The sequence below is a fragment of the Melanaphis sacchari genome, unplaced genomic scaffold (assembly GCF_002803265.2).
Source record: "Melanaphis sacchari strain LSU unplaced genomic scaffold, SCAv2.0 Contig105_pilon_pilon, whole genome shotgun sequence".
In the NCBI taxonomy this organism is placed as follows: domain Eukaryota; kingdom Metazoa; phylum Arthropoda; class Insecta; order Hemiptera; family Aphididae; genus Melanaphis; species Melanaphis sacchari.
The window spans coordinates 404,552-684,134 of record NW_020270395.1 but is presented as its reverse complement, the minus strand read 5'-3'; the positions used below and the strand labels follow the sequence as shown (position 1 = coordinate 684,134).

Here is a 279,583-nt window from a genome sequence, read left to right as displayed (position 1 = left end):
TATTACTGGCTGCTATGTATTTACCAATATCACAAACAAAAATCAAAAATATCAAAATCGTTGGTGAATTTTTTATATTATATTTATTGTTATATTCTCTTAAAATGAGGCTTCGGACCTATAGTCTCCAAACAAGACATAGCCATTCTCGCAAGTGTACATATTATATAAATTGCGTATAATAATGATATTTTTATTAATTATTATTTGCGTTCTATTTCCATTTACTACATTAAAAAGAATTTACTAATATTGTTATTACAGTTTCTGAACTTTTTTGATTCTTACTGCATCAGTGTCAATTACAACAGGTGTTATTAATTCTTACTACTGCTTAAAGCTTATTCAAACGTTATAATAATCACGATTACTCATAATAAACTTCCTCTATAAAAGGAAAAGGGTAATGAAATGGAAATGATCTATTGGTAACCTTGACTGCCGGTTTTCAGTGTACACGCACTGTCTTTATTTTCATTTCATTGCATAGTTCAACTATAGTTTTCAAATAATTTAAAATATTGACACAATCTATGCTATTAAATATCTTTGAGCCATATTACCTATGAAACACATTATAATCTTCAGATAGGTACATTATTGAATATGAACAATACTTTCAAAATGTTATACTAATATTTTATTTATACTTAGTTATGTTATTTTCATCGCAGATATATAACACTAAGTAATATTGAAACTGTTATTTAACTAAATTATATGCTATTTAGATAATCTTAAATAACTTGACACAATAATCAATAATTAAACGAATTATTGATATGACGTACGTGTGAATAGTTTATTATTAATTAATACTGATACATAATTCGACGTATCATAAAAATTATTCTTTATATCCTATAATAATAAACTATATTTGTGGATTATATAATAATAAAATTGTTTTTGTTTATGTCGATATCTTACCTAAACTCTAATAGATTTCCATTCACGATAGTTCAAATGTATTAACGTCATGCTGAAGCTTAAATAATACACATTATAAAACTGTATTTAAACAATTTTTTTAAATATATAGATAAGTATATCTACTTAAATTTTGTATTAATTTAGTAAGACCATTGATCTAATTACAGTAAACATTTTATTGTTAAAATTATTGTGTGATGATTACTTAGTCCCCTCAAAATGTTATCGATAAGACTATTGACTAATGTATTATTAAAAGAAACATATCCTGTCCCTTGATTCATTAACAATACGAAATGTAATATGTACTTAATATACCTATTATTATATCTATCACATACCTTGTACTTAAATAATTCAATACATGCTACATGTTAGAACCGAATGATAAAGAAACACTTATCAAAAATATTCCGTTTGGAAGTTAAATTTATGTTATTATTTTTATTTCTATTATAAACTGTCGACTTTATTAACTGAACGTTTATGTTTAAGAAAAATATGAATTTTACTGTTTCGTTGATAAACTTCAAAGTACAATCACCAGCTCAGAGAATGAAATTTATTTATTTATGTAATATAATTACTTATAAGTATATTATATATTCTCTTAAAGAAATACGAATCCTTTGTGTAACACTGATGTCACTTTTGTCTAAAGTTACACTTTATAAAATATGATGAAACCTATATTAAATATCAATACGCGATCTCAGGTTTATGCATCACTATAGTAGATGACACATCCGGAATATATATTTTCTATGACGTACAAGTCACTAAATATCCAATAACTGTAATATGTAATATAGATATAGATGAACTGCTATAAAAACTAAAAATTCCTAATGATGAATTGACATTAATCGGATTATGTATGTGGAAAACTTTTACAAATATGCAAGTCATAATACAGTGTCATAGCCATTATACCACTTAACATTTGCGCATTTAGATATAGATAATAGAATTTTAATTCGAATTTTAGCCATCAAACTTCAAGTATGCCTATTGTTATAGTTATAATTATGTATGTGCATAGTTTTTAAAAAAAAATTTCATAACCAAATTATGGTTCAATTATATATGAAAGTTCAAAGCAAAATTAAATAATATATTGAATTTATACTAATAAAATTTACTATATCTTCAATTAAATATAATATATAATACTACGTACCTACGTATATATATATACATTATACGTATTGAATTTGTATAAATAGGTAATATAATTAAATATAAAAATATATTTAAATTGAATTAAAAAATTTTTAAAAATGAATGAATTATTTCTAATAATTTATCATATTTTTTTTGAATAGAAACGAATAAATATATTATATTAAACATAAGCTTACTACTTAATACCAATATTCTACATGATAAATTATAATCTTTTGAATTGGGTCTGTAGTTTTACACATTTAGGGTAGTATTCATTCCATTATAACACATACTATTACTTGATGACCAAGTCACGTTGGTCATGCATTCTGACGAAGTATTATTAGTTTAATAAGCAGGTAATTGATAACACAATATACCACGAATTTCATCAAAAAAAAAAATAGAAATATAGGTAATGCCATTGAATTCAATTTAGGTGACCCAGACTAAATAATTTTACAATAACAGTGAACTAGAAAATAAAATATGTGTTAGCATGCAAATTATTTTCATGGTATAACTAAATTTAATATTTTATCGTATTCATCGAATTTACTAAATAAAAATAAATATATATTTTTATGTTTTTATTTAATTAGCGTAGTTTTAAGTTAATTTATTTAAACTATACGTAGATTTTTTTAATAAGCATATTTTTCTCGAATAATTTAAAAAAACGTAGAACAACTTAACAATAAAATTATAATAAGCAACACACAATATCAAAATATTACAAGATAAAAAGCCCGACTATAAAGATATCCAATAAGTCGCTTCTAAATAATTGAATTGTCTTTGAAATCAATAAGAACTACGTTGTTAAAATAGCTGGAAAAAAGGAAACCCGTTCGAACAACAAACGTTCTCTTAGTTTACTATAAACTATATATTTTCTCCCACGTAAATAAAATTATAAAAATTATTTATTGATTTTACTTCATTAATGAAATATAATGGCGTGTATCATAATAAAATGGATGATTAAAGTTTTTCAATGATAAATAATCAAATAATGACATCCCATTTTTTAAGATGTTTTTTTCTAATATTATCAGATATTAACCATTTTATTTCTGTGATTTGTTATGCTTGAAATCGTACTTTAAATTTGAATAATCTGTTAATCGTTTATCCTTTATTATTTTTATGAGCTACAAAGACAGGCCACTGATATATAATAAATATTAATGTGACCATAACAGCATAGTACTATTGTCTATTAAAAACGGTCTAAACCACAACTCTAAATTTTTATACCTAGGTATATTGTAGATGTTTGACAAAAAAAAACTAACTTGTTATCGTCGTCGTTGCGGTCGTCACGGTCGTTGACGACATTCGGTAGCTGATGTGCGTCACCAATTGACATAGTTGACAGCCTAGCCAGGTTCAGGTAAAGCAACAACAAGTTGGCGGCCAAGAAAGCATTATGCACATCTTCGGGCAGTGGAAGTGGGGAATATTCAGTGAACAACGACGGTTCAAAGTGGTCTTCTGCTTCATTTCCTTGAAATTGGTCAATATCATTGTCACAGCCACCGCCGGTATCATCGATGCCCGAAGACAACCCCCGCATGGTTGTTTAACTATAAGACAAAAATTTAAAAAAATTAATGAACTCCATTAATGTAATAGACTTAAAATTTAAAATAAAATAAAATCCAGTCATATTTTTGACGACGGTCTGTCGAACACTTGGACACAATAAGGGCGCGTCAGTCACCACCATGCGTTATTATTTTAAAAGGTAAAAAAAAAAAGTTATGTAAGCACATCATACTATATTGAGTATACTGAAAATAAAAATATGTGAAATAAACTACCTATGTGTATTTAAATCATGGTCGAAAACTTTTAGAAAAACAAATTTACATAATTCACCTTCTCTGTCATGTACCTAACACGATCCCTAGCGATATTTCGCAATTACTCATTATTGAACATTATTGAAACTCCAGGATCAACTAAAAATAATACAACTGAACATTATGATACTTAAATATTTAAAAATAAAAAATAAATACAATTTGGCTACTGCTAGAACAAAATATAGAGGTATAATAAATTAATAGCAGTAATCCGTCACTTGTATGATAAATTGTTTAAATAATTATTATTAATAATAATTTCAATTTTATTTGATTGATATCGTAAAATTCGACTGATTTTATATAATATGTGTAAAAAATAACACATATATTTTTTTTTTTATATGACTTTTTACACAAATCATAAACTAATAACTCATAATCCTCCACCCATCACATGATCGTGTTCATTGGGACCCATTATCAGCGATAGAAAATGAATAGTGATATACTATAGTACGTTTGTGAGGAGGAGGAGGAGGAGGAGGAGGAGGAGGAGGAGAAGGAAGAGGCCAAAGTAAAATGTTCGAACAACGAAACGTCCTCGTTCAAAAGTGGTGCAGACTATATTATCGATCAAAATCGACTGTAACCAATTGTGCCGGAAAACGAACATGTAATTCGTTTTAAAAAAAAAAACAGCTTGATGTTACTATTAGTTATTCACCGAACACGTCACACACATACAAACATTTTTACGTAGGAATTTATACCTAACCAACGAAGATGCTTCTATAGTTTTGTTATACATAATAATAAGTCACATTTAGACCAGTAACTGTTATTACCTAACTATAGTAAAATACTAAATACCCTATCGTAATTGCGTCACGAGTTTTATAATATATACTTATTCATATGTCCCAAACGATTTTTTTTTCCCATATCAGCAGTTGGGATCTGAATGCCATAAGCCGACGTGGTTTATGATTTTCATATACTTAGTCGTCTTAGTCGTTTAAGAACATTATACCTACCTATTATAGCTAGTGTGATGAATGACGTATGAACATAATGTCGTAATTTTGTTCAAACAAACCTTTGTTCTACGAGTTCTACTTTTTTTATTTTATTATTTTTTCTACACTTGAAGCTTTATTTTTATGAACCAGAAACAATAATTTATTAATTTTATCTTCTAAAACGCATTGATTTATTTGTATGAGTATATTATAATCACGACATCGGTTTCTTACTAAACCTTAATTATTTATTTTCTCTTCAAGTGTTTCCTTTCATTAAAATCAAACTTCAATTTATTACCAAGACTATAATAGTTGTAACATCTAATAGCTAATAGCATTTAAATTTTGTTCTTGAAAAATGTAATAAGCACCTAATAAAAATATATTTTTATACTTAAAAACAAAAAATAATTAAAAATAAGAAAACATATATTTCACAAATATTAGCATAATTCACAATGAATTATAATAAACTAAAAGCATTAAAGAGTACTTATAACGTATATATGTGCGCGTGGTTAAACGACGTACGTTATTTAATTGTGAAACGTATAGTCTCATATAGAAGTTTTATTTCTAATCTTATTACTCGGTGTAGTAGGCACTCGGTTATCACTAATAAAAAAACATTTTATTTGAATAATTTCAAATGTAAATCACCAGATAAATCACTTAACTGCATGGTTCACATAATAGTCAATGGTAGTGGAACAACGCGTCAACGCACATATATGCATTTGTAATGAAATCAGTTGTATTGTAAGTAAATTATCTATTTAATAGATATCTAAGTGTACCTAAAATAATAACTTAATTCTATGGGTGGTGTTGCGCGATAAATCGTATAACGTAAGATATTGTAATTATTTATAAAGAACTGTACCATGTGGACATCTCGAGAAAACAAAACCTTTGATCAGTTTTGTACCAGTTACATTTACACGTGTTGACGAATACACAGCGTCACTGATATATAAATATTAAAATATTTTATATATTTTATACTAGTCGACTCACAAATCTAAAAATCGTAATTATGATTAATGGGATAATACTGAATTAGTTTCAGTTAGAATCTTCTGCCATCGCTAGATTTTGTTACGAAACTTTGGTTTTAACTCTAAATTATTGGTTGTCTACGACGAAAACGAACACCGTGAGATAATACGCTATAGTATATCCACGATAACGCGTTTAATGCTTTATTATGTGCACTTATTTAAATCCGTATAAAACGAATAATAAATCGTACCGTAACATTTGAAGAAACACGCGAATAAGTGCAAGCATCGGAACATTTTCTCATGGTCACCCCGAAGCATTGAACTCAATCGTGCCCCTCGTTATTTGATTAATGTAACCATATCGACAACGAAAATTTCGGAAAAATCTTAACGACGATGCGCGTGGCCGCGGTTAATACATACGCGAATTACACGATGAACAAACGTCGCCGTGTTTTCGATCGCCGAAATCGCATATAACCATTATATATATTTATACATATATATATATTATATTATATATATAATATATAATAATGTTTATTATAGACGTCTATATGTTCGTACGGTCATGGTAATTTACACGGTGAATTATTTATGGCGGCTATGCCCTACCCGATTAAGTATTTAGGACCGGTTCGCTCTTCTGTGTGTCTATTATATACGTTTATTATTATATAGGTACGCGTTATATTAGACTCCTCCTGGCGGATAAATGAGTCATTGCTGTTGCTCCGGAGTTTTGCACGGTAAACGCTGACCGATGATAGCAATAATTCTGCTTCCATCGCGAGGCGACGTCTCGAAAACTGCAGACGCATTGTACTACGCGGTGTGTACAAGCGTATGTGTCATTGAGTGTACAATTTACGTTCCCTCTGATCACATCCTATAATATTATTCAATTCGCCTATTACACAGTACACATTGTAATATTATATACGCAAACCAAGCGACGTACCCGGCAAGTTTAAGTTGTGCTGGCTTAGAGTCGTGAAATATCTCTAAATAACAAAACTCTATGACTGAAAAACTAAAAAAAAAAAAAAAAAATGGTTATTTGAGTAAAAATATTGACGGTCTCACCATTTTTTAAGTCACAATTAAAACGGAATACAAATTATCAATTATATAATATAATATATAATTGTATAAGACGATATAAAATTCTATGTTATATTAATTGCATATAGGCGCTCAAATATCTAGAGCAGTTAAGCATTCTTAATCATCTTCATTATACATATTAAAATTATTTAAATATATCTAAACTCTGTAATAATATTATTAATTTGTATTATTTTTTATGTGGCTTTGGAGAGGAGAGAATTCCGAAACTACCTCGTTACCCAGTTAATTCTCCAGCGCACCTTTCTTGGCGCACCCGTATCATATATAAACGACAACGGTCTATGCCGAAAAATTACACACTCCCACCGACGTGTACAGTTTACGTATTATTTTGTACCTACATACATATATTATTATATTATATTTGTGTGCAATTTACGATTATATAATTGGTAGTTACAATGTACAGCTTGTTTAGGACACAAACATTTTTTTAACAATTTCAGAAATAAAAAGAAATTGCACAAAAACTGTCGGCTTACTCGAGTATATTTTTCGGTACAATTAAAACAGAATTGTAAATAGTTACATGTATATCATATCGCAATACGCTACACACGCCCATACACGGCCACACGGGTACTTTTTTTTAATATATATTTTTTTTTTATCTTTTAATGCACTGGTCGTATACATACATTATATGATAGGTTTATATTATTACATTTTATAGTACACGATAAGAGTTTAAGCATAGATGAAATGTACGGGCGTTGAATATTTATGTTTTATAATGATATGGAGTCGGTTGTTTAAATTTGACTGCGAATCCTCGGTGGATTATATATGCATCTATATAATTTCAAATGAAAACAATTTGTGTTTTTTACAGCGTGCACGGAATGATTTGTATTATTTTATTAGCTTCGGCGAAAATTAAATCTGAACCCGAGTATTTTACACATAATAATCGATATCACATAAACATACACCATATAACGCTACACGTATGATATACACGTACACCATAATTGTAATAACCTTACAAAACATAATAATTGATTAAAACATAAATATTATGTGGCCTGCATGTAGGACCTGCGAGTTGTGGTCTATTTGTATCATTTAAATATATATTTTCTACACATATATGTGTATTTGTTAATAAAACAATATTATCTCAACTATACAAACACCACCACAACTATTCTATATTTTGTTACAATACAATATCAATGCAAAATAATTTATTGTAGAATCACGAGCAAAAAAAAAAAAAAAAAAAAATGACAAAATCAGTCACTTAAAGACAATATTTTATTAGTCACACAATAAACCAATCTATTTCCGTACAGGTTTAAACAATGTAATAGGTGTGTAAAAACTGTGACGGCCTTATGCACCATGATTTAATATATATTTATATATTGATATTATAGATATATATATCTATGTTATTGGTTCGCAAAAAGCCTTGAAAACGCGGAAGATCTCCTGGGGGCTGGAGAAGAATTCAGAAGATACACCTGTCATCTCTATAGCCCTTTAAGAAGTATAATTATACAATATGACGTACGAAATATAAATATTTATGTACCGAATCTTTTCAAGATATAACTCGGCGAGTACGATTAAAGTTTATATCCAACTGTTTGTTCAATGTTCATACTATATAATAAGAATTTGATAGAGTGTCAGATTTCAATAAGTTTTAAAGTTTTACCAAAACAACATTTCGTGTTCAAATATAATTTATAGCGACGAAAGACAGTATAAAGATAACACGAAACGTTATACGCACGCCAAAAGACTTACGTTGTGATTTCAAATAAAACAAAATAATTATGTCTTAGGGTTTAACATCAAATAATGCACAGGGATATAAGTTTGTCCTTCCCCGTCCATGTAAAGTGTTTGTTCACCACGACCATTAGTTGTATGTGAAACATCGTTGCCGCCGGCGTTGTCACCGCACCACCAGCGTACGTTTACAATGCACGTGTGTAAGAAAATGCCCTATTACATTGTATACCCACGTCCCACAGTCCACACCCATTGTAAGCCACCTCCAACAGACCGTTCCACGTTGCCGAGTCAACAGATAACATATCTCTGTTGCTCTGTTGGACTCTAGGCATATGATTTCGGTGTCTGCTCACGTAAAACCTCATCATATGCCTCAGTTTCGTTCTTTTTCAAAGTTGACCAGTCAAGCACACTGTTTGAATTTTTTCCGACATAGTTCCAATACAGACAGTCTCGTTCGTGTTCTCAAATTTTTTACCAGAAAATGATGGATTAAGCCAATCACATAGATCTCTAGGGCCGTACAAATTTTCCTGTATCTATCTCAAAAGTTCGTGGCGTAATAGCCGTATAAATTTTCTTCTATGTCACCTATAACAACATATTTTCACACAAGTTTTTTCTTTTTCACAAATTCCACATTTTTTTATTGATATTTTAACAACCATCTTATTATTTCTCGAAAAGATTACGTTCCAGGTAACCAGTGTGTGAGAGCATCGGTTCAAAAAAACGTTCAACGAATTATTTTTATATTTTTCCTTATGCGTGCGTCGTACCATCCACATATTAGGTATCTTATTGTTTTACCACCAATCTGTTAAACTTGTCAAACAAACATTATTATACTACTAAATTTTCACAAATGTAATATTGTTTCTATTTAAATATTAATCTATATTTTTATTTTTATTCATTACCATTTTCTTGACCAATTTTTTTTTTTTAATTATTAAAATGTCACATTGTTAAATAGATAATAAGTAATATGAGAATGGTGTGGCATAAGTAGTTTTAGGCTGTGTCACTGTATAGCGCTGTGGTAAAGTAATGTCCAATGTCGCTAATTCTTGGATGGGTGATCGGTAATCGCCCGAGTTCTTAGTGACAAAGCCATGTCCTATACATGGAAAGCTACATCAGAATAATAATAAAATTGTGTTATCATTAGTACATTAATATAACTTTAATTTTCAACTTTGATGGTAGTTTCTGATGATAGATTGGATGTGATTGGTTAAATTCAAAATTGAAATGCTTAGTAATTATTAAAATAATCTAATAAGACTAATGAAAAATTAGAGAAAAACTAGAATTCTTATGCAACCCCCATTTTTATCAGAATCAGCTTAACTTTTTTTTTTTTATTCCATATACGAGTACAATAACATTTTCACAATATTTAGATTAATTTGAAACTATTTATACTATGTATTACCACGAAATTATGTATTTTTCATTTCGGCTAAAACTAAAATTTAATCAACCAAAAATAAGTACAAAATACATAAAATCTTCTAAATGATTAACTAATGGTTTACATAAATAAAAAATATTTATTATTTAAAAAGATTTTAAATTGTTAAATACGAGTACTATAAATACATGGATTATAGATATACAACTAACCAATCAACATTTATCATAATACAAAAACTAAAATCCAAACATTAAGTACTAAACACGAATAATATAATAAATAAGCTATAGGTATAAACTTAGTCGAATTATATTATTGTATTATAATGTCTATTGTATATTTTCAAAGAATTATTCAACGCGTCATCTTTTTAAACAATATCTATTTTTAAGGAGTAAAAGAGTTTAAGATTATGGATCACGAGTATCACAATACATTTACAAGTCATATTATATGCTATGTTTGGATTTATTTATGCTTTATGTTTATTCTATAAGTCAACAACGGAGTTGACTTTCTTAAATCAAAAAATTATAATACATTTACTAATAAGGAATAATATACTTAAAAGAAACATTATTATTTTTTTTCTTTGTATTTGAATTGTTTTGAGAGGCTTATATTAATAAATTATACATTCTACAATACACATCCATATGTATTTTAGAACTTTTCACCTCTCGCAAGTCATATAGAATTATTTTCAAACAAATATTTATAATTTTATCAGTATAGTCGTTCGATTAAAATTGTATGTTTATTGTTTATATAATAAGTTAAAAGTACTTTATTGAAAGTATTACTACGCTATATTACATACAGTGGAACCTCGATAACTCGAACTTCTATAAGTCGAATTTTCGATAACTCGAAAGAATGTCTTGGCCCCTACTTTATAACATATCATAAGTGTAACCTCTGTAAGTCGAATTTTCGATAACTCGAATTTTTTTCGCCCTCAACCGATTCGAGTTATCAAGGTTCCACTGTATTTCCATCAATTAGGAAGCTATTTTCAATATTATACACTATAGACTTGGAACAAGTCACTTGGCAAAATTACAAAAATTTGAAGGAACATAAATTCGTAGGTAATATTATTTATTATGAGATTTCCCAAATTATTTGACATTCTGGACTTCGATAATAATTATAGAGATCAAATTTAAGAAAATGTAAAATATATAAAATGCTTATGACTATCAGTGGTTTTAATTTTTAATTCTCAACAATTTCTTCGTTTTATATTAGGGTTAGTTCAATAGCCAACAAGTGGTTATTTATTCTTATGTTTCGACGATCGGATAATGCTTAAACTTGCGGCTGTTTTAACTATCTTTTAGTTATTAAATTAATATTATTCGCAGCTAGTATTCGTGATGCCCGGTGTATTACAGTTCAGTCTTTCCTCAGGAAACACATGCTTTGCATGCGGTGACTCAATCGTGTTAAAGAACTATTAATGGGGTCATTCGCAATACGTACACGGTGCTCGAATACGTATATTATTATTACATCCCAGTACAGTTATAACCAACAACCTTGCTCAATGCCACGGAACGTGGGTAATACGATATGAATAAAAATTTATAACGTTATTATTCTCTGTCTTCTCCTCGAAAAATGCAAAAATATTATGATTTATTTACTTTTTTACATATCACGATTGTTACTATATTATATTATGTTTATGCTGTTATGTGAATGTGTGAATTTATGCGTGCATATATATTTTAACGTGTATGTATATTGTGTACACTTAAATAATATAATATATGTATATACGCAAATGTTGTTCATCTCCACACACGGACGCACACTTTCTCACGGATTTCCTCAATTTCCTTCGTGCTCCATTGTTCATAAGTTGGCGACGGTGACGGAGACTAGGTCACACGCGTTATAAAAAAAAAAAATCAAAAAAAAATATCTGACGACAAACAAAAAGAATATAACATAGAATATATACATATTATATTATACATATACAAAAAAAGTAACCACGTATTGTTTCCAAGTCATATATATTTTTTTTTTTTTTGGTTATAACTGTAATTATGAGAATCGTTATCATTTTATACGACCTCAGTGACGCGGCTTGGCTGCGAAGGGAAAAACGGCAACAAGTATATCAAGTAATCGGGTCAAGGGTTTGAATTTTTTGCGAAATTGCAGGTCGAAGGACCTGCATAAAACGTGCATTTGAGAAAGAAACGATTTTCACGTACTCTGAGTTCGTGCATAATGACTGGTCAGTATACACTATAAACAACACAAGTCATTTGTAGATCCTGTATAGTGTTAACCACAATTACAAAATAATAATTATGTTTTATTGACAAGTTAACTGTCTAAATTATTATTATTATTAATATTTTGGGATGGTAATAAAAAAATTCTCGTCAATTAGATACTTATTAGTTTTTGACGATTATTGTGCGCGTCGATAATGATTTTGTACGAAATAATCGTAATAATAACAAATTAAATAAATGCGATTTACGTATAAACCTAAAAATATGTTATAATTATTTATTAAAATGAAATATATTGAAAAGAATTCAAGTTAATTTATTTCATAATATTGCGTATTCATAACTCAAATAAGTGTATTTAGATGTTTAATTTTTTTAAGATCAAAAACTAATAAAATTATAATGGGTTAAAAGCTTGCGTTATACCGATTTTAATTTACAACTTGAAACGATACAATTTTTATTTAGGTAATTATTGCGAATAAAATATTCAACATTTTAAGCAAATATACTAAAAGCAATGTCAAATAAGATTAGTATACCTATCACACAATGTAAAAAAAAAAAATGTTGGAATAAAATGTATAAACACATTAAACAAAGAGTTATACATAATCATAGAGGTAGGAAAAATAAATTTAGCACCCTTTGTTTCAACGTATGATGTTATACTACGGATTTCTAATGTATTTGACCTCGACATGTTTTTAATTCATAAGCCTCGTCAAAAGGTTAATATTTAACGGATGTTTGTAATATTTTTTCCATTAGCTTTGTCATCTTATTGCGATTAAAATCTAGAAAACATACAACAATCAATCAAACTGAAAGGTTTAAAATCTAAATACCTGTAACATTATAATCCATAATTATTTTTTTACAATGACCTCTACAACACATACTGCTTTCGCGTGTATAAATTATCGTTCACTAACGCCGTATTATAGTTCTGTTAATTTAATTAAAATAATTATAGTTTTCATGATTAAAAAATATTCATTAGGCAATTTATTTTATACAGAACGTTACTCATAAGTATTCAATAAGCCAAACGCTTACTTTATGTTAGAATATTCATATAATTCAAGTATAAAAAATACTGTAATATCCGTATAAATAATAAAATATTCATTAAAAAAATATACACGTCAATACCTATATTATTTTACTTCAAAAAATTCTTTATTTTATTTTTTAACTAAATTAAATAATACTTTTTAAAGACTAGCACACCACATTTATGTAATTATTTAACGCTATACTATAAAATATTTATAGACAAAATACAAAAAAAAACCCAATTCCCTATTATACTAGCTGTACATAACTAAGATAATATTACTTCGTAATTAACTCTATTGCGCAAAAGAAACATATTATATTGTATTGTGGCATAAAAGTACACTGAGTGGTTGAGTTTTATTTTATCACGGGACGACTACGTACACATAAGTAATGTCATACCATAATATAAATTGTTTGTAAATATTTAAATATTATGTAATAATTTTTTTTCCATGAGTGCTTACATTTATACATCTACTTGTATTATACATAGTATCACAATGGTTGTATTGACAGGTGCTTATGATACTTGTAAAACATTCACATTTTTTAATAGGGTAATAGATAAAATGTACAAACATTATTCTCTCTCTTTCCCCTCTCCCCATAAACATGACCGAATTATACCACTGCTTCTAGAGATAAACTTAACATTATTAACTACTAATGTTATAATAAAAATTATAATCAATAACCCATAGGCTATAAGTCAAGTGATTCAAATATTATACGCATTTTTGAAGATTCTAAATCTAAAAACAAATATGAAATAGAGCTAATTCTGATGATTTTTAAACTACAAAAATATTTTTCCAATTTAAATTCATTAAATTCGACGAAAAAATAGATTCAATAGTCAATATTAAATCTAAATGGGTTTGTTTTTTAAATTATCTACCAGTATAAAATTATAATTTATAATATTGTCAAAATGTCACCCAATTAATTATAAATACATTTTTTACAGATTATGAGTAAAATTATTTTCCTTTCTCCTTATAATAAAAGATTTTTAAATAAGAACATGTGTTTTAATAAATAGTGTCTATTATTTATTGTTTTTTTTTTTCTTAAACGTTCCTTAAAATATTTAAATCTTTACTAGGGGTCCTGTGGTCGCCAGTATTTAATATGATGCATGTTAATAGTTAAAATTAGATATAAATATATTATGTATATGAAATATAGATACGTAACTATTTTATCAATGATTTGAAATTTTGATGAATGATTTAATAGAATTATTTTATTAAATTGCACACGGAGGTTTCAATGGGTTTTTGTGTACCTACCGCTAGATAGCGTTAACAATACCAACAGTCAATATTGAGTAAAGAAAATAAACGGTGTGCATCGTGCTGCTCATAGAACCTTAACGCATATAACACTTTCGCAGTCATGCCCATGCGTATATATATCTATTAAAAGTATATCTATTAAAATTAATAACCATCAGAAATACTAACATTTTATATACCTATTATATAATTATTATAACATCAATTAAATACGGCTATACAATGGTTTTTACAATATAATAATTATTAAATTAATAATTTATCGTGTATCATTATTATTTAATCATAATCTGTTTATTGTTACAGCTGAAATTCGCGTTATGAAGAAACGAAGAACGCAGATACATCTTGTTACGTGCATATTTATAGTGCAACGTAGATCTGATTAAAACAATATAACTCATATGACTATGTATAACATAGGTAAATACATGGATAATCATATATTTAAATATGTTATACAAAATACAATTTCAGACTTTTTAGGATCAAAGCATAAACAGTTTCTATTGGGCCATGTTTACTAAACAAACAAGGACGTGATACGTGCCACGTGGTATGGTTATTCGAGCTTAAAAGAATTTAAGAATATTACAATGATTATGTTTATGAAGACAATTAACTATAAAAGTACCTAAACTATAAGTTTTACCTAACCAATAATGCTTAAAGATAAGAAATTAGTATAATACCTATATAATAATATATGTAAGTATGTAAGTAATAAATATGTAACTATATACAATCAAAGATGAATGTTTTACCCGAAGTTGGGCTTAACCAATTCGCTGGACACCTATAATAATAGCTATGCTTACACGCAGGCAATTATTAAAATGCGCAGTTGTGCAGATGTTTATTCAGATAAGGTTGATTACACTGGAGAAATAAAATCGATTCTAAGCTTCACACTAGATTCTTATGCAGAGAACTAATGAATAATAAAGGTGAGTTTGTACATACTATCATTCAGACGAATAGTTCGAGTGAATGCGTAATCCTCTGAAAACGGGTGAAACAAGTCTCGTTCAGCTGGAGTTAAGCAAAATTTGTTTCACCGCTGCTGTATAACATTATATTACACGTTTCATATTATAATAATATGAGCATTACAAATACACAAATGGTGAGGTAGGTAGTAGATGAAGATTTTTACCGGAATTACGTCGCGCTGCACATTACACTTTTACGAATACGCACTCGTAGACACGAAAAACGAAAATGTTTCGGTCATAAATTGTACGGTGGAGACCATGACGACGGTTTCATAAGACTTATCGAAAGTAAATATCAAGTAACATAAAGTTAGATTACACTGATGAAAGTTTTATCTATAAGCCCGCTGAACAGTATATTCGTAGCGAAGTTTAAAAGCGGGTTTCCATTTCCACGTTCATGTGTAAGTAAAAAATTTATCATAACAATGACATTTTCCGTTAGTCCGTTTTTGCTTTGTCATTCATAGCGAGTAAATAAATATTTATTTATTTAGTACCACAAAATGTTGATAAAACAATCTACATAGTCTAATAGTGTTACCACACTACTATTTTTTTTAGAATTATACATTCCAAGCAACTAATCAAGGTAGAGTGCATATCAGCCACTTAAAATTATATTTTATTTACAGAATAACGAAAATTTCAAATTTTAAAAGCATCTGCGTACTTACTTAAAATATGTTACATATTTACGCATGTTTGTAGATAATCACTAGCCAGCACTACAATTTCAATGTTAAAGGTTCACATCCGATACTAAAATATTTTTAAAAATCATTTGCTTTGTCGACAGTGTATGAAGAAAATTAAACTTTTAGTTGAAAATTAATATTATGTTTATATCTATTCTAAAATCATGCGGCTAATTTATGAGGTTAACGTACTTTCAGCATGACACGTGGACACATAGAAGAATAGTGACGAGGGACGACAAAATTTTCTTTAAGCTGACACATGAACAATAAACAATTTCAAGGTTACCGTACGCGAACGTTAATAATATGGACCGCAAATCAGAATAATTGATAGTCGAATAATTTATACCACGGTTAAGGTGACTACCATTAATCAGTAATTGGTAAATGATTTACATTACTCGCGAGCACACCTATAAAGAGCGATATTTTTAATTGGTCAGTTTTGAAGAAAACGATGCCCCATGTACTCTGACTGTCAGCTGCAGCCCCCCATAATCTTGATAAGACGGATCTCAGCTTTTCACGGCTCTCATATTATAAAAAAAAAAAATCAATATTTGTCAAATATATACCTCAAAATACTAAAATACTAATTTTATTTATAACAAATGAATTGAGAAAAGTGTAAACATATCATAGATATAGTATTATGTATATACTATAGCATAAATAGATAAATAGATTTTGAAAATCAGAGTAGTAAAATAGTCAAATTACATATAAATTGCATATATTAAATTACATCAGCATTATTAAGTTATTATCATTGAGGTCGTCAACGATATTCGATACGTTTCGATGAGAATAAGGATACAAATGTGTCAAAACACTCAAAAATCAAAATAATCACATTAAAGGTGTTTTAGATTTCAACAACAATAACACTAATTGTGTGTACTACCATCAAAAATTATATAAAATTGCATATCTTGATAGAAAAGTACCGATCTAGTGCTATAACTATGTGTGGTTTTTTTTTTATTTAATTAATACGTTTGTAAAAATATAGTTCAGCGTTTGTGTTTTATTAATTTAAATAATAATATTTTAATAACAAGGGATTAGGAACGTACAAATAATAAATAATAAATAATTAAATATTTAAAAAAATAACGTTAGTATCGTAACTAAAGGGGATCTAAAGGTACGAGCGCAACTGAGCTCGTTCATTTAGAGAGCCCAAAATAATACAATATTTTTCTTTAAATAATTTATAACAAACTATTTAACTAAAAATTTTTTTTTTAATTATTCCAAATTATTATATTATAACTTATAATTATATGGGTAATATGTTTTTACAGTTTAATTTAATTAATTTATATTTTATACACTTAATAAAATCGATTATAAATATTTAATATTATATATTATAAATTATAATCAATATTATAAAATATAAATTAATTAAATTTAGCATAAAAATAGATTTAATACCTAGTTGATTCAAAACAAATCTCATAAATGTATTGACATTTGACATAATGCATATTTTTAGAAAGGTAAAATTATTGTCCATTGTTAATATACAGTACACTCTGACAATTTACACAGCACATTTTTGCCCAAAATTGTATCGTAATAATTGATCATTCATGTACAAGTATAATGAAAACCTTTCATAAGATTGCATAAATTAATAATTATAATATAATATTTAATATTTTTCTTAAAAAAAAATAAAAACACATAACAACTGGATGAGGTGAATACATTATGAGTATATCCCTCTACGTAATAATTTTTTATAACGATAACTTTGCTTTTGAATAAGAAAAACGTATAGCACGCCACATTTACCACATCTGTCAGATTTCGTTACGTTGACAAAAAGAAGGTGTTTTACGTACTATGTGTCATCAAGAGATTATAACAGGGGTTCTTAACATTTTTAGTATTATATACTCTTTTGCAAAGTAAAATATAACAACCGATCAATCGATCCCCTTCACAAAAATAAAAATATTTTTTATTTTAACTGTAATTTAATATTGTAATGCTAATTTAAAAAAAAAGTATTATTGTTATGTTGTAAATCATAATAATATTATAGGTACATAACACTTTTTTATAAAATAAAATACACTAAAACAACAATAAAAATTAAAATTAAATCTTTTCTGTGAACTACTACGTAACTATTTATATATAGACACCCTAGGGCCAGGGGTTCATGGATCATCAGTAAAAATTCACCAGTTCTCAGGTTAGAAGATATCATTTCTCCAGCCACGTGTATTGTCTCCAACTTACATTTGTAAGCAATTTGTCATTTTGTACAACGTACATACAACATGGCAATTTTGAGTTGAGCGGAACAGATTCTACGTTGTTAACTTTAACATTAGAGTGAATTGACCTATTATCAAACTTTCAGGTAAGAACCTTATTTATATTCGTACATCTGTTTTCCCCGACATATAAATTTTTAAGTTAATTATGCGTACCTATATAAAATATTCAAATTTTAAATTATTCATAACTCGGTTAAAAATCAAAATATTATAAAAAAAAACAATCATTCAAACATAGATAAAACGTTTTTTCTTTAAATGTTGATTATAGTTCAATCCACTTTCATATTAAAGCTAACAACACAAAATTGAATCTTCTCAACGCAAATTTGCGTATGGTAAGATGGAAACAACACATGCAAGTGTGATATCCTCTTAGGAAAGATATCGCAACTTTCACGGAAAGCACTCGTTACACGATTGTGGTTAATTATATGAATAATAACATTTTATAGAATGATAAATAAACTTTAATCTCGTCTATCGTTTAGTGGGACTTGTTAATAATGTAATACTTGTTGAAACTTTGAATATAAACATTATTTTCCGGTTATAAATCAAGATGGATTCGTGCATGGTCTAAGATAATAAGCATATATCACAGCACTCATTCCGGACTTATTCTTAAAATGTTCACAAGTACATTTTTTTTGTTTCCAAGTTATGACTTATTAAAATATTATAAACCTCCATGAATGTTATTTCACAGTTCATATATCCATTTGAAATTCTTTTGAAATTTAGATATTTGCCCTTTGTTAAGTTTTTGTACCTCCGGACAGCTGATAGGCGTTCTCGGGTAGGACTGTTTGGGGGGGGGCACATATTATAAACGAACTCGTGCAATAGTATTATTATAATGTACCTGGAAAGTAATAGTGCAGGTATGGGATGAAGTACACTACTTTCGCCGTGTACACTATGCGTACACTTCGTTCAGCCAAATGAGCTTAACCCGCGAATGAAATATCCTATATATGTCTGCGACTATACACTAACAGGTATACGACGGCCGCTGCGGGAAAACCGTCTCGATCCAACGTTACCGCGGTGGAAAACGATACGAATCGTACAAAACGCAGAACGTTCCGCAGTACTCCGCCTCTATGTCATAATAATATTACATCAATATCCGTTATACACACAGCAGTAATAGTGTAACAGCACGACAATCCGTCTGTCGGCCGGAAACACTGTTTCAGTATGGCTGGCTAGTGCGTGGGCACAATATAATATGAAACACGGCCGTTAAAACAAATGAATAATAATAATAATAATTTGAAACGTCGTCGATCGAGTAAAAAACGTTCTCGGTTCGCGGGGCTCTCGTCGTCAGCACGTGAACGCCCCAGTGACCAGCGACCGCGGTTGGACGTGTACTACCGACCGAACGCCGGAACGCGCACACTTTGTCCAGCCCTATCGGCGGCAGCCGTGGCGGTGGTGCTGCGAACGCCGGTGGTGCAGGAGAAGAGACCTTGAACCGGCCGACCGGTTCGGCCGTTGTACAAACACTATTCTTCCGATACAGTCGGGACGGTGCACGGCACGGCACGCACTGCGCGTTTGCATTGTAACGACGACGACGCTGTATACGTTGTACAATGGAAATCCGTCCGCCGTCACTCGTTCACTCGTTCGTTCGACGGCGGTGCGGCGTCGGTCGTCCGCCGAACCCGTTCGCCGTCGTCGGTCGTCCGACGCGAACGCCTAGGCCAGTGGTCGGCAATAGGCGGCCCGCGAAGGAAAAATAATTGGACCACAAAAAATATATTTTTTAATAATTCTGGTTTTCCATACACATAATATATATTTTATCTATTTTTATGATGTGTTTAGAGATTACGATGGTGTTTATCGTTTATTGCTTTTTACAATAATATAGTTGCGATAACACAACAATTATTAGCTAATAATATCTGAGTTTTTAGTTTTTACTGGCCCTCGTAATTTTTTTTTTTTTTTTTTTGATTTTCTGGATCTCCATAGAATTTAATTGCCGACCCCTGGCCTAGGCCATACGTAATATCGTTATTACATTATCCTCGTCGGTTGTACGACTGTTGGGCGGCGGCGGCGGCGGGTCGCGGTAGTGGTTACCGGTTGAACGGCGGTGTTGGCGGTGAGGAGGGGGTCACGCTGTGCGGACGCGTAACGTATTGTCATCGGTGGACCTGCAGAATCGGCTCCGATGACGCGTTCTGCAGTGAACGTCAGATACCTACGTTACGCACGCGAGTCGGCCCATAACAATGAGCGCTCAAACCTGGACCCACGAGTAGCGCGTTTTTCAGATTATCGAGACGATTTTTTTTGATTTTTTTTTTTTTTTTGTACTGCTTTAAAGCGATGTCTTGTGGAGATTCAGACATCCGCGATTTTCAAACAAAGACCACCCCTCCCCCTTCCGCTTTTCTATTGTAAATTATTCGGCGCGTCATTTTTTTTTTCCGAAAATGTCGACGTGTCGAAGTAAAAATGCGAACGAACGATGTTTAAGTTTTATTCACTATTTGTGCAGCACAATATTGGTCCACGACAATGGGTTTGGAAAACGCTGGGACTTTGGCGATTTAAAAGTTTCAGTAATTAATATGAATCCATCGACGTTATTTGTGATTTATAAGAATGGTCCAAGCGTATAATAAATATTTAATCCAATATTACATTTGTTTTATATTTTGTATACCTTAATATACAAATATTATAATCATTGAGAGATAATCGTTCAAACTTTGAATTAATTAAATAAAAATAGTATTTTTAAATACATTTTCCACTAAATGATTTACAGTAAAAAGAGAGGGTTCTCATTTTAAAAACAGAAGTTTGTATCACAACAGAATCCTTCTTAAGTAGTATAAAAAATCACGAGAATTTGATGTTTAAGTAAATTTCAAAATTTCAAAAATTAGTATTAGTTGTTAATTTATTGTTAAAGGAAAAAATAAAGATAGACATGATTGATGAATCCACTCCCCCCCTGTATAGCTGTCGTTAATCGTTAAATCGTATGTATATATTTGTATATATTTGTATAGGTGCGTATATCGTATATCGGATTTTATACAGGTTAAACAAATTGTATTTAGGTTGGGTAAACTTTTTTCGAGATAACTACGCTGCATGATGCACGACACCAATATATATAATCATTGTTTATCTATAAGTTATAAAAATTTACCATCTAAAGAAATCCAATGAACCATGTGAGCATATAAAAGAAAACAACATTATATTTACAACTGAAATATTTTTGTCAAGTAAAAAAAAAGTACGAGTATGAAAAACATACAACTTTAATTTGCAAGGACCTTTACCGCTCTATTTTAAGGTTATGCATTTTTTATAATTTTCGCATTAAAATATACTGCTTACCGAGCATATATTACAGCAAAATTAGTCATTTTTATTTGTCATATTGGATAGAAAACATTTTAAGCGTGCATGTTATATCTTGAGATTTTATATTAGTATATTATTATAATAAAGGATAAACTAAAGAGACGAAAATATAGAATAGTATGAGAATACTGAACTAGCGTCCTCTTAAACGTACCATGCAAGATTATACTTATTATTATTAGCGAATGTTTTTGTAAATAACCATAATGGAATCGCGCACTGTCTTGCGTACCAAGTGTTCAGCGCAATCTGTGAGATCATAATAATTGTAGTTGTAATGTAACGATATTAATATATTATAATATCTAATAAAATAAAAAATAAACAATATAATATCTAAAATAACATTAAATAAGTTATTATTAATTATTGTAAACATTTATAGACGATGTACTTAGTTATATACCAGTCGTACTATAGTGCAGTAGTGCATTATGATATTTTGTCTGTCGCATGTAGATTGTAGGTACTAGATACATCAACGAAATTAACATATAATATATTATATTGTACATATATTGTATGTTTGATTCGTATACGTTTTCGTGACTGTAAAATGTATAATATAAAATTAGATGGTGTGGTCATTTTGTGCCAGAAGAGTTCATTATCCTTAGCGTTGGATTCGTAAGAAGAATACTGGTCACGATAGTCATTGTACAATGTACCTTTATGGCTTTATAGTACTTAATATTGTATTAACATATAATATTAGAAATGTATATGTTTGAGAAAACCATTAAGAACTTATGATAAATGACAACAATAATACTTTTAAAGCATACATTAGTATACATTTTTATATTACCAGTTATTTACATATTGGAAACAGGACATTTTCATTAAATTACTGAAACACCAGATAAAACCAAAAGCGCAACTACATAAAACTTGTAATTCTCTTTAATGTATTCGAAATAATTTTCATTGCATAATATTTTAAAATATTATACTTATTAGTTATTTACATATTAATATTTAATTAAGCATAGTGTGACACTGTGCAGGATCAGCTAATTTTATGTGTTCAAAAGACTAAAATATTATTTTTAATATCTGTAGATTTGTATGTTCTTACATTATATTATATTTATAAGAACAAATCATAATATTGTATCTACGCTTGTGGTTTATTTTAAATGAATGTACCAGCTATAAAATGTTATAAGTATTCTTCACATCTACAATTAAATATACACAAAAGATACGTACCTAGCATTATAAAACAAATAAAGACTTTAAACTAAAAATGTTATTGGTCATGAAACGACCTCAAAATCGAAAGACAGACATCAATGATCGATTTTAATTTACAAAGTATTTAACCACAATGTCCATTAACTTCTCAGAAATATCTTTTATACAAAAATGTATGCATATACATTACGAAATATGTATGCACTCATAATTATCATAAATTCATATTAAAATAATACATTACAATTATAAAATACACATATTATGTAAAATATGTATCATCGTATCCGTATGTAATAATAATTTTATAATATTACATAATCTATAAAGCGTAAAATATTGGATCATAATGTTCTCGAATGTTTTTCTTTGTAATTTGTGGTGGTTAGCTGAATAATAATCAGTCGTTTTTGACACGTACGTTTTTCCATACCAAAAACCACGTTCCTCGCAAGTATAATAATTATATATTTTGTGAAATAAAAATATTATTTTTTATAATATCTCTTCCTGTCCATGTACGTGTATACTCTGTTATTGGCTGGTAATTTTTTTGTTTTGCAAGTGGTTATTAGTATGTACTTTATACTATAATTTATACATATGACTTATATCTAATAACGTATAACGATATCTGTGGTACTTACCTTTTTTTTAGTTTTTTTTTTTTTTATAATCAAATTTTCAGCAATACGTCAATTATATACATAAAGAATCCAACGATTTTCTTGCCATCATCAACGTCGTTATAGTGTTGTTGCTAAGAACGCTCGTTCCCGCCATATACCTAACCTATACACTATCGATATTTATTAACGAAGCACGTCTTGGAATTCAAAAATGGATCATATTTTAACATTACAATATTCCGTCTGAGCTGAAATTGCAGAATAATTTGCACATACATTTTTCTATAGGTACCATTCTACTTTTACTAATTAGTATAATTTTAGTAGATATTTTAGTCTATTTGAAATTATACTTAATCCTATCACCTAATAGGCTTTGTATTAAGGCAATTCATCGTCCACATCATTCCTTTCGGACAAACAATATCTACGCATGATCTCGTTCCGGAAATATACAATAGAAACACTCTGTCATGCTTCCGCAATTCTCATATCTACGTTTATAATTAAGGCTGAAAATCCAGTAACCACGATGATATTTACTGACACGGATCTCTGTTTATCTGCAGCACTTAATAGTCTCAACTATGCTGTTTCTATGATCTTGTACCTGAAAGAGAAAATACGCAATTTAAATCGAATAGTATAGAGAAAACTAACAGCTTTAAAAAACATAAATATAATGTAAAAATAAATATTTTTAGTGTAGTTTTGACCAAATATTATAATTATAAAACGTGGAACCATCATATAAATGTATCACTAAAAATTACTGTTAATTGTTGTGGGCTAATGATTGGGTTCCAATTCTAGTATAATTTATCAGTTTTTATGTTTTTAAAAATATTTTATCATATTATACAATATTCTATAGATTTTGAAATATGGTATTTAAACTGAGTGTCTATGCATTTATAATATACAATTATCATTTACGCAGTTATTCAAAATCAGAATTTAATAATAGTGGAATAAAATACCGAAAATGAAATTCAATACACGGTAACAGCTGCAGTAATAAAAAGTCTAATCCTCTATGATCAAAAATAAATAATAATAGAAGCGAGTTCAATTTATACAACAATTAAGTATTTTACTCTTATCGTTTGTAACGTCTTTTGTTACCATTATAGAGATCTAATATTGTTTTAATATTTTAAATTTTGATACAATCACATAATATCAATACACCTTATGTTACTACTTAAAACTCTGAGTACTCACATCAGTTTTATAGCGCTGTTACTTTAAGTGTGTATTGATGAATGATGGTAGTTCTTCGTATGATTAAATCCGAATATTGTAACATAAAACATTATTACGTTATTGTGATTTGTGAGGATCACGTCACGTAAACTTATGAAATCAATGATATGTTTTGTTTTGTTTTAATTTCAATGTAACACTATAACTGTATAGACGCAGTAATTAATGATTAATTATTAATTAGCAAACAAAGTATAGTAATTGATTGCTTAAAATAATAATACGATCGATCCTATATACCGGCTATATAAGACCTTGGAGTGTCATGGTCTTTGAACTATCTTCTCTGATGATGCGTAATGTTGGCCCGGCCTAAAGTTGAATATTTTACCTAACCTTGCGTAAAATTAATAATAAATACATTAATAATATAATACCGAATAATTAAATTCAATATTTCATCGTTAAACATATAGTTACGTGAAATTGTATTAATATCCATTGATTAATTAATTGTTTCATAAAATTTAATACATAAAATATAATTACGAGAGTTAGAAGATATAATAATCATTTCCTATAAAATTTTAACTAAGTTTTAAATACATTTTAGAGGAGTGTTGTAGTTTCAATGGCGCAACATACAATATTAATAAGATATTTATTTTATACCTGGATACTATCGATTCTATTATTTCTATTTAGAATTTTTAATCTTGCTCACGTTTTACCTTGATGTTTAAAATAGGTACGTATTTCTATTGGATGTATTAATTTCATGGCTTCTTCTTCTTCTTCTTCTTTGTAATCTAAGTCTAATATTTTATTTTGACTCCTTTTGAGATATTTTTAGGCATGATAAACTTTTACTATTTACGTATATTATTATAATTTATATGCACAAAATATTTTCCAAAGATTTAGAATAGTTTTAAACTATTGTCTATTTATATAATAAATACCGGAACCTAATCACCTCGCTCTATGGTAAAACGACAATGCAGTTAGGCTCAAAATTAATTACCATAATATATTCTATAAATATATGCTAATACTATTATAATAATTAAATATTAACAATTTATTAAATAAAATGTTTTCGGGAAATTTTAAATCGACCTGAGGGTTATCTTGGTAAAAAAATAAATTACTCGAATAGTAGTATCAAAAACTATATCATGAAATATGCTTGGTGTTGGTAATATGATATAGTCTGACAGATCGTTAGAACCATTTTTCGTATGTAATGATTTATTATCAAATTATAATTTAACATAAAGGTACATGATTCATTACACTGTTATAGTGACTCAATGTCCAATGACGAGGTACACTTATCACATACTATACAGCAAAGTGGTTTTCTAATTTCCCCCTTTTTTCCTTTTAAATGCATGAACGTCCCGTTAGCTGGGAAGGAAAACGGGTAATTGCTTGCCCAAGTTTTTTAAATTATGTATGGCCAAACATTATCTACTATTGCCACATTAACTATGACAAAATTTTAAATATATAATTAATTTTTTTTATTATGTACAAAATATTATTTTATAGTAGTTGGATGTGCTCACTTATCGGCAATAATTCACTAGTATCTACGCAATAATAATAGGAAGTAAAACGTTTATTTAAAAAAAAAAAATCATCATTTAAGTTTTAAATTACCTTTGATCCCTGCTTCCTCTAGACAAATGTCTGAGGGCGCTATGTTTCATATATTATGTTTGAATGATAAATCTTATTACCTATTTCGTTCATATTTTCGGTATTTTCAAGCTGTGATATTGAAGAAAACCTACGAAATTGTACGACTCGTGTGGCTGAAAATACAACGGATAAAAGTGCAAAAAATATGACTACACTTGTGTTAGGGGTGTTAAATCGGTCATTTACCACAACCCTAACGTGTGCAAAGGCACCGGAGGGATTCGAACCCTCGATCTCCTGTTTACTAGACAGGCGCTTTAACCAACTAAGCCACGGCGCCATTGGTCGCGTTCGAGCGAACTTGGCGTATTTAAAAGTTTACCGCGTTCATGAAAATATATTTGTATACCGACTTATTAATTATTATTACTGTATTGCGGTTCAATTTAATGTTCATGATGTATTTTTTATTATCCGTTGGCACAGTTACCACAATGTCGCGATCTTATTATGAGGTTATCTAGCAACAACAGGTTGACAAAAATCCGAGTAACAGATTATGATTCCCAATACATATAATATAATTATAATCCATGATCCATCGAATATATCCGTAATTAATATTGAGTGGATAGTGTGAATTTTTGGTGCAAAATAACTGTATTCACTTAATTTCGTTTTATATTCCAACTTTAAACTTCTATGACTACTATAATTTTTGTAATTATACATATTACATGATTAAGTGAAATGAATACAATTATTTTCGCATCTTCAATCCAATGTCAATGTGGACAGAATATTAGCATAGTCATTGTCCGCTTGTCATATCGATTAAGATGGACAATGGTATCAGCAATATGATAATATAGGCATTGTGTATAACACAATTAATGTTATTTACAATTTCTATATAGGTGCGTAATTATATTATAACCTATTATAGGTATCTGGTATAGTATATATGTGTAAAATGTGACTGATGAGTACACGGTTTGTAAAAAATTTAATAAAACTAAGCTTTAGTTAACCACTAAATATTCTGTCTGAATTATAATTATCTCATGATGCAATTTGAGGAAAATAATCGTTAAAAATGTAATAGCAATCTGAAGGTAGGTTATTTTGTACGATTAGTAGCTGTGTTGTGCAATATTGTGTAGGTACCTACCTAATAATTAACAAAAATTTGACTAACCATAATCCATACAGATAAAGCAATAATAATTAGTATGTATTATACCAATATACATAGCTAAATAAATATAACATTATATAAAATGTATTAATCTAATTTGTTAAATAAAGACGAATACCACATTAATGGTAAATAAACGTTTATCTAATAATCGATACTTGAATTAACACAATCATTTATAAATAAATTAAATAATGATTTTCAAATATCAAATATCTCACGTGCGGAAAGTATTGATTGCATGAATATATAATAATACAGGTACACGATATTTATATCCACTATTCTCTTGTCTGTTGTCGAAAGTTAATAGTGTCAATTGGTCAGTGAACGGATTATTTTTAAATAATTAATTTGTCAATGTAAAATCTATTGGCTACTTCAACTTCTTCAAGTATGAATTACAGACGTAAAATAACTTGACACAATAGCATCGGCAATCGGCATTAATATGCAATATCAATGGTTCTCAGTATTTGATATTAGGTATTTATAATTATTATTTATATTTTTCAATAAATTATTGTTAAACTGTTCTAAAGCGAATACTATGTTGGAAAACAAAATTTTGTAACAGCAAACATAGCAAACTGTTAAGTGATTTATCATAGTTTAACACCCCATATCAGTCATACCCATAAAGAAATTACTATACACCGATTGAAGACAACTAAGAAAACATTTTTTTGAACAATCATTTTAAGATGGAATTCGATCCGACCGTTTTCAAGGAGTTCAATATAGGCAATTTTTTAAGTGCGTGTATAGTAAGTAATCATTATAATGTGTGTAACGGTAATGTAAAATAAATAACAAAACATTCTCACGTGTATATTGTTATTCACGACTGTAACTGCAATATCTTGTAATTATTTTTAAAACTAACATTTTGATATCATTAAATAAATAATTATGTGTTCTACAAAGTTAAATATATACTTCGGTTCAATTTCAAAATCAATCCTCACTAAAATTACAGTTTTTGTGATACCACGTATAAATGATATATATATATAAGTTATAACACGTATCTGTGTACAACATTTTTATTTAAACATCACATATCTCAATCTTGCAATAACTCGTATAGTCGTATCTTCATCATTTTTTTTTTTTGAAATACCTCTAAAGAACAATAAAGTATATTTAATAGAAAAATACAAAATAAATTAATATTAAATTAAAAATATGAATAACAAAATAATTGTAAAATAATGTCAAGCACCTTTTATCAATTCAAGGAGCACTAGAAACTCGAAACTTTAGATTATCACTAAGTTTAAATCCCTGCACATGTAAATCATGTAATAATTATTAAATGATAATTCAATACTGTTGATTATTTTAATAAATAATAATACTTTTATTGTTAACCTTACGATGAACAGTTTTAAAATTTTAAATTAGATAAACGGTTTTAAAACTCCAATATAGAATAGATGAAATTTACGTCTTAGTATTGACGTGTAATACAATATTAGTAGTTATTTTTTAAATAGACATTTCGGAAATATATGATATATTTATAAAATATCTTAAGGAGAAAAAATTCAATAAACGAATCTGATAAATAAGATTAATTTTCAATTACTAAATATCATACGATGAATTAGAAAAAATGGAAAAAATGCATTGACCTCGACGTGATTTGAACACGCAACCTTCTGATCTGGAGTCAGACGCGCTACCGTTGCGCCACGAGGTCTCCTACAACGTCGAATGCAAACTTGTTTATTTAAGCAAATTCTCCACTAAATGTTTAGTAATACTAATTATATTTTATTAAACTAACTTTCCTATGTAAAAGGTGGCCCAAAAAATATGAAAATTAATACTTTACCTATAACAAAATTTTTTTTTAGCAAAATCACAATTACAATAGTCACTTATCAGTTATAACTACAACTGCAAATTTCAAATCGCTTAATTTCTAAAATAATAGATCCTAAAAAAAATTCGTATTAATAGTTTAAATTGAACTTTTGAAGTTTGAAATGACTACATACAAAACTCTTAAAACTAAAAAAAAAGGATTATAAAGAAATATGCTCATAAGATTTTAAGGTAAAACTTTTCAATTATCGTGACTACCAACGATAGTCAAACAAGTAATATTAATAAAATAAAATTTGACATACCTAATTGATTTTTAAGCTTAACATACATAATTTACAAATTCGTTTAAATCGTCTTCATCACACATGTTACAATAACATTTATCTCCTACACGTTTAACATAGGTACTACCATATCCAATTTTTGATTTTGACATATTAAAATAACAATTTTTATTTTAACTGTTAAAAATTATAAAAACATTTGATATTTCTCACACTTTGCAGCGAAAACTTTAAGAATAATAATTAATAACTATCAACTGATGGAAATTTTCAATTTCGTTGCTGAATTTGAGAATATTTGGATAAAACCACCGTAAGGATTAGTATACATCGATCACCGATTAACTACAATGTAAAAATGAGTTAACTAAGTAAGCCCAGTGCTATACACGGTGTATTGGTATCCCGCCGCGTTTTCCGGCGGACTAGCGATATGAGGCGTATCCGTCGAGCGTATTCTGCTGTGTATATTAGTATAATATCTAAAAAAAAAAATTATAAAATTATGGTATAAACGCGACGTTATCTGTCCATCCTAATTTAAAACAATGTAAAATTAGGAGTTTACGTTTTTATTACTCCAGCGTTTGTCCGTCAAAACGCAAGCCGACTGGTGTTTTCCGCTGCGGATGAAAACGCGGCGTATTACATCCGTCGTCTATAGCTTCCTTGATAGAAGATAATGAATCGACGAAAATCGCCGCAGAATACGCTGTGTGTAGTCCCGGTCTAACGAATAACAACAAACAATTTTATTGTAGAATAAATTTAACAGAAATAAAGATTAATAAAAATGTTTTATATACTTTAAATTAAATTTTGTATTTTTAAATACATGCATAACTAAGAAAAACCCGTGTAATAATAATTATATCAACACGTGATTGGTATATGAGTATTCGCGTTCATGTTAAGATATCATACGAGTAAATAGGTATACTTTTTTAAATAGGTACCTGCACAAGTTCTTAATTTCAAATACACGGATAACGGAATCCATATACACGTGTACTTTTATACTCGTGGGAAATTTTTAGTCCTAATACGTAGTTGCAATAACTGAAAAGTACCGGTTTTAAAGTAATCGAGTGTTTGACATGCATCTCACTCATTTTTTTCATAAATCATAATACCTACAAAAATGTAGATATAAAAAAAATAGTTAATTAAATAACGATTAAATAAATACTTGTAATACCTATATCATTTTTTTTAAATCTATTATTAAGGCGTTGGTGAACATGTAAAGCGGTATAGTTGCATTTATGCATTATGCACACTTTCATTGTCCATTGACTAAACCGCGTCCGTCACATAGTTCGTTATCTACCTACTCACTCGTGCAACTCGGCGAACACGTTTTTATATTACGATTGTAAACTTCCAAAATGTAGAAGTTTCGATAATAGTCCACTTGAACTGCAAACGTATTATCTTAGTATAGATTTTTAGTAGAACGAGGAATGTATAAGTTTTTACAATGATGTGTGTTTAAAAACGAATTAGAAAAAGGAGAAAAATAGTGATAAACCAAGATAATAGTATATCATAATAAGTTAAAAAATAATTTGACGAATTGTAATATTATTTAACATTTATATATAGTTATGATATGTAGTGTTATACATATGTATGTACATTTTTATTTTATCTTTTTAACTTAAACATCCAAGTTATTCTTGTTATATAATTTTATCATTGCATTAATGTTTTAACATTAAAAAAAAAATTAGAAAATATAATTGCGTTCTAATAATGTTGTTATCAATACGAATACACAGAATCCAGATGAATATTATAACATTTTTACGGAAGTCGATAATTTGAAGAATAATGACAAAAAATTATAAGTATTATTGACATATATCCATTTAAGTAAAAATCCCTGGAATATCAATTATTATACAAAGATTTAAAGTACGTATTATTATTTATTATTACTTAAAGTATGTATCTATAAATTATACAGTAATAAATAAGAATAGTAAAATAATATGTTTAATAGTTGTTTAATATCAGAATTTCGATGAAATATTAAATTAAGTTTTTTACTTTTATTTTATTTAAAGTAAAGGCTTCAGCGGCATAGTTTATATTAACCTACAATTAAACACAGAGAGAAAAACAGATAATAAAAACAAGATTGAAATATTTATATTTGTTTATAATTTCTTACTTGAATTTATTATTTGGAAAAATATGTAGATTGCATTGGTGTTTTCTTCACTGAGAGCTAGTCGAAGACATTTTCCGTGTTTCGGTGTATTTTGAACATCTAGTATAACGATAATGTCAATCGAAAGGTTTACCTTAATTTATAAGTTTGTAACAAGACACTCAAAAATATGGTATAAAAATTCTAAATAACCAAAAATGTGATACTTGGTAACTCAAATTTATTTCAAAATTCCAAAAATCAGAACTTGGATATGATCTTTGTTAATAAAAAAAAATGGAGATGAACATGCTTTGTGATCAGTAATCACTCTGTTTATTAAGACGCAACGATTTCTCAACTTTGTCATATATTTGAGTAGGTATTTTAGGTCATCTCATCTAACGTAATGACTGAATATTATACATTATATATGTTGCATCCACAGAGTGAAACCACTCATTTCATGAACTGGATATCCAGATTGTGAAATTCGTTCAGGATCGTAAATTTTGACGAAAATAGATTATATGGAAATCCATTTCATGAAATGGACAATACCTAGGTATATTGTGTACTTTGTGTAATTATTATAAAACAATTATTTTTGTTCTTTACCAATAAATTATATTATATTAAATTTGTATTTATTTTTCATACACAATACATTTAAAAATTATATTTATTATATTATATTTTAATTAAGTTTTCATAATATGTATACAATAAAATATAATATAATTTTATAATATACGAGTATAATTGTATATTATATTTTATAGTAATATTATGTTATATTTTATTATATTTTTTTATTTTTTATGTGAAAAATAAATTAAAATATAATCTAATATAATTTATTGGCAAAAACAAAAATAATTTTTTCATAGTAATTACACAAAGTACACAATATATTATATAGGTATTATCCATTTCATGAAATGAATGCTCATGTAATGTATTTTCGTCAAAATTCACGATCTGGACGAATTTCACTATCTGGATATCTAGTTCATAAAATGAGGAATTCCACTGTGTGAATGCGACATACACATATAATAACAATTATAATTGTTTGATTTTACCAATATACTTCGATATTTTTACAGATAGAGTTCTTTAACTATCACGTGACCATCGTTTCATGGGCACTGCCATACATAATATATAGCCTTTATATACCATAAATGCTTGTAATCACCATCGTTCCGAAGAGCAAAAACATTAAGTTGCACAACACCGTCGACCAAGTCGAAAGAATCAATCTGCCGCTGAAAAATGTCGAACATTCATCGTTGTCTCAATGTCTCCGCAACTATGAAATAATTAAATAGTTTAACGTTTAAAACGATAAGAGTGTATACGCTAGACGTTATTACCATACTAGGGACATCTGTAAAAAAATCATCAAACAATTTTTTGAAATCGTTGAATTGATCGTCAGCTAACTTTATATTAAATTTAAAAATATACCTATTTATGTATAATAAATGTACCTATATACATATATTATGTATATTATGTTTTATATACCAACATTGTATGATTCGTTAATACAATTATTAATTAACTTTAGGTGTATGTAGTAAAATCGAAACATCGATTGGTATAGTTACTTAGTACTTTATAAATAATTATATAATATTATAATGATTAATGTGCCAATGGCTTTAGTAGTTTTTATTATTGATATTATAAAATACTCGATATCCGTATGGAATGTTACTTGTTTGTTAAAGACTTTCATACAACACAAACACAATGATTTACAATTTTTAAATGAACTGTTTGCTTAATAGTAACGTAAAAATTTGAAACTAATAAAAAGCAAATAAAAAGAAAATATTTAATCATTTTATTTTTATTTAGTTAGGGTTTTCTACTTGTGTATAACGTTATTTTATCTATATAAATCCTAAATACGCAAAGGTAATATTACAAATTATTTCATAATACACACACTTAAATATTTAATGACCTCATTAATTGTTAATGCCTACATTGTATATCTATATAGTGTATATTATATGAATGTTTAATTTTAGTATTTAAAAATCTCAACATGCTATTAATCAATTAATTAGTTATTGAATGATGTTTGAAATATGATAAATCAATGACATGTACTTCTTTACGATTGCCTAAAGAAAAACGCGTTAAAAAATATATTTCTGCAGTTAAAATAAATCAAGAAACTTAGAGTATTAATTTTTCAATTTATTATTAGTATTCAAGTCAATATTAGGGGTTGTATAACGTATTTAAAAACTAACAATGCCCATTTTTGTCATATTTATTAAGATTTAAAATTAATTAACTTCATTAGTAATAATAAGATTTTAATTAAGTTATTATAATATATTATACCTATTAATAAATAATAAATAATAAAAAATAAACATATATACATAAGTGATATCGACTAATAATATTCACATGAAAATAAGCAGTTAGATACTTAAAAGCAAGCACACAAATTTATTTGTGTATTTGAATTTTTAACCATAAAGACGGAAATAGTTATAAATTATTTTCACAGATTATTTTAAACTTTGAGTGGAGCAATAAAATTGATTTACAACAATATATGTTTTTTATCAAGTGTCCGGAAAAAGTAATTCGATTTTCAACTTTGAAGGTAAATTCTAGTAACAAATTGGATTAGAGAGGGGGACTAAAAAATTCCCAACACTTTTCTGATAAATTAAGAAAAAAAATTTAGAGAAAATGGAATTTTTAAGCAAAACTAGTTTTCAACAAAATCAATTTTCTTGATTAGCTATAACTCAAAAACAAATATTCATAAGTACTTAAATTTTTTAATAAACGTTTAAGTATATTCAAATTTTCTAAACGTGATATTTTCAAAATATTTGGAGCTATTGATGGTCATTTGAAATTTTTTTATTTATTGTTAAGGCTTTTTCTATAAATAAATGGAAAAACGTTGTAAAACGATTATTGCTATAGAATGTAGATATAACAACAAATAAATTAAGTCGATAAATTACGTACCGTTTCGAAGACGCAAACTGCGCTATAAATCATTATTCTTTGTTTCATTGAAATATGTTAATGTTACTTAAAGTTATTTATTCAGAAAATATCCATGTCTGTAAATAAAATTATAAATATTGAAAAGTATTTTCGCTTTAATTAAAAAAATCTGATCCACTCAATTATATTTTTAAAAATTATGAAAAAACCTGTTGTTATGACCCTTTTTAAAAATATGTGAGCAATGAAACGTGGCATATCTATGCGAATTATACCTACTTCCAGCAAATTCTAATAATAAAAAAAAATTCACATTTAAAGTTGATAAAAAAATCATTTTTATGAATTTATCTTGTATAACCAGAAACAAACTAAAAGAAAAATTACCGATATTTTACAAATTATAGAATACGACCAATTATGGATCACTTAAGAAATTAAAATCCCTATTTTTGGTAATACAATTATTGTATATTTTAATAGGTAGTTTGGTAGTTTAGAACACTTATATTTTCTAGATCAATATATTTTTGTGTTCTCAAGGGAAAAACGTAGGCAAATGGGTACCAATTTGCTGAACGTTAGGTATCGAATGGGTTGCTATTATGGGTGTGTTAAACTCGAGTTCAATAATATAATATGTATAAATCTTGTATGAATAATGATTCTGAGCGAAAACGGTCCATCAACCTATGTATATAAAATGTTCATAAAAAATTAATTTGATTTTACGATAATTTTAACTTCTATTAAGTACAAACTAAATCCAATTTGTAACTCAAAATCTCCCCCCAAGTTGAAAATTAAAGCATTTTATCGAGAATTTATTGTGTACTTAAACACGAAAAATGACACATCATTGTAAAATCAATACATTCATTTCTCCGTTCAGAATCTAAAATGTAGTTGTTAATATAATTTATGGTCAGTGCCTTGTTATGTACCTAAACACTTATTTAACACGGAATTTTTTGACATGTAAGTCATATTTTTAGTCTGATCGATCGTAGTCTCGTATTCGTGGTACTTATTTATCGAATTTACAAATTTAAGTCAATACGATCAATTTATATTCTTAAAAAGTAGAATTTAAAAACTATAAGAAGATAAATCTTGAAATATCTTTGGGTTACGTTTATAAACATATTATATATACCTATATATATGTTAAAAAAAAATATATTATTCAATCAAATGCCACAAATCACGAAAAATTTATTCGACAATCATTATATGTATAGGTACGTAAAAATAGAGATATCATACTCATAATTCATAATATATGTTAATTATATATTATATATTGTAAATAATATATACTATGTTCAGATTTGATGTTAAGTGTAAACCTACTTGGGTATATATATAAATATGATAAACTTATACATAATACATATAAGTACCTACTTGTTCGCACTTGTTGCTGTTCCACCACGAGCAGTAGCTATCGCGCGAGTTCAAACACTACTGCATTCGTTGTTGTACACTATAGAGGAATAGTGTATTAAATGCGTATCTATTAATCGTTCACGACCGTTCATACGACGTTTTCTTCATCCAAAAACTACTTTTTCTATCTTTGGAGTTTTTTTCATTTTGAGCGTATTACTACTTTGTTTCTCGGTGAAAATCAGAACAATGAACATCGACAGTGTGCTCGTCACCGTGGGAATGGGCCGTTACCAGTTCGCAGGTTGCGTGCTTTTTGGCTTCATGATTATGTATTCGAACGTGTCGCCGGTTACCTACATCTTCACCGCCGGTGATTTGAAATACAGGTAAAATAGTGATAAAAAAATAAACTGTTCGTTACTTTATAAGCTGATTTGTTAGCCGTAACCATTTCATCTATACGTTATAAACATATTTTTCGAAAAACAAATTTAAGTATTTTTAACTATTGTTATATAAATTAGTAATAATAATAGGAAAAGACAAAAAATTTCGATTTCCTGTGAATAATATTTTTCCAATTATTAAAAATTTACTTAAATTATAATATTTTTCGAAACATTTAATTTCGTTAAGATTTAAACTTTAAATGTCTATAAAAAATGTAACTAAATTTTTTTGAAATTTTTTAATTGTGATAGAACAATTTATAAAAACCTTTAAATTAAAATTTTCTATTTTCAAATAAGCATTTTATCATATTATTTTTAAACATAAATGAATTCAAAAAAAAAAAAATCGAAAATTATTATTGGTCTAGAAAATATTTATCGTTATAATTGTAATATTAAATTTATATATATATGTATATCAGTTATCATGTATATTCTAGAAATGTACTAATACTTTTCTATTTAGTTCCAAAGACACAAAAATTATAAACTTAGTATTTACATTTTAAAAATAGGGTTTTTTAAATAAGTAATAAATATAAATTTGTAATTTTGATTTTTATGAAAAAAAAATGAGTAATTAAAAAATAATTCATACAGAATTCTACGATAATTTTGTGCAGACTATAACTCTTTATGTGTATTGTTTAATGAGTTAACCTAATTTTCTTTTTAAAATTTTAATTTTTTTCATATTAAATTTATCATGCTTAAATTATTTGGTGACTTTTTTACATTTAATACATTTACAATAAAAGAATTAGAAATTTCTCATTTTCCCATTGTTTAATAGATACCTACTGCAGGAATGGTATCAATGTGTAACACACTAAATTGTTACAACAGTCTCAGGTACATTAATATTCAAGTTCTATAAAAATAAGACACAATAACCGTCTCATTAAAATTGAGTAGTATAAAATACATGACATTGGGTAAATATCTAAATCATACTTATATAGTTTCTACGTAGTTTTACAAGTAGATATATGTACTTGAACGCTTGTATACACGTTTAAATATCAACACAATCGCTTTCTATCTTGTGTTTATCGATATATTGTTACTCTAAATATAATATGTCATTATTATTTACCATAGGTGAAGCCAGACATCTTTTCCAGGAAATGCTCAATAATATTTTAATATCCTTTATTTTAAATGTATTCTTAACTTAACTCAACCTTCACAACCATACTTAAATATTATTAAATTATAATATTTAATAAAAATAATTCGATATAAATCTTCAAATTAAAACAAATTAAAGATACTTTAAACATGGTATTTATCTATTACTTTTAGGGTATCATGGTGTTTCTATTAAAAATATTGAAAATGTAATACACGGTTCTTTATTAGTTTTTCATATAGATATTCAATAAATAGAAATTACATTTTATGCATTTTTTTTATAAGTGTTCGAAGATTAAATTTTGACACAAAATTAAATATTTAAACGAAAAATAATTGTTTTAGTTATTTTTTTTATGTATTTAATATTTTAACGACCAAGACAATAATCAATATATAGATAACAGTAAAGTTTCACATCATATAATAATTAGATGTACTTATATGAATATTAATCAAACTGTTAATACATAATTAATAGCTTGATTTATGTTCAATACAATTCTTTTTTATTAAATGTATGGTGAATCGATGGAAAAATCAAAACGGAACAGTGTTAGATGCGTCTGAAAGGCGGTACTTCAGATTGAATTTGATTATATTAGCTGAAAATTTATTATATAACCGTAGAAACTTTTAACTTTTCACCATAACGTATATTATATTTTTCTATGTACCTAGACTATGAATTTATACTAATTTTAAGTTATTTAGGTGTTTCACAAACCTATTTCAATTTTTTAATCATATTGGTGTTGATTAATAAAAATTATAAAAAAAATTAATGTATTACATGTTGTTATATTACAAAATATGTCATAATTTTGTTAAAAACTAGATAAATTTTAACCAGCTATAATTATACCATATTACTAATAGAAAAATCACTACTTATAGTAATATAAATAAATTATAAACATTTTTTTGAAATAGAAGCCGAATCAATCGTTTATTGCAAATTTAACATGACCATTACAAGATTAATTCAGTAGTCTAAAGTTTTCCTATCTCAACATAGATTTTTATAATTAAAACATTTTCAGAAAAATGTTAGTACTTAGAATTTGAAATCAATATAATAAGTTTCCGTTAAAAAGTCAAAGTTTTAATGAATGTGTAGAAACTGATACAGTAATTAAAATAAATTATAATATAAAATAACTTCAATAGATATGAGACAATATTATATATATATAATTATAAGTATGGAAATTGTAAATATTTAAGTTCAGTAAAAACATTACGAAATTAATCTACTCGTTAAAAACGAGTACCTACTCATAATTCAATTTCATTAAAATATGTAATTAAACTTGTCACTTAAATATAACCACTTATATAGTTCTACCGTATCATCGACACATTTTGGCAAAAACATAATTAGTATGAGAATTTCCTCTTGAGAGAAATAACATTATTTTGTTTATACATCACAACAAAAATAATTGTCACTGATAATTAAGAATCATCAAATTTAGAAATTATGATAAAAAAAATTACCGAGATCTCTGATTCGACAATATAATAATGGACTTATAACAACCTTGGGAGTTCCAATTAACCATATACTTAATTAATCGCTTATTATAGGGAATTTAATTGATTTCATTCAAACAGAAACCTAGATTATATTATTCTCAGTATCTTATCTAACAAATAATAAGAGATTTGATAACTACTATGAAAAATTGGAATAGTACGTATAAAAAAATATATCAACAAATTGCCATAGCTATGTTATGTTAATGTATACATTTTATTTCAATAATATATTATTATTTTAAATCATTAAACCTACATATACGACGAAAAGAATTTTACTGAAAAAAATAACAAATATTTAGGTATAATAAAAATGATTAAAGATTTTTTAAATAAACTATAATATAGGTTGGCAATGTTTTCAAATAATATTTAATTTCTTTTAAATTATTAAATTAAATAAATTCATATTAATGTTGTTAAGATATAGTTTTATTTATTTTATTTTTTTTTTTAATATCATGTTAAAAATGAAATTGTAGCTTTCATAAATTATGTATTTTCTAAAATCGTTTAATAAGATCATATTTTGTTATACAATTAATAATATATATATATATATACAACTTGATATTATCAAATAACTATTAATTGTGTAAATATATTAATGTATAAAAACAAACATAAAAGTTTCAATTCTACGTTACGTAAATTACAATAAAATAATTATATATTTAAAAAAAATATATACTTAAAAATTATTCAATTTTTTGGTTTTATAATAAACTACTATTTAAAACTTCTATTAAAATTTCAACCTCGTGCTATAAATTGAATACTTTATATATTTTTAACTATAAAAAAATTTTAAAGTGCTTATGATTTTGACGAAAATTTTCGTCAAAAATTGAACTTTAAATATTTTTTATAAAACACTTGCTTTGTATTTTTGATTTTCATAATTTTGTCGATTAGTTTATATTAGGATATTATTTTGATAATTTGGAGTATCTTCACTGTTTATATTAATTTTATTTTTCATTTTAATATAATATTATACTTAAAAAATACAAATATTGTAAATTGTTATTGGCTCCGTACTTAAATGATCAGCGGTTCGCGTTAAACGTTTTATAAGCTATTCTTCCTTCCCTATTACTTTAGGTGCACGATACCGGGATGCGACTCACAGAATCCGGCTGAAAGAATTTACGAACCAGAATGGTTGCGATTCACTACTCCTTACCGGGAAAACACAGGACTGCCGCACAAATGTAAGCGGTACTCCAGGAATCCGGCTAATAGTTCGCAGTGTTTACAAAATGTCTTCGACAATAACACAATAGAATTATGCCATGACGGATGGGTGTTTGAAGATAACGAGAACACCATCGGCAATGAGGTACATAATTTGTACATCATTCAATTATAATTATACTAATAAAATGCTTGTAGTGTATGTGTGTATGTGTAAGCAATCTACAGACAAATCTATCACATTTGTAACTCTAAAACTTAGTTCATATCTAATCCTAATCGTATCTTAATCTTATATCCAGAAGCAAAAATGTGCACCTAGAAACCAAAAAAAATTGTATTAAATAAATTTAAAAAAATAATACACCGCGACATCTATACCTAATATATTATCCCATTTTTTTATGATAATATACTGAAACGACGATTTTATTAACGTTTACACGGCGTTGTAACTAGACTACTTAGTGTACACTAATGCCATTGTCAATTTTCGTTTAAAATATTCTAAAGAAAAAAAATCAAGTTTAATGATAATAATACTATAATGTCTTAAATGCGTAGTTTTTATTATTTTTATAGTTAAATCATAAGTAAATCAAAAATATATCAATAAATAAAATCAATATATCGATTTCTAAAACAGTTTTATTAAAATATCAGCAATACCTACATCGTTGTTTCCTCTAAGTTTGTCTGTATAATACGATTATAATTGTAACACGTGGTTTAATCGTATATTCGGGCTGCAACTTTGTATACTATATATATGTTTAATATAAATCTGTATTTTATTTACATTGTATATTGCATAGTTTGAACTTATGTGCGAGGAAAATAAATGGAAGCTGTCAATGGTGGGCACAGTCAACAACTTAGGTCAGTTTATCGGCATACCCGTGTCTGGAATAATCGCAGACAAGTGAGTCTACTATCCAATTCAGAATTATAATAAATAGAATGTGTAATACCCATACTAATCATCTTTTTTTTTACCAACAATAACTTAATATCTATAAATCTATAATTACCTCAGTATTTCTTATAGCTTAAAAAAGTAACTTATTGCTTATTAGTTATTGTTTACCTATACAAATAAAAAAAAAAAAAATAATAATACTAAAAACCATTAATATTCATATTGATCGTTGTAATATATTTATGCCGGAAATTTTCAGGTTTGGTCGAAAATTCGCTATGGTGTTTTGTGCTGTTACATCGGCCATAATATGTATTATTCAATCGTTTTCGGTTAATTACCAGATGTTCTTGGTTTTGGAATTGTTGTCTTCCATCATTTCCAGTGGTGTTTATACAGTCACGATCATATTAGGTAAGAATATTCTCTGTGGGTATTTGAAATTTAAAATCTATAAAAAAGAAATAAGTTGCGAGCCAATCAATATTTATGGTAATTTGTTTTATGATCTAAACACTTTACGGATTAAACAGATTATATATTGTATGAAAAATTTAAACAGTTATTTATTATTCATTTCAACGATTATTTACCCAAATATTATAAATTTACAATTAGGTAAAATATGAGACTATAATTTAAGATTGTAAATTTTCTATAACATATGTAACATGTTAAAATATTGTATCAATAATTATACTACCTAAAGCGGTAACTTTTGTTTTGTCAGAACTCATAGTCAATCCAGAAGAACTTTAAAAGAATGTTGAAATTTTTCTTTGTCTTGGGTGTTAATTCTCCACTTGACACAGTTAGTAAAAATGAAAAACTTTTGTTTAAACAGCTAAACCTTTTCATTATAGAAGAAGAACAAAATTTATAAGATCGATAATTTATTGAATGTACTGGTTTGATGAAATGTATACAATCACTAAAATTATTATCTGTCTGTTCACCGTTGGGAAGTATATATAAAACATACTATTTTTTGTTTAAAGTTTTTTTTGTAAAGTTACTCTTAGCAAACGATGATTATAATATTATATTATCATAGTTACTTTGTGATATATATATATTTTTTTTTTTTAAATAATAATTTTAAAGATTAAAAGACATATATTATAATGATTCAGTGTTTTTCCGTGTAGCACAGAAATTATCAAGCAGCACGTTTTTGAATAGGTTTTCTGAAGCTGCTAATTTTTCATCGTTTCTGTTTTCCAATTCTACTGTATACTACGTAAAAGTTATATTATGTCAACTTCATTAATATAACCACACTTATAAAATGTATTTTATTTATAATATTTAATTATCGTAAAAATAATAAATATATACATAAACGGTGAAGTATTTATATTCGACAAACATAAACGTACATTAAATTAATTGTAATTGGTTTTTAGTTGAGTTGAGTTGAGTCTATTTAGTCTAAAACATACTCATACATGTAATAACCACAACATTCAACGTGCAATAATGAATTAGGTAGTGTTATACGATTTATAATTTTTGTATATATAATATTAGGTTAACATAGTAACGTAATTATATTAATATTCAATTACTAGGGTAACTTCATGAAAACTCTGACTAAAAAATAATTATTATAACAGTGAGTGTGGTCTAAATGTAAGGAATTGAGTAAAAAAAATAAAAAAATATGCTATATCTAGTCCAAAAACATACATATGTTAAAAAGTAATAATTTATCTTTTATGCAGTTAAGAATAATTTCTTTAAAAAATTATATACATTCTGTTTGTTTTTTTTACAATATTCATAACTAAGGTTTGGTTTCCATTGAAATTATTTAACGAAACTATTTTTCGTTACTGTAATGCGTTTTGACCCGATTGCAAAAAATTACTACGACCAAAGTTTTCTGGGAGGAGGGATTTGTATAGAATATGTTTACGTATAAAAAATAGCTCAATGACTTTTTTTGCTTTGTATGACATATTTGCAATTAATTAAATAATTGTACATGTCGATTAATAAATAGGTAGTGTTTAAATTGTCTATAGTGTTTTTTTTGTTCTTAAAATTAAAAATCAGAACTTTATAAACCATAACCATTATATAACCAAACAGTAATTTAATAAAATTATTGTACATATTGATTGTGGGCTAGACTGTTTAATGTAGTCATTTTTCTATAGAAGTAATTGGACCTTATTATTTAACACTTTAAATTATAATCATATTTCATAGAAATAGATATTACTTTGTACTTTGTACCTTGTACGTAAAAATGTTTTAATATAATATACCTATTTGTTTTAATAATACCTTGCAATTTAAAATATGTTTGAAAAAAACATTGATAGTTTGCTAATTGATAAATTAATTTTCAAATAGTCTAAGCTATTTGACTCACACAAAAAAAAACACACTTAAGAGTTTAAGAGTTAAGACACAATTTATAGATAGTTAAATTATGTTAACCTAACGATAAAAAAAAAAAAAACGGAAAGTCGGGGTTCAAAAATATGAGTTTTAATCTTTTATGGCATCAAAAAGGTTCTGAAATATAATTAAGCTACTTAATTTTTCACACTTCTAATAAAATATATAAATATGTAATCACATAATATCTTACAATTATACTATTTATATGTGTATTAGTTTGTATTTTTTTTTAGATACCTATTTATAAATTAAATGTGTTTTTAATAATAGCTATGGAGTTGGTGCTTCCTAATCACCGAGTACTATACTATTCGATTCTGGAATGTTTTTATCCAATTGGTGCAATACTCGTGGCTTTTATCGCCAGTCTAGTGAAAGACTGGAGGCTTTTGTTACAAATAGCCAACATCCCGGGATTACTGTTCTTATCATACTTTTGGTTATTATCTTGAGATTAATTTTGTTAAACTTAAATATATTGCTGTTATTTTCTTATGTAAAGGCTTATGGAAGAATCAATGAGATGGTTGGAAATGCAAGGCAAACATGACAGAGTAATCAATGTGCTCAAGAGAATAGCGGGTATTAATAAAAAGTCTTTACCTGTACTACCTTCAAACACACAAATGGAGGTACCTAATAATTTTGAAATTTAAATATTATGAATAAACTATGTAGATACATTCATACACATTAAATAATAATTTTACTAATCTTTGCCTATTTGTGATGAACGTAGCTGACTATTTGTGAAAATTTTTTAATGAATCTGATTGTAAATTAAAAAATAATTACCTACCAAGTTACTAAATTTCTCAAGAGCATTTATGTGTAATAAGAAAAATGCATTAAGAATATTTTTCACAGACGATCAATTATAATGACGAAAACGACGCAAAATACGTCAGTATTTTAAAAGATGTAATCGGCTCTCCAACAATGTTATGTAGATTGATCAGATGTTCACTTGTGTGGTAAGATTAAATATAAAGTTATTTCCAAATATTTCACTAAATATAAATAATACATTTTAAACTATTTTTTAAATTATCTTTTTTGAAAAATAATTGAATAATCATGATTGCTTAAGAAATATTGACTATACAGTCAATATTAATTTTTGTGATTCTGGTTTTATATATTTATTTTGATGATAAACGATTGCGTTCGAAAATTAGTGTAATATTGCCAATGTACTATAGTATACTAGTTATTATTCAGTATTAATACCAATAGTAGTATTTTTGAATAAAAATAGTATCTCAACTGTTAAGATGTTAAGTGAAAAATATATGTTTCTATTAATTATATTGTTCAATCAAGTTTAAATTATATTTTTAAATAATTCTAATAATTAAAACTACTAAAATATAACAATAATATGATCAAATAAAAAATATATACGTAGAGTAATACAAAATGTATGTTATAATCATTTTACCACATAAATATAAAATATTTATAATGAAAAAAAAAATAATACAAGTTTTTTTTAAATTTAATAATATATATTTCAAATGATAAGTAATTATTATATTTTTTACAGTATTTTAGAAGGACTTTAGGGGACAACTTAAGAAACTCAAATGGAAACCTAAACTTTTTTTGCAACTATAATGTGAAGATAACTTTTGAGAGTATTTCGATACATAAGAATCGGACAAGAATTTATCAAATTTAGAAAAGAAATTTATGAGTTATAAGTATTTAAAGTTTAAATAAATGGAAAATTATGTGTGATATCCCTGTACTATTCCACTTCACTCATCTAGACTTTAAATATTAACTCATAAAAAATAAAAATGATTAAGTTTCGATTTTTAAGTATCAAAATACTCCAAAAAAATTCTTCACATTAGGATTGTAAAAAAATATAACTTTTCATTAGAAAATTTCTTAAACTAACCTCGCAAAGGTTCCCTCCTAAAAATTTGTAAAAATATTATTAACTATTGAAAATCGCTAATTATTTTAAATATTTCTAAATAAAAAAATGTTCGTATCAAACATTTCTCTCCGTTATGAATATTTATATAAAAATTTACTGTAATATAAATTAAAAATTACTATATATATAGTACAATAAAAGTGAAAATTATAAATTAAAACCTTAGTATCAATAACCAGTCCTCAAAACTGTTGGCACTAGAAATAATGATCACAATAACGTTTATGAAACTTTATCAAAGGTAAACGATTATTTCTTAAATTAAGTATTTTTACAAATGTTCATAATAATTGTGAACAAGGTCAATGTCGCACTAAGTTTGAGTAGGTACAACGTACATAATTATGATGATAAAGAAGTTTCATACACAATCATAACGCACTCTTTTAAAAGGGTCTCGCATGAAACATATTCTCTAAAAATCACACATGGTAATATGTATACGTTACCATTTTCTACACAAAATGTTACAACAAATACAAATTTCTTTCTCACTTTATTCAAACATAAGATAAACAATTAACTATTAAAATTTATTTTACTTTGTGTTAATCAACAAGTCTTTAATTTAATATTTAAAATTTAATTCAGACCATTAGTCAGCAGCATATTATTTTATACATTCATAAACTATAACCATACATTAATAAATTATAAGATAAATGTAACTAAAAATTCTACTGATTATTTTACTTAATAATATTTATAGTCAATTTACAGACTTTAACTATGTCACATAATAATATACTATTAAATAGGTCAGATAGTTGTATACGCAAATAACAAACATGCTAATCAAGCATTTATTAATATCTTATGTATTTCTATAACTATAAACTAATCAAAATAACAATATTAAAAACAAACTCAATAAATTATTATTTTAGATTTTGACTAACAAAATTTCTAATAAGTATTTCATGCTGAAACCAAAAAATTTTAAAAATATATGAACACAATAATTATTTTTATAGACATTTGAAGTTCGAATTTGAACGATAGTTACATATTTTTACGATGAAAGTTAATTATGTTTTTTAAATTCAAAACAATTATTCATAAGAATTTAAAACTTTTACTTACGTTATAAATTTTATTAAACATATTGAAATTTTTAAAATGAGTAAATTAATTTTGAGATATTATATATTATGTATTTACACTGTTTTACGGTAATTTAGTATTGACTTAAAATCTTGTAACAATAATATAATAATATAATATAAATAAATATTATTATTTTAATATTGAATACCTATGAATAATATAAATAACATAATTAATGCAATATTTTTTTCATTAAATTAACCTTCCGTAAACTAATAGTAAAATAAATTACTTTAATTGCAATATCTAAAACATATCATCATAAAATATGCTTATTGATACAGACTGATAGATCGTTTTCACTCAGAATCGTTTTTCAGATACAATGATGTATTAATTTTAAAATTTAACACATCCATTGCATTAATCTACACGACACCAACTGTATCGTAGGCAGTACCCATTCACCTTTTTAACTCAATGCGTATATGCTTATGAAATTATGGAATTTAAATAAAGATGAATCTTAAAATATTAATATACATTTTGCATATAACTTTCTTATATTTGGATCATATAATAATATCATAATAATAACTAGGTAGGATAGCGCAGTCATTACAGATAAATTATATTATTTTTACTTACGCAGGATAGCGATAACGTTAGTGTACTACGGGCTGACAATATGCGCAACTGACATTGCAGGGGACAAGTATCTGAACTTCTCGTTGGCCTCATTCGTAGAAATACCGGCCTGCTTGTTGAATTGGTTGATTATGGAAAGGATGTCCCGAAAAATGTCGTTGTCCTGTATGTTTGTCTTGAGCGGTTTGTCCAGTGTCCTATACAACTCAGTGCCAGAATGTAAGTATATCTAAGTTAAAAGTTCTCACCTCCTGTGTTATACTTAATTGCAATTCACAATAAATTACATACACCGTACTTAAACAAATAATAAAGCAATCTACTTGATTCCTAATTATTTCTATCAAAAATAATATTTTACTTGGTAAAACTTAGGTTTGCATTCTACATCGACTGGGTTTAAACTACTTATTGCATATTATAATGCAATGATGTGTACCATATCATAAATATTTATAAATAGGGTTATGGCTATCGAGTAAAAAATGTTCAATGAGCAAGATTATGAGCAATTATTCCGTAATTTTCAATTGCACATTTTCACATGAAGTACTGGATGACAATATTTCATGTAGTGAAACGGGCTCTTAATAGTTACTTAAGAACTTAAAATAATTATTGTTTCTATATTTATTGTATAAATGTTTAATACTATAATGTTTCTGGTATAAGTAATATCTTCAAAATTATAATTTGTAGTGATTATTTCGAACCAAATAATTTTAAATCTATCGATATGTAATGAATTTTAATAACCAAGTAAAATATCAAAAATAAAAATCTAACTATTTTAAAGTGATTACTTAAAACTATATACATATTAAAACTAGACTCAAAATTTAAAGCAATTGCATATTAATCTATACATATGCTATCGATTTATAGAAAACCTAGCTGAAAATCAATTATTTAAAATGATGAATCTAAAATACATTCTGCTATTGCGTATATTTATCAAATTTGTAAAATATTACCTATTTTTTAATTTTTATTTATTTTTAAATTTTAAATAATTGAATATTTTAGATTTTCGATTTTTATATATTTTATTATTTTTAACTACTATTACTTCTGAACGTTAAAATATTTATGATATTTACAATACCTATATATATTATTATTATAAGCTATATTGTCATTTTTGATAACGGTCATTATTTTTTATTCAAAACAGCATTACTTTTGATAAAGTTATTAATATTCCTGATTAATAAACTCGCAATATCCATCGCGTTTTGCATAATTTACTTGTTGACCGTGGAGATATTTCCAACTAGGATGCGAGCAACCCTATTATCCGTGTGCTCTATGATTGGTCGGATTGGATCCATGTTGGCACCACAGACTACGTTGCTGGTATGTAAAATGCACTATATTATAATATAATATTTAGTCTCACAAACGGTCTCCACTCAGTTTTTCGTACGAGTACCTATATAATGATTTATCATTAAATTAAAATTCAATAAATCCATTACAGTGATTTATTCAATGACGAAGGACATTCGACGCTTACTGTGTATAGTATTATTGCACTTATCTGCTTGCTCACTTTTTTAAATTTTTTATCCTACCATTTAGAAATTCGTAAACACATATTCAATAATATTTTATGCATATTTTTTGTAATAAATACTAATATTAATTATGTGAAAACTTTCTTTTATTTGTAATTGAGCATTTTTCGGTCGTAATTTATTATTTAATAAATAATCATAATAAGTGAGAAATATCACGGAAAAGTACCTGCAATCAAAATAAGTAAAAAAAAAAAAATCAAGGTATCATAATATAATATACAGGAGAGACATTATAGGTTCATCTTAATATATGTAATCTGTATAAATAACATACCTTATATGGTTTTTTTTTTTGCGATTTGCTTCGATTTTTTACCGACTTAAAAAAAAATTTTCAGGCTGAATACTTTGGCAATTACGTGAACATGTTCGTATTTGGTACGACGGCGCTTTTGGCAGCCGCGATTACCATGACTCTTCCGGAAAGCAAAAACATCAAGTTGCCCGACACCGTCGTCGAAGCTGAACAAATCGGGATCGACCGCCTGCTACCCGAAAACGTCGAAAACTCTTAATCCTACAATAATTATTAACAATAATATTTTTATACGCACGCAAAAAAACGATTTTATAATGTGCACGGAACGTCCCCGAACACCACGTAAAGTGGTTTTCGAGAAGATTTTAAAATTTATACTCTATAGATAGTACCTATATTGTTTATTATATGCGATGTTTTTAGATAGCTTGTTGTTCAGACACTCTATACATGTAATAATAAATTTGTTACTGCTCTCTGCAACTTCTCGTCACAAGAACGTTTCGACATTTCGTACACATAACACTTGCCAATAGGGTCAATGGAAGATGTAAGGAGCAAATGATGAGATAGGTCTATCTGTGCACCTCGCCGAATCGATAATCCAGAAAGAATGCAGTGATCTTCAATTAATTTTTCTTAATCAGAGAACTATATTGCTTTCGAATAACATTATTATTCTTATTTATATTGTATATTTGTATCTAATTTAAATATTATACGCGTAAATATATTGTTCAAATAGTAACAGTACATTCATAAAGTAACAAGTATACTTTAATTGAGGTAAGTTCCATGTATTTAAAAAATTTGAATTGTGTATACTTTGTATATTTCAGGAGTATGATGATACCAAGTATTTTATTCAAATGTGCACCATATTTTTATTTTTTTATTTTTACTTTAAATGTTTAAGCAGTACATTTTTTTTTTTTTTTTTTTTTTTAATTTAGATTCAAACAAAAAACATTTACTTTATGAGTAATTATAAAATGTATGTAACTATACTATGAATTATTAGCTCTTAATAATCTTATTATTTTACAAAAATATACATTTATGTAATATTTAGTGTAGTATCTACTAAACCAACTTTTATGAACCCACTTAGGACCCAGTATTCTTACACAAAGGCAAATAATTCAACAAATTACTAATTTTAATTTCGATTTACAATTAGATAAATCAACATTTTCAAAAATTCATCTGCTTAATAATTTAAAGTAAGAAAGATTTATACTTGAAAAAAAAAATTTTGTATCCGTCCAAAATAATTTTTAAATAAAAAAAAAAACATCTAATTTTTTAAACATATGGTCCACTCGTATACTTAAAAATTCCCAAAATCAGAACTATTTTAATATGAAAATCCTAAAACCAAAGAAAAAATGTGTGATGTGTATGATTGATGAATTATCTAAATTATACAAAGCTATGTAAATTATTTAGATTTACGATTTTTTTATTATTTTCTTGACAATTGCTTTATATTCACTTTATATTTGCATATCCAATCTATGTGTATATTAAGAACCTATGAAATGTTTACTTTTGAGATGTATAAATTTTATTTCAAATTTATTTTAAAATATTTTTTTTTCAAATCTAAACCTATATGCTATGTCAGAATTATGCTTTAAAACTATTATCCTAAATGACTAAATCAAACAGAAGAGTTCCTAATTATTAGTAATTAACTACTTATTAAGCCTATGTATTAAACAGTCATGAATACTTGTCACGTGCTTATATAGTTATAAATTTAGAACTTATATTAATTTTTTACCTATATGTTAAACTATTATCTATATTCTATTATAGATTATAATAACTATACTAATAAGTTGTTTTCAATTTTAATTATATATACGTAGGTACATAAGCAACATAGCTTCTTTTAATCTTTGTTACTTATATAGGTACTCGTACGAATTTTTATTGGTTGGCTAATACGATTTTTATGAATTACAGTTGCTAAATTTTTTCACAAAAAAAATAATTATAGTATTATTACCTGATTAGTTTTAATATTTTTTTTTTTTTTTTGCTGTAACTATAAGCTTAATATTATGAGCGTGCCCAACTCCAATATGCAATAAATATCTATTTTTATTTTTGTGTGTATAATAGTAATTAAATGTTTATTATTTGATATTAATAATATACATATTTTCTAGTATTCCTTTAATTCGATTAAATCACGGAATCATATTATAGATGAAAATATATCTTTTTTAATATTTTACAATTATGTACTGTTGTACACTTGTATTCATTTATTTTTAATGGCTCTCGTAAATATAGATTTCCGTAGAGAAATACCCGTAAATGCTGATGAAATATTTTTTATTATATTAAAAATTTCACATGAAACAAAATAAAAAATTAATATAATTATTATGATTTATGACGCTTACATAGGTAAACGTCGTAAGTAGTTGTATATTGTATACAAATTACAAATATATACATATAATATACAAGGTACAAGGTGTATGTATGTACAATGTACATATTATATTTATAAATGTTTAACTATTGTCTATTGTCTACATTAAATTGACTTAATTATTTACATACTTACCTAAATACGCCATCATATGGCCATCATTTCACGTAATTTATATTTTTACATCTAAAAATATTTATTTTACTTATCTATTATAATATGTGACTTAATATAAAACAAAAGACATATTAACGTGAGAAATTTTTAATATGTACTTAGTATACATTTCTAATAATTGTTTGATATCTCAAATTCTCGACTACTACTAAAATTCTTTTACCTATATTATCTTTAATTAGATACTACAAGTATATATATATATATATATATAATTTACCTTCAATAATTCTGTTGGATAAAATATTTGATAAGGTAATAATTTTAAAAAACGTTACTTAAAATTAAAATTCATCATATTAATTAAAAAAAATTTGAACATACAAAGTTTATCTAATTAATTATAAAACTTGGGTGAATGTGAATATAAATATTAAAAAAATATTAGTAAATTATATCAAGATTTTAATATGTATAAAGATAAAACGTCATTGTGAGAAAAACTTAAATATAGAATCACAAATATTTTTATTTTTTTTTTTATGTGTAATTAAATGGTATTTTGTATTATATTTTTAGTATATGATGAGTTTTAAAAATAACATAAATTACCTAAAAACATAACATAATAACCAAAAACTAATAAATAATAATAATAAACATAAATACATAACCAAAGATATTTAAGTATTAGGTGACATTTAAAATGTATATTGTTAAATGCAGTGTTCAATTCTATATTTCTTTAATTATTTTTATTTTTCAACTAATTAAGATATTGAATTTCCACTGATAAGTTTTTTTTAAGCTTATTAAATAGTAAGTTATACTTTTTTTTGAAAAAAATAAAGTTATTAATTTTCCAAAAATGTTACGATATTCTATTTTTATTCAATTAGGTACTTGTTTGTTATCACCCCGTCATCAAGTGATCTTACGTCAGTAGTCAGTAGTCATTAATCAAAACTTTAAAATTTCGATATTCCTACTCGATATCTCTGCATTTCTATGATCTTTTACGTGTAGAACGTCTAGCATGTCATCTATTTAAGGAAAAATGGTAAACATATTATATATTTGAAATTATATTTTATTATGTTAATCGTTATAGTATGTTGTCAGTTTGTCACTATATTGTACTTTTTATATTATAATTTTATCTTAAAGTTCATATCTATTTTACAAAGTATATTAGCTTATTTTGAAATATTGTTAAAAATTAATTTGAATGAGTTAATATTTAATACTGACATTCAATTTTTACCATAAAAATGATTGTTAAAAACAAATAAAATGTATGATCTTTAAAGGTCTGTAGAAAATTGTCTTTTTTTTACATGTTTCTAATTTTTCTATGAAATATTATTAGTTGATTAAGCTATTATTTATCGTAAATAATTTATTTTGATTATCATTTATCATTACTAGAAAGTTTAGTAAGACTATAAAAAAAAAAAATCATAGTACAACGGACAATCAATTAAGTTGCAGGGTGAAAAAATTGAATACAATTTGGTGGCGAGGAAATAATAACAAACAAGTATCTTTATTAATTTGAGCAATTGAAAAATTCATAAATTTATTGAATAAAACTCAAATTTAATAATAGTTTCATCATATTTATTTATTTTTTTTTTTTTTAATGGGTTATAAATGTTCCAATGATTAATTTAATAGTGAAATATTTTTTTGCGGAAGTATAGATAGATGAACTCGGTAAATTTTTTATAAAATAAACGATATTATACATACATTTAAAACTAAATTAATCTTATTCGTATGTATTATATCGCATTAATTTCTGGTTTTCTTATCAAATTTAGTCGCAAATCATATTAATTGTAACCATAATAATTATATTTTATGTGTTATTACTTATAAATAAAATAAAACGATTCACGGTTAAGACATATAGTATGATGAGCGTAGAGCTTTAAATTATGACCATTAACATTATTCAAGGATAGGGTAGGCGTATTAGCGATTATTAGTGTGTGCTTTGATAAGTAAAACAAAAAAAAAAAAAGAAAATCAATTATTATAAAAAAGAAGAAATATTTGACCGGTACAAAAATACTAAAATGATTTGTACGATGAAGGTGAAAGCTTGGACTTCCCTCGAGAAAATGAATCCCGAACGTATGTCGTTTGATTAAATTCACTTTTATGTTTGATTCAGAACCGAATTATACGCAATAAAATTCTTTACGAGTGTAGGTACATACTCAAAGGGTTGGAATTTCGCGGGCCGCGACAAGGCTATACCCGATTATACAGCTAACACACCTGCAACTGGTTTACTCGTGTATTTGAAACAACACGCAGTAAAGTTCATATTGTATACGTCAAATGGTTTAGTTCGCGTTGAGCGCTAGAAAAATGCACTTAATAAAAAATATAACTAAAACGACGATCGGGACCATCGCACTTTATTGACCAGTCACGATCGCCGGACGATGCAACGCGGCAATTATTGAATTGTACGGCTTGTACGCACACAGTTTTCACCGATAAACGAATTCGCTTATTGTTCAATATTATTATTATATCATGTCATTGTAATGTGTGTTTGTGTATAGTGTCTGGACGAACAGTCGAAGTCAAAACAACACACGACACCCGTCATCGTATAGGTCATTTTATTACAATACTTACACTAGTTAGCAGTAAGTACGATAATATTATTATATTATGTTGTTATCGTGTACCTACATAATACGATATGCATTTGACAAAATAAATCTTACGCGTATATAACATGGTTCATATCAACACATAATATAAATATTATTTTAAATTTGTTTAAAAATTTATAATATTATACTTGTGGATGTTTTAAGTGCAGACGTAGCTCGAGGGCCAAATCCCGAGCAAACCTGTTTCACGTTGTGCAGTCGTCACCGGGCCGCCGTCGACAGAGGTTATCAATATATTCGTAAATATCATTTCGTTTTGCAGCTGACTACTGCTGCACTGCTGCAGTTCGTGTCCATGACCAGCACATTACACCCGTCGCGCGCCGTTGACATATTCTGCGACTTTTCTACCATCGTCTTCGGAAAATTTAAGCGAATTATTAAATCGAATTTCTTCACAAAATGATGGACATCGACCAAGTGCTGAAATCTTTGGGCATGGGCCGGTACCAGGTCATAGGTTGCATATTATTCGGACTCATAATAATGTATTCAAACGTGTCGCCGGTCACCTATGTCTTCACTGCCAGCGATTTAAAATACAGGTAAACGCGTGGAAAATATTATCGAATACAATTTACTAAATTCGAATGTAATATCCTTCAGAGCACAAACGTATAAAAAGGTTCCTTTGATATGCATTTTTTATAAACCCCTAATTTCAAAGTTAACATATACTTAGACCTGATTATTTTTATATTATGACATAAATACCAGAATAGAAAATTGATTAATCTAACTATCGTGTCTATGAACCAATAGTACCTACGATTTTAAAACCACATTAAAATCATAATTATAGTTATGGCCAATTGTATCACATAAGAATAAGACTATGATAATATTTATGCTGTAGATTACATCATATTTTAATTTTATATAATTTATTAGTTTTCATTGCAAATATCTAGTCATTATTTTAATATTTAATATTCTATTTAAATAACTTTAATTATTTATATTTTACTATATAGGTTTAACAATTAACAATGACGAATAGAACTAAAAATTTTTTTTTAAATCTATTAATGAGATATTCATATCTTGTAATTAATATGAAATTAAAAAAAAATACAGATAAGTTATGTTTTACAGAGTAAGTGACTAATAATTTCTTTAATTACTACTCATTAATTGGTATACATTATAGTATTGATTAAAATATGAATATTATAAATCATGTTTCAACAGACATTTTATTTAATAAACGCGAATTTATAAAATTTATAAAATAAAAATTGATAAGTTACATAAAAAAGTTACGATATTTTTAAACCATCATTTGAAAAATTAAATTGTTACGGTCATTTATAATACGTAGATATTTCAATTCGATACAAATTATTGTATTAATATTATTAATAATAACTTAATCTATTATATTTTTTTTTTCTTGTGTGGAGGTATGTGAAATAAATCAAGTTGTGTTTAAAATTGGTCGTTTACCAATTATCAAGTTTCAATTGGAAGAAGGACTAGATGTCTTACACATGTCCATAATCCATGTCTGACTAATATCTAATTTATACATAGTAACTATTACACTTAAAATGGTATTTGTGTTCCCATACCTGGTATAATAATTGATAAGTTTCTTAAAAATACAGTATTTAAAAAAATTCAGTTTAAACCTCTATTCAAATATGTATCAATAATTTATTTTGCAGTGATGTATCTTAAAACGATCATTAATGATTTTTGGTGACATATATTTTCTTACATTGGACAAATAATTTAAACGATTGCGTATGATAATGCAAGTATGATGTTTAAAAACTGAAATATTTAAGCATCTATTTTTATTTTATATGAGCAGGTATATAGTGAGTAGATAGATACACCAAAAAAAAAAAAATTGCATTACAACATGTTTCTTCATTTAAGCAGATAGATAAAACGAAAAAAATTTAACCAACTATTGAATAAAAACTGACTGTCGCTCATGTAGATATATACAATATATATGTATATAAAAATAAAATAATTGCTTTATAACACTATGACAACATCCAACTAGAATGATTTACGAGTATCGTGTAAATCGGCCATATGAAATTATTATTATAATTAATTAAAAAACAATAAATAATGACATAATTAATTAATATAGGATGCTTAAACGCCGAGAAAAACGTACAGGGCGATAGCTATAATTCATCTGAATTTTTAATGCTAATTAATAATAATAAAAAAAGTTATCGGTACTAGATATTCAATATTTATAGTACTCAGGCATGTTAAAAAAAGAATTTTAGTAAAATAAAATAATACAATGCGTATTAAATTACAAAAGGCACCAAAAAAAAAGTAGTAGTAAAAATTTAAAATGTGTGAAAATGCCATACGAAAGGGGTCAATTTGAGGAGTCAATTATCTATCATATAAGTAAATGAGGAAACATCTTATATATGTGCAGTAGTGTTCCATATCTAACTTATGAATACCACAGAGGCGTGGTTGAAACTTGAAATACGAAATGAGTTAACCGGTAAAATAAACACGATAAATAAGAGTTTTTTAAAGAATATATTATTAACTTAATACCAAGAAGTGCAATCTGAAATTTACTTGATGTTTTAATGTCTAATAATTTGATAGATAACATAATTTATATTAAAACTTAGATATTTTAATTAAGTACCTAATACTAATACTGATTTAAGACGCTACCGCGTAACTTGGTAGGTACAGATTGAAATTGCCATCAATCTTAATATTGAGAATATATATATAGACTCTAAATATCGTCTGTATCAGTACCGATTGATAATCGAAAATATCCTGAGCCTGACAATTAACTTAACCATATTTTATAATGAGTAATAATTATAAGTTAAATTAATACTAGATTATAACATTAATTCGTACAACTTATATATAGGTAATCACTAATCACTAATAATAATAAATACTTACTATAATTATGCTATATATAACTGAATGCATTTTAAATTAATTATTTGGAATCCTTCTACTCTGAGACTGGATAACAATCTAGTTCAAAAGCTTTTACGCGAATGTGAATTCATCCGATGGCGCATGATTGTACAAACTGAGAAACAAAACAAAAAAATCAACGACTAAAACCACGTTTACCGCAAGATCTCCTTCTTTCAGATTCAAGCAAAAACGAAGATCAATAACTAACTAAATAATAATTGTCATGTAACTTGTATGTAAACAAACTTGAAATAGCATGTAATACTGAAACATTTTAATTATAATAAATAAATAAAAAAAAAAAAAAACTAATTATTATAAAATCAAAACTATAAATTACTAGTAGGTATACTATAATGTAGATTATATTTAAATAGCTTAATCATATGTGTAAACAGCGCATAGTGGCTATACCACTCAATGTTCCATTTTATACTTTGCTCCTTTGTCTCGTAACAAAATACGTACTTGATTCATAACATTTACGATTCAACGAAAGTAAGTAGAGTTATACCGTGGACGGCGATCACAACCTTCTAACTAATGAAAAATTTTAAAAATGTTGAAAAAAATGATGAATTTTATCCCCTTTTTATATCGTAAACATTCCATACCATACTTTTAAATAACAGTACCCGTCGGTGTGAATAAAATATATTTATTGGTAAATTAAGCGATAGGTGTATTTTAATAAGCACATATTTTTTGATGCTACTGCAGGTGTGAAATACCGGAATGCGATGCGCCGAACTCGAAAGAACGTACGTACCAGCCTGAATGGTTGCAGTTCACAATGCCTTATAGAAACGATACGAAACAACCGCGCAAGTGTCAGCGGTACGCTGCGTTGTCTGGTCCATTGGTAAACGGTACGCGATGCTCGTCCAGTGGATTCAACAACGACGCGATCGAGTGGTGCCGCGACAGTTGGGTATTCGAAGACTTCGAAAACACCATCGGCACGGAGGTACGTATAAATACGGTTCTGTGTTATGATAAGACGAGCGTATACATTATCACGTAGTTAGTCCGTTTTCCGGTGTTCGTAGCAACTTTTTCGTTTATACGATTTCAAAAATCTGACAATATTATAGGAACATTACAGTGAAATTGCATATAAACTAATTTTTACTTTGTATAAAACGTAAATAATATAATCAAATTTTATTCAAAATACACAGTTTATACATTAATGATATTTTATATTATATTGAAAACTTATATTTAAAATAATTTTGATCCTATAAACAATTTGTCTATATGGATATACCTATACAAAAAAAAAAAAAAATAATTTAGCAAATAATATCGAAATTGTTTTAAACAAAAAAAACATTTTTTTTTTTTTTTTTTAAATGTTATACTTTTATATTAATATAACGTACCAGTTATTCTATAATACTTTTTTGGTATAGTCTTCACTTTTTTATTTTATTTTCAAATAAAATACTTTTTTTTAAATATTAATAGATCTTTATAAATATTAAATCTTAAAATATAAGTTTTTAAATTTCTAAATATACGTGTCATACAAATTAAAAACACAAAGACAAGATTATATATATATTAACATTGCGAAAATCACCATGTAATAATTTTACTTACCAATTATTATTAATATACATATATTATTACTAAGTAGTTTGGACTAATGTGCGAAGATAACAAATGGAAGCTGTCGATGGTGGGAACGGTTAACAACTTCGGTCAATTTATCGGAATACCAATGTCAGGGATAATTGCCGACAGGTGAGCACCACTAATAAATATGAATCTTGCAACGTTTTCTATCTCAGTTCTTACAACTTTACCGGATATCAAAATATTAGATTTTCTGCTGTTTAAGGTGACTCCTATAAGTTAAATATAATTTTACTAAAATGGTAATAGGTATTGCTCCTAAGACGTAACACCTGCATGACGTATTGTCTTCATCTTACAAACTGAACATTAAAGCAAATTTGCATTCAGCAAAACCAACTTTAAGTTATTAATTGTATTATTAAAATTAATTAGATCTATTATAAAATTTAAAGGAAAAAATCTCATAATTATCTACATTTTTGCGTAGATTTTTTGCAATATTTTAATTTTTAACCAAATTATGAGTATTTTTGAATTTATATAGCTTAAAAAATTGAAAAGCCTACCTACAAACATTGATAACATTCTAAATATGTTATATTACTAGTCAATTCGCTCTAATATTAGTATTAAAACCCATTGTAAAATTGGTTGCGACGAAATTCGTACGTAATACAGCATTCGTAAGATACAATATAACCCGTCCAGTTCATCTCGACACTCGGCAATCGTTACAATTTAAAAAAAAAAAATGTGGGCCAAAAACTATATGCTTATATTGAAAAAATAATATCATAATGCTTCAGACTAAGATAGAAAGTAGGATTAATATTATATTGTTTTCAATATGATAAATTAATGTACCACTGTATTTGTAAAATGGTAACAGTCGCCGAGTGCCAATAAGATAAGCTGGACGGGTTATATAAATCATAATAATATTACCATAGTAAGCAGTAAGTATCAGACGACCTACTGGAATAATATGTCAAATGCCTGTTGTTATGTATCCATTTCAATTCACCAAATTCGTTAAATACCTACCTATACAATTATATGGATATAAAACATACATATATTTACATACATGAAACGTATATATTATAATAGTATGATATGCGGTGGTTACTCACAAGTATTGAGTGCACTTATATACTTTATACGTATAGAGTCACCCTCCAACTATATGCACACACCATGACTATAGGTCTATACCATTTGTAGAGGCGTAGATACATGTAAGATATGGTCTAGGTCTACGAACGAGAATGGCGAAGTATTTTGTGAGAGGGCACCGCAATTTCACAAACTATTAAACGCACTCGTTAATCTATTTAATGTTTGTACAGTTGAATCATAACTAATGTTAAATGAGAACCTTAAAGTTGTATCAAATATTTTAGTATTCGTATTATTCGCTTAAACACATGGAAAATACGATTAGGTGGCTCACTAAGCAATTTACAATTTTTATCTACCTACGCATACAAGTGAAAACTTGTGTGTACGGAATATTAGTAAAATTGTTGAAAACGTGTATAAGATAAACTTATCGTAATAAAAGATGTACCGTTGCATTTGATTGCGTTGCATTAGCATATGGTTAATCTTTCCGGCGCGGCGCAGCTATAATGATAGATAAGAGTGCAGACACATATTTTTTGCCAAAAAACACGTTTTTCTAAAAAACAAACAATAAAAGTTACACACAATACCTTTAAAGAATGACTTGAAGTGGATGAGACGCTTTTATCTATTTAATAGCTTCATGTATTTTTTTTTTAATACCTGTATAATTGTAATTTATTTTTTTAATTTCTCAAAAAAATATTCACATAATTTTTAATCATTAAAAGACAACATTTTTAAATAACATAATATTTATAATTATTTTTATCGTTATCAAATTTTAAGTTTTTACTTATTTAAAAGATTTACTTTTTTGTATTTCATATTTAAAGCAGAATATTTCTTTAAAAATGTCAATGCATAAAAATCGAATTTCTAACAAATATATTCGTTTAATTAAAAATTATTACTTATAAATATTTTAAATTTAGATAAGTAGAGTGGCACATGGGAACCCAGATTATGTTGGTTACTGCTTCATTCATCTGGTAACTTAATTATTAATTAACCTTATTTGTTTAAATGAATACATTAAAATTCTCAAAAAAATATTTTATTTATAGTTATAAAAAACTAGAATGATAAAAATAGTAAAAAATATTAGTTTGTAATGACTTTAAATTTTTAAAAAAAATATTTCCAAAAAAGGAACCACTTTTCAAAACAATGAATATTTATTTTCAAAAAAAATACCTTGTAAAAATAATTCTGTTATTGTACTGTGTAGGCTATCACAGATTAAGTTCACGCTTTCGATATATTACATGAATAAAAATGTTCAAAAACTTACAAAATTTTATAGGTATGGCCGTAAGTTTACTATGGTGTTTTGTGCAGTTACATCGGCTGCGTTATGTATCGTTCAATCGTTTTCGACCAGTTATTTGATGTTCTTGATTTTGGAATTGTTGTCTTCGACAGTGTCCAGTGGAATTTACTCGATCACTTTTATATTAGGTATGTGAATCGTAAGAAGCTCAAATTCCCAAACAATTATCATACACAAATATTTATAAATTATACTTTTAAAATGTCCTTTAGTTCCATGACTTATTAAAATATATTGAATATATAAGACGTGAATGTGAATTAAAATTATGTTTTTCTCTAATTATAGCAATGGAGTTATTTTTGCCCCATCAGCGTGTACTCTATTATTCGATTCTAGAATGTTTCCTCCCGGTCGGCTCTATTTTAGTGGCTTATGTCGCTAGCTTTGTGAAAGATTGGAGACTCTTATTGCAGATAGTTAACATCCCGGGATTACTGTTCTTGTCATACTTTTGGTGATTATCTTGGAATTTTTTTCTTTTTCGTAAATTAACACAATATTTTACTGTTATTTTCTCACATATAGGCTAACGGAAGAATCAATGAAGTGGTTAGAAAGTCAAGGTAAACACGACAAAGTTATCAATACGCTTAAGAAAATTGCTGCCGTCAATAAAAAGCCTTTCCCTAACCTGCATTTGAATACCCAAACACAGGTAATATTTTAAATTCAAATAACATTACACTCGTCTGAGCATATACGAGTACAGTCACATCGTACACTAACAGTTTATGATGAGGTTCAGTTTTAAATTACCTAACGAATCGAATGCATATATGACTTTCGCAGAGCATGGAATGTTTAGAAAAAAACGATGCAAATTTCAGCGGCATCTTGAAAGACATAATTCGTTCTTCGACTATATTCTGGAGGATGATCAGGTGTTCATACGTGTGGTAAGATCGCTAGTTTAATAATTTAGTCACATTTATACATATTAACGTCACACAATATTCATATAATGTAGTAACAGTAAAAGCCGCTTATTAAAAACACTTTGGGACCAAGGTAAATTGTGTCAATTAACCGGTTGTTTCTAATAAGCGATTGAAAAAAAAAATGAATAATAGATACGCGAAAATATATGTATGTATATATGTACCTATATTGTATAATTTAAAAAAGTATGCACAAATGTATATATTTTACGATATTATTTAAAATATTTATCAATCGTAATTTGTTTTTTTGCGTCGAGTAACTCCATGACCTTATTTTCATACGAGTAATATTTCCCCTTTGGCTTTGTCACTTATTTTGAGTGTGTATGTGTGTTCAGGTAGAGCTTTAAAATAAAGCCCAGTCTCGTCCGCATTAAAAATATCAGAGGGTGTGTATTGGGCTAGCAAATCGGTCTAATGAGTTTCAAACCACGATTGGTCGCATAAAAATTGGAAAAGCGTTTAGACTATTTTAGATTTTTAGAAAAAGTAATCACTAATAATCTTTACATACACACGCTGAAGTTAAACTACAAACGGTACAATCGGTACATACAGAAAGAACATTCTCACGATAAATTACAGTAAAAATAAACGTAACGATAGCAAAGATAAGATTGAAGTGCATTGGTTACCGCCGGATAATCGGTGTATATGTCAACTGACCTTCTCCCAATTTTTTCAAATAACCGATGTGGTGTTTCAATAATCCGATTTATTTTCAATGTTCTTATATAAGTCCGATCCGTTCGAGAAATTTTGTTTCAATAACACGATTGTATCAATTATCCGTGTTTCTAATAAGCGGCTTTTACTGTATATAAAACATGTATAACCATTAGTATTCTGCTTTTCGCAGTATAGTAAGTATTTTTTAGAGACGTTAAGATTTTTTTTTTGCAAACCGGTTAATTGTGTTAATAATATTATATAAAAAAAAAAATAATGGTAGGTATTCTTCAATTTGCTATGTAAAATCATATAAAAAATTTAAACTTAAAAAATATTAAATTGTGTAATTATAAAGATAAAAGATTAATATTTTAAAATTTCTCGTTGCCAAGTTTTCGATTAAAAAAATCGTAAAAGGAACGATAAAGTATATATTACACTTGATTTTTATTTTATATAATAAATACACAATTTATCACCCCCTTATTAATCTTTAAATAAATATTCACTATATAATATATTAATATATCATACTATCAATGGTCGGAAGAAGCTGGATTCTATATCTGATGCAATTGACATAAAATCGCTTTGCACATTATCATAGCGACAACCATTATACAACACGCTAGAAATTTACGGTCAGCTTAGAGAACATTTTATTATGTCGCTACTTACAACCTATTCAATGAGAATTAAAATATTTTAAATAATGTGTTCCGTGAATAAAGAAATTGTTAATTTTTTTTATTACATACCTATATAATTTCTTGCACAATGCAAGATAATACAACACGCATGATAATGATGAGTGCAGTATTTTTGAATTTTTAAGTAATTCTACTGATATTATTAATATTACTATGTGTTATACGTTATACGTATCAATTAAATAAGCTAATAAGCATATAGTATCATAGATAAAAATATCAGACAATACATTGTAATATTTTATTATCATTTTTTTCTTTTTCAGTAGAGCTTTCGAATTCAAACGTGAATTAAGATTTACGTGATCACGTGCTTTTTGTTCACATGTATTTAAAATATAAGTATCAGTGAATTAAATTCACATATAATTAATTAGTAAATCATATTTATTTTACGTTAAAATATTTAAAAAACATACTTATGTCAATAATTTCCGTAAAAACCTATAAACTAAAAATATATCTATCTACTATTTTAAAAATAAATGTTTCATAAACAGTATTGTTATAAAAAAAACGAAACGGATGGAGCAATGTATATAATTTACTCACACAACATCAACGTAAAAATATTTTTTAAACTGTTCTAAAAATAAATAATTGATTAGATTACCGATATGTAAAAACTAAAAACCTTTGGAAGATACTTAATGTATTGAAAATAAAAGTCCACATCTAATAATAAACACATAATTTAACTAAATGTAAAATAGTTTCAACGTTTTCTCTTTTTCAGATTTATTGAATTTTTATTTTTAAATTATTTAATATTTTGTCCTATAAATTAAAAGTTTTATAACTTGTAACGGTTTTAACTATGAAAAAGTTTAAAAAAGTATAAATGCATTACATTTAATTTTTTTTTTTTGGGGGGGGGGGGGGGGGAATGCTGTTTCTAAAAACAGTTAGCGTCCAGTTAGTGAGTATAAACATTGCGTATTATAGAGGCACATGATTCGTTTTAGCGAATATCTATAAAATTGCGAAAGTATTTTTATTGATGTTTACTGTTTGACTTACTAAGAGTTGTGTTTTTTTTACCTCTGACAGGATAGCAGTAACCCTGGTATACTACGGTCTAACGGTAAGCTCGACGGACATTGCAGGAGACAAGTATCTAAACTTCTCGTTAGTGTTGTTCATTGAAATCCCGGCTTGTCTATTAAACTGGTTGATAATGGAAGGCATGTCAAGAAAAAAAGCGCTGTGTTGTATGTTCGTGTTAAGTGGCATCACTTGCGTCATGTATAACTTAATGTCAGGTGGTGAGTAACAACTAATAAGTATTAATTAGAACACAAATTTTCGCAAATAAAACAAACGTTCTACGATTTATAAATATACATACAGTGTAATCACGATTTAAGGTACCAGTGTACCACTCGAGATATTCATCACTCTATGATATCATTAAATTATTATTTGTAAGCAGATAAGGTAAATTAATCATTTATTTGGCATTTATTTTTTCATTTTCAGTGGTTCAAGTGAAAATTTTGTTAAACACGAATTAAGCATAAACTCAAATGTTGACTTCTCTAACTTGATCAGTTTTGTAAATAGAAAAAAAACTTTTTACACAAAAAACGTTTTAAAAAAATAATCTATCCGAATATGTAAAAAAAATAGTATTTCCATTTAAAAAAATGTAAATTGTATTGCGCATGCATACACCAAAAGTGTAAACATTTTAAAATCATAAATAATGTGTATTTAAAATTTAAATACCTCCTAAGCTCTCTAAAATATTCACTTCAACGTCCAGTTGAGATATTTAGTGGTACCTTGAATCGTGATTACACTGTATACTAGTAACGGATCTGAACCTGAAGCTCATTTAAGGAGGAGGCGAATAATTAGTATTACTAGAGGGTCAATTAAAACTAGCAAATCAGAAAAAAAACAAAAAAAAGTCATTCAAAATCATTCAAAATATGCATTTTAATTATTATTTATTTTGTTCATAATGTGAATTAATGTAGCACGGACCAGAAAAAAAAGGCTCTGAATTATAATAATTATTCGAAATTTGATAGAATTAATTTGTGTATCTTTGTTGAAATCAATTAATTTTAGTAAAACACGAAAAACTTTATCCGTCTGTTTGATTGTTAGATTTGTAACGGCGTTTATTATTAAGTAACTAAATGTTTTTTATAAATTCAATTAGCGTTATTAGTTTATTACCTACTTCTTCATATTATTATTCACAGAGTACAAATATAACAAGTCCCTAATAATTAATAAGTAATACCTAACTAATAATATTATTCTGTTGCTTTTTCTCTAAAAACAGAATTATTCTTGATAAAGCTGTTACTGTTCTTGGTCAGTAAACTTGCAATATCCATCGCCTTTTGCATAATTTACATGCTGACCGCTGAAATATTTCCCACCAGGATGCGGGCCACCATGATGTCCATGTGCTCTATGCTCGGTCGGATAGGGTCCATGTTGGCGCCTCAGGCCACGCTGCTGGTAAGTATAATATATCATTAGTAAAGCTAGTATTTAAATTACCTAAAAACTCTAAAAATTAACTTAAGTAATGAACTTAGATAAGCGAAAAAAAATAATTTTAAAATAATTATTATTTATTTATTTTTTGTATTACACAAAATAAGTAAAAATTTGTATCGGCATCTAACTCACTCATAAAACTATACGTAAAAGGCTTCCTCTGTTGACTTAATTTTTGACATTTTTAAAATTTTCAAAGTTACCTTTTTAATATTAATCGTAATATTATTTATTCAGTATTGTGTACAGTTAAGATTGGTGTAAAACCAAATAGGTACGTATCGTAGGTACTCACTTCTAAAACTTCTATTGTATTCCTATAGTTTTAGATTCGTCCGATATTTAATCTTATCGTAAAAACTAAAAATCGACAATTAATTATATGACTTTTTCAATATCAATGGACTGGAGTAAGTAATTATAATATATTGGTTTAGAGCCAAAGTGTGACACCCCGTACAATTTATATAGTGGACTATTTTTTTATCATGGATGGTTTTTACTTCATGTTTTAAATATGCACTATTCACTCTTGACTCTTGATAGGATAAAGGTACTCTCTAAAAATATTAAAACAATAATAATTATAATGATATTTTCGATTTTTAAAATTTTTAAAAATTACCTACGATAGTTGGCAACAACTGCAGACAAATATCTGTGATCTGTTTTATTTTCAAACACATAGCATTTCCAAGATTATAGTGTTTAACGTAAGCAAGTTGAAAATTAAAAATTGTTTTAATTAAATAAAAAAAAAATAAATAAACGTAAAGTCAAAGATATTTTTAAAATTTTCATAGTCATTTATCACTAACGTAAAGAAACTAGGTAGGCTACTTACCGCTGCAGCTAACTGAAACTGCGCGCGGCCGACCAATTCCCAGCGCATCAAGTCTGGACACCAAACACAGAAAGCCACTGAAAACTTTATATTCAACTATTATACTGCAGTATCATGTGCGCTCATTTCTGCGCTGGATTCACCCATGTTTCCTCCTCCACATCCATACACACATACAAACACACACATTTAAATAGTAGCAACCTGTCTTTATAATTAACGGTCAAATGTTGTTTTCAGACCGAGTATTTTGGAGTGTTTGCGACAATGCTCGTATTTGGATTAACCGCGTTCGCGGCCGCAGGCATCACCATGACTTTACCGGAAAGTAAGAATATCAAGTTGCCGGACACCATCAACGAAGCCGAAAAGATCGGAACCAATGTCAAACCACAAAACATCGATATAAACTCGCCGTAGAGTTCCTATTACACTTTAACGATTATCATGTATAACAATACTTACGCTCGATGAAAGCATAATATTGTTTTTCATACTTTTGTATATTATGCGCGCCACCCGAACAACATTTTTACTATCGCAGTTATGTTTAGATATTGCAAATTACTCACGGACAACCAATTTATTTATTATGAAAATGGGCGTCTACGATCTCCGGATCGGGGGCCGCACACGCGTTAGAGAGAGTGGGTGGTTGCAGGACCAATTAACCTGTTAACTTAATTTTAATATAACCATATTATAACGAGCTAGTATATAATTGCTTATCTATAATAATTATAAGATAATCGCGCTATTCTATACATAGTAGCTTTTTAATTATCTTAACAATAGGCTCTTTTCAGTCCTTCCAAACTTGTCATTTTAACACAATTGTTAAAAATTAATTGTAAATACCACACATAACTGTTTCAAACTGATAAACAAACTACTAATTGAAAGGCATAGAACTATACGATTTGACTTAATGTACTCTTAGAATGATGCAATATTAATATAATGATACATAAAAAGATGAGAAAATGTACAGAAATATGTTTTTATAGTGTCAATAAATACACAAATTATGTAAATGATTCTCAGTGTCTAATGTTTTATAAAGCTAATGCTGAATAACTTATTTAAAAAAAAAAAATTGTAAAAAAATTCTACACAATACTAGGTTTTTTTAGTTAAATCATAATTCTAGCTTATAATGTTACTTAAAAGAAAAACACGATTTGATTACAAAATTGGATATTTTATCAATAATTAATAATCTCATTTTACCATAAGGGTTAATTTATTATAGGTATTCCTTTTCACCTACAATATTAAATTTGATAACAAAATTAAATTCATAAAAAGTATAAGATTATAGAAGGCATGAATTTAAAACCTACATTGTTATAAATAATAATACTTAATAAACAACAGTTATGCTTTACAATACATTTTAATTAGCTCAATATTCTCTAAATTTTATCAAATAAATATTTGGTAAATATTATGGAAGTTTGCTTTCTGTTATTAGGAATATAGGTAATTCTTAAATTTTTATTTCAAAATTTTATAAATAGTTAAATAAAATTATAATTGTTATATTTCATTTGATGTGTTTTGTTACAAAAAAATTTATTAAATATAGTTACAAATTACAGCATACTAGTTTAGAAAACTTCACTATTTTTTTTTAAATCATCATAATAAAATATAAAAAATTATGAAAAATGAAAAAAATAATATAGGTGAAATAAGAAGAAAAAGATCAAAATTAATTACAAATATTTTATAAGTATTCATCTTATTTTATAAAATATTAGATACTCTAAAAAATGTGAGTCGATAACTAATAATCTTTAACAGCAAACAATTTTACAATAAGAAAATGTAGTATTTAAATTTTCATTATTTTTTGGGTGAAATATTCATCTTGAGCAACTAAGATGCCACTTGTTTAGTAACAAACCAATTTTTAGTATTAGGATCCAGTGAAATAAAAATTACATTATAGAGCCATCATAAAATTTAAAATATGGAATAGAATTTAATTATTTTTAAGTTGTTTTCTTAAGGCTTTTATTGTTATAATTAAGCATGACAACAATAATAGAATTTACTTATTTTTTCTATGTGTAGCTGTAATTAAACAATTATTCAATTAACAAAAATATATTTCAAAAACAATAGCTTTGCATTTTGTAAATTTGTATGAAAAAAAATTGATCCCATTCTAAAAATTTGGAATAAAATAAAAAGTAACTAAGAAATAATAAGAATCATTTTAATTAATTTATTAGAATTTTACAAAATTGATTCTTAACATTACAAGTAAAAAAAATACTTAGTATTATTATTAAAAGTTAGTAACTTGAATTAGTGGGTAAAAAAATAAGATACCAAGTGTGTACAACAAAAAATTACGCGTCGTCATCATTATCAGGTGCACGTCCTCCAGGTGCTTTAGGACCTCCAGCTCGTTTGGCCATTATGATTTGATCAACTTTCAGTATTGTACATGCAGCTTGTGTGGCATATTGCAAGCCCCAAAACTTGGATAAGTAAGAATCGACAATTCCAGCTTTGGTGACATCTATTAATGATGATCCTTTAGGCTAGAGAAATAATAATAATTATAAATTAAAAAAAAAAAAAAATCCACCAAACTAAAAACATACTTCAATGTTAAAACCAGCATTTTTATTTCCCTTGCTATGTTGGGAATAAAGTTCAGCGAGAGTTTCATTAGATTTCACACCAGTGTTATCAGCTAAAATTTTAACAAAACCTTCAAGAGCAATTGCAAACCTTTTCGCACCATATTGTTCTAAACCAGGCAATGTGTCAGCATATAAACCTACTTGGTAAGCAAGTTCCATTTCTACAGCTCCAGCACCAGGTAATAATTTTCCATCCTAAAACGAAATTAAAAACACTTATTTTTTTATTTATTCAAAATATACAAAACAATTTAAATTTTAACATACCCTGGTAACGCCTTTAAATGTGTTTACACCATCATCAATTGCTCTTTCTATATCATCCATGTAGTTATCAGTAGCACCACGTACAACAATTGTTGACATGCGCGAGTCTTTACCATCTAAACGGAATACTACTAATGAAGTGTCTCCAAGTTCATCTACATACACACAGTCAGCATAACCAAGTTCTTCTTTGTTTGGAGGAGTCTAAAGTTAAACAATTTCCAACATGTTAAATTTTAATTTAAAAATAAATAAATAAATAAAAATTATTTTTTTGATATATTATGATTATAAAATGTATTCTGAAATATGATAAATTTTACACATAACAAAAAAAATATAATTAAATTACTATGGAATAAATTACACCGATGATTATAATTAATTTAAAATCAGATGGAAAACTCTTATTTTTATCAAAAAAACTATGTTTAAAATAGTTTTCCAGAGTTATTTTACTTCCAATTCTTATTTTTCAATTAAAATCATACCCTTTTATAAAATAGTTATGTTTTGTTAATATTTATACATAAATACTTACAAGTCTGGGTAATGCAGTAGCTGAGACGGATTTACACAATCGTCTCAAATCAAATTTGCTCATTAATCGAACACCCATAATTTTATATTTGTTTAAATAATGTAAGGCCATGTCGCCAAATTTACCACCAGCAACAATTACAGTGACACCTGCATCAGCAATTGCTTTAATTTGTTCTTCAAGCACCATTTCTTCACCACGGCTGAAGCTTTGTAATTCTTCTGCAGATTTAATTAAAACTGTTCCCTAAAATAAATAATTAAAATATTAAATTATACACAAATTTGTATTTCTGTATTAATCAGCTATAAATTATAACATACTTTTGTCTCAGTTGTAGTAATGTCAATAGGACATGTATATACAGCAATCTTAGCATTAGTCTGTTTAGTAATATCACCTTCATTAGTACGTTTGAATACCATACCATTTACAACAGTAGAGTTATATAAATTTGATCCCTAAACAAAAAAATTAATAAATACAAAATTAAATTAGGTAGTACTAATTAAACAAATCTAAAATAAATATAATTACCAAAATTTTGCACACTCTAACATTGTCTACATTGAATGTTGCCTTATCTGGGAGAATAGAAGCTGAAAATATAGTTAAATTTTAATATTACTTAAAAATGAAATCATGAGTTCAAATATAATACTTACTGCAAGCTTTCAACACAAGATCTGTGATAAACTGTTCTTGGCCATATTGTTTGCTCATAATGGATGATTTTACAGCTTGTGTTAATACTATTTGTTCAGCATTATTCTTGATGTCTTTAATTTCATGACAAGTCAAGGTAGGTAATAATTCAAGAGTCTTTTCAAGAGCTACTTGGAAACCTTCACATACTTCAACTGGTGTTAACCCCTTTAATTATTAAAAATTAAATTATCATAAAAGATTGATAACTGAAAGTTAAGAAAATACAGGTACTGACCATTTTCAATAAATGTTCGGCTTGTTCTAATAATGCTCCAGCAAAAATGATAACAAAGTTGGTTCCATCACCTACTTCTTGCTCTTGCATTTCAGACGCAAATACAATGATTTTAGCAGCTGGATGTTCAATCTACACAAATATTTGATTAAAAAAATGAATACATTTGATGAGTATCTGAAACACTTACATCAAGTTCCTTAACAATTGTGGCTGCATCATTAGTGATAAATATCTTGTCAATATGATTTATAACTATTTTGTTCATACCATTTGGACCATATGCAGTTTTAACAGTGTCAGAGAACTGTTTGCAGGCACCAATGTTCCGATATACAGCTTCTTCTAGACCAGAAAGATGCTAAAACACGTAAATAAAATCCAAACATGATCAGTAAGTTTATTATATGTATATTACCAGTAGTTATGTTCACAGAATACTCACCATGGCACCATCCTTTAACATTTGAGCAAAACCCGGAGCTTTCGGTACGTGTAAAGCCATTTTAATAAGTTTTTATTCTACTGAAACGTTGATATTATATAATAAATGAAGAATAAAGACTTCAAAAATATCACTTAATAATTTAAAGTTAACTTGTAGTTAATAAATTTAAATAATTTTTGCTCACAAATTCGGAATATATTGTAATTTGTATTATATTTTTGAGGTTAGTGTTTTAATTCAATGTTTCAATTATCTCCTTTACCGGATTTATGGTTGAAGAGGTGGGTCCCGGTTACTGCAACCTCAATTTCTCGATAACAGAGGAATAGCTGCCAACATACCAATACAAAACGTGCATATATTTATATTATTATTTATTATTGAGTTTTTTTAATAGATAAACAATCTATACAAATAAAATAACTACTAATAATTTTATTATTAATATAATAAATTGGGACATTTTTAACAAATAACATTTTTTTATAAAATAATGATTATCAAATTGTTTGCACATGATAATGATATTAATATATTATTATGAATCACGAACTAAAATACATAACTAACGTCATATACTTATTACTTTTCTTATTCCGTGTTTTGAATGTTTGTCGACTGACCACTGTCGTATGATTTGATATTATTTTTTACTCTACTATATTACTATAAACTGAGAAACTTAAAATACTTATCGACGTGTCAATATATTATAAGATCATTTATTTTATAATGATTTTTTTTTTGCAGTTTTACTACTAAGTACTAATTACTACTCGGTACTCCTGTTAAACGTTTATTTTTATTTGATAAATTTATTAATTTGTTTCATACCACTCAATTTAATATTTCAAATCAAATGAATGAAAAATGTATTAATTTAAAGGATATCTACTACCTGTTCAATAAAATTAAAACTATTAAAAGAAATATAAATATTATGTAAATATCTCAATTATAAATAAAAAAGCAACAAAAAAAATAGATGCTTTATTATATTATCGACTTAGTTATTTTATTGATAGTAATTCAAAAATTAATAAATTTATCAAATATAATACAATGAATATTTATTGATTTTAAATTAATTTTTAAAGAAATTACATTAGTTATTAGTTAATAATGCTGAAATGCAAATATATCTGTAAAGAATTATTGTCATATAATATAAATAGTTACATAAAAATTAAACAGTGTACTCTCGATTATTTCCGTAATAGGGTGGCTTGACATTTTTATTTAATTGTAAATCGCGATATAAGCAGCATTATTATTATTTTTATGTAGTTTTAAAATAGCCAATAGGTACTTACTCAAATGATTTAATGATAGTATGAAACTGGGTACTTGTCCAGTTGTCCCTCACTTATTGAAATTTCACAAACAAAATAATTATAATACAGTCCGTACTATCTATAACAATGGCCAGTTTCAATTAGTGTTTCGGTTAACTATTTAGCCCAATTAACGCTACTTATAATAATAGTGTGAAGGTACCCTATCTAATATCTATGTAAGTAATTTAACTAATAGTATAAAACAATCATTTGTGAAAATAATAATATACAGTTGTAATATACGATAAAAATGTGTGCGGTGGCCCAATTTTTAAGTCGTATTAGACGATATTGTCGTTACGTCCAATGTTGTTGTAACCAGTTATTTTGTAAGTATAGGTGAACAAAATTTTTCCAGATTCTTGAAATTAACGTCGTTATATCCCATATCATTACGACCGGCGTTGTTATAGATGGTACTGACTGTATCTAAATGAGCACATGTTAACTCCCCTAAAAACATTTCACTAAAAATTAAAAGCTTTTAAGATCTGAGGTCCAAGAACATCACTTAGAGCAATGATTTTCAACCGATGTTCTGTAAGCTCCCTTGAAGTGTGCCACAAAAATTCTTTAGGAGATGAAATGTACCGCATTGTTAAAAAGGTTGAAAGTCACTGACTTAAAAGTTCACACTTCACAACATAATAGTTATAGAAATTAATAATAGATTCTATAATATATTACTCAATAGTCTTAACTCTTAATGGTCTTAGTAAGTTTATGGATAAATATAGAGAAACGAGGTTAAAATGGTTAAATAAAACAAAAGCTTAATGCACATGAGTACGCTATACTCATTACTCAATAATATGTATATGCTGTATTCGTCTTACAAACATACAATAGAAATTATTGTTCAAAAGAACCAATTTTTGTTAGTTTTAAATATTTTAATAGACTATAGTTAAACTTGAAGATTAGATTATTATCTATATTTGAACGAGGTTATTAACGATATTTTAAATTTTAAACGAATTATGAGTTGTGCAAAGTATAATCAAATGTTAATAACTTACTACTCTTGAGTATATTATGGTACATTGACAATTGACATAAAAAAATTATAAAATTAATTAGTCAGATGCTTGGAGTCCTTGGACTTTTTACATTCAATCGCTTTTGATTTTGCCTTCTTACGATTCGACATGTCTGTTGGATTATGGATTAAGCAATCGTTCTTTTTATTTTTTTCCAGTTCTTTGAAAACCATGTTTCTGTTTTCATTATTTCCACTAAGTAAATTTATATTTTTTATACCAGATAATACCACTGATACCAGAGTATCATTTCTTGCACTTCACTAACCTCCGTGTTTACTATTTAATTTTGTTTTGGAGTTATGTGATCTTCATTAACACTAGTCACCCTCTTTCTATTCGTTGTATTACATGGCAATAAAATTGACATTTACTATTAAAATGTCCACTGCTTAATATCGTTTCATAAACAGTTTTATTTTTAAAATTTTTTTTTTTTTGCATCTCAAGGGCAACTTCTTAATTATATCAATTTTGTCCAAATGTCAAATAAAATATTATATAAGTTTTGCCTAACTATATTTAGATTCTTAATGAATGATGAATATATTGTTTACACAGTATAGAGAAAAACATGGCCGGTATATATTAAATAGGTATGTAAGGTATATGTATAACATAAGCCAATTGCCAATATAATATACATATTATCACTCATTTCACTGTCAACGGTTACTATAATACAGTATACACACTATAAGTAATGAGTGAATTACACCCATAACGAAATTAACAATATCCATACCTTTAGTCATCAATATAAATATATTAATAAATGCATGGTATTTCCGTCCTTTTCGTGACTATACCTACGTTAGTACTGAAGTACAACAGTTACAATAGATATTTTTATGGTCACTATTCATTAATCACTAATCTGTATACACAAATATAATAAACTGAAATTAATGTACAAAACCAAACTATATAGGTATATTGTTATTATTATATTTATTTGTGAGGAATTTTATTGATTTATTTTTATTATAGACCTAGTACCAGTCATTTTTTCCCAAATAGTATTTTACCTGAAAGTCCAAAAACCTGAAACCTGTTTTCCGATGGTTATTGTTCCCAAAATAAAAAAAAAAATTAAAAATGTTGTTAATACTGGCGTATTTTCTATGTATTATATTTTATACATATAACTAAAATACTACTATTAAATAATGATAAAGATGGTATTTACGAAAAAGTATGGGTATTTTCAATTTTGCCTTTATCACAATTTACCGCCATTACAACGACATATGTATAATAAATAATAATATATACCATTACTATCTTTGCCACATGAACATTTAATTGATTTATATTTTACACCTATATCATTGTGCGCTTGTGATATTATCATGATTATTATCGCTTGTATACACGTAAATCGTTGTAATTGTTGTAATCGTTAAGTTTCATTATTCGCGTACTATCAATTTTCGCTATACTTTTATTTTCATTTTCAGTACGTTTTATCGTATAAGCTTATTTTAATTTATTTTATTTCACCATATATGTATTATAATTTTTTGGATAAAATACCATTGGGGAAAAATGCATTCGGAAATTATTTCGATTCAGGAAAAATACCGGTAACCCATCGACCTTATATTCTTCAAGTCTCTTAAACGACTTAACTGAGTATAAGGTCTATGATTTATATAGATATAATATAACCTAAGGGGCGATCCTAGAGTTTATTTTTAGGGTGGTTTAAACTTTAAAGTGAATATTTCCGACTTTATACTAAATATTATAGTAATAATTACATTTTTCTAAAATAATAAATAGGTAACAAATAGATATGAAATTATATATATTTTTTCAGATTATTAAATTTAATATTGACCTGAAAACAAATTTCATTCATGTTCTACAAAATCAAAAAATACTATTTTTATTTTTCATATTTTATGATATTGAATATTTATTTAAAATGGATATTTTGTTATTTTAAAAACATAAATGAATAATTTTTTTAATAAGTTTACCGACAATTAAAGAGCATAATTAAACAAAAAGTTGGATTTAAAACGTTGGTAAAAATTTCTGAAATATATAAATATCTTATTTGTTGGAAAAATACCATTTTATGACAACAGAATCTATTTCTAGTTTATCGACAAGATCTTTTTTACAACTTAATATTATCAACGAGCTAAGACTGAAGTCATCGTGGAACGTAAATTCTATTTTATAAGTTTCAATTTACTAAAAGTCCGTTCACTAGAAGTTGTTGTAAACACTACCACAATCGAGACATTTAAGTTTAAAATGTTTATGTTTCGATTCCATATTTTCACAAAAATTGTCGCTTAAATAAATTAAAATCAAAATGAAATTGAAACGAATGCCTAATAGTCAGATTATGTTAGATGATAACTAATTAGCATCAAAAGAAAATGTTTGCATAGTTATAATATTTGTATGAAAATATGAAATAAAAATAATTATTATACCGAGCGTAGCGAGGAAAATTTTAAAAAGTTGTTCATATTTTCATACAAATATTCATAAAATATACCAAGGGCGCAAAACAATTTCGCCCCCCCCCCCCAAATAATGGCGCCGAATCTATACATGAACTGAAAAGATCGCTTCATATAGTAAATAGAGTGGGTGGTTTTTGTGTTTTTTTTACATTTCATAATATTTATACTAAATAATTAAATAAAAACCTAAAATTATTAGTTATTAGAGGTAGACAACATATTATTTCCTAATCCATTTTCCAAAATATTTTGATTTTGCTTCACTTAAATTAGTAAAATGTATATAACCTGGCACCACTGCCCCCATATATTAATCTTTAATGCGCTCTTGCGAATAGCGATAACCACAAAAAAGTCAACGATTAAAGAAAATAATAATAACAACAAACAATTAAATATTTATCATAAATCGTGTGATCGTGTGAAAACCGAATAAGAACATGTAACGCATATAATATAAAATTATAGGAAATATTGAGAGTATCTTGAACTGATTAACAGCAGACATGGGCTCTTATGGGTACCTAATCTTTGATTATCCGTTTGCCAAAAATCTTGTAGGATATTTATTACAACTAAACTATATTTAATGGTTAATGTGTATTAATTTACCTATTTTATAATATGGAAGTTTCAATAGTTTCAAAATATATTACAATTGGCGAATTTTAAAAATTGTCGACTAGTTCTTATAGTTACCGACATCAAGAAGGCGTCAAATCCTCCCTCCTGTAAAATCATCCCCGCATAACTTAACCGTGAAATAACAAAAGAATAACTCACATAAGTCACAACATTTTACAAGTATGATATGAATAGATTAATAAATCCAATGAATATAAATCTCAAAATACGAAAACTCTGTACTCTTTATAATATAATAATATATTACTGTTTCAATTTTATTTACCGTTTTTTAATTCAAAATCAGCAAAAATGTTTTCCCATAAATCATTATTTAATTTTGCCATCAACTAATCAATATGGTTAGAGTAAACGAACGGCTTCAATTAATTTATCTTCTATCGTCGTAGGTATAGAACATACTAACGTACTGAATAAAAATTATTTTAAGTTTTAAATAAAAACTAGGTGACACACACACAATGAACTATGTTTGTCACACTGCTTAAGGTCAAACTCGAAATTTTGCTGCCGCATTATTTAGTATTTAACACAATAAGTTCATCTCCCACAAAATATCAATTATACCAATAATATTCAAAAACCTTAATGTGTGATTTATCTAACCAGAGGTTTGATTTGAATTTAAGACTAAAATAGATTATAATTTAAGTACTAATTTATTATGTACAAAAACAACAATAGATATCAGTGGGCAGTGGTTATGACTTATGAGTTATAAGTTATAACATCACTTGTTCAATTTGTACAGTTGTATTCAATAATTGTGGTAATTGGTATTATTTAATTAATTATTTTTACTAGTTAATCACATACTTATCTGTCATCAACTCGTAATATCAATATGGATTATAATAACCAATAACCAGATAGCATGTTAAAAAACATGATGTATAGTTTTTAATAGCGGCGTGAACTTTTTGAGTCTTTGAAGCACATTGTGTCATTGTATATTTTAAATGTTTTTATCACTACCCCTCCATTGGGAATATCAAATGCAATATTATTTTGATTAATATGTCAATAGTATTAAACTATTAAAAATTAAAATATACGCTGTAAACTATTACTAAAATATCAGTAATTTATTTTGTAAATACCTACTATTTTCAAACTAATTAGTTATTAAATAATAAAATTAGTAATTTCTAATGTTATAACAGTTACCTATTAACTATTGGCTAAAATACCCACAGTTTACGTCGTGACCAAGACTCCATAACCATCCGTACCATGGCGCATGTAAACTCTGTCACAACTCACAAGTACCTTTTTTACAGTAAAATCCGCCAGAAAAAAAACAGATAAAATTGGGTTCATGTAAACTCTGCCACTGAAAAAAGTTAAATAGTAGTATGAAATTAATTTAATATATTATTAACAAAATTATAATATAATATCAATATCATATCGTTCACATTAAATATTTAAATTATAGTAAGAAAATCATAATAAATAATCGTTATACCTAATAATGCAAAAATATATAATTATTTCATGTATGTAAACTAAAATGATGTGATACAAATTGTAAATATTCTAAGTCTTGTATTACTCCATACTCCATTACTATAATATATCATTGCAATAGATGTCAACGTATTTAATGTTAGAAGGCACAAGGCAATGTGAGCACTGAGCAGCTAAACAAAAAAAACTGGGGGAGTTGCATATACCTATTACGGCATTACAGGTAAGATAAAAAGATTGGCGGAGTTTACATTAGACCTTTTATTACCTTTTTATCTCAACCTGTATTCTGGCAAAGTTTATAATCGATCCGTACCCTATATATCGACATTAACAAACGACAAACTATAAGTTTACCCGTTTACGAAGATGACTATTTAAATTTATTTTATATTATGCATCTAGTACCTACATATTATTCGGTACTACGGCCTACGGGGAAAACAGCGGTAGCGTCTCATCTGATTATTGTAACCGGCTAGCACTACCTTTCTGCAATAAATTGTTTTACTGTTTATTGTTAGGCTATTACAGAGACCATCACCCGTACTAATCACTTGATCAAATATTAGCCGATCAGCCAATATAGACGATGACAATTCCACTGTTTCTATCTTGATTCTTGATGTATATAAAAGTTATACAGAAATAAAATTCAAGTTGATACTGAAATGTTATTATTCATTTTACGAGGTAGCACTATATGAAGGAGTGTGGACTGTTTCACAGTGAGTTTTCCTAGGACGTATTTTCTAAAAATAAATAATATGACATAGGTATATATATATATATGTTACGGGCAAAAGCCGAAATCGGGCAAAACGCGAATTGTCCACAATCCTTGGGCAAAATGTCATATTTCGGCTTTTGACCGGGCAAACCTAGTTATGACCAACATCATTTGGACAAAACCGCCAAAACCATATACTGACTTTTATCGTAAGGAAAAAACCGTAGAGTTTTAAATACGTTCGCTAATATTATAAACAAATTTAATAATTATAAAATAAGTATTATTGTACAAATATATAAAATTAATATGTTTAAACCTCACTTGAGTCAAACTGTAGCGTTTTAAATAACCACTAATATTAAATACAAAAAAATAATAATCATAAAATATTGTACAGATATAATTAAATACACTTAAATAATAATAAAAATATAATGATATTAAGTACTCGTATAAAAATAAACATATAATAATATTAGGTTCTCTATAATGTTAAAATAAATAATTAATAAAAAATATTGTACAGATGTAATTGAATATAATAATAAAAAAATAATATTTTTGTTTATTTGTTGCTACACATATTAGAACTACACATAATTTAAAACGCTACAGTTTGACTCAAGTGAGGTTTAAATATATTAATTAAGTTTATTTAATCATATTTGTACAATAATACTTATTTTATAATTATTAAATTTGTTTATAATATTAGCGAACGTATTTAAAACTCTACGGTTTTGTCCTTACGATAAAAGTCAGTATATGGTTTTGCCCAAATGATGTTGGTCATAACTAGGTTTGCCTGGTCAAAAGCCGAAATATGACATTTTGCCCAAGGATTGTGGGCAATTCGCGTTTTGTCCGGGCATTTCTGAGGTTTGCCCGATTTCGACTTTTGCCCGTAACATATATATATTATAATATCTTTTCTATGATTTAAATTCAAGTATAACTGTATTACACCAGTATAAATATGTTAGTGAATTAAATTAAAATTACTAAAAATAACATATGTTATACCTACCCGTACCCTGACAAGTTTACCTAAGCATGGGTAATGGGCGTCATGGCGAGGTAAATGGTTGACTTAGGAGAAAAGATCATAGACCATTATAATGTCGCTGACTTAGAAATGGGAATAATTATAATACCGCATTTAATACTTTCCTTGGCATTTCTTTAACAAGGACACAAGATGTTTTTGTATAAATAATTACATCATAGCATCAAATACCCAATCACAATATTTGGACGTCAAAACTAGAAAGGTCATCTGTATATTTATGATTAAATTCAATGTTGTATCACTTGTATCGACATTTGATATTGACTACGACAGATAACACGTGACGCTAATAAGACTAAATTAAATGACAGATTATTATAAAACATAAATGTTACAATAAACAAAGTTCATTCCCGCGTTGACCGTTATGCAGTATGCTACACGTGTCTGTAAAAATTTTGTCGATATACCTACCTGTCTAGCAGTTACTACTACTGAATAGTTGTTCATTGTCTTTGGTTAAAGTATTAGTTAAAAATAACTACAAACATTAAGCTTTTCAGCCTTATCTTTTACGCTTTTTAACTCGACACTAGGGATCACGAATAATACGAATTACGATATCCCAAAGGCAGTCGCTACTCGCTAACTTGCATAGTCAAAAATCAACATACAACATCGCGCAAAATAAATTTTTGTCATTTATCCACCTATTGCGCGCAATTTACCATTTACGTTGGCGACACCGTACACCTGTTTTATTGTCCATTAATCTACGTGTTATTCGTTACGGTCGAGAAAGGTAGGAGGTGGCAAGTGCTCATTATTTCTATAGCCGTTAACGAGCGATTTATTCTGCCTCGTGGTGTTCGTGCACGCGTCTTGCTCTCTGTGTCGGTCATAATTTAGGCGAAAAAAATGAATAACGCGTTTGACATGGAATACGATAACTTTTTGCACTACTCCCGTCGGCTGCAGATGGCTGACGCGCTAGGTGGCGTTTACGTGCACCTGTCTACGTTGAAGACTGCCAAAAGCCGATTTGTGTTCACGCGTTCTTTGCTCCGCAAACACAAAATGTTGACTCCTACGTTGAACGTCGACCTGGAATACGATGGACCCGCCTCGACAGCGAAGTTACGATTAAAAGGCAACGATTTTTTCAAATCTAAGATGTATGGTAAAGCCGCCGACATGTATACCATGTGTTTGGTAAGTAGTGATCCGACCTCCGAGTGCCACGCGCTAGCACTGGGTAACCGGTCGGCCGCGTACTACCATATGGGTCAATTTGAGCTTTGTCTGAAGGACGTGCGCTGGGCCATTATGTCTAATTATCCGCCCAAGCTTGCATACAAGCTGTATGAGAGAGCTGGGAATGCAGAACGTATGTTGGGCCTCGCCGAACGGGCAAAGGAGAGTTACGCCGAGTGTCTGATACGAATGGACGAGGTGGACATGTCCGAGGAAAATAAACTCAAGTTTCGAACGGCGGTCGACATAGCTGTGGCCCAGTGTGATGAGCGGTTGGAAGAGCGGAAAAAGACGAAGAAAGTACTTCCCGCCGAACAGCTAGTTGGTGGAAAAAATGAAAACATTCCAGCGCTTTCAGCCTTTGTGGAATTGAAAATGTCTAAAGATATGGGACGTGGTGTTTATGCTACTCATGACATTAACCCAGGTAAGTGAAATTATGTTGTTAAAAAGTGGGGTGATAAACCCATTAAGAAAATGTTAAGTAATTTTAATAAAAAAAATTTTAATTTATTGATTTAAAGTTAAGGTTAATCTGTTAACCTGTGATAGCATTATGGATAACATACTTAATATCTATTCATTTTTAGGTGATGTTGTGGCCATAGAAGAACCTTATATTTGTGGGCCTATTTCACATCATACAGAAGTTTGTAATTATAATGGTTGCTTGAAGTTGGACGTAGCTCTTTACCCTTGTCCAAAATGTTTATCGGTATGTTTTTTTTTATTTTCTACCAGTGAAAATAGTTGGTATGCAGTATTAATATACATATTATTTTTTGAACAAATATAGTATAACTTAAAATGATTTTAATTATTTGGACTACACCTAAATAAATATTTGTATAGGTTAATTCTATGGAACTCTGGTTTATTACAAATGAATCCCTTTTCTAGTACCTTAAAATACCCAACTTTTATAAACTTGCAAATAATTATTATAAACATTTCTGCATTAAATAATAAGTTTCTCAAATTCTCTTGTCTTAATTATGCCCTCTTTATCTCTCCATGGTAATAATAAATATTGACTAAAACAATATTGGTCTAAAAAATTACATTATAGACAAAAAATAATTAAATAACAAACATTGAAATAAGTTGAAGTTGTTATTGAAAAATTATTTTCTTCAAGTTATTCATGTAATGTAAAATGTATAACCTTGTAACATAGGTACTTATTATTTTAATATTACTGTTTTAACTTTTAACACTTTAAATATATTATTATTATTTTTAAAGTTGACAATTGTTTTAATTAATCTACTAATATGTACGTGTTCAATTAACTTGGGAGAAGTGTGGTTGATCATTATGACCAAAGTTGAATAACTTTGTTTTAGATATATTATTATACATTATTCAATATCTTGAAATTTCTCCTTATTTTTCATATGGATTCATATATTATTTATTATTTTATACTTAGTATAATTTATCATCAATGATAGGTCATTTAGTCCATTGAATCCAATCAGATTTAAATAAGTGAAACATATTATTTTATAAAAAATATTCTTTTTTTATTTGTACTTTTAAAAGTTTTAAGTATATCAGGGGTGGCCACCATGAATAGGTTCACGGGCCATACAGATAAATACAATGATACCAAGAACCAAAGTGTTTATTGACACATTTTATATAATTTGATAATTTTTTTTAAGCTTATACCTAAAGAATTAAAATTCATAATGATATCAAGTAAATTTTGATTTTGTAAGTAATACGCGAGCCATGTCTGACAATAATGAGAGCCACAAGTTGACCACCTATGATATATATCTTTTTTAATTTATTTTAATATGTATTATTCATAGGCCGGTGCAGAGAGAAGTTTGGCCTTGGAGATAGTCTACTCTCTAGGATATCTCTATTATAGTATAATTGTAAAGAATAATAACCTCATACCCTTCATAAGTAAATAAAACTAACTTTTAATAAACTGGTCAAAAAGACAAACCTTTCAATATATTTTATTATATATCCCTCTCCTGGATTAAAATCTACATTTCTTCTATGTATACCTATTATTTTATATTCAAGTAGATATTATAAGATAGAAAATATGTTTACAAATTAATACTTTTTTTGTCAGGTCAGTTACTGCAATAAAGACTGTATGGATAAAGCTGATAAAGATGGACACTATTTGGAATGTCCAATCATGTATTTCGTCAAATCAACACCCGGAGTAACGAGAGTGAATGAACTTGCTATGAAGTGGTTTTTAAAAGCCTATTTAAATATGGGTCTAGAGAAATATTGTTCGACAGTTGATAGCTTTTTTAAATCTAAAATAGATCCTAAAACAAGGGGTTTTGACGAAAATGGTCAATATAAGTCTGATAATTTTTTAACGGCTTTTTCTTTGGAGAGTATTGAAAACAAACTATCTATAGATCTCTTGTTTTTTTTTAACTGTATTGCAGTTGATATGTTGCATTATTTGATGTTAAGTGGCTTTAAAATTCCAGAAAGTTATATAGCTACTGTGGGTGCTTCTTTAGTGCATATTTTAACTGTTTTAGATTTGAATTGTAGAAAGTTAAACATCAATGCCCCTACTATTTCTTTTCATAAAGATCGCCAGGCTACTCTTACAATAGGATTAACTTTGTATCCAACCATTTGCTTGTTCAACCATTCTTGTGATCCAAATATTAAACGGAGTGGAAATTTATCTGATAGAATAAGGGTTATGAAAGCTATTCAACCAATTCCCAAAGGAACTCAAGTAATTATAATATATAATTATTTTTATTATAATTATAATTGATAATTTTATGTAACCTTGTTTATCATATTATATTTACTTGATGATAGAGATGATAGGATCATATTTAAATAATTTTGTATACATTTCTGATAATACAATTTTTTCTAAGACAAGTCACTACTTTATAATATGTCACCTAATATATTAAAATAAAAAGGAAATATATCAAAATATTTCTTTTTTTGTTTACTCCTTACATAATTTTTGATTATTATTATGATTTGTTTTCGAGATTATTAAAATAAAATACTTTTTTTTTATTTATTATTTTCTAGTTGTGCTGTTCTTATGGAATAATCTTTATAGGACACGAAAAAGAAGCAAGGCAAGAGTTATACAAGGATGTTTTTAAGTTTGACTGTTACTGCCAACCTTGCAAAATGAATTGGCCAACTTATCGTTATGTACCGAATCGCCTTTCTACATTGTATGCTATATATTTAAATATTATAATTCTGATTTATGTTTAAATGCTATAATTAATATTTTTACAGAAATATTTTAAACCCTAAAATGGCTAATGATGTGCAATCCGAGTGCATCAAGTTTTCAGAATTCTCCAAGTCGGTGAAACCAGAAGATTATCATCTACATTTAGATTATTTGTATTCCTTTATTAAGCTATTGTTTACTAATGTTAAACGGCCATTTCAATTATATGAGGATTGTCTAGAAATGATATGTATTGCTCATACCATAAGTAACAATGAAATAATAAGCATTTGTGGATATCAATTTTGATATTTCATTTTATGAGTTTATGAAAAGTTAAATAGTTATATAAAACAATTTATGTGTGCGATTTGTAATGATTTAAATAAGTTAATATTTTATGTTCAATTTTTATATTTAAGTACGATTCATTATTTATATTTACATTGTATCAAGATCATTTTATTTTCATTATTATTACTATCTAGTTTAACAGTATCATATTTTTGTTAACTTAATATATATTTACATATTTCTATAACTATAGTAATCAATTGAAGTACAAATGAAATAATGAGTATTTGTGGATATCCATATTGATATTTTATTTTAAATGAGTTTAATAAAAGTTTAATAGTTGTTATTATATAAAACAACAATTTATGTTAACAATTCTTGTGAGTGATTTTTAATGATTTAAATGAGTTAATATTTTATGTTTAATTTTTGTATTAAAGTACGATTCATTATTCATTTTTACATTGTGTTAAGATTATTTTTATTAGCTTAATATATATTTACATATTTTTACAACTATAGTAATTAATTTGAAGAATCCTTTCATTCTTAAATATTTGACATAACATAAATAATATGTTTGACTTATTTATATGGTTATGATTTTATTCACATTTGAGTGTAATATCAATCTTATAATAGCTAAAGTATTGGAGTGAATTAGTAATTGTATTAGTACTATTGCTTTTTACAATATTTCTTTTTTTTTTTATAAGTTAAGTATTTAAAATAGCTTGTTTTAACTTTACAAATTTTTCATGTTGCATATGGGATATATAGAGAAAACAATTGCGCACCGACATCTTTATATATTATGTATATTTATATGCGTTCATAAAAATAGAATACTTATTGGTTTACTTGATTCAAATTGTACATTATGTTAAGCATAAATGCTTTATTGTTTTTCAAAATTCTTTCCAACAACTAATTTTATGTGTCTTATATTTTCTGGGGATCAGCTTTATTCAGATATTCTTTCTTTGAAGCTTCAGACAGTGAAACAGCACACTATTATCACAAATTTTAAAGTTTAAAAATTAAATAAAGTGTAATTTAATTTATTTAAGTTTTATCATTGTTTAGTACCTTTATTAATTTAACATGGTATTTATTAACAAAGTCAGGTTATCAACTAACATAATGTGATATTCTACATTTTTGTACCAATTATAAACTAATTGTGGGCTGCAGGTCGCTGTATGCAGTGCTTGATTTAGAAAAAAAATAGAAGGGGGAATCATCGGATGTTTGATAAACGTGTGTTCCACACAAAACTAACCGCCACATTACCGTAGGGGCAAATAGAAGGGATACGCTAAAAAAAGATTAAAAAAAAAAGGGGGACTCCGTCCTCTCCCCAAATCAAGCACTGGCTGTATGTACCCTGTCTTAAACTTTGTAGCAATTATGTAGTAAAAAAAAAAATCTCATTTGGAATCTGTTATTTTTGCTTGAAGATTAATTTTCTTTATATCAATATACTTATAAAATTATGAAAATTTTAAAACTATGTATTATAGTTTAAATGGAAGTAATGAAGTATTAGATAATAAACATATTGTAACCATATTTAACGTATGTTGAATTTATTAATTTATTCCGTGGTTCAGATGCAATATGTGTATATAGCAAAAATTAAGATACTAGGTATTAGATTATTTTCATTTTTATTACATTGATATGGTATTGACTACCTTGAATGCGTAATTAATTATGTTGGTATGAATAAAATTAATTGTTATTTATACAACAAACATTAAAATATTGCATATTACAATCATAACATCCAGCATTTTCAATGTTATCAAGATTAAATTATATTATAATATGTTAAGTATTTAATGTTTTAACAATATATTATAAATGAATGTCAAATGGTAATTATTGATTAATCAATAGACAATAATGTTTCAATTTTTCATTACTTTTATTAAAAAAATTTCATGACTTCCTGGGCTACCATAAAACGTATTAAAAGTTATTTTCTTACTAAACCACAACATTTTTCAGTTATAAATCGACAACTATTATGTACTTTTTGAACTACAACATTAATGTTAAATTTCATATTTCTAAATAGAATATGTTTTTGGGAATTTCAACCGAGGAGTTAATACAATATCAATAAAAAAATTTTTTGAAAATGTTGTATTGTAATGACTTTAAATTAAGTAAAAAAAGTTTTTTTTTAAGATTCATACTTTTTTTAAAATATAATCAGACATTTTAAAGACTGTTAAAAAAAATCACCATTTACCTGATATTCGTATATTGATTATTTGTGCACTATGAAAAATTAATATTACATAGTCAACATTTATCTTTTATAATTGCTAAAAAAAAAAATGGACAAAATATATGATAGAATAAAAATACATGTTATTGTCATTATGTATTTATTTTATTTTGAAGATTGCTGTATTATTAATTATAACAATAATATTTTCTTGATTATGAATAATTAAATTAACAATTAAAAAGTATACAATTAAAAACAAACAAATTTCTGCTACTGTCGACAAACTCAAAATGCACAAAAAAATGAAATGTACATCACACAACTTATTATAAAATGAGATACGGTAACCAATAAAATATAAAAACTATTCACCTACCCCTCGAAAAAAAAGGTTAACTAAAATTAACAACATGGTTGTTGATATTAATAGAATTACTAACTTGATATATTGAGTGTAAATATGTAATATGATAACCTTGTCTGGATGTAACAGAGGGTTCTAGCCATTATTATAAATTGGCTTTTAAAAAAAGAAGTTCAATTACAAAATTATTGTTTTGGCCAAGCATACAATGGTGGCAATGCTGAACTATAACTATAATCATATAGTTGAGATTTGATGAATTCAATTTTATCTTCTGGTTCTGGGAATGTGCTGGCTACTCCAGTTTTATAGGCGTATTCAATTACTTTGTCAGCGATTTTTAAAGAACATTCCTTTATGGACTGCAGTGGTGGGTATAAACTACCGTTTTCTAAATCTTCTTCAGTCACAAGTGCTGCTAAAGTCTAAAAAAAAGTTTTAAAAAATGAATGTTAAGGTTGTCATACAATTAATATATTTTTAATGTCATGAATGAATTTTACTTGGGCAGCAATGATAAAAACTTCTTCAGATATTGTCTTGATTCCAGCACAAATAACTCCAAGTGCTACTCCAGGGAATATATAAGAATTATTTCCTTGGCCTGGATAGTAAGTTTTAGACTTGTATGTAACTGGATTGAAGGGTGAACCACTAGCAAATATGACTTTTCCCTAGTAAATGAATGTATCATTAATAACATTTTAATGATCATATGTGGCTAAAACTTACATCTGAATGTGTGTATGCTTGTTCAGCAGTACATTCAGCTTTGCTAGTTGGATTACTTAAGGCAAATATGACCGGATGTTTATTGTATGATGAAATTTCCTGTATAATTTCTTTTGTGAACACTCCACCAATAGCAGCAGCACCAATGAGTACTGTAGGCTTAACTTTTCTGATGGCTTCAGCAAGTACTTTAATTGGGGCTACAGCTTTGGCATACTCAACTTTATGTCCAGTTACTCCACCCTCAGGGCGATCTTTAACTACAAGACCTTTGGAATCAAAAAGCCAAATTTTTGATCTTGCTTCTTCTAAAGATGTACCCTCTTTAAGCATGGCCATCACACATAATTCAGCAATTCCTAGAGCTGCCTGAAAAATATTTTGCATTAACAAATATATTAAATTAATATTTGAAAAGTTAAAGAGGGGTTGTTAATAATATTATATAAATAAGATTATAAGAATGAATATTTTTCTTAACAGTTAAGTTAAATTTACAATATAATAAACATAATATTAACATTTTATTAATATTTTCTGTTTAAATTGCATTTTATAGTATCACTAAAAATGAATAAATATTTTGAATTATATAAAAAAATTACTTCTCCAGCGCCTTGGAATAAAATCACATTGTCTGATAGTCTGGTTTTGGTAATTCGAAGAGAAGCAAAAAGACCAGCTAATGCCACAGAAGCTGTTCCTTGAATGTCATCGTTAAATGTACAATATTTGTTACGGTATTTGTCCAAAAATCGGAAAGCATTGGAATTTCCAAAATCTTCAAACTAATGTACATATTTTATTAAAACCTAACAAACAATTTTGGGAAATAAACATTACTTGAATCAAACAATTTTGTCCATAACGTTTAACAGCAGCTTGCATAAATTCATCGATAAAATCATCATATTTTTGACCAGTGACACGTTTTTGTCTAGAACCAACATAATAAGGATCGTCCAGCAGTAGCTGTTGAAAATTATTAATTAAAAATTAAAATATAATAAATGTCAATACTTAAAAAGTAAAAAGTTTATTAAACATAACTCACTTGAGTATTGGTTCCACAGTCGAGTGTAACTGGAAGGCATTGGTGTGGTTTGATACCAGCTAAAGCAGTGTACAAAGCTAATTTTCCGACAGGAATACCCATTCCGTAAACACCAAGATCACCAAGACCTAAAATTCTTTCACCATCAGTTACAACAATAGCTCTAACATCTTGTTCAGGCCTATATAATACACAATATCATTATTATTAGTCTTCTTGTAAAATATAACCTACATATAGAGGAAATATTTATTTAAAATTTGCTGTACCTCATGTTTTTACAAAGTTTTGTGGTTTACAAAAAATGTTTTTATGTAGTTAGAAATAGTTTTAGTACATTAAATTTTGTTTATTAGTTAATTTTATATTATTATCAAAATTATTAATTAATTATTATTATTTAAGTTTGAAGTGATGATACAGTATATCTACCAATCAGAAAATGTTTGATGTATACTTTGTTCATTTAAATTTAATAAAATGCTTAAAAGTACAAAAACATAACTATTCATTCACTTTATATTGTGTAACTCTTTTAACAGTTGACACTAATTAGATATCTTAAAAAAGTATTGACGTTTTTGAAAGTCATTACTGTTTTATATTCTGAACGAGGCAAATGAGAGATAAAAGTAGGTATTGGTTTTACAATAAACTATTTTTCTGAATGTATACACAATAAGAAGTCGAAAATTCTTCAATTCTAAACTTTGAGAGTAGTTTTAGATAGAAAATAGGATCTAGTATGTTCTCTAGGACAAAATTTAATTATTCACTATTTTTCAAGGTAATCTAGATAAAAAAAAAAACTAAAAATTAAAGACTTTTTACGCAAATGCAATTTTTGTCAAAATTGATTTTATTTATTTGGCCCAAATTGAAAATGAATAACATTAAATTACTAAAATTTTCTATCAAATATTCAAATGAATATTTTCAAATTGTATAATTTTCAGAATATTTTAGTTTTATATTTTTTTATAAATGTCGATAAAAAGTTATACGCTATGTAAAAATGCTTGGAAATACTGTTAGTTAATTGTTATAACCATTTGAAGTTAAAATTTTGACAATATTACATATTTTAACTATGAATAACGATATTCATTATTTTTTTTAAATTAAATAGTTCTAGAAAATAATTCACGGGAACATAAAACTTTTAAGTAGGTATATATTATTGTATTTGAATTTTGAACACGCAACAATATTTTTTAAAGAAATTTTTATTTTTGGGAAAAAATTATTTTAACATATCGTATTGCTAATAGTAAAATAAATTACTATAATAGCAATATAATATAAAATACAAGTACACTTAGAAACACAGGTTAAAAGATCGTATTTACTCAGAATCGTTTTTCATTTATAAAAATGTATCATTGAATTCAAATTTAACTCATACATTACAGTGATTTAATAACCTGGTACACTCGTTATTTACTGAATAATAAAGCAATTATTTGATTTCCCCTTTTTATTCAATAAAATATTGCAAAAAATATTTCGTTAGAAAATATGAAATCAAAAAAGTCGTAAAATAGGTAATAGCAACGTTGTACCAACAGTTATTTTTTAAGTGTACCAATCATTAAAAAGATCACTGTAATAGATATGTTAAATTTGAATTTAATAATAAATTATAGTAATCATGGTTACTGTGAATTAAACGAAAATTTATAAATTATAGCTTAGAAGTACTCAAGTATAACTTACAAGTACGAGGTACTTCAAAGTATATAAAAATTTTTTTTCGATATTACAAAAATTTACCGAAAATATGAAAATATTCATGAAGTATATTAAATAGATATATGCAGAAGATTACTATAGATATTAGGTGGAGAAGTTGTGTTCAGATTATGTAGAATTTTAATCAGTCAACTAACTTGCGGGGGTCTTGATAGTTGTTTCACATACCTATTTCCACAACAAAATATTATTCTATCATTTGTATCTAATTAGGAGCTAAAATAATCTAATAAATTATCTAAAATAATAAACTCTAAAAAAACTTCTTAAAAAATCAAAATATAATTGGTTTTTTTGTAAAGAAAAAACAAAATTTTTATATTCATACTTAGTTTTAAAAATGTAAGCTAGGTGGCTCTTAAACCCTAATTTAATGCAATTTTTTGATTGGATGTTAGGACGAATATGTGCATTATCTGGTACACCTCGAGGCTATGCTCAAATACAATTTATTGTTCTATAATAAGCCTATTTTTTCTTTAATTAATGAGATTAGCAATTGGTTAGGCCAGCAAAAGATTTAAAAAAATATCAAATTATCGCAGCCCACACAGCTTAAAATAGACAAATAGATTTATTTACCAGTTTTTCAGCACATCATAAACATGACCAGCATCATGGATGGATATGAATAGTCCTCTGGGTTTCTGAAAAATGAGTCCATACTTTTGACACGCCAATCCAACGGTTGGTGTGTAAACGAGTGGCATGAACGCTTCTACGTTTTCAGCCATTACTCTGTAGAAAAGTTTTTCGTTTCTCTCCTGCCAAAATCATACATTCAAGAGTTAGCCGATAAGAACACCAGGATTAGATCACTGTCATACATGCTTACTTGTAAACCCATTAGGTAAATATATTTATTCAGGTCGTCATTAAAACGTTCGATGTTGGCCAAGGCATGTTTAACTTGTTCGTCTTGCGTTTTAACACGCGGTGGCAATAACCCATGAATGCCCAGAGATTGTCTTTCTTCAATAGAGAAAGCCATTTCCTGAGAAAAAATATTGACAATTAGCACAGATAGTTGAATTGTACAGAATATTTAAAATAATTTACCATTTTACTTTTTTTTTGTAATCAAAAAAACATTAGTCGTATTTAACAAAGAAATAGAATTCAAAAAAAAAAAATATATTAAACATAGATAATAAACGTATTGTTATAGATTTTTAACAAAAGAAAACTTTATATCGAAAATAAAGTTTTCTGTTCTGTATTATCAATCATCATTTTTCGAAAGAGTTTCTAATCATTATGAATTATATAAGCTTAAGTATAATTCAATATATTATGGTCTTTAATAGTTTAATATTATTTTCATTAAACATTTTTTTAAATACATTTTCGATAACACCTTATAATAATTTATTAGTATTTACTCGTACTTCTCATCAATCTTACACTTTAAAATATTAACAAAGTTTTAATAATCTCGAACAATCTTTATAATAATTTTTAGTGTAGTACCCACAACAATAATTGAAAATTTTCAGTATATTTTATATCAAATTTAATTTGTTAACCAATTAAAATTAAGAATAATTAATATTGTATATTAGTAGGTTTAAATCAATATCTAAACTAAAAACACAAATTAAATTTATCGACGACTAATTTAGAAAACAAGGAAGTTAATTGTATTGTATCGACTATACTGCCAGTACTTCAAAAGGTACTTATAGGTGGGTGAATGGAAATTATAGATTGTGGTGAAACTTCCTTTAACAATAAACTGTGCTAGTTAACGTCAAGATACAATCATGGGTCACTACACAATGTTCAGCTTAGATGCCTGTTACATAAGATACAACTATAATTTAAAAACTTTTGATTTCTAAAACTGTAATTTAAGATAATTGCCAGTCAAAGAATTTGTAATATTTTATTATAATGAACTAGCGGTATTTAATATTAATAATAATACATTTTACAGCTTTTTCCCATATTTTGATAAAAAATAAAATAAAAGTGCGTTAAAAATATATTAACTTATTAAATTTGATCATTTTAATAAATTTACATAGATATACGTATTATTTTCTCTTTAAAGTTTAATATAAGTTTGAATAAAAAATATTGTGAATATTATAATCAATATAAATCTGATAAGTCCTATCATTCTTAATATTCTATATGCATATTATTAGACTGCTAAAAACTAATTTACATGAATCAATTTAAGCCGTATTTAAATTAATAATAAAAGATTAAATAATTAACATGTTCTTACAATATACCTGCGGTACATTTTAATATTAATTAATGAAGTATGAGGTTAAAATTCGAGTTCAAACTAAAGGTCAATGATAGACATAATAGTAAAAGTATAATAAATGAAAAATCATATTTTAACTTTTTATTTGATACTATTAATCTAGCTATTAATCTTAGCCTTTAGGTATATGGTAAACATAACATTTACAATTATATCAGTAAAGCAGTTCATTTATTATTTTTTTTTTAACATTATAAAAACAATATTACAATGTATTTGACATTGTATAATCATTTAATGTTAGATTAAAATATTGCATGAAATACCGGTATGTCATAAAATCGTTATTTTTTCAATAGATAAAAATTCACGAAAGTTGTAAAATAAAAGACTTGACAGAAAATACAATGTCTGTATAAAGCAATATAATACGTTATTATTATTTTTTTTTTAAAGCAATAATCGATTTTGTTTATGTAGGTACCTAGATTATATAAGCTCTATTTTATTTAAACTAAAGTATCATATACAAAAAAAGAACAAAGAGGTTATTATAATGGAATAAAAAATTAAATTTATAAAAGTGAACGCATGGATATTATTACTAATTAAACGATAAAAAAAAAAAACTGTAACTACCAACACCTTTTTAAATATGTAACATAATATAACAATAACAATAAAATATACACTAACCAATTACTTTGCGATTTAAAAATATCGGCTTTATGTAGGTACCTACCTATTATTACACTGAATTTTATTACCTATATCAAATTATAATTTTTAGCCATAAAAAAGCTTACCCAACTAAAAGTATAAAATACCATGCAGTATTGTGGACAAAATAATATTACAAAAATCAATAGGTTAACGTGTTATTAATAATTAATAACAAATATAATATTATAATTATTTAATATTTAGGTATCTGAAATATAAAACTATAAATATACAAGCTATCACTTTGATATATTTGTAGGTAAAGAAACGGTATTCTTTACCTACAAAAAATTTATCATTCAATTCATTTGAAATATCATTTCATTTGAAATTATATCATTCAAGTTTAATGCCAGTAATTAGTAAAATATTGAGCATTTGTGCCCACAATATAAATATATGTTTTTCGTAAAGTTATGATATGATCAACATTACGTTTATTTTATTTACTGGCCGAAGAAGAACATTTTTAATAAATCAACTAACGAGAAGTGTATCATATTTGCCTTTGTAACGCCCTTGTGGCAATGACACTGGCCTTTGAACTTCATTCGTCCGTCAAAATATCCCATACCACTAGAAGTTTGAGCTTACCGCAGTATAATAATGCAATACACATCTATAATGTTATTATATGTATTATACGTTTTATGTTTTCGAAATTACATTCTAATCGATATCATACTTTCATAAAATAATCGTATTCACATTTCACAGCGTAAATAGTACATTAGATATATAAGAATATAATATTAATATGTAGGTATAAAACATTCCTAATTAATATTAAATAGACATAATAAAGACGCATATTATATATATATATATCTATAATTTATAACTATGTGTATTTTATAGTAAATTTTTTTGAAAGTTTGAAAGTTTTAATTATGTAAAACAAGTATATATTTTTCAACATTTATGAAAAATCCTATTGAATATCAAAAACAAATCTTTAAATTTACGTTAATAATAATAGGTTAAGCTATTTATAAGCGGTTAATTTTGAGTTACCAAAATTAATTAATTAATTTAAAAAAACACATTTTGAGTGTATCATATTTGATTAACGATAACTTAATTTAATTCCATATTTTCATAATACGTATAATCCAGTCCAAGAATTTAAATAGATTTTACTTGAGAATTTAAATATTTTGAATTTCACAAATTATGATATGCCTCAATATACTATTAAATATTAGGTCACGGGGAGGTTAATTAATTATTGAGTTTTATCTTAATCAATAGTATATTACATTTTTTATCCTAAACACAACAATGGTTATAAATAAATTTATTTTTTATAGATATCAGAAAAATAATAACAATAACAATGATTTTTTTTTTATTTAAAAGTTATTACGGTTCAAACAATAAACAATTTAATAAGATTAATAACGATAAAACACGATTTTCATAAACTGAAGTAAATTCTCTCACAATAAATATTGATCATTATGAGCTAACAAATTTGAGAAAATATTGATGTTTTTATTGTTGTTTAAGCGCTTAACATAAGTCAAAGTAATTTTTTTCATTATGACTTATAATATTAGTAAGTTACATTATAGCCAAATAAATAATATATTATTTATCAAAATATTTATGTACTCAACTACAACAGTCTATGATAAGTTTACTAGCGCTAAATAGTACCTATCACATACTATAAGAATAAAAATATCCAAATTATATAAATTTAAAAATATATATATTATTGACAGTAATCTTTGGTACAAAATAGGTCTTTAATAGAAATATACTATGCATAATAGACACATGCATAATAATATACATAACACTATATTTTTAACACCAGCAAGGTCATCAATATTATATATAAAATATACAATAACTACAGTAGTTTGTACAGGTTTATTTTGTTCCTAATATTTTCATGACTAATTCCCAGAAGAGAGGGTATTTACTAGTATTGATACCCAGTCAAACAACTAATTTAATGTCCATTGACATAAATAGTATTAAATAATATATATTTAAAAACACGAACGAAATCGATTTATTTTTTTAAGAACATAGTAAATATAGAACATATTTTATTTACATTTTAACAAGTAAAATTGTGTCATTAGGTATTAGATTTAAATACGATATAAATCACATAATTTTCGAGCTTTAGCTATACGTCTACAATCATAAAATGAAATGAAAATCATTACATAGGAAGGTTAACAATTATAGTACATTTCCTTTTCATTCCTTTGTGTTTGTTTATACATTCACATACGGATATATTATTGTGTAATAAATGATCATTCATAAACTTGCTCTCCTTTTTCATTATAAATATTACGCAACAACTTTTAAAGTCATAATTCATATCTCACAAGTCATTAGGTGTTAATACGTTATAGAAAAAATAAATGTGAAGAGAGAGGCGCATTCATTTTTTTGATAAATATATTCGGATATTTTACAATTAGCATTAGATAAATAAATTTGTAATTTATAACTGTTGAAATGTTTATTATCTAATTAATAATAAGTAACAATATTCGTGATATCCACTAAAATTTATGTAGCAAGTAATAAGCAATTATTTTTTTATAATATTTTTAAGTTAATTATTATCATTTACACAAAATTATTTTAAAAAAAGTATGAATTAAAGGCATTTGAAGGTACCATATTAAAATTGACTATTATTATAGAACAAAATAAATTATTTTTATATTTAGGTTAACACATTCAGTGCACCAACAATTTTATTGTAAGGGACCATTAACCTTGTAAAAAAATTCTCATTTGTCAATGTCTTTTTTTTTATTACTTTCACTAGGAAAATGCATTATCATGGCTAATTAAATATTTGTAATTTTAATCAATTAAAAATTGTCTATATAAATTGATTTTATCACATTGCATTAGTAAAAAAGTTTATTAAAAGTTGAAAATTAAGTATAATGATTGTAAAGTATTTTATTATACAGAGGTATGATTACAAAACTAGTTATTCTTTGTGACAATATTATAACTTGTTGATTTTCCATATTTATAATATAGGAAGAATTTAAATAGTCATAAGACATAATTTACACATTAAGTATGTGAATGTTGAATAGACTTGAAAGACATGTTTTATTTTAACATAAAAATTAAAAATTCATTTATTTAAGTGTATTGGTATTTTTTATTTTTTTAATAAACTTACAAAAATAAATGTAATATCTCAAAATAGTCTTATATTTATTGGTTGAGTTAGAAAATCAATTCATCACAGAACACACACAAATGTAATTTTTTTGTATAGACATGAAATATAAATGGCTTGTAACTAATTAATTATGCTTCATTATAAATTCTAAAATATTTATACAAATACACAATACAATACCACAATTCTACTATAAATTATAGACTATAATGCTACAATAGTTATTTATGTATCATATAATTATAGAAAAAGATAATACTATACATTAATATATTTAAAATAAATAATGTAATAAGATAGGGGATAAATCAATATTTATTAGAAATTTAGAAACCTAATTTACTTGGTAACATTGGTTATACATAGTACATTTTCATGAACCATTATATTTCTATTATTTATAATATTAAGTTAAAAACTTAAAGATATATTTATTTATTTGAATTCACCTAAAATGAGAAAAAAGAAATCCTCATTAAATTCAAATAAAATAAGACTTATTTTTTTACTAACTTATAAGTCAATTTAACAAAATACAAAACTTAAGTTTTGTGGTTTTTTAACCCACAATAATTGTATATTCCAACTCAAGTACAAATATAACAACCAATAAGATACAAAAATAATAAGACACATTCTTGTGGTTATAATAAAAATATATAGCAAGTCTACACAGTTATTTTATCCTTAAAAATGTATATATGCTATAAGACCTTCATGATAACAGGTTGTCCAAGATATTATACAATAGGATTCATGAGAATCAAGTTCATAAAACAAATAGTTGTTATTATTATGTATTTACAATCTTATAAAGTGTTCAAATAAAAATATTTAAAAATTTTATTTTATATTCGAAAGCTATTCTAATATCTACAAATAATACTGTTTAAAATACAATATATTCAAAAATTTATTTCAAATACTTTTAATCTTAGTGAAAAATGTGAAGTGTATAAAAACAACAAAATTGTTATTTTCTCAATCATAATTTATATATATTACCACAGACTTCCTATAATCATACATATATATTTTATTACTAGAAATAATAGTCTAGAATTAAATCAAATGAATCAATATAAAAAAAAATTGAAAAATTAAAATACTTTTTTGATTATTTAAACAAACATTCTAACTGCAGTTTTAGAAAATTAATCAAATATGAATTCTAAATGGGTGCTTTTTGTCTGTTTATTCAAATAAACATTTATTACGAGTCTAAAACATAAGATATTTAACAAATAATACAAGATTATATATAATTAAAAGTAATGATAATCGATATAGTTGATCTAATACACTTTAAAAATTAATAAAATTTTTAAAATAAATATTTATTATATGTGATTTAAAAACTGTTATTGTTCTAATTATAACAAAAAAATATTTGAATTAATAAAAGAATTCAATAACAAATTTATATACAACAATTAATTTGTTATCAAGAGATATTTATTATATATTATTGTTAAGTACCTACTTGATATTTAATTTTAAACACAATGACACTATCTAATCCAAAACAAATTTAAAATGAAACAACAATAGTTATTAAGGTCATTAAAAGTGTGTATATAAAATATAAAATTTTTAAAGAATATATTCTGTTGAAAAAAAATGTATTACCTACTTAATATAATATGTTATTTTTATTTTAACAATATTAAATATTTTTTTCTTAAAATATGAAGGTAATAATAAAATCTTGATTTGCAATAATTTTAATTTAAAAATAAAAATATACTATTTAATCATAAATAACTATAAAAAATTATAAATTTTCAAATAAAAAAAAATATATATTAAATTTAAGTATCACCTAATATTTAGATCCATTAGGTATTTGTTATTAATTATTTTTAACTAATAATATTCATAATAGAAATTTTTAGTAAGATAATGATACCCAATACAAATAATTGTATATTTAATATTTTGGATATTTTATATCTGAATAATTTCAAAATCAAATTATGGAGAAATGCTACCACTAGATTAGGTATTACCTACATCATCAGTTATAATACAAAAATAAATTTCAAATATACTTAAAAAAAATGTTCTTATTATGAATTAAATAACTAAATCGATATTTAAATTTAAAAAAACTCAAAACTTAACATGTAACAAAGTAATATATTTATATGGTTGTTTTCAGTGTTTTGGGCTTAAGTACTAATGAGGGGAATTACATTTTTGAATTTCCCGCGATCGAATTGCGCGCAAGTCCCATGGGTGCCGGGTGCGACACCTCCTTATTACGGGACTTAACGTAACGATTGTTGGAAAAAAAAATAGAACGTTTACTCAGACTTAAGAGGGAAAAAATAGTAAATAAAAACGAAAATCGTCAAAACTCCGGACGCGGTTCATACCTTGTTCAGTCGTCCGTCCCTCAGCTGATCGAGCCCGCTGATGGTGGCCGGCGACACGGACACGCCGGAACCCTGTGGGTACTGTCCCAAACGGTCGAACGATGCCATTTCGCGGGTGGCGGTACAAGACTGTGGAGCCGGACACTTGGATACGGAAAAACCCAGAGTTGTGGAGCGACGGTATTAGCGGCGAAGAACGTGCGAGCACGGACGTCGGCAGTCGATTGAACGAGATCGCGAGATTTTCTCGCGGTGTGTGCTGACTCGGGACACGGATCAGCTCCCGGTGTTGCCGTTGTATCAGCGGTTGCGGACGTCGGTGAAAGGAAATTGCACCTCTAGTCGGTCGGTAGCCGGCGTTATCCCCACCGACGGGTGTTTCTCGCTCACTCCACTATCATTGTCGTGGTACGCGGGCTGCACTGTCGAGCGTCCGTGCGTGCGCGCGCGTGCCACCGCCTCCACCCGAGCGGCGACGGGCGAAAAATCGTTACGTCGACGTCAAAGCGTTTTGAAATTCGTGGTTGTCGAATGTCGTTGTGCTGTCTCCGGCACCTCCCGTCGGAAATGCAGTGGCCATGCGTGGGGCTTATGCATGGAAAAATTGTACGGTCTGTTTCGGGTTATTTCAGATTTCCGATAGGTAGATCATGTAGCGTGATCGCGGGTTCACCTGAAATCAACAGAGGATTGAGTCGTTGGCCAATACATTTCTAATTAAAAATATTTTTCAATAGTACAAAAGACAATTTTTAGAGTTAAGCTCCCTCTTAATGAATATGGTCGTGACGTGTGTTATCCAATATATTTAAATGTTCATAGTTTAACGATTGATTTGTTTTTTTTTCTTTTAAATTAATTATTTAGACATTAAACCGTTGTTTCTACCTAAATAACAAGCATAGAAAAAAAAAAAGTCATAAAATTAGCTGCTCGGAAGGCAAATGAAATCTTCAAACAATACTTTTATCTGACACTTGAATACGGAAAAAATCACCATCCCTGGTTCCCAATATTCTAGAACGCTTTGCATACTTATGCGTCACCCCACCAATACATAATATTATTTTAACAATAATCTGTTCGTTTACGATGTTTCAACCGTGGAACCGCTGTTGATGGCTCTCTTTCTCACATCATTTTAACTGAAATGAGTTGGTTTAAGTAATTACAAAATACAACTTATGACTACCTAATAGTTAATGTAATGAAACAATTCCTACCAGTCCAACTAATGGATAATTTCTCAACAAAATATTTTAGATGAAATGAGATATTTTAAATGCATATTTTATTTTTTAAAAACTTGTTTGGATTTAAAATTAATTTTTTTTTTAGTTCAATGTCTGAATTTATCTTGATTTTTAAAACATTTCCAAACACTTTCATAATATTCTATAAATATATTTTAATGTCAATTTATCGTTGAAAATTAGTATTACTATGACAAAATAAAAATAGCTATTATGTATAAGAAATACAAGGAACTTTTCATTAAATATAAATAAAATATAATTATTAATTCATTAAAATAAATTGGGAGAAATGTATAGATTGTAGGACACTACAATCTATACATATACACTATATTCTACATGATTACAAATCTCATTACATATTTTTTTTTTATCAAAAGTGAAATTGACAATTATATTAATATATATTATTATATGTCACTTAGTTGTACAACGCATCATTAATCTAAAATTCCTTTTCTATGATTTCTTTTATTTCTGTTTCAGTTAAACTAGTATTTTTACAATATATTATATTATGTCACCTTCTGTCAGTTATTACTGCTCACTGTTCAGAACTTCAATTACAGTTAAAACTGCTTATAGTTACGCAATTAGGTAATGTAATCTAAAATATTATGTAATGGGTTCATAATATTAGTCTAGGATTTATATTTTTAAAAGATCTATTATCCATGTTAAAAAACAAAATCTGATACTTCTACGGTCACAAAAACTTTTTACGCTCTTAATAGAATAATTTCATTATCATATAATTAATAACGAATATTAAAAATCTTTGATTATTCAGTAAACAGATAACAAGTATTAATACTATTTAAAAGAAAAATGTATAAGTTTAAAGATGAGTTTTTCTCTAATTATTATTAGTTTGTCCCAATTAATATGCAATTAAAACTCACTAGTACTACTATATTAAATATATTTTTCCACTTTATCATTAGTGTATAACAAATGACCAATAAAGTAATAAATAATAACTGTTAATAGTGTCATTAAGGGTGTCTGGCCACTCATAATTAACCACTTTAATTTTTTTTTTTTTATTGGAAACTCGTTGGATTTATCTCTTAGTAATGGGTCCATTAAAAATTATTATTCTAGCAGTAAAACTGACACTAAACCTTAATATCTTTACTTACAATATTCATAAGTAAAATCACTAAAATTTTAGAATAATAAATAAATTATCTTCAATTATTATAATAAAAAATCAAGCGTTTGAAATTACTTTAGTATAATTTTATATGCTGTTTTAACAAGATATTTAGATAACAAATACATGTAAAATGTCTTAAGGAGATGACTACACATAAAATATAGTAAGGAAATAATTTCACATCTATACACTTTTATTGCGAATAAATCTAATGGTTATTTAAAAATAAGTTACATAACAATGAATATAAAAACATAAGATTGTTTACCTGCTATAACAGATTTTTTTATAGGTTTACAATAAATTAATACCAAATGGTTTTATTTATTGCACTTAAATACTATTAGGTATACAATAAATTGTAGTAATTTATTTATGTTAGAACTACGTTCTATGATGCATTGTATTATTTAAGTTGTATGCATTAATCTTTGTCGAATTAAAGCTAATGGTTAAGTCATGTTATACTATTATAAATAAAAATCATATAATATCTATAACTAACTTACCATAGGTATTGTTTTAAAACACTTATTTAATATTATCTAAAGAATAAAAATTTTTAGATTCTACATATTGTTTTTGAATATATATATATATAATAAAAGTTAACATGTAGTAAACATATTTAAATTTCAAATTTTTATGATAAAAGCTTTAAGGTTAGTAGTTAACATTATAATGTTGACTAGACGTTATGAATACTGTTAAAATGATTAAATAGAAATACTGAATTAAAACTATTTGAAATTGATAAAATGTTTTTAACTATTTCTTATTTGTGATAAATAATCTTAGTGTTTTTTTAGATGATCTCCTGTAAGATCATGAATGGATTTGGATTTTATAGGTTCAGTTTCTTCTGGCCAGCTATATTTTGGTGGAAGAGGATTGTCGTAGTTAAAATCATACATCTGTGATTCAATAAACTTCTTTTTATCCTTTGGCTCTGGATAATGGGATGCGATTCCTAAATAATAAAAATTTAGTAATTATAATCATCTATATTAAAATAATTTTTGTTACCTTTTTCATAAGCATACTCTGCTATTTTGATTGCAATTTGTAAAGAACAATCTTTAATCAAATTTAGTGGAGGATAAATGCTGCCTTTTTCCAAATCTTCTTCAGTAACAAAATTAGCCAATTCCTGAAATAAATTGGAAATTAATGCTATATGTTTCTACAATAAATCTAATATTTAGAATTTAGATTATAATTTAAATACTTGTGACGCAATTAAAAATAAATCTTCAGTAATGTGATGTATTCCAGTACTAATAACACCAAGAGCTACTCCAGGAAATATATAAGCATTGTTTCCTTGTCCAGGTGTAATTGTACGTCCATTTATAGTAACAGGTGGGAACGGCGAACCGCTTGCAAAAATACAACGACCCTAAAATTTTATAATTAGTAACTAACTTACAAAATATATTTTTATTTTTTATATTTTACTTGAGTGTGGGTATATGCTTGTTCAGCAGTACACTCAGCTTTTGCTGTTGGATTACTAAGAGCAAAAATAATGGGTTTTTCACAATAAGAAGCAACATGCTCAAGCACATCTTTATTGAAAGCTCCTGCTGCTGCAGCAGCACCAATTAATACAGTTGGTTTTATTTCCTTAACAACTTCAAGGAGACTTTTCATAACTGTGTGATCTTTAGCATAAAATGCTTTATCACCTTGTAGGTTTCCTTCAGGTCGATTTTTTACCAAAAGACCATCAATATCCATCATCCATATTTTACTACGGGCTTCTTCTAATGAACATCCTTCGGTTAACATAGCTCTCACAGTTAAATTTGCAATACCAATAGCTGCCTGAATATTAGACAGATACATTTATATTAATAAATATTAATTTTTATATCAATTAACAAATAATGTTTACTTCTCCAGCTCCCAAAAATAAAAATGTGGATTCTGAAATACGTCTTTTTGTCAAACGACGTGAAGTTAGAAGACCTCCAACTGCTACAGATGCAGTACCTTGAATATCATCATTGAATGTACAATATTTATTACGAAACATTTCCAAGAATCTAAAAGCATTATGGTTTCCAAAATCTTCAAATTGTATCAATACATTTTGTCCATATCGTTTAACTAAAGCTTCCATAAATTCATTAATAAATTCATCATATAAAGGTCCCAAAATACGTTTTTGTCTAAGACCAATATATAAAGGATCTTCTAAAAGTTGCTGAAAACATTTAATCAAACATAAAAATAAGAGTTATTTAACTAGAAAAATTATATAATATGATATTAATATAATGCTAACTTCATTATTGGTTCCCACGTCCAGTGTTATTGGTAAACATTGATGAGGTTTGATTCCAGCTAAAGCAGTATATAATGATAATTTACCAACTGGTATACCCATACCACATGCTCCAAGATCCCCTAGGCCGAGGATACGTTCACCATCAGTTACTACTATTGCACGGACATTAGGTTCTGGCCTATACCAAAAAAAAAAAAAACATCCGTGCAAGTGTTAATAATCAAATTTTTAATTATAAATAATTAATATTAATAAAAACATGTAATAATTCTAAAAATTAGAGCTGTTAGAGTATTATAAATATTTATCAATTTCAATTTGGAAAAATAAATAAGTTTAAATATTAATAGTTTTTGTTATTTTATTATTTTAAATATGTTATATACAATCTATATCGTTCAAACAATGAGCATATTTGCTATAAGTGGAAAAAAAATGAGAATTTGATAAAAAAGCCATCTAGTTTTGATTTATAACCCCAAATTTTCACAGGTTGCGTTTACACTTACACTTACATTATTTACTTTTTTTTCAATCTTTGTTAATAACTAATTAAATAAATAATAAATGATAAAATATACAATGTCATAGTGAAAACTAAAAAATAAATACTGTGTCTCAAATAAGAGTAATCTAAGGTGATAAACTTCTACAAACAGTGAAGAAAATGGATGTGACTAATGTGCACCGAGCCTTAGAAATATAACTTTATTATCCAAACAACCTCCTAGTTTACATTTTGTTAAGATCAATACAGTAAAGACATTTTTTAGTTATGATCGATTGTTAGAAATAAAAGTTTACAATGGAAACAAAATATTTAATTGATGGGTGTAATTTAACCAAAAGAAATTGATTGCCATGATAGGTTATTTTTAATTCAGAGAGAATATATCAATATAAAATGTAGTTAGACAACATTTTTTAGTATCATAGCGGTTACCAACTTTTCTACTTTTAAGTTATTTTATTATAAAAAGCTTCAATCTAAAAGCAATACAAATGCAAGAAATTAATTTATACAAAATGAGATCTTGATTTTAGCAACTATTAAATATCTCACCTAGATGATCTTAAATTGATATTGGGATATTAAAATACATATTTTCAGTTACATTTCAAATTTTTAACCCTTTTGATGAGCACATATGTAAAATAACTCTTTTTTTGAAATTGTAATACCTTTTTTTTTTTTTTTACAGATTTGGATGGAACATTTTTCATGCAAAGTTTTTTACCAAGTTGGAGTAAGTCGAGATTTGAATTGATGTATAATTTGTTTATGACAATATTTTAACTTATAACCACTATAACTAATAAAATTAATATCAAATAATTAAACATTATTTTAAGTATATGTTATTTTATTATTTTGTAAACTGCAATTAAATTAATAACAAAAGTTAAATTAAATCTTTCACCGTGATTTAATCCTTGTAAGAATTGTAAAACATAATTAGGAGATGGATGGTATCATCAGAAACAATTCTAGCAGCTAAATGTACATAATGATGGCAATCACCATAAATTTAAATTAACTCAACTTTTTTACCATTATTCATAACATTCAATTATAGAAATATTTACTAAACTAATGAGAATGCATATATTTACCTAGTTATCTAGTTGAAGAACAAAAGCAAAACAATCTTTTTCATTAAATTAAATATTTTAACAACTATAATATCTAATCTTATTGTTATTAGAATTATTAAAAATAAAATAAAATCTACTGTAAAATAATTCTAATTGTAATCATATTATTGCAGTTAACTAAATACAAATTATCACGTACTTGGGATAATCATAAGGTTGGCCTATATTATTAAATTATTATTTGTAAATAGATAATGAATATTTAAACACTTATTGTATTTTTTGTAGTGATTGTAAATTATTATTTTTTTTAAAATGAAGTATGTATAAACTAAAATGTTGACCTACTCCAACTTGGTCAATTTTTTAATTAGAAAAAAAATATTTTCATGCAAAAATTGTTTTAAAAAAATACCTCTTCCAAATCTGTACTTAATAAATGGTGTTTCCAATAAAAAAAAACAGTAATTTTTATTGTACATGATCACACCAAAAAGGTTAAAAATTAAATTGAAAATGTATATTTTTGGACTTTTTTTCCCCTAAAAACTCTATTTTAATACAAAATTATTCAGATGAGATATTTAATAGTACCTGAAATTGTGATCATACACTATATACAAATTTACAATATATCTTATCAATACATCAATTATATATTACACTACATTTTCAATAATTTTGTTATTAATCTATTGCACATCTCAACAACTAATTATTTTGCATTGTTTGTATTTATACTAAATTAATTATTCTCTATTTATAAATTTTTTTGTTTATTCTTTAGATTTAAATATATAAATTATTTATTTATTAACTATTATTGTTATTTGAAGTATGTAGTGTTGATTAATTTTTTTTTTTTAACTGTTATGTAAATAAGCAATTAAAAGATATATTAATAATTATAAATATGATTTATTATATAAAATATAAAATATTAAGTAGTCTATATGGTCATATAAGTGAATTATGATTAGAAACAACACTTAATATACTAACTGTATAGTTTTTTTAATATTTAACATGTAAATGTCATAAATACACTTCATGTTAAGTAATAATAATAATAATAATGTATATTAACTTTAGAAATTAGAATTATTAAACTAATTAAGACACTTTTACACATAAAAAATATAGTCATTAAAAGTCTGGCTCAATGACATTATTACATTACCAGAATAAATTAAATTAATTTTATTTCATTGATATTTTGTGCATATAGTGAAATACTTATATTTTATTTAATATTTATAATTAAAATATGAGACTCATACTCTCGTTTTTAGAATATAACATACTTTAATTAAAAAAAAAACAAACTAGTTTTTAGTTTTAAGCTCCCTTAATATAATTAAAAAGAATTAAGTAAACATTTTATTTTAAAGATATAATTATATTATATAGTTTTAATAAACATTTGTTTATAGGTATATTATATGTAAAAAAAATTATTCTGATATATTGCATAAATATTAAATAGTACACTAATAATAGAATGATAATTAATAAAAATATTAAATACAGTGAAATGAAATCATATTGGTTTAATAATTATGATCAAACTCAATTAAGTAGAATATATAATAAACCTTTTTTAAAGAAAAAAACATAACAATAAACTTCAAAACTTATAATTTAAAAAATTATATTTGAAGATATATAAGATTATTTTATACTATTACTTTTTTCTTTTAAGTGATGAATAAATGTTTATAATTCATATAGTATTTTTTATATGTATTTATATATTAACAAACAACTGCAATTTTTGTTATAAAATTGTACAAATTCCAAACAAGTGTTAAAAAAATTTAAATGTGTACACCCAACTATGTTTTTACTAAAAATATTATTTAAAATTTAGTCTATTTGCTATATAATGAAGAAAATCTTGGTCAACAGCCAATAAATGTACCACAATAGCTTAGCCATTAAATTTTTTTTCTACTGACCTATTTCATCAATATAATTGTAAGCAGAATTAAAAAATGAAGTAATGATGGTGTTATAAATATGTTATCTATATGAAATATTAATTTTTGTGATTAGGATAATATGTATTTCTTGAAATTTGAAAAATTTTAAATTATGTATAAATAAATCAACAGTTAAGTACAATAGTAATATTTTAAGATTAATTAACTTGAAGTTATTAACAGTGTATAATAAAAATATAAATTCATGATTAATAAAGCATATTATTTGATTAATAAAATTAATAGGTAATTACCAATTTTTCAACAAGTCATAAATATGTCCTTTGTCATTAATGGTAATAAATAATCCTCTAGGACGGCGGAATATCAAACCAAACTTTTGGCATGCTAATCCAACAGTTGGAGTATAAACAATTGGTAATAACATATGAATATTTTCAGACAAAAGCCTAAAATAAAGCCTTTCATTTCGATCCTGCAAATCAGTTTTTTATTAAAAAAGTAATTAAAAGCACAAGTAAAACAAATTGATTACTTGTAATTCAGCCAGGTATAAGAACTTATTCAAATCTTCCTGATACTTCATGACACTGAATCGACATACTTCAAGTTGTTCTTCTTGTGTTTTAAATTTTGGTGGCATCAAACCATGTATACCAAGTGCTTGTCGTTCTTCCAGAGTGAAAGCAAGGCCTTTGTTTAATCGAGGGTCACGAATATAATCAATTCCTTGAACTAGAGAAGGACATATGATATCTCCAGGCGTGCGTGAGGGTGATGAAAAATGAAATTTGCGGCATTTTGATCGATCAATACACGAAGAGCTGGCACAGTACAAGGCTAAATTTCTTGAAGCCAATGACGTACTAGAGCTAAAGAATAAAAGTAAACGTTACCATATGCATAAGAAAATAACAAAAATCATTTTGTTATTTAACTAGATTAATTGAATCTTGAGTTATCTTACTATATAGATTTTGGTAAAAAGTTCATTTTGATTTATTTGCAATATTTTTAAATTGTTAGCATTAGAAGATATACAAAATAGTATGGATCAAAGAATTCTATAGAAAACGATGATTTAAACGAATAACAGATAAAATAACATTAAAAAATGTACAACTATTTATCATATTATTAGAATTATAAGTGTATTTAAGTAGTATGTCTATGCGACTATTTAGTATATACTATGTAGTAACTAGTAAAGTAAGAAAAAATTAAAATCAATTTGTTATCATTATTATATCATAATCAACTTGCTAGATAGGTTGGGGTCAGTTACCGGAGTTTGAACAACAGGCTTGCCACCGTGATAAAAATATTATGACAAGAAAGCAAAGATAGATAACCAGCAACTATAGTGACCGATACTGAATTTACCTTGGTATTTTTTATATGCATTTTATCCAACGCGGTATAACCTAAAAGTTTTTAAATTTTGACATCTAAAATTTAATTTCAATTTTCTACTTAAGTAAACGACCAAGTACTAACTAATTTATGAATTAATAATAAATAATTATTACGAATAACTATTTATTTATGTATTATAAATTTTTTTAAAAAAATGATAATTTATCGGTAAAGTTTAGCTATTGTTAATAATCAAGATCTGTATATTGAATACTTGAAAATTGATGTATGTATTTTAATTTATAATATTTATATGATAAAAATTATAGTAATTTAGATCTCACCTTTTTTTCATATGACACTTATGCCTCAGTGCATTAGGTTTTGTTCTATAAAAAATATTTAAAAAATGATATATATTATACACAACTGCTTATTATGTTAATATTGTATCTATATACAAATTTGTATAATAAATATTGTAAGTGATATATTACTGTTATTTCACATCATCAGTAACTTAAAATGTTATAGATAATTAGTAATCAGTTTTCATTTCCATATTAATTTTTATGTTAGTTAATAAGTAGTTTGCCTCTTCAAGATCGCTTAGAAAAACAAAAATTAATCTTAAAATTATTATAATATACATAATAACTAATTCATTTAAATTTAAAGCTTATTGCAACCAATTGATACATATTTGATAATATAAAATAAATAAATAATTCATTTTAAAGTATTTCACAATATGCACATTTTACATCCTTAATTAAACTTAAATTAAACTGGACATCTGTTTGAGAATCTAAAATTCTATATTGTCTTGCAAAAATCAGGACCTCTGTTTATATTAGCTATTTAGTTAAGTATTTTCTTATGAAGTATGTAATACATTTACTTCATGAAGTACTCCTAGTGTGATCATGGCTTTTGTCGTTGGTTGGGTGTTGAGATATTTTCTTATTACTTGTATCATTGCCTATTATATTAGTTTATTACCTTAAGTATCATAATTTATAATATAACTTATCTTCTATAAATAATGGTACATACTACATCAAAGTATATTTTGATTTACTGTATTCATCTGTCACAATCAATATTCACATGCTAAGATATTGAGAGAAATTCCCTGTATAGAATAAATAATAATATGAATATTAATACTGAATAATTTAATTGTTGTGGTTTATATAATGAAAGAAAAATTCAAATATATTAATTTTAAAGTTGTATAAAAACAAATTGAGAGAATTCTCACCATTTAATCAATTGAGTATAAAACATAGACTCAGCCAATTAAAGGTAAAGTACATAACAATTATATTATTTATATTGTTTCCTAATACCTCAATTTTGTATGCCATTTAAAAAGTGTCTTATAAGCAATAAACTCTGTAGAGATAAAATTTTTTTTTTTCAAATGACAATTGCTGTTTTTTTATTTTTGATCATTAAAAATTATTTTGTTCAAAATGATAATATATATATAATTGAAATTTGAATGAATAGTATACATATTATTTTATAATAAAATATTTTTATTATTTATAGATTGTGATTCAATTAAGATTATACCTACCATGAAAGACTATCAAGTAAAATTAAAAAAATCTATTGAAAATAAAAAATACCTGGACAATCAACAGTTTACAAATATTATAGAATATATTTGTGAAAATATTGTGTCTCATGAATTTTTGGATCTTGTTTTAAAATACCTTGAAATTTATTCTCAGCAAATTTCACTTATTCCAAAAAGTAATATATAACAACATTTTTTTATTTTTTTATGATATTCAGATATTTATTATTATTATTTTTTTTTTTCATAGGATTATTTATTCATCTTCTTTCAAACACAAAGGAAAAAACATTACATCCTTTAATTTTATTTTTGGTGTTACGACACAATGATATTGACTATGATTTAAACTTAGACAATTTACCAGTAGAACAATGGACTTACCTTATGTCAGCTTTGTATAAAAGGCTCCCAGAAATGTTATGTGATCCAGTTATTGTAAGAAATACAATGAATAAAATAAATACATATAAAATGTTGATAGACAGTCCACCATGGTTTAATGAAAATGGAGATATTTTTATAGGTCTACATTTAATTGGATTTGGTAAGTTTAAATTAATGTTTAATACTATTTAATGTATATATTAAATGTATTAATATTCTTTGATAAAATTAATAAATTTATATACAATTTTTTTACCATCTAATTGCTTTATACTTAACAATATACAAATGTCCGTTTACATCAGTTATGTAAATATGGTTTGGATTAGCTTTTACAAATGATGCGTCCACAGGAAAATAACTTTGTTTGACATATACTCTTCTCCTAGGTACCTTAACACAGTCACTTAAAGAGGATGAATCTCGTCTCTTGTGCTGTTCTTCCTTATCATACTGTTCAAAACTATGTAGAAATTCTTCAAATATTTTTGAAGTTCGATTAAATGTTTGAGCATTATCCAAATATTCATCCTCAAAAAGTAATAAAATATAATTAACTTTTAAACAAATCATTAATAAAATAAACTACATACTTTATTTGGAATAACACTTGACCTTCTAAATGGATCCATTATAACTAAAAACTAGTAATTACAATTATTAAATTAAATGAATATTAATTTTACTGATTAAAGTGAATGAAATAGTGTATCAAAATGTATGAGTATAACTCGTGTAACAACAAACTGACGTATTAAAGCTGTTGAAGCCTTTTGTTATTTCATTGAAATCAATTTAAGGAAGGTTAAAGTATCTCATAATAAATACATTTTTATTCTCTATTTAAAAAATTAGATGAATCTAAAAAGCATAACATTATATCCTAGCTGTGCATTATTTTTTTTATTTAGTTTCCTGATTAGAAGCTAAATTATCATCTAAATTGTTATTAAATTAATTTTATCTCTTATACTTTGGTCTTACTACAATACATAATATTTTAATGATTATACTTTAGTTAATCAGTTTCTTTATAACTAAGAAGCTCTGTCACAATTTTTCTCCAATTATTATTTCCTTATTAAATATTATATGTTTATCAAATCTATTTTTTCTTTTGGGACAAACAAAGTTATAATTATTTAGCCTATTAGATTAAATTAGTACTCTTAATTAAATAATATAGTTTATTTACTAATATTAGGCAATAAAACATATTAGCTTAATTTAATGATTATTTTTATGTTGATAAATAAATAAATATCTATTATAGAATTAAATGATATTTGATTAAAATGTACAGTATAAAGAAAATAAATAATAAAATTTAAATATTTTAATCTGTTTTTTTGTATGTTATTCTCTACTTGGATTTATATTTTTAGATGAAGACGAATGTGATGAATTATTTAATAAATTAAAAACCAATTGGTCAATATTTAAAATAACAATGACAGCAGTTTCTTTTGTAGATTTAGTTGCTGCAAAATGTAATAAAGAACTAGAATTTACTCAGTTTTTAATTACAACTCTTTTCTCTTTGTCTCCCGCAAGGTATAAATAACATCTTTATTATTGTAAATACATAAGTATTATATTATGTTTAACTTAATGTACCTATTATTTGTACTTTTTTACAGTGATGATATTGTTTGGTTATCTAATCAAATTATTAATAATCTCAAATTGTTAGAAATTAATTGTCCAATACAAATTAGTGATTGGGACGATATAATTATGAAAGCTGTAAAATATGGTTTAGTTGAAGAAAACCCTGAATATTGTTTTATAAGAGTCTTGAGAAAACTAGTAAAAAAAGCTAATATAGATAAATCTATTACATCAAAATCTTTTGAGTTGCTTGCTGGCCATTCACAGTTCAGTAATATAATGTTAAGTCGAGATGCTAAACGAATCCAAAAAGGTAATTCACTTTTAATATTAATTATTTTAAAATAAGACTTGAAAATCAATGACCAATTAAAATATTTACAAATATGGCCTAAAAGTGTTTAGAATCCATAAAAATAACTATATGATAATACTTTTACTTTTTAATTGTAAAATGATTAATTTTATAAGCACAATATTTGATGTTTAACTAATAAAATACAATAATATTTATAATATAATTCTATTTTTATGAAAAAGTTAATTCATGTTTAAAAAATACATAAATTTAAAGTATTTTTTTAGATGAGTAGTTTAAAAAAAAAAAATGTTGAGTTAATTTCAAACCTTTAAACAATAAAGTATAAATAGATAAACTAGAAACTAATTCAATAAATTAAATTAAAAAAATCATAATAGTTATTGATGCAATGACATATAAATATACACATATGTCAATGTTCTTCATGTCAATATTTTTAAATGCCAGAAGGTTAATTGTACTCCAAATACTACAATAAAGAAATTATGTTATTAAAATATATTTGTAGTTAACAGATAAAATGAAAGAGTTATCATTTTCTAAGCCTTTATCATGAATTATTAATCAAACATTTTTTTTTTTTTGCTCACAGAAGAAGTATTAAAATTGATTGAAACCTTAATTAAGAAAGAACCATCAATAATGGCTGTAAGTCATGTTCCACTTTTCCTCTGTTCGTACAATGCATCATTATCAGTTATTGACCAAATATTATTAAGGGTAAATTGTCATATTAAAAACTAAAACTACCAATTAGTTATTACATATTTCTATGATTTTAGATTCTTTTTCGTTATGAAGAAAATTCTATACCAATGTCTAATTATAGACCTTACTTGTGGGGATCATTTGCCATATCACATTATCAAGTGAAAAACCATCTTATATCAAAAACATTAAACAGTTTTCCTTCAACAACTGAAGTGCTTTCTTACATACCTTTAAAAAGACTGAAAGAAACTATATCTTGTTTTCCTATTAATAGAACCCTACACATTAAAGTAAGTGTTCAATTAATGAAATCATCACAAAACAAATATTGTATTTCAAAATTAAAATATTGTGTAGGACCAAAAAATTGTACATTACACTTCCAATGACCCGAGTCAAATGTTTGACCCTTCATTTTTTCTACCAATGATTAGCAGTTTGTTGGCCACTGAAGCACCATTGAGTATAGAAAAGTTTAATAGAAGTGGTTGTCTGTCAATGGTTTTGGCTTGTTTAGGCAGTTATGACTGCTCAATGCGTTCAGCTGCATATCATGTTTTAACATTACTGCGATCTCATTTATTTTGGTAAATTAAAGTAATATTAATAACCAATATACATATTTTATTATCATCTTTTTATTTTTTAAACTTTACTGCAGTAGAAGAGCTGAAAACTTGTTTTGGGATCATTTTAGTTCTTGGGTTGCACAAGGCATCCAAGATTTGCATTTGAAACCTCCTCCTCAACTGTCCATGATTCAAGCATTGTTTTTAGGTAGAATGGTATTAGCTATGGCTAATCATGAGAAAGGCATTGAATCTACTTGTTGTAGAATACTTTTGGCTCGTCCAGCTGCTCGGCTCAATCATATTCCGGAATTAAAAACATTTTTAACTGCATTGTATGTATCCTTATTAATTTTTGATAATAATACAGTATTAATTGTTCTATTTTTTGTGTTCAATAGTTCTGGACTTAAAGATAAAACACTTCACATACGTTGGTTTTTTGAAATACTTCGAGATGGTACACGTTCTACAAGTGATTGGCAAGTCTTAAAAAATATGGATTTGTTCAATTTATTTTTGGTCATTTTCAAATGTGGCCATCAAAAGGATCGGGTAATTTTTAAAAATATTATTAACATTTTATACTTATACTTATAATGTTATTGGTTTCATATTAGTTATTGATTTTAAAAATTATGGAAGCTACATTTCGAATTCATCCTGCAACTAATGGAGGAACTGGTCCTTGGGCCTTAAGCTTAATGGTTGCAATAAGTAAATACCCAAAAGAATTATCCACTGAAGAAATACTTTTGGCATTTAAATGTTTACAGTCATTGAGTGGAAGCTCATACATAAGTTTACCAGCAGTTGACTTTTGGCTTTTCTTATTCTTAGAGTACGGAAAAAATCCTGATATTAGTCCTGAAGGATTTGATACTTTAAATAACCTTGTTTCCAAGTTCCAAAACATAAGTGAATTATTTGATAATAGCTGTCTTAAAGATATATTAAATTGTGGAATAGTTTCAAGTGTCTTATCTGATGATGAAGCTTTTAAATGCCAATCTGTTTTAGAATATGGAATGGACGGTATTCAAATACAAGAATCAAATAATTATTTATTTTTGCCTACCTTACTGAGAATATTGAAAGCAAAAGTTTAATTAGTATTTGTATTTGAGTTTTAAGATTTTGTTACAATGTATGTGCAAAATAAATGAATCCGTGTATATCCATCATAATATAATGTATATAATGTATTTTCTATAGTTGTTTTATTATTAAATATAAATATATTTATATTTTATGTTTTAAAGTATTGTAAAATTAGTGAAAAAAATGTGTGTATGTTACAGTTTAACAAAATAATAATTATCTACTTGGAATTAAGAGCCACTTGAGGGCACATAAACTTAATTCCATTATGTCAACCTGTTAAGGTATGGGGTAAAATATGGAAACTGGTGTGATATCAGGTTTTTTTTAAAATTATTTTTACTGTTTAATTTTTTTAATGGTAATAACATAATTTTAAAATAAAATTTATTTCAAATCAATATTTTTATGAGAATCTCTGAAGTTAATTATAACGAAATAGATAAGTTTTAAGTAATTAACTATGCATTATATAATATAATAATTATATTTGAACTATCAGTAAAATACTTATAAAATAAACAAATTAATTTTAAAAGTGTAATTACTACTAAACAAATCTCAAGTTTGTACATTGAAGTTTTCTGTAGACTGATGTGGCCATGTCCACTATTGTTAATGGTACTTAAAGGTTTTGACCTTTTAAACGTAAAAAATGACCTTTCTATGTTGGTTGTTGGAATGGTCATACTTTTCTATGTATTAAAACACATATAGAATTTCAATTAATTTATGAATACTTACAAGGAAAAACAATTTTATCTTATGATAAAATCGCTTATAAAGTCTTATAACTTAAATAATTCAAAATATAAGTAGTACTTATTATGTACGGTAATCAATAAAAAAAAAAGACAGATAAAAGTTCCTGAACTAGTAGTTATTTAAGAGGAACCTAATCGTAAATTAAGTACCTACCGAGAAAATTTGTAGCTACATTATATGATTGATAGAAATTATATTTTTGTGAAGCGGTTTCAACTCTGTAGGTTCTGCTGTTCTAGGTATAACCCTATAGGCTGATAGATATTCTTTCTATCATAGATTTAAAAATAAAGTTAGTCATACTGGTAGAGCTATAGATCTGTCTATGATTCTAGATAAATGATTGGAACAGTGTTGAAGAAATCTAAGCACATTGCGTTGATCAAACAAAATTGTAATCAATACCTTTTTAACTGCTGTACTTTTGAAGATATTCACCAATTGATGAATAGCACGTAAAAATATTTAGCATTTTCCCTAAATTATATTATTACAATTTCACGGCGTTGTGGATAGATGATTAACAGTACACAAACACCACAATCGTTAATATTAATCTCGCATTATACCTAACAAAATAGCAAATAAGAATTGATAGGATACTTGCATTACCTACACAATTTTTGATATCCAGACAAATTAAAGTAATATATGTGTTTTTACTATATTTTATTTTTTTTAATGTCTCAATCAAATTGTTCATAAATTAATTACAATAAACATACCTTAATTACTACAATAAATTTTAAATTATATTTTTAAAGCGAATTTGAAAAATTAGGATAATTTACCTTGTGCAATCTGTTGTTAATAGTTGGTATACAATTTAACGTATAGGCGTATAGTGACTAGGTAGTATTATCATAGATTATAAATTTGTAAATAGTAGGTACTAGGTACCTACTAATAATACTATTTTTAATCAATGGTATTATATATTAAAAATTGTAATTTTGAATTGAGATACCAGTTTTATTGTTTAACGTATTACTTGTGATTATCTATTATTGATGATCATTATTCATTTATTTTTTATTTTTTGATTTTCTTTTAACTTTTATTTAACATGCCACGACTAGGTAATCTCTCTCGGAAATGATGTATGGTAGTGTGCAATTTGTATTTTTTGTATTAAAACATGTTTACTAAAAGAAAATTAAGTTTGAAAAAGGCTTATAGTTTTAGTATAGAGGGCCACTAGGCAATAATAATATATGGGCACTACTTATAGAATCTGCTCACGCCTATGGTCTAGAGCAGGAGTCTCCAAACTTTTTTTATCCGAGGGCCACATAAAATAAAAAAAAGCTCTTAGCGGACCAAAATGTATGAATACATTTAATTTTCGTATATAATTTATAAATTACAGCTAATACAGCTGATAATTGCTCGTGCGTGCGATTACGACTATGAAAACTAGGTATATATATTTTTAGAATATTTTCCGTTATTTGGTGGGCCGGTGAAAACTTATTCGGGGGCCGCATCCGGCCCGCGGGCCGTAGTTTGGAGAGCTCTGGTCTAGAGTATAATTTTGAAGGATCTGTTTGTTCTACAACGACTGAATGATATACCCACATTAGGATAAGTCACAAGATGATCTGTTTAAGTGCCTGTACTAGAAATTCCTTACTTTGCTTTTATCGCACCACCCATTTTTATTACGGATTAGTCGCCTATCTCTTATGACTGAAAATAGAATTGTTTAACAAACCAATATCATGAACATTAAAGTGACACATCCAACATCCAATAATTCGCTTCAAATAATAATAATAATAATAATAATAATGTTATTTTTATATGTACAGCATAAAAAATGTATAAGTGTTTTATTATTATAATATAATTTAAATAGAAACATTTGTGAATATTAAATTTTTATAAAAAAATTTAAAATAAAATTTTATTTGATTTTTTTATTAATTTTTTTATTTTATTAGAAGTTAAATCTTTGAATTTAGAACGAATAGTTAACATAATTAATTAAGTATGAGTATTTAAAAATCAGATGAGCGAAGAAGTAGCTACCCAATATATTTTGTGGAGAACCTTAGTGTCGCTCTTCTCCGCTTATCAAAACATTTTAAAAGGACACCCACATTTGTTGTCTCTGTTTTACAGGCGTGTATAACATAGAAAATCTAGCCTCAGCAGTTTACGTTTAACTTCATTAACTTTAATATTAGATTGAATTATTAACCTATTGGGAAACTTAATCATAAGAACTTTATTTGTGTTTGTATATTGGTTTTTTATGACAATTCAATTTTTCATTGACTTCTGCGTAAATAAAAAGAGCAATTTAAAAATAATCATAACTTATTGAATAATTGAATTATTATAAAAAACCAACACACGAATACAAATAAGGTTCTTACAATTTAATTCCATAATAGATCAATTCATTCAAATATTAAATTTGATGGAGTTAAACGTGAACTACTGAGCGTAGATTTTCTATGTTAAGCACTTGCAAGATGAAGACAATAAATACAGCGGTGTAGTGTCCTTTTAAATATTTATTTTAATTATTAATGAATACTATAAAAATACTAATAAATTATTCGTTTGATATTTGATTTTTTTTGTATCGAAATACTCCAAAAATATTCTTATCTAAAATATAAATTAAAATGTTGCCACTGAAAAAAAGTTAAAAGTTAAAATATGATAATTAATTTTTTTAACGTTATTTTAAAATAAAATTAAATAACTTAAAAAAAAAAAATTTTAAATGTTAAAACTTTTCAAAATAATTTATGTAGACACTTAAATAGATCGCCTAATACCTATATATCTTAGGTTCTCAACACAAATTCATTATATTTCTACAATGTGAAAACTGATACAATATAAGTAAGTTGTGTGATACAGTATTATAAATTATAAGTTATAACTTAATAGTTTATAAAAAATATCTTTTACAATATAAATAAATATAAATGACGGCTTTGATACATATAACATATGATATATTTGTTATTTAAATTTTATACCAGAGAAAGTGAACAAAACATAATAATATATTAGTTGATATTATGTTGTTCGCAGAAAGGATTAAATGTTAAAACAATAATACGTCCGTAATTTCCAATTTTCACTAGTTGCTAAGAATACAGGGTAATAAAATGTAGATTCAAGACAATAAATTTAACTGTAGTACACGAATTTGATCTTAAACTTTATTATCTTAGCATAAAATAACGTAACATTATTTAAATACCTAACTTTTACTACAAATATTAAATGTAAATTATAATCAATTAGATTTAGATGCAAAATATATATAAATATAATGTGTGAATATCCAAGCCTTTTCATGGTAAAATTATTTATTATTCGTATTTACGTTTCTAAGTTAATTTCTTTAATCGTAAATGTCTCATAAATTAAGTATTTGGTTAGTCTTTTATATGGAGACGATTTCGATTACTTTCCAAAAGTGTTTTATTTTTTCTTTCGTTAAATAAGTGAAAAGAATTTTTAGATAGAATGGTTTAGTAATTATTTATTTTTAAATATAGTAAATAGTTAGTTGGTAAGATTTTAAAAATGTAATACAAGTTTCCTCATAAGATTTTCTCATCTACTGAAATAATAAAAAAAAATAGTGTGAAGATATGTTTACCTAATCTTTTTTTGAACGTTTGAAGTTCAAATTTTTATAAAGTCAGACCTTAAAAGAACAATGACAATTTTAATTATTTATGCTTAATGTGCAATTCAAAAAATATTGGTTGTAGTTATTTAACTTCTCGTCATTACGTTTAGAATGTTTAGATACATTATTAATTTCAATACAAATTGAAATTTTGAAAATATTTAGATAATAATTTATTTTAGATATCATCATAGCTTTATACAAAACTGACACACGACACACAGTTTTCTCATATAAGAATCGCTTTCCGTATGGAATGTTATAATAATTAATAGATGAATTATTATACTCAATGACGAAGTACACTCAAAAGTCAAAACCTATATTATAGAGCTAAGATCCTGATTATTTTATTATTATTATTATAATTTTTTTTTAATACAAACGTTTGCTATTTTGCAGCAACCTGAACGACTTGCGGTTTTCGTTCCTTGCCTATTGTAATGTATATCTACTATGGTACGTGTACCAAGTACCTAAATATTATAATATATATATTTCATTATTAAACATATCATTTTACTCGATGAAATGATTGTTATGATAAACCTTAACATATCAATTAAAATATGTTTTTTTTTTAATAATCGCTCGCATCACGTTAGAAATAAAAACGCACGTATTCACAACCAGTTCAACCGCACGTATATATATAATAATACATATATTTATTATACGTACGTCGGCATTAAACCGGAGCATTGGCGATTATTATTGTATATTTTACAGCTTACAATAATATTATTATATTATATGTATGTACCTCCCGTCGATCTCGGCGACGACTCGGCAGGATGTGCGGCACTGCGGCGGCGGCGGCGTATATCTGTGCGGCACTCCGCTGGAACGTACGAGCAGCGGTGTACGGCGACGGCGTCGTCCCCTCACCGAAATTCTTTACGTTATTATTATCTTTTTACCTGTTTCCTCCCCCTCCAATCACTCTCCCAGACGCCAACACCGGGAACGGCAGTCGGCACCTGTACGTATACACCGCAACAGGTATACCATCGCCTCTATACTTGCCATAGTATATCATATATTATTATTATTACGCTCATTCCTGCTCAGCAGTTGCAGTGCCACTCGGCAGTCATATACGTACGCCAGACTCCAGCGCACCGCGCACGTAACCGTTTCTTTAAACCTCGACGCGACCGCCACCGGACCATGGTCATCACGGCTAGTCTCTCGCATCGCAATAATTGTGTACACACATCGTCCTCGTAGTTTTTATACCCGGTAATACATCGACCGGTGTCGTGTTGTACCTCGGTCGACCGTCCAGTGATCATAATACACCGCCAAAATAATAGCTGCGAAAACGGTATTGTGCCCAACGTTCACGTCCATCGTAAATTGCTCGTTTTAATTGCGGTTTGCGGTTGTCCCGGAGAGTGATCGCCTGCACGATATCACCAGATCGTCCGCATTGTTTATTTATAACGACAAGCCGTTATCGCGATTATCTCGTTTCGAAAAGTGTATCGTGCCCGCCAAAATCCGCCGGCCCCCTAATACGGCCATAACTATATAGTACGCGACGTGTACAGCAATATCGGAAATATTATGTGATTCTGTGGTGTACCCAATATATTATGCCGACCAGCCGTCCTTATTTCGTCGGCCTCCGGATTTCTGACGCCGACGCCACCGCCAAGCCGACGTGTGTGCACCACGCATTTGGATTTTTCTCCAACAGGTAGGTGCGTTATACGTTACACTCATACAACATGTAGACTTACTGTGATTTGAAATATATTGTCTCGATATTATTCCCGCTCGTTACACCCGAGTTGCTCGTTTTTCTGTCGAAAGTCCACGTATAATTATTATAATGTACGGAAGGTCTTAATATACGCGCACGTTAATTCACGACGAAATGTTTTCAATTATACCGTAAACTTTCTAAAAAAAAGTAAAACAATATGATACCTAATAATTATGTAAATTTAAATAATAGTGCATTTCAACACTACGAGTCCAGAATAATTAAAAAAAAAAAAAAAAAAAAAAACAAAGCGTTCGATTATGCATTATATATGTGGGTATACATGTATAATCAGCAGTGATGTATTTTGAGGAGGTGTCCTCCATGTTTGAACTCTCCCTCTAAAATTAAAACAAAAATATCCTTATGTATTAGTATTTTACTCATGTCAATCAAAATATGTATATTAAAACTGAAAAATGGAATTAATTTTATTAGATCCGACGACGCTTTTCGATGTATATTTTTAAGCAAGCTTATAGTTTATCTGAAATATCCAAAAGTTATTGGAATTTCATTAAGTTATTAAGGGATATCTTGTTAACTCTCCGAAAAATCACCTAAAATACATCATCAGCATAATATTAAACTAAATATGACCCTAAATATGATGAGCATAATATGCAGCACTATGCTAGCAGGCAGCAGCATTCTAGCAACGTTACTGGTTTTAACAGAATTAAATACTATATTGTTCACAGATATGTTGTGTGTCACATAAAAGATATTTTATATACATATACACGTAATATACAGGTAAATAAAATATATTGAATGACACATATTTTTACAATAATGATACTAACTATGACAGGAATATAACTTAATTCTCGAAAACTAGTATTTTAATATGGTAGTTTAAATTCAAAGCGGAATTATTTTGTTTTATACACTATGGTACTTAATGACATATATATTTTCTGTAACTCGATTTCATAGGATGTTAATGTTTTAAGACTATTTGGCCTAATTGTAAATATATATTTTATAATTTATCTTAATTGCTTAACACTGAATAGTCTGAGTACTTGAAATAGTTAAATTAAAATAATATTTTGAATAAAAATTAAAATAATAATTCATTTTAATTTTTACATGTGATTTTGAATGTTAACCCATATTTTTAATGAATAAATTATATTGAGTAGTATTTAATACATTGATAAAAATATACTTAAGTACTTGATTATATAGTTTCTTCTAAGATCGACCTCATATTAAAAGATTGTTCTCATTTGTAGCAATTATAAATGCAATGTAATTTTCTTGTTATTAAACAAATTTTGAAGAGGTGTATGTAATGAAATAAGGTTGACCTACAGAAATAAAACAACATACCTACTTCTATATGATTGAAATGCACGCAAACTTATTATTTAAAAAACTAGTTTTTAAATTAAATATCATTTTTAATGATTATAAACGTAGCTGATAATAAGGTCGTGCATAAATATGTAACAACATAATTGATAAAATTTTAATTTTTGAATCATAGCAGCTTAAATAATTACTCACCTAAACTAAATATTATGATTTTTGAAGCAACCAAGAGCTATTGTTTTATCGATTTCTCATTTACGTTTTATAATAAACAATAATTGATTAAAACCTCTCTTTTAATTTTTATTATTAAAGTTTTAAAATTTATATAATGAATTACAGCTTAAGGATTATCTAGTTTTCACTCATTAAATATTTATATTTCTTTTATTGTTCAAAACTTAATATTATTTTTAAAACGTTAAGCTTGATAATATGCATCTCTGTGATACCTATTATAGTAATAAACTATTAAATAATTATAGTTTATGCTATATCAAATCTCACGTTTATTTTTGCCCTAATAATTATTATTTATTTGCCTGTATCAGTGCGGTGTATAATACCGTTAGTTTCCCATCTATACTTTTCAATACTGTTAATCAATTCTTCCTACATCATAACAATCGTTATAATGTCTATACTTAACAACCTAGACCAAACTGTATCCCTATCATGGATTCGTTTCGTATGGGTATCGTGTGACGTCTAATCAATCTCCTGGCGCCGATGTTCTTATTCACATATTTATATATTATACTACGGTAAAAGTATGAACACAGGAAAAACCTCGATTTAACCAATAAAACATAAAATGTACCTATTACTACCAGTAAATATCCTAATTTCAGTCTTTTACTAATTGATCTTGGTAATTGGTAAACTCTAAGACAAAATTAATTCGATAAAATAAATGAGTAATTATATTTATTAATAATCATATTCAATCTATAAGCCATTCAATATCATTCGAGTATTATTAGTATAAATTTAGACTAACGTAGTGAACTAATTGTCAGAAGGACCTATATAAATTAGGATCAGAACGCTAAGTTAAGCATCAATAAATTAAATAAATTACATTGTATTATGAATAAAAAAAAAAAAAAAAAATGTACTACTCAATTAATACAATATAAGTTTTATTTCATAGATAAATACTAAAATATATATTTTTAATTACGTTAAACATATTGGATAAAAAAAAAAGAGAAATATTAAGAAAACTAGATAATTAATAAATAGTTATTGTATAGTAATAACGAATAATAACAAATAATAACAAAATTACGTATACTTGTATTTATTTATTAGGTAATCTAACACATACAAATAATTTAAATAGCTTTTATAATTTTTTATTGATGCTTTAAATCTAAAAATGAATAAATACACTGAAATCAAAATATTTCTTCTTTTTTTATATGTACAATGTGCATAGTGTTAAAGAAATATGTATGATTTTATTAATTTGATTTAGTTGTAAATTATATTAAACACTTCTACAGACAAATACTACCGAATAACTATTATTTTAAACACGTGAATCATTCTATATTCATGTGATATAATATCAATGTTTTTTAATCTAATTTGATTATAATATTATTTTAACAACTCGAATCGTTATTATAAATGAATAACATTTTAATGATTACATGTTACTCTAGTATATTTATAAAATGTAGTCATGTACCTAGATATCATAATAGTACGCTCTAATTATATAATTATAGGTATATAATATATTGAATATAATAACAATGTATACAAATACAATGTTTCCCGTATATGACATATTAAGTGAATGTCTTCGTACTTCATAGCTCTTGATGGAATCATGATAATCTTATTGAAAAATGTGTACTTGAATAATTTCTAATTATACTTTTGCGTGTATGAGATGTATATTTTTATACGTTCAAAAGTATATTTAAGATTAAATTTTTTAGAATTGATTTATTTGTTTTATTTTACTTAAAAATAATACAAAATCGTATAAACGTATTCATCTACTAAACACTTATGTAAATAGTATTTTATGAATTAAAACTTTTTTAATATTATACAAGAAAAGTATATTGTAGTTACAAATAAGAAATTTGTTATGTTATCACTGTGTTTGTCATTATTATTTAAAATTAAGCTATGTATAACAATTATAGATACTTAAAGGATATTTTATACTATAAATCAAAAACTAAAATTCAATTATAACCTTACTATTCAATACAGTAATATTTTTTGTTTTAATTTAGAAGATACCTATAATTATTTTAGTCGTATTATGAAACATATCATACCACCCAAGTTGTTTTGATACAATTATTAACTGTATAATAGATGATGGACACAGATGGACATACATATGTAATGTGTATATGTGCGCGCGTGTAACAAGTATTTACTAATTATTTAGTATATTATGTATAGTAATGTATGCAATAATTAAAACTCTGAATTTTCGACACCTAATGTGCAGCAAAGTCAATATATAAAATCGGTATTATTAAATATTAGTTATCGTTTATGTTACATTATTTAATGTTTCATTGAAAATATACAAATACCAAATCCACAAGTATTCATTTTTTTTTTTACTACAAATTATGTATTTAAAAAAAATAAAAAGGTAAGAACAATGCATGTTTACGCATATAAATATATAATATTAAATAATTTTTTATGGTATATTTATATATTTATTTAACAAACTGTCATCATTATTCATTATCATCTCAATACTTTTTAAACAAATCACTGTAGTTATAATTTATATGATATAATATAAACTATTAAGTATGAGACATTTCATAAATATTTTTTACTTGAATTATCACTAATTTTAATTTTAATTGTAGTAAAATAATAATATAAAATTTCATATTCTATTACACGTTTCTTTCTGTCTGCTCTCTGTTCACATAAATGTATTTCTATCGATGTTTAAATTTACGTAAAATGTCCTACGGTGACTTTCGAGTTTCAATCGTTTATAATCTCACCTAAAATACGTAAACGGTAATACGAAATACGAAAATATAGCTATTGTTCTCAATAAAAAAAAATACAGAATCTTTCTCTTCATAAAGTATTTTAACGTGTTTCCGATTGTTTGACTGGGTATGATTATTTCAATTTCGAGCACATGGGCAATATATTATATTGCTGAATAATGAGAAAGTCTTATTTTTTCAAACACAATATAAAATAAAATAATATACAATCATTATTGCCTTATGTCATTACTCATTATGATGAACGCAGATAATGGTTAGGTATGTTATAGCGGATTTTACCGAGAAAATTAATAACTGTACAACAACTTTACAATATAGTGTTAAATGTTATCATTTTGCTCATCTGTTCCGCCAGTCAAACGCCTTCGATACAATATCATGTTTAGGCGTCCTGGGAAAATAGAAACGACATACATAACATTATACATAGTTAAACCGTATACGTACAAATGTACAATAGGTGCATAATAGTATGTATACAATATATAGGTATAGACGTATTGTATGACACATTTCCATAATATCGTCCAAATATTAGAGAAATTGAGCGAGAAATTATGTTACACTTATACACAGTATTTACATTAACCATAAACGTTTTTATATATTGTATATTTTATATATTCCTAATGTGCTTATTTATATCACATATTCATATAATATTATCCATTAATTTTCTTTTAATAATATTTTAGTGAGTTGTTAATATCTCCATTACGTCGAAATTACTGTAAATTAAATTCATCAATTGTTACGCCTTATAAGTATACATTTTATAATATAATTTTATCCAATCTTTGCTAATTCATTTTAAAATTCACATTTCACAATACGTCTTACTGGCTACACGGCTTGGTATACGATTATCTATTCTCTCCCACTCGTTAACCTATAAGCCTAAGGGACTTCATGACTAGACGATTTTCTTCAAGTCTCATTATTTCTAAAAATTTATTTTAATTCCGTAACCAGTTTCTAGCGAATTGTTAAGCTCTGTGGTTTATTTTATAATCAAAACTACCATAGTTATTCATAGTGTCTTACAACCTATATAAATGATATAGTGATTAATTTTTCTAAGCTGCACAGTGCACATGCACAATGGTGTATAGGTATGGATTTTGGTTTCAAAAATTGATTTTACAATGTTTTTTATTAAATTATAAAGTGTTAGTAGGTATACTAGTATAATATTAAAATTAACAATTTTTTGAATTGTATGTAATGTTAATAATAAAACGCACGTTATGTTTAGTTATATTTATATCATTAAGTTTATCTACAAACGAACAATCTTGATACATTTATTTTTATCAAACGCATTGATGACCGACGATACCACCCACGTTCACATTAACTTCACAGTCTCCGCATCCCGATAACCTAATATTGTTATTCAAAATTTCATCAGCTTGCCACAGTTTCTATCGATTGGCGTGAGCTTTCTTTTCGGCGTCAATTTACATTCTTTGTTTAGTATTCTTTGTCAAATACGAGTCGTATTACATTAATTATTTCTTATATTTAAAGAGATAAGTGGTCATACTTAATCATATAATGCATGACTAATATTTTAATATTATCTGTATATAATTTATATATGTATAATATATTCATTAATAGTTATATTATAATACTTTTGTTATTTGAAATAGGCATAACCTGAATAGCTGGCTGGATCGTTTCTCTTATATCCTTGATTTTATGACACATAATTGTTTTAATTATAGATTATTTATAATTTACTTAAATATCATCAAAAAAATTAAATATGGAAAATTGAAATAAATGTATCAATTATTTATAGTACCTACCTAAGAGTTACACTTATTTTATATATATTTTCTAATAAAATACTGTATAGTTGATTTTTTTTTCTTTTTTGTCTAAATGATAGTTATTGTTGTAATTTAAAAATTAGTAACAATTAAGTTTTCATGTGTGAAATAGTTGAAGCAAAAAAATATATATTATACACCTTAAGTGATATAGGTACCTATCTATTTAATGTAAATCATAAATCGTAAATTCAATGCAAATTAATAAAACTTCCACCGGTTGCTTAAAAAAAGTTTTAATATTATATTAATTTTAATAATGACTGAGAAAAAAAAATAGTTTACTCAAGAAGTTGAGACTGGTAGACACTGTTTAAGCCCCAAAGACGTTAATTTCCATAAAGCCTAACGCAGTCATTTAATTTTAACACACTATTAGATAAATATTGTAGGTATAATAAAGTTTTCATCTGAAATAGAATCCGTTCCTCAACTCTACAGCCTCCTCCATGCAAACAACTTATCAGACCATATTTTTAGTATTTTTATATTCACATGAAAATTAGGACATAAAAAACATGTTTAATTGTTTTAGGAGAACACGTTATACAATTTATAGTCAAGTTCCAAATTTTATTTTTAATAATAAAAATAATAATTTAAAAAAATAATTATATTTAGTAGGTATGTGCACATAATATGCATAAAAACATATTTATATAGTTTATTAGTAACTGCTCTTAAAACATGTAGGTATGCAACGATCTTGAGATAATAAACAAGTCCCCATTATTTAGACACCAAATTGTTATTCATATCGGATAATATAATACTTTTTAAAAGTATCTAGGTAAAATATATTTATGTCAATTTACATTTTTAGAACAGTTGTTTGTAGACACTGACAAGTAAATTATATGAACGTTATTTTTCATTTTTCGCGCGTTTGTATGACTATTATATTGTATTATTATTATTTCACAAATTTCACAGTAAGTTTATTAAATTATACAGTTACCTATAAAGTAAATTGCAATGCTTTAAAATATTACATTCAAACTTTAAATCACATTAATAAACATGGCATATTTTTAAGATTTATATGAACATATAAATCAATATTAAAAATTAATATTTCAAAAAAAGTATAAAAACAAACTCATTCGTTTAAATGAATCATAATGTTTTATTTTTATACTTATTAATTTTAAATTTTATAAGATACGAATAAACTTTGTGCATTTATCAAAGCATAATTATAAATTACAGATAATGATACACAGACTTATTCATATAAACTTACATTATAGTGAAATTTGCATATTGATACAATAGATATTGATTGGAGAAATGTACAATATATTATAGTTAGTCAAATTTAAATAGAACATAACTTGTAGGTGTATAAATGTAGTTCCTTATTAAATTAAATAGATGTAAGTTTATAATATTATAATAAGATCAACGAAAGTATGTTCATGGTTTATAGCAATAGAATTATAGCCTATAGGTACCTATCTAAAAAAACGTGCGCTAGCTGTGGTAATAACGTTGGTATTTTTATATATAATATATATATGCGTGTCCAAATTTATTATTGATCACGTTCTTCTTTTAAACACACTAATCGAATTTGCCAGTCACTAATGTTAATCTATTGTAAATTCGATTAATTTTTTTTCCGATAATAAATATTTGGTATTTATACCTACGTACATTTTTTTTTTTTTACCTCGTATAAAAAAGAACAAAAAATAAATTCACGTAAACGCACGTTGCATCCACTGTTTGCTCAAAAAATGATAATGAGATTTTATTTTTTCATTATATTTTACACACAATTATTATACCTACCTACGATCCCCCGAATAGGTACACATCATCTACATATCCGTTATGTAATTTAAAAAAATACGCCATGTGCTCTGGATACATAGAAAGAATAATATGTACAAACAACGAGCGGACATGAATGCCATCTACAATTTGTCACGCTACATCAACCGTGCGCGTATAAGTACATTGGTACATAGAACGTAAATATGTACAATAAAAATATTAGCCGTCCACCCATGGATATTTTGAATCTGCTAAGAACCGTAAAATTTATTAATGTTTACACAAGTGAGTATAATAGAACGAAGGATAAATATAAATTCAAACGTGCAAGTAAGCGGTAGTTGCCTATATAGGTAATCAAATTGCTCGCGCAAGTCGCAGTTATCGGTTTGACAGTTTATATTGCATAATAAAATGATTTGGTTTGGTAATTAGTAAAATTCAATTCATAAGAAACTGTTCAAGTTCGCTACGTGTGTTCGTTCCAGATGGATTTTTCTACAGGAAACACGATACAACATTATGCTTGACGAGTCACGGGTTTGAAATTAGAGTATATAAATAATAATATGAGATGTGAGATTTCTCGAGAAAAAAATACGTACGGATGTTTTGATTATGTTAGTTTGCATACATTGCAGATGTACGATGTAAAATCTGGAAGAATTAATTTCTTATTATTATTTATCATAATAAATAACATGAAATTAAGTACAATATTTTGTACGAGTTAAAATTTATCTATTATTATTTCTAATTGAAGCAAAAATCGAAAATAACAACAATATTTATTATACAATGAGTAATATAAAACTTATGACAAATTAAAATTAGATTTAAAGAGAATATAGAAACATTAGAAACGTAAATCTAGTATTATATACAGATGTAACAAGAAAAGGTATAAATTAATATTTTATACATTTCAACATAGATATAGCTTTTTCTTGCATGTGTAACCTATTATGCGTATTTATAAATTTATATACGAATTTATGAGTTGAGATTAAGACGTTTTTATTTTATTTAAAGTTTAATTTAAATTAGTGTAAATTATTTAATGACTTCTTTGAGTCTTTTCTCTTATTAATAATACTGAATGTAAAATAAAATTTAAATTAAAAGCATATGTAACTATACCTATAAATAAATGACATATTCACAGAATATAATACATATCTAAAATTAATGATTCACTTATTGTTGTTTTATAGGTATCTTATAAACAAATTGTAATTAATATTCATGAATATTCTATTTTCTAACTTTTTTTGTATATGAAATATATTTATATATGTTTGCAGTAGAAACGTAGAGTGTATAATATTGGTATTTTATAAAATTCTTATAGGAATAGTATATAATACCTAGTGATGTTTTAAGAAATGTTAACTATATTTTTTTTTTTACATACATTTCCTAAGTATTTTGTATAATAACTATGTGTATTTCATAAAATAACAAACAAAAAATTAGCAATCTGAAGAATAGGGAAATTACTAGGAAAATCCATTTCCTTTTATAGTAATAATACTTAACCCTGGAAAATTAATTTTATTAGTATACGAGAAAGTGTTTATTAATCACTACATACCAATTTAATATTAAAAAAAAAAAATAAATAATAATGCATTAATAAAAATGAAACAAAAAAAAACAAATTATATGGTAGTATACAGTTATTAGTTAATATTACCATTATATTATTCTAGAAAATACATAAATGTGTGTAGATCGTAGGTACATATAAAGGAAAAATACAAAAAAATTTTCAAATTATTTTAAATTTCGTCATGATAAAATATTCTTTTTTTTCAATTTAATTAGAAAATTCACAATCGTTGTCGACTATCATATGGAAGGTGCTTCAAGTTAAATTAAAATATAAGCCAGTTCTTCTGTAATTTTGATCTTTAATGGTTTAATAACGAAAAACTTAGTTAAATGGTTCTGATATAGATATCATTATAAATTTAAAAAATTCATCAGCATTCAATTGAAAATCAATCAAATCAACTTGACAGCGATTATTAAATTCATTAAAAATAATGGGCTTCACGTTTAATTCTTTTCTAATTTTTTTGTATTTTAATTGACACAGTTCACATAATGACAAATAAAAATCTACTTCTTAGCGCGTGGTATTTTTAAACTTACTTTTAAACTCATAAAACATTTTATCTTGTTTTCCATGTCTTAGCGATATCATATAACACATTAAAAACATAATTTTCTTTTGTTTAATTTAAAATATTGCTATCATTATTTTTTACAGGAATAAATTAGACTACTATTAGGTATAATATTAACGACCAAACATCATGTTTTTAAGCAGCTAATAGTCACGCCGTTTTTTTTTTATTTTTCGTTTTACCACAATCGACATCTTTAATTAATTGATAATATCGCTCATTAGTTAAAAACACTATTTTTTGAGTGACAGTGCCGCTTCAATAACTCTGCATTAAAACGATCTTTCATATCGCACGATATTTTTTCAAAGACTAAAATGTGAAAAGACTAATTAGTTATATGACTGGTGACGAAATAATTATTTCATTCTCTTTCGACATTTGTTACTATATTCTATTAAACTTATCGATATTACAGATTACTAATAATTAATACATTTATTTTGGGCAAAGAAACATTGTAAAATATCATTACCGATAAGATGTATAGCGGTCTACTAACATTTGAAACTAAGTTCAATTTTACTGTTGGACTATAATACATAACTTTGCTTGAAAAAATCTGAAATAAGCTTTTAAATGTTATGACATTTATAATGCTATGACTCAATTAAGCAAGTATAGAGATTTAAAATTAAGTTTAATTCATAATTGTATTGTTTTATTAGCCTCATAAAATTGTTTATTATAGTGTATTTAAATACCGAAGACATACATTATTTAAATTATATTTTATTGTAGTGACTGCATTTCGTTATTATCTATATCTATTAACAGTACAGGGCACAGGCATACCTAAATAGTATTAAAAGTTTAGTTAGAGATATATTTTTTCATCCCTGAACCATTTTTACAACTTAACCTTCATAATAATAACATATTTAATATGTTATGATGTATCAATGACTTGAATGCTATTTTATTTTAAAATATGTAAATGATAAAAAAAAATATGATACTTAAAAATATTAAAAGATTACAGTCATTTACGTTTATATTAATAATAAATAATAGTACATTATTATATTTTATTAATAATTTGTATAGTAATACAAAATTATTTTACTATAATTTATCGAGTAATATGTTAAGATAGTTATTTAATATTATATATCATATAAATTACAGCAATAAACAAAATCTAATTTTCACTTGTTTATTTTTGTATAAATAATATCATTCAACGGTTTCCTTAATCCTTATTTATTTAAATACAATAGCTCTAATCTACATTAGCCCATAGTCTATTATCTAGTATAACCATAATTTCAATATACTCAAGTCCTCCCAGCGAACCCCAAATAATTCATGTGTTTAAGAAATTAAACTAAATAAAAAATAAATTAATACACAGCATAAAATCAAATAGTAAGTTAATTGACTACAATTCAATAATAAATGACTATTTTAGTATATTTCATAATATGTTATCTGATATAGCTATTAAAGTTATTTATTTTACTAAAGTATTGTAGTAGGTTGTTAAAATTGTTTCTGAAAATATCGCATTTATCATATTAGTAAATAATAGTATTTTATTATTAAAATAATATGTTATATTTATCCTATAATATATCAACTCAAAATTTAATAACAATATATTTCTGTAAATACCGTAAAACAGTAACAATAGATTCATAGTACCTATGAATAAATAATATTATTATTATTAAAAATTAAAATATCTACGTTTTCAAGTTATACCAAAACGATAAAATCAATTTTTTAAAAATTGAATTTTCGTAAAAATGCTGGAAATATTTTACTTTTGACTCACAAAGTACCAACTAAATCCACTTTGCTACCAGAGATCACCACTATTTTTGAAAATCGTAACATTTCACTGCCCTCAAAGGTCAAAAAATAAAACTATACATAATTTTAAAGCCAATACTTCCATTGCTCTTCTTAGAATATAAAAATTATTAAAACAAATTGTCCTCAATGTAACTCATATATAATTTATAATTAAACATTTTTTAATACGAGCCACGGAAGATGCCCTTTAATTTCCTCATTTATAACGCAGGTTTGCCACTGGTTACCACAAGGCAAAAATGATTAAACAATAGACGATAATAGTTTTCAAAACATATTATAGCTATTAATTATTCAAGTATTACTTATTTATGCAAGTCATAATATTGATACGTAAAACAATATTGTCTGTAAAATAATTTAAGTTAATTCATTCATTTAAATTAATTAAAACGGGTAAATATTATTATAATTTAAAAATTTTAAAATAAACAACTAGTCATATAGCAATCTTCATTCATATCACATACATACACGCGTGATACTTTCACTCATCAACTGTAGGTTACCGCCCCCTGGTTCTCTGGTACTCACTTGTTAAATACTAATGCTCTTTCTACTAAATTTATACCAAATGTTTAACAATTCATTAAACCGTTGAATATTCTTACACAAAAAGTGCTTAGTAGCGGTAATCCATAACATAACATTTATAATTATTATATTATTATGTATTATGTACCATAATCATTCTAAAAAAATCAATTTTAATACATCACACATGCATATGACATTAACACGATAATTGGTACCTAACCTTCGTGTTCAACCAGCTATATTTTTTTATAAATATCATTAGTATATGCGAATATTCATCTACATCACGCTAAAACTTCAAGTTTAAAACTTTTGTATAAACTTCCTTAAGATTTAGTAATAAAATATAATTACCTAGATTAAACATTTACTTTATTAGTAACTTACTAGGATATCCTTTAGTGTAACTTAATTCAAATATGAACGTATTGTACTTTTATAATCTTGTTTAGTTGTGTAAATACAGCGTATATTAATTAATGTAATGTATAGTTAGTGTAAGTAAATAATTTTAATTTAAAGTTAACATCTTCAATTTTACCAGACTCTTTCTAAACAATGAATATTAAATATAAATACAATTTCAAATTTAATTAGGTGTGAATAGCACTAAACATTAATTATTAATAACATAATTTATTAATATTTAACTCGTTAACGAGATTTAAATAGATTTTTTATCAAACTATAATACTTTATATAATAGTTGTAATAAGGCTATACGGTTAGTGTGAAGTCAAGAGTATATTATGACAGAATAGCCGATAAATCTACCTTCATAAATCAAAATGAAATTAAGCCGTTTAGTTTGAAACTAATGAATAATTTGAAAATAATATTTTAACATATACAGTTGTCAAATATGGTACCTTATTTTAATGACCGAGTAAAATCCATTTATGTGCGGGCAAACCTTTATTCTGTTATCTCCCTCTATGAACACTTCTTCTCATACTTTAAAATAAACCTATTTGAAGAAAAGAGATATTAAATCATCTGTTGTTTTGCAGATAATGCCAAAAACTTGGAATGGTGGATCTGAACCCGGTTGAGGAACCTATGCTAGACGATGGCCGGACGACCCTGCATTACGCCGCGTCGACGGGCGACAGTGGCTCAGTCGCCGAAATTTTGGCCGCCGGGTCCGTGGATGCCAACGCCCAGGACGCGGTCGGTTATTCGGCCGTGCAAATCGCCGCGGCTGAAGGCCATCTGGACGTGCTGCGACTGCTGTTGCGACACGACGCCAACGTCAACCTGCACGACAACATGGTAAGCTCAAGGCGGGTAGGGAGGAAACTTCGTTTAACTTGTGTGCTCCGCGTTCGCAGGGTTTTTATTACCAAGTGACACGGCACTTGTACAATATATTTCTATATACGCGTAAGTATTGGAGTGGTAATTAATAGCAAAATATAGGTGCAGCAACTAGGGTGTTATAAATAGTTTAAAAAAAATCGAACCCATGAATAGATGCTACACGCTTGATAAGGTTTGATCGATAATTTTAGGGGTGTTCATTAACTCATATGTATATTAGTTTTGGTATAGGTTTTAGGTGAATCATTAACATAATATAATTTAATATATGACTTAAATGTCTATTTTGAGGAAAGAGAGGTGCCAAACTTTAAGCGCTCTCAAGTCGAAACACACGTCATGTACTGCTCGTGTTGCATATTTTATATATTGACATGAACAGCAACTGGATTTATAATAATTATATTATAGCTTTAAAGAAATATAATTATTTTGGACAATGTAAAATCGATTTCTGACGAATTTTGTTTCGTTTTTTAAACGTATGTACATATTTAAAGTTCTTTTTCAGAATCCAATCATGTACCACTCATCAATAATTATTAATTAATATCTTAACATTCTTGTGAATATATAATTTGATACTTATTGTATCTACTATATATTGTATAATAATTAATAGTTTATATTTGTTATGATGACGCTGATTGTGTTTATAATATAGCATGGAAATACGGCGCTACACGAAGCTAGTTGGAAGGGTTATAGCAAAACAGTGGCGTTGCTCGCATCTTCCGGCAGCGACTTGGATCGCAAGAATTATGGAGGATCGTCTGCATTGCATTTGTGCTGTCAGAATGGACATAACCAAAGCTGCCGTGAACTCCTACTCGCCGGATGTGATCCAGATGTCCAAAATAATGTATGCAAAATTAATAATGTATTACAACGAATATAACCTATTTTATATGGTTGTCAAAAAAATAAATACAAAACGGGCCTTGACATATTATTTTTATAAATATATATAAATAACAAATAAGCGTTGCAGCTGAATAATTATATTATAATATTGAAAAAATATTTTTTTTCCTATGCACGTGTGCTTTATGAAGTTGCATGATGATTTGTGGCTTTATGTGCTTTATGTTTTGATATACTGTGCATAATTGACAACAACGGCTATTTTTAAAAAGATGATGTACTCATTACGAGTTAGGTACAGTTTCCATTAGTGAACGTTTCAATTAATATACGTCTATATTATATTAGTACGGTCGTAATTCCATGCTTTTAATTTATATTTTATATAATACCATAAACCGGAATCAGACGATTTCATTGCTCGTACCGGTTCTTCTAGTTAATAATATGTCACATTATTTCAACCGAGGATACCTATTATACTTCTCCATAGGACATCGCATCTGTATGACTGTATACAGCATAATGCATCATATTCTCGTTTTCTTTTTCCACTTCCCTATTGAGCTTGTTTTGAATATAATATTATAATGATCGATCGATTGTTGTTTAGCTCGTATAATATTCAACAATCGTCTATGTTTTGATTAATTTTATAAAACAAACAACATTTTTTATCCAAACACTGATACATTTAAATACGTATACAAAAAATTATGCTAGCCACAAAAATACATAATATATTGGCAGTATCTATTTCAATTTTCTGGAACAAATCCAACAGGAACTCAATTGTTGGTTCCAGTATATCAGTTAATGTCGTCTATTTTCACTTATCCCCTCACAGTATAGTCAACCATTATATAAACGCTTTGATAGCCGTAATGAATGTTTTTGTTTCGCATATTATAAAACAAACCGTTAAATGAGTTTAGATACGCCCTGTGTTAATTCTGTACGCTGGGTGTGATTTTGTTGACATAATGTGTAATATACTTTTGAACAATATCTAGTACGCTATAGCATAGATTAAATATACTAAATATATTTAATCTATGGCTATAGGTACTTCATGTTTCTTAAAAGGATAATTAAAAATATACAGTTGAAATTGTTCTTCGATTAAAACCTAAAAATAAAATAATAACTAATAAGTATATTTATGAATCCGGGTCTAAATATTTAAAATTATAAAAGTGTAAATACAATTAATTATAATAAATATTTTGTATTACTTTTCAATGTTTTAGTATGGTGATACACCACTTCACACAAGCGCCAGGTATGGACACGCCGGAGTACTAAGAATATTAATAAGTGCTCAGTGTAAAGTTTCAGAACAAAATAAAGTTAGTATAAAGTTATTATTTTTAACAAATACATGCACGTTTGAAATTGTAATTATATACTATAAACGGCAAAAACCAATAAATTAATACTTGTTTTTAATGTGGAACAGAATGGTGATACGGTACTGCATATTGCCGCAGCTATGGCCAGGAAAAAATTAACTAAAATAATTTTGCAAGCTAAGTGTAATACTACATTAAAAAATAAGGTAATTTATTACTGAGTAATTTATATTTATTTATTTTGTCCATTCAAGTGAAACATTATATAATTATTTAATGATATTAATTCAGTACCTAGTGGAACAGTAAATCGCATACTATTATTAAACTGTATACCATCAAATATTTAAAATATTGTAATAAATATTTATATTTAATTTATACATATAATTTTATAACACTAAATTCTAAATAAAACTAATTGTACAATATTATATTATAAAATTATGTAAAAAAATTATTAACAAAATTAATATTATTTTTAAACATTGTATAACCTTACATTATTTAATTTTAGCAAAATGAAACTGCTAGAGATATAGCAGAACGCAAAAATTTGACTGATATTTTAGAAATTTTAAAAAACCCCATGTACAAAAAGAAAAGTAGCAGTTCAAAAACAAAAAATGATTCAAAAGACGTACGTTAACTCATTTACAAATAATCAAAACAAATAAAATTAATTTTATAATAATAATGTTTTTAGAGTAAAAAACGAACCGACACAAACATTAAAAAACAATGGTCTCCCTATGGTTGCCATTATTTTCCGGATACTAAGGAGTTTCCAAAACCAAAATTGAATTCTTTGCCTGAAGAACCATTACACGCAGGTGAACAATATTATCTTGACTTAGCTGGAAATATTAGAAAAGGACCAGTAGGAGTTGGGTACACATGTTACTGTGCACCCTTTTTCAAGGAATTAGAAGCTCGATTAGATCATAATACGAAAAAACTGAAACGGCAGATTTGTCGTACCGAAGATAATATTAATCGGAGATTGTGTTCCGTTGAGAAACAGCTGAAGCGATCAAATGAAAAACTTCAACAAGTAAAAAAATTATCATATTTATTTTACAATTTAAAATACGTATATACATTTTCGTTATACCTAATAGAAATTTAGAAAAAAAAAAGTAAATTAACCATAATTATAAAAAATATAAATCAAATCAGGAGATAAAGTTATGTTTTTCGTGTAAATTACTATTGTGTAGTTGTCTGGCATATAAATATAATATATTGTACATTTTTTCCATGTATTTTATCAATATTATTGTAGTGGTATACTTATGATTTACTCTGAAGACAGTGAAGACACAATGAGAGTTATATAATATACTTATAATAAATAGATTTGATGAAAGGTTAAAACGAGTATTGCCACTTCAAGGTAGTTTTCATCTATAAGATGATAATTCAATCGTATTGGCTACTTTTACATACGAAAAAGATTTTCTTTACACAATATTTAGCTTAAGTGCTACCCGTGGAAAAATTAATAGACAGACAAAACGTACTACTAATTACAATAGAAGCAATACAACATTGCAAAGATATTTTATCAAACGTTAAACACTTACAAAGTTTTTATTTATACTACCTGTTGTTACTTAAAGAACTCCAGAACATTTGTTTTATTCCCTGATTAGAATTAAAACTTACCTTAAGTCAACAATATCATAAGAAAATTTGAATGACTTAGTTTTAATAAACATAAATCAGAGAGAAAGTGTAACAATAGGGCCAACTACACAACTTTTCATATTAAATTCTGCCAAGAAAATGCAAATACAATAAGACTGTTTAAAAAATAGACTACCTACTCATACTTATTAAAAAAAGAAAACTTATTTACCATTTATTGTGTAAATTAATATAAGTATATTTACTTAAATGTATGAATTTTATGTTTTCTTTAGTACCTCCCTCCCCTTGTCACTACCCTGATTTATTAGGTATGAATCTATGATGTTTATCATATATTTATTATTTTATTTGAAGTAAGAGATAATTGTTTTCTTCTATTTTTTAAAACAGATGTAATGTCATTAATCATCGTGTATGCATAAAGATTTCTTTAAGTTTAACGATGTAACGATTGAACTTAATTATTTTTTTTTTATCGATTAACTTAAATTCTCAAAAAAAACTTTATTTTGAATTACATAATAGGCATCTATAATTTAAATAAACTGGTTTATGCATTATTTAACGGTTAGGTTAAAACAATAATAGTAGGTTATGTGTTAAATAAAAAAAAAACCCGTACAATTTCAATAAATGACAAATTACCGTGTCTACATATAATCGATATTCGTTGACCGGAAACTTCCTTATGAACTTGTAGTTAATAGTGGTAACATAGGTAACACTATATATAAACTTGTGTTGTGCACTGTGCAGGTGTCTGAAGAAGTGAGCGACAACGACAGCGAGTTGGAGAACCGGTTTCGAACAGAATGTGCTATTGATACTACGGTCATGGACCCAAACTTACGATGGCGATTGGACTATCTGACAGCTCGACGTCACGATGATATACCATGCAATGATTCTGGATATAGCACCAAAATGTTTAGCAACTCCCAAGGACCATCACCTTCATTATCTAGTAAGTAAAGTATATTTTATCATCAGAACAAAGCAACACTTAAATACTTTAACAATTTAACAAAGATTATTTTAATTCGAATTAAAAAAAATAATGAGAATTGTAAAAAGCAAATGTTTTCTACCCTCTCATCCGTGGCGAACCCCCTTGACTTATATCATAGTATTTATTTTTATTTTTTAAAGTTACCTAAAAATTTTCATCAAATTTTATTGATTAAATTGATTATTAAATTTGATAAACACGTCGAACTCGATGTATAAATAAAATCATTATTAAGACTATTGTCTAATGACTGTACCATAATTTAACTAGCAATTAGCATAATAATAATAATTGACATACATCGTAAATATAAATTTAAAAATTTAAAAATATATTAAATAATATAATTTTGTTTATTAAGCGATAAAATGTATATATTATTTAAGAAAAATAACAGAAAAACAATAGATAAATACATTTTTTTGGACCCCCTTGAATAAATCCTGGTTGCACTACTGTTTCTCACCTTATATTGATTTAATTGGCCGCAATAAATACTGATTATGTATTAATAGGTATAATTAACTAAATTTTACAACTTATAAAACCAAATCAAATACTGACATATTGGGTAGTACTTTCAATGTACCTACCATTAATACATTACTATATAATTTCTAAAAATTCCAAAAATTAACAACCAAACTTTTTTAGGGCGGTTCATGTAGAATACAATGCAGTCTACAGCTTATTTACTTATTTACCATATAAAACATTAATAGCAACATTTAATTCTTATTAAAATATTATTTTATATTAGTGACAAAAAATACCTATCTTACAATCTTTATATATCTATGTTATAAATTACAACTAAAAACATAGATTTAATAGGTACTAAATAGATGTACATTTTTATGATTTTAGATTTAATGGAGAATGGTGTGGTACCTGTCATAGAAAACAGTAAAATGCCAAAATCATTAAGTGTATTACCTGACAATAACAACATGGAAAGTATTGTATGATCAAAACGTGCCAAAGTTATCTAAAAACTTTTATATTTCAATTGAAAAAAACTAATTATAAGAATTACAATTTATTTTAAGTTTTTTTTTTATATTTTTGTATTTTAATAGTTATACAGTGCAATATACATTATATTTTGTTAATTTATTAATATAATTCCTGTTAATAAAAATATTCAATAACTATAAATTGTGTATTTTAAACATAATTTGTTTAACAACATACTATAGCACTTAAAAGGTGTTTAATAAGTTAAATTAGCTATATTTATAGGGACTAAGGTTAGATTATTAATATTTTATAGATAGAAATGTTATTTAAAATACACACCATATTGTGATTATAAAAAAATGATAGTTAACAATTTTATTTTTTAGAAAAATATCAAATCACATATTACACAAACACAGAATAAAAGACTAAAAAATAAAACAGCATCATAAAAATTACAATATACCTACTTGTAATTAATAAAAATGTTTACTCCAATATCCAATATTAATATATTTCAAATGTACTAAAATAGAATATTTAGGTAATTAGTTGCATTATTCTTTATTAATATAGGTCTGTTCATGATGAAATATTATTATAAAATAAATATTCAACCATTTTAAGTCTAAATATTCAGATTATTTTAATATTATGTGTCAAAGTAAAAAAATTCAGTGTTGAATTTTTTTTTTTTATAAAAAATACTTAACAACTTAAATTACAAATGATCCTGAAAATCTGTATTCACTTATTCTATAAATAAATCTTAATATTTAACTTTCACATGCAAAATAAATTTAATTTCAACACTAATAATAGGTAATTGAATTCCCATGACCCCATCAATGTATTTTAAAATTCCTTGGTATTATATTCAACTCGAAAAATGCATAAGTTCCTTAACTTAAAAATTGAAAAAGCATGTTCTTTAATTAATCCGAAATATTCCTTAACTAAAATTCTAACTTTTATCAAATATCTTTCTCCGCGTTTTCTACAATACACAGATCATTCTTGTTTTTTAAATTGAGTAAAATAGTTTTCTTTTGATAAATGTAGGAGTAATACTAGAAAGCAAAGTATTTTTTTGTTGTAATTTTCAAGCACATATAAACTTTAAAATATGACAATAAAAATTCACTATTTTTATTTCTGTCAATCAAGTAAACGAAATCTATTCGATTGAAGATAATTTATAAACCAGCAAACCAAAACATTTCTTTAATAATTTTTCGTGGTATTAAAAGAATAATCAAACTTATTACCTAACAAATCCATGGGTTAAAATAAAAAACCAAATTTCATCAAATAAAATTCACCGTTTTTCACTGGCCTAACAAGAGTGTAATTTACATCAAAATAAGAAATTTATGTATTTGATTATTTAGTACCTTCATTGGTGTCCATACTCGACAAACTGAAATTACTGCAATAATTATTTTATTAAAAATAACAATTAAATACAAAATAACCTGATTTTTAATATTCAAACAAATAAAAAATTATATTCCATTAAGCTTATTTATCGTACATAAGCATATTATAATTTTATAATACAAGATTAATAATATTAGCATATATATTTTAAAAGTATACATATTGAGTTAAGGCTATTCGATTTATTGTACAATATTATAAAACAAACCATGTATTATGATGAACAAAAATAAATTTAATAATAGAAACATTTAGAGTGAAAATGAATAGAGTAAAATCAAAATATAGGATTCTTCAGTATTATTTAAGTATAATATTATAATTTATAATCAATATTATTATATACCTATATAAAAAAATACATTTATGACGGCACGTTAGATAGGCAAATTAGAGACATAATATTGTATAATTTTTTTTTTTTTATCTTGAAAATAAAATTTTACATCTTTAGTTTATCAGTAAAAAAAAAAAAAAAAAAACGTAGCTGGAGATAAAGATTACAGCGCCCACTAATTTTATGTATGTCTCAAACAATATGATACACAAAGTCACAAAGAGTTACGATAGAAATCTTAATTATAATTACTATTCCAAAATGTAAATCAGGATGCTACTTTAAAGATTTTGACTTATCATTCATCTATGATTTGAATCTATTTACCTATCTATTTATTATAAACAAAGAAATCAAATAAACAAATATTATGGTCTAAAGACTCTAAAGTATTAGAAACCAAACAAAACTGTTTTATAAAAATGATCAATGGACACTATTGATAAAAATAAATAAATAACCTATGTAAATTTAATAAAAAAATTTCCAGACAACAATACTTTTGTATTATAAAGAAACATAAACTATTTTTATTTTTATTTAACCTTAAAAATTATCATAACAAAATCTTATTATGAAAATTAATAATGAACATACAATCTGATAGGTATTTATAACTTAATAAAATACGAATATTTATCTTATTCCAAAATTAAGTGGATAATTAAGAAAACAATATTGTTATCTTTCGGCTTACAGTTTTGGATTGTAGGTGGCGATATCACGTTCTAAGAAGTTTGCAGAAATTACATTAGGTAACGTTGAAAACCCACACAAAACGATGAGTTCAGAGTTTATAATTAAAATTAATTTAACTATATTATACTACTTACCAGACAAAAATTGAATCCCAAAATAATAACATTAATCAAAATTCAGTTAAAATAGGTAAAGAATTATAGAAAAATATATTATTATCGACGGTGAATCAAATCTTTTTTACATAAATTACTCGTTAATAAATAGCAAAACTGAAATTGAATCAAAAGAATTGATCACTACCCATCATAACGAATGGTAGTACTGAATCAGAGCGTGTATAGGAAAAATTAAAATAAATAAAATATGTAGTATATTTTACTGACGCATTTGTAATACTTTTAATAAACAATAACCATATAATAAAAAATAGATTGTATATTCATTTCAAAAATAAAAATATTTAAATTTTAAAAATAATATAAAAAATGGACGATATTTGGTACCTATCCTTTTAAAAGAGAATATAGAGTACGTCATAAATACAACAACAAATACGTAAATACATATCTAACTTAAATACAAACAAGGAAACAGTCAAGAATATCATATCAAATATTTTTATAGCACTAAATTTAAGGCTACACCTCCATCGATGGAGGTCTCTGTTCCCTGTCACTTTTTACTTACTCATACCAGCTATAGTTTAGTAGGTATTATTCACTATTTTGTCAATCCATCTCTACTTCAGTCTTCCAATCCTCTTTTTTTCTACATTTATTTCCAATACTAATCTTACTGCCTCCGAGTTACTTCTCCGTGTAACAAATTCAAATCGTTCGAGCTTTCTCCATCTATTCTCCTCATTTTGTCTACAATTGGTGACAAACCAGACCTAGCGGAAATTTAATATAAACTCAAAATTACAAAAATATAATATTAGATATCAAGTACACATGACAGTCATAACATACGCCATACATACTACATAAATAATAAATTATTTGCATTTTGTTATTTATTATAATATTTTAATATAAATTTAATACAAATATTTATTTGATATTTAAAATATTTTGAATTTTTTATTGTAAATTGTACTTATGTACAGTACCAAATACAGGCTAACCAAGTTCATGGTACATTATTATGTATAGATAATACGGATTTTCGATTAAAAACCCAAACTGGTCTTTTTGTTCCATGAAATATGTAATCCATCGCTACCAAATCAGCCAATTTTTATTTTTTGTGAGGTTATGAGTTAAGTCGTCCATTCGATTTCTAGTCCTTTTTATGTTGACGAATTACGTTCGTTTTTCATTTGTCTTTTGTCTTTAAAGTTTTTCATCCTTATATCGACATCAAAATGGTAAGTAAACTTTAAACAAATTATTAAAATTATACTGTTGTTAAATTTAGACATTGTATTTTATGAATTTTCGGTTGTATCGTAAATGTAATACGAATAGTTGAATGACTTTATGTCCATGTGTTCTCTTTTATATATTCTATTGATTGTCTTATTATTAATTTATCTAGATACAACTCTTCTTAAATATTAATATATTTTAAACTTTAGACTCGCAAGCGCCGTAATGGAGGAAGATCAAAACACGGCCGTGGTCACGTCAAGCCTGTGCGTTGCACTAATTGCGCACGCTGCGTACCCAAAGACAAGGCTATCAAGAAATTTGTTATTCGTAATATTGTTGAAGCTGCCGCTGTCCGTGATATAACTGATGCTAGTGTATATACATGTATGTATCATACAGTTAATGTTCAAAAGTCTTAAATACTTTTAACTTTTATTAATTAGTATATTGTCTTTGTAGCATACCAATTGCCAAAATTATATGCTAAATTGCACTACTGTGTTTCTTGCGCCATCCATTCCAAAGTGGTCAGGAACAGATCGAAGGCTGACCGTCGCATCAGAACACCACCAAGCCGTAACTTCCCACGTGGGGTAAGATAAACTTAGAATTGTTATTTATTCATCATAATAACATTATATTTATTTAATATTCCTGATTTATAATTTGATATGAAACATCAGTAAAATCATGATGATAATTGTTCAAAACAATACAAGGACAGCTTAATACTATTATTGATTACTTTTTTTGCACTATAATATTTATACTTATGATTATATTTTGTGTTTTAGGATAACAATCGTCAAGGAGGACAACCTCAAAGAAAAACGTAATTCCCATTGAATTAGGGGATACAAAATTATATTATACCTTCATTTAAGATATAAAAATACATTTTGATTCTGACACAAATAAAAAATTGTATTTATGTTATCCTAACCTTCTTTTAAAGCTATACAGTGGGTACCACAAATATTTTAAGTACTTTATTGGTAAGTCTGTGTTAATGATACTTATAAATCATTTGATTCTTATTACCTAATTTAATATATTTCTGTAACAAACTTATTAAATTTACTAAAAAGGTGGACATCTTGTGTGGTTTTTTTTTTAGATTTTTGATTTTAATGCAAGATAATAAATGAATATATCATGGTTTAAAATCCACACAATTTGTTTTTAATTAAAAAATCAATAACAATCTAAGATATCTTGGATAATATTGTTACCTTGAAATTGTTCAATGGGTTGATATTCCTTAATTATAACTAACAATGAATTAAATTGTTATCACATAAGCTTGTGAGACATAGCACATAAAATATGGTTAAAGTGCTTGTATATTTTTCAAATAATTGACAAGTAACGTGTATCAGTTGTAATCTAATAAAATATTATCTAAGTATATTAAGTACTAGTACTTTTTTTATGTCTTATCTCAAATAACAAATACTAATTTTGAACATATTAATAGAAATGGTAATTTTATATGAACACATATAAAAAGATAAAAACAGCTAATGATTGAACTTATCAAATTGGAAACGATGGAAACTTACAATTTAACTTTAATCTTTTATTAAATAAAAACGATAAAATAAATTAAATTGACTAATTTATGTGTTGCAACATAAATTTCAATTGATAAATAATTAAAATACAAATATACTAACATCTTTAATGCTGTCAACTTGTTAATCACTTTAATCCTATTTGAAATTCACGTGGCTTTTAAAAATGAATCACAATTTTATTAATGATGTTGAAAGGTACATATTTCTAATTGAAGAAGCAATAAAAACTATTGTATCTATACTCAAACATGGTTATTTATCATTTGATTCATTAACTACTAAATATCCTGTGCGTATACTCCTAATTCTATTTTAGTTTGCATAGTTTTCCCTGTTTATTACTGCAAACTAGTAGGTATATGTAGGTTTTAATTGTAGTATACTTGAAATTAAAATTATTTATAGAATATTATACAAAACTTGATCTATAAAACACCATTCTTTTGTGGAACTCCATACTTGTACTTATTTTATAGCATACTTCTATATTTCTTGATTTCACTTGATAACCATCTTGAATTTATCAGGAAAGTCAATACCTTTTCTTCAGCATAAGTAAAATTCATAAATCAAGGGACTGACAATAACATAGTTATTTGTTTTGATTTCAAGAATATCACATTATTTTCATAATTGCAATGAATAAAAAAATAAATTCAAATTGTCAAATTATTTTTACGAGCAAAATTTTTAACTACTTTAAAATATTTATAAGGGTATGTAATATTAATATCAGTCAACTAATTTTATTAACGAATATATTATAAACTTATAAAAACTTGAAACTAAAAAAAAAAGTTATTAGAGGTTAGTAAGTTTACTGCGATTATCATGAAGGATAAATTTGTATAGGTATGATGATAGTTTATTAACAGGACTAGTAAGTAGTTTTAATATTTTTCATTGATTTTAAATGTTTAATATAATAAATTATATTTAATAGAAAAGCACATTATATTATCAAGAAAATAAAAATAAATAGTTCACATAACTAGGATTGTTATGTTTACCTGATGAAAACTGTCTTAATGTTATTAATACTTATAAAAAAAAAAAATATATAATATATGTATTGCTTGTATATTTTATACACTTTACAGTTACATAAATAAAAAAAGGGCCAATTGATTGGACTAAAGGATAAATATCCTTTCAATAATTCTTTATAAATACACAGTCATGGTTATCTTAATTAATATTTAAAACTAATTCTGTGCAATAAATGTAAATACAACATTCACGATAATTGTGAAAAAAAATAATGACTATTTTTTATCATCAATTAGTGCATTTGTAGCCTCTTTAAGTGTCTTTTCCATAAGTTTGCCAGTATTGCAGAAACCATGCTTAGTCTTGCCAAATGAATTGGGTCCAGCTGACGTTGGAGTATCCCTACCAATATTCCTCATACGCATTCTAGCTTCTTTAGGCATTTCTTCGGGTTCGTCATCACTAACATCACCAAACACTGCCGCAACAGACTTTGATGCTGGTTTTGGTAGAATAGGTGGTTCTTTCTAAAAGCAAACATTATATTATAAAAACACGTATTAAAATTCTAAAATTTTGAACATTCACTTGAATTTGGGTATTTATAAAGTTTCACATTAATAAATATACTTACAGTGGCAGGGCTGTTAAGAGTTATCTTAATGCCAGATTTTGCTGGAAGAGTTTTTTTCGTCATTCCAAATGATAACTTTGGTTTTTTGTCTGGTTGTTGTTTTTCTTTGTCTACACCGTCTATGGGGAAAAAAAAAAATAATATATTTATATTTTATGACGTGGAATTCTATTCAAACCTTTTGTGGAAATTTCGATTTCATTTGATAGTCGTTTTGACATGGTTTAATGCAAATATAGTTTTACAGACACATACGAATAAAATTGTATACAAACACAATAAAAATAAAAAACAAAATATTTTTAAACCGAATTATTATCTTACAAATGAAATTTTCAAATATTAGCTAGATACGATAAAAGTAACCAGCGTTTAAATTTGAAATTTGAAATGTTATAATACTATTGTGTACGGTGTACCTAATGATGGTATTCACTATTTATTACTTGACGTTTTAGTACTTCGTGTTCCCACAATAACCAAATCCAAACATTGTTATCAGTAACTCACAACGTTATCATTAAAGTTGGATAAAAAATTTAGACCTAATACACAGTATCAGGTTTATGAATAAAAACAAAATCATGTATTCGTGTTCATATACCGAATAACCAATGTATGGTTCAAAGAATTATTTACTGTGTCTACAGTGTGAACGCTGCACGCTGCATCTATTACGTATGTTCAAAGAAATAGTTAAAATGTCACACACTTAACGTGGCGAATTGTTAAAAGGCGAAACAAACCATAAAATAACACACAACACCAACGGATACGGTTTTACAGCATCGATACATTCATAAACTAAATAGTTTGTAAATATTGGCTTGTGGAAGTGAAACATGAACTACAACTGTTAAAAATATATAGGTACAAAAAAATCAAAATATAATAAAATTATGAAGGAAAAAATTTTTTTCAAAAATATTTCGGGGTGTGGTTAAATCCTGAAACCCTTTCTGTATACATGCCTTTTGTATCTATTGATGTTTGACATCATATTTTTTTAAATTTACTTTGTTATATTCTAATCTAACACATTTTGTAATAAGTAGATTATTGCACTTGAAATCATTTATAGTCCGCAAGTAAATTTCAACATAACAATAATAAACAATTATTGGAATAGCCACACTTGTGTACAGAGTGGAAAATTCAATCAATTTGCGTATCATATAACATGAATAGTGTTTACGTTATGTTAAGAATACAATTGTGTATACATATTAAAAAAAATAGTTCTTTGATAAACATTATAAATATGATTAGAAACTACTTAAAAATATTTCATAACGAGTATTTTCAAATAAAAAAGTATACGCTATTCATCCATCCGCTGTCATTTCTATCTCAATTAATCATTAGGAAGCTAATTCAATCTAAAAATTTACAAATTATTTACTTTATAGTAAGAAATAGTAAAAGACCTAAATTTTTAAATAAAATATAATTTTTGACATAAAAAATGCTCCATTTTGTAAAAAAATTTTTGATTTGTGAATCATTTGCTTTTTATTAATACATATTTTTAATTTAAGACATTTACTTGTTTTAAACGTTGGTTATTATTTTTTTAACATTAAAATATAACTATTTATTATACTTAGATTATTTAAAAGATAATGTAAAAATAGACTAGAGAAATAAAATTTATTTACTTTTAATATGTGTCAAAAATTCTGCAGTATGGTAATAAAAGATTTGGATACCATAATGCCAAATACACATTAATTTACAAGCCAGGTATCCCCATGACTAATAATAATATAAACATAATATTATATTATTATGAACTTATTGAGCAAGTAATGTATCTTATCTTTCAAAATGCCATCACAGTACTCATTTAATTCATTAGAAGCCACTGTTCTTACCATTATTGTAAATTATGAGTAAATTTTAAATTAAAAAACATTACTAATAAATGAAACTATACAATATATTTTTTGGTAAAATTTCACATAATATACAAATAATGTTGAATAAATCTGAGTATTCTAATATAGTAATATCTTACTTAAGAAATACATTTAAAAACTTTGTTAGCAAACAAAATCAGAGAAATAAATTTAGATGTATAGTTTTTCTTAATTTGTTTATAATAATGCTTCATACCTAAAAATGTATATAATAATATTAGGAAAGTAATAATGAACAATTAAAATTAAAAAAAAAAAAAAAACAATATTCAAAATTTAATCCTTATGTTCAAACAGCCAAAAAGAGTCACAACACACGTCGTCGTACTCATTAACTGTGCGTCATTTAGGAGGTTCCAATGTAGCTGAACCAAAATCGGTCATATGAGGGAACTTAACTTTTTTCCTATCCAATTCATCTTGTGCCCACATTATTAGCTTCATAAGATTGTAAAGTTTTGGTGTAATTGTTGGTTGATTGTGAAATCTCAAAATAGCTGCATTTAGCTCGCTAGATACCTGTTAAATATATTAAGAAAGTATTAGAATTAATATATAATTTAATAACATCACATTTTACTTTTTGTCTATGTGTAGTCTGAAGAAGGTCAGCAAATGGACTCTTTTGAGGTTCTTCAAATGCTAATAATGCAAGTGTTCTTTCTAGTTCTGTAAGTATAGTAGGATTTCCCTCTCCTACTTCTGATAGTTTAGCTTGGGCGAATACAAGAGCTTCTTCAATATTACCTTCTTTAATAAGTTCAATTAGATGCAATTGCTTCAAAAATAAATACAAACATAATAAATAAAAATTAAATAAAAATTTCCATTGTTTTTTTAACTAAGAATATTATATAGTTATAGGTACACAATAAGTAATTAATTATGCACAAAATGAACAATATGTAATACAAAATATAATAATTTAATATCTGTAATTTTAATAACTTATAACTTATTCATCTATATATAGTATTACATTTATAAATTACTACTGATATTTGAAATATTTTTAACATTGTAATTTCAATTTACATGTGTTATCATCACATCTGTCATTTTCTCCCCAAGTTACACTGTTTATCAGTAAAATATTTAAAAAAAAGTTGTATTAGAGAATGCTGAGCTCAAGTTTAATACATCTGAACATTTCCTTTATTCATATTTATTTTTAGTGACATTTTAAGCATAGATAAATAAAATTATTATTATTATATATGCATTATTAAGCTATAATGTATAGCAGAAACTTTCAAATATCAGTAATATGACTAAATTAATAAAACATAATACATTAAATGAAACTATATGATGAAAAAGTATAGATACAAAACAAAATTCAAATATTTCTTTATAGTTTAAATAAAATCAATAATTGTATACTTGGACAGTTGTGGGACTAAGAGAATTATATTTCAAAAATATTTAAAATTGCTTTCATTGTTCTATTAACTTATTAAGTATTAAACCATGTTTTAAAATTTAAATTTGAACAAAAATGGCTTTAAAAGTTTAAAATACCCCCATGGCATTAGCATCCCAAATTCATGAGGGATGCTAGAAAGCATACCTTATATAATAAATTTTAAAAGCCACTACCAAAACAAAATCCTGACTATGTCACTGTTTAAAATTATTTAATTTAAAAATGCTTAACAAAGCCACTTAAAATAATAAATCTTTCTGCCGTGATTACTTTTATCATAAATATAGTGTACCCCGTAATAATATACATGAACATCAAATTTTTGTGTCACTATCAACGATATGACAATCAAGAAAAGTGTTGTGCTTAATATTTTATTTGAACTATATTTTTTTAATTTGATTTTTGAGTTATGAAATTTATTAAATCATCCAAAATTATAGACATTTATTGATGTGTTAAAAAATCAGCAACATTGAGAGGACATTAAACAGCAACAGTTCTGCTGGTGTGAAAAAACATCAAGTATAAAAATTGTTCAGAAAAAATATGTAACCTAATTTTATTTTATAATACTAACGATAATATTAGTTATTTAAAAGGTATCACTTATAACTTAATCCTATAAATGTAATATTATGATTTTGTGAATATTTTTTTATCATACTTTTATACTTATAAAAATAATATTTTTTTGGCAATTTTGAATCTAGTAATAATGTAAACTTTGATTTTATTTTTTCTTAATATTATAGCTTATAATTGTTATCCATAACCCTTTGAGTCATTTCTGATAGAATGGCTGTCTATTACTTTCTGGCTGATTTCTTCCTTAAGTGCTTAAAGTGATGTTCCAATAAGACAGAAGCATAGCTTATGATGTTTACTAACAATTTTAAGAGTTATTTTGTTGAATGTCTTCTCTCTTTGCGAGGAGACATCACCTAATCTCCGAGTTACTTGATCACTTGATTTATTACCTTGTGATTATTTTTTTTAAAGAATATTTAATGGTGCAAGAGCACAATCATCGCCCCAAATTTTATAAGCACTTAAGGAAGCAATCACCCAGGAAGTGGTAGCCATTTCACCGGAAATGATATGAAGAACTAGGAATAACTTCTGAGAAAGGTTTCGTCCATGTTTTAACAACTGAGACTACCATTTACAAGACATAGAGTTCAAAACCAAATAATTATTTTATTTAATATAAAATGGTATAGTATTTGTTAAAAAATAAAAGGATTATTTCTCTATCCTTGTTTATTTGTAAATGTCTTTTGGAATATGGTAGGTTTATTTTCAGGACCATGTAATAAAATAAAACAGAAACTAGATCATGTTTAGTCTCAAAAGTTTTAAACTAATAATTAACTGGTATTTATAATTTAAATTAGACAGGATACAAATCATTATTAATATAGACATTAACTACTTGAATTAAAAAGCTATGATAAATATTGAACAAGATTATAAAAAAATATTAACCTGTAAATGAAAGTATAAATCACGATCATCATCTAGTAAACCAGGGTATAATTGATTGATAAGTGTAATGGCTTCTTGCATTTTTCCTGACTGTACAGATTCTATCACTTTAATGCGGTTTCCCAAGGTATTTAACTTGAGGGGAGAACTAATACCAGCTTCTTGTTCAAATTTTTCAGCTGCTTCTTTGAACCCTTCTAAAATATATAACACAATTTGCACATGTTCTTAAAATGTACAAGTGGACAGAAGATATTTGTTTATACATACCAGACACCAAGTAGTTCATAATAAGTTTATTCATGTCTTTACGGTTGACTTTCATATTTTCGATTCGACTCAGCCAATCTGGCTTGGTAACGTTAGGCTGCGTTGATGGTGAATAGCTCATGATTGCTATACCAATTTTTTAACGCACAATTCTTGTATAAGTCAAAATCACAGCAAAATAATAAATGTAAATTATTTATAAACAAGAGTGACAACAGAGAAATGAGAATAATGTAAAGTGTTAAGGCCTTACGGGAATTGTAAAAAAATAATAATACGATGCCAAAAACTGTGATATCAATATTGTTGTGTGGTCATATGGTTACTTTTCTAGATTTTAATCTCAAAGGTGGTAACAATGAGATAATGCTATCACATTTTTATCGATATATACCATATACCATACGTCATATATATGACTTTATGTATAATATGAAAACTCAAAACAGATCCTTCGGCTCGAATACTATGGGAAAAATATAAGATTCATAATAATTCTCATAGCCTGTGTATACTGTATGTGTATTAACTGTCACCATAATTGTTGATATTATACTAATATAATTTATTTAATTTTTGTGAATCGTGAATGATCACCTAAAACGACTAAAACTTAAAATTCCTGAGACGACAGACTATGCATTGACTGAGGTAAATTATATTATCCAAGTCCGTGTCTAATGGATACCACAGTCCGCAGAATAGAACAAATTATAACCTGTCATAATATTGAAAATTTACAAATTATGCTAATACCAATGACATTAAAATACATTAATAAACTCAAAAAAGTATTGTACAAGACGTATAGATTAATAAATAATACATATATTATTCATAGTTCCTACTATTTGAAAACAAATTAAGCTTATCTCTAATTCTCAAAGTGATAATATATCCATTTTTAAAATCATAAATCTATAAACAAAGTAAAACTTAAGTTAAAACACTCAAAACTAAATACTTGTAATAGAAGTATAAGTCTATTATAAATTATAAGTCTATGGTCTAAACACTCTAAACTTAGAGTTTAGGTCAATGATAACTACAGATAATAGATATTATGTGAAAATAACTGATAACAATTTTATCTTTACAAGTTTTTTTGCAAGTTTCTACATTGATATTTAAATTTTATTACCAAGTTATAATATAGTTTTATAACGTTTTAGTAGCATGGGAAAGAGTTAAGAGATAATTAATAGTCTTGTAAAAGTATATTACTGTATCTGTGATGTGAACTTTGAAGGTAACAGTAATGTTATTTGGAATACCTAAATCGAAAATTATGTTAATTTTATTTTTCTAAAAAGTGTGGGTGTTTAAATTTGTCATATGTAAACAATAGGATTTAAAAACAATGTAAGTTATCGTTTAATTTAAAATTATTAGATATTTCATGTTGGATATCAAAACAATTAAGATGAGTAATAATCTGAACAGCACTTTTAACTATGTGTATAGTTGTTCATTAGAGACAAATGTTCAGATAAAAATTGGAACCCTTGAAGGTATCAAGCACAACATTGATTATGAAAAAATACTTAATGATCCAATGAAAAAATTTTCTGGCTTATACCAAAAGCAAATTTCTGATCTGGTAGTGTACTGCCAAGTATACAGTGACAGTAAACCACTTAGTTTACCTGTTTCGACTTCTTACAAACATTTTACTAACCGTTGGAGCTGGAATGAATGGGTTATATTACCAATCCAGTTTAGTGATCTGCCAAGAAATGCATTATTAACGCTGACAGTGTATGACTGTGCTGGACCAGCTTCTATGACAGCAGTTGGTGGTACATCTATATCATTGTTTGGCAAACATGGTGTTTTTCGACAAGGTATGATTGATCTCAGAGTATGGCCTGATCGAGAAGCTGATGGTAATATATCTTCTACACCAGGAAAGTGTTTATCCGACACTAATCGTATGCAATCCCTAGCTAAATTGGCCAAACAACATAGAAATGGCAATATTCCTGAAGTTGATTGGTTGGACAGGTTAACATTTAGAGAAATTGAACTTATCAATGAAAAAGAAAAAAAGACCTCCAATTATCCTTATTTAATGATAGAATTTCCAGAAATTATATCGAATGGTACTGTCTATAGTGTTGTACATTATGAACAAGATGGTGATGAAATATATCCATTTAGAGTTAATCCAGACATAGTTACTGTACCGGATGCTGAAGTAATGCAGGAAAATTTAGTAGAAAGTAAACATCATAAACTTGCCAGGAGTTTAAGAAGTGGAATATCTGACAAGGATGCAAAACCAACTGCAACAATAAGAGACATGTTAAACACTATTGTTGGATATCCGCCTACAAAAATATTAACAACTGAAGAACAAGATCTTATATGGAAGTACAGATTTTACTTATGTAATCAAAAAAAAGCTCTAACAAAATTCCTAGAATGTGTAAATTGGAAATTGCATGGAGAGGCTATGCAAGCATTAGATATGATGTATCAATGGGCTCCAATGGATGTAGATGATTCATTGCGTTTATTAAGTCCAGCATTTAAACATTCGTTAGTACGCAAATATGCTGTAGAACGATTGCAACAAGCAACTGATGAAGATTTACTCTTGTATCTATTACAGTTGGTTCAAGCTCTTAAGTATGAAAACTTTGAACACATCAACAATAGCTTAAAATTAATGGAAGATAAATACCCCGTAACCGATAGTCTGACAGAGTCAGTATCTGGATTAAGTTTGAAAGATAGTAGTGACAGTAATATTGCTTGTACAATCAATCATTTTGAAATGTGTAAACCTGAAGATATGGACTTGGCACGTTTTTTGATTCATAGAGCAAGTAAAAACTTCAGTTTAGCTAATTATTTTTATTGGTATCTGATGATTGAATGTGAAGATCAAGATTCTACTATTAAACAAGATATACGTGTCCGTAACATGTATTTAAGTGTTATGAAAACATTTTTAATGACTTTGTATAATGGTAGTGCAGAATGTCAAAGAATACATGGAATGTTGACACGTCAACAAAACTTTATTGATCGTTTGGTTAGAATAATCAAAACTGTTGCCAGGGAAAGTGGCAATCGTAAAAAGAAAATCGATAAGCTGCAAGCGTTATTAGGTGAAACAGATACAAAATTTAGTTTTATGTCTTTTGAACCTTTACATTTACCACTTGACCCGAGTATACATATTACAGGGATAGTTCCTGAGAAAGCAGTACTTTTTAAGTCTGCTTTAATGCCTTCAAGACTCACATTCACGGTACAAGATAACAAAGAGTATGTAGCTATATTTAAACATGGTGATGATTTGCGACAAGATCAACTCATACTACAGATCATCACACTTATGGATAAACTTTTAAGAAGCGAAAACTTAGATTTAAAACTTACTCCATACAGAGTCTTAGCAACAAGTACAAGACACGGTTTTGTGCAATTTGTAAATTCATTACCTGTTGCTGAAATATTAGCAACTGAAGGTTCAATACAAAATTATTTCCGTAAGACCCATCCAAATGAGAATGCACCCTTTGGAATATCTTCTGATATTATGGAGAATTATATAAAAAGTTGTGCCGGTTACTGTGTTATTACATATTTATTAGGAGTCGGTGATCGTCATTTTGATAATTTATTATTGACTTCAACAGGTAAACTGTTTCACATAGATTTTGGATACATATTGGGTAGAGACCCTAAACCATTACCTCCGCCTATGAAATTAAGCAAAGAAATGGTTGAAGCAATGGGTGGTGTTAACAGTGAACATTACCATGAATTCAGAAAATTATGTTATACTGCATTTTTACACTTGAGGCGCCATGCTAATCTAATACTAAATCTTTTCTCATTGATGGTGGATGCTAGTGTTCCAGACATTGCATTAGAACCGGATAAGACTGTTAATAAAGTTCAAGATAAATTCAGATTGGACTTGGGCGATGAAGAAGCTGTTCATTATTTCCAAAATCTATTGGATGTGTCTGTTACAGCTGTGATGGCAGTACTTGTTGAACAATTGCATAAATTTGCTCAATATTGGAGAAAATAAAATATAAAAATACACAATTAACTGTTGATTATTTGTTATACTATTTTTATTTAATTAATTATAAGTATATTATATAATATATCTTTTTAAATGATCAGTGTTTTTATTATTATTATTATTATTTACTTTTTGGTGATACAGTATGTAGAATCTTAATTTGAGAAATATAACAGTGAAATCAAATAATGATCATGAATGTTGTTTATGAATTGATAATTAGCTATATCATTGTGTTATCTTATCTTTAAAAGTGTTTAAACCTTACAAACACGTCAATTGAATAATTGTCGATTTTTTCTCAAGTACACACATCTTTAAATAAGATAAATCATCTTTATTTGATACATTCAATAGAAAATAAATTTAAGACACATCATGGAGTTCAATGCATCTGGTAATTATATCATCACAATGTTATTTAATTTATAATTTATCGCAATGGCCAATGAGTGTGTAAATATAAAAAAAATTTTTTACAAATTTTTAATTTAAAATAATTTAAGTTAATAATTATATATTTGTACAATTGTTTTATACTTAAGATAGTTAATTGAAGTTATTAAACCTATTGCCTAATAAATTAAATACTCAAATATACTGTAGGTTAATACTTAAAAGCTACAGCAAATATTATTTTTAGGCTCATCAAAAAAATTGTAAATTTCAATTATATAAATAAATTAAAACTCTATTATAATAATAAGATAAATTTGAGGAAGTTTAGAGAATAAATGCAGTTTAGTTATCATGCTCAATTTTGAATACATTTTTTTTAAATCACTAAATTCGAAAGTGTTTTGAAAAAATCTCGCATTTTTTTCTTGGAAAATTATACCAAAAAAACTATAAAATAATATTGATTTTTTTAAACATTTTAGTATCGTTAATAAAAATATCAAAAGATTACTTTTTTAATGTTTTTTTTTTTTTTTTATAATGGATAGAATTATGCAATTAGATTTTAACAATCGTACTTATTTTTTTAAAACAAAAAATTATTGTTTTTTTTTTTATAATTGAAACTAAAAATTTAACTTTTAATTTTTTCGTTAATTAATATATTATTATTGTTACTGTTGTTGTCATTGTCACCAGTTCCTGTATTATCAGAAGAGTATTTTTTGCTGATCAATATATTATTTTCTTGTATTGTTTTCGTATCATACAGCTGACTTTCAAGCTAGGTCTAATGTCAAAGTTTCAGTTTTAAGAATATGACATTTCTTTAAAGACATACACTTAGTTGAATAAAACTTTAAAACTTTTTTTCTGCGATTTTGGGAAAGTTAAGCTTGAAATGATGCTACATTCCTTGAATATTATTAGTGTGTGCTCCTATTTCTGAATTCTCGCATTAAATGGAATGATTCATTGTTAAATTTACAAATCCTTCATCTTCCAAACATTAAGCTCTAATTAACTCAAGGAACCAAAAAATAAATAATAATAGTACAATGTCATAAGGTAAAAAAATGCAATTTAGGTGAACTTAAAGACCAAGCAGGTCACTCACTCCGAAAATTAAAAACAAAAATATCCCTAGATTTGTTATGCAACACACCATCTTTACTAGGTGACGAGGTAAAAAAAATACATTTTGGATGCAATTAGACACCAGGTTTATCGGGAAAATCGTGTTGACTGCGACTAAGTTATTATTTATTTAGATAATTACGATAATTATTAGAGTATTTATAATTCTATACCTTAATTGTCGTTCCTGGAAAAATCCAATCATTAATTACCTACTTTTAAAAGGGTGTCTTTATCTCGCTTTTTAACGGGTATTAAAAAATATGCCTTGAGTTCTCTTTGAATACCACCAAAGTTCATTGACGTGGTGCCTAAGGTTCTACTTTTTTCGAGCAAATTTAAACTCTTCAATTTCCACTATTTGAATGACTTCGCCTATTAAAAAATTAATTAATTTAAAAATATAAAAACAATGATTTTAATTTTAATTGAAATTTATTTATTTGAAAGTTCTAGAACAAAAGTTTAAACTTACTTATCTTATTATGGTTCGTAGTCATAGCCTCGAAAGTTATTTCTCTGTGAAATTATGATCAATTTTCAACAGTAAGTTCGATATCGTTTTATTAAAAAATAACAAAGAAACATTTTCCAACCATAAATATGCAAACGACAATATTTGGTATAATGACAAATGCGATTTATGAAAAATTTATCTACCCGAATCGATCAATAATAGGAGCCGTATTTGATTATTTTATTTATGGATTTTCTACACCTCCTAAAAAACCTGTTTAAAGAACGCACATTATTATAATAGGTAATTTAAATCATGATTATTTTTACTAAACCGTAACGGATCAACAAATTTCATGATTGTAATTTTTGTATCACAGTTATTGAAGGGTGGCCATTGGTTTTACGTTCAAATAAATCATTCAACTCAATAAAAATAACAAACGTCATTTTAAAATTGTTTTATGACAGAAAAAAATCATATTTTAATGTTTAAATAAACATATTTAACTTTATATTATTTATCTTAAAAATATATATTCAAAATTAAATAAGAAATAAATGTTAAGTATCTTTTCAGCATCTTAGTTCTTTATTGTCAATTACCTAACTAAATTTAAAATTTTCATTAATATCCAAAGGTTATAGTTGGTGGATTAACCAAAGTTATAATATTAACTTATTGTATTTAAGTGTTTAATATGTTTATTTAATTGTTCTTTTAGTATTATAAATTTATAAATAACAGGTCATTTAAAGATAACCTTAAAATATATTTCTTATTTATAACTTAAGAAGTGTTTAATTGGCGTGGAATAGAAGTGTAAAAAAATATGTGATATTTTTTTTTTATAAATCTAATTATTTTACTTACTATGATAAAAATATAATATTAATTCACATTTTATGAAATTCCTGATTAAAATTTTAATTTAAAAAAAATACAGTAGGTAAGCATTTATCTAATGATTACTAACTAAAAATAAAATATTTATCAAGGTCAAGAAAATATATAAAATATTCATTTATACTTTATAAAATCTATGAACATGTTTAAATTATGATAAAAATTAATTAGGTATTATTTAAGAAAAAAAAAAATATCAACACAAAACATTTAAGTTTTTTATGAATATTAAATAATGAAAATTTTGAATTATTTATAAGGTTTAAATGTATAATTAAATACAAATTAAATTAATACTATAAAAGTTTAAAAAAATGAGTAATAGTTAATTTATTTGTTGATATAGATATTTTATTTTATAATAAAATTATACTATTTGGTTTTAATTTATAACATTTTAAAATTTTAATTTAGAACATCCTCATAAGAGGTACAATCCATTAAAAGGAGAATGGATTTTAGTTTCTCCTCACCGAATGAAAAGACCCTGGGATGGACAAACAGAATCTGTGTTCAATGACATGGGTCCAGAATTTGATCCTACCAACCCACTATGTCCTGGAGTAGTCAGGAGTAGTGGTATTGTTAGTATATAAACATGTAATATTATAATTGTGGTTTATATTTTAATCTACAATATTATAATTTGAAATTATTTTTAGTTGACTCCAGATTATAAGTCCACATATGTCTTTACAAATGACTTTCCAGCCATGTTAGAGGATACACCATCACCTCCCCAAAGTGATGATCCTTTGTTTAAAATCGAAGGAGTTAAAGGAACATGCCGTGTTATGTGTTTTTATCCTAAATCTAATGTGACAATAGCTCTCATGTCTATACATGATATAGTAACTGTGATTTCAAGGTATAATTTGTAGTATATTATATTCATTTAATATTATTCATTTTAATTATTTTTTTTTTTTTTACAGTTGGATACAGCAATTAGAAGAATTAGGAAAAACCTATCCTTGGGTGCAAATTTTTGAAAATAAAGGTGCTATAATGGGTTGTTCTAATCATCATCCTCATTGTCAAATATGGGCTTGTTCGTTTTTACCGAATGAACCACGTATAAAAGATATTCATCAGAAAGAATACTTAGAAAAGTATGGAAGACCAATGCTGATGGATTATGTTGATCGCGAATTAAAAGCAAAAGTACAAAATATTAAATACTATAATATTATTTGTGCTGCATAATAGTACCATTTGGTCAAAGCCTCATTCAAAATTATAACAGTTTAGCCCATAGACTAAATTACTACTATCTGTACCATGCTAACTCTTTTTGGTGGGAGAATATGGATTGGGTGTCCTTATTTAATATAAATACTTGAACTCATATAAAAATAAAAATACAAAAATGCAATTAAAAACATCAATTCTAAATAATAATAATAACTATTTTTAAATTGGGATAAAATAATTTTTTTCACAAATTTCACATAAAATTCATTTTTAAATAAAATAAAAATGTATCTTTTAATTTGTATTACCTAAAATGAGTAGCCCTTTAAATCATTTACCTGTTCACCAAATTCTCTTAGTACAACAGTAACTTTAACCAAAATTTTTTTCTTTACATAATATACAATTTTATCCCAGTCATCAATTTTTTTTTTAAATAAGGAAATACATTTAATCATTAATTATATTAATTAGTTAAAGTGGAAATAAATAAAAGTTTTTTTATAGTTTAAACTTAAAATAAAAAGAACAAACCTTTTATTTTTATATTAGGTATTTAGAAATAATTTGTATTTTTTTTTTTTTTTTTAATAATTCTAGTTTATTACTATTTATTTGTATTACTTATAAAGTACAGGCATGAGGGTGGGTGGTATGTATAAAAAATAATTATTTAGATATGTTAATATTAATTTTTTACTAAAGTTACTTTTTAAAATATACTTTTAAATAGATAAGAATTGTTACCGAAAATCAACACTGGGTTGTTTTGGTGCCATTTTGGGCTATATGGCCATATGAGACTATGATATTACCCAAGAGACATGTAAAAAGGATGAATGAAATTACAGAACACGAAAAAACAACTTTGGCATCAGTAATGAAAATATTAACAATAAAATATGATAACATGTTCAAAACATCATTTCCATATTCAATGGGTTGGCATGGTATGTTAAAATTATTATTACAAAAATTAAGCTTATAAATAATAATACTTATTTACTGTATTACCAATTTATTGTTAGGTGCACCAACTGGACCAAATTGTGAAAGTAGTGATCATTGGGTATTTCATGGGATTTATTTGCCACCATTGTTACGTTCAGCAACAGTGAAAAAATTCATATCCGGGTAAATAATATTATTACTTATTTTTCAAGAGAACCGATCATTACTCAATTATACTTATGTGTATATGTTTAGATTTGAGCTGCTAGCCCAATGCCAAAGAGATTTAACTGCGGAACAAGCTGCAGAACGATTAAGATCACAATCAGATATTCACTACTTGCAATAAAACCAAATAAACATACTTAGTTCAAATGTAAAATTCAAAGAGACATTTTTATTATCAAAATAATTGCCATATGATTACAATTTTATATTAATTACAATCTAATTAATTAACAATATTTTATTTTCAATATATTGGAAAGTTTTTATCTACTTGCATACTCCATTCATATAATCCTCCTATGACATCTTTTATCCATTTAACATTGTCTGTTATCTCTTTGTATTTTTTCAACTCATCTACAGCTCTTTGAGAGTCATTGCCACGGCGACAAATAGTAATTACTGTAAAAATTTGCATATATAATATTACAGTTGTCTTTTTGTTTGCATATGTAGGTATTTAACAAATTATTAATCAATGTTAATTTTACTTACAATTTGGTGTCATTTTACCAAATGAATTGATTTCTTCAATTAACTTAGAACGAGTATCTTTACTTTTTAAATCACTTAGCTGAATATTTATTGAAAAAGGTAAATGGCACATGTCATATTCTACTTTTTTACGTACATCTATCATTAAAAATGGATTTTTTTTAGATACCAATTCATTTAAATCAAAAACTGTAATACGTTCATTTTCTTTCAGCAAATTAAGCACTTTGAACTAATAAACAATCAATAAATTAATATTTTAAAAATATTAAAAGGATTCTATTTACTTTATCATTTGCTTTTGATCCACAAAATTCTTCATAATCCATAGTTATTGTTATATCTTCTGGATTTTTAGTACATATACATCCACTTCGTTTTACGTTTGTTAATTTAATTTTCTTAAACTCGCAATCTCCCCCATCATATAACAGTAAACTGTTGTAAAGTACATTTGGATGATCAACAATAATTTTGATAGTTTCCATTGCTTGCAGAACACCAATTACCCCGGGAACTATAAATAATAATTAGTGCAAATGTCTTATATTTTTATTTATAATGATATATTGTTACCTGGTCCCAAAACACCTGCTGAAGCACAATTCCCTACAGTTTCAGGGGATTGTGGTTTTGGATGTAAACATCTAAAGCATATTGATCCTTTGTAGTTATAAACAGTCAGTTGCCCATCAAAATGTATAGCTGATCCCGAGACTAAAGGCTTGCCAGCTTTTACACAAGTATCATTAATTATATATCGAGTAACTAAATTATCACTAGCATCTATAATTACATCATACTGTTTAAAAATATCCAATGAGTTTTGACCATCCAATTGAACGTCATGAACAACAATATTAACATCTTCATTCATACTGAAAATGTTATAGATAATAATTATTTAAAAGTAATAATAATATAAATGTTTTTAGAAAAACATTTTTTGGTAATAAATAATATTCAAATACAAACCGATTTAACGACAATTTGCCAGACTCGACTTTTCGCATACCAACATTGCACTGTGCATGCAACAACTGTCTATGCAAATTACTAAGTTCAACTTCATCATAGTCAACAAGTCCGATTGTACCCACTCCAGCACTTGCTAAATACATTGATGATGGACATCCTAGGCCACCAACGCCAATTATAAGAACACTTGATGTTTTTAATTTTTTTTGTCCTGATAAAATATTATTAGTTTTTAAATTATTAAAGTAAATGTATAAAAATATTTTGTCCTTCAACACCAATTTCTGGTAAAATGATCTGTCTGCTATAACGGTTAATGTCAAATTTAGTCAAACATTGTTTCTGAAATTTCAAAAAATATAAAGTACATATTAACATTGTAAATTTGTAAATGAATAATAGGTAACAACAATGTACAATAATATACTATTTATTTTAAGACTTAATAATTTAAAAACATATTTAACTTATTATTTATAAGCTTTTTAACGTTTTAAGATTTTATAAGGTATACTTTCTTAACAATACAATAAAAATATGTTGTGACAAGCACAAAAATATGACAACTAACAAATATACAAATATTTTAGGTAGGTATTAATATATTATAATATTGCAACAGCACATAATTTAAAGTACATTTGGCATAAAATAAAATAAAATAATAAATAATTATAAAGATATTAGTGAATAAAGGACCTATTTTAAAAATCATCAAAAATTTCTCAGATTAATTGTAGGTAGAAGCTATTTTTTTCTTTTTTATGGCAATATCATTAATTAGATTCAATTTTTAATTTTACAATCTTTCTTCTATATTTAAGGTATAAGTTAATATTTAAATAGAAGACAAAATCTCAATATACTATAAAATAATTACAATTGATTGAATTTTGGGAAGTTTATATTTTGCACTTTATTTTTTCTCAATAATTTTGTATTTTCCTCATTATTCACTGTGGTAATCTTTTAAGAATGATCACATTATAAATTATAATATAATGTGAAATGTTTATTAGTTTTATGAATTTAAATCTCACAACTTTAAATGACAAGTTTGAAATTCGCTTGATATTGTATTATCTATTAATATTTATTAGGTACCTGTTTTTTTTTCAATAATGCAGTTTTTTTATTCAATTCAACATTTAAAAGTGCTATCTCGGCAGATAATCGACTTATTTCTTCATTATTATGTATGACGTTCGTGTCTTCAGCATTATCTAAGCACGATGACATTTTTAACAAAATAATGAAATACTATGCACTCTAGAGATTACGGTTCACAAACAAGTAAACCAAAAATGATTCTTCCAATTTTTCAGTTTACTTTAAAGTTATCAATTAGAACGGACTTATTAAAATTCATAAGAACGAATAGATAACAATATAATATTTATATTTTTTATTTATCTACATCATGTCCATTGCCCACAAGTTTAGTGAGCAGTTTGAAGATAGAAATTTAAATTAAATCGTCATGAACTATGTTACGGCTTTATCAGTGTTACGACTTGAATAGCAAGTTGATAACACAAACGCGATTAAGAGGTCTATATTTTGATAACATAACGATAAAAAAATTAGAGTTCAAACTTTAATATTTTTTTATTTTGAATGCCAATTAATTTAAAACCAAGATAAGTGATCACTTTTATACATAATCTTTTGAATGTCGCAACTCTTGAAGGTACAATTATAATGTTCTTATTATACAGAAATCGTCGTTGTTTTAGACCAACAACAAAAAATCTTGTTGTGCTTCAGGTGAGATAAACTGAATTGTAAATTGTTCTCAACTAAATAAAGTTATTTTTTAGGTGTCAAATTTTAGTTTCAATGTTAGTCTTAAAAAACAAAAACTTTATACTTCTGTCAGTCATGCTTTAGAGGATATTAAACCCGGCAGTTCAATTCTATTTGGTGGTTAGTCAAATGATTAATATTATTTAATAGCTTATAGTGATATGCTCTATTAATTTTTAAACATTAGAATACATTTATATTTAATTAGATTAACAATATATATAACAAATTATAGCATTTTTATGCATATAATTAAATAATGTATTTAAAAAATATTGTTATAGTTAGTCTTAATTTTTGATTGGCGAAAAATTATTTTGATTTATTAAACTAGTTAAATTTACGTTTGAAGTTTATTATCTCATGTCTCAAATAATGTATCAAAACAATATATTTTACCAAATTATTTTAATGTTAAGACTTGTTTACATAACCATATATATATATTAAAACCCTTTGTAATATTTTTAAAATTAATGTATTATTGTTTTTAAATTAAACAAAAGTTTAAACTAATAAATTGTTGTGACTATCATGATGTTTTAACATGTTATATTATTCATTAGGAATTATGAAAAAATGAATAGTTTTAATGAAATATGTTGATTTTTAATTTCAAATTTTTATTATAATTATAGGTTTTGGTCTTTGTGGTATTCCTGAAAAACTGATTGATGGCTTAGTAGAAAGAGAAGATTTAAAAGACTTGACAGTTATAAGTAATAATGCAGGTGTGGATAATTTTGGCCTAGGAAAGCTATTGAAACAAAAAAAAATATCTAAAGTAATCGGTTCATATGTGGGTGAAAATTCTGAATTTGTTCAGCAGTATCTAAATGGAGAACTTACAGTAGAACTCACTCCTCAAGTTTGTAGATTAATAATATTAATTAGTTACATATTGATCCGCTAGCTCTATATGGTTCTAAAATCTCATGTTTAGGGAACACTAGCTGAGCGTATACGAGCTGGAGGTGCAGGTATACCAGCTTTTTATACTCCAACTGCTGTAGGCACACTTGTGGAAGAAGGGGGAATTCCACTAAAGTATGCATTGCATGAAGAATCAACTGAAGATAATGAAAACAATGAAGCAAACAAAAACAACCCAAGTAGAAGTGTTGAAGTTGCTAGTGATGTTCGAGAAACCCAAATCTTTGATGATAAGACTTATGTTTTGGAAAGAGCAATTACTGCCGATTATGCTATCATTAAAGCACAAAAGGCTGACCATGAAGGAAATCTTGTGTTTAAGTAATACTATTAACAAACAGTTCATTAACATTTGTAATAATAATTTTAATTTTGGTAGTAAATCGGCTCGAAACTTTAATTCAGTGATGTGTTCAGCTGCAAAAACTACGATTGTAGAAGTTGAAGAAATTGTTGAAAATGGTGATATTGATCCAGATCAAGTTCATGTTCCTGGAATATATGTTGATAGAATTGTGTTGGGCAAGGATTATGTTAAAAAGATTGAAGTAAAATATTAATCTAATATAAATTAAATATTTCAAATAATAAAAATAACCGGTGCTTGTTTAGAAAACAGTTTTGTCCAAAAAATCTGATGAATCCATTTCCATGTTAGTTAGTTCACCTGCAGCTCAATTAAGAGAAACAATTGTTAAGCGTGCAGCTCTTGAATTTAAAAATGGCATGTATAGTATCCTTTGTTTAACAATTATTTATTATCTTAAACTGTTTTTATGTTTGTCCACTTACCTTTTCAAATTGTAGCTTTGCTGTCATAGCAAAAGGTTTAATAATTAAATACCCTTAACAAAAAGTTTAAACAGTTAATTTGGGCATAGGCATGCCAATGTTAGCTAGTAATTATATCCCAGAGGGTGTCCATGTAATGTTACATAGTGAAAATGGTATTATTGGTCTTGGTCCATATCCATCATCCAAAAAATGTGTTGATCCAGACTTGATAAATGCTGGTAAAGAAACAGTAACTGTTATACCTGGCAGCAGTTTTTTCGGTAGTGAAGAAAGTTTTGCAATGATAAGAGGGTAACTATACTGGAACTATGAATTATGATGTACTGTAGGTATAATAAATTGTTTTTCAATATTTATTTCTGTTATAGAGGTCATTTGGATTTAACTGTGTTGGGTGCAATGGAAGTGTCTCAATATGGAGACTTGGCTAATTGGATGATACCAGTAAATATTAAATATTATTTATATATTTTTTGATTTACTTGAATATTATTTTATTCTCATCCAGGGAAAATTGGTAAAAGGTATGGGTGGAGCAATGGACCTTGTATCTGCTCCACATACCAAAGTCATAGTGGTCATGGAACATACAACAAAGGAAGGCTCACCAAAAATTATATCTAGTTGTACTCTTCCGTTAACTGGTAGTCGATGTGTAGACATGATTATCACAGAGAAGGTAATTTATTGTTATTTTATATTTATTAAATAACATGTATTTCAAACGATGAAATTAAATTTTCAGTGTGTATTCAATGTGGATCCCGAAAATGGATTGACTTTAGTTGAAATTGCTGATGGTGTTGAAATTGTAGACATAGTTCAAAGTACTGGATGCGAATTTGTTAAATCAGATAATTTAAAAATAATGGGACAAGTGGAATAGCTCTAATTTATAATTATTAAAAAATGTGTAATCTGTTATGTTAATAAAATAAATTTTGCATTTAGTGTGTATGTGTATATTGAAAAATTGTAATACCAAAAAAAAAAAAACACAATTAAACACAAGTTAAAATACAATTTATAATATTATTAAGTATTTAGATATATTATAAACAAGAAAAAAAATTGAAAACAATTTTCATCACAAATGCTGTTTGGGCCTAAAAAATTCAATCATAATATTAAGTATCTGTTGAATGTAATTCAACAAACATTTTACAATTTACAAAATCAATAATGAAAAAAAAATAGAAACAAATAATTGCACAAAATGTCTTATAAAAAAATGTAGATAATATTTAAGTCTTTGGGAATTAATAAATAAAAACATCATCTACAAAGTGTAGGTAGGTATAAATAAAAAATAAAAATTGCAGTGCGCACAACAACAAAAAAAAAAATCGGTTCAAACAATAACTATAATAATTTTATGTGAATATGTGCCCAAAAATGAAACTTATAATATGGCATGGCGACTAGTTCATTTTCATGCGTTTTCCATTGCAATTAGTGGTATACTCAGTGGAGTCATAATCTATCAAAACTGCAGTGGGTATGGTTTTCTAAAAAAAAATGAAAACACATAAATTACCTATTACATAAATAATTATATAAATTATAAATGATATAATCACAAATTATGTGTTTCATTCTTTTTTTTTTTCTGATGTTTATGTGATAATTTATAGTTGTTATTTTTTATTGAATATTAATTTCAATCTCAAAAACTGATAAGTTTTTTTTTAATTTAAAATATTTATATTATTTCAATTTGAGTTTTTTGAAATACTAATTAATTCAATAACAAAATTAATTATTTACAGTAATGGAAAAAAGTGTATTCGTTATTTAAAATTATTCTATACTTACATCTCCTGAACCCATTACTGCAATTGGTGTTTCTCCTGTGACTAGAGCCACTTCATGTTCAATTAAATAAAACATGTACTCATCATAGAGCAGGCGTATTAGGTGAAACGAACCAAAGCTAGCAGCTGAACGTAAAGTCAAATCGCGTATTACCATTGAACTGTAAAAAGTAATAAAAGTTTGAATATAAAATATTCACGATAAATATATATTTGAATATTTTTAGATTCTTTATCGTGAATATTTACCTATAAAATGACCATTTTAATAAAAACTGTCTAGCTTCTTTCGTGAAGTTAGGTGTATCACGATATTGTTTCAAACAATTATCAACAACACTTTTTAACCATGTTGCCCATTCTTCTAAAGAATTTTGTTGTTGTAAAGTATGCTTAAAATCTGCTTCCAATTGTTGAACTAATGTTGAGTCACATTGGCATACCCAAGAAGCCTTTTTATAACCAATTAATTGTTTAGTACACCTACATATTATATATTTAATATGATAATTACAAAATTTCTTACTTGTTCTTGGACATTACGGAAGTCTACACGATTTAAATCAGTAAGCATTTGATTTATTTGAGTATAATTTTGAAGCACAGCTCTCGCAGCTTGGGCAAGATGATTAAGCGAAGTGTATCTACGTAAGGTTTGTGCAAAGGCGCTAACAGCAGTCACCTAAAATTAAAAATTATAATAATAGTAATGATGAATGATTGAACAAAAATAGTATGAAAATAATAACTTTTATTGAGATCATTTCTTCTGGACACCCTTGCATTGCAGATATCAGCCATGACTCTAAGCCTTTGGAAAAATTTCTAATGGCTTGTGTTAATGTTCCTGTACATAATTTATTGATAGTTATACCTTTAAACATAAAAACATAAAATAAACATACCAGGAACAGGCCGAAGAACATCTGGAATTAACACTTTCACCAAGTTTTGATAAAATAGAAAATCAACAGTTTTCACAAACAGTTGCAATGTTTTGCACTTTGACAATGAATACAATTTTTCTTTAGACAAATATTTTTCTTCTTCACATTCATCATTATTATTATCTTGACTACGCCAAAATTCACGCCAAAGTGACTCTACAGTACCAAATTCTAAGTTCAAAATAGCACCTAAAAATGCCTATAAAAACAATATTATTTAAATAACAATAAATAAGTTTTATTATTAAAATAATTTAGTACTTCATAATGTTCACGGTACAAATTTTTGAATGTATCTACATCTTCTAAAGTACAATTATCATCCAGTTGTATTTCATCCAATATAATATCAGGAAATTCTGGTACAGCATTAGCACCATCACCTAAATATTCTTGGTTTTGTGCTTGAGGAGAAGATGGAATACTATTTTGTGAACAATTAGCAGAATCTGAACTATTAGTTGTGAATTGATTGCAGTTTCGTTCTTCAGTTTTAATGAATTTAATTTTTTTTGAACTACTACTTTGATTTGTTCGCCCTGGTAAGTTTTCTTCCGAGGAAAAGTCATTTAATAATGAACTAGCCTTAATTCTAATACCATAATAATGATACTTGGAATTTCCTCTAAAACACAAAAAAGTGTTGGTTAAATAAATCATATAATTTAGTCATTCTACAGTAAAAAAAAAAAAACACCATACCGAGTTCCTAGACGCCTTGTACGTAATCCCATAAACACAGACCGGATAAGTTTACCAAATGATGCTGCATTTACAGGATCAATTTTAGTTTCCGAGCAATGTGTTAAATAATGATTATATAATGTAGATCGAGGTAACGACACTCCTTCGGCCATTTCATAATTTTCCATCAGCCAGTTGACCTTTCATAAAAATATAGTATTAAGTTATTAATTATTACAAATAAAATGTATTTGTTTACAGTTGCAGGAGAAATTCTATTTGCATGCATAAGACCAGAGTTTTGCATTCCTCCATCTGATTCTACACCATTCAGTTGATCTATACTTGTGTTTGTTGAGCCAGATTCAGTAGCGTTTACTGTAAGATATGACACATCCTAAAATTAAAATAAAGACTTAATAAATATACATTGTTATAAGTTAAATGCAAAAATGTATAAAGATTTAAGCAATATATAATACAAAATACACAGAGGTACATTATTATAAAAACTATTATACCGTAGATAAAGCGGAATTTGGGCTGTCTCTTTGAGCAGTAGCAATAATAGTGTGATCATTGTCAACATTCTGTTGTATAATATAGGTTCCATTACCTATAATTTGTGCCTGACATGTTGGTTGGCCTAAGGTGTTTGTAACCTTTAACATATTGAACATGTTTTAATTTTAATGTTATTATAAAAATGTAATTAAAATTAATTATATGAAATGATCCAGAGAGTCCTGACCATTAATATTTATATATATATATATATTTGACAGCAAAATATAAAATAAATGAATGAAAATGAAAATGTAAAATTTTTTCTACATTATATGTATCTGCACAAGAATATAATTAGTAAGGACTTTTTGGATAACTGTTAAATAAAAATCATGAAAATTGCATGACAAAAATATACCAGGATTCGTATAAATATTATTTACTTGAGAATAAGAATTTGTGCTTGGAGTGTAATAATGGGTTTGACCAGTCTGATACATTGTTCCACTCTCACCAACAGTATAAACTGGATATGCCCTAAAAATTAAATGAATATAAATATATATTAATATTAATTGATTATTGATAACAAATTTACATTTGTCCATTAGTGAAAATTGCTTGTTCGCCAGTTCCTTCAACATATTGTACATAAGTAGAATGGCCAACATCGTCAGAACCAACAGACTCTGCTTCGGGAACTAAATAAAAAACAAACAGGTATTTAGCTATGATAAACAAACAAGAGCCACAAATACTATACATACCACTATACTTATATTTAGCATTAATTTGAACACAAATAAATATGGAAATTGGCTAAACATTGATGAAAATGTTTGCACCAGTATAAGGAGCTTTTTAAGCAAAATAAGAAATGCATCAGAAAGTTAAAATAAAATAAAATAAAATTAAGAAAATACTAACTAGAAATTTTAACTCAAAAAAATTGAAATGAAAATTAAAACAAATGTTTCACTAAGTCTTACCCAATGTTGGTACTGGTGTAAGGGAAGTATAAGATCGTCCTTGAGTTCCTTCTTAATGGTAAGCGTGTAATTTTATAATCACGATATATGATAATATGCATTTTATATGAAAAATGGAGAACTAATATTGTATAAGATTAAGAAAAATGTTTTTATTTTATTTTAAGATCTATTTTTATCATACAAAAAAATTCTCCATAATTTCTTAAATGATATTAGTATAATGATTTTGTAGACCTTACCTGACGCTGCCACAATATAATGACCATTATCAACAGTAACTGTAGAAGAAATCCTATCTTTATGCTCTAGGTGTTCATCATCATCCATTGATTTATCAGATCCATCATCATGAACTGGACTAGTTCCACATAGTATAGCATTTTCAAGTTGTCTATTGCTATTCACATTCTAAAAATATATATTATTAAATATTTATAATATACATAAAACTATACAAATTAATTATGTACCTGATCAATAGATGTACGCACCACGGAAGTTTGTTGTACTGGTTGTACAACAAGAGTTTGACCAACACCACCAGCCGTTACAACAGTTATAGTACTAATTTGGGAACCAGTACCTGCTGACCCTTCTAATTTGATTCCACTCCTAACAGAAGTCGCCATGGAATTACCTAAACATACATTTAGTTTCATAATTTTTTTTTAAATCAAACTTTTAGTTAAAACCCATAAACAAAATAAACAATTTAAATTATTATTTATTAAATAGGTACTAAAAGAATTTTTATTAGCTAATATAATACAATTAAAACCTACTATAATACTAGGTAAATAATTATACCTAATTGTGAATGAATTTTAATTATAAAACTAAATAAATACAAATAATAAAGGATTCCCTTTCTTGTAAAAGACAGGATCATGAACATGTCTTTTGAACCACAAGAACATAATAATAATATTTTATTAACACGTTCATCACAGAAACAAATGATGTTACCATAGCAACTGATAAAATCAAATGTAACAAATTCTCAATTCTGATTATTATTATTTGCGCATTTATCATAATATAAACAAATCATTATGTCATAATTTTGTAACAAAAAAGTATTTTATGAATTGCTAATAGAAGACCCTCAGCCAAAAGACTAAATCTAATTAGATTAAATTTGTGTTAAAAGTATAATGATTTTTTTTTTATATTTTTTCTATTTATGATTATAAAATAAAAATAATGTATAATTATAATTACAATTTATTTATACATATTATATTATAGTACTATTTTATTTAAAACATTGACTTAAATATAAAAATGTTTGCATATTTATTTTAAACAGTCTAATTAACAAAAATAATAATTGTTATACAAAATAAAAAAATTTAAGACATTTATTTAAATTAAGTTTTTAAAATAAAATAATAATAATTTAAAAACTAAATCTTATAACTTTAATTAAATATTAATTATTAAGGTATTTAAAATATAATGTAATAATAACTATATAAATATTAACTAACTTATAATTATCTATTAGGTATATAATAATTTACTTATACTAAGTTGTAAACAATAAACATTTTTTTCCATCACTTAAAATCATATCTCTATTATTAAATGACCAAGATAAATTAGAAACTAATAAACTTGTACCATCAACAAGCTTTGGTGAAGTCTGTAATTTAGGAGTTTGTCCTTCAGTCCAAAAAAAAATTAAATCTGTACCATAAGCTACACACAATTTGTTTTCTGATGGAGACCACTGCATTTTTTTAATTTTTTTTGATAACTTTATTAAACATATTAATCTATATTTCTGCCAAATAAAAAGAAATGTTGAATCTTCTTCATAAGTACTCAAATAAGTACAATTAAAGCTCCAAACAATAAAAGATATTTTTGTTGAAACATTATTGATAAAGGTTTTTGAAGGGTTTGATTGGATTAATACTCCACCGGATTCTATGAAAAAATCATAATCTTCATTTAACAAAGAACAAGAAAATTTAAATTCTATATTAAACTCATTAGAAGAAGCTAATACAACAATGTCACCCAAGGAACATCCTAAAGCTAAATATTTACTATTAGGTGCCCAACTCACAGCGTTTAATGAAATAGTTTCAACTGAACCAATAACATTACCAGAGAGAAAATCAAGAATTGCTAATTTTACATCATTAAAAACACAGATGAAACGATTATTTGGAGATTTATTTAGACCATTACAAGGTCCTATTATGTCTTGAATATAAATAATCCTATCTAAACTTCGAGAACTCATCATTAGCAATTTCTCATAACCATTTATCTTGGAGACAACAAACATATGTGTCCCATCACTATCAAACACTGCACAAGGCCAAATGGGTTTAGGTATTTCAATATATACAATGGAATTTTTTAACAGATTAAACACAGCTAAAGCCATATGGAATTCAAGCGTCAGCAAAATTTTGTTGCGACCAATCCATTCGGCAGCAACAAACTTGAAATAGCCACATCTAAGGGTACGTATCCATTTTTCAGCACGGACGTCATACACCTGTACCACACCTTTGCTGAACTCTGTGCACAGTATAAGATTAGATGCCAAGTTCCACTGCAGACCGTCAATGGCATGAGCGGCTGTGGCCACGACGTGGGGACCAGAGAACGGTTGTGCCTTGACGATCAGACGGTTGTACACAGCGGACGCCACATACCGGCCATCGGTAGAAAACGCGCAGGCATCATAGTCTAGTGGTAGCACATTCATTTTTATAAAATGGAACAAAACACTTACTGTTTGATTTTCGGACGACTCTCACAGAAGCGTTTCTTCATAGGTTTCGATTTGGATGAAACGTCAGTGATGTATACCTGCAAATATAAATACATACATACATACATACACACACACACACACATACGAGAACGTATACAAGTGCACATACACACGCACACACACACAACTGTTACTATTGGTTTTGTTGTTAGGACGGAAACGAAAATTTTGACTGTGTAACGTCAGTTACGTTCGGTTAGTCGTGAACATCGTGTGTATGTGTGTGCACAACGGACTAACCAAACATAAATGCATTTTTTTTTTTTTGTTTATTTATTATTATATTTGTTTTTTGTACGTTTCAATCGTTCACCTGAATTGTTGTTGGAAAAAGGCGTTCATGGTGACTATGGCTACGGCTTCTCTCCCGTTGCTAGGAGCGGTGTCGGTCACAACAAACGCGCAACAATGAACGATCAATAACAAGATTACAGGAATAGGGTACGCCGCCACCGCGTCTTGTCTTCGCGGATCGCTAGTCCCCTACGCCCGACGCGCCACCGATATCGTAGTTGTGCGTGTGCGTAAGCTCTGTCGAGTTTGCGCCTGCGCGTGTGTGCTTCGGGCACGGCCGGTCAGAGTGTGTGGCGGTGCTCTTCGTCCGGTCCGCTAGATGATGATGCGAATTGCGAATATTGCGAATGTCGCGAATCCTATATCATTGGCTTAGTACTGCAACGGTGATGGCTGTGCACATATTTGCGGTTCGTCGGGCGTCGACGACGGTATGGCGAAATCAACGAGAACAATGATACTAATGAGACGTCCGTTCGTTACGAAAAGGATTCCACAAACAGCACAAACGGAACGATACTCGACAGTCAAAACATATGAATAGTGTGTGAATTAGTGTGAATTGCTCAGTACAAGTGGACCATCGATCACCCGATGGATATGCGTCAAAGACATTTAAAAACGTCGTCACCGGCCGCTCGTGGCTCTCGTAATTCGCGTTTGGCGCCTTTTTAAATGGGAAATTTAAAAACTCACCGGACCGTTTTTTTGTACGACTTGGGTTCAAATTTAAAAACGATTAGATATTTAAGCGAAGAATAACGATTTTAGTTATTTTATCGCAATTTAAAAATGTTATTTATGGATACTAGACAATTTTAACGTTTATTTTTTTTATTTTTTACACACAATGACTACTTATTATACTTGACCTACTGTATTAGGTAGATAGGTACTAATAGTAAAATTAAGTACATTATGAGTGATAAAAATATACTCAACACTAAAAGTGGCATAACAATAAGGTGGGTGACACGATGGGCAAAAGGCCTATGAAAATACAATGAGTCCCATCACATTCAAAATATAATGAAAACAATTTTAATAATATTGAAAAATAATTATTATTTTAATATTAATACAATTATTTTCTTGTTGTAATTGAATGTAACTATAATAATCCGAATTTATGATTTTCACTATTTTTTAATTTTTATTAGTTCGATAATGACAGAGATACCTATACATAAATTGTTAAGATTAACGAATATGAGTGGCTTAGCAGCATTACCATAATGGTAGTCTAAATTCTAGTCTAGGATGACTAATTTGTTTTGAGAAACTACTGAATTTATGATTTTAAATAATTTATTTACAATTCTGGCATTTTTTTATTAACTAAAATTGGTTTAGTTAAAAATTAAAATAATTAATAGCACAGGTTGAGTGCCCTAGTATTTATAACAATATTGTATTTTTACGATTAGAAATCAGTAATCATAAATTATTTTTCATAAATTGTGAAAATATATCTATGTGTAAATGTCAGTAATTTTCTCGTCAGATATGTGGACGTTTCTTGACTACTTTCTTCTTTCATCCTTTTTATATTATTCTCATTATTCACGGATTCCTATTTAAATGTTTTGATTCGTTTTTTTATATTATATACTAATACGATGTACTAAATTGACTTTTCTAATTTATGTTCTTCTTTTTGAATATTTTGTTCCTTTTATGTGTAAATCAAGGTGGATATATATCCATATATTTATATCCACCTTAGTGTAAATTAATATATTTTATTATCATATGTAAAGTCAAAATGTATCATATAATTATTTTAATTTTTAATTTTTATCTTTATATTATATATTAATTTATTACACAATTTTTACAAAATTAACATTTTAGTTCATAATTAAATTATTACTATAATTTTTTAAATCACTATCTCCAAATCACCTTTTAAGACTAAAACAAATGTCATTTCTAATAGGAATATACTGCCCCCCCCCACAACTGTAACTATATGTTGAAAATATTATTCTGGCCACAATTACCTATCTGCTTATAAATTTATTATAATACAACTTATATTATATGTAAGATTTATAAGTTTCAATGATATGATATGATATGATATGATATATCATTATATACAAAAAACGATTCTAAATGGAAATGACTTATTAGCCTATATCACCAAGAGATATGATTTTTTGATATAGCTATTAAAGTCATTTATCTTACTTTTAGTATTATAGTAAGTTGATTTAATTTTTTCCGAAAATATTGTGTTTTTTTACTATTAGTATTTAATATTCAATAATTTATTTAATATAATATCAACTTATACAACTCAAAATTTACTAACATCTATCTGTGAATACCGTAAAACAGTTACAATAGATTCATAGTAGGTACCTTGAAATAGACAATATTTTAAAATAAATCAAAAATGTTAGAATGTAAAATTCATAATAATATAAAATACATAAAAGCTCAATTTGTTTCAAATAACGTTTTTAAATTATAACAAATCCATTAACTTATCATTATTTTTCGATTAAGTAATAATTTTGTCCAAGTTGGAACTTAAAATGTCTATAAACAACTATCGTCTTTATAATTTTTTTTAGATTTTAGATTTTAAGGTTCAATATGCACTACTTATGTATTGATTAATATTTTTATACAGGAATACAAATATCTTTTGTGGAATTTTGTTCTAACTTTTAAACATTTCTATTCAATAAATAACTTTTAATTAAAAAAAAATAAAAATTTCTCGTGCCTATAAAGAACTCAAAGAGAGATAAAAATATTTGTAAAAGTTATTATATTACAATGAAAATTATAATATAAAAAAGTTTGGTGAACATTTCAATTATTTAATGTTATTAATTTTTTTAAATATAATAAAATATCTTGAATTGTTTGAGGAAAAAATATTATTTTATGGGTGAATATTGATATCTTGAATTTGAAATACTTATAAAAATTGATTTGATTTTCGGATGGAATTATTATTTTTCATACATAGGTTAAAAAACTAATCAAAAATTTTGTGTTTATTATTTAAATCTTAGGCATACAATTTTCAACTGAAAAATTTATTAAATTTTACGGTTTTTATGAATTTTGTCAAAATTTTAATTTTAAACGCTTTAAAAAAAATATTGTTTCTATAAAATATCGATAATTTTTAATTATGAAGTTAACAACTTAAAAAGAGTTTATATTAAATTTTCAAATATTTCTACCTAGCAGGTAATGGACATTTAATAAAAAAAAGTCTAAAATTTAAATGTTTAGAAATAACACAAAGAGCTTTGGTATTTTAAAATAAACCATAGAAATATTTAGTGAACATTTTAAATCTTAAGGTTATTTATTTTTGAATTAGGTACCTACAATATAAAAAAATTAATTTTGTTTTGCATTAATATTTTCATTTTTGGTTCTTTTTTGTTTTTCTCAATTATTAAAAAAAAAATACTAGAAATTATTAATTTATTAATACATCTTAAATCACCATTTATATCTAATTCTCTACCAAGAACTACCTTAAAATTCAATGATTGTAGCATTTATATACTGCTCCAAAAAACGATGTAGACAAAAAGAACATTGTAAACGTATTTAATAAGGGGATTAAGTAAGGACTTCATGTTCTAACCTAACCTTAAGATATCTATGCATTTATGCCCTTAAAAATTATCATATGTAGTCCAAAAATATGCTCTTAAAATAATATCATTAAAAAATCAAAATTATGAGTTTATTTGTTACAAAATAAGACGTTTTATTTTAATTTTTACAAAAAAAAAATTATTCTTAATCTAGAATATTATACTAACTAACTAATATATGCATGTCGGACGAAAACATATAGGTTAGTACGGTACTAACTACTAAGAGTAAAACAGTCAACACTCAAGAGAGTACAGACGAATGTCGAATTAACATTATAACTGACCGTATTCGGCGTATTCTTTATCGACATGTTTTTCACAATACACAAATAATCGGGAAAACACACAGTAGATAAATTATTTAATTATTTATATTTAATCATTTTAATCTATTTTTTTCAATTTATAGAAAATTAATATTAAATATTGTATATTGTATAGTACGTATAAAATATTATTCCTTATATACCTATTCTATATTGTTTTAAATTTTTTTTTAGATAAAATGTATGAAATATGTACTTAAAATACAAACCAATATAACAAAATATTCAATTTAAAGGGAAAAAAGCAAATCTGAAATAATCTGAATATGCAAAATAAAAATGATTGCTTTAAACTTCTAATACTAAGAAAAGAATTTCTACATTATTTATTTATGTTTTGAACGATTATTAAAAAACATGCAAACTCCTATAAGTCCTTAGCCTTAGTAATAATACATTCATTATGGTATGTAGTTGCAGTAGCAGTATGATCATATTCTAAAAGTACATAAGTTTCAATAAGGTAAGTACTCAAAAAATAGGGACAGCTCCAGGGGGGGGGGCTAGTGATCACAGCCTCCCTACAAGCCCGTATTTCTATAAAAATAGAGATATATTATTTAAAACAAAATTACAAAATAAAACGCATATTATACCTACCATTGAATATTATAGACACGTACATACATGAATATCATTATTTAGGATGAATAAAATTTATTAATTTTTAGTGCATATTTTTGTTATTAGTTTATATTTTTATTTAAATTATAAATTGTTAAATATCGTCAAAATAAACACAAGTTTCAAAACTTTCCAGAGTATTATAGACTAAAAAAAGTAGTAAATATACAAATACCTAATTGTGTGTAACAATACATTAAAATAATATAAAAAATCGTGTTACAGCCAGAGATATGTACTTATTATCTATACTCAGTGTGGTAGCCAGAGGGGGGTGATAAGGGTGTTGTAAACCCCCCCCCACCAATCATTTTTATTTTCTGGTCCATTACAATTTTGAGTTTTCCATCCCTAATAATATATACTTATACTTAACCCCCCCCCCCCCCCCCCGGCAATTCAAAAATTCTGGCTATGCCACTGTCTGTACAAATGAGCTATATAATTATATAAAAATACTATATGGTATGATATTATTATGAATATTATGACTTAGCCTTCTAAACCAAGCCTTAGGAGTCGCCCAAGCTTAAAAAATGATAAGAATTAGTTATTTTACTTATATTTTGTGTAATACCTATTTCAAGACGAAACTATTTTTAACACTTAAAGGAATAAATAAATAAGTTAAAATATGATAACAATCAATTATAATAGTCAATAGATTTATTTCAGACCTGTCCTCACTAATTAATTCTCTCATTTTCCTTCTTTACAGCCGTACTGAAAAAATAATCCATTCCATAGTTCATTTATTCTCTATCTCATTAGTCTAATTACCAATTATATCAAATTCACCTATGATTATTTCTGTTTATCTTAATGTCACTATGTATTTAATATTAAGCATTTTATTATAATCGTTGAGCTGTAATAGTTTTATATTCGAAGCTAAATAAAAAAAAAAAAATTAAATAAAAAATAGATAATTACATTTTTTGTTCTTTGTACTTTGTTTAATTAACTTAAATTTATAAAAAATACTAAAAATGTATTTTAAATTAATTAAAAACTATTATTGTGTTTTACATAACAATTCACATCCTGTAGTTTTAGATGTCTTTAATTCTCAAAATATTAAAATATTTAGTTCATATACTTTCATAGGTAGCCATTAATTTTAAAGTATAAATATAAATCCATTTTATTGAGTATTATACATAATTATCGATGTATAAAAATATACCTGCATAGTAACTAAACTAAATAAAATAAATTGAAGTTAAACATAATTTTAATAATTTCTATACATAGTTAAGAAAAATTATTAGGTACATACACACACACACATACATATATATATATATATATGTATATGTATTTTTTATTGTTATAAACTAATTAGCTTTTATAATTTTAACGTTTATTAGTAATAGGTACTTAACATTAATAAAGTTATTGAAAATAAAAAAATAATTTAATAATAACAGATTATTTATACTGGTGTTAAAAATATAGCTACCATGGCTTGAACGTATAATAATACTATTCCAATAGCTTTAAGCTACTCAATTAAAATATAAATGCATGTTTTGTAACATAGATTAATGCTTATCAAGAGTCAACATATTATGATATTAGTAATTATTATAAATTTATATATGTACTTAAAATGTTTTATTTTGTTAAGCAACTGATAATTTGTATGATATAGAAATATACTTAATACTGTATGGTAGGTACCTATAGTCAGGCTATAGATATTAGTAATTTATAACATTTATATTACGAATGTATAGTACATTATTATATTAATATTTCTTATTTCTTATTTAAAATAAATCTTTACATCTCGAGAAATGACTTCGAAAAATAAAGAGGATGAAGCTGTTTCCAATTTTAGAAAATATTTACAGATACCCACCGTCCATCCCAATGTTGATTACAGTTAAGTATTATTTTTTTTAGACACTTATATAAAAAATTAAATATATAACATATTGTATAATTTCATACTATATGTTCTAAGGAATAGACTGGTTAAAGTATTGTGTAGCCGTGTAGGTCCTATTTTTTAAAACTAATATAACTATTAAATTAAAAATGTTATTGAACATTTAGTTTTAGTTATAAATTTCATCTATAATACCAGCATAATATAATTAACAAACCTTTAAAGTTTTAAACAACAAATTTAATTTATTAACAGGATTTTATACATTGTACCTACAAATAATATTTATAATATATAAAAATAAAAATAAGCACATCTTAATAATTATTTCTTAGATAGTTTGATTATCTTTAATATGCAGGTGAATGTGTCCAATTTCTACAGTTTCAAGCTGAAAGTATTGGACTACCATTTAAAACTTACTATATGGCACCAAAAAAACCAGTAGTTATAATTACACTACATGGACAAAAACCTGAATTACAATCTGTGTTACTTACATCCCATATGGACGTTGTACCAGTTTATCCGGTAGGTATGCTAAACTAGTATTAAATATATTAACTTAACTAAACGTTTCAAGGGTACCTATAGATATGAAGAGGAAAAATGTTATTTATTTAGTTATTATTGTTAAATAAATTTAATTTGATCAGTTAATAATTTCTTTAAAACTAAACGTATTCATCGTAAATTTTTCAGGGTTCATATATTTTATAATATATTATATGCTTACCTTGATTTGAATCCCATTACTGAGCTCGTAAAAATTTTGCTTTTAACCAAGAGTGGTTTTGTCGGGGAATTATTTTTTATATTGCTCTATTGATGCTATATTGATGCAGCTGAGCTTTTTGAAGTTAATTTTAAAGTTTTTTCTATCCATATTTGTATATTTTACACTTACATATTCCTAAAGTATTCTACAGAGTACAAGTTATTAATCTTTTAACCAGCCGTTTTTAATTAATAAGTGGCTAGCCAATACGGGGGGGGGGGGGGGATTTTATAAACGTATAATTTGAATATTATTCATTAATTATGTATGAATTGTTATATTTTAAACTTAAGTACAGGATTAACTATTTGTTAATTATTATACAATTATGTGTTATTCTTAATTTATTATATTAACTTGTTTTGGGTTTACCATTTTTTAATAAATCAATAAATAAATACCTATTTATAATTGTTCTTAGGAAAAATGGACATATGATCCATTTTTAGCTTACAAAGATAAACAAGGAAATATATACGCTAGAGGAGCACAAGATATGAAATGCGTCGGCATACAGTATTTAGAAGCAATAAGAAGATTCAAGAATAATAATTTAACTCTTGATAGGACTATTCACGTTTCTTTCATGCCTGGTATGCCTATATTTTGTTACCTACTTGAGTATTTTTACAAATAAAAAATAACAATAATTTTATTGTATAACAGATGAAGAAATAGGAGGAATTTTAGGTATGGCTCATTTTGTTAAGACCAAAGAATTTCGTTCTTTGAATATTGGATTTACATTAGATGAAGGTTTGGCAAGTATAGACGATGTTATTCCTTTGTACTACGGCGAAAGAACAATTTGGCGTTCGTATATTTTACATTTGTACAAATTAATATTTTACATTGAAAAATATTAAATAAATTATTCAGAATATTTTATTTAAATTATTGAATAGAATTCTACATTCGAAGCACCGGTACGCCAGGTCATGCCTCATTACTTCATGATAATACTGCTGCCGAAAAATTGTTATTCGTGGTAAACAAAATATTGAATTGGAGGACAGAGGAAAAGTTAAAATTGTCCCATGGTATGGATATCGGAGACGTTACATCTGTGAATATGACAATATTGGATGGGGGATGTCAACTAAACGTTGTACCTCCAGAGCTTTCTGCTGGTTTCGATGTTCGATTGGCTACAAATACAGACCGCCGTGCTATAGAGGATATCATAATTGGATGGTGTCACGAAGCTGGCGAGGGCGTAAGGCTAGAAGTTTTCAAAACAAATGAACAGACCATACCCACTAAACTAGATGATTCAAATCCCTGGTGGTTAAAGTTTAAAAGTGAATGTGAGAAAATGTAAGTTTTACTTTATTAATTGTATTCTGTATGTAAGTTTATTATTCATTATTAACATTATTATGTGATAATGAGTTTTAATGCTAATCTTTATATTTATATACCTAAGTATTAAATATGTATATAATATACATGCATTATATATTTAACGCAAGATAATAATACACATAATACATGGTTAATGGTTATCAATTAAATAATATTTAAAGTTAATAAAACTTAAAATATTTGAATTTATAATAAAATTAAATACGGGTAATTACTGATTCTTTTGACAAACACTCATTACTTTAAAATTCAGTGACGTTTATAAAAATATTGTTTTAAATTACTTCTAGTCGAAATAATAAAAAAATATATATACAATATATATTATATATATATTAGGTTACATAAATATAATATAATATAGGTTATATTTTGTATATATATATGAGCCAATTTGAGAATGAATTGAAAATGTATTTACCTACCTCGAGAGAAATATTTTGACTAATTTTTCTTATTAAATATATTAAATTTAAAATAGTTGTAAATACAAATGCATAGCAAAAATTAGTTAAAAAACTTTATAAATTATAGAACAGCAATTAACTGTTTGATTTAAAAATATTAATGGTTTATTAATTTATATAACTTGAATACTTAACATTAAAAACATATAGTTAAATTCATTTTATAATATAATATATTATTTATATTATTAAAGCGTAAAAACAATACACTAGCAATATTATTGTTATATAATATTATATAGGTCAAGTTCGAAAATTGACAGAAGAATAATTTGACCATTGAGTATAAATGTGTGTAATGTAGATGGGTATATATGTATATTTTAATATTATATACACGCCTTGATGATTTGACCTATGCAGGGAGTAGCTGCCAAAGTACATCCACTAATTTATCTATAGATTGTATAGGTATAGATAAATATTTTTTAAACATAAATACAGGAGTCAATGGTCAAAAAGTAAAAATGCTTCTTTAATTGTCATGCATGTAGTGTGTGTACACATAATTATTATAGATATATACAGATCATATGTTTATAATTTTATAACTTATAGGTATACAATCATTACATCCTTAAAAATAATAATTAATATTTTAAAGTTATTAAATAATTTGTACTTAGCCACTTAAGTATAATAAATTGTTTAGTTATAATTTAAATTAGTCAATTAAAATTACTCTTTATTATTTTTAAGATATCTACTTAAGTCTTAAAGACAATTACATTTATTGGTATAAAAGAATCTAATTGACATAGCCGATATAGGTATATAATACTTTACTACCTTAGTAGTTATATAGTACCTAAATCTTTTGCTATTACATGTTAAGATATAGGTACCTACAGGCTTACAGCCTACATGTGACTTACAATGTTATTAGTTAACAATCTTTCAACTTAGAAAACTAAATTTTAAATATCAAATACCAAATTCAAATGAAAAAAAAAAAACAAAGAGTATTTACACTATATACAGATATATCGATACATTATGTTTATGTTTTGTTTCTACTGAATACAGTTGACATAAGAATCAAAACTATTATTTTTATTTTCAATACAATTATTATACAACGGGCTACACCTAATGTTGCTACTACATAAATTACACACGATTTCGATAACGTTCGTATAATTGCTTATTCCCGGTTAGGTTAGGTCCGGTTAGGTTTGCACCGGTAGAAGCACACATATTAAATAAAACGCTCATGGCGTAATGGTAACATTCTAGGTGTCGCACAAATTAACAGAAAGACCCCCCCGCCAAAAGATATAATATACATGTCAAAATATTCTACTACTCTTCTCACGGTTAACAGGTTTACCTGTCTATGTGTATAATAATTCAATTGTATTAACTATGTCATATTAAATATTAATCAACTGCAGCAAGGATAATATATCTGTTAAGAAGAATACGTATACTACAGTCCATAGGTTTAGCATAGGTTTGAGTACAATATTATTTTCAGGGCTAGATTAAGGTTTTTGTCACATAATATAATTTATGTTACGGGCAAAGTATATAATTTGGGCGTTTTATACAATGCCTATAGAATGTAAAATACGGAAAATATTATAGTATAAATATATTATATATCATTATTCATTTGATTTTGACTATACTTGACGATTAAATATTATAATATATTATATAATATAATATAAATTGCCCAGTATATGAAGGGCATTTTGTACAACACTCGAGCATTGTAGAAAATGCCCAAATTGTCTTGTAACATAAAATTTATTCAAATTCAGCTACCATTTATTTTGAAAGCTATGAATATTGGTATTATTTCACATCGTGTTTTATTTAAATTCCATGTTTTTATATTTTAAATTAAAAAAAAATAATATCTCAACGTCATTTTTGGATTACACCATAAAAAAAAAATAAATAGCTACTTTGTTTTGACCTTTAAAATTTGCACACTAGGCTATAAGTCTAAACATCCTACGTGATAATATGGCTCTAAATATTTTTATACCAATATAATATAATTTTGTTTGTACATTTGTAATTAATTTTTTTTACAAATAGTGCTTAATTATCTTATATATTTTTTGCAGGAAGTTAAAACTAAAACCATCTATTTGTCCTGGAGCCAGTGATAGCAGATACATCAGACTAGTAACTAAAAAATATAAATTAATTTAATAATTAATAACAGTATATTACTGTATATAAATGTTTAATTAATGTAATAACTAATAAGTTCACCCTACTACACAGTACACAAGGTACCTAAAATCTAATTTTGTACATTGCAATGGTTCCAAAATCTTTTTAGAATTATAGTTAAATTATATACATATTGAATTTATAATATGCTTTTGTTTACAGATTGGTATTCCTGCATTTGGATTCTCTCCAATGATGTATACACCTGTGCTTTTACACGATCATGATGAATATTTGAATGAAAATACGTTTTTGAATGGAATCAATATTTATTATAACATAATCAAGGGTTTAGCAACTGAATAAAATCTGTTATTTATCTTCCATCATTTAAAAGTAAAAAACACTGAATTATTGAAAAAAATAATCTATGATTAAAATGATAATTTATTGTTTAAAAAAAATTACTTAATAAAAATACTATTTTACAAACTGTTTTTCAAATTATTAAAATTTATATAAATTTATAAAATTAATCTTTTAAGTTTTTTTTAACTTACTCTCAAATCCCTCAGTAGATACTAATATAAATATATTTATACATGCTACATAGGTAGTATTTAAGTATATTTATATATTTTTAACAAAAAAAAAATAAACCTTCTCTTGTAAATTTAAGCTTTTTCGTTCTAAAGTCTAAAAATCATTAATATCATATTATAAATAGTATGTAATATAACATAGGTCATACATTTTTTTTTTGCATATTATAACACAATATTTAATTATAATTTATAAGTATTAATTATAGGACTTATACTAATAGTGGGATGCAAAAATCTATGATTATTAAAGATTGTAATACTGTATACTTAGGTATTTACTATTTAATTAATAAATAACCCATCAAATTCGATTTCTATCAGATACACATTATATTAATAATCTATCAGTTTTCAGTGCCGTACACCAATAATAATTGGTTATATTTTGTATATACATGAGTCAATTTGAGAATGAATTGAAAATGTATTTACCTACCTCAAAAGAAATATTTTTACTAATTTTTCTTATTAAACATATTAAATTTAAAATAGTTGAAAATACAAATCCTATAGTAAAAATTAGTTAAAAAACTTTATAAATTATAATATCAAAGCCCCTTGGTTTGTCACAAACGCCACTCTACATGAAGACCTCAAAGTTCCACCCATAAACCAGATAGCAGCCATTTACTACCAAAGACTCCACTCTAAAATGTAATGCCACGCAAATAAACTCATAGCTCAACTACAATCAAAATTTCTTCCAGGCAACCCTGCTCGGCATCTAAATCGAAAATGGTCCAGAGACCTTCTCAATAATCGAACATAAACTTAAGACTCATGTAAAGGTAGCTCTACTGTAAGCCTCCCTTTTCACCGACCCATCACTGTCATCCTTCCCTCAAATTTACTCATTATATATATATAATATAGATTGTAAATATTCAATGAACGTTATATTTAAGTATATATATATAATATAGCAATTAACTGTTTGATTTAAAAATATTAATGATTTATTCATTTATATAACGTGAATACTTAACATTTAAAAACATAGTTAAATTCATTATATAATATTATATATTATATATTAAAGCGTAAAACCAATAACTTGCTATATTATTGTAATATAATATATATAAATAGGTCAAGTTCGAAAATTGACAGAGGAATAATTTGACCATTGAGTATAAATGTGTATAATATAGATGGGTGTATAGTGTATACGTATATAATATTATATTTATATACACGTCTTGATAGTTTGACCTATACAGGGAGTAACTGCCAAAGTACATCTACTAATTTATCTAAAAAATGTATAGGTATAGACTATAGATAAATATTCTTTAAACATAAATACAGAAGTCTATAGTCAAAAAGTAAAAGTGCTTCTTTAATTGTCATGCATATAGTGTGTGTACACATAACTAATTATTATAAATATATACAGGTCAAATGTTTTTAACTTTATAATTTATAGGTACACAATCATTACATCCTTAAAAATAATAATTAATATTTTAAAGTTATTAAATAATTTGTACTTAGCCACTTAAGTACATATAAATTATTTATTTATAATTTAAATTAGTCAATTAAAATTACTTTATTATTATTATAAATTAATAATTATTTTTGAGATATCTATTTAAGTCTTAAGGGCAATTAAATTTATTGGTATGAAATAATCTAATTAATATAGATATATTCTTCACTACTTTAGTATAGTTGGTACCTAAATTTTTTGTTATTGCATGTTAAGACGTGGGTACCTACAGCAGTACGCCTTCATGTGACTTAAAATGTTATTATATAGTTAACAATCGTTGCACTTAGAAAACTAAATTTTAAATATCAAATACTTATTTGAAAAAAAAAACAAAGAGTATCTACACTACATGCAGATACATTGGTAAATCATATATATGTCTTGTTTCTACTGAATATAGTTGATATTAGAATCAAAAAAATTATTTTTATTGTCAATACAATTACTATACAATGAGCTACACCTAATGTTGCTACTACATAAATCACACCACCGCGATTCTGATAACGTTCATATAATTGCTAATTTCCGGTAACTGGTTCCCACCGGTCGATGCACACACATTACTTTAAACGCTCATGATGTCATAGTAACATTCTAGGTGTCGCACAAATTAACAGAAAGACCCCCATGCATCCATAAAGGCCCTTACATACTACATAGACAAATAGTTCTCGCACGAATTTTTTTTTTTTTTTTTTTTAGTGCTTTTATTTTAAACATTACAGCACAAATCGCTGCGAATATTTACCCAAAATTATGCATATGTGATCAATCGCGGGCGATGGCGGATTTTATTTGCTCACTCTATTTAGTGTGTATGGTCTATAATTTAAAATAAGCTGTTTAATTTTTAACAAACGTTCTCGGCGATTTAAAATCGCATCTGCTTCCGATCTATTCGCCTAGTGTGTAAGGGCCTTAAGAAATATACATGACAAAAATATATTATTAAAACAAATAACAATCATAACATGTATATAACACTGTATTATGAATAACAATAATAATAAAGAAAAATCAACACTGGTGTATTTTGAAATGTATTAACGAACTCGTGATCTATTCCTACCTATAATAGGACCATACACACAATTATTAAGTGAAAGCTGAGCATCTAAATATAATATTATAAATAATTATAGTCACTTATGAATTTGTATAATGTTTTCTTAAATGTACAATGAAGTAAATACAGTATAGCCATTAGTCAGTATAAGTAAACGTTTAGTTTAAAACTACGAGTATGCTTCAAGATTGTATCTCAAATCTGAATATTATTATCAATACCTATTGAATGAGATATTATGTTGTCAATTTGTTAAAAAAATTATTAAATTTAAATGTACTGTCAATTATAATTTTTATTATACTCATAAGCTAAGTATTTAAATAAACAATTAAATGATCGAATTTTTACTTCAGATTTACAAACCATATAATATAATAAATAAATAAAAATTGTAAATATAAAATTACAAAGATTTTGTATAAAAAATACTTTAGAAATAAACTTAATTAAGTTTACATTTCAGCGAAACGTTGTCGGTGATTTGTTTACTAAACCTAATGAATTAATCAGAAAAGAACTTACAAAAAACGAATTACGTTAATTTTAACTATCATTTTATCTTAAAAAAAATAACGCTAAGATAATTAACAAAGTTGAAGCTTTTTATAAAAATATTTTATAATTTAATAATTTATAAGATCACATTGTAGACGTTTTGAATAACATTTATAGGATAGAATGAATAAATTTTAAATTAATAGAATTAAAAAACCAATTGAACTTACCAATTACTTTTTTAAGAGTTTTTTTATTTTTCATTATTCATTATAATTCTGCAATTTTTCAGGATATTAATCCTATAATATAAAACATTTATAAATAAGGCCATTCACTAGGCATGCTTAATTGAATGCATAATATTTGAAAAATTTTAGGAATATAAACTATTGACCCCCTAACTTTGAACTAGATCCAATTTTCTACCAGAAATCACTCTCAAAGTTAAAATGTATTTTTACTTCTCCAAAAGGTGACAACAGATAAAAAAAACACACGTCATTGTAAAATCACAACATTCATCACTTCACTCAGAATCTAAAAGAGAGTAATTAGTTAACTATTTGTTGTATTATAGGTCGCATGTAAATTCCACTGATTGCTATCTTTATAGACCTTTTTTAATGTAAATTCCACCAATACAATTTTTTTACTCCAAAAAAAAAATGTAAATTCCATCGATACATTTTTATTTTTATTTAGATATTCGGGATTTCCCCTTTTACATTTATGATAAATTAATTAGTATTATAGCCGTATAGGTATGAATGATATGATATACAATTATTAAACACGCAATAACAATAAAATAATAGTAAGCAATTATAATAGTAAGTTACAATAGATAATAGATATATAATTTATGTACAGATTTCTTATTTACATAGATAATATATTTAAAATGTAGATACTTATATCATTTTTCACACAAATTAAAAAAAAATATGCAATAGTGAATAATGATCATGTCAAGTGACCGTCAAGCTTCTAGTTTCGCTGGTCGCACTATAGTTAGTAGTTACTTATTTTACCATCGTTGGAGTTAACATGTTTTCAGGTCAAAAATACGTACCAGTGAATTTACATGTTTTAAATTCATCCCAAAAATCGACTTCCTATAAATTGGTGAAATTTGCAATCACCCGTTGTATAGTAGGTGTCATTATTATAAGTATTTTTAATTCAATGATAATTCATTGCATATACCCACAAAAAACAATTTTGAGCGAAGATAATCTGTAAATTGTAATCATATTATGTTACTAAGTTAATACTAAATACCTTTATTTTACTATTTTAGGATAAATTTATTTTGCCATTATAGTAATTTATTTTTTTATTATTTATTAGTTATGCAATAAATTGAATTAAATTAAACATAACGTTTATTTATTATCGTGTATAATTAGTATAGTTATAAACTTTTGGGTCAACATCGACTTACCGTAAAATGGTGTGGATATTAGGTTCGTACTTTGTGGTATAAATAGGCAATAAAGCTTAAAATAAATCTAAATATTTTGAAAATATTATTGTGTTTAAAATATAATTATATACGATACGGTTGATACGTAAAACTCGTATAAGTTTTATGTCTCAGCAAGGCCACGGATTTTTGAATAACAACAAAATAACTAAAATTTGTTCTTAATAGATACTAGGAATTTTTAATTTTGACCTCAAAAGTACCAATTATATTTTTTTACCAATAAATATATTTAATTTGGAAATTGTAGAAATCGGAGCATTTTTTTACAAAAAATTTTGAATACAACACAAAGAAGAAACACATATACTATTATAAAATCGCTCCGCTCAAAATCTAAAAATATAATTCAAAGCAAAGGATAGGATTATGATATTGAATTGTGTGAATAAAAATGGTTTGAAAGACTTAATCTTAATTAGTCCAATGCCGCGTTAATGAATCTAATTTAATAATGGCAACACTAAAAAAAAAACAATGAAATTATTTATACTCTTTAATAAAATAAAATACATAAGCTGTTGGGTCATCTATTTCTGGACGGCAGAGCCGAGTATAGAATTGCGTATAATAGTGTCCACGGCTCACCCAATCGTAGTTCACCGTCTCGCGAAAAACGCTCAATGAAAAATTTTAATTGAAAATCAAACAGAAAGACCTATTTTAAAGAACTCTCTGTAAGTGTATTAAGTAAATTATGGCCCTATTACTGCGATCGGCAATCGAAAATTATGGGTACCACCTACCTATATAAAGTATAGCTTCAGCTCAAGGGTGCCCATAGAAAAATTCTTAAGGGGGGGGACAAAATTTTAATTATGTCCATGATATATAGGAAGGGGCTTACAATTTAACGTTATACTATTATGTTTTATATATCAAACTGGAAGATTATGAAATAATAATTATCTAACCAATTAACAATTAACTATAAAATTTATTTATTTAATTTTCATTTAATAAAAATTGTAAATTTCTTTTTTTTAACACCAAATATATTTATTATTTGTTCTATGTATTCATTCGTTTTATCATCAATTTTTTCCCTATGTACGCTGATCATGCACAATCCATGAAGTCTATCTTCACTCATAGTAGATCTTTGTGTAAACAATTTTTCAACATTTTCCAGGGGGGACATGTCCTTTCCTTGCCCCCCCCCCCCCCCATTCGGACACCCTTGCAGTTCAGCCTACAGATACTCACTAATTTTCGAAAGAAGTGAATGTTGTATAATTATTGTTATTATTATAGAATGCTCAGTCATCCTGAATTTATAATCAGAGAAGTCCATTTTTTTATCAAATAATATTAGCCAATATTATTAGTAAATAGTAGGTCACTCTATAATATATTTTGACTACGACTAGACATTCAATAGAAAAAAAGAAAAATTTGCACCAGTTTAAACTGACGAATTTTCGTCAAGAAATCTATATAGCAGCGATTGGTCAAACTCGAAGATGGATTTAATTTGAAACATAACCAAATCATAAATTTTTTTCATTATTGAGAATAATTGTAAATAATTGTTTTTATCAAAAATTAAGTTTTTTTGAGTTTGTTTTAAATATTATATAAAAATTTGAAACAATAGTAATAACAACTCTCCGGGATTTACAAATTACAATTATTGCTTTATGAGAAATGCTAATGCAAGATAGTCCGTGGCCCAATGCCCTACATAGTAATAATAATTATGATAAATGAACAATAACAATTAGTATAACCATAATTATAGGTATCGACCTTCGATTATTGACTTAAAGTGTTAGGTAAGGTGCGTAGTGGGCAGTGGCGTACTGCTACTGCGTAGTGCGTTACTGCTGCTGCGTAGTGCGTACCGTGGTTATGAGATACTTGGTGGGGTGTGGGGGGGTGACAAATAATGACTGTTGATAACGGTACGTAACGATAACAGAAAATAGATAAATAATTTATCAGTAAATAGTAATTGGCGTATAATAATTATTACAATAATTGCGCGGCAAACGAGCGACGGTGGTGCGGAAATCAGACACGCTCTATCGCCTCTATCGCCGAACACGACATGACAAATTATAATAATAATAATAATAATAATAATAATAATAATATTAATAATACATGTATTTTATCATGGTCGGACTCGAGGCGGTTTGTAGACGGCCAAAATTTTGCGAGTTACAGCACAACAGTTGAGTTAAACGAATAGTCGTTCACAGATCACAAGCGTACAGCAACAGCACAGCAGTCAGTAGTGGTTACTGCCACCGGCTTGACGTGCGTGGCGTTTGTTGAATAGTGTTTATTCATTCTTCGCTCTCCTTCGTCAGTTCGTCGAAAACTGCTGTCCTGTTTCGCGATCGGTTGAGGAATTTACGTAAGACACGTACTATAATATTATGACATTATATTATAATCGTTATGTGATATGCTTAAATTTTTTTGAGAGGATAAACGACTAGGTATGTTGCTGTTCTGTCGGCAGTGGCTATTGCGGGGTGACCGAACGAATGAGTATTGCGTATTGTTATAATGTCGTGTAGAATAAATTTAAACGGTCATTAACAATAATTAACAGTCAAATAATTTTACTACCGATTATTAACTCTACGGCACGCACGGACGCACACGTACACATACACACGACATAACACCCATTAAATATTTGCACACATTTAATGATATTCGCGCGCACACGGTGGTTACTATAACATTATGATTTACAAACGTCTTCCGATGTAGTGATGTCTATGCCATATTTCATTGTAATAACAATTGACGAGTTAGTCGTGGACCGTGGTACTGTGCTGAACAATGTAACGTCCGATTCGATATTATTGAGATCTATGTAATTTCGTTGATATTTAAACATACGATACAAATTCAATTTATGAAATTTCAAAAATTTCACGCTTTATATTATTGTTGGTATTGGTATTTGAGTAAATAGGTACTACTCATTATTTGTGTACCCGATTTATTGTCTATTACTAATACCCTGAAGTTGACTGTTTTTTGTTCTAAAATATTTTTACAAAGCATAATTTGAATTGATGGACTGCAAGGGAAAATATTTTGTTGCTATTCAATATCAGGGATTTTGAAATGTGTTATTATTCATTTTAATCATGTGTAGTTGAAAATCAGTGCAAGGATATATATCTTATTAAGTTTTAGGTTTAATTAATATTTTCTTTTATCATTCATGTTTGTTATACAGGCAAACACAATTACCTGTGTTATGATCAATAATGGAATACAATCGGCCAAATAACTAATGTATAATTTAAAATATAATATTATTTTAAAAATATTATGGTGAGAATATTTTTTTGAATGGCATAATATCAGTATTAAATATATATATTTTTTAATTATAAACTGTTTAACCAATAATTTTTATACTTGAATTATTATATACTAAACAAAATATTATATCAATATTTCATATTGATTTTTGTCAAATTTAATTTTAGACAGTTTGAATAACTTCCATTTAATTACATTATCCAAATTTTATAATTGCACTTAGTAACATAGACCTAATCTCCAAATGCCATGATTAAATTGTCTAATTTTTCTAATTAAAATTAGCATAGAATTATATTGGCTTTATTTGAGGTCAAATAAATAACATTAAAATGTATGTTTATAAGTATCTTTATTAAAAAATATATGTACATCTAAAGTTCCATTGAATGGTGAATAAAATATTAAGACAAAAAAAATTAAAACCTATTTCTAACAGTTCATTAGTGTTAATTTTTTTAAATTACAGTTTATATTTTACATCTATATTTATATTTATTTATAATTATTTTATATTCTATACTTTATAACATTTAAATGTAAATCACAAATGTAAACTTTAACTTTATTTGTTAAAATCTTGTAAAAACAAAAAAAATTGTTGAAACAAAAATACTAATAAATAAAAAAAAAAAATTTTAATTCATATTATAATAAGGCTTTATTCATTTATATTATAATTTTAAAAAGTGTATCTGACTCAGTACACATTTTCTTTGGTATGAAATGAAACTAATATAATAATTAATCATAAGTGCTTATAATTTGTTTTGTTAAATTAATTATAAATTTATTTTTGTATTCTTGCTGGCAACATATTTTTTTAAATATTTATTATTAGTAATGGCTTTGTACGGGAATTTGGCTAGGTTTAAATCTTATTTTAAGGTTATATTTATTAATTTATGGACAATGTTTAAATATTTAAAGTAAAAATAAAATTATTATTAACTAAATATTAATTTTTGATAAAAAAATTATCAAGAAATAAATAGGTATCCTTGTTAGAAAATAACTTTAATATTTTGAAACAATTTTAAGTGGTTGGGTAGATGTAGGTAAATACCTAGATAATTAGATTAAGTATTATTTACATTATTAAGTGGTAAATTCTAAGGTATATTTCAGTTTTTTCAAAAAATGATATTCAATTATATTTTTTTGGTAGTAACTAGTTAGTACTAAAAAGTTAATTAATATTAATATTATGATGCAATTCACTAATTAATATTATGATGCAATGTACTAGTATTGTTTAGTTTGTAAATTTGGTAGACAGATTAATAAAATAATACAAATTAATTATGTTTTGTGGTAAATTGCTCAAAGTACATGGTCATTTTATAACTAATACATATTAATTATTGATAAAATAACATAAGTATTCAATGAGTTACAAGTTGTTTATCTTCATAAAATAAAACACTGTTTTCTAATCTTTGAGAGTTTTAATGCACGTTAATTCAAATCTAATTATTTTTAATGAAATCTATTAACAACAGGCAATATTAAAATGTTATTAAATATAATTGAAATAATGGTTATTTTATTTAACTAACATTTAGTTTGTTTGATGAAAAATATAGGCTGAACTTTTAAAAATAAAAAGAAGAAAAATGACTTCTAACACAGATGGCGAGGAAAATGATGCTGTAACTAATTTTCGGGAATATTTACGTATTCCCACCGTTCACCCTGATGTTGATTATAGTATGTACATTTAATTTAAATCATGATCATTAATAATATAAGTAAAAAAATATTTTTTATTTCCTGTAGGTAAATGTGTTGAATTTCTATTGCGTCAAGCACAAAGCTTAAATCTTCCATCAAATATTTATTATATGGCCCCCGGCAAACCAATAGTAGTTATCACATGGCTTGGACAAAAACCAGAACTTCCTTCTATATTACTTAATTCTCATACAGATGTAGTTCCAGTATATCCTGTAAATATTATTATGTTATAAATTCATATAACTATCATTAAAGAGTTATACATTTTTTTAAGTTTAATAAGTGTGTATTCTAACAAAAAGTTGTAGGAAAATAAGTATTAGTATTATTTAAGTATAATTTTAAAATTACACAAATTTGATTAATCTAAAAAAATATTATGTACTTAGTCAAATTGTACAATTTAAAACATCTTGGTTTAGTTTTAAATTTAAACACAATATTTTTTTTTTTTGTAAATACATTCAATAATTACTTACACATTTATATGATTCCCTTGTTTTTGTGTACAGGAATGTTGGACTTACGATCCATTTTCTGCTCATAAAGATAAAAACGGAAACATTTACGCTAGAGGAGCACAAGATATGAAATGCGTTGGAATACAATACATAGAAACAATACGAAAATATTTAAAAGAAAAATTAGTTTTTGATAGGACTATCCATTTGTCATTTGTGCCTGGTTTGTGTGTTTTTAATTTGTACTAACATTATGATGATGAGTCTTATTTATATTTTGTTTTAGATGAAGAAATAGGTGGACATTTGGGAATGAAATTATTTATTAGGTCACCTGAATTTGCATCATTAAATGTTGGTTTTGCATTAGATGAAGGATTGGCTAGTAACGATGATAGTTTCAGCATATACTATGGGGAACGAACTCTATGGCGTTAGTAATATCAAACATATTTAAATTTATTATTGATTTTTTTTTTTTTTTGTATTGATAGTTCTCCAAATAAAATGTCTTGGTACTCCTGGACATGGTTCGATAATGCATGATAATACAGCTGGAGAAAAGTTGCATTATATCATAAATAAATTTATGAATTGGAGAGAACACGAAAAATTAAGAATGAAGAATTGTAAATTGAATGTTGGAGACGTTACATCAATAAATTTAACAATGGTAAATGGAGGATGTCAAGTAAATGTAGTGCCACCAGAGTTGACAGTTTGTTTTGATGTACGATTGAGTATTGCTGTAGATGTTACGACAATAGAAAACACTGTTAGAAAATGGTGTGAGGAAGCCGGTGAAGGTGTAACTTTGGAGTTTATCTCTAGAAGCCCATGCGTTAAACCTACTTTACTTGAACCAACAAACCCGTGGTGGGTTACATTTAAAAATGAATGTGATAAAATGTAAGTATTAAAATCAAATTATAGTTATTTTTTAATTTGTCGAAATGTTATTACAATTTTTATTGTAATGAAATATTACTTTTACTCTGTGTCAAGAATTAACACAATAACTTACAAATCTAAATTATATATAACTTATAAAATTTTCCCACCATAAGGTTAATATTTATTATGAGAATTCATATCAAAAGATGTGTTTTGGTTAACCACTATATTTCTGACATAGAGTATAATAATATAGTTTTTAATCAATCATTCTAGTTTTAATGTTATAAAATGGTAATAACATTAACTGTTAATTTGTATCAAATATAATTTTTTTTATGAGAAACTAATATTTATTTTTTATTTCAGGAATTTAAAAACAAAAACATATATATTTCCTGGTGCAACAGATAGTAGATATATTAGAGAGGTATTTTTACAATATAATAATATATATCTGAAATGTTTAAAAGATTGTTGTATCCACGTGTGTTGAAACTGTCTTACTAACGCATAACATCCCAAAATGAACTTTTAGCAGTTATAATTTTATCTTGTTAGCTTTAATATTAGAGTGGATTGACCGATTATCAAACTTAAAGATAAGAATATTATCTGTGTTCTCTTGTTAATGTTTTAATTATTAAGCTATGAGTTTTTTAAAATATTAATATTTAACATACTTGCTTAAAAAACATCTAGAGAATACAAATTTTGTTCTTACTTTTAAGGTTTCTCATAAATTAATTCACTCTAATATTAAAGCTAATTACACAAATTTGGAACTTCTAAACATATAGTTTAGTATGTTATTAAGACGGAGATAACACATATTATGTTTATGGTGTCATTGAATTTTTGTTTATTCAAAATTAAAATGCTATTAAATCGTTTCACCTAACTAGATATTTTTGAAAGTTACTTTTTAGTATTTAATTTTAGACTTATTTAGATCTTTTATAAAAATAACTGTTGTGCATAAACAGTTATTAAAAGTCTCAGTTATCAATATTGAATATTTATTTTTTAATTACAGATTGGTATTCCAGCTTTAGGATTTTCGCCAATAAATAATACTCCTATTCTTTTGCATGATCATGATGAGTTTTTGAATGAGAAGACATTCCTGGATGGCATAGATATTTATTATAACATTATTAAAAGTCTTGCATCTGTTTGAATTATGGTTATTTTATTTATCTTAGTATGTTAATTAATTTTAGTGATGAAAAATTATAATAATTGTTATTAATTCTAAGAATGTTATACTTGTAATTTTACTTAGTAATAATAAAAAAAAAAACAATAAACAATAAAAGTTTAATTTTAACAAAATTAAGTGAGTATTTTTGTTATAAATGTAATATTTAAATAATATTTAATTAATTATCATTCTTTAAAAAAATGAGGTACAAAATAATTGATGTGTTTGCTCAATAGTAAATTTATATATTTAAAACATTATTATTTAATAAGTTTATTTTAATAAATTGTTTTATTGTTTATTCAAAATTTGTGAAATGTTAATAATAGGCTATTTAATTTTAATTTTAATTAGAAATTTTACAACTAAGCAAAAAGTATTGCAGACAGTATTAATTATATTTTCTATACTCAAGCGAAATTCAAAAACTAACATTGTTTTATAAATTGATGTATGAATTACACCACCTTGATAGTTAATAAAATACTTTAAAAGCTTAATTTTGTGTTACTGTTTTTTATCTAATAATAAATTAAAAAATAACAACTAATAATCCAACAACAAAATTTCTGTTTTAGCTAATATAGCCCGAACAATATTTACTTCTAAATATTTTTGTGGCTGTATTTTTTTTTTTATTATTTGCTAACAGCACTTGAGTTTTTAAAAATTCTTGAGGAACCTTAAACTTCACTAATACTCATGTACTGTGGTCATAACTGTCACGGAATACTATAAAAATAATATGCTATTAGATATTGATCATGAACAACTGTTGTATAGTAGAGTACTAGTTTTGTAAAGTATTTGAATGAAAGTATCGAAATGCCTTTTTAAGGTTTGAGAGCACATACAAAAAAAATATACTAAGAGTAGGTACATTTGATTTTGTTTAATACTAATATTTCAACTTTTAACTTGGTATGCAGAAAATAGGCAAATAAAAAAATAAAAATTAATTGATTGAGAGAATAACGATTGAATGTTACATATTTACAAATACATGTTTGTATTTCTAATATTAGAAATATAGATTATAGCAGTGTTTTTCAACCAATTTATCGCCAATTAAGCCCAAATGTGTCACAAAGAATATTATTTATATTATTCAAATATTTTTGATATGATCTACAAAAACTAGTAGGTAATTTTTATAATGATTAAAAATAAGTTTTCTGTTATTGACATATTTTATATTACCAATTAAAATTAAATTCATTATTCTTATTTGTTAATTGTATGCTACAAAGTATGAAATATTTTAATAGTATGTCGCTTTAATACAAAGGTCGGGAAACATTGGATTATAGATTATAAAAAATATTTATATCCCTCGTTAATCATACTGTTGTCCTCATTAAACACAAAATTAATGAGTGACAAAATTCACTTGATTTCATACATCATTAATTGAAGAAGTGATGAAATTATCAATTAATACTGAATATTATCGTTAATCTACTTTTTTTTTTCATCTTTAATTCAATTTATCAAGGCCATCAAGTAATGCACAGTTCATTTTATATCATAATTAAATCCACTTAATGAAATTATCTTTTTTATTATTCATTACAAATCTAGGTATTAACAAATTAAAAATTTATTATTTTATATTTAGTAATAGTAGAATATCAAATACTATGTAGTGAGCACAATTTAAGATATCTTTAACTGAAATAGTGAGCATTATCTGTTAAAAAATAAAATAGTATTGAAGTTTAAACTTATTTATTGTCATATACATATACAATTAATTTTTGAAAGTCTAAAATTGTATAATGACTTCAACAAATCCACTTGAACATGAATCTGTTACTTTATTCAGAGAATATTTACGTATACCAACAGTTCAACCAAACGTCGACTACAGTTTGTATTTTTAGTTTTAATCTAAATACTTAAATATTATAATAATCATTGATACATTTAATAAATAAATATTAATTAGTTAGATCTTATAAACAGGTGAATGTATAAAGTTTCTTGAACGTCAAGCCCATAGATTAGGTCTCCCATTAAACATTTACAATATGGCTCCTGGCAAACCAATTGTAATTATAACATGGGTAGGACAAAAACCTGAATTGTCATCAATATTACTCACCTCGCACATGGATGTTGTTCCAGTGTATTCAGTTAGTAAATTATTTTTAATTTATATATGTAGATATTGAAACTCGCTTTGTATGTTATCTACAACTTTTGTTTCATGTTTTCAAAGAATTGTTCTAAAAGGTTTTTGAATGTATTGAGTAACCATCACTCTTCTGTCAACTGCTGTTTTAATAATTTGGTGGTAGCACAACATATTTTTGTCATATTTGACTTTGACATGTATCTATGTAGATTCTATAGACTGAGTATTAACTCATGTATTTGGGTCAATGAAATGAGGTTGGTGATTAACAGTTTGATGCATATAACCGTGGACACTTAAATTGCTGCAAGTCATCCATTCATCCGATTGAATTGTGGACCCAACTTCTAGTTCACATTTAATAATAGGAAGTAACATAGCTCTATCTCTTTTTTCAACTATAAAAAATCTTTAGTTAGTAATACCATCTCTCATTTACTGTATCTGAACAATGTAGATAACATACAACGCGATCAATGCTCATGTAGATAGCATACAATGAGAGTTCCTAGATTTTAGCTTGAAGATTTGTTTTAGGAGAAATGGATACATGATCCATTTTCTGCTCATAAAGATGAAAATGGAAATATTTATGCTAGAGGAGCACAAGATATGAAATGTGTTGGCATTCAATATTTAGAAACGATCAGAAAATATATTATAGAAAATCTTAAATTGAAAAGAACTATACACATATGTTTTACACCAGGTCAATATAATTATTAAATTGTTTTTAAAAATAAAATTAATGCATTAGTAAATTTAGATGAAGAAATTGGAAGCAAGTTTGGTATGGCTAAATTTGTTACAACCCCGGAGTTTGCAGAACTAAATATTGGGTTTGCTCTGGATGAAGGGATAGCAACACCCCATGAAGCTTTTAATGTTTATTATTGTGAAAGAACTTCTTGGTGTAAGTTATATACCAGTTTACTATAAAATTACAATTTACTTTAAAATAATGATTCCATTTTTTTTTATAGATTTAACTATAACTTGTACTGGCCAGACTGGACATGGTTCAATATTACATGAGAATACAGCTGGAGAAAAATTACAATACATAATCAATAAATTTATGAATTGGAGAGAATATGAAAAAAATAAATTAATTAACAGTGATTTAAGTCTGGGAGATGTGACAACTATAAACTTAACAATGATTAATGGGGGATGTCAAGTAAATGTTGTGCCAACTGAACTATCAGTTACTTTTGATATACGGTTAGCAATTGATGTAAATATTGAAAAAATGAAGAAAACTGTACAAGAATGGTGTTGTAATGCGGGTCCAGGTGTCTACGTAAAATTTAAGGATAACCCAATACGTGTTAGACCAACTAAAATTGATAACAGTAATCCATGGTGGATTGCATTCAAAAATGAATGTGATAAAATGTATGTTTAATTATAGATAAGTTTTTGTCTTGAAATAAAATCAAATATTATTTCAGGGACATAAAAATCAATACTTATATATTTCCCGCAGGAACAGATAGCAAATTTATAAGAAATGTAAAGTATAAAAATATTTAATTTACAGTATTATAATAATATCATATATTTTAAAATATTAATAGGTTGGCATACCGGTTTTGGGATTTTCTCCAATGAACTATACAAAAATTTTACTGCATGATCATAATGAATTTCTCAACGAGAAAACATTTATAAAAGGTTTGGATATTTATTACAATATAATTAAAGGACTTACATCAGTTTAAAATTCAAATTATTAATAATAATTTTATTTACTATTAATTAAAAATATAATTGAAAAAAAAAAAGCATTAATTAATAAAATATAAAAGAATGGTTTGAAAATCTATTAGTGTTTTGTTATACACATATTTAAATTTCTTACCTACCAACCAAACAAATATTCCAAAGTTTTTGTAACAATACCATTTGAAGTTGTAGCTGAAGGAGAGTTCTATTAAAAATAAAACAATTTATTTTTTAAGAATTATATAGATAGTACAATTGATTTGTTGATAAATCAATAAGAAAACTTACATTTTTTCCTTGAATAGGTATAGGTTTTATAGCCATTGGTCTAATATTATTTCTCTTAGAAATAGAATCATTTGGACTTGAAAATTGTTGACCTAAAATTGGTGAACGCAGAGATTTCGATAAAATTTCAGTACTTGGTCCTGGATGTGAATCAGTAGGGCTAATATTTTCATTTAAAATTGTCTAAAAAGTAATGTATTCTGTAATATATAAAATATATTATAGTTGTCAAATAATATCTTTTACCTTATCATTACACGGAATAACTCCAATCATAGCCCCATTATTGGTTACATGACCATTAAATAATAGAGCTCGATGATAATCTGTAGAATCACTAAAACATATGTGTGCCCAATTTGGCCCAGCTTCTCTCACATCACAACATGACACCATGTGTATAAATTTAGATAATATTTCATCTTTATTTGAAATTGAATAGCCAAAAACTGTAATCCAACACCCTGGAGTAGTTTTAGGTTGTTCAAACAGATTGTTTTTATCAGAGTAAAATTGTTTGTTTTCTTTATTGTTACACCTGAATCAAAAAATAAAATAAAAGAAGTTTGTATAAAAATATAGCAAATGATCACTTAAGTTAAATTAAGAATATAAAATAGGTATAATAATATTTACTGTTCTTCTCTATAGTCAGAAGTATTGAGCATATCAAATAAATCAATTGTTGGAGCTTTTGTTGGTTCATCATTGACTCTATTTAAAATTGGAGTGGAAGATCTGAAAAAAGCAAACAAAACACTGTAATAAAGTATTCTTTTAAAATCAATCATTGTCTTATACTGCGTACGGCTTATCGCTTAGTTCGTGATGAAAATTTCGCATTAAAAATGTAGTGTGTACATCTGAGGTATGGCTACGATTAGCACGTAATGGAGACATGGTGCTGATTGAAACATTACCGATCGGCGATTGTGCACGTTCACCCATCAAGTAACCTGGAAGATATGTAGGTTTCTGTGGACTGTCGTGCGACGGTGATCCCAAAGCCATAGGTTCCATTTCGTAATTCAGTCGCTTGGATAACGAATAAAATATTTTGCACAACGATCTCTAATGATATCCTAACGAGTAGATTTGAATACGGTATCGCGAGTAGAATATTTTTTAGTGCAAATGATTAACTCTAAGTACGCCGTAAGGGTTTTGACGAGAACAATAATAAAAAAAAAAAAATTCAAATGTTATGATTTGAATGTTTAGTGATAAAGAAAAAAATTACAACGGATAACGGAAACTACTACTAGAGTCGCTGTAATCACTATATTTTTTTATAGTCGGTGCGACTGTGCCCCGTTGTAAAATATATTACAATTATTCATATAATTTAAAAATCGTCAAATCCGTAAGGAGCGCGAGGCCTCCGTGGTAGGGATGAGACAGAAGCGCCAACTTGATGAATGAAAAAGTAACGAAACCGAAAACGCAAAAACCTTTTTAGTTTTTATTATTATATCGACGCGTTCCGTTTACTTCCCTGAAGTCCTTGACACGACGTTATCCATAAATAGCAATGTGCAGTCGTGTAATCGTTATTCTACGGCATTAGTGTGCGTGTACAAACTCTAGAATATATAGTAACTACTAACTACGAGTGTGGAGTGGTACTATAACTATAGTACGACGCCCGTGAGTCGTCTCTCTTTCCTGTTGTACTAACTACTGATAGTTGTAGGTAGTCAGTTTCCGGAACGTTCTAATTTCGGTGCGTAGGAGTACCTGCCTGAAACGCCTCCAGTTTACTGAATATGAAGTGAGTAGAAAAGAAAATTATCAGATTGAGCGCACACCCATTTATTATTATTATAATCTCAGTCCACGTCCTCGAGTTTCATTCATTCGAGTACCTATCTACATTTCGTTGTTTTTTCCTCTCCACAGGGTACGATTTCCATTTTCTACGGCGGACGAATAACGACTACATTAAATCTCGATGCCTGGGTAAGTGTCACATCTCCAGACCACGGTCACGAAACCAATCCATCTTAACTGACTGATATCCCGTTTCAGCGTAACCATGTCGTTTAGTAACATGTCATGCTCCCGTTGTGGGGATGGTTTTGACCCGCACGACAAAATTGTCAACTCACAGGGAGAGTTATGGCATCCACAATGTTTTGTGTGAGTAGTGGTTCTAGATTAATTATTGTTTCGGAGTAAACACAATGGTATAATTTACTAATGATATCTTATTTTTCGCTCACAGATGCTCTCAGTGTTTCCGGCCATTCCCTGATGGTCTGTTTTATGAATTTGAAGGTCGCAAATACTGTGAACATGACTTTCAAGTACTTTTTGCACCCTGCTGTGGTAAATGTGGTGAATTTGTCATTGGACGTGTCATAAAGGCAATGTCTGCTTCGTGGCATCCAGCCTGCTTCTGCTGCGCAGTATGCAACAAGGAATTAGCTGACCGCGGATTTGTTCGCAACCGCAATAGAGCTTTGTGTCATGAATGTAATGCTGCAGATAAAGCAGTTTTGTCGGGTAGACACATATGTTTTAAGTGCCAGTATGTGAAAATATGGAAAAAAATTAACTGTTTTCAACTGTACTCTAAATTCCTAATATCTTATTGGTTTTAGTGGTGTTATTGATGACAAACCATTACGGTTCAGAGGTGAGGTCTATCATGGCTATCATTTTAATTGTACAGCTTGTGGTATTGAACTGAATTCAGATGCTCGTGAATTGAAACATAGATCTGGTTATACAGCTAACGAAATGGTATAAATCAAAATTATATTAATATTGAAAATAAAAATATTGTATTTGATTATATTATTTTTAGAATGAGTTGTATTGCTTGCGATGCCATGATAAGATGGGTATTCCAATTTGTGGTGCATGTCGACGACCCATTGAAGAACGTGTAGTAACAGCACTAGGAAAACATTGGCATGTAGAACATTTTGTTTGTGCAAAGTGTGAAAAACCGTTTTTGGGCCATAGGCATTACGAAAGAAAAGGCTTAGCTTATTGTGAAACTCATTATCATCAGTTGTTTGGTAACTTATGCTTTGTTTGCAATCAAGTAATTGCTGGTGATGGTAAGTACAAAAATTTATTTGATAAATTTGAATTTGTCATTAATAATTATTTTAATTTTCAGTGTTTACCGCTTTGAACAAAGCTTGGTGTGTACATCACTTTGCTTGTTCATTCTGTGATCAAAAAATGACACAAAAGACAAAATTCTATGAATGTGACTTGAAACCAGCATGTAAGAAGTGCTATGAAAAATTCCCATCAGAATTTAGGCGTAGATTACGCAAAGCGTATGATAATACACCAAAAAAATCTACATCTGCTTGAAATTTTCCATAACTTTTATAAGTTATCACAGTATTTTTATCGGTAACATAATAAATCAAGAAATTAAAATATTAACCAATGACAATCACAAATTCTAATTAGCAATTTTGCTATAAAATTTATAATAATTTATTGTTAGTCATGTTTGGCATTAAATTGTGCTATTTGCATAAGCTTGTTGTTTTCTAAATAATTTGCAAATTTGTTAGGACACATTAACATAAATTTAGATAATTATTTTTATACTCATAATTTTTATTAAATATTTTGTTTATTTATTAAAAAGATTATTAATAAATTCATATTTTATATATTAGACATTTTTTTGTTTTATCGTAATTTAAATAATCATAATTTTAATTTGATGTATTGATTTGTTTAATAATTTTACAAAAATATAAATTAATTTAATTATAGACTAATTAATATTTGTGTTTTATTTCATGTGAATTTTATACTTGCAGTTATTTAATTGTTTTCTATAATCATATGTCTAAAGAATTTTCTTGGGATTATAAATTGTTTGAATAGATCTTAAGTATGCAAAATACTTATTTATTAATAATTCTTTTATACATTGTATCTAGATACTTTGTTTAAATTAGAATGTATGATTTAAAATGTGGTGTTGCACAGTTTATTTCAATGCCGTGTTATAAAATATAAATGAAATAATAGTACTTTTAGTAACTAATAAATAGAATTTATTTTTATAAAAACTCAAATTTCCTACAAGCAATTTATATTTATTTTAAATTTTGTCTGATGTTTGTATTACACTATAAACTATTACTTATTTAGCTGGGTTCAGTGGGATTATAGTTTTGCCATGTCCCAAAGTTGAGTTAGGCCTAATTTATTTTTAGTGAATTATAACCATAACAACTACAAAATAGAAAATTATATTTACACTAAGTGACAAACAATATATTCTAAGTCTCATACTCATGATTAATGAAAATATTTCTACTTTATCAAGGAAAATGTAGTTTTAAAAAAAGTTTAAAATAATGAATAATTATTCAAAAGTTGTACTATTAGGATTATAATAATCAATAGTTTTCTATCTCGCACTAACTGTTAATTATAAATTAAATTCACTGCCACGGACAATATAAGAATTATGATGAAAATTTTAAATTTACAATTTACGAATGTCGCAATAATAACATCTCACACCACTGTTCATTGTTTATTCAAACGACACTATTTAGTGCGCTTACAAACTAAATGACAAATGCCGCGACTGACCAGTGCCTTAATATCACTTCTCCGCTCAACGTGAATACAGTGTGTGAACTTCTTTTAAAGTGAGTGGTGACAAATTTTCTAGGAAAAATAAAATATGTTTGGAACGTTTATAGATGTCAATACAATGATATAAGGCACTAAGGCATCCAACAGAGTGTAATTTGCCCATGTACTATGTAGGTACTCTAGTACTCTACTCACTAATCACCACGGGTTTAGATCTAAAGCCGTGCTAATCACTATTCACTATTCAGAATTTATTATTTAATATTTTATGAAATAGTCGTTCGCTCATTCGTCAGTTCGTCACTAGTCACTACTTTTTGGAGCGCATTCTAGCGGTTACGTGAATTTCCAGATCACCTAAATCAGTTATACGTGATTATGCGGTCCGTAGTCCGTACCTATTCGTCAGTTACGATTTCCAGTGTGCTAATCATGCGGTGATTGGTCGGTTGTCCGAAAAATGATAAGGACATTGTGTTAATATTATTATTTTGTCCGGCCCTCTTTCGTATCATTCGAATTTCGATTCTTCTCAAGATTAAACAACAACTATATGAAAATTGAAAAGTAAAAAGTCGTTATTCATGAAACCACGACAGTTCTTATTTAGTATTAGTATTTACTATTTTTACTTGTCGATGATAACATTTGTTTGAACTTTGAATGTTGAATAGTATATATTGAAATACTCTTAAGTCTAGTAATTAACGCTTAATTTCATTATATTGTTTAATTTTTACAACTTTTCTCATGGCTGATGATTGTAAGTATGAACAAAATAATATAATTTGTTATGTTGGTGATGGCGACGGTTGTCTAATTTATTCTAAGTAGGACCAATTGAATAAAAGAATAAAGCATTAAACTTATTTATATTAATGTACTATTTTGTGTGTAAGGAAATTGATAAGTATTCTAGATAGTCCTGATATGTGTGGGCTTGTTTCTGTTTTTGAATTTATAAGGCCACAGATCATAAAGTTTATGAAATTTTTAATACTGTTATTTAATTAAACTAATTCAATCTAATTAATTATTAATTGTTTTAATTGTTTTCTTTATAGTTGATTTATCTTGTACCAACAAGTTTGAAGTGGAACTGGGCTCATCATTAAGACATTGTTGTAATGCTTCTCGTAAACTAAAACAGCTGACTTTAAATGCTGCTAAGTTAAAAATAAATAATCAAGTATGATATTGTTGAAGATGACAGTTACTTATTTTTTAATCTATTATAAGTTACTTATTTATGCTATTGAATTTTATCACTGATATTCATGGCATCTATTTTTTATTTTTGATTAACTTAAAATGTATAAAATATATTGCATTATTATTTTATATGTATATTATAAGATTTATTTAGATTCTAAACGTGTTTATTTTTAGATAAACCTGACGTGTAAAGAAAATGACATCGACCTGAGTGTTAAAAATATTTTAGATGAAGTACAAAATTTACGTGGTAAATTAAGTACTATCGAAACAACGTTTGATTGCTCGGATAAGGTTAGTATTACTCATAAATTTATAATAAATATTAAATAAAAATAATATTTATTCCTTAAATTTTATAGACTGTATTCAATCTTGGAGAAACTGTTCAAGAGCTTGAGAGTGTTGTAAACATTGTATCAAAAAACAAAAACACAATTTTTTCTCATCGTATGTTTATTTTTATTTGCATTAATATATTGTTGATAATTAAATTTTTTTTTCAGGTAATCTTTTATAATTTATCTTAGTTAATTTAGTTATTAAGTAGTTTAAAAATTATCACAGTTATAATGTCATTTAAACGTGTGTGTGATGGATCAGGCAGTGATTTACTCAAAAGTCTTGAGGTACCGTTTTAATTTTAATTACTTATTAATTATTCTTAAAATACATAGTATGATTACAATTTCATAATGATTATGTTTTTTAATAGTCACAAAGAATTAAAGAATTACTCGGCATTCAAATACCCGATGGTGAAGCTAAATTATTATCTAATGGGAAATTGACTTGTATGATTTGCATTCAGAGACCAATTTTTGATACTGTTAATGTACTCTCAATTCATAGACAAGGAAAAAAACATTTAAATGGTATGTTTGAAAAGAAAACTAATTTGATTATATTTTCAATAATTCATTGACATGATATGGGTATTAGTAAGTTTAATTAGACGCAAATACTTGTATTCAATCGGTACCATGTATGACGACAAAAGATATAACAACGTTAATTTCCTAATGCATGAATTGTGAGATAGTTTTTTACAAAAATGAGACAATGAATTAAAAAGAAACAGAGAAAAGATTTTACTATTAATAGATAACTGTCCATCAAATGTTAAGTTAAGTGATTTGTATTGTATTAAGTTGGTTTTTTTACCCCTAAATTGCACATCAGTATTGGAACAGGGGATCATAAAATGTCTCAAAACAAAATTTAGAAAATTGTTAGTTCTCAAAATGATTGATAATATTGAACACAAAAAAAAAAACTAAATTAAATGTCTTAAATGCCATTTTGTTGTTAACTCAATCGTGGAGCAAAATAACAGTAGAATCTATAAAAAATTATTTTTCTCATGCGGGATTTTTCACTACAGTACAAAGTTCAAGAAAACAATTTTTGACTACCCGAACTTTGAAAATTTTGTAGATACTGAGATAGCAATTACAGGAATATTAAGTGATGAGGACATAGTGAGTACAATATTCAAACCAAATGAGGAAGAAGAAGAGGAAATAACTGATGAAGATAAAGATTATTTAACCATAGACAAAGCGTATAAATCAGTAGAAAATATTATTAATTTTTCATTATTAAATAATATTGACTTGAATCAAAATTTTAATTCATTAAAACTCATTATACAAAATATGCTATTAAATGATAAATTAAAACAGCTAAAAATCACTGACTTCTTAAAATAATTGTGTAATTTTTAATTTTCTTATTAATTAAATTAATTATATTTGAAAAAATTATATAAACAATATTTTAAATTCTAAATTTAAATAAAATTAAAATTATAATAATTTACTTGTGTGGCTTAAAAATTCATTGTACGAGTATAATATGGATGTATAATGTATGTATTATTAAAAAAAATCAAATTTGGTTATAATAATGTATATTTTACAGTCCCTTGACCGTTGTTATAGATGATACGAACTGTAGTCTTATTAGTAAAAACAAAAATTTTAAATTAAAATTAAAAGTAATTAAATTGTAGTATAAATTAGGTAAAATTCATAGTAATTAGTTGCTTGGGGTTATAGTTACAACATATTTTTCTTAATGGTTGTTTACTCAATTATTTAAGCCACTTTTTAAACTTGTTTTTATATTAAATTTATTATGATAATCAATTGCTACTTATAATTTAATAATTACTTTTTTTAAATTTTAAATAGTATTATAGTTTTTTCTATAAAAAAAAATATTTATTATTATCTTGAATTTATACCAATAATTATTATTTAATAATTACATTTTTCTTTATTTAGAACTTAGTAAATATTTAGAAAGAAAAGAAGAATTAGAGTTGATGAAGATAAAACAACAACAAAAAAACTGCATTCAATCATTTGGCGCATCAAAACTGTATGCTAGTTCAACAGAACGTAAAACAAAATTGGAATTACCAGAAAATGGTAATAAAATTAATTTACTTATTACTTATTAAATTTATGGTATTTAATTCCATTAATTTTTTTTTTAGATTCAGATAATACTAAAGAATCTTCCATTGTTTCACGTTATGTATCTTCAATGAAAAAAAAACCATCTTTACAAGATGTTATAAATCGTGCAAAAAATCATCCTTATCAGCAATTGGTTTCTAATTCTGATACCTCAGTGTCCAAGAATGCTCCGTCTATCACTCAATCTATACAGACTTCAAGTAATAAAGAAATCAAGTCAGTACAAAAAAATTGTTTAATATATTTCTAAAGAAACATTTTAAAATAGTAAACATAGAATATTGACATGTCTTTTATATTGCTAACAATGTTCACAGAATTGGTTGGATTAAAAACTCTGACGGATCATGGTTTAAAGATCCACAAGCTGAATTTGATTCTGATGATGACTGGTAAGCATTGGATATGATTGCCTAGTAACGATTTTTAAATATTAAAAATATATTGCTTGAAATAGAAAATAAGTGTCAGTCTAAAATTATTAGACAAACTAGAGGGCTATTTTTATCCCAAAAACTGAAAATCTAGTGACTGCTGTCGGTGATACAGTGATAAGCCACGATGTTCCTAAAAAATTGTTTACAATTTTACACTTATTTTATCAATTTATTTAGGTATAGGAGAAAATAATGTAAATTTTTACTTATTACCAAGCACTCTTTGTCGCCGACAAAATTTGATTTTCTTTCTGTTGCATGGGAATATTTCTCATCGTCACAACTTTTACTTCTCCTATAAGTTATTCATATAACATAAGAATATGAATTAACATTTTAATTTAAATAACTTGGATAATTTATTTATTTACATTGACAGTTTTCTGATTTGTAGATTTTCCTTAGTACTTGGCTCTGTTACATCATGATTATTTGAAGACCTACAATATATTATAAATTCATCATTAGTAATTTGATATATTTATTGAATTTTTAAATATGAATATTTACGAGCCACTCTTGCTACTGTTTCTATTTCTAACAGTTTCCAATAACTGTGATGAAGAAGCTGTCATTTTGGCTTGTAATAGCTGCAAATTTATGCAACAGAACATTATTTATGTATCAATTATTAAATCTGAACTAATATTTATAAATACTCACAGGCCAAGATGTTGCACGCATTTCTCTGAGATCAATATTTCTGAAGAATTCAGTCATTACTAACTGTTCAATTGTAGGAACTTGACCCATAGGATTTTTAAACACATAGTCCATTATTTCAACAACCTAAATAATTATATATGTATTAAATTATAAAGTTACGTTTCAATTAAAATACATAGCTAAAATAAAAATATGGAAGTTTTCATTATGTTTTAAATATAATATAAATATTTTATTTTTTTTTTACTTGAGGGTAGTGAGCAATATCTTGTAAATTAATTTCACTGGGTTCTGGAGTGAGCAATTCATAACCAGCTGCCATTTCAAATAGAACATGGCCTAAATAAATTTATATTTTTCAGATTTTTGTGCAAATTATATCTAAGACAATTTTATACCAAAACAAATGACATCAATTGCTGAGAAATCATCCAATATGAAATTACCACTCATAACAATGGGCTGAATTCTCGATGTAAAACCAAGTAGAGAATTTTCTAGACCTGTGATCCTTTGTAAAATTATTAATACATTTTTAGTTATGATTTTACTGTATTTTATATTTTGAAAAAATACCTGGCTACACCATTCTGAAGAATTACATTGCCAGAATGTAAATTACAATCATGTGGAAACTTTCTTTCCTTAAGAAATAAAAGTGCTTCAAGAATCTGACGACCAAGTCTTTGTATCTGTGACAATGGCAAACCTTCACTGCGCTGTCCATACTTATCACTCCAATCATCATGCCAACAACTCTAAATCATTTGTATCAATAAATTATATTTTCTATATTCAAGATGTTATTATTGTCATTACAAAAATACCTTATAGATAAGATCTTTAAGACTTCCCTTACTGTTAAAAGGTAATACTAATGTTATAAATGTTGTTTCTGGGTCTGTTGCACCTTCAACAAACTCAACGTCCAATACAGGATATATGTAAGGATGTTGTAATGTTAAAAAAAGATCTAGTATAGTACGTCTGGTATCTGATGTGCACTCGAGAACACTTTTGGGATTCTTGGGCACGAGTGTCAATAGACGTTCTGTTTTGACTGATCCATCGCGTACTACAAACCAATGTTTATCCACCCTAAGTACAAAGTTTTTAACAATCTTTTTATAATACTACAAAACCAGCGATTTGTAAACTTTATATTTAATTAAAATAGTTATTTTTACCTTGACCCAATGTCGTTGAGGTGTTGTAAAAGAGCATATCGTGGACAAAACCTTAAGTAATGCTTGCATGCATTTTGAGCGTGTTGTCGGGCTTTGCGTTCCAGTTCCATTCGTTCCTGCCCCATGGAATCGGGTTCCAACGCTGTGTACTGATACCGGCTGCCATTTCTATAATGCATAACAAATGTGAAGTGATTGTTTCATTCTAAGTTATTATTCATCGACAATAAAATTTCGTCGTGGGTTAGTGTCGGGTAGGGGGTGTACACAAAATGAGGATGAAGTTTCCCTAACTTGTGTCCGCGATCGACTTTACAGTTGTCGCACAATTCCTTGAAATGTTTGGGAGGTTCGGGTGTGGACCACCATGCTAGTCGAAACCTAAACGGACACACGGGCCTCGATCTGACGACACTGCGGTCGGGCTTTCGGGATGCTACGCGTCCGTTCACCCTGTGAACGGGTCGTTCGGATTCCGCGTCCCCCGACGACGGCATAATTTTGAAGCAATTTTCCGATTGAGGCGAGCGTGGCAACACGGATATGATCGTACGAGCATTGTTGTTATTGCGATTACCGATCGGCCAAGGCATCTGTAACTTAGCGTTTCACTGTCACCGCAGTACTATAAATGAGTGCTGTTGTCTGTTTAATTTTTGTGAATATTAAAACTGGTCGTGTTTTATAGTCGTCGACATGATATTATAATTTGTATTATTCTGTTTATTCTGTATTTTAATATAGACGGATAATATAAATGGTGCTGTGGGAATTAACCACGGTCATTACTCATTATCTATGTAAACACGAACAATAGCCCAAATATATCGCGTGAGTTTTAGCTTTATGCAAGTCAAATGGTAACATTGACTTTGGACCACACATGAACATGCTGTACGGCGTAGTACGCCATTGGCTATTATGTATTTATTTAGTATAATATGTACACACTACACTACTGTAGGGTGGGCCACATATCTTAATATTCATGACATTATACCTGATATACCTAATATTTATATTACTTATTATTATTGTGTTGGTGCAATAATTAAAGGATATTAGTTTTAAAAAATATATTTATGTATAGGTATACACTTACATGTATATAAACATATTCGCCATTGTTAAAATCCAATGCTCTTATTAAATATTTGTACAATAGCGTAAAAACTGTATATTACTATTGTTTAATACCTAGTTTTGGTTTATTAATAAAGTTGTGGATTGTGGTTGAGAATTCGTGTATGGTAGTAGGTATTGGGTATGATGAGTAAGTAGTATACTGCATAGGCATGCGCAGACTTCTGAGTCAGGTATAGCTAAATTCAATCTGACCACCCACCCTCCACCCATTATGTTCTCACGAAAAAAAAATTAAACCAGTATATCTTTAATTTTGTAAATATCTATGATTTTAATTTATTTTGTTATCAATTTTCTACGGCTATAACGCCTTATTACTTTTTTAGGTACCAAGTACTTACCCACTTGTTAAAAAAAGGCTTAGGTGGGGCTAAAGCCCAATCAGCCCTACCAGTATGCACGCCTATACAAATTAGGTAACTATTTTTACATACGACTATAAAATTGTACCATACTTACGAGCAAGCTTTTCTAATCCAATAAGCTAAAAAACCCAGAAGGCCAAATCCACTGACGAGTGCCACTGTCATTACCTGAAATTAACGATCATTTATGTTAAGATAATTATAGGATAGTTAGTTAAAAAAATAGTGTTATTTTTACCAATTAAGGATTACTAAAATCATAATTTAACAATTTCTTTTACTCTAGTTATTCTTACGTTAATACGTCATGGCTAAATGTTATTTGCACTGCGATATACAATTTAGAAAAAAATAATAATTGGAATTTATCTACTTAAAATAACATTAATTGTTTCAGTTAAGAAATATTTTATCAATATTAAATATTCATTGACAATTCATTGCATTTGTTAATTTGTAGAAATGTTAACTAACCCAACCTATAGGCCATATTATTTGTATTGTATAAAAATTAATCATTTTTTATTTATATAAATCAAAATATATTTAATTCAACAATATATTTTTGCAATTTGTATTATTGTTCATAAATTAGAATTAATAAAATACATAAGTGGATAAATTAGGAAATTTACTGCTTGCCTACAATCTTAGATTTTGCTATCTACCTTAGATGTTTATATAAAATGCATTTTACAATTCAATTTTTAGGTTAAGTTATCTATTTATAAATTAATTACTGTAATTTTTTTCAGAATTATTTTTGGTAGCTGTTAGTCGTTACAACTAGAAATTATAAAAATGATGAATAATAGTTAATGGAAAGATTACATAATATTATCAAGTAGGTATCATGCACACTGATTTCTAAATTATTGTACAATGATTTCTGCAGTTTGTATTATGTTTATATGTTTAAGAATAATACATATTATACAAATAGTCTTTGAGACTTGAGTCTTGACATTTACTATGTCCGTTAAAAAATAAAATCATTACAATATGACTCTTCTATCTATAATTAAAAGGATTTCGTTGCACTATTTATTATATCTTATTATTTCTTTATGCATACATAAATACACAACCAACATAATAATTGCCTATAGTAATTTGTGTTCAAGAAACTAGTCATGTGTTGTCAGCTTTAATAGTAGAGCTTATTACTGTCTGTTTGTAAGTTAGTTTTTTTACGGTAGGGAATTTTATTTTTTTGTCATATATAATGAGAATTTTTAAATTTTAATATTTTACATAAGTACTCATATTTTGTCTAAAAATCAGAACAAATAATAAAATATCTAAGTTCGTACAAGTGTAATATAAATATTGTTCATAACATCATAACTTATTATAAGCCATAACATTAAATTTGATGGTAGGTCAATTATTCACTGTAATATTAAAGCCAACAACATACTATTGATTGTGACGTTCTACTGAATGCAAAATTATTGTCTTAACAAATAAATTAAAGTATTACCATAATTTTAAATTAATTAATTTTTTTTTTTGCCTAACCTTATTTTATTTTTTATATTTACTTTATTAGTAATGTTTAAGATCAAAGAAATATATTAAATTATAAAATTTAAATACCACTATTTTAATATTTGCATCTTAATGTTTACAAGAATATATAGTACCTATTTATTTTACTTACATTTTTTAAATTTATTTAATTACCTATGGAAGGAGACATCTAATTAGTAATTAAAAATATTATATATATTTCTCTAAAAAAATAAATAGAATTACGTAGATTTGTGGTATGAGCTTTAAAAGAGGTCCCATTACTTATTAGTTGAGCAAAGTTAGCAACAAATCAGCTCAAAGTTCAAACTTGAAAATAAGTTTAATATAGGTTAGATTAGGTATTTAGATCATTACCATTTAATCATTTAATTGGTATCTAGTTAAATAGAAGAAAAATAATATTGATTATCTAATCATTTAAATAATTTTAATAAAATCTGATAAGGTATTTATTAATTATTTAGGGTGCATAAACAATTGGTAAAATTCATTCTATGTGATTATGTATTCTTTTTAAGTACTTTTATTTGTATCTGATCAAATGCAACTACGGCAATGCTTTCAAAAACAAAATCCGTTTTATATATTAGAAAATGGAAATCTTATATTTCTATTTTGCAATTACGTTTATATTTATAATAGTTATGGTCTTTATAGACTATTTAATTTTTATTTTTTAGTGCATATTTATACATTTTATGAATTTTTTAATAAAATTAAATTAGTATTTATTCAAATTTTAATTCAAGACATTTTGTTGAAACATTTATAATTTTTTAATTGTTATATTTGTAATTATAATATTGTTCAATGTAGTGTTCGAAATTTATCATTAGGTAAAAAGTAAATTATAAATGTTGGTATGCTTAGAATGAATAATTTAACCTCAAAAGTAATGCTTTCGCCGGTCAACGCTCAAAACCACCGTCTACGCATCCATTGAAAATGTTCTGATTTTTTTATAATAAAATAAAAAAAATTAAAAGATTTTTAATAGCATTATTGCGGTAATAATACATTTTTTTAAGGCATTTAAATTCAGGTTCTAGTTATATTTCGTATATATATATATATTGCCATATTGGTATAATATTATAATTAATGAGTAATTCGTAATATATACTTATTCCTACCGTGTAGTACGATACGACCAAATCAATTCCCACTGGCTGGTCGATTCTCCTTCCGGGCAGAACTACCTGGACCGTCATTCTAATACACAATACGTGGTAGTTTGCCGCTCACAAAGCGCGCCAATGTTCGTTTTCCGGTTACTCTCGGTGTCCACCATCGCCTGTATAATATAATAATATGTAGTTTAAAGTCTTATAATTTTATGCTTTAATAGTTTAATGTACACACAGGTTATGGCTCACAAGCGTTTGGTACAGTGTGATTCGAAGATATTTAATATCTATATACGTCATGTACCAATTATTAATATGTTATTCTTATAAGGTAAATATACTACGGAAGTCCGAAGTTGTCGAAGAAACAATGGGGAATGGCCAAATGGGATGGAGTCAGTATAGTGATATGATACATCGGAATAAATAATAATGAAATAAAATTATCATCACTTCATATATTTTATCATTTTTTACTTGCACAGATTTGACATTTCATCCTTTTGTTCAATAATTATCCCCCCACGGGTGGAATCTCCTCAGCCTAATATCAGCTAAATTATAAATGTGTAATATTATAATTATAGTAGATTCATACATGCATAGTTATTTTTATTCAATATGTTTTATACTTTATAAAAATAACCAAATTTGTATACGTCGATGCTGCAGAATGCAGGTTATTATTTATTAATGTATACGTATACATGCACATATTATAACAAGTATTCAAGTTCAAATATTACTTAATTTACTTAATATATTAAAGGTATGAAGTAAGTAATTATTGACCATATTATTATATGTAAATGGCTATTGCCTATACCTGCCCCGCGCAAACAAAGTGCCTTCAATGTAGGTCCTGTACTTTTATACATAGCTACATAGCTACTCACCCTTTATTGATTCCATGTATGAAATGCGCATTTTTGTATGATAAGGTATAGCAGTATACCGCTATACTTTTGCAATATATACAATATTTATGAATTTAAAACGAACTCGATTTTTGGTCGCGTTCGTAAACTTTATATTGTCGATCAATTGTCGTTTTCGAACTTAAGGAAAACAAAACAAGCGTTTGAAAATACGGACGGCACTGACGTTATATATATTGAGCGCTGCTATTTCCGATTAAGCTGTAGCGAGTGGGAAGGGCGCAAGTCTGGTTTGGACGCGAGTGCGCCAGTGCGATGTCCTAAATCCCGCCGCGCGGTAAAACTGAGGTACTTAATGTGATAGTGCACCGGACGAGCTGGTGGCTACAGGGTTTTGGGGGAAAACACGTTTTAGAAGACTATTAAAAATGTATTCAATTGATCCGCAGCGATAAAATATACTATGTACATAATACTACTATACAGTAATTATAGCTTAAAATATTTTATCACCCATTTAAATTTGTTTGTGAATCTTACAAAGCATATATTTTATAACTATTGTCTATTGTTATAATTAGTTCAAATGTTTTAATCAAATAGTTATAATATTCTAAAGTGGAAAAGTTAATGAGAAAAAAAACTTACTTATTCAACGTCATAAGAACGTTAAGTTATAACTTTTTTTTGTTCTTTTATCATTTCCAGTGTAAACTACGTACTTATGATCAGCAATTATAGTACATAACAGAGTAATATAAATTATAATATAACTATGTATAAGATATTAAGTTATAATTTATAATATGATAGTTAACCAATCATAATAAGGAATAATTGTATTTTACAAGTGCAATTTTAAATTATTTAATTTTTTTTTTTTTTTTTATTTTTCATAATTTTTGAAATTAATTTTTTTTATATATATTATGCTTATTTAAAATGGAAATATAGTTTTTAATAATTTTTGTCTAGCTGTAGTAAATTATTTATAACTAGGGCTCGGATTTTGTAGCAAATGCTTCTTTTAAGGGGAGTGTAGTAGAAAGATAATTATTATTATTTATAAATACGTTCTGAATCGTTCTAATTTCAATGAAGTAAACATTTTTTTACTTTTTTTTGCTTTTTCCTATGTTTGCTTCTTTTTTCTTAATTTTTATCTATTTTTCTTGAAAATTTAACTTATTTATAAATTATAGACTAAAAATACAATATTATTATTTCCAGAAATTATAAAATCGGTAAAAAAAAACAGTAATAAATGGATGACTAATAAAATAACTATCGTTATTTTGTCGAAATTGTATAGTTTTAAAATTATTTTAATTATATCTGTGTATTTTTATAGTGCATTCTAATACTTTGGTTGACCGGTAAATATTAATCGGTGAGGTATAGTGTTCTAAATAATTTCTCTATAACCGTTATTAGCACACAATAAAATGAGTTTTAACGAAAGTAACTTGACCAAATATATGGTCGTAAATTCTTTCTTTAATGTTTAATTTAATGCGTAACTTAAATTTGTTTTTTATTATTAAATTCAATAAATGCGGCTTTTTGTTTTTTTTAGCTACTTGAATGCTTTTTTAAGGATTTATATTGCACACAATATTCATAAGTTATATAATATTACGTAGATAAATTAACATTTATAACTTTAAGTTTTCTTAGTACCTACGTTTTTGTTTTACTTAATCTTACAGCTATGGTATCTTACCTTTATTCAGTTGTCTAGTTGTTTTATTTGTCAAATGATTAGAATCTGATAAGATCATCAATAGTTCAAATAGGTAGTTGGTAAAAATTAGTAAGCTGATAATCAAATATTTAATTGTGAGTATTAGCAGATTGAAATTCACTTCAATCAGTCAATTTATTATATACATTTATTAACTATGGACATTTTTAATAACCATTACTATTTGCTTCACTTGAAAACAATTATTTCAAAAATGCTGTCAACCAAAAAAATAATTTTATTTGGATATGTTTTTTTTTTTTTTTATCAAAATTATACTTACTATAAATACTAAAATAGGTATAATAAGCAAATTTGTGCATAAATAAATAAATAACATGAAACACATGAGGAGGGAGGCCATCTGATGATAGAATCAAAAATTAATTTATTTTTTAATTAAATTAAATTGTAAATTTGTAAAGGTTTATTAACTGTCAGTCATTTAGGAAATCTCGACATCATTTTATCTTAAGATGACGTGGGGATTACTAAATACTAGAAAGCAAGTTGGGTACAGGTTCAGCAATTAAAGAATTAGAATAAAATTGTAATATAGAGTGAAGTTTTTATAATGTTTTATGGCTATTTAATGTTTCTATTTTAAAGTAATTTTGAAGTGTGGAGTTTGATACGTACCATGGTACAGAAAAGATGATACGGAGTGTGATGGATTGGAAAGCTAAGGGGACACGTATTTGGGATGGTTTTGTGCATTTCCAGATTTGGATTGCTTAAGCCCAAATAGATCTTCATAGGGATTTGTAGATGGTAATTTTTGTGTGGAAAGCTAGTTTTAATTTCAGAATTGATCGAGGTAAGTGAAGTTGACTATTAAGAATTTTCTTTTTGGATTTAATGTAAGGATCCTAGGTTAATCTTTTTTCTGCAAGTATGACAACGAAATATTTTACTTCTGAGGATATTGGGATTGAAATTTCTTGAAAACGAAGAGGAAGAGGTATGGATTTTTTTAGCGTTATATCTCATGTATTATCCCATTAATGGGGTATAAATTGATTTATTTGGATTAATCTTAATTTTCTAATTGGATGTCTACTCGACTATAAAATTTAAATGTGTTTGTAGAAAATATATAGTTTCTATAGGGTTATTGTCAGGTGAAAAATCGCAGTGTCATCTGCATACGTGGCTATGATAGTATTTGGAGTTTTAAGAATGTTTGCCGTATATATATTAATAAATCGGGAGAGAAGTCGCTACTTTGGAGAACTCTAGCTTAGATTGGAACGATTGGGTAGGGTAGTATGACACTACACGTTATAGAGTTACTGTAAGAGATATTCGTAAGTACGGTTTTTTAAATATGAACGAATTATCAAATAGTATGATGCAGGTAAAAATAATTTAAGTTTGAACATAAGACCCTCGTAACACACCCAGTTTAAACGCCTGGGCCACATCTAAGAAAACACCTGGGCAGTTATGTTTTTTTTCAAAAAAAGATTTTTGAATATTAGATGTAAAATTACACATTTAAATATATTAAAGTAAAAATATTAAATTTTAGGATACATTGAAACAAAATAATTCAGATCCAACTTTAGTAATCTAAGAACATACACGTCATAATAAATGTGTTAGGTACATAAATAAAAACAATTAAATTTATTTTTTAAACAGATACTTACAACGGCAAATTTAAGCAATTCCTATACCACCGATTAATAGTTGGTTAAATTAATTAATTAATATAAATGATATCAACTTAAGTTGCATTTACTAGAAATTAGAATTACTAGAAGTTTAGCAAATAAAACACTCAGTTTTGACTGCATAGTTGAGATGTTATAACTTAATATTATATAGGCTTGTAAAAAATAATTTTTATAAGTTATTAAAAAACTTAAAATACGTGTCTAAATATACTTGATTAAAAAAAATTGGAATACAGAATAGATTATATTATATTATACTATTGCAAATTTGCAAGTATACGTAATTAGGTACTTTAAAATATTCTTTTATATCTAATGAAATAAACCTGTTACTAGTAATAATTAATACATTTTAAGGTAGTGTTTTAGTACAGGAGTAAGGTATTTTGATTGTCACACTCTCTTATACCAAAAATAAATTTAAGAAATTAATAGTTTAAGCAAATGACTAGCTGTGATTTATGTGTTAGTTATTTAATTAGATCAAAATTATTTTTAATTTGCGGTAAATAGAAATATCATATTATTTATCATAGTATTATATATTTTATATTCTACTAAACAAGTATAATACGACTGTGTTGTAATTAAACCACAGCCTACTTTGTAATTGTCACGATTTAAAATAAATATCATGATAATCATATAAATTGTCTAAATTATTAGTTATTATTTATTAATTAATATGAACATAGTTTACCGATGTCGGCCGGAATTTCATGGTGGTGGTAAAGATAATGAAAATATTATCTATGAGTGAATAAGTGATAGGCGGCGGTGAATTTTTTTCTAAAACCACAGAATCGATATAAAATAAAAACTACGAAATAGGATTTATTTATGTTTTCCGTTGTAAGTTAAAATATTTACCACCTATACATTATTTAGCACTTTTAGTTTTTACCCACTAAGAATGTCACCCGTTATTTTCTTAGCATTACTCATTAGTCAATAATCTAGCTTCCGAGTTTTGGGAGTTGAGACTGTTCATTGTTCAGACTTCAGACTGTTGAAGTGTTGACTGTTGAGAGGTTGTGACCATTCTTGACGGTTATTAATTATCAGTTATCAAACATGGTTAGATAGACAACAAATTAAACTACAGTCTTGTAGAGTCTTTGATTGTACTTAATCATGTAAATTGTTAACGTTATTTATTATTATCTCTCCATCTTATCCACATTATTATATATTTGTATATTATGGCAAAAATATATAAAAATAAACTAAAATAGTAAATACCAATTATTGTTAATAATTGATAGTTATTAGTTGGTATTTAATATTTAATATTTATTGATCAATGATCGAAGATCATTATGAATGTGTATATTTTTATTAATATAATCATAATCCAAATTGGTTGATAGTTAGTGCCTTAGTACTTTACTGTGATCTGCTTTTTTTTTTTAGTGTCACTGTCTTTTAATAACACCAACACAAAATAAATTACATGAGTACGTATACACATTGCCTAATGATGAGAACTGTTGTGCATAATATTGTTGATTTTTTGTACCTAAGCATTTATTGGAATTGGGAGTGATCGAATATCCGTCATCCGTGTCCCAACTGAATATTTAGTGTATTTTGTAGCGGAAGAAATTTTATTTTTTATAACTAAGGTAAATGATCTATTATTTAAAAACCATCTAAATTATAATGTTATTAAATTTTAAAATTTTAATTTTGGTTATTCAGATGGTCATAATGTATTAGGTATACAATAAAATTATTCATTCACTTAATTGTGAATTTAAATTTAAAAATACAATCTTTATGTTTTTAACAATAGTTTAATTTGTAATAGCATGCGTTATTACAATATAGGCAATCTACTTTAAAATATTTATATTTTTGTGGCTTTAACTAATATACAATTTAAATAACTATCTATTTTATAATAGTTTCTTATTAACATTTTGCTTATTTAAAAATTTATTTTTAATTAATAGCTGTATTATATTTAAATTTTAAATGTTTATCATCAAATATTAATATATTATTACTTATAACTTATAGGTTATAAGTTGTAACTAAGGTTTAAGACTTGTTGTACACAATTGTAAGAAATATGCACTTAAAATAACTGAAATATGTAACAAATTTTTTTTAATGGTAATTGCAAAAATTTAATTTATTAAATGTAGACAATTTGTTTTTATGTATTTTCCTTTGACATATTTACTTAAAACTAATTATGGTAAACAATGGTATATTTAAGAACTCTTAGGTATTTCCCTAGTTGTCCCGTTTGGTGATGCAACGACTAGTTTTATGAATAGGTATATTGATCGCCGCATTAAAATAAAAATAAATAATATTAACCTTTAAAATAAATTTACTTAACATAACATATAAAAATGTGTAAATATGCTATTAAAAACAATTAAATAGCCAAAATTTGTCAAATATGCATTTGATCTAGAAAACAGCTAAATATGCAAAAATATACAATCAAAATTTTTGTATTTCAATCTATTAAGTTTTAAAACAAATTTTTATCTTACTTAGATTATTCTAAAGTCATTGTTAAAGAACATACAAATACAAAAATTCCCAAACCCTATTGATAACTTATGAGAATTTGGAAGCTTAGTAAATTTATGAGGTAGTAGGTACAATTATTTTGTTAATGTATTATACATTTTAGATATCGTTAATATTAAATTAGGCAAATAAATTAATTTAATGTGTTTCAAATACATTTTTCAATTTTTTATTATTGACGTTTTGTTACGGATTTATTTTTTATTTAAAAAAAATAATTTGAGTATTTGAATTTCTTTTAATTTTGAATAGTTTTAAAATACTACCTGTCCACACAAATTATTTTTGTCTTATTGGTATTCCGAATAAACAACTAAACTGAGAATATTATTTATTGTATCTCAAAGGTTTTGTTGTATTTTAATTTTAAAGTGAATTAAGATTATTTTAAAATTTAATATTGCCCATAACTGTCTTTAATTAAATTTATAAAAAAAAAACCTATGATTTTTACTAAATAATAATCTTACTTTAAAATTGGATAATAGGCCAATTTCTTCTTATATTTAAGTATCTAATATAGTACAGTTCAATGGATATTTTATTTTAAATAATTTGTGATTTACCTAACAAGAATAAACTTGCATTTGGTTAGATTTAATGTTAGGGTTAACAAACATTGTTATAAAATAACACGATTTAATAAAAATGGCTAATAAATAATAATGAACCTCTTAAGTATATAATAGATACCAAAATTAGTTGACAATTTGACATTTTAGTTTTTAAAAAATAACAGTGTGAACAATTTATCGGACAATATATTCTCGACTTATCTTAATATACTTTTTATTATACTGATGAATTAAATTTTTTTATGAGTAAATATTAATTTTAATTCTTTTTCTAATTTTTACTTGATTCAATAAAATTATATAATTAATCATCAACTAATTACATAATTTAATTGTTTTTTACTGACTTATAGTAATAATATTTGTAATTAAATGATAAATGAATAATTTTATGTTAATATTAGTTAATAAAAATTTATATTGTAGTGTTATATATAATATAAATTAAAAGTAAAATTTTATAAAGTTATTTATAATTAATGGTTTGATTTTTAGTTAGCAGTAGTTGAAATTTAATTTTTCTGTTAATGTATGTGCAAATAATTTTGATATATTTTCCACCAGTGAGACCTTAAGTAAAATTTTTTCATAAAATTACGTTGTATCTTTATAAAATAAATATTAGGTAATACTAACACTATAATATTTTATTTACTATTATTAACTTAATAACATTTAAATTAGATAAATCACTAATTGCTGTTAGTAAATATTTCAATAGTATCATAATTGAGTATTTTAAAAGGGGTCAACATGTTTAACTATTAAATAATTATTATAAGAAGTCACTGATTTTAAATTTCAAATATATTTATATAATATTTATTTGAGTTTTATTTACAACATGAAGTATAAAATAACATTTTATTTTATTCAGGTTATAACCATTCATTATGACGAAAAATAAAAAAGAAGACTATACACTTAAGTATAAATGGTTAGAAAATGATTTGTCAAAATCATCAATTTTAACATCTGTAAGTTGTTTTGACGATTATAGACGTATACCACTTTATCCCACATTAGAAGATATTACCAATGGTCCACCTTTATTGAGTGCAAATTGTGTTGATCGTCCATATAAAAATTGTGATGAATACCTAAGCAACTTTTTCCGTCTCATGCGAGAAGATTTTATTTCAGTTATTCGAGATACTTTAAAAACTATAAATGCTAATAAAAGTGTGCCTGAACGAGAAATAGACAGAATGTGGTACTATGCTAATGTTAAAATTACAAAGAAAATAAATTCATCTGTAACTATGTATTTACAGTTTGATACACCTAATCAAGCTCAGAATTTTAACTATGAAGATAGTAAACGATTTAAAAATGGTGCTTTGTTATTACTTTCAAAAGATTTATTTACTACATTTAGTTTAGGAATTGTTACTGATACATTAAAGTTAAATAAAGGCATAGTTGGTGTTGATGTTGTTGATTTTGAGGAAGTATACAAATGGAGCTCGATTGATTTATTAGAGCCCCAAGTTTTTTATGAACCTTACAGATATGTTTTGGGAGTATTTCAAGACTTGTGTGAAACAAATTTCCCAATGAAGAATTATATTATTCATAGTATAAGAGAAATTTTATATCCTAGTTATTTAGCAGATAATTCTGTTTATACTATTAATGGGATTACATTTGATATTCTTCAAAATGACCAATGGCCATCAGCTGAAGTATTCAATATGGATATCAATCAATATGAAGCATTTAAAGGAGCTTTAACTAAAGAATTTGTGATGATTCAAGGACCACCTGGCACTGGTAAGACATACATTGGATTAGAAATTGTGAAGGTTATTATTGAAAATATGTATGATACAAAGAAACTCAAACATCCTATTTTGGTTGTGTGTATGACAAATCATGCCTTAGATCAATTTCTTGAGGGTATATGGAAAATAACAAGAAATATTTCAAGATTTGGGCGTGGTACTAAAAGTAATATTTTAGTAAACTATATTCCAAATATGAGTGTTGCTCGCAAGGATGAATGTGCCAACATATATGTGGATGCCAAACGAGACGTAAAAGCTTCAATACAAAAGGAAAATGAGCATCTATTTAATATAAAAGAAGTTGATCGCAATGAAGGTGTAGTTGATTTATCTTTACTTAAGCAAGTACTTAATGAAAATGGTTTTAATAAATGGTTTCAAGATTCATATGATTTACTTGCGTGGTTATTACATGACATTTCATTTGTGAATGGTATAAATCCTATAGAATTTATAAAAAAAGATAAGCTACTTTCTACTCGATTATCAAAATTAAATAATAATGAAGTTAATAAAAAAGTGTATTTCATAACTTTGAAAAGTATAAAATTGTGTTGTACCCAAATCCAATGTCAACTAAATGATATGAGTCGTAGTCTGAAAGATGACAATGTTTCTAAAAAAAAAGATTTAGAAAATACATTAAAAATAATGAAAACCATAGAGGATGACATAGTCAAACATTTAAAATTGTATAAATCTGGATCTTCTAAGAAATATAAAAATCAGAATAACCGTGATTTATTAGAAAAAAGAGATCGATGGTTATTATATTATAATTGGGTTCGTTTATATTTAACAAAAGAATATAATAATATTAAAGATATTAAAGATAATACTCGTCAATGTAGACGAGATATGAATAAATTTAAATCAATTGGATTTTTGAAACCAGTTCAAAATAAATATGTGATTGGTATGACAACAACTGCCGCTGCTAAAAATAGATATTTACTTAAAAATCTTAAATGCCCTGTTGGTAAATATAATTTATATTAAATTATATTAATTATATAAAAATATTTCTTATACAATTATGTATATATATATATTTATTTATTAGTTATAATTGAAGAAGCGGCAGAGGTTTTAGAACCTCACATTGTGGCATCATTGTCAGAATATTGTGAACATCTTATTCTTATTGGTAAGGTATTAAATTTGTGCTACAAAAATAGAATATATTTTGTACATTTATAACATTTTTAATGATTCTATAAACTATTAAGACTTTATTATACCTAATAATAATTTTGTGAATTAATGACATTTTTAAGTTTGCTTGTATTGTAGGAAGATGATTGAATACTGAAGTTTCCAAAAATATTATTAATTTTGTATTATATTAGGCGATCATAAACAGTTGCGTCCTCAAACAGCTAATCATATCATGGGCAAAAAATATCGACTTGACATTTCATTGTTTGAACGTATGGTAAATAATAAAATTCCATCATATGTATTAGCAGAACAACATCGCATGCGTCCAGAAATTGCAGGTTTAGTTGCACCAGCTATTTATCCACATTTAAGAAATCATGCATCTGTTATGGAACGGCCACATATTAAAGGAGTTGAAATGAATGTATTTTGTATGACTCACAATGTTCATGAAGAAAAAGTAGAATTTTGGGATTTAATTTTTAAAATAATTATTTAATGTGTCAATTTTATTAGAATTATGAATTATCCAGTTTCATTAATAGTGCGGAAGCAAAATATTTGGTTGCATTGGCAAATTATCTATTAAAACAAGGATATTATCCAGAAGATATTACTATTATGGCAATGTATAATGCTCAAGTTGTATACATTTCAAATGTAAAATAAAGCATACATCTATCATTGTATTTTCTATTTTTCAAAATATTGTTTTGTTTTAGTTGATTAAATCACCACCCTTTGAACATTTGGCAGACATTAGAGTTTCTTCAGTAGACGGCTATCAAGGTGAAGAAAATGAAATTGTTTTATTGTCATTAGTGCGTAGTAATAATAACAATAGTATTGGATTTCTGAAGACCGACAATAGAGTATGTGTTGCTTTATCTAGAGCTAGATTGGGATTTTATATTGCTGGTGATTTGAAATTACTTGCTAGAGCCAGTAAATTGTGGAATAATGTGAAAACATACTTATGTAATTTGAATGCATTAGGTAAGGATTCATTTATATTTATCTATTGTCATTAAATTATTTATTAATTCATTATATTAACCTAACCTTTTATAAAGCAATTAATTTTTAAATAAAAATAAATTGTACAATTAAACTATCTCAAATCGAATGTGTACTGAATACATAATTATTTTTATCATAAAATATTGTTTTTTATATTTTAATAAATAGGTGATTATTTTTTATGTTTATAATATAGGCCCAAAACTATTGTTGAAGTGTCAAATTCATAACAAAGTTATAGGAAGTGCATCAAATGATTTTGATTTCCAAAGGCTCACTGAATGTAAATTGAAATGTAATGTTAAACTTTCTTGTGGGCATTTATGTATTAATTTATGTCATATTGAAGATAGTGGTCATTTAATGGTTAAATGTTCTAATGTCTGTAATAGGTAAGAATTTTTAATTATTGAGTAATAAGACTTAAATAAAATTCATATATGTTGTGTTTAGAAAATGCTCTAGAAATCATAAATGTCATAAAATGTGTTATGAAGACTGTTCATGTCAAGTGTTAATTAGTCAAATTAGTGATTGTGGCCATATTGTTAAAGGAAAGTGTTGTGACATAGAAAACATAAAGTGTGATGTTAAGGTTTATTTTTTTTTATTCCAAGTCCATTTAACATTTAATTTATCATTTTTTTAAATTTTTGATAATTGTTTATGTTCTAGGTACAAAAAACATTAAGTTGTGGGCATATACTCGAGAAAAAATGCTTTGAACAATTAAATTGTAATCAAATATGTAACAAACCCAACTCAAATTGTTTATTTAGGCATTTATGCAAACAATTATGTGGTGTTAATTGTGGTTCATGTACACATCTGATTCCTATAATAATGAAATGTGGACATATTTCAGAATTCTCTTGTTCTCAAGAACCAGACACAGTAGAATGTTTAGAATGCAAGGTAAAATTAAAATAAATACAATCATGTCATATTCATCTAGTTTTAATCATAACTCATAAATAATGATCATATAGAATTATATGAACAGTTTTGTAGAAAATACTAAATTGTGTATAATGCTAACTAAAATTAATAATAATTAATAATGTTTTAACATGTTGTTTTCATTTTTTATTTCAAAATTAGTTAACAATCTAGTATCATTTTTATTAACATATCTTTCTGAACAATTAAATGAAAATAATTTATGCAATAACTTATATATATTATTATGAAGCATTGTTTAACTATCATTGATATACCTGTAGGCGTGCACAGACTTCTGAGTTAGGTGTGGCTAAATTCAATCTGACTACTTACCCTCCCCCCCCGTCATGGTCACACAAGAAAAAAATTATGCCTACGGGCAACTAGTATATCTTTAATTGTGTAAATATCTATGATTTTGATTTATTTTGTATGGCTATAATGCCTTATTACTTTCTTAGATATCAAGTACTCACCTACATATAAAAAAAAAGGGCTCAGGTGAGGCTAAAACCCAATCAGTCCTACCGTGTGTGCGCCTATGGATATACCTGATGATCATATATTTTGAATGTCAACAGTTGGTTTCAATCGACTAAATTGTGTTGTAATTAATAATTAAATATGTTTATGATTAGGGTTATCAGAAATTTATTATGTCAAGGAATGATGTAAACAGATTAGTTCCTGAAAAAAAGAATTCCGGTATTAAGGTCCTATAAAAATATTTGAAAAAGTAAGATTCATGAAACATATTGCTTCATGCTTAATCTTCTCCTAAGCGTATAGTATAAAATTATTGACCCTAGCAATTTATTAATTAATGTTTCTTTCAGCTAAATGCTTAAATCTATTAAGTTTCTTTATAAAAATACTTAAAAAACACCCTATATAATACCTTCATCTTCCATCTCTAAATATGTCACTAATTTAGAATTCTCAAGGTTTTACTATAAACCTATGTTTATATTTTTATAATGTGCTATTTTTGTGATACATTTTAATTTTTATTTTATTCAGGTGCATTAATATATAAACAAGGTAAAACATAAATGTGATTACAACCAAACAGCTTTTGTTAATTGATATATTTTTTAATTGAATAATTAAATTGTATAAAAATGAAATTTAAGAATTGTTATTTTGTAATTTTTTTTTATAATACTACCTGAATACTACCTGTGTGTACTACACAAGTTTTGTGACTACTATTTTAACTTATATTATATTTGAACTGTTTAAATAATATTATATTGTTTTAATTTTATTATTTTTATATTAATAAAGGTGATATTAATTGAAATAAAGGTCATGTCAATTATTAAACTGTTGATTAATTTTTATTATTGTAATTTGAAAAGTAATAAAATACTATTAGTTTATAGTAGAACCATAAAAACATTAAAACTACATTTTAAATTTCAAACATAAATATAACTACAGAGACTAGAAACATATTGAAAAGAGTTGGTTTAAAAACCAGAACCTTTCCAAAACTCTTATTTGAATATTTTAGAAATTAGAAAATCACTGGAACTTATTTGGAACCAATATATTTAGATGAAGGTTTTTAAAATTAATCTTAGATTTAATATAATTCCTTTATTTTTATTTATATCTGTAATTACTTCTAAAAATTGAACATATTTTGGTAATTTAATCATGTATTAGATAATATGTTATTACTTATTATTATTATTATTTATAGGTAATTACTAACTAATATTTTAAAATTATCATTAGAGTACCTGCAGAATTTAGATTTTAGGATCATGAAAAATATAACAAAAATGACCAATTATAAAATAGGAATTATTACCAAAAAACATTAAATTATTATTGTTACCATTATTATTAAATAATTGAAAATATTTTTAAGTAAACATTTTAAAGATTATTTTAAGGTAACCGAAAAATCAAGTTCATGATTAATTTTGGATTCTATTCAAGTTGGATATTAATCTACAATTAATATCCCAAAAACCAAAGAAAATATATTAAAAATATCTTTAGTAAAGCATGCTCTTAAAGTTAAAAATAGTACGTTTAAAATTCTATAGTTTATTTTTTGTTTTTATAATATTTAAGTCGTCAACTGTTGAACTGCTCTTCAGTACAGCACCTCGTCATTGAGCAAGATGTAATTATTAATGAGTTATAATGAGTATTAATGAGTATGATTGTACACAATGAGAAACGAATCTGAGCAAAGCGATCTAATTTTATGGTTACTAAGGTTAATAAAGAATTGTTTTTATGAATTATTATTTTTATTTAGCTATTAGTATTATTGTATTAACTATGATAGCTCAACAATTACAATATGATAATATTAATGTTTCGTAAAATTTTTTGTACTCAGCAGTTATTTTGAAAAGTACTGAAATATTTTTAGATCTAATTGGTTATTTAAACAACTACCCAACTCAAAGTAGAAAATCAAGTATTTTTTTTCTATAAAAAGTGTATTTAGATAAAAATAAAAAACACATTGCAAATTAAATACATTTATTACTCCGCTAAAATAATTTAAACAAAAATATATAATAAGGTACTTTTGAAAATCTGAACTCTTTTACTGTAATAAATATTATGTTAGTTGCGAGTAAGTTAATTTTACCTTTAAATTTGTTACCGTTCTTGCTGTTAATATTTCGCTATCTTTATTTCTATATTTTAATATTAACACTTGATAATATGAATGATTATGATTGGTTGGTTCAATATTATATTATTAACATTTCATCATACATTTTTTAGTTATTGATACTTTCTGTATTAGTTTACATAAATTTAGTTGATTTTTATTTTTACCTATGTTAATTTATTTTTTTCGCTTTTTAAATGAATTTATCTGTGGGTGTCTCGGTATTATATTTTTTTGGGAATACATAAACTGTGCTCAAAATGTTATCCATGTTAAAATGGTGTAACTAATGTAAACTGCTCCCAACCACTTAAGCTGTGCCCCGTTTGTAACACAAATTAAACTTATAACTTATTAAAGTCTCTATGATACAATGGCGTAATTTGGAATTGGTTCTGGGGTGGGATATAAGTTTATACTATCGTTCTAGTGGAGGTACGCCCCCCACACCCCCTTTGACAATTAAATATCATAGATCATAATATTATATTAATTTATTATTATAAATTAAATGAGGTAAATGATAAAATAATGGTTTTCAAAGACAATAAAGTAAACAATTAAATTAAATTTAATATATTTTTGATAAATTATTATAATATTAAATTAATTTTTTTTTTAGTTTTTTTTTGCTAAAATATCTAGTATGTGATCGGAGTTCAGCTCAATGTCTCGGTGCACGGATAATATTGTAAGTCCATTCAAGAATTCCTATTAAGTATTTAATTTAATAAAAGTTCATAATTATTATGTAATTTACAAAAATAATAATATTATCTGACCCATTGTGTTTCTTAGATAAGTTTTTACTCTTTTCAAAGTGGAAAACATACGCTTTGGTGAAGTGGACAGTGGTCGAGACTGGCAATATAAACCTATATAATGTTGATGGAAACTGTGCATTACTACTTAAGCATTCAATCTTAAAATGTAAAAATAGTAAAAGCCGTTGTTTGTAAAGTGCTTACTACAAACTTTGCTATAACGTGTAGGAATAAAATTTTCTCTTTTTATAGCTTTAACCCACATTTGCTTTTTCGCCTCATCAGAAGGAAATCTATTTTATAAAAATTATGTACTTAAATTATATTTTCATTAATTTAATAAATGTTTAAACATGCATTGTTAATTTTTAATTACTTGAAAAAATGCAATTTTCCTGGGCTGTTGGCTTTTCGACTACCACGACTAGAGCACAACACGTTATAACACAACACATCATAGGCATTTTTAACAAAATTTTATAATTTAGACTTTATAAATGTATAATATGATATAAATGTGATTAACCGTACAAATAAATTACACTTAAAACTTGCATGTGTAGTAAGCAAATATTTTGTGCGCTTAGTACAACATTTACAACAAGTATACTTACACAGATTTGTACAAGAGTTAACATATTATGTACAGTGATTTAACTCTTAGACTATTTTCTATGAAAAAGTATAAATAAATAACGAGTACTGAGAATAATAGGTTTATTGTATAAATAATATAATATATAGATAATAATATATTATATAATGTGTTAAAGAACAACATACTGGTTTTAACAAATAATTCCTTTATTGTTTAAAATTTTAAATCATATATTTAAAGAATTAAATTTTACATAAATATTATATTCAAAAAATATATTTTTGAAAATATACAATCATAATTTATTGTGACAAAAATGAATATAATGAATATCAATGGACAGACAAAAAAAATAAAATTACATTTCAAATATTTTAAACTGAAATTCGAATAAAACGGCTATAGAATACGACGAATCAGCATTAAAAGATTTTGACGAGATTATTGAAAAAAATAATGAAGTAGAATAACAAGGATTACTAAATGTAGAAATCGCGGATAAAAATTATAGCAAACTTTTGTTAGTCCTTGCTAAAAGGTTCCCCAAAATAGTATATGATGCCATAAGACAAAATACTTCAAAAGAAAAATCTTATACAAATAATACAATCATCAAACATTTAAACGAGATTGGTAATGGTACTATTGATAATAGCCTTGGTAAAGGTAATACTAACAGTAATATCACAATTAATATTATTAACAAATATTATAATAATAGTTCTACGAATGATAAAATCCATCCTAAAAAAGGACCATAACAATCGCTGCTCATAAGTCACACTGTCCAGTGAGTTGCCGGTAGATCTCCTGAACCCAACAAGCACCGCCAATCCACGTCAATAGTATGTTCTGGATCCCCCGCAAAACCGGCGAATCTGGCTATCCTGCTCAGCATATAGCTTTATGCTATCACGTTCATATACCCGGGCATGCTCGGCCCAGCCCCTCCCCTCCCCTCTCATCCATGTCTATGTTCGATCTAAAAAAAAAATACGTTTCAATATTATTTTCAGTTATAAATTACTGGAAAAACATTATAATATTATATACTTACGTCGATTATACAAGAATCCATTTACTTGGAACAAAATACAATATCAAAAAATGAATTATACAATGGTAATGTTTTTAAATATTTGTTTCGCCTTAAACATAGCCAAGTGTTGTTATTAGATTTTGTTTGTTATTAGCCAGTTACGTATATTAAAAATAAAATAAATAATAATAATATACGACATTTATTTATAAGTATAACCGATATTCGAGGCGGCCGTGTTGCCTATACGAGGCTTTCGATTGGCATTTGCAATAATCATCGACTAACGGTTCACAGGTATATAGTGACTATAAGATTATATAATTATGCCACTCTCTCGTTATCTAAAATATAATATCCGATAATGAAATTCAATTATGTACACGAGTACATGACATACCACAAGGCACAACCTGAAATCATGATGTTTTAGATTTCAAAATCTAGACTTGTGTTTACGGGAATTTAATTATAGTTTTCTAAAAAAAAAAGCCTCTGGGGGGATATATCCCCATATCTCCCCCCATAATTACGCCACTACTATGATAGTGCATTTTTTAAATTAAATTATAGACATTTTATTTTCGTCTAGACTCTAAAAATACCAACACGTTATTAAATAACAATTACTTCTAAAAAAAAAAACTCTAATTGATGAATATGTAACAACAATATGTTATTATTCGTAATATTTGTAATTATTTTATTTTTTAAAATTATTTATTTTTTTTAATTCTTAATAATGAATCAAGTATACATTAAAGATAAATTTGCAAAAATATAACTATTTATTTTTAAAAATACACGTACGTGCGATCCTCAACTAATTTCTTATAATCATTATTTATGTTCAATATTTATGTATTGTTATTCGAAATAGAAAAAAAGGTTTGGACTTCTATGTTCTGCTGTTTCACCAACTACAACCTAAATTTATGATAATTTTTTTTTCTTCTTAAAACGTGTATTTGACTGCCACTACAATTGTAGATAAATACAATATTTTTCATCAACTGTTATTACAACAATTAAAATAAATCGAAACACATACATTTTAGGTACATAGTCACTACTCACTAAGTAAGTACCTACACTTGCTGTATATTATATATTATATACTCACTTATCACTCTATTTTATACCAGGTATTATAATATATATTAAGTACCTACGTTTTAATGTGTGTTTTAACGTCCGAACGGTAGTGTTTAATTAATCTCGTTGTCTGATTTCAGTGTACCTACCTACCAACGTTATTGCTCTCTATAAAGTAGAAGTTTAACGTATAGGGGCCCACGCCCCGCGTCCAAACAACACATAATTGCGTGCAAACATTATTTGTTATCCTTTGCTTACGTAAGTTTCTATGCTCGACGTTCGTGCGCGAATTACTAATAAATTATTATGTACCCTTTGAAACCGCGGATATTATTCACATTATGCATAATTAAATTGCGAAATGTTTCATGCGCGAGAATTACTGGAAACAAGGTAAGACTGACGACTATAATAATAATATCTATAGAGCTATTACCCGCGGCAGACTCGAACAATAATTACAAAATTGGAAATTTAATATTACCGTAGGCAATAAAAGTCAAGTATGGAAAATCTATTACACAAATTAGTCAGAATATAAAAACTGTATATTAATTGGCTTATGTAAATTATCTTTACTTAAACGTGTTCTGATGTTTAACCTCCAAATATTAATCAGAACTCCATGGTTTTTTATACAAACTATTTGTCGGCTATTATAGGTAGATACAATATGTCAAGTGAAAATCTTCGGGTCTTATACCTACAGTAACGCAAATTGTGTGTACATTTAACGTAAGTAAACGTTTTAACAACAATTATATGCAAGTATAAAAATAAACTGTATGAATCTAATTTATATTGTATTTTTGTAGTCCTTAGGTTGTAAAGAAGACAGGATAGAGTGAGATTAGATTGAGTATGATGCGTGTGAATACTGTGAACAGATAAATGTATTTAATAATAAAATCAAGTATACATATACTCATATCATTACCTGCGTAGATAAGTAAATTTAAGTTTATCTTAATCGTATTAACTGTTTATGTAGGTATTAATATTTTCCATTTGGAAATTTGATTATTATTTTTAGAGTCTAATTGTAAAATTGCATGTACCTACAGCTAGTGGCGTATTTTGAATGTTTTTTGGGGGAGTGTCCAGACAATTTAAGTATAAACTTTTTGTTAATTGGTTGTAATATATCTCTGTTTTAAATCTAATACCTACCACTAAGCTCATAATATACTCATCAAATATTGTAATGAAATATTTTTTATTTATTTAATTAAAAGTAGAAATTTTTTTGTAATTTAAATCAAACAGGTATAAAATACCTACTGTAAACATAATTTTAATTAAAAAATAAAAGCAAATAATAATATGTTTTGAAATAAATATATATATAGATATTTAAGATCCAATGTATTTATATATTAAAAAAAAAAACATCATTGTAATTAATATCTAAATATATACAAATTTCCGCTGGAAAAACAAGTAACACAGACACATGAAAGCACGGAGCCGCAAGATAAAAATATAAATTGTATGTCTACTGTAATAGGATAATAATATAAAATTATTATACATTATTATTACACATTTGTTACCATAATCGGTCACAATAATTTACTAATTATTACTATATATTTTGTTTGTTATATTTGATACCAGTAGTGATATAAGAATAATAGTTTTATAAATAATTAAAAATATAATAGGATAATAAGTACATTTTTTGAAACTAAATTTATTTTTTTCCGAATTAGTTTATGACTTGATATAATATTAAATTAGTTCATAATGAATTATGTATTATTGTTTGCCAAATTCCTTACAAAATTTATCAAAATTAAATACTTATTGAATTTTTTTTTTTTGGTTTGGGGGGTGTCTAGACACCGTAGACACCCCCTCCCCAAAATACGCCACTGCCTACAGCAAAGATGCAACTTGGGTAGCGGTGGTTTATTTTTGAGTGGGCAAAGGAGATTACTAAAATATTCGTATAGTTATTAGTTATTACCTACTTCGAACATATATATTGAGGTAATGAGTTACGAACAATGTTTTTTTTTTTTAATGATGAAAAAGTTAAGATCGAGTTTGATATCAGATTATGTCATTCTTGATAATATGTAGGTACTTATTCTAAGAAATGTATTAATAAATTACATAATTTATTGAAAATATATAGTTGATATACAGAAAATGTGTTGTATCTATGCAAATAAAATTGAAATTTTTTGATTATGCAAAGAAAAATCAAAATTAAATAAAATTCAAGTTTCAAAATACTGCACTTTGACAAATACTAACATGCCTCTCCCACCTAACTCCGCACAATGGATAATAATTAATAGTATAATCATTTTGTTATGAAAACTAAATTGAAGAAGGAGCCCATATCTTTTATTTTATAGGTGACTTAAATATTGTAATAAAATATGAATCAATATCATAAGTAATCCCTAAATCTTTATGATCAATAAATAATTGAGATTAGATAGACTGCGTATGTGTACAGTGTAACGCAGAATTTTATACTGCTATTTATTTTAGATTAAATTTAATGATTTATGACTATGGTATAATATTCATATTAGCCGAGAAGACAGGGAATACATTTATAATTCATATTAATTATAAAGACATTGTAAATTGTAATACTCATCTTAAAATCTAAATCTTGATTATCTTTTTAAAAAAATTACGTATTATTACAGTTTATTTATAATAATACCATTGATTATAGAATATATAATAAGTATAATAAGTATGTTCTATAATCAATGATAATACGTAGATATGGGTTTATGAGCTCTTTATTAGTCGCATAGAGTGCGCGACTAGTTTCGTAATTTTTTAAAATGAGATATTATTTTTATTAATTGTTGGGTACACGATAAGTTTTATCAGTGTAGATTTAAGATAAATCTGTCCATATTTCACTGGAACATTAAACTAATAAATTTAATACATTTTAAATGTATACTACTCGATCATTTATAGTAATGATCTTATCTATACCTATCGGATATCATAATCTTGGTGTAACGTTGTAGCCAGATATTAATTATTCAAACGTTGTCTATCTTTGGTATAGACGTGTGTGCAATGACAGATTACCTAACGAGTGGATTTTGATGTTAATAATATTAGACAAGATTCTTTTTGGTAAACCGAATACAATTTAATGTATATTGAAATAAAATATTAATATGGTATATATTTTAGGTACCTGACCGATTACCTGGTAGCACAGAGAAAACGATGAAATGAGACAAAGCAGGGACAAATGCACCTAAAACAAAATTTTTTTTTATGGTCAGTAATAAAATTCTCAGGTATGAAAATATTATTGTTCAATCTAATCCATCCACATCGACAAAAACAATCTACACACAAAAATGCTTAACAATTAAAAACTTATTTATTGATTAATTAATTACTGGTTTAAGTGACTGGTTATAATATATTTTATAATAGTATCGGGAATTTTACAAACAATTATTATTATTACGGACATTTGATCACACAAGTATGAATTTGAGCGATAGACGAAAATAAGTTTTCATTATCGTTGGTATTTATCAGCCCAATTGTTTTATTGCACAATATATACTGTACTACCTATATAGGATAACACATTGATGATATAGCCGTTACTTATATCTTTTTGTTTAGTATTAGTTTGAGTTGTTTGACATCACAATATGGATTGTTTTAAGCATTTAAGCAAGCTATTGGTGAAAAAGGTAAACCGTTGTTACTTCTCGATGATTTTAAGTTTCAAAAATGTATACTAAATCAAATAATGGAATTAAGTGGAGGTGTGTAGTTAAATTGTGTCCTTAAAATATATTATCTGATGGAAGTGAAACGGTGCTTTTAAAATCTAACTATAATCGATGTCTATATTAATTTATTTTATAATTATAACTAATAAGTATTTTAAAATATTTTGAGTGCAATTATTGGTCTATCGACCCTAAAATGTACAAAGCGTAATTGGTATGTAAAATGTTAATTTTAAGGACAATTGTAAACTCCCGTTCTGCATCCGTATATTATGTAATAGCCAATAGGTATTCCGTGATAATACGGAAGAAATGTGAGATGACGCGCGTCTGGGATATTATTATAATAAAATATAAATACTGTAACGGTGTTTCATGCCAGTGCACATCCAATATTTTCCTGTATCTCTGTAAATACTAACTTTTTATTACATACATGTACTTGAATATGTAAAAACCACTGACTCGAGATTGATTTTGGTATGAATAAAACAAGAGTATTTTAATATGATGTTAGAATAGAAAATATAATATTATTATTTTCTTGTTATATTTATATTATTTAAACGTTTATAAAAGTGATCATTGATAAATTAGTAAATTATTAATACTTTTGTCGAATTTTATCTTTCTTTTCATACCTACGATTTGAAAATTTAATACAAAGTTCCTTAAGTTAACTAAAAAAACAGAACGTAATTCTACAAATATTTTTTACGGGTGTATAAAGTTTTAATTTCGATAAAATTAGATGTTCCCGAGTAATATAATCATTTATAATCATTTCTCATCGAACGATTTTACTGTTTATTTGTAAGTTGTAACTTAAAAACAGATATCTATAATAATACTAGTAAATTTCGCTAACTGTTTATACTTGAATTTTCTATACATGGTATGATTTTAAAATGGTTTTTTTTGAACTATTTATAGGCATTTGAGAATTTTTTTAATTGTTTTTTATAATTATCGGTAGCAATTTTTCAGCTTTGTCTAAAAGGCTTAACAATTTAATTCAAGGTTCAATATAAGCGTTTAATATACTGGAACCAAAATATCTAAAAAATACATAAACATAGCTAGATTTTTGCACACCTCCTGATGTATATTTTTATCTCGTGAATGGATTTGGGGATCATCATTAAATTGGACTAGAACGGATACAATAGGTTACTGGGGGCCTGGGGATTGTTGTGTTGTGTATTATGGTACGTGATGTATATCAGATGAACTTAGACTCACGCGTGTGTGTCTAGAGCAAAAGGCTGGGCGCGATAACAAGTTTTGCGTAGTAGCAGCGGCGGCAGCTTTTGGTATTCCGGATGCGGCTCGGGCGTCAGACGTGACGGGTCATCTTCGCTCATGACGATGGGAAATATAGAGAGTTCGTCGAAATTGGATAAAGAATACCCCGTGACTGTAACATTGTGTGAAAAAAAGAAGAGAAAAAATAGTGCGATATATAAACCTGCGCCCGTTTGTGTGTGTGTGCGGTGTACGAGATTGAGTAACCATAAAGTCGTGCGTATAGATATCATATATTATATACATACATACGGTCACCGGGTCACCATGGCTACGACAGAGCGACCTTTATTTTTTGTCTTATTATATTGTGCGAGAAAGTCTTTCTCCTTTGAGTGTGATCGCGTATCCCGAAGGACAAATTAAAAATATCTGTTTACCGCATTATACTATTGCAGGCTAATGCAGTTACATCCCCGTCTGTCGGGTTTCAATAAAAAACATACTTTCGTATTGCTGTCGCGCCATGTATCCAATGCCGGATTTAATGCGGGGGTGTATATTGCATCAGTGACTTAAAGCTTGAGATTTTACTTTTAAAGAGCCTTTGATTTAGGTCCTAGATTTTATTTTTTTAGATATGTGTTAATAAAATAAAAATAAAAATTTACGCTTAGATAGAGTCAATATTATTGTTGTCTTGTTTTATATTCTATAAATATTTTGTCTGTGCCAATAATAGTCAATAATATAGTAAACATGAACTATACAGCTACAGAGTAATAACGATTTTTAATACTTAAGCTGATAAAATAGGTGTGTTGTGTCTTATTAATTTTGTCATTTTATTGTTTTTTTCTTTAAATTATTTTAAGAATAAAACCTTAAATTTAATATATATTTTAGTACTTTATATGTATATATAATGATCATGAGTTATGTATGTGAGTGGCGTAACGATGTATATTGTATAGTGTAAGATTTAGCATTATGTATATGATTGAAATTTGTCTTAGTGGTTTTAATAATTATTCTGTAAAAATAAATTATAGTAGGTTACTAATATTTGTTGAAAAATGAGCCGTAATCTGAACATTATTAAGTTAGTTGATAGTTTGCAAATTATCGTTTTACTAAGTATATGCGAATAAGAAAAATTATTCATTTATAATGAACAATGAAAGTAAAAAAAAGGATTAAGTAGGTAACCGCTTTGTTATACAGTAGGTGTCGAGTGTATCTCGTCATTGAAGAGTAAGTCATTGTTGGTTATGTATGTGTTAAATTAGTTAATGTTCTAGTGGTTTATAGTTGTTTGTGGGAATACGAAAGCGCCCTTAAGCACATATTATAAATAAATTATTTCGTAATCAAGTTACGATTTTTATTGTTGTTTATATTTATTAATATCTTAGTTAATCAATTATTTTTATCAGACATTTTTTTTTCTATAACTTTGATTTTATTTTAATTTATATAAATACAGTCATTTAATTTAAATATAAATATTTTAATAACACCCGTTAACCCCCTTAAAAATTCTTAGAACTATTATTACTGTTATAAGTAAATTTATAAAAAATTTCATCTAAATTGTAATCTTAACTATTAACTCAAAGTGTATATAAATTATAAAATACTTTATTATCAGTTTTCACTATAGATATCTGCCAACCACAAAATTTTAACTGTACCACTCTTGTGCTGATATTTATTAAGATTCAGGGCTAGGAATATGATGATTTTGAATATCAGTTGAAATCAGTTATTATGACATCATTAACATGCATAACTGTTTTTTGTAGCAGTATGAACAGGAATTTATAAAAAAATGTACGATTGTTACGATGGTTTTACACTATAAATTATATAATGCGCTAAGTATAAAATTATTTATTGACAATTCGATTGTCTCCTTTAAACTTCGGAAAACGGTGAATAATTAAAACCATAATACGGTTTGTAGTTTCATGTTGTACATCGTACGTGTGAGGAATCATATTAAATTTGATACGTATAAATATATAACAAGCTTTTACAATAACTTTAAAAAATAAATTAATGTTAATAAGTGTTATTTTTTGTTATTTATTATTCGTTAAAATGTATTTACAATCTGTTATTTTTAAAATAATAGATGAGTAAGTTGAAAATTACAAGTATACGTCATAATTTGCAATATATGATTAATCTGTGGAGAAAATTGTTCACTAACAACTGCATCTCAGAATATTTTTATTTATTTATTTTATATTAATAATTGATTTATAAAACAAAATAACCTCTCTGCGTCTTCTGGCGATTGCATGTGGTAATGGTAATTTAAACATTTTAAACCTTTAAACATGCTTCAGAAAAATGACTGAAACTACATGACAAGAAATGCATTACATTAACGTCCTGAACATTTCAACTAGTAACACCACATTAGTTACTACAAACGATTTCATACTAAACTGTGTTTTCGTGATAACCTCTTTAATACCCCGTAAGTCATTTATGACCATTTTAAAGAATCATATCTACTCTTATGTGTAGACTTCAAAGAAAATGACCAAGGGATGCTTTATTATTCAAATAATTTAAATATATATAAATAAAAAATAAAATTGAGCTGCTGTTAGCAAATTGTAATTAGGCATTTTTTGTATAAATTTTAAAATTTTTAATAACAATAAAAAGAAATATAAATTTAAATATATATATAATTTAAATACTTAGTAAAGCACGATTTAAAAATGCACTTATGATATATTGCAGATTAATGCTAATGAACCGAGTGAATTATTTTTCACGTACCTTTCCATCAGTTATGTACTTACGATCAAAAATAGAAATAATTAATGTTCGACATATCTTGTATTATTGCAGTATTTTTTTTCATTGGCCGTATAATATTTTAGGTGAGTTATTACTTATTAATACTATAACTTCAAATTTATTTATAAATGACCCGCGTTTTGAACATTATTAAGTTGGATGGAAGTTAGTCTATTGCTGCTCTTTAATTTAAAAACTAAAACTAATAAAAAATTTCAAAGCTCTATAAATAGGACTGACAAGGTCAGTATATTTTGAAAATTATAAAAAAAACTGAATAATTACGTATATAAATACACGAATAAATAAAGAACTAACAGTGCATTTTCAGTTTAAAATAAGTTATTTATAATTTAATAAGAAATATTTATTTTAATATTTTGGTTTTAATTCTTAAATAATAATAATAATAAGATCTGATGATAATGTTTTTAATTAAAAATTAATTTTAAAACGTTTTACTTAAAAGTAAATGCATAGCGATGAAATTGATTGCTTATTCATATTTAAAAATTATATTAAATAATAAATTTTTGAAAAGATAATAATATAAAATATTTGGAAATGTGACCTTTTCAAAAACTATTTGACAATTTTTTTTTTTAAATCATTGTTTTAAGATAGTTTATTAACTATATATCTTAAATTTTCTTTTGGGAATTCAAGTAATTTAAAAAAAGATATCTAAACTTATCGAAGATGAAACTGTTCTATTCACTTATTGAGATCGACAATTGTAAGAAACAATTATGGTAGTAATAGCTAGTACGTCTTTTTAACTCGATTCTCGCAAGTTAAGTGGATAAGAAATATGTTGAGTATCTATTCCATATGTGTACTCGTTAATAAAATTTAAGTTTTTAAAATATTTTTTTCGTAATTTAAACAATACATGCTAATTTTATTTTATTTTTATATTTGAGACAAATTGAAATCTGCCCTTTATTTCTTGTATGTGTCTCATTATTACAATTTTGTAAAGACTAAATAAACTATATATAATAACGTATAATATAATAGTATTATAAAGTATAATTAAAGTAGTAATACCTAATAAGCCTTTAAAGTATTATTATTTTTAAATTATTGGTATTTTTAGTAATGAATCTTAGAATATTGATAATTATACCTTATGGTACACGTAAAATTACGAATAAATTGAAGTGCAGAATGTACATTTTACAGTTTGAGTATAAAAAAAAATTAAATAAGGTTTAATCCAATTTCAAAATTATTTTATATATTAAATAAAAGGGGTAGAGGGGGAGTATGATTAGAAATTGTTTTTTCTTAACACCTAAAAGTTATTGAATGCAGATATTGAGCGGATTCTACAATTTAATACTTTTATATTTTATAAAACTGAGTTCAATAATCTTTTTCTTTTTGTCATATTATATCTATAATATTAGCTAACGAATAAACGTACATACATTTGCATACGTTACGTGTAAATAATGTCTGTTATCATAATATTATATTGATTGAATGCATTTTAAAATGTAATTAATATCATAAGTTATATTTACTTTGTAAATATTGAGAATATCTATTCAGCATATTTAATATTATTAATTTATATCGTAATTGTTTGAATTTTGTTGCTAATTAAACATAATATATTTTATTGGCAACTATTGCCATATTAAAATGGAAATTGACTATAGTATTGATAAATGCATAGTTTTAGGAGAAAAATGTATAACTTTACAGCGTAATACTATCAATAATTTGTGTTTAGAGTATAAGTGAATGATCGATCGGTTGCTTGAAACGATCATATTATTTATGTTTAGTTAAGAACCAAAAATATAGTTTTTTAAATTATCAATCAAATTTTATAATACGGCGGATAGTCTTTAATTTCATTTTTGAATTGCCTGTTAGAAAATGTTAATATAATTAAATTAAAATAAATAAAATAAAATTATAATTTTTGGTTATATTATATAGAACCAAACTGGAACATTTCGTATTGCATAATTGACCGGGCTCGGAATTTTGATAGTGGACAATTCCGTTTCAGAGAGATTTTAACAGGTGGAAGGGGTGGGACGACGACGAGCGGGTGATTAAATAGGAAATGGGGTAGGGTATTTCGGGGAAACATAAATCGCGCATTTGGTTTGTGACAAACGGTTGTTGTAAATGCAGCGATATATATAGGTACCCTCTCCGAAGATCATTTACTAATGCTAATTGATAGCGTTGGATTAGACCTGATCGATTGAAAGCGATTTGACAGATAGGAAGTTGAAGATTTGTAGATCTATTATGCCGGTTGATCTGCACCACTCTAATATATTTGCTTATGTATCTAATCGTGTGTGATGTAACAATGTTAGTTGTTACAAGTTGTAGCCATTTAGGTAGAATTCTTGTAACCGTCGTGCACAGTTTTGAAATAATCATTCAATGTGTAGCGTGTATGAGGCATTGTAATATAGTAATGCATTATGAGTTTAGCAGATACAGCGTGTTTGATATATATGTCATAATACCAAATAAACAATCTTCTTATTGGGTCCTAACACAATTGTAGCAATCAGTGTATATTATTATTGTTTTAGTTAATGAATATTAAAATATAATATCGGTTAAAAGGTTTTTAATTTTATAAAATACTTTTATAAGACATTGCTATTTTGATTTTAAAATGTTTTATCGGTACATGTCAGAAATCCATAAAGATGAAAAAGTTATTTATATGTTATTTTAGATAACTTATCTAGCTTCTAATGTATTTATACTAATACAATTTTTCATATGAATTACAGAAATATAGTTTTAGAACGATAATATTTTTTGACAAAATTCAAGTTGTTTTTGTTTTTATTCGTTTATTGTAGATACGTTAAACCATATTAAATTGATTACTGATTAAATTTATAAATAAATGGTTTATTTTGATTAAGTATATATTATTTGAAATTATGTTTATTATATAGAGTGATTCTTTAAATATGTTTATCATTTAACTCTATGTTTTTTTTAGTAATACATTTTATTCAACTACTGGTTTTGAAAACTATTATGTGTAGGTACCATATTTTTAAATGTTTAAATTTTCTATATACTTTATTGTTTTCTGTGTTGATACAAACTGCTTTATTTTTAATGAAAACCAATCTTTTTTTTCTACAAACTGTTTAGTAGATTTATTTTAAAATGTTGATAAATCTAAATAAAAATTTGAATGAGTAGTTTTTGAGTAATTAAAAAGATAACTATATTATCAATAAAGTCATCTGCTTAAAAAATGTTAATGTTTAAAAAATAGAAGTTATTATCGTCTCAGGATACTCCTTAATGGTATAAACAATTTAAGTAATTTAAAATTTGGAACTTAAGTAATAATTACAAATTCTAAGAATCAGAATTAAAAAAATAGAGTTATGTATGCTTGATGAATTATTGTGTATAAATATTTTAGATTGATGGTCTTATAGTTTTAGTTATTAGGTGCATTACTGTGTTACTTTTACAAGTGGCAAATGATTTATTGTATTATAAATATTTCATATAATCGATATATTGATAAATTTTCCATTTCATAATTTTTATTTTATACCATTACGTAATAGCTAATACATATTTTATTGACTTTAATTATTGTGCTATATATTTGTATTTTAAGTTGTATTTAATACAAATAGTTTAATAAATTGTAACCATAATTTTACAGTAACGTATAAACATTAAATCACGTATATTGCAGTTATAATTTATAATGGAAAGAATTATTGTAATGTTTGTTTTTATTTCAATCAACTTTACGCAACTGAAATACTTTGCTGAAACTGCAATTGAGTATTTTTTTGCTTGTTTGCCTTTTCAAAAAGTTTATATTCAAGATACATTTTTTGTAAAAAATTGTCCACATAGTAAACAATACATCATTATACTATAAATTATCAAAAATTATGTTTTGTTTTGATTTTAAGTAATATATTATAATAGTCAAGATTTATATTTTAATTTATTAGAGTGGATATTGAATGATTTTGTAGAAAGAGAGTTCATTTCGGATTGAGAGACGAGCGGTAAATAGTGACAAATCTTCTTTACTATATATTAACTTTTTATTTATTTTTTGGTTCAAAACTGATATACAGAACATTTAAAATGAATCATGGAAAAAGTTTGTATACAATTTCTCAATTTCTGCGAGACTAGAATTTATGTTCATATATTGTATATTGTTTACTGATTGAAAAAAAAATCACAAATCTACGTTGCTATAAGCCAACATACTAGTAAATGGTACAAAATCAAGAATGATATAAAAAATAGACTTTTTGTTGCAAGTATTCAAAATTCTTCTAGGAGATTAATAATTTTTAATCTTTTTTGTTTATATGTTTGATTAAGATCATCAAGTTTCGCAGAAAATGAAACATATCTCAAGTAAGTAATTTACTATAATGGTTTATATGTTGAGTATAGTTGGCTAATAATTATGATATTTTTTTTCAGGGCAAAACAATTGATAACGATACTTAACTAATAATTTATTATTATGTCTATTTTACTATGGTATTATACTTTGAGACGAATAATATAAATTATTTTAGTATAATTTAGGTATAACGAAATGCATTTATATAAATATACATTTTTTTTTACAATATTAAATGTCAAAATGAATACAGATTTATTTACTTAATTATTGTTTTAGACAATTTAAAAATATTTTTTACTAGTAGGTACAGACAATTCATTTCTCTATAATTCTTGTGGAATCAATTTCGATGTTGTTATATTCATTTATAAAATCTGAACGAGTTGATGTAAATTAATGTGTAGTTTAATAAATGTACCTATACATTTTTATTTTTATGAACAAATTACAAATATATAAATTTGTTTTAATATATACGAATTAAGTTTTTTTTTAACTAAAAATTATATTATTACTAGTTTAAAATTTAAGAGAAAATATTTATTATCAACTATTAATATTAAGTAGGTAAATACAATAAGTATATTATTTTGTTTTTTATTTATTAATGAAATCAAAAATTTAATAATTATAGTTACTATTAGTAATTTAAAGAACCATAGAATTTCAATTTATTCACTGTCTTGTGATCCGAAATTAATTTTTCTTTTATTAATAATAATATCGTCATTTTCTTTTGCTACTGTCTTTGTTTAACTTGACAGAATCTGAAATTCCGAAGTATTATCTTTTCATCACAAAGTTTTAATAAACCTTCAAAAGCGTCACTAGACTAAGGAAAGACACAGTGGATATAAATGCGGCAGTTCTTTCGATGGCGGCGGATGAACAACTTTCTACAGTATAATATATAGTATACAGGTCGGTGAAAAAAATCGGCGATAAGAATCTTTTGATTTTAATTAATACTCACTGATCCCTTTTATTTATTTCTGATATATATATATATTTAGAGAGAGAGGCAGTGGAGAGCGTATCACCGAGGGCATGAAAAGGCAAAAAGTGGGTTACACGTAAAACTGGTGATAGGATCCGCGATCCTTTGGAGATCCGGTGACCGGAACAAATCCTTTTGTCTGCAGTGTTCGTCCTATCAGAATAGATGTAAAGAACACACCTACTTGCCCATTCTATTTTCGATCTACTCGCATCAACAAGCTCGGACCCATCCAAATATTATTTATTATGGTAATCTAAACCCGGAGTTATAATTTCAGAGCGGTGGGAGCATGGTTAATCGGGGATTACATATTTCCCAACGGTTAGAATATATGTGTAGTAAAGATGAACAATTTAGAGACATTTTACTTTAACATAGAAACAAAATTAACGTGAGGAATATAAAGGGTTAGATCTTTTAATCCTTTAATAATTTTCATCAATAGTTATCTTGTTTAATGCCCATTGAAAATAGTCAAGTCGGTTGTTAGAAAAGTTTAAAAAAAATAATTTACAAAATGTTTACTAATATTATGATTAAATAGTAAAATATGTTCGATTAATAAATTTAATTAATTTTTATACAAACTTGAAAACACTTATAAATTAATAAACATTATTATAATTTTAGGTAGTTTAATACAACTTAGACGATGATAGTAGGAATAATACAAAGTTGTTATTATGTAAGTATTTGTTAAATTTCTTATGTAAAACAATAAATGTCTAGAACTTCATTTTTAATGAAAATATTGCTTAAGTCAAATTAAATAATGAAGCTGAATAGTGTTTAATAAATTTGTTGATAATATTATGCAAGAATGCAAGATTGTAAACACAGTTTTAAAATTAGAATATTCAAGTCTCACCACCGGCGCAAAACTATTTTAAAGGATGCCATTGCTTTGTTGAAATAGGCGAATTTATATGTATATGTAGGGTGTGGTTCAATTCCATAATTTATAATTATTAGTCTCCAAAATATTAGGCACACATACTCGTACTATTTTATAATAATGTTTCAAAATTTGTTATATAATTTATGAATTTTACTAGTTTTTGAAGACATTATAATTTGATATTCTTATGTTTTGTATTAAATTGGTTAAGAACGTGTTAAATAAAATTTATCGGAAGTTGTGATATTGATATGGACTAAACATTGCAAACTATAGCAAAGGTTATAGGTTGTGACTTGTGACACATCAGTGTATTACCAACATACTTTAATAGCCAATTTGATGTCTTTCATTTCCATTATTACTTTTTAACATATATAAGAGTACTTTTCATTAGTTTTATAGTTTTTACTTTGAGATCATATTTCAGACTTATACCCATTAATGTGCCACCGGCGAGACGCATGGCTCTTAGTTTTTTAGAAAACTGTGGTTAAAATCGATTTTATAAGTTATTAATATTAATTCAATGACAATATTCATGTATTGTAATAACTTCAAAATTAACAGCGTTATTAGAATTAAATCAACATTAATATTTCTATAGTTTAAAGTTTACTTTAGGTATATATTAACTATTATTTAGTTTCAAAAATTTCATAATATTAAAAATATTATTATTTCAACTATGTTAATTGTTAAAATGTATTTGATTGATTTAAAAATTTAATTTGAATAAAAAATTCGAGTGGTTGTTTTTCAAACAATTACCGTAACAATAATGAGCTTTTGTTAAAATCAATTCCAGCATTTTGACCTGCAGTGTTGTACGCGTTTAATATGAATATAAACTAGAATAAATATGGGTATTTTGTGGAACAGCGTGTCGTGAAACGCAGTGTACAAAGGACCAATAATTAATATATAAGCTCAAAGCCTTGTTCGCGGTCTATTTACGGTTAATGCTAAACATTCCGACGAACCACTTTTGGCGACGGCATAACAACGTTACCAGTACCACATATTCAAAAATTTTAAATTTTTTTTCTTATGAATAATCAGCATGCCTTTTTGTTAATGATGATTGTTTATGCGTAGGTATGGCATCGAATTGCGAATTCGTTTTCGTCTCGTATTTTTATTTGCACAGCCGCCTTTTAAAACATTAATGAAACGTTTGGTCATTTTTGGCACCATATTATAGAAACTTCACGGGTGACAATTATTCACATAAAATATCTATTATAGCTACGAAGGTATCAAGGTCGGTGTTTGAAAATCATGAAGTTTGTTAACCAAAAAAACGTACTAATATATTGAAAATATTCAAAACCGAACAGAATACATATTATTATTGTTGCAGTCATTTGTGAATTTGTGACGGTCGCACGGCTACTCGAAGATAAGACAAATTTAATATTGTAATGCCATGTTGCATTGGAAACCACACGCATTGACCGCACTTTATACCATTACTGCGTTTATTAATGCGAAATAATTCAATGCGCATTGGACTTTCAGTACATATGCGTATTGGAATCAAGTATGAAACCACATTTATCGATGATACGTGAGTTTATTTTTCAATTCGAGCTTAATAATTATATTATATCATATGTAAACTATAAACGTTTAATAATATTAATGCACTAATACCACAACTAAAATTGACATAATAAGTCTAATTATAGATTAGTATCTAGAAGTTACTACAAATAATATCATGCTTAAATAATTTTTACGGTACGTATTATATTATTATGTAAGTGTTACTGTGGTTATTGATATTATGTCTTTTTAAATATATTCTACATACTCCCTCTCCCCGCTTTTACCAATCGCATTATTTTTTAAAGCTTAAGCTCTTTCTCGATAAAATTTTCTATTTTTACGTGCATTAACACATGCCAATTGTTTGTGTTTTTCTTGTGGTATCGTGAAAAAATTGACAACTCATCTATTTTATCCGAATAGGATACGTACAATACGTCACAGGAATAATAAAATGATTAGAAACTACCTATATTTTATTTTTAAAATAAACTCGAACACACATTTTCTCTAAAATTACATAGTTAAATATTCATTTTAAACTTTTTAAAAATGTGTATGATAAATCCATAATAAATGGTCGCGGTCATCACATATATACATTTGAAGTTAGCATCTGGTGCGTGGGAACTGCTCTGCTGTACATATTAGGTGTCGAGTGGGTTATTTTATTTTAGGTCTGTTGAATTTGAATTCAATGATATATAATTTTATACGAAAAATGATTTTGAGCGGAAACAAGTGATAGTGTTTTTTTTGTTATATCTAGCTATTAAAATAATTTATTTTACTTTTACTATTATAGTAGATTGATATAATTTTTTTTTTTAAAAATATTGTATTTCTTAATTAATAAATTAACAACTTTTGAGGAGCTTTGTATTCAATTTAAAAACATTTCACTCGGAAAAAATAGTTTTTAATCGAATTTTAAAAAGTAATATTTTTATGCTTATTAATAATCGGTATATTTTGAAATTTTTATTGTATGTAAATAGAAAATAATAATATAAATATTTGATGAAAATTTCAAATATCTAGGGATATTAGTTTTTGAATTAAATTTTAAAAAAATAGTACTGAAATTTTTATATTTAACCACTCTAAAGTACAAGCTAGATCCAATTTGATATTTTAACCATTCCTATTTTCAAAAAATTTAGCATTTTATTGACAAATTATCGTGTACTAATCTATAAAAAAAAATAATAATAAAGTACATCATGGTAAAATCAATGTTCAATACCTTCAATGTTTTGCTGATATTCAAAAGTTATATTTTAATGATAGTTTACACATTTTCGATGTGAAAATAAAATTGTAAACTTTCACAAAATATATTAATATATATAATTACATTTTCTGTAATCGATTAGTTTATTTATAATATTTTATGGGATTTGTTAAAGACTGATATACAGAGGATTTTAACATAAATAAGTTAAATAAACATTAAGGTATACCTAATTTTAAAGCAGGTATTAGGAAATTAATCGTTTTCTATAGCACGAGATACTTGTCTCGATTGCTGTCTATTAGCATTTAAATGTAATGAAATAATATGGTTTAATATGAATTTATTCGTACTGTAGAGAATTTTTACTTTATAATTTAAATATTATCATGAATTACTTATAACTTACAAGTGTTTACCTATTTACACAAGGGTGGTTGATATTTTTCACATAATACCAATTTGCCGATGAATATTTATTTAGTTTTTTTTCTAATCTTACGATATTTGCGTATTTTGTATTGTAGTTAGTCAAAAAATTAAGTATATATTCTATTTAATTGTTTTATGTGTAAGGTTTCAAAATAATATTAATCATTTGTGTGTGTATGTGTTTTATATTTATTTAAAATTATTTTGTTTGTAATATTCAACTTCAGTTGTAAATTATAATGTGATTTAACTAGTAAATAAAATTTATCATGGATTAGTTTGGTGGTTATGTTTGAAAAAGTATTTTTCCCGATTTTGTCTACAATATTTTACTTAAGTTTTTAAAATAGCGTTTTATTTTTATGTATAATTATCTGTTATACTTAATTAAAATAACTCATAACTATGAACAGATTTGACATTTATGTACAGATATGCTAGTTATAATTATAGCCATTTAAATATACATTTAAAAGAATATTTAAAAAAATGTTTTATTTTTAGTATTAAAAATGAAATTTATATTATTAATCAACATCGTAAAAACGAGTTGTGTTGACATCATTTTTTTTATGGCTACCAGTGATCACGTATCTGTACTCTGCTCCTTGTATATTAGTAGCCCAATACGGGACAATTCAACTTTAATTGTTTATTTATTACAGACTATTATTTTTAAGATTTAATTTTATAAAAAAAGTTTCAAAATAGTTTATTTGAATCACTAGATATGGTTAATTATTTTAAGTTTTTGTATGTTGTAGTCTTTTGTGTAGTGATAAAAAGGATAAAAACTGGTTTTATGGATATTGTTACTTAAATACTTGTGTAAACTTTATAAAGTTACCCCATCATAACATTCATAACTAACAGGTAACTGAGAAGTAAGTGATGAAGTGATTGTAGCATAAGAAATATAATATTTATCTGGGATTTAACATGCGCTTTTCGATTCTTGACAAAGAAATAAAAGAACATTCAAAGGGGTTATAGTAGCAGAAAGAACGATGTTTTGACGACAAGTTTATATAAAAAATATTGTTATAGATATATGTATTATAATTGTTTATAATGTATAAAATTATATATACATACTACAGTTTATTTTGTGTTTTCCTACCAAAGGGTTTCTTTCAAAGAAAGAACCTGTCAAAAGCACAGTGCTTAGTGTAATATTAAAGGGAAAAAACCGTTTGTGGCGATTTATTGTAACACATTAGATTTTTGTACAAGTGAGTAAATAATGTACTTCACGAATGATAGCGATTAAAATCAATAATATTTTTCATTAATAAAATTTGTATTTGAACTTTTTTTAATAGATCAATAAATACATGTATTTACACATGGGAAAAATTTTTATTTTTAACACGAATTTATTTATATTTTTATTTTTATAATAATACTCAATTGAGATTTTTTTGCGTACGCATTTGAAGAGTGTTCAATACGTTTGTTGTTATTTTTTATGTTTTTCAAAATAAATTTCAAAAGCATATAGTCATAAAAGTGTTTAAATAATGACACTCAATTTATAAATATTTATATAATTACAGTTTAATTCAAAATGTGACATTTTTCGACTAGATAAATTAAAAAAGTAAAATTGTATTAATAATTATGAATATTATTATTTAATTTTATTTTACTAGGTATATTTATAATTTATATTCATTTTCGGGACGGTTGGAAATTAATATTAAGTGATATTAGACATAAAATATACATATAATATTTTTTGAAAACAATGCTAGATTATCAGATTAGATGAATAAACAGCAAATAGTTTGAGAGTTAAGTGCAGCAGTATTATGTTTAATGTGTATATATATAAAACATTGTAATTTTTGTTATATCTTCAAAAAAGCCTAATGGATGAAGAAATAATGAAATAATATATATTTAGAGAGCGAGAGAAAGAGAGACAGACAGACAGAGACATAAAGACATAGGGAAGATTAAAATGAGATATTTTAATATTTTTATCTTATAAGTATAAACATTAAACGTATATGCGAACATTTATTTAATATTTTAAAAAAACTTTGTTTTACGATTTAATGTGCTCCTCAAATGTCCAATAAGTGTTGCGACAATAAACGTCAAATGCGGTATACTGCGAAAAATTGTAAATGATTTAAAATTTTTTTGAAATAAAAATGATTTCCATTCTGGTAATTCATCATCTTAATATGCTTTTTGAAACCATCAACTCTATTTTTATATTGTGCTTGAAATATAATATTAACTTTTTCTTTTGGAGTACCATATGAGTTTTTTTTTGAAAGACACTCGTTTGGTACTTATACCAGTTATTTGCGTATATACAACAATGTACTGAATAAATAACGCATAACACTAATAATCACTACTGCCGTATTAGTATAATTTCCCGATTGTACATCGGATAAAACGACGGATTTCCGAAATAATCTCACAACTACACACGTTTAATATAATGCAGAACAGCTTATAGCGCTCTTGAAGTCATGGCCTAACCACCATAACCGTTAATTAGATAAAATTTATTTGTCAATGCGTTCGATAGCTGTCAGAATGGTAACTTGGTTTGGATGATGTGATGCGTGCAGTAACGACGGTATTTATATCTATATATATGTGTGTATATATTGTATATAGTTGTATATGAATGTAATTGTAGTGCTGTGCGTTTTGCCGTCGACAAAATCCACGCTCAAAACTACAGGCTTATAGAAATCGTGAATTATAATTAAAATGTATTATTTTGTTTAGAACAGGTATACAATCGCAAGAAGAGAGAAGAAAATAGAAATAAAAATACAAAGAGACTATCTACTCGTTTTGACCATCATTTGTGTATATTATTGTAGGCAATATAGTTGTCTTTATCTAGTAGAAAATGTGATTGCAGATGATTTTAGACTGAATTGTATTGAATATGCGTGGTAGACAACAAAAATCTCGGGATTTCATTTTAAATCAATTTGTTTTTTATTGTTTTGATTGATAAATGAAAAAATAATTTAAACAATTCGATTATAACTTTACTTACCAATTGTTATAAATAAATTCATTCATTGGTTAATTATTTTTTTTTAAGCTGACAATATTCTATAACAGTGAAACGTGATCTAACATTTCTTTTTATTTTAATTAAGAGTATTTTTTATTATTTTAATAAAAATAATGATTTAAGTAAAGTAAAGTAAGAGTATAAAATCATTTAATTATTACTACAATAAAATAATAAGCCAATAGTTTATTGAATATCATAAATTTATAAAAATCTTGATGAATAATACATCTTGTATTGAATTTTTACGCTTTGATATTTTATCATTAATATGAATATTGAATATGGTTTTGTGTTTATATTTTATCAATTATGTGGATATGTTTGAAATAATCAAAGTTTACAAGTAATTAATAAAAATGTTTAAGTTGTTCTGCTAATGTGTAAATGAGTATAAATTATAATTAATGCTCATATTTATATTAAGGTAAACTTTACATAAATTGTAAATATTTAAAGGAAAAAAAGAATTAATATACAATAAAAATGTCATTAAAATTAGTTTACAAATATACAATACAGTAGATATTTCTTTCTAGTAGGTTGGTATTTAAAATTTATCACATTTCTAACAACATGGGAAGTTTGCACCTTTTTTTTTAAATCATTTAAATGAGAGTAGTATCAAGGTGGTGCAGTAGATATGAAAGCATTTTTGTCGCGGGTCGTTTAAAATGAAAAACTAGCAAAAATACGAGGTGAAAAAAATATATATAAAATTACCATGCCCAGGTTATTAAAGTCTGACGGTATTTTTTGTACTTAGCCCCAGTCGACATTGTTTAATTTTAAGCTAAATCCTGACTTACATTTTTATTTTTCATATTTATTTTGTTAATGACTAGGTTATTTTCTTTACTAGATGATTAACAGAAAGGTGCTACCAAGTAAAATATATTAAATTATCTAGATTCTAATACGTTTAATATCATTGTTATACATAGTTTCCTAAAATGGTAAGTACCTAAGTTTTATGCAGTTAATTATGTAGTTCGGATTCATTCTACGGAAAAATTACTTTTGTTTTAATGTTTTTTAATTTTGAATATACTTGGAATAACCTTTGATTTATTTAAAAACTATTATGAAAGTATATATTACCCAAGTATCTATTTTTCTTTGTTGATCGCTATAAAAAAATGAAATAGTTTTTAGTTTATTATTATAAATTATAAAATAAATATTATTCATACTTTAAATGGTAGGAAAATATTTGTGATTTAAAATATTTTTAATATCCTATTAGTTATTAAAGTTTTAAAATGATTGAAGTATAAATTTTGTTGATAAAACTTTCATGGTTGTAAAATAATGTATACAGTGTTTTTCATAACAATTTTAAATATACATCATTATAACTACATTTACAGCTATCTTTTTCATAAGTATGTAATGTATATAGACCGTGTGTTAATTATAAAACAAAATGTTTACTTTGGATGTATGTAGGTACATGACGTGTAATTCTTGACTTACGAGTTGAACAATGTTAAGTATAAGTACTTACAATTAGGTAAATAGTCCTTTTTAACTCATTCTGCGTATAATGCCATGTATTCTTTTCATAGATAAGGACCTAAGTATATTTTATTCCCAATGCAAGATTTTTTACTGTAGTCTCTATTTAAAACTATTTTTAAGTCTTATAAAATTAAAATCACACAATACAATATTTATAATAAATTAATTTTTTTCTTAAATTAAAATAAAGTATTTATAAATATTTTCTTCGTTTTAAAATATAATATAAAAGATAAAAGTCCAATTAGCTTAGATTCTCAACCTTTTTTGAACAACAATATCCTAATTTAGATCCATAAAAATGGCGACACACTTCAATTAATGGAGTTTTTAAAAGTAAAAATTATAATCCTTAATTTTATAAATTGTTTTATTCATTAATATATTTATATGTTAGCATTTTACTAAAAAAAAAAAAAAAACAAAAATTTGAATTTTCTTAATTAAAATTTAAACAGTTCAAAGAAAGTATTATAAATAAAAAAAGTATTATAAAAAACAGTATTAACTTATAAATGAAATTAATTCGATGCTTGTGATTGGTGAACTGAATATAAGTCTTTGATTCGTGGACAAATGGTTGACAAACTTACGCGTAATTCACTTTCAATATCTTTCAGCGTAGACCTTTTTTTGGTTTTTGTTACTTTTAATGTAAAAAATACTAATTCACATGTGTATAAAGTTGAAAAAAAAGCAAAATTTGTAATGCTTTTTTGCTCACTCCGGGGTATTTGTTTTGCAAAGAAATTCAAAATGAATCATTTTGAGACTTATAAAATTTAGATTTTAAAGTTGTATTTGATGATATTTCTAATACATGTTCTTTTTCCGTAGTAGTTAAGTTTGAATTTTTAATATTTTCTTCTTCACATGGATCATATAATGAAGTAACTCACTGTATTTCAATCGCTGAAAGTAATGAAAAATAACTCTTTAAACTTCGAGAAAGTGTCTACAAATTTTCAAATATTATATTTTTCAATTTCATTTTTGATTAATACTTAAATACAATATTGATTCTTCGACTGAATACAATCATGAAAAGTTATCGTTTTTTTGTGGACGATTATCATGAATACATTTTTTTTTAAACATTCCATTTTATTACTTGTAGATATTTTATATTTTTTACGACCTTGCATACTAGAATTTAAGATATTTAGTTTTTGAAAAATATCCGTAAGGTAAGTTAATTTAGCACACCACATTTTATCATTAATTTTATTCGTATAATTATTTATGTTTTTAGATTAAAAAAAAAAAAAATTGTAATTGGTCTTGAAGTTCTAATATACAATTTAATATTTTACCTCTTTAAAACCATCGTATTTCAGTACGAAATATCAAATTAAAGTGTTTTTTACTGATATTTTTATATAATTTCTCAAATATTCTATGTTTTACTGGTCGTTTTTTTATTGTAGTTTACCATTTCATTCTTAATTCTACTCCATTTGAACTTTTTATCATTAGAGCTTCATGGTATAAATAACAATGAATTATAACTAAATTATGGTTTTTTATTTTTTGCAAGAGTAAGAAATCCTTTAAATCAGTCTGTCTTTGTCGCTGCACTATTTGAGCAAATTGAAATGCAGTTCAACCATAGCATATTATTTTCTTCAGTAAAGTTATTAACAGTATTCAAAATATCGATTCCTGTTGTTGTAGTTTGTAATTTACAACAAAATAAAAGCTGTTCAATTATTGCATTTCCATTGACAAATGTTATGAAAGAAATTAGTTGAGATTTACCAGAACATCAGTTCTTTCATTAAGTTGTAAAGTAAACTCTTTATCTTTTTTAATATCTCATATACATTTTTTACAATATATTTTAACATAGTTAATATTCTTTGACGAACATTAAAATTTAACAATGATATGTTTGAAATTTGTTCAACTGCTTCTTGATCGAATATGATATTAACAATTTCTTTATAAGCTGTTAAAATCAATTCTTCTCCGATAATATATGGTTTTTCTTCTCTAAAATTAACTTGGAGATTTTAAAAAAACATAAAAGAAATTTATCAGACATTTTTAAACATTTTTCCATGAACGTTTATGTTTTTTTTTTGCGATGAAAATAGTCAGAACTTTTTTTACTAATATGGCTATGGTTTTATTCTAAATGTCTTTTTAATTTATTTGATACTATTGACTTGTTTGATCAAGTTACGTCACACAAAATACACTGAGGTATTTGATTATTTCCATAGTCATTAGTCAGTAATCGTAAATCTGAGATTTAAATATTCGTCTTCATACTATTATAATTAAGACGTTTTATTGTTGTTTTATCATTAATTTTTATTTTATTATCTATAATAGAAGATTGTGACGAAGACTGCCACGGTGAATTGTTAGAGCTTGTATTAACCGAAGTTGAAATTTTTTTAATAATAAATTTATCCATACTTGGTGTAATATATTTTAATATGAAATATAAAAGAAAATATAACGATACTACATTCATAAAACGTGCAAAATATGATGATTATGACTGAGGAAATATTTATTTATATACCTACGCCTAATGCCAATGTATGAACTTTATATCGGTAATGATTAAGGGGTAATAAATAAAAATATCTTTATAATTGTTTTTTTTTTTATTTGTGGTTGTTATTATTTTATCCGTAATGTTGTAATAGTATAATATCATATAATTATATTTTGGAAGCTTATAGTTTAAATTAATAATATTTTGGCGATACACACCACGGTAATTCGTGACACATTATGGTGTGTCGTGACACACCGGTTGAGTATCACACGAGTTTAGAACACTTTATACTTTATTTAGTGACCCATCTATCATTCAAGGATATAATACGCATTGAATAATATTTGATAATAAATACAAATAAATTATAAACTAATATTTCAAAAAAAAAATAAATATATTTATATATATATATAAATTGAACATATTATTTTATTTTGTAGGTAATATTATTTATTACATATTTATGAATAATTACTGTTTTAATTTTGATATGCTATAATTATTGTAAGTATTTTCCATTTAAATTAAAAACTTATAATTAATATTTTAACAGCAAATTATTATACTTGACCTGAGAATTAAACAAATTCAAACATTTTGTATTCAAATGCGCACATTTTTATTATAAGCACTATATATAGACTTAGTAGAGTACGAATAGCAAAAGGTAATTGTTTTCTCAAAAACTTTTCGAGTACTTTACATGCCATCAAGCCAAACGTCGTATACGGAACTACATATTATACCATATGAGGGTTGAGAGGATTTACGAATTCTGCGATATTCACTATAGGGGTAAAAGGTTTTTGTTGATAAAGAAGAAGGATTGTACAAAAAATAAAAAATAAAATAAACGTACAGCGACAAATATTTACAGGAATAAAACTTTCAGACCTTTACGACAGCCCGTTCAATGCACCACCAACGTCGAATAATTTGTTACGAGAAAAATGTTTCACGTCGTTTACGCCTGTAGTATGTCTCGCACCTATTTGCCTGCACATGAAATACCACAAATATCCTAACATTTTTTATTATTTTTTTATCAAGTTCCTTCAGACCTGGAAGGCATCGAATCGTATTGTGGTAACATACTTAACAAATCTTTTTCAAAGTGAAAAAAGTTAGAACTTCTGCATAATGGTATTGCTCATGTACATATGCACAATAGGTATAGGTATCAAATCATATGATTTAAAAATTTAAAATTGTAAGAAAAATTTTATGAAATCGTTTTATTTATCGAGTTTATTTTATAAATATAGAATACATATTTGCATAATACATTTTGTATTATCGTAATTATATTAATAGTAAGTATTTATACACTTTTTTGAAAATCATTGTTGGTTTATTTTTAATTTATATATTTATATTTTAAGTTATAGAAAGTAATGTTATAATAATTATGATCCACTCTGATTTTCACACTTAATACAATCAACTCACAACAGATAGTATTTAAAAAAAAAAAAAAAAAATAATATAGAATTCTTAAATATACATACGTTACACAGCACAAACAATTTAAAATCAATGTCTTTATTTTTATTTATGAATTTTTATGTAATATTTCTATTAAATATTGTATTAACCATCGAAAATATGTGGCGAAATAAAAATATTAGTACAAAAGTACAAAATATAAGCTTCTAGATTTAATTCCCATTTCCCATTTCATATGAACCAATTTATTAATAGTTACATTAGGTAGTGTTCATATATTATATTGTTGAACTAAAACAAATATTAAGTATCATAATGTAAACGGAAGATACAATATTAAATTTTCATTTATATCCTATGCTTGTAAAACTATGCTGATACACATATTGTTATTATTAGATACATATTGTTGTTGATAACATGAAAATGACATTTTAACCATGATATTATATGCTGTATTCGTTTATCGAATGAGTAACATGCGAGAATGTGTAATTTAACATAATTAAATCAAAACTGAGGAATATATTATAGTAAATATGTAGATCATTATGTTGGCTATTGTAATAGTCAATACTTATATCATGTTATCGTTCACAGGGGACGTTTAACAAGCTGTGTATCCGTGTTTTGTTATTGTTTGGTTGTGTTCTCATTTTGCATCCGACGTGTTCATACGGATGATGGATCAAGTATTCAACGAAAATATCTTTCAGCAAAGCCCTGATCAACCTAGTTTTAAAAATACTTAGAAATATTCTAGTCCCATAGGTTAGTATTAAGAATTATGTCGAACCGGGGTGCATAAAAAATTCTCCCTTGTTTTTTATTTGGCGAAGTGCGCAGGGTTAGGATTATAAAGTCTAGTATAATATACAAATACATATATGAAAATGCATAATTTATATTAAATATATATAAACAAACTTTCGAATGATAGATATTAAAATTAACTACATCAATTAAATATATTTATTATTAATAATAATTATATTATAATGCAAGTATAACATATAACTATAATATAGATATAATAGTATTTGTTTAAAGCTGTAATAACAAACTTAAATAGATACAAAGTTAAATATTTTTTCTTCTAGTCTGTTTAAAAAAAAAACATTTTTTTAATTTCATTAAAACCTAATTTGAAAGTTGTTGATCATTCAATAATAAGCACTGCTGAACTGTTAAGCCTATCAGATGACATGGTAGGTCGGTTGAATAATTCGAGAACAGCGTAAATAAAAAAATATGTAATTATTTATTAATGTATGGAAAAGTAGCTACTAGATAATTTGAAGTTAAGTTGTTGGAAAACCTTTCAATGTCTTCGATAAACTATGAAAATGTATACATTCGATATCAAATAATTTGTCTAGAGTCTAGATCTTCGCTGTAATTGTACATAACATTTAAGAAACTTTTTTTATTTCAAATAGACTCTATTCTTACGACTTCAAAATAAATGAATATTTTAAAATTAAATTATCGCAGGCATTTTTAATTTGATTGATTTATTTAACAAATCATCACAGATGGATCAACAATTTTTATTTTAAAGCCTTGATAGTCAAAAAACACGGTATTTAGTTTATTTGATTTATCAATTTGTTTTATTTTTTACAATTTTTTGTTTTAAACTGAGAAAACTTCAAATTTGTCTTGAGCCAATTTTCTATAAGTATTGAACATTGTATTGTTTTAATATATTTTATTAGTGTATTATATAATTTAACAAAATTTATATTTTATTTTTATTTAAGATTTATTTTAATAGGTTGTAATTTTTTACTTACATTATTAAATGTTTGGAGAATATCAAATCATAGAGATATCATAAATGCAGGTTCTAATTTATTTATATTCTTTAAAAACCCATTAGCTTCACTACGTGTAAGTGGTTTTTTACAATCAGAATATCCTAGCTCCTGCAAAGCATTTGAAATGGTTGTCCAATTTTTATTATGATTATAATATGTATCATTTCTAGCAGACTATCTAGTTATTGAATGCCTTTTTAGAGTTTACTCAGCAGTGTTATCTAGTGGTGTGTTGAATATTGATAATGAAAAAATAAAATATACATTTTGAAAAAATTAATTATTCATTATAACTGACGTGCACATGATCCAATAAGGTTTAATGAGTGAGTAGAATATGAAACATATTTATTGATGTATATCTTATATTCTTTAATGGATGTAAATTTCATTGAAGATTGGTCAATAAGTGGTAAATTTACACTTTTTACTGATTCAATACATTTTTTGCTTAAATAAACAAAATAACCAATATTATTTTTTTTACTTTCTTTTAAACATATATAAAAAAAATAATAAGGAAAGTATAAATCATTGAATTATCGACAAAATATCTCCAGTAAATATCGCGTGATCAAAATATCGCGAAACCAATATATCGCATGGAGTGCATATCGCTAGTATACATATCGTTAGTATGAAATATAGCAGAAATTTAATTAAAAATAAATAATATTGATTATTGATTGATATTTTATAATAGTAATAAATAATTCAAAGTATATTATATTGTCATAAAATTATAATAGAATTGATAAAAATGATAGAAGATGATCTTCAAACTTTTAATTATGATAATCTACTACTACTTTCTTTACTCGTTCCCTATTGACTGTCTTGTTTTTTTAATTGGTGTATTTAGATTTAACAAATGCGATAATAATTTTTTTACGATATATTGGATACGTGATATCTTTGTTACGATATTTTGGTCACGCAATATTTTGTCGAGGTACCTAAATCATCATAGAATATATAATATATCTATAAAATACCTACCTAATATTATTTATTACTCACTATAATACAGTAGTATTATACAGTCACCCTCATATCAAGTGTAAATAAAATATATTTTTGTTTAAAATTGATGGATATATTTTATTCCAAATTAAACGATAAGGGTTAAATTAGTTTATATAACATAGTATTTGACTACGGGGTGGTATTCTGGTCTGGCATCTTGATTTAGCTAAAGACAAACTAAGGATTGGGTGTGTCCAAAATAAATTCTCGCATTTAGTCTTTATCCTTATTATTAATCACTCACGGCATACTCGCTTTTACAAAGTATGTTGATATACCGATTCTCTTCTCTTGTCACCATGATACCGATCATCGCTTTGTATCTTCTGTTCTAAATTGCTCCTTAGACGTTCCTAACATCCTTTAAAATATCAGTTTCCGTGTGCCCTCCTTCTACTTTAGAAATCACATCCCTTTCCATACTCTCTTCCCTTCTTTATCCTATGGGTATAATTATCTCATACACAGTATAGTGCGTTCTTTAAATAATCACATAACTCAATAAATATAAAACAAAAGAAACTATGAACAGTATGAACTGTTAACTGTGGAATTTAAAACTGCATTATGATTTTCTTTGTTGTACAATTATATTAATTGAATTATCTTAAAATAACTGCATTATTATTATGTAAGATAAATTAGTTATAAATAACTGTTATCTTGTTTTTATATTACTATATTAGCCTATAATTATATTCTTGAAAATTTTCGTTTAGCGTAAAGTCAACATTCGGTATTTGACTATTTGAGTATTAATTATTATTGTTTTTGTTATTTGTTCATAGAATATTACTATCTGTATGGACTTTTTATTCATTACAAAAATACCCAACTATAAATATATAAATATTTTTTATTGTAGATTGAACATTATCATTCAGTATTATTGATAACTTATATAATATTTAATTCAAACAAGTACTTGATATAATAATATTAATATCTATACCGCGTAATTGGTAGTTTTGATATTCTGTTATAAATATTATGTGATGCTGCATGTTAAGGTTTATAGATTATCTATAAACTTTGGCTGCATATTACTTTTTATGGTTAAGACTGTTAAGAGGACCTTATACTCGTAAGCAATGTTCTCGTGTTTCAAACGTGTGGCATAGCAAATTGTTTTAAGTCTAGCATGTTTAATATTACAGTAAATTGACCTATTATACAATTTAAATGTAAAAATATTACCTTGAGAACCTCGTCGGGTTTTTTGTATTTTTATTTTGAAGTGAGCTATGGACATTTTAAAAACCTAAATTTTTTATACATTTTAAAATTCTGTAATATTCCATGTCTTATTATTATTTACTTTATTATTTTAGGGAGTGATTTTAGACGTTATAGGTATAGTAAATTTAGAAAAGAGTTTTTAAAGTTTTGGAAGTGCATAATATTATAATTTATTTTGAAAAATGTAAATTTCGTAAGTCCATAAATAATTAATTATTAGAACAAGAATAGCATTAGGCCCTTACAGGTTAAAAAAAGAGCTGTAGTAGAAACACCGGTGCTAAAATATACCATCCAGTTATTGGGTTGCTAAATTATTATAATGTATTTTTTTTTAAATATTGGAAAAAAGTTATCGTCACTATGGTTTAATAGTTGTCAAGAAGCTTTTGAAAGTAATAAAAGAGTGTTGATGGAGAGTCCCATTTTGATGCATTTCTTCCCAATGTTTACTAACAGCACTAAATCAATGAAGCGAATGACCATTTAACACTTGCTTAACGGAAAAAGATGAGTTTAAACCCTTTTATTTTAATATTTTTTAGTTGCTATGATGTTTTAGTGTTTTACTAATTGTACCGTTCGCGTAATGTATTGAGAATTTCTGCGTGTTGTGTCATTTCGCGTTTGTTCGCATTCTTAAAATTTGTGTTATTTACGAAATTAGTGTAATATAATATCTAAAACTGTACGTTTGTGTTTTCTTAGTTTCATCGATTTTCATCTACTAATGTCAATAATAATATTTATTTTATGGTACTATTGTAGGTACTTAAGTGATCGGTTCGTCTTCGACAATAATTGGTACTCAAATTGTAAAAACATGTGTGTGTTTAAAAACAAAGTCTTTGTTATAAGCAATTTTATTAACACTTACAGGTCGTAGTTGTTGACATACCGTGGCATACGTGAGCTCAGAACATTAAAGTAAAAAAAAAGCGATATATAAAATTATTGGTGACAAATGACATTGGTCATAAATAGATATATTACATAATAACAAATAAACAATTGAAATATATAAAAACTAGTCTTAATAGTATAGTAGTTTTATTTTACATAATTATAGTTAATTATCATTAAATTAAAAAAAAATATACTTGTTTAACCGATTTCGAACAATGTTAAAAACCTATGTTTATAGAATATTTTCCCTAATTATTACGTCTCGTGGTTACCACATTCACAAGTCAACAACTATAATGTATAACTTAACAAATAATGGGGTGCTTCCAGAGGAAAAATGTTTCCACTCAAGCCTCCTTATTCCTTACCTACATGTAATTTATTTATTGTACGAATATGTATTGTACAGTTTATTACATATATAAATAAATAATAAATAACAAATCGTAAGTTACTATATTAAAAAAAAATTAATAATTAGTGATTTTTAACTTGTGTGACAGATGTATCTACGAAAAAAGGTATTTGTTTATGATTTAATTTTTGTATTTTAATATAAAAATAAAATAATAAAATTACTATAATTTATATGATGAATAATAAATCACGGTTGTAAATATTTTGTAATTGAGCTATTTTATTGTGTTTCGATATTTTCTTTCGGCATTGGCCATTTTGGTTTCAATGCTTTGCCATGGATCGAGTAAAGGACATTTTCCTATTGAACAATTCAAATAGCTACCCACTTACATTCGTTCTTCATCAGCTGTGGCCTGTTGCAGTATGGTTGCCAGGTACGATTTATAAATTATAAATTATTGTTATAAACGTGTTTTAAGTGCGTCGTTACGGTGTATATTTGTAGGATGTATACCTACCTATCCACCTACCTACCCACCCAATCGTTATGTCTCGTGCGGGTAGAATCAATTTAGCGTTAACCTACTACGACGGCGTAATGACTACATAGGCGGTAGGCCATAAGGCGCATGCTGCATACATAAAATATGATATAATTCTGGGTGCAATTTGTGCGGGTAAATGTAAAATTGTACCCACATATAGTTTATTGTACGATTTATGTGCCAATCAATCATATAGGTACAATTATAATAATATGTCTATTATTGTTGCAAATACCGAGCGAATTGCATACCGCCTATGGACAGTGAGCTGATATATTATAAACACGTCAATTTAATTAAATGTCGATCGATCACTCGCGGTAGACTTGCCTCCATGAAAATGGTCCAAAAATAAGCAAATTTTATCTTATGATTTTATTATTAGATATAATATCAATGTGATTAGTTGTATACTTTATATAGTGTCTATAGTGTCAATAGTGTCATAAAAAACAGCTATATGGACTTCAACGGAGAGACTGACGTTTAAAACGAGAAAAATGAAATGTGAACATCACATTATAGTGAAACGTGTTATGCACCATAATTATCATTTATTACAGCCAAGAAATAACTAACACATTTTTTTTTTTTTTTTAATCGATACTCTATAAACTCGACTTTATAATTAAAAAAAGACATAAGTTGAATTGATTTTTATTCTATTCGAAATTTGATTCGTAGGTCATGAGTGTAGTTAATAATACGGTTTAACTCGAATTAGGGGACTTTCTGAAGCTTAAGTTTTGTTTTTATATCGGTAGATCGTAGAATTTAAATTTGATTAGCATTTTATCTAATGTTTGTATGATATATGTATTATAGACTAGTTATTTGTTATGTGATCAAATGTATCGTCATGTTATTTTAAGTGTATATACATTTTAAGTCTTAATTTTTATTTTCACCACGATTGCTGTCAAAACAAACAATTGATTTGTACATTTAACAAACATTTCATAATTGTTATGTTGAACATATTGTTATATTTTATATTTTAAAACATTTTTGTATAGTCAAAATAAATACTTTTTAAAAAAAAATGTATCTGCTGGTAAAAAGGATGAATAGATTTTTCTACTATGTTTAAAATTTGCAATGACATATATTCAAATTTAATGTAATGTAAGCTATTTTATTTTTGATAAATTTAAATTTGTCTTTATGTTCTATTAATTAAATTAAACGTGATTTTTAAAAGTTTAGATTGAATCTTATAACTCTGAAAATTTAATTACTTATACTGATACATAATACAAGTTTAAAACTCTTCTTTTAGTAAATTTGAGTTAGTTTCTGAAAGTGATACTTTTTCTTTAACATTGACAATAAATTGTATGGAAATAAGTTTTTTCACTTAATATAGTTTTTAGTGCTGCACTGTTTAAAGTAAATGTTTAAGTTAAGGTAAGGTTAAAGTTTAACTGTATAGATAATTTCTATCTTCGTATAATATAGTATGCATATTCAATACATATATTTTAACAATTAATCATGTATGTAATATATATATATATATATTAAATAAATGATAAAATTTTCATTTTTTTGTATTATAATTATGTTAGATTTTTATTATAATGTGATCGAAAATTTAAATTCCCATTGAATATTTATCCTTAAATTTATTTTTATAATTTAATTTTATGTCTAACCTTATGATGTTAATTTTATGAACATTTTTTTACGTTCACTAAGTAGTTTATGAAATTTAATGTAATAGATTGTACACTAAGAATTACATTTCATGATCATAAAAATTAATTTATAATTTCTATTTAAAATTACTAATATTTGTTACACAATGGTATATACATTTTTTAAAATTTTTATTTTAGATTACAATACACTATCTAAAGATTTAGTGAAAAAGAGTAGTCGACTTCGTTTGATATAGATATTTTTATAATTTTTTTTTTTTATTGATATATATTATTACACAGTAATTTATTTAATTTAGAGAAATATTCAAAATTTAAACGTATTTCATAATTTATTAATGTGACTGTATGACTCCATGATGAATGAGTGTACAGTCCTCCTCTCTAAGTTGTATTTAAATATTAAATTAAAATTAGATTAAGAATAAATTAAAACATTTTCAGAAAAACATATCAACCTACCATAATACGTATTAGAAGTAAAATAAATAACGTTAGTAGTTATATTAAAATAACATATTATGAAATAAATTTAGTGATATAGGCTGACAGATTGTTTTCCGCTCAGAATAATTTTACGTATAACTACTTATTTGCATAGATATTGAATTTAAATTTAATGCATCTATAATAGTGACCAACTCTACGCCTAATGTACAGCAGAGTGATACCCACTTGCCTACTTGTTTTTGTATTTTCATTAATTTTATTTTTGTGAAAAGAATAAAAACTAAATACAGTGATAAAATATACGAGTATGATTTTCACTAGTGCTTTATACTTAAAAATATAATATAATTTCTTTTTTTATCAAGCTTCATTTATGTATATTGTAAATGTATACTTATATATTAATAGAAAGACATTGTAAATGGATTAAATATTGCAATAAAGTGATTTAATTAGCCAATGTCAGAGACTGTTGTTTTGATAAACAAAAATACCAATAGAAAATCTATTTTAAAATCTCTGCTTGGTATTGGGTTTGATTCTGTTGTCATTGAATTATTCGGTATTTCGTCTTCTGATAAATATTTGTTTGTCCAGTCCCTTTTGGATTCAAACCAAGTCTACTTAAATAGCGTTTATTTTTTGACTGTTTCCCAATACCTTTCTCTTGTTTGTACCTTTTTCCAATAGGACATTTTAATGGTTTTTCTTTGAAAAGCCGTTTTTATTAAAAGATGTTTTGCCCTTAAATGTTATTTCATTTTCTAAGAATTTTTTTTTTATTGTAAATGAAACCACAATAACATAGGTTATTGGCTTTTTTAAATTTTAAATTGAACCTACATAGTGAAGGTGATTAATACAATGTTTTAAATTTTGTATTGGGAGATTTTTAAGGGGAACAATATTATATAGAGGACTTTGAGACAATATGTGCTGTTATATTAAATTATATACCTATTTGTTATATTATAGTATCTTTAAAAGTATTATTTTTTTACTTTATACTATAAAATATAATATGCTAAAAATTTAAAAATAATTTAATAATAGCGTTATTAATACTATAATAAGTGTAATTGTAATAAAAGCAAATAAGATTTATTCAAAAAAAATAATAATAATATACATATAAGTAAATAGATTTTTAAAAAAGGTATACAAATAAAAACATTAAAAACCTACATATAAAACAAATAAGGATATTTTAAATTTTCGATTTTTTCGTGTGATTTATTTCTAATTAATGTTACGTTATTATGTAATGTATAATATTATTATTATATGTGAATTTTAAAAGTTTATTCAAAGTAGAATCGTTATTTTCTTAATAGCTATTGAAAAATACTAAATAGTATAGACCTTATAAAACTATAAGAAACTTAAATATATAAAAAAATATATGAAATAATGGTTATATAATAATTTTTAAAATATCAATAACATTATAAATAAAGTACTAAATTAAGTGTTTGTGATTTTTTTTTATAAAATCAACTAAACTAATTATATTATTAAACATCACTAATCAAGAAAACTGTTATCGTGATGGATAGAATTGTGAACGTATATGGCTGATATGGTAATATTGTAAAGTATTCTGTAAGGGCAATGAAAAATAAATCATATTATTTAAGTTATTATAAAACCATGAGCTTCTCCTGTCCACTCAGAATCTGAAATATTATAGTTTTCTCTAGAATTCTAAATTAATAATAAAATATAAAAGTAATTGTTTTTGAATATTTTATGAACATTCATAGTATTTACAATTTGCGTAATTTATTATTATCTAATGACTAATACCTACGTCACTAGGTATTTTTTCATTGTATTTTAACTTTTAACTATTTGTGAACTATTTATTTTATTTTATTCAAAATGTTTTTATCTATGTGAAAAAAACCCGTTCAATGCCTAAAAATAACATGTAACTACGGTTACTTTGAGAGGTCGATATATATTGTTTGTTTTGTTTATCGTTAGGTTTCTTATAAATGAGTTTAGAAAATCAACTGGAATTTTGCTTTTGTAAAGCTATACACATTGGAGGGTCATACGTCTTCAATGAAAATGTCACGTTCTGAATTACCTATGTTGGTAGTTATCGCATATAGACCATTATAGTCGTCCGAATAACGGGTCGAATGACTTTTAATCTACTGACGTCTTTATCTTGAAACGTGTTCGTAATATAAAAAAAAAAAAATCTTTGAGAACATTTTTAAAAGATATACATAAAACTTACTGAGAAGATTGTTTTAAGAGTAGTATATAAAAGAAGTTTCATAATCTATATTCGGGCATTTAAGAAATAATTATGATGTATCTATTTATTATTGTTTATTATGAGATCGTTATCTTTATATTTCATGGTGGGCATATATTAAAAAAAAAGTTTTTCGTACCTATTGATAACGCTTATAAGTTATTTATATGTATACCTTAAAAATGTTTCTAAAAATAAAATCAGAATGTTGATTCTTATTTTGGACACATGTCATATTATTTACTTTATTGTTCAAAGTATAACCCAAGTAGATTGACAATGTAATTTTCTGTAGTAAAAGTAAAATAATAAAGATAAAAAAAGCAATATTGTCAGCATATCGTTGTTGGTTATATTTTCTTTTAGTTTTCATTAATTTTTACGGACTATAGCTGAATATCAGATAATTAATAGTAATTTATTCTATAAAATGCAGTTGTTGTACTTGTAAATTGATTTTAATTATTGTGTACACTACTTGAACTGAATATTATCTTTAATGGTCTCACTTTGTTATTTATTACAATTTGTAAAATTCAAGTGTGTTAGAAAATATTTAGAAAATATTTTATATTTAATGTATACTGTTATTTAACGGTTAAATTCTGTTTTCATTGTTAATTGTATAGAGATTCTAATTACTAATGTTTTTTAATTTGTTTAACAAAATAAATCATACGAAATACAAATAATTATGTATAAAATCATTGTAAATTGGAAATATTAATTAACTATATTTGTGTAATTAACTCAAAAACATGAATTAAATGAAGTAGAGATACACGTGGAGCCTATTGAAACTAATTTTCATAACAATTAATATATACTCGTACATTAAAAAATTTATTTACAAAATTAAATTTGTTGTAATGATTTAACTAGGCTTTTTTAATGAAATTTAAAAACTAATCAAATACATTTAACTCGGGTTATTACAAAAAAGAGGAAGAAAGAGAGAGAGAGAGAGAGATTAAACATAATTTTCTGTTTCACACCTTATCTCCGCGAGGGTTTTTTAAAAATGTAAATTATATTATAATTCTATAATATATAAAATATATTTTGCGGAGTACCTACCACCTATCTTCACGGCAATTCATTAAGCGTGCGAATTAATTTCGAATAAAAATGATAATTTTTACTTTTTTAAAAAGACTATCGGGTTTGATTCATGTACAGATTTAATAATGAGCTTAAAAATCCTTAAAATAGAGAGGTATAATCTATTTATTATATATATATATATATATATATATATATATATATATATATAGGAATGTTTCAAAGGGCCCTGCATGAGGAAAGTAAATTTTTGTATAAATGTGCTCGGGGGCGCAGCCATTATTTTTTATTGTATTCAACTCGTCATTAGTTTTGTCCTGCTTGTATTTTCTCTTTGTCAGTTCCTATTAATAATGAAAACCGAATTCGGACGCGTACATGATTTTACATGCTATACAGCTTCAACGGATTTCCAGCGGTTTATTTTTTACGCACCCGTTGCTAGTAACATTGTCAGTGGAGTTGCAGTGTCTTTTTTCCTACTTATTTTGTTCTTTAACATTTTTCAGCTGCTGGTACAAAACAAACACTTTTTTTTTATACAAGAATCCATAAAGTTAGAGGCCGAACAAAGAAATGTCGGGCATTACGATGTAATACGGTTTATTCTCTCGACAGAATGCTCTCCCACTCTGGCCACTTGAACTCTTTAAAACTTTTAAAAGCTACAAGTCGATAAAACAAAAGTTGCTCGAGTTGTACGCGTGCAATATAAACAAAATAATAATAAAAAAAAAAAAATTGTAATGGTTATATTGGTTATAACGTACCTATATAACGAAATACCTCAAATAGTAGAATTATATGTAGGTACATATTTGTTGTTTGTTGGCAACTAGGATTTCAATTGGTTTATGGTAAATAATATTACAGGTCAATGCTGTTTGGTTTAGATTCATGTTCTTCTTTAAATGACGAATCCCTAACGGTCTGTTACATCTAATAAGATGTTAAATGACTAACTACTATTTAAACTCCATAATATCATAGACGGTAAAATTGTACAGTAATTAGAAATTATTATGAGTTCAAACGTAATAACGAAGACATATTTCATAATTTTTTTAGGATTGTAATACATGTATAACAAATTTTTAGATACACCTAATAATTTATATATTATTTTAATTGATTAGCTGATTTGGATTTTCAATTTCACAATAATCACTTTAAGTTTATACGACAAAATTAATGTAAAAATATAAATAACAACGAAGTTGATATTACTCCATGTAATAAACTTGTTAAAATGAACCCATTCTGTATGCACATATTGAATTTTATGAGTTTTTTCCTTCAAATTTTATCCTAATAAGTTTTTTTTTTTACGACGTCAAATCTCGGAAATGCGTAATATACAGATTTTATTAAGTGTGTCATCTGTTGTATGGAAAATTTAAAATTAATCTCGACCTTTACAACGAAACTTATGTTATTAAAAACATAATTTTCTTTAAACCAATGACATTTTATAATAGTTTTATTTTACAATATTGTAATAACTTTTTTAACTAAAACAGTAGAAAATAATTAATTTTTTTTATCCATATTTTTATGGTTTTACATGCCAATTGAATAAATAATGCTTTATTTAACAGATAGAAAATATATTGTTCTAAAATAATGTAAAATTCGTTAAACAGGGCAATTAATTGTTTCCTTACAATAATTTTTTTTGAAAAAAAATAATTAATAAATTGTGATCATCCCTTATTTTTGTTACTACAAAAAACAATTAAATATTTAAATGTGTTGATTTTATTATAATATATAATGATACAATATAATGTACAATGATTATATATTTAACCTTAGTCATAATAAATTTATAAATATATTTTTGAATAAAATGTAACATCTTATTTAGTTAGACAAATTTTATAAATAAAAATATGATTTTTTTTATTATTATTTACTATTTAACATTCAAAAGCTGTATTTATTATTTTGTTTATTTTTCACTTATGTATCTTATATATATATATTTATTCAGTTGAATCAACAAAAAACACGACACGCATTATAGATATAGAAAAATTATATATTGTTGCAACTGGAAAAAATGGACAAAAAGAACCAATTGAAGTGTAAAATTTGAGTCATATTCCGACATTTTCGTTTTCAAAGCCTATTGCAGAAATAATAAAAATGTTATTTCTAGCTTTTTGGATGATTTAGGTAGTTTTCTATTTAATTTGTTAGAAAAGAAAGAATGGCTTGAATTAATTGAAATATCTATTGTTGTCAAAACTTTTGAGATTTCTTTCTGTAGGTATTGAAAGTATAAAATATTTTATTTTTTATACAAGTGAAAATGTTTTCTAACGGTTTTAAGACCTAATTGGTTCAATTTCCTAATTTAATATAGTAATATGCAATTATATTTTTCATGTAATACGTGGCATATGATACTAATAAATGTTATAGGTCATCGTATTATTCAGTATGAATAAAAGAAAAATGCTATACATTTTTAAATAAATTAAAATTTAAGAAAAAGATAATTTGTTTATTTTAATTTTTATGTAGTTAATAATTGTTTACTTTAACAACTATTATATTATGTGTTTAGCTTTTATAATATATACTTTTTAGTGCAAGTATTGACTTAGATTTTGATTCCAATGAATTAATAATTTGGAATATTATTTCAGTTATTTAATATATATTAAATATAGTTATTATGATTTAGCAAATGAAGTGTTTATATTTTTGTCTTACAAATATTCATACTTAACATTAAGTTTAATTTAAATTAAATATTTATAGAATTAAACTATTTACTTAAATTCACTATCTACAATGTTATTATTAAAATGTTAATTTGTGCGTTTGTTTGTAGCCTAGTATTCAATGTGGAATAAAAGTAAATTAAACAAATATATATATAAATATCTTAAGGTTTTAAAATTTAAAATTTTTTATTAATTTTAACACTTTGTAAAACTAGTTATTAATTTTTTTTTTCTGTAAAAATAAAGCGTTATAATTATTTACTTTAAATAATTTAATTATTTTTTTATGCATAAAATATAAATGGGGGTAAGAGTGAGTAAATATTTTCTAAATATTCTTATTTCACATAGATTGATAATAAATAATCAAAGTAAAAGATTCATGTGGTTATTAATGATTGTTGATTATTATTGTTCAATAATAATTTAGGTAATAATAAATAGTTCATTTATTTTTTCTCAATGTGTCTTCAAATGTAATTTTTTCTTTATGTTCTAATGTTAACCAATGGAATAATACTGTCTTACATAAAATAATGAACGTGTTATAAATGTCTTTAAATATCTATTTAAAGTTTATTTTGTTCTTTATTTTTATTTAAAATTTACTGTTTCTAAAACAATGGTACTACTTCAATTTTATTTATTTACCTTTTTGAATAACTAGAGGTTAAAAGTGTTTAAATTATTTATCTTTGACATTTTGTTTTAATATTCTAGACAACTATTTTATCAGTTGCTATTGACCATAAAATTATAATAACATAAAACATCAAGTGAATACATTTTACTGAAAAATTAAAAAAAAAAAAAATAAATTAGATTTGCATCAAGTAACAATTATATTTAAATGTGCATCGTTATATTAATTACTATGTTGTATTTAATATTTTATATAATTATAAATTATGTACTTTTCAAAATATTTAAAGTTATCCCTGGTTTAAATCAATAATATTACATTTATAATTAAACATGTTGGAATTTGTATAAAAACCATAGCTAGATTAAATTTTTAATCAGTATTATTTAAAATTATTTTATTTGGATGTTTTTCTAAGTTATGTTATTGAGATTCATTAACTTAATTATATATTTTTGTTTTTTGATGTAATCTATATTTTTATAATAAATATAATTCTTGTATAAATATTAAGTACATATTTAACT

General features: G+C 26.1%; 27 protein-coding genes, 2 long non-coding RNA genes and 2 other non-coding genes across 48 annotated transcripts; 16 read left to right on the top strand and 15 right to left on the bottom strand.

The window, feature by feature from the left end:
* Positions 1-2,395: 2,395 nt before the first annotated feature.
* Positions 2,396-20,363, bottom strand: LOC112602801. Its single transcript, XM_025351126.1, has 3 exons — positions 19,714-20,363; positions 3,399-3,689; positions 2,396-2,429 (listed from the first exon to the last, which is right to left on the bottom strand). Exons 2-3 carry the CDS (start codon positions 3,677-3,679, stop codon positions 2,396-2,398), a joined length of 315 nt encoding a protein of 104 aa, XP_025206911.1. The 5' UTR covers positions 3,680-3,689; positions 19,714-20,363.
* Positions 20,364-27,198: 6,835 nt separating this feature from the next.
* Positions 27,199-27,272, bottom strand: Trnat-agu. The gene has a single exon. It is a non-coding gene; the product is annotated as a tRNA-Thr (tRNA).
* A 2,491-nt stretch (positions 27,273-29,763) lies between these two features.
* Trnaw-cca lies at positions 29,764-29,835 on the bottom strand. Its single transcript has one exon. It is a non-coding gene; the product is annotated as a tRNA-Trp (tRNA).
* A 7,205-nt stretch (positions 29,836-37,040) lies between these two features.
* LOC112603300 (solute carrier family 22 member 5-like) lies at positions 37,041-50,842 on the top strand. Its single transcript, XM_025351807.1, has 10 exons — positions 37,041-37,180; positions 41,027-41,264; positions 41,935-42,041; positions 42,298-42,452; positions 44,721-44,889; positions 44,953-45,082; positions 45,318-45,424; positions 48,098-48,312; positions 49,268-49,449; positions 50,012-50,842. Exons 1-10 carry the CDS (start codon positions 37,041-37,043, stop codon positions 50,186-50,188), a joined length of 1,620 nt encoding a protein of 539 aa, XP_025207592.1. The 3' UTR covers positions 50,189-50,842.
* A 4,148-nt stretch (positions 50,843-54,990) lies between these two features.
* On the top strand, positions 54,991-68,903 carry LOC112603303 (solute carrier family 22 member 21-like). Of its 2 annotated transcripts, XM_025351811.1 has the most exons (11): positions 54,991-55,164; positions 55,339-55,739; positions 58,855-59,101; positions 59,777-59,883; positions 62,150-62,304; positions 62,465-62,633; positions 62,705-62,834; positions 62,969-63,075; positions 65,553-65,767; positions 66,799-66,980; positions 68,107-68,286. In XM_025351811.1, the coding sequence occupies exons 2-11, from the start codon at positions 55,597-55,599 to the stop codon at positions 68,284-68,286; spliced, it is 1,635 nt and encodes a 544-aa protein (XP_025207596.1). In that variant the 5' UTR covers positions 54,991-55,164; positions 55,339-55,596. The 2 variants fall into 2 exon arrangements, with proteins under 2 accessions (XP_025207596.1, XP_025207597.1); XM_025351812.1 differs by lacking the exon at positions 54,991-55,164 and having other exon boundaries at positions 55,597-55,739; positions 68,107-68,903.
* Positions 68,904-70,154: 1,251 nt separating this feature from the next.
* Positions 70,155-72,856, bottom strand: LOC112602873 (T-complex protein 1 subunit theta). Its single transcript, XM_025351218.1, has 10 exons — positions 72,723-72,856; positions 72,468-72,638; positions 72,278-72,409; positions 72,000-72,207; positions 71,872-71,933; positions 71,658-71,795; positions 71,335-71,580; positions 70,794-70,997; positions 70,485-70,721; positions 70,155-70,421 (listed from the first exon to the last, which is right to left on the bottom strand). The coding sequence occupies exons 1-10, from the start codon at positions 72,780-72,782 to the stop codon at positions 70,227-70,229; spliced, it is 1,653 nt and encodes a 550-aa protein (XP_025207003.1). The 5' UTR covers positions 72,783-72,856; the 3' UTR covers positions 70,155-70,226.
* A 59-nt stretch (positions 72,857-72,915) lies between these two features.
* On the bottom strand, positions 72,916-79,840 carry LOC112602863. 2 transcript variants are annotated; one of them, XR_003115136.1, is made up of 3 exons: positions 79,702-79,840; positions 79,401-79,566; positions 72,916-73,054 (listed from the first exon to the last, which is right to left on the bottom strand). It is a non-coding gene; the product is annotated as an uncharacterized LOC112602863 (long non-coding RNA). The 2 variants fall into 2 exon arrangements; XR_003115135.1 differs by having other exon boundaries at positions 79,428-79,566.
* A 2,024-nt stretch (positions 79,841-81,864) lies between these two features.
* On the top strand, positions 81,865-86,255 carry LOC112602774 (SET and MYND domain-containing protein 4-like). Its single transcript, XM_025351097.1, has 5 exons — positions 81,865-83,126; positions 83,290-83,414; positions 84,798-85,436; positions 85,754-85,905; positions 85,973-86,255. Exons 1-5 carry the CDS (start codon positions 82,364-82,366, stop codon positions 86,217-86,219), a joined length of 1,926 nt encoding a protein of 641 aa, XP_025206882.1. The 5' UTR covers positions 81,865-82,363; the 3' UTR covers positions 86,220-86,255.
* Positions 86,256-88,655: 2,400 nt separating this feature from the next.
* LOC112603313 (NADP-dependent malic enzyme-like) lies at positions 88,656-101,187 on the bottom strand. The gene is made up of 9 exons (XM_025351830.1): positions 100,849-101,187; positions 93,187-93,345; positions 92,934-93,115; positions 90,600-90,780; positions 90,389-90,517; positions 90,151-90,333; positions 89,546-89,914; positions 89,317-89,487; positions 88,656-89,238 (listed from the first exon to the last, which is right to left on the bottom strand). The coding sequence occupies exons 1-9, from the start codon at positions 100,954-100,956 to the stop codon at positions 88,999-89,001; spliced, it is 1,722 nt and encodes a 573-aa protein (XP_025207615.1). The 5' UTR covers positions 100,957-101,187; the 3' UTR covers positions 88,656-88,998.
* A 2,697-nt stretch (positions 101,188-103,884) lies between these two features.
* On the bottom strand, positions 103,885-110,281 carry LOC112603312 (NADP-dependent malic enzyme). The gene is made up of 9 exons (XM_025351828.1): positions 110,063-110,281; positions 109,631-109,967; positions 109,389-109,570; positions 105,554-105,734; positions 105,161-105,472; positions 104,722-105,090; positions 104,492-104,662; positions 104,290-104,413; positions 103,885-104,233 (listed from the first exon to the last, which is right to left on the bottom strand). Exons 1-9 carry the CDS (start codon positions 110,086-110,088, stop codon positions 104,058-104,060), a joined length of 1,878 nt encoding a protein of 625 aa, XP_025207613.1. The 5' UTR covers positions 110,089-110,281; the 3' UTR covers positions 103,885-104,057.
* Positions 110,282-111,684: 1,403 nt separating this feature from the next.
* LOC112603296 lies at positions 111,685-116,849 on the top strand. Of its 2 annotated transcripts, none has more exons than XM_025351800.1 (11): positions 111,685-111,759; positions 112,009-112,215; positions 112,290-112,586; positions 113,812-113,980; positions 114,067-114,350; positions 114,952-115,079; positions 115,142-115,360; positions 115,428-115,657; positions 115,732-115,974; positions 116,041-116,194; positions 116,260-116,849. In XM_025351800.1, the coding sequence occupies exons 2-11, from the start codon at positions 112,038-112,040 to the stop codon at positions 116,746-116,748; spliced, it is 2,391 nt and encodes a 796-aa protein (XP_025207585.1). In that variant the 5' UTR covers positions 111,685-111,759; positions 112,009-112,037; the 3' UTR covers positions 116,749-116,849. The 2 variants fall into 2 exon arrangements, with proteins under 2 accessions (XP_025207585.1, XP_025207586.1); XM_025351801.1 differs by having other exon boundaries at positions 111,686-111,759; positions 113,899-113,980; positions 116,260-116,848.
* On the bottom strand, positions 112,641-113,335 carry LOC112603297. The gene is made up of 2 exons (XM_025351802.1): positions 113,020-113,335; positions 112,641-112,957 (listed from the first exon to the last, which is right to left on the bottom strand). Exons 1-2 carry the CDS (start codon positions 113,056-113,058, stop codon positions 112,679-112,681), a joined length of 318 nt encoding a protein of 105 aa, XP_025207587.1. The 5' UTR covers positions 113,059-113,335; the 3' UTR covers positions 112,641-112,678.
* A 5,305-nt stretch (positions 116,850-122,154) lies between the features above and the next one.
* Positions 122,155-142,701, top strand: LOC112603291 (ankyrin repeat domain-containing protein 6-like). 2 transcript variants are annotated; one of them, XM_025351798.1, is made up of 9 exons: positions 122,155-122,871; positions 136,455-136,716; positions 137,429-137,626; positions 138,879-138,977; positions 139,088-139,186; positions 139,498-139,620; positions 139,687-140,034; positions 141,390-141,597; positions 142,510-142,701. In XM_025351798.1, exons 2-9 carry the CDS (start codon positions 136,474-136,476, stop codon positions 142,608-142,610), a joined length of 1,419 nt encoding a protein of 472 aa, XP_025207583.1. In that variant the 5' UTR covers positions 122,155-122,871; positions 136,455-136,473; the 3' UTR covers positions 142,611-142,701. The 2 variants fall into 2 exon arrangements, with proteins under 2 accessions (XP_025207583.1, XP_025207584.1); XM_025351799.1 differs by having other exon boundaries at positions 122,155-122,875.
* A 3,637-nt stretch (positions 142,702-146,338) lies between these two features.
* LOC112603142 (40S ribosomal protein S26) lies at positions 146,339-147,376 on the top strand. Its single transcript, XM_025351579.1, has 4 exons — positions 146,339-146,450; positions 146,661-146,838; positions 146,914-147,047; positions 147,249-147,376. Exons 1-4 carry the CDS (start codon positions 146,448-146,450, stop codon positions 147,288-147,290), a joined length of 357 nt encoding a protein of 118 aa, XP_025207364.1. The 5' UTR covers positions 146,339-146,447; the 3' UTR covers positions 147,291-147,376.
* Positions 147,377-149,092: 1,716 nt separating this feature from the next.
* On the bottom strand, positions 149,093-150,135 carry LOC112603239 (PEST proteolytic signal-containing nuclear protein-like). Its single transcript, XM_025351734.1, has 3 exons — positions 149,834-150,135; positions 149,656-149,774; positions 149,093-149,548 (listed from the first exon to the last, which is right to left on the bottom strand). Exons 1-3 carry the CDS (start codon positions 149,874-149,876, stop codon positions 149,297-149,299), a joined length of 414 nt encoding a protein of 137 aa, XP_025207519.1. The 5' UTR covers positions 149,877-150,135; the 3' UTR covers positions 149,093-149,296.
* Positions 150,136-151,781: 1,646 nt separating this feature from the next.
* LOC112602969 (glucose-induced degradation protein 8 homolog) lies at positions 151,782-155,045 on the bottom strand. The gene is made up of 4 exons (XM_025351360.1): positions 154,759-155,045; positions 154,489-154,685; positions 152,155-152,352; positions 151,782-152,093 (listed from the first exon to the last, which is right to left on the bottom strand). Exons 1-4 carry the CDS (start codon positions 154,877-154,879, stop codon positions 151,917-151,919), a joined length of 693 nt encoding a protein of 230 aa, XP_025207145.1. The 5' UTR covers positions 154,880-155,045; the 3' UTR covers positions 151,782-151,916.
* Positions 155,046-155,863: 818 nt separating this feature from the next.
* On the top strand, positions 155,864-158,853 carry LOC112603319 (phosphatidylinositol 3-kinase catalytic subunit type 3). Its single transcript, XM_025351840.1, has one exon. It carries the CDS (start codon positions 156,158-156,160, stop codon positions 158,807-158,809), a length of 2,652 nt encoding a protein of 883 aa, XP_025207625.1. The 5' UTR covers positions 155,864-156,157; the 3' UTR covers positions 158,810-158,853.
* A 331-nt stretch (positions 158,854-159,184) lies between these two features.
* LOC112603318 (probable galactose-1-phosphate uridylyltransferase) lies at positions 159,185-164,273 on the top strand. The gene is made up of 7 exons (XM_025351839.1): positions 159,185-159,203; positions 162,120-162,289; positions 162,368-162,573; positions 162,641-162,869; positions 163,633-163,849; positions 163,928-164,033; positions 164,106-164,273. Exons 1-7 carry the CDS (start codon positions 159,185-159,187, stop codon positions 164,197-164,199), a joined length of 1,041 nt encoding a protein of 346 aa, XP_025207624.1. The 3' UTR covers positions 164,200-164,273.
* On the bottom strand, positions 164,259-167,006 carry LOC112603317 (adenylyltransferase and sulfurtransferase MOCS3). The gene is made up of 7 exons (XM_025351837.1): positions 166,656-167,006; positions 165,821-165,893; positions 165,549-165,762; positions 165,150-165,451; positions 164,861-165,090; positions 164,574-164,805; positions 164,259-164,480 (listed from the first exon to the last, which is right to left on the bottom strand). Exons 1-7 carry the CDS (start codon positions 166,788-166,790, stop codon positions 164,323-164,325), a joined length of 1,344 nt encoding a protein of 447 aa, XP_025207622.1. The 5' UTR covers positions 166,791-167,006; the 3' UTR covers positions 164,259-164,322.
* Positions 167,007-167,133: 127 nt separating this feature from the next.
* LOC112602988 (succinyl-CoA:3-ketoacid-coenzyme A transferase, mitochondrial) lies at positions 167,134-170,011 on the top strand. The gene is made up of 10 exons (XM_025351382.1): positions 167,134-167,318; positions 167,372-167,477; positions 167,996-168,225; positions 168,301-168,611; positions 168,670-168,838; positions 168,903-169,023; positions 169,157-169,376; positions 169,454-169,529; positions 169,594-169,764; positions 169,831-170,011. Exons 1-10 carry the CDS (start codon positions 167,253-167,255, stop codon positions 169,969-169,971), a joined length of 1,611 nt encoding a protein of 536 aa, XP_025207167.1. The 5' UTR covers positions 167,134-167,252; the 3' UTR covers positions 169,972-170,011.
* A 390-nt stretch (positions 170,012-170,401) lies between these two features.
* On the bottom strand, positions 170,402-177,680 carry LOC112602929 (DNA-binding protein RFX2). 7 transcript variants are annotated; one of them, XM_025351330.1, is made up of 17 exons: positions 177,140-177,680; positions 176,785-176,861; positions 174,521-174,666; positions 174,269-174,437; positions 174,027-174,077; positions 173,636-173,738; positions 173,481-173,574; positions 173,052-173,192; positions 172,790-172,927; positions 172,549-172,730; positions 172,108-172,471; positions 171,805-172,045; positions 171,649-171,746; positions 171,426-171,581; positions 171,149-171,351; positions 170,901-171,060; positions 170,402-170,593 (listed from the first exon to the last, which is right to left on the bottom strand). In XM_025351330.1, the coding sequence occupies exons 3-17, from the start codon at positions 174,656-174,658 to the stop codon at positions 170,507-170,509; spliced, it is 2,325 nt and encodes a 774-aa protein (XP_025207115.1). In that variant the 5' UTR covers positions 174,659-174,666; positions 176,785-176,861; positions 177,140-177,680; the 3' UTR covers positions 170,402-170,506. The 7 variants fall into 7 exon arrangements, with proteins under 7 accessions (XP_025207115.1, XP_025207099.1, XP_025207085.1 ...); XM_025351314.1 differs by having other exon boundaries at positions 174,500-174,666; positions 177,125-177,678; XM_025351300.1 differs by having other exon boundaries at positions 174,500-174,666; positions 177,140-177,678.
* LOC112602788 (WD repeat-containing protein WRAP73-like) lies at positions 175,871-176,757 on the bottom strand. The gene is made up of 2 exons (XM_025351116.1): positions 175,951-176,757; positions 175,871-175,876 (listed from the first exon to the last, which is right to left on the bottom strand). The coding sequence occupies exons 1-2, from the start codon at positions 176,755-176,757 to the stop codon at positions 175,871-175,873; spliced, it is 813 nt and encodes a 270-aa protein (XP_025206901.1).
* Positions 177,681-183,420: 5,740 nt separating the features above from the next.
* On the top strand, positions 183,421-188,760 carry LOC112603055 (aminoacylase-1A-like). Its single transcript, XM_025351457.1, has 7 exons — positions 183,421-183,595; positions 183,964-184,133; positions 184,802-184,973; positions 185,047-185,193; positions 185,286-185,697; positions 188,291-188,351; positions 188,565-188,760. Exons 1-7 carry the CDS (start codon positions 183,508-183,510, stop codon positions 188,706-188,708), a joined length of 1,194 nt encoding a protein of 397 aa, XP_025207242.1. The 5' UTR covers positions 183,421-183,507; the 3' UTR covers positions 188,709-188,760.
* A 6,711-nt stretch (positions 188,761-195,471) lies between these two features.
* On the top strand, positions 195,472-201,207 carry LOC112603229 (aminoacylase-1A-like). The gene is made up of 9 exons (XM_025351723.1): positions 195,472-195,860; positions 196,704-196,801; positions 198,379-198,502; positions 198,572-198,741; positions 199,042-199,213; positions 199,277-199,423; positions 199,485-199,899; positions 200,254-200,314; positions 200,921-201,207. Exons 2-9 carry the CDS (start codon positions 196,799-196,801, stop codon positions 201,062-201,064), a joined length of 1,236 nt encoding a protein of 411 aa, XP_025207508.1. The 5' UTR covers positions 195,472-195,860; positions 196,704-196,798; the 3' UTR covers positions 201,065-201,207.
* A 1,510-nt stretch (positions 201,208-202,717) lies between these two features.
* Positions 202,718-204,961, top strand: LOC112602882 (aminoacylase-1-like). Of its 3 annotated transcripts, none has more exons than XM_025351229.1 (7): positions 202,718-202,957; positions 203,054-203,223; positions 203,763-203,934; positions 203,992-204,138; positions 204,209-204,623; positions 204,680-204,740; positions 204,806-204,961. In XM_025351229.1, the coding sequence occupies exons 1-7, from the start codon at positions 202,867-202,869 to the stop codon at positions 204,947-204,949; spliced, it is 1,200 nt and encodes a 399-aa protein (XP_025207014.1). In that variant the 5' UTR covers positions 202,718-202,866; the 3' UTR covers positions 204,950-204,961. The 3 variants fall into 3 exon arrangements, with proteins under 3 accessions (XP_025207014.1, XP_025207029.1, XP_025207023.1); XM_025351244.1 differs by having other exon boundaries at positions 204,715-204,740; positions 204,806-204,834; XM_025351238.1 differs by having other exon boundaries at positions 202,866-202,957; positions 203,037-203,223.
* Positions 204,962-204,995: 34 nt separating this feature from the next.
* Positions 204,996-206,503, bottom strand: LOC112602915 (nucleoporin NUP35-like). Its single transcript, XM_025351278.1, has 5 exons — positions 206,050-206,503; positions 205,878-205,979; positions 205,488-205,779; positions 205,242-205,424; positions 204,996-205,158 (listed from the first exon to the last, which is right to left on the bottom strand). The coding sequence occupies exons 1-5, from the start codon at positions 206,259-206,261 to the stop codon at positions 205,090-205,092; spliced, it is 858 nt and encodes a 285-aa protein (XP_025207063.1). The 5' UTR covers positions 206,262-206,503; the 3' UTR covers positions 204,996-205,089.
* Positions 206,504-206,732: 229 nt separating this feature from the next.
* Positions 206,733-208,810, top strand: LOC112602901 (LIM and senescent cell antigen-like-containing domain protein 1). Of its 2 annotated transcripts, XM_025351257.1 has the most exons (7): positions 206,733-207,012; positions 207,141-207,200; positions 207,270-207,380; positions 207,466-207,771; positions 207,845-207,986; positions 208,051-208,309; positions 208,372-208,810. In XM_025351257.1, exons 2-7 carry the CDS (start codon positions 207,193-207,195, stop codon positions 208,572-208,574), a joined length of 1,029 nt encoding a protein of 342 aa, XP_025207042.1. In that variant the 5' UTR covers positions 206,733-207,012; positions 207,141-207,192; the 3' UTR covers positions 208,575-208,810. The 2 variants fall into 2 exon arrangements, with proteins under 2 accessions (XP_025207042.1, XP_025207050.1); XM_025351265.1 differs by lacking the exon at positions 206,733-207,012 and having other exon boundaries at positions 207,036-207,200.
* Positions 208,811-211,408: 2,598 nt separating this feature from the next.
* Positions 211,409-215,086, top strand: LOC112602849 (sodium channel modifier 1-like). Of its 2 annotated transcripts, XM_025351194.1 has the most exons (7): positions 211,409-211,496; positions 211,553-211,675; positions 211,762-211,921; positions 213,335-213,481; positions 213,550-213,748; positions 213,850-213,924; positions 214,998-215,086. In XM_025351194.1, coding segments are annotated over exons 2-7 (639 nt in total). In that variant the 5' UTR covers positions 211,409-211,496; positions 211,553-211,618; the 3' UTR covers positions 214,999-215,086. The 2 variants fall into 2 exon arrangements, with proteins under 2 accessions (XP_025206979.1, XP_025206971.1); XM_025351186.1 differs by lacking the exon at positions 214,998-215,086 and having other exon boundaries at positions 213,850-214,018.
* On the bottom strand, positions 213,934-221,111 carry LOC112602839 (slowpoke-binding protein). 2 transcript variants are annotated; one of them, XM_025351173.1, is made up of 13 exons: positions 220,893-221,111; positions 220,003-220,163; positions 217,428-217,501; positions 215,823-215,990; positions 215,463-215,733; positions 215,212-215,393; positions 215,034-215,146; positions 214,883-214,974; positions 214,633-214,758; positions 214,480-214,559; positions 214,341-214,409; positions 214,183-214,264; positions 213,934-214,099 (listed from the first exon to the last, which is right to left on the bottom strand). In XM_025351173.1, the coding sequence occupies exons 2-13, from the start codon at positions 220,078-220,080 to the stop codon at positions 214,037-214,039; spliced, it is 1,398 nt and encodes a 465-aa protein (XP_025206958.1). In that variant the 5' UTR covers positions 220,081-220,163; positions 220,893-221,111; the 3' UTR covers positions 213,934-214,036. The 2 variants fall into 2 exon arrangements, with proteins under 2 accessions (XP_025206958.1, XP_025206948.1); XM_025351163.1 differs by lacking the exons at positions 217,428-217,501; positions 220,003-220,163; positions 220,893-221,111 and adding an exon at positions 216,117-217,418 and having other exon boundaries at positions 214,007-214,099.
* A 4,483-nt stretch (positions 221,112-225,594) lies between these two features.
* Positions 225,595-236,032, top strand: LOC112603272 (NFX1-type zinc finger-containing protein 1-like). 3 transcript variants are annotated; one of them, XM_025351787.1, is made up of 12 exons: positions 225,595-225,754; positions 225,822-225,922; positions 228,300-230,188; positions 230,273-230,356; positions 230,559-230,830; positions 230,887-231,030; positions 231,093-231,366; positions 231,587-231,782; positions 231,844-231,985; positions 232,066-232,305; positions 232,971-233,068; positions 233,353-233,533. In XM_025351787.1, the coding sequence occupies exons 3-11, from the start codon at positions 228,316-228,318 to the stop codon at positions 233,052-233,054; spliced, it is 3,309 nt and encodes a 1,102-aa protein (XP_025207572.1). In that variant the 5' UTR covers positions 225,595-225,754; positions 225,822-225,922; positions 228,300-228,315; the 3' UTR covers positions 233,055-233,068; positions 233,353-233,533. The 3 variants fall into 3 exon arrangements, with proteins under 3 accessions (XP_025207572.1, XP_025207579.1, XP_025207568.1); XM_025351794.1 differs by lacking the exons at positions 232,971-233,068; positions 233,353-233,533 and adding exons at positions 235,602-235,670; positions 235,778-236,032 and having other exon boundaries at positions 225,595-225,922; XM_025351783.1 differs by having other exon boundaries at positions 225,595-225,922.
* A 2,635-nt stretch (positions 236,033-238,667) lies between these two features.
* On the top strand, positions 238,668-239,417 carry LOC112603309. Its single transcript, XR_003115160.1, has 3 exons — positions 238,668-238,871; positions 239,141-239,213; positions 239,294-239,417. It is a non-coding gene; the product is annotated as an uncharacterized LOC112603309 (long non-coding RNA).
* The last annotated feature ends 40,166 nt before the right edge of the window (positions 239,418-279,583 follow it).

Excerpts from the sequence above, each read along its gene's own strand:
- LOC112602873 (XM_025351218.1), bottom strand. The coding sequence starts at position 72,782 with ATGGCTTTACACGTACCGAAAGCTCCGGGTTTTGCTCAAATGTTAAAG. Across the intron at positions 72,410-72,467 it reads CAATTGTTAAGGAACTTGAT|ATTGAACATCCAGCTGCTAA; the intron begins GTAAGTGTTTCA and ends ATATTTGTGTAG. Across the intron at positions 70,998-71,334 it reads CTACTGCATTACCCAGACTT|ACTCCTCCAAACAAAGAAGA; the intron begins GTAAGTATTTAT and ends GTTTAACTTTAG.
- LOC112603312 (XM_025351828.1), bottom strand. The coding sequence starts at position 110,088 with ATGAACTTTTTACCAAAATCTATATA. Across the intron at positions 109,968-110,062 it reads TTTTTACCAAAATCTATATA|CTCTAGTACGTCATTGGCTT; the intron begins GTAAGATAACTC and ends TTTATTCTTTAG. Across the intron at positions 104,414-104,491 it reads TATTTTTAATTGCGTCACAA|GAATTGGCTAATTTTGTTAC; the intron begins GTATTTAAATTA and ends AATTTATTTCAG.
- LOC112603317 (XM_025351837.1), bottom strand. The coding sequence starts at position 166,790 with ATGTCATCGTGCTTAGATAATGCTGAAGACACGAACGTCATACATAAT. Across the intron at positions 165,894-166,655 it reads CATTATTGAAAAAAAAACAG|AAACAATGTTTGACTAAATT; the intron begins GTACCTAATAAA and ends TTGAAATTTCAG. Across the intron at positions 165,763-165,820 it reads ACCAGAAATTGGTGTTGAAG|GACAAAAAAAATTAAAAACA; the intron begins GACAAAATATTT and ends ATATTTTATCAG.
- LOC112602988 (XM_025351382.1), top strand. The coding sequence starts at position 167,253 with ATGTTCTTATTATACAGAAATCGTCGTTGTTTTAGACCAACAACAAAA. Across the intron at positions 167,319-167,371 it reads AAAATCTTGTTGTGCTTCAG|GTGTCAAATTTTAGTTTCAA; the intron begins GTGAGATAAACT and ends GTTATTTTTTAG. Across the intron at positions 168,839-168,902 it reads ATTATGTTAAAAAGATTGAA|AAAACAGTTTTGTCCAAAAA; the intron begins GTAAAATATTAA and ends GTGCTTGTTTAG.
- LOC112602882 (XM_025351229.1), top strand. The coding sequence starts at position 202,867 with ATGACTTCAACAAATCCACTTGAACATGAATCTGTTACTTTATTCAGA. Across the intron at positions 203,224-203,762 it reads ATGTTGTTCCAGTGTATTCA|GAGAAATGGATACATGATCC; the intron begins GTTAGTAAATTA and ends GATTTGTTTTAG. Across the intron at positions 203,935-203,991 it reads ACACATATGTTTTACACCAG|ATGAAGAAATTGGAAGCAAG; the intron begins GTCAATATAATT and ends TAGTAAATTTAG.
- LOC112602839 (XM_025351163.1), bottom strand. The coding sequence starts at position 216,415 with ATGCCTTGGCCGATCGGTAATCGCAATAACAACAATGCTCGTACGATC. Across the intron at positions 215,734-215,822 it reads CTCAACGACATTGGGTCAAG|GGTGGATAAACATTGGTTTG; the intron begins GTAAAAATAACT and ends CTTTGTACTTAG. Across the intron at positions 214,100-214,182 it reads TCGGCGACAAAGAGTGCTTG|GAACATCGTGGCTTATCACT; the intron begins GTAATAAGTAAA and ends ACAATTTTTTAG.
- LOC112603297 (XM_025351802.1), bottom strand. The coding sequence starts at position 113,058 with ATGGATCCATTTAGAAGGTCAAGTGTTATTCCAAATAAA. Across the intron at positions 112,958-113,019 it reads CAAGTGTTATTCCAAATAAA|GATGAATATTTGGATAATGC; the intron begins GTATGTAGTTTA and ends TTACTTTTTGAG.
- LOC112602915 (XM_025351278.1), bottom strand. The coding sequence starts at position 206,261 with ATGGAACCTATGGCTTTGGGATCACCGTCGCACGACAGTCCACAGAAA. Across the intron at positions 205,780-205,877 it reads TCTGACTATAGAGAAGAACA|GTGTAACAATAAAGAAAACA; the intron begins GTAAATATTATT and ends TTTTTGATTCAG. Across the intron at positions 205,425-205,487 it reads TTATTCCGTGTAATGATAAG|ACAATTTTAAATGAAAATAT; the intron begins GTAAAAGATATT and ends ATTACTTTTTAG.
- LOC112602788 (XM_025351116.1), bottom strand. The coding sequence starts at position 176,757 with ATGAATGTGCTACCACTAGACTATGATGCCTGCGCGTTTTCTACCGAT.
- LOC112603055 (XM_025351457.1), top strand. The coding sequence starts at position 183,508 with ATGACTTCGAAAAATAAAGAGGATGAAGCTGTTTCCAATTTTAGAAAA. Across the intron at positions 184,974-185,046 it reads TCACGTTTCTTTCATGCCTG|ATGAAGAAATAGGAGGAATT; the intron begins GTATGCCTATAT and ends ATTGTATAACAG. Across the intron at positions 185,194-185,285 it reads CGGCGAAAGAACAATTTGGC|AATTCTACATTCGAAGCACC; the intron begins GTTCGTATATTT and ends ATTATTGAATAG.
- LOC112603300 (XM_025351807.1), top strand. The coding sequence starts at position 37,041 with ATGAACATCGACAGTGTGCTCGTCACCGTGGGAATGGGCCGTTACCAG. Across the intron at positions 45,083-45,317 it reads CTTCAAACACACAAATGGAG|ACGATCAATTATAATGACGA; the intron begins GTACCTAATAAT and ends TATTTTTCACAG. Across the intron at positions 48,313-49,267 it reads ATACAACTCAGTGCCAGAAT|CATTACTTTTGATAAAGTTA; the intron begins GTAAGTATATCT and ends TATTCAAAACAG.
- LOC112603313 (XM_025351830.1), bottom strand. The coding sequence starts at position 100,956 with ATGGCATCGTTCGACCGTTTGGGACAGTACCCACAGGGTTCCGGCGTG. Across the intron at positions 93,346-100,848 it reads GGGACGGACGACTGAACAAG|GAAATGGCTTTCTCTATTGA; the intron begins GTATGAACCGCG and ends ATTTTTTCTCAG. Across the intron at positions 89,488-89,545 it reads AAGCATACACACATTCAGAT|GGAAAAGTCATATTTGCTAG; the intron begins GTAAGTTTTAGC and ends TTCATTTACTAG.
- LOC112603291 (XM_025351798.1), top strand. The coding sequence starts at position 136,474 with ATGGTGGATCTGAACCCGGTTGAGGAACCTATGCTAGACGATGGCCGG. Across the intron at positions 136,717-137,428 it reads TCAACCTGCACGACAACATG|CATGGAAATACGGCGCTACA; the intron begins GTAAGCTCAAGG and ends TTTATAATATAG. Across the intron at positions 140,035-141,389 it reads CAAATGAAAAACTTCAACAA|GTGTCTGAAGAAGTGAGCGA; the intron begins GTAAAAAAATTA and ends TGCACTGTGCAG.
- LOC112602849 (XM_025351186.1), top strand. The coding sequence starts at position 211,619 with ATGTCATTTAAACGTGTGTGTGATGGATCAGGCAGTGATTTACTCAAA. Across the intron at positions 211,922-213,334 it reads AGGAAAAAAACATTTAAATG|AACTTAGTAAATATTTAGAA; the intron begins GTATGTTTGAAA and ends TTCTTTATTTAG. Across the intron at positions 213,482-213,549 it reads ATTGGAATTACCAGAAAATG|ATTCAGATAATACTAAAGAA; the intron begins GTAATAAAATTA and ends TTTTTTTTTTAG.
- LOC112602901 (XM_025351257.1), top strand. Across the intron at positions 207,381-207,465 it reads TGGCATCCACAATGTTTTGT|ATGCTCTCAGTGTTTCCGGC; the intron begins GTGAGTAGTGGT and ends TTTCGCTCACAG. Across the intron at positions 208,310-208,371 it reads TCAAGTAATTGCTGGTGATG|TGTTTACCGCTTTGAACAAA; the intron begins GTAAGTACAAAA and ends TTTAATTTTCAG.
- LOC112603303 (XM_025351812.1), top strand. The coding sequence starts at position 55,597 with ATGATGGACATCGACCAAGTGCTGAAATCTTTGGGCATGGGCCGGTAC. Across the intron at positions 62,305-62,464 it reads CTCGATCACTTTTATATTAG|CAATGGAGTTATTTTTGCCC; the intron begins GTATGTGAATCG and ends CTCTAATTATAG. Across the intron at positions 62,634-62,704 it reads CTGTTCTTGTCATACTTTTG|GCTAACGGAAGAATCAATGA; the intron begins GTGATTATCTTG and ends TCTCACATATAG.
- LOC112603239 (XM_025351734.1), bottom strand. The coding sequence starts at position 149,876 with ATGTCAAAACGACTATCAAATGAAATCGAAATTTCCACAAAAG. Across the intron at positions 149,775-149,833 it reads AATCGAAATTTCCACAAAAG|ACGGTGTAGACAAAGAAAAA; the intron begins GTTTGAATAGAA and ends TTTTCCCCATAG. Across the intron at positions 149,549-149,655 it reads CTCTTAACAGCCCTGCCACT|AAAGAACCACCTATTCTACC; the intron begins GTAAGTATATTT and ends GTTTGCTTTTAG.
- LOC112602774 (XM_025351097.1), top strand. The coding sequence starts at position 82,364 with ATGAATAACGCGTTTGACATGGAATACGATAACTTTTTGCACTACTCC. Across the intron at positions 83,127-83,289 it reads TACTCATGACATTAACCCAG|GTGATGTTGTGGCCATAGAA; the intron begins GTAAGTGAAATT and ends ATTCATTTTTAG. Across the intron at positions 85,437-85,753 it reads CAATTCCCAAAGGAACTCAA|TTGTGCTGTTCTTATGGAAT; the intron begins GTAATTATAATA and ends ATTATTTTCTAG.
- LOC112602929 (XM_025351314.1), bottom strand. The coding sequence starts at position 174,658 with ATGGCGACTTCTGTTAGGAGTGGAATCAAATTAGAAGGGTCAGCAGGT. Across the intron at positions 173,193-173,480 it reads GCACAAATTCTTATTCTCAA|GTTACAAACACCTTAGGCCA; the intron begins GTAAATAATATT and ends AATATGTTAAAG. Across the intron at positions 170,594-170,900 it reads CAGTAATGGGTTCAGGAGAT|AAAACCATACCCACTGCAGT; the intron begins GTAAGTATAGAA and ends ATTTTTTTTTAG.
- LOC112603229 (XM_025351723.1), top strand. Across the intron at positions 198,742-199,041 it reads ATGTAGTTCCAGTATATCCT|GAATGTTGGACTTACGATCC; the intron begins GTAAATATTATT and ends TTTTGTGTACAG. Across the intron at positions 199,424-199,484 it reads TGGGGAACGAACTCTATGGC|TTCTCCAAATAAAATGTCTT; the intron begins GTTAGTAATATC and ends TTGTATTGATAG.
- LOC112603319 (XM_025351840.1), top strand. The coding sequence starts at position 156,158 with ATGTTGGATATCAAAACAATTAAGATGAGTAATAATCTGAACAGCACT.
- LOC112603318 (XM_025351839.1), top strand. Across the intron at positions 162,870-163,632 it reads ATCGCGAATTAAAAGCAAAA|ATAAGAATTGTTACCGAAAA; the intron begins GTACAAAATATT and ends ACTTTTAAATAG. Across the intron at positions 163,850-163,927 it reads ATATTCAATGGGTTGGCATG|GTGCACCAACTGGACCAAAT; the intron begins GTATGTTAAAAT and ends ATTTATTGTTAG.
- LOC112603272 (XM_025351787.1), top strand. The coding sequence starts at position 228,316 with ATGACGAAAAATAAAAAAGAAGACTATACACTTAAGTATAAATGGTTA. Across the intron at positions 230,831-230,886 it reads ACAATGTTCATGAAGAAAAA|AATTATGAATTATCCAGTTT; the intron begins GTAGAATTTTGG and ends CAATTTTATTAG. Across the intron at positions 231,783-231,843 it reads TGTTCTAATGTCTGTAATAG|AAAATGCTCTAGAAATCATA; the intron begins GTAAGAATTTTT and ends TGTTGTGTTTAG.
- LOC112602801 (XM_025351126.1), bottom strand. The coding sequence starts at position 3,679 with ATGCGGGGGTTGTCTTCGGGCATCGATGATACCGGCGGTGGCTGTGAC. Across the intron at positions 2,430-3,398 it reads CGCAACGACGACGATAACAA|AATGCATGACCAACGTGACT; the intron begins GTTAGTTTTTTT and ends ATACTTCGTCAG.
- LOC112602969 (XM_025351360.1), bottom strand. The coding sequence starts at position 154,879 with ATGAGCTATTCACCATCAACGCAGCCTAACGTTACCAAGCCAGATTGG. Across the intron at positions 154,686-154,758 it reads TATGAACTACTTGGTGTCTG|AAGGGTTCAAAGAAGCAGCT; the intron begins GTATGTATAAAC and ends TATATATTTTAG. Across the intron at positions 152,094-152,154 it reads AGACTACACATAGACAAAAA|GTATCTAGCGAGCTAAATGC; the intron begins GTAAAATGTGAT and ends TATATTTAACAG.
- LOC112603142 (XM_025351579.1), top strand. Across the intron at positions 146,839-146,913 it reads TGATGCTAGTGTATATACAT|CATACCAATTGCCAAAATTA; the intron begins GTATGTATCATA and ends TTGTCTTTGTAG. Across the intron at positions 147,048-147,248 it reads GCCGTAACTTCCCACGTGGG|GATAACAATCGTCAAGGAGG; the intron begins GTAAGATAAACT and ends TTTGTGTTTTAG.
- LOC112603296 (XM_025351800.1), top strand. The coding sequence starts at position 112,038 with ATGAAAGACTATCAAGTAAAATTAAAAAAATCTATTGAAAATAAAAAA. Across the intron at positions 115,361-115,427 it reads ATAGAACCCTACACATTAAA|GACCAAAAAATTGTACATTA; the intron begins GTAAGTGTTCAA and ends AATATTGTGTAG. Across the intron at positions 116,195-116,259 it reads GTGGCCATCAAAAGGATCGG|TTATTGATTTTAAAAATTAT; the intron begins GTAATTTTTAAA and ends GTTTCATATTAG.